The sequence below is a fragment of the Aedes albopictus genome, chromosome 3 (genome assembly GCF_035046485.1).
Source record: "Aedes albopictus strain Foshan chromosome 3, AalbF5, whole genome shotgun sequence".
Classification (NCBI taxonomy): domain Eukaryota; kingdom Metazoa; phylum Arthropoda; class Insecta; order Diptera; family Culicidae; genus Aedes; species Aedes albopictus.
Genome location: NC_085138.1, coordinates 351,395,506 through 351,658,843, shown reverse-complemented (window position 1 = coordinate 351,658,843; position 263,338 = coordinate 351,395,506). Strand labels below are relative to the sequence as shown.

The 263,338-nt window shown below is 38.9% G+C and overlaps 2 protein-coding genes, 2 long non-coding RNA genes and 2 other non-coding genes across 12 annotated transcripts; 2 read left to right on the top strand and 4 right to left on the bottom strand.

Moving 5' to 3' along the window:
- Window positions 1-26,186: 26,186 nt before the first annotated feature.
- Window positions 26,187-53,626, bottom strand: LOC109408766 (uncharacterized). Of its 7 annotated transcripts, none has more exons than XM_029874904.2 (6): window positions 53,485-53,626; window positions 53,217-53,357; window positions 52,774-53,019; window positions 38,232-39,066; window positions 27,333-27,638; window positions 26,187-27,270 (listed from the first exon to the last, which is right to left on the bottom strand). In XM_029874904.2, the coding sequence occupies exons 4-6, from the start codon at window positions 38,827-38,829 to the stop codon at window positions 26,399-26,401; spliced, it is 1,776 nt and encodes a 591-aa protein (XP_029730764.2). In that variant the 5' UTR covers window positions 38,830-39,066; window positions 52,774-53,019; window positions 53,217-53,357; window positions 53,485-53,626; the 3' UTR covers window positions 26,187-26,398. The 7 variants fall into 7 exon arrangements, with proteins under 7 accessions (XP_029730764.2, XP_029723896.2, XP_062711223.1 ...); XM_029868036.2 differs by having other exon boundaries at window positions 52,895-53,019; XM_062855239.1 differs by having other exon boundaries at window positions 52,895-53,019; window positions 53,481-53,604.
- Window positions 36,401-37,685, bottom strand: LOC115264391 (uncharacterized). The gene is made up of 2 exons (XR_009999238.1): window positions 36,771-37,685; window positions 36,401-36,714 (listed from the first exon to the last, which is right to left on the bottom strand). It is a non-coding gene; the product is annotated as an uncharacterized LOC115264391 (long non-coding RNA).
- A 16,307-nt stretch (window positions 53,627-69,933) lies between the features above and the next one.
- On the top strand, window positions 69,934-263,115 carry LOC109432670 (low-density lipoprotein receptor-related protein 6). Its single transcript, XM_029874899.2, has 6 exons — window positions 69,934-70,900; window positions 95,443-96,417; window positions 256,503-259,453; window positions 259,514-259,674; window positions 259,842-260,117; window positions 260,181-263,115. The coding sequence occupies exons 2-6, from the start codon at window positions 96,249-96,251 to the stop codon at window positions 261,697-261,699; spliced, it is 5,076 nt and encodes a 1,691-aa protein (XP_029730759.1). The 5' UTR covers window positions 69,934-70,900; window positions 95,443-96,248; the 3' UTR covers window positions 261,700-263,115.
- Window positions 113,420-114,698, bottom strand: LOC109419164 (uncharacterized). The gene is made up of 3 exons (XR_003897958.2): window positions 114,375-114,698; window positions 114,202-114,307; window positions 113,420-114,133 (listed from the first exon to the last, which is right to left on the bottom strand). It is a non-coding gene; the product is annotated as an uncharacterized LOC109419164 (long non-coding RNA).
- On the bottom strand, window positions 132,724-132,795 carry Trnap-ugg (transfer RNA proline (anticodon UGG)). The gene has a single exon. It is a non-coding gene; the product is annotated as a tRNA-Pro (tRNA).
- Window positions 133,238-133,309, top strand: Trnap-ugg (transfer RNA proline (anticodon UGG)). Its single transcript has one exon. It is a non-coding gene; the product is annotated as a tRNA-Pro (tRNA).
- Window positions 263,116-263,338: the final 223 nt, after the last annotated feature.

Below are 263,338 nucleotides of genomic sequence, written 5' to 3'. Positions count from 1 at the left end.
AATTCGAATAAAACCTCTTCTTCCTGGCGCTATGTACCAACTATAACAAAACCCGTACATGAACTATCTTTGCATGCTGATCACTTTGCCTTCATTGGGAAATGACTAGACTAGAAGTTTATAACAAAAATTTAACATAATTATAACACACCATGATTTTTATAACACATTGTGTTATAAGTCTGTTCGGAATTTTTGATGTCTGAAACATATCATAACAGAATTATATCACATTATGATATGATATGAGTTGTAATATGATTTAGTGGTAGTCAGATAACACTCTTACAAAGTTGTATCAAATTATGATAGAAACTAGTTACATTGAGACTAAAATTTATATCACGTTTTGTAATAATTTTGATCTGATTATAACACAATAAGTTATTTGGTTGTTTAGATTAGTATAATATTTGCTACGATTTTAGTTATTTTAACATCATCCTGCATCTAGTTTATAACGCAATAAGTTATGAAAAATTATAACATCATAACACAATATGATACAAACTTGATACAATTTTCTAGTCAGGTATCCTTCTTCATCCTATGGCCCTATGTTCATTCTACACAAAAGACGATTTATACGTTTGTTTTCGTTCTTTTTGTTATTATGCTTGCCCGACTAAAAGATTTTAACAAATATATAGCTTAATTATAACCAACCATGATATTTCTACAGTGACCGGCACAAAAAAAGATCCACCATGGAGTGGTTACAGTTTCTAATGAAAACTACATGCAAAAATGATAAAATATACCTTTCAATTAATGCACTACATCCAGTTTACATTGTTTTAGTAAGCTGTGTTGAAAAATATTTGGTTTTTGATGAATAAAGTGATTTCTGATAAGATTGGGAAAATTGCTTAAAAATTGGGTGTGACAGAAAAAAAGATCCACCTAGCAATTAATTCTGAAACTTCAAAATTTCGCCAAATTTTTAGATGTTTTAGACATATGAAATTATCAATTTTAGGGTGATATGGGGCGAATTTATTTTTCATGATCAGTATAATGGGTATACATTTCTCAAAACTACAGAAACTATGTGTATGCAAGAATGAATGCTATTAATCTACAATATAACCATAATTCTGCTTGCAGACATACAGGGATGTACTTTTTCGAACATTTTATATGAGTTTCAATGTATTACAAGTGGTAGACATGGTGCTCACTTATAACGTTAACTTATAACATCAAATTCCACAGTCATTCCAATACACACATTATCAAAATCAAAAGCTTACAAAACATTAAGCATCATATTATCTGGCCGTCTTCTGCAATATATTTCGTTGAGATGCAAGGAATATATGTGCCGAAGACACCAACATGATTTGACGTTAGTCTCTTATTCATTTCGTGTATGCGCATAATTCAACACCAATCTGAATTTATTTTGAAAGGTAACATTACTAGTGAGTACCATATGTACCACTTGTAATACATTTAAAATTTGCAATTATCGAAGTGTATATGATAGAATACACCTCCAGCAAGCTTTGGTACAAGCTAGCAGGTGGAAGTGATCATTGCGATACACAAACGTGAAACTGTTTTGAGTTATCAAATAATCCTTTATAATCTTCGCAACATGTGCATTTCTTTGCATTAGTCGACCAAAAATCATAAAAATTGTCCAAAAAAGTACATTCCTACATGTCTGCAAGGAGAATTATTGTTATATTGTAGATTAATAGCATTCATTCATGCTTACAAATAGATTCTGTAGTTTAGAGAATTTTTTACCCATTATACTGACCATGAAAAATAAATTTGCCCCATATCACCCTCAAATTGATAAAACTCATGTCAAAATAAATTTCATATGTCTAAAGCAACACTACATTTCAACTGATCAGCATGGATTTATGCCTGGAAGATCTGTCGCTACGAATTTGCTCATCTTCACCAACACCTACTTAACTGCTATGAAGGACCACGCTCAGGTTGATGTTATATACACTGATTTGAAGGCGGGCTTTGACAGAATTGATCACAACATTCTACTGGCCAAGCTCACTCGTTTGGGAGCATCCAACAAGCTTGTATCGTGGCTCGCCTCTTATCTGACCGGGAGACAACTTCGTGTTAAAATTGATTTCTGCGTGTCGTCGACATTCTGCAACGCTTCGGGTGTTCCACAAGGAAGTAATTTGGGCCCTTTGCTGCTTGTTTTGTTCTTCAACGATGTCGCTTCGAAATTAGGCGTAAACTGCAGGCTCATCTATGCTGATGATCTGAAAATTTATTTGGCAATCCGATCGTTAGAAGACTGTCATCGCCTGCAAAATTTTATCGACCAGTTTGTTGAGTGGGGCCACCTGAATAAATTAATTGTCAGCATTCCGAAGTGCTCCGTTATGACATTACATCGTTTGAAACATCCGTTTCGGTTTGATTACCATATCAATGGAACCATTCTTCAACGGGTGGAAGAAGTGGTGGATTTAGGAGTGACACTGGATCCAAAATTGACGCTCAACAAGCACTATTCATCGATAATAGCTAAGGCTAATCGTCAGTTGGGCTTCATTGCAAAAATCGCCAAGGACTTCACTGATCCTCACTGCTTGAAGTCATTGTACTGTGCGCTGGTACTACCGATTCTCGAAACCGCATCTGTTGTTTGGACGCCAAATGATGTTACTTGGACTTTGAGAATTGAACGAGTTCAGCGAAGATTCATCCGATTGGCTCTACGACATTTACCTTGGCGTGATCCACTTAACCTTCCAGCATATCCAGCTAGATGCAGACTGCTTAGCATGGACACCCTTGCGAAAAGGCGGAAAATACAACAAGCGATGTTTGTTGCTAAACTGCTGAGGAATGACATCGATTCACCTCGTTTGCTGTCAATGCTTGATATTCGTGCCCCACAACGATCTCTACGGAATTGGTCATTGCTACAGTGTAGATTTCACCAAACTACGTACGGCTATAATGAACCGATGACATCAATGGTTAGAACGTTCACGTTGGTAGAGCTTTTTTGACTTTGGAGAGACATTAGTGCGTTTTAAAAATAAGATAAGTCGTTTGTCTGTTTTATAATTTGTTCTTGTGTTAATATTAGGATATTTATTCATTAAGACTTTGTAGTCAGATGGATTATAACAAATAAATAAATAAATAAACACAATAGCAAACACCAAGAAGCAAAACATGTGAAAAGTTGGCGAAATTTTGAAGTTTCAGAATTAATTGCTAGGTGGATCTTTTTTTCTGTCATACCCAATTTTTAAGCAATTTTCCCAATCTCACTTTATTCCTCAAAAACCAAATATTTTTCAACGCATCGAGGAATTTTTGCTGATGTTACATTAGCACTCCTGGGCTCTTTGATTTCTAACGGGATTCCTTCAGTTATCATCTGTACGATTCGTGCAGCAATTCTTTTTAGAATTCCACCAGAAATTCCAGTTTAGGATTGGGATTTTTTCCGGAGTTCTTCTTGGGATTCCTGCAAAGATTCCTTCAGGAGGCATTCCTCCAGTTGTTTCAGAAGTTTATGCAGTGATGCCTCGATATTTTTCTAATTCTTCCAGGCATACTTCTTGAGATTCCTATATATTTCTCTAGGGATTGCTTCAGGAAATGCTGGAGATTTGCTCAGCAATTTATCCTGTGATCACTTCGGAGAATGTTCCAAGGATTCCTCCAGAATTTTCTCCAGAGATTTTACCCAGGTATTCTATATATGTAAGATTACTTTTGGAGTTCCTGCTGGGATTCCTCAAACAACTCTTACTGAAATTCCTCAAGGAAATCTCCAGAGATTTCTCCAGGCATTTCTCTAGGCAGTTTTCCAAGGTCTACTGAATAGATTCCTCCAGGAACTCCTCTAGAGGTTTCTCCAGAGATTTATCCAAGGTTTCGTCACGAATTCCTCAGGAGATACCTTTTTAGATTTATCCAGGGATCTCTCCAGCAACCCTCTCTGGGTTGCTCCAGGGTTTCACTAGGAATTCAGCTAAGAATTCTTCCAGAGATTTCTCCAGACAATAATCTAGACATTCCTGAAGGGATCTCGTTAGGGTTGGCTCCAGGGATTTCTCAAAAGATTTCTCCAGAGCAGTGTTGGTAAAAACTCAAATTCTCAAATCTCATGCTTGAGTTGTTTCACGTACGATTCTTGACTCGCCAAACTCACCGCCGAAAAAATCATGCATGAGTTGACTCGCGATTTCACTCATTGCTTTATTTCTTGGTATTCTTATTACTTACGTCGATTTTTTAGGATTATATGATAGAACAAAAGCAAACCTATCGTACAACAACATTGGATGGCGTTCAAATTGATTTGGGTTCGTTTTACAAGCGAACGAGATTTCGGCGCTTGACTCGTGAGAGCGAGATTTTGCATGAAAATCTCGCGCGTGAGAAAATGATTCAGAATCGCGCGCAAGTTTGCTCACGCAGGAGCGGTACATGAGTGCGCTTTGAGTGTGTTCGGTGGTGTTCGCGCCCAAACCGCTCCGGTTAGCACGTGGTCATAACGTTTTGATTCTGTCATTACCTCAATGTTTTAATCACAGCAATCTTCAGAAAATTTGAAATGTATACCTTTCCATCTATGTACTGTAAATAAGGCATCACCATAATAGGCTTCCAGAAGGTTGCAAACACCTTCACAGCCCTATAAAACCGGCACCCCTCGTGTGCATTTGCATATGATATTTCATTCAGAAATTTCATCAATATTTCTTCGATATCACCAAGGAACTGTATCCAGAAAAGTAAAGAAGGGTTTCCTTAGGAATACTTTCGTAAAATTTCTCCAGGAAAACCTTCAAGTAGTTGTTCAGCGATATCATGAAGAATTTCTCTAGGATTTTTTAGGAATCAGTTTATGGATTTCTCCAGGAACTATCTAAGGATACCTTAAGGTATTTTTTTCAACTACACGCGCACGCATATTTTTTGAGATTTTCATCAGGAATATTTCAGAAATTCTTGCAGATTTCTTCAATAATCAAAACTCATTCCTCCACGAGTTTTCAAGGATTTCACAGAAAACCTTCGGGGTTTTAACCCTCTACTTCCCATGGTTGCTCTTGAGCTCCATCGATTTTCGACGAACTCAGAACAAACGGAATTAGATGAATATGATGCAATAATTTTTAGAATACGGTTGTAACCCAACTACTAATTGTTTCAATAGTGGAATTATTACAATCAAAAACCTATTAATTGACAACAAAAAAGTGTTTCATTGATTTCGGAAACGCATTTTTGGCATACAAATAGTCATTCAAAGTCGTGGAAAGAAAAGGGTTAAATACCTCCAGTCATTTCTTCGGAGATGCTTTCATAGATTTATCAAGAATAACTGTAGCAATTTTCCACCAAATTCTTCTTGAAATACATTCAAGATTTCTTCAGGAAAGCCTTCAGAGCTTTTATCAAGAATACCTTCAGAATACTCTTAAAATTAGAAATTTCTTTATGAATTTACTTACGAATATTTTGCTTCTATTTTGACATTTCTACAGAAAAACTTCAGCATATTTTTTTGCAAAGATAAAAAATCTTCAGAAAATTTACTAAAAATTACAATGTTTCTTCACAATATACTTATAATTCGGCAATTTCTTTAGCGAATTATTCCAAAATCATTTGTACAGGGCTGAAAGTTTCACCATGAATATCTTAAATTTAAATCTAGAGGATTTTCAAAACTGCTGAAATTCTTTAGAAAATTTCACAATACTTTTTTTTTATTCTTCAATCACTTAACCTAATGTACAGCTCTATTGTCCCCTAGGGCACTGCGTGAGCGATTCCAATTGGAAGATGTACTTACACTTTGTACAGGGCCTAAATATATTCTATTCTAATTGGCTTCTTTAGCGGTGTTGAGATAATTCCATATTCTGAATCTGCATGCCAAACTGAGCCGAAATCCAAATTTTCATGAATTTTGGAGCCTGGGAACCCATTCAAAAATCAATCTGAAGTTTGTATGGGAGCAATTTGATGAATCACCCCTCGTCGGATTTTATACTGGGCAAAGCTGTCAAACAGTTGTCCAGCTGTCAAAAGATGATTTGAAAAAATCCCTTCAAAATTAATTTTAGGTATCAAAATGATGTTCTTAAAATCTGAAAAAAATCACAGTGGCTCAGAAAAATGTGCTCTTTCGTTTAAAAATATAAAATCATTGAATTTTTCTAAATTTAAAAACCCAATTGTACTATATCGAACTGGTTGCCGTTGCACTGCTTTCACTTTCTACCCGATTGGGGGTCCATTATGGGTTGCAATTCGCCGATGTCCAAGTATCCGGGTCCATTTGAGTCATGGGGGCTTAGAAGAGGGTTAGTGTCAGCTGCTCTCAGGGGGAAAGAGCAACTGACGAAAGTGCCGGGGCTGGAATCCAACCCATGACCATCTGCTTATGAAGCAAACGTGTGACCAATTGCGCCACGGGCCCCGGGCCCCGGCAACCACGGTACATTCTCTTCAAATTTTGAATTTCTCATCATCAAACAATATCTGACGATTTGCCGAAGGAATGTTTTTGCAATAGTTTCACATGATTTATTGTTGCTGAGGTCCAGGATATTCCTTAATATAATTTATTGCAGAATAGAACTAAGTATTGTTCCGAAGATATCTCGTAGGAATTCAAACACAATCTCGAAAAAGCTCCTGAAGAAATCTCTGGAGGACTTTCCGAAATAAGTTCTAGAGTTATTTCAGAGAAAATCCTTGTAGGAATTCCTAAAGGAATCCCTGAAAGATTTTGCTTTGAAGAGCTTCAGAAGAAATCTCGAGAGGAAATTCCGAAAAAAAATCCTGAAAATTTTTCCAAGGAATCCCTGAAGAATTGCAGAAGCTGTTTTGGAAGAATTTTAAAAAGTTTCTCTGTACGAATACAAGAAAGAGCCTCCGGAGGAATTTCAGAAGAAATCCAAGAAAGAACCCAGAAACCTTCAAAGCTGAATGTCTGTGGGAATTCTCGGAGGAATCACTGAAGCTCTGAATAATTTTCGTAGGAATCTACTCAGAATTTATACGAATATACGAATATAAAATATATATTCAAAAATACCCAGAGAATCCATAGTGTATTACGTGAAGAAATGTCAGAACATGCCCTTTAAGTTTACCGGAAACAGTATCTTCCTACTTGGCTTGGAACTTCTCAATTCGACTGGTTTGAAATTCCAGTTGATCTTCATTACACATGTTTAGCTTTTCTAGTGTTGTTTTTTTGTCCTGTCGGTACGTTTCGTTACCAAACTCTTGTTTGTACATGTTCGAGACTAAGAATACTCACCCAGGAAAACACCACTGGACACCAATAACATTAATGTGTGAAGAATTAGCTGTAGTTAAAATTCACGAAAAAAATAAATCAAACAAAAAGGAAATATTAATTCTCTTATGAGTTCGCATCTAAACAATCTTAACCAAAACTAATGAATTCTTATCCGAATATTACCATTACAAGAACCACAATATGTCCTTTTGGCCATTATTCCGAGAAAATAGTACATCGACCGGACCGGTCCGGTTCCCATTGTCCACCCACCCACTACTGTCTCCAAGACCCTCCTACCTCTACTAGGTAATCGTCCCTAACTGCTTGGGGTGCCACCGCACCCCGAATGCCCGCGAGGAGATATATACCGATCCGATTCGATTCGTGAATTCAAAACCTCGAAGAAGAAAATGAATGAAAATGCTGTGCGGCAAGTTTCTATTTTCGGACCCACACATATTGAGCGAGAGGAAGAGAGTGAGAGAATCGCGCAAAAATCCGATCGAACGAAGCAAGTTTCCTTTTTGATGGATGAGGTTGGAAGATATTTTTCTTTCTGTTCGCGGAAGGCGATGTTGATATGTTGCCGTCGTGATGCGTTGTTGTGACCATGGTCTTTGTGTGCGTTTTAGAGTCCGATTGAATCGAATCGGTAAGTGACAGTCGCACTATGATGATGTGACAAAAGTGTTGGTGTTTTCACTACTGTCCGTAGTCTCACATTGAACCTGTTTGTTGCCAAACGCAAAAAAGGGTGGCTGCAGAACGCAACGATGTGACGTCATAGAATAAGGATGTTCGATTTTATTCTACATTTTTTGAATTTGAATAGTAAGAGATTTCCGGAGAAATTCGCGAAAAGGTCGTAACTGACAAAATGTACACAATTTAAGTGATTATAAGATTGAAAAGATGCTAGATTTTCCTACTAAATACTCACAAACTTTCTTTGAAATCACTTTTCTAACTATTGAGAATCACGGGTTGAGTGAAAGGCGTAATCCCATTCTGTGTGGCACGAATCAAAACAAGAATGACACCTTCTACTCCTGGTGTTTTTGTTTACGAAAGTAGAAGGCGAAACTGAAATCACAACATAAACACGGCGAAAGCAAACGGCGAAATCCTGTCAAAATCAACAACAAGGCGAATAGTAAAAGGCGATTCTGAAATTGATATCGATTCAAGGCGCATAGTATTGGGCGTAATTAGCATTATCGGGCACAATTTTGGCGTAATAAAATAAATGCAATTTTTAGTGCAAAAATTAACAAATTTGAACTGTTTTATTAGAAAATCAGGAAAATGTGTCAGAATTGTGTCATTTAAGCTTGTTCATGTTGAATTACTCTGAATTACTCCTAAATAGGAATTGAAATTGTATCACCAAAATTCGGTTGTTGTTTTCGCAATGTTATTGCTTTGTCAGTTACGCCCTATTCGCGAATTACTCCGGATTTATGGATTCCACTCTTAGTCACTCTTTAAAATCCGTCAATATGAAAATTTTGATTTTAGCTCAGTTTTTGTGCAGATCCAGAATAAGCAATTATTCTTCTGGAAAGGTCAATTATATAGCATAATTCTGAAACAATTCTTTTAGGATCCAACTTTAGGAATGAAAACCAGTGCTGAAATAGTAGTTTACGCAACAAGGTGCAAAATGAAGATTTTTACAACACGAGTCGCACATTTATTCAACGAGGCTTGCCGAGTATCGCAACCTAGCCAATACTATCGTATCAATCATTTCATTATCCACTTAGATCTCTACTCCCTTATGCTCTGGGTAGAAAAAAGACCGATAAAGCCATAAAATGATTAAGTTGTAGGCCTTTTCCTGGCAGATTTGCGTAAGCTAAAACAGCCTATTACGATGAGAATTGCAAAAATGCCATTTCGACATATCTAGATTTAATCACCTACAGCTCATTTCAGAAGCTGAACCTGAAACTAAGTTAGAATGTACATATTTAAAAATGCTACATATTTAGTATGGGAAAACGTGCTTTTTTTGCATTTTTCTCATAAATTGAAATTTTTCGTCTAAAACGATCTAACTCATGATGTTGAACTTTAGCCTAGGATATAGACTGTTTCAGAAATTATAAATACACTAACGATTAACTGCCATTTCAATTTGAGCACAATATCCAAAAAACTTTCTTCTAGCTCTTATAGTAAGCATGCCAACGAAGCAAATAATACCAATTTTGTTTATGTTTCTGGTAAAAGTTAAAAAATGGGGCTCTGTAAAGTAGACGATTAAAATTTGAAGTTGCACAAAGTGGTCAAAAAATGTAGCACAGTAGAAAAGAAAAAAATCTCACAGATAAAATATTTAATTTCCAAACACAATAAAAATTGCTGTATCGATAATAAAAGATAAAGTCAATAACGGCGCTGGCCACGTCCTTACGGTCATCGGATCGATTATGTGTCAATACTCGCCTCATATAGGAGCGATGCATTTACAGCAAGGAACAATATTACCCGTTGCAAGAAAATAGAGAGCGAAAAAGGTGCAAAATCGCTAATAGACCTCCGCATGTATGTTTAATCGTTATGGTGTCTTCCACAATAAGTGCGCGAATTGGCCAAGGAATACTGCGCCGAAAACACCGAAATGATTTTTCTTACAGGCGGAGATGTATGGGCGCTTGCGCATACAAATTTTCGCGCAACTCATAATACAATACTAAACACTGAGCGCCCCTGTTCAAAATGCTTAGCAATATCGAAAAAAAGAACAATTTTGTTTATGACTATTGTAACTTAAAGCGTTATTCATTTTCAGAAAACAGAGAAATGATTCTAATTTTGAAGATCGTATATCGTATATACCACAACGCACTTAATCAACTCAGTAGAAAATTGTAGGAAAAAATGTTTCAACACTGTTTCACATTTATTGCCATAACTCCACAGAGAACGCTAATATCGCTATGAAAATTGGAGTGCAAATTGCAAACATGTTGTAGAATCGGGGAAAGTTTTAATGTATAACATTTGGAAGTAAAATTTGTTTATGAAACAATGATGAAACAATCTAGTTTTAAATGCATTCGTTAAAACTAGTGTATGGCTTAGCATAACATACTTAAGTCAGTTTAATTAGTTAACTGAGTTGGGTAAGTAATACATATGTATAATTGAAGTAACAATAATAAATATATACTGGTTCGAAACAACTTTGAACACTTTGGGTAATTTTTGTAGGTATTTAAGAAATATTGTCCAATCTGAACATGGATTTCTTTAAAATTTCTCAGTATAAAACATCAAATCGAGATTTCTCGAGATTCCTCCTAGGGATTATTTAAAAAATTTGCCCAGAGGTGCAGAATGGTACCAGGAATCGATCCCTGAACTTAGTTTTGATGGACATTTTTATTTTATAATAACGGTCTGTGGGGGCACCGTGTAAATGTATGTAGCAATACTTTTCCCCTTTTTGAAGTAGTGTAGGACACCTCCTTTTTTCGATAACTTTTTCATCAAGTGAAACTACCGGCTGTTTTTTTCAAATTGCTCAGGCATTTTGAATGTTTTTTTATAAAACTATGCCCAGAACGATTTTGGTCCATTGACGGCCAGGAGCGATTCTGATTCATTGAAAGGCTTGTCGTCGCACTAAAGCACTTCAGGTCCATTAATTGGGTCTTGAGAGTAGCTGATGCATCCAGATCTTGTCTAAAATATGACTTTCGGAGACTTGTACGCTTCAACAAGTTTCCTCCCATTTCACTTTTTTTCTCGGGACGCCATGGTTTCGTTTATTTCCCGTACATACTTGCAAAATCTTACGGTAACTGGCCTTTGGTATCATCTTTCAAGCCAACTTTCCGATTTGAATCAGGTTTTTACATTCCCTTTTTATTACTAGAATTGTTTATCCAAACATATAGTAAATTAAGAAATTATATAATTATTATAAGTGATTTTTGCGATGAACGATCCGTCATTTGTATATGGTCAGGTCATGTGCATTGTTCACACTTTAGGGAAATAAACCTATTATAACGTCTAATCTTGGGATATTTTTGAAAATCTTACTTGGGCACTGTATACGAAAGTATTATCACTGAAGAAATTTCAGAGGGAATTAAAAAAAAATCTGAAGAAAATTCTGGAGGACATTCTTAAGCCTAACTGAGCCCCTAGATGATTTTGTAAAATAATTTCTATTCTATGAAGAATTTCCAAAGTCCCTGAAATTATTTCATTATGAATCAATTAGAGATTTTTTCCAGGACCTCGTGAAAGATTTTTTAAATAATTGCAAGAATTATCGAAAAATCTGTGGAATTTTTTTCAAATAACCCTTGAAGGATTTTGTAAAGAAATCTCTGGAGGAAAATCTGGATATATTTCTAATGAAATTATTAGTTGAATTTATTTGAAAAGGCAAGGGAGATTTTCTGAAAGAATTCCTCGAAAACATTGTGAAGGAACCTCTAGAGAAGTTTCTATAGGAATCCCTGCAAAAAATCGCCAAATAGATCTCACATTAAAAAAAGAGTCCTTGGAGGAATTTTTAAAGAATGCCAGAAAGATTTCCTGACAGTAATTCAGATTTAAAAAAAACTGTGGAGTTTTTTTCTAAAGCAAACCCCGCAGAAATTTTTAAAATTATTTTTTGTAAGATCATTTGAGAGAATGCTTAAAAGATTTTTCGAAGGATTTTTGGAAAAAAAACTTTAAAAGTACCGAAAAAATGGGGTAAATCTCTGAAGGATTTCTAAAGATGTCCCTGTAGGAATTTCTCCAGAAACTCATACACAACTTTCTTACGCAACACTTTGTGAAATTTGTGGAGGAATTCCTAGTGGAATTTCTGGAGAAATCGTTGTAAGAATTCCCAAAGTCACCCCAGTACAATTTTTTGAAGGAACTTTCGAAACACTTTCTGTAAAACTCTGGAATAGTTTTTGAAGGCATTGCTGAAAATTTTATTCAAGTAATCTTTGGAGAAATTTCTGAATGGCTAAAGTAATTTCTAAAGGAATCTCTGAACGAATTTTTGATAGAATCTCTGGAGGAATTTCTGCTCAAATTTGGAAGAAATTAGGAATTTGAAAAGTGAATCATGCAAGATGCTTTGAGAAAAATCTTTGTGGAATTTGTAGAATAGGAGAAATTTCTAAACAAATCCCTAAAGAAAACTTCCGAATGACTTCATGAAAGATTTTTTGAAAGAACCCGCGACGGATTTTTTGGCCGAATACTCGGACAAATTTCCGAAAAAAAGGGTTTTTTTAAAAGATTTTTTATAATAATTTCTCAAGATTTTTTTGCCAGATTTTTTTTAAAAGAAATAGAATCTCCAATAGACTCTCCAAACAAATTCCTAGAGAAATTTCTGAATAAATATCCAGAAGAATTCCTGAAGTAAACCCTGGGCGAATTTCTCCAACAATCTCTGAAATTATTTGTGAAAAAACATGGAGGAATTGGTGGAACAATTTATGCCTGATTTCGTAAAAGAATTCTTTATTACACTTCTGGAGGAACACATGGAAGATTTGTTGAAATAATCTGTAACATGATATTTTGATTTGAAAAGTTTTCTTCGGAGACCGTTGTAAATTCTGGGTCCAGTTAATTTCATTTATCACAGCAGAATGGCAACAAAAGGCCACCGAGCAGATATCGTTACAAACCTACACTACTTACTCGTAGAGAAAGATCATTCGGCAAATGCAGCACAACCAGTAAGCACGCTTGTCACGAATCTCCAAGTTTCCGAATCCCTTGACGAATTGCAGAAGGGATCCCTAAAGGAATTTTTCCAATAGGAAATTTTTTAAGCAACTCGTAAAAGAATTCCAGGGTAAAGACTCAGAGACAGTTCCAAAGGAATACCTGAATGAATTTCTTAACTTTTTAAATTGAGTTTTTAAATTTTGAAAAATGTATTGATTTTATGATTTTATACGAAAGAGCACATTTTTCTGAGCCACTATGATTTTTTTCAGATTCTTAGAACTTTATTTTGGTACTCAAAATCAATTTCAAAGAGAGTTTTGGAAATCATCTTTTGACAGTTAAGCAACTGTTTGACAGCTCCGCCCGGTACAAAATGCGACGAGGGATGATTCGACAAATCGCTCCCATACAAACTTCAAACTGATTTTAAAATAGGTACCCGGGCACCAAAATTCATAAAAATTTGAAAATATTGGCTTTTAAATCAATCATAAACTAGTGGTTTATTCGTTATTTATCGAAAATTATTACCGAAAAACCGTCCTAAATGCATATTTTAGTCATATTTTTCTTAAAAAATCAAAATTCATTAGGTTTCCTAAAAACGACAATTTTACAAATCATGACGTAATTTATGAACGTCACCTACCGGGATCGTTTTATAACTTGTGAATAGTCCATATTTAAAATATAAGCCAAATTTTAAAAAAATGTATTGATTTTTTAATTTTATACGAAAGAGCACCTTTTTCTGAACCACTATGATTTTTTTCAGATTTTTAGTAATTTATTTTGGTACCTAAAATCAATTTCAAAAATATTTTTTGAAATCACCTATTGACAGCTGGGCAACTGCTGGACAGATCCGCCCAGTACAAAATACGACGAAGGGTGATTCGACAAATCCCTCCCATACAAACTTCAAACTGATTAGTAAATAGGTTCCCGGGCACAAAAATTCATGAATATTTGGATTTCGGCTCAGTTTGGCATTCAGATTCAGAATATAGAATTACCTCAACACCGCTAAAGAAGCCAATTGACACATAAAAGTTGAAAATAATTCATAATTTTTTTACCGATTTTGACACCATCCCAATTTGGCAGCATAAATTCACCTCGTGTTGCCAAAATCGGTAACGGATTGTACTTAAGAATAACATAGTAGTTACTGATATGGGCTGGGCATCCTTGACCTGATTTATAGTTTAATAACTGCCAGGCTTTCGTATAATTAATAAATTACAATTACAATTACAGTTTCCTTGACCCGATTCAAAGTGTATACACTAAACGGCTATCGTTAATAATAAAGCTAAATTACAAATTACAATTACAAAAATTACTGATATAGGGTGACAATGGGTATTATCGGCAGGTTTGTTCTCTTCGTCATGGGGGGTTTTTGTCAGTCAAATGGCCTGAAACTTGGCCATATAATTCAGCTTAGTTGGGAAGGATTTCAGACCAAATCTGAGTTCGATAGGTTTCAAAAAACTCCCAAAGACGAAGAGAACAAAACGGCCGAGAATAGGTAATTTCCCCTATTTAATAATTTTTACCAAATCTGATCCCCATCTGTTGCACTGTACTCCGAGGGGTGATTAATCGAATTGCGCGCAAATGTGTTAGTGAACACACCACCACTGACAAGCACGAAACGAAGAATGAGCGTACCGCCACCGACACCGACGACGACGACGAAGTTGCTGGAACAAACTCTCCATCCACTGACGACGGATTTGAACGTGAACCCGATCACTGATACCAGAAAAAATCCTTTATGCTGATGTCCTCCTTCCTGTTTTGCACGCAGAGCATCGCCACCGCATCAACACCACACACTAATCGGTTCTGTCTGCGATCACTGAGCACACACAACTGGGGAGCAACGCCTTTTTGTGAAATCAATCACCACTTTCAAGAGCGCAAGTTTCGACACTCATAGAACCTTCTATCCTCGCAAATTATCAACACTTTTTCAATGTCGCAAACAGCAATCACACCCGAAAGAATACCAGGAATTTCCGCTTTTCCCACTGTTGCACCCACAACCATTGAAAATACCTATGCGGGGAAGAAGATGATAATCGACGACCGTCAAACGCAAAAGACAAGAACACCATACACGAACGAACGAACACCGACTGATGTGAAAGCGAACCACCGTACCTAAACGCAACGCAACCAACAAACACGTCGTCTTCTGACTGCACACCGACACGAACTGAATCTGAACGGAATGAAACACTGTCCACTGTGTGTAGTCGAAAGAACCGCTTCGCTGTTTCTAGTTGGATTTGGATCTGCGTGGCTACAATACAACCAATACAGTTACGTTCAGGTGGAAAAGCACGATCTTCTGTACCAAAACGAGAAAACGGATACGGGGATGTATGAGTCATTGATAATGGCACCACTACTATCAGCTTCCAAAGAGGTGTTGTGCTTGTGTGAGAATCGCGTGCAGAGGCGACGTTGAATAGGGGGCATTCGGAAATCAGAGATTGAATCTCCTAAAATAATCTTAAAATCTTTAATATTTTTTTTATTGCACCTGTAGCTTTATTTAATATCTTGTACTGACTTTTCGAACCCTCTAAGCAGAATATCCTCTTCGAATGAGTGTAATCAGTTTTGTACCTTTTAATTCCGCCCTATTTGGCTTATCCTTTGACAGATACGCGTATTTCGACTACCACTTGCAATCTTCCTCAGTGTCAGTTATCCACTGGACAACTGACACTGAGGAAGATTACAAGTGGTAGTCAAAATACGCGTATCTGTCAAAGGATAAGCAAAATAGGGCGGAATTAAAAGGTACAAAACTGTTTATTTAATAGTCAATAATCTTGTCTAGGCTAAGGATTGCATCAGAAATTGACTGTTAATGTTCAAAATGCTCTATCTCGAAGCATTGTTGGTCTTTTCATTCTGGTTCTTCTATCAAATATTCACAATATAGTTAGATCAGCCTGAAGAAATTTGGAAAATGTTTGGTATTATTCAAAATACGGTGGTATGAGTACACCACAAAAAATAACAATCTGTACAAAATGTTTTTTTTTTTTTTTAAATTAACGTTACAATAATTTGTAACAAAAAAATGTAGGGGGAAAGATCTGAAAAATAGTTATTATTATTAGTAGTTTTGTACACATAACATATCACTCAATACCGACTCAATAAATTCTTATTTTCGATAGAAAAATCCCCAACATTTAGAAAATGGTCTATCCCAAAAAACACCAACTTTTTGGTCGAACTTGACGCTCTGTTTTAAATATTTCCAGAGGTTATAAAATTCCTCGTAAAATTCCGTTCTATGGTTAAACTTATTCTTCAATAAATTTAATTACATGCCCAATTAGAAAAAAATGCGAATTTTCCTTTTTGTGTATTTTCAATTTGCGTAATCGTTCTTTGGAGACGTATAAAAAAAGGGTTCCTCGAAAAATGGCCTTATTTTCATTTTTAAGAATTGCGCTAAAATGTGGAAAATTGTTTTCTTTAAAGAAAATCTTCAAAAAAAAAATAGTTTATTTTTTTACAGAGCGATTAAAGGGCCAGGACACGGAGTAAATACCTGTGCTCCAACCCAGGGAGGACCAAGGAGTGGCATTAATTTTCCTAGCATCATCACCTCCACCGATTTTCACCGTATTTTGCTTTTTCATAAACTGAGCGGTAGGTACGAGATATCCCCACTCACTGTCTTTATTGTTAAATTATAAACGCTGCCGTTTTAATGCTTGTAATGCATCTCTGATGTACTGCAATCATTATTAATGACAAGAAAAAACGATGGAAGTAGTCGATATTAACATTTTATAGTATTCCTTCAATGAATGGCTGTGTATGTGTAGACTACACTATAATCTATAAACTAGACAAGATTGAACTTTTAATTTTAGTTAATAGTCTATTTTGCGAAACGACAACAGTGTTGATATTGATATTAACACGCGACCTCCTGTCAAATTTTCATTCATGAAATGAGCGAAAATGGCTCATTGAAACTAGGGTATATTATCCCCTTCCCCTTCCACCGGAAGACGATGGTTCATTTTCCTGGACAGTAGTTCCAAAGTGGTGGAATTACACTGCAAAGCGTTAATTCGATTTTCTTCAACAAATTTGTAAATGTAAACAAATCGGGGAGGACCACTATTGAAAGCATATTCATTCCTACGAAGAATATTCTAGAAACTTATTTATTTTTCTTCTTCTTGATAAGCTCCAAAAGTTTTATCTTTCGACATTCCGTAAAAATATAATATTTCATTTCTCCGGAGCGTGTCCCAGAATGTGTTAGAATATGGTTCTTCTTCTGTTTCTTCGATTTTGAAACAGAAAAATCTCGAACACTCGTGGAAAGTTCTAAAACAGTTTTTGAAACTTAATCACCCTTCCTACTCTTCATTTACTTTCTTTTTCTCTTTATTTTTCTTTCTCTAGCTCTTATTAAAATCCGACTCTGATTTCATTTGGAAGGTGACACCAAAGTTTTGCACGGTGACTTGTAAACCTATCTCGATAATTTAAATTATGTTGTGAATTTTTCCGCTAAAATCTAATGAATGGCTCTCAAAGAGGATAGAAATAGGGTTCTAATGCAACTTTCACACCAAAAACCAATAAATTATTTATGATTTCAGCAAAATGGTTTACTGAACAACAATCAGCAAACATACGTTTTGCTGATAAATCAGCAGTTTGGATTTATTTGCTGAAAATCAGTAAACTCGTCCGGTTTTCTGAATTTTCAGCAATTTTTTCCGCCGTCAGCTCCGTCGGCCACTTGTCAAAATAAGAAAAAATAAAAAAGAAATGGAGTTATGCGTGCCGCTTTCTTATTTACCGGAATCGTAATCTATTTAAAAAGTTTTTTCCAACGCTTCAAAGTATGTAAACGAGCCAAATTATACTGCTGATATGGTAAGTATTAAAATTCCATACGAAATTTTAGCCTTAAACGATGTTTTCTTCGCACAATAGGTGTAACCAACTGCAGGAGTGAAAAGGCGCTATCGAAGATGTCCGAGGCGAACCGGCTGGCATTAGAAAGACTTCAGCCTGATATTTGTGATCCGTACTATTTTATTAGTTTTGTTTAAGATGATTGATAAGAATTAATAATTCCAAACAATTTGGTTTATCCAATAGTTTTTTCTTGCAAAAAAAAAAATAAACCCCAATGTTTTGATTTGATTTGCTGAAACATTTCAGCAAAGTGGTGGCGAATCCCGCGTCGGCCGGATTCACTGAAGTTTCAGCACAATTTACTGATCATTCAGTAAACCCCTGTCAATCACGTTGACAGCCGAGATTGCTGAAAATTTCAGCAGTTTTTTTTACTGAATTGATTGCTGAAATTACAGCTCGGCAAAATTCAGCAAAACTTTGCTGATTTTCAACGGAAAAAAATTGGTGTGATCGATTGGGTTTTTAGATTTCGAAAAAAATATTTATGTTTAATTCATATACAAAGATGCACCTTTTTCTGAGCCACTATGATTTTTTTTCAGATTTTTAGAACTTCATGTTGATATCTGAAATCAATTTCAAAGAGATATGTAAATATGTATCACCTTCTGACAACTGTACAGCTGTTTGACAGCTGCTTAAGGTTATTGAAAGCTGCTTAAGGCGCTACTCGGAACTTTCTTGGTACTTTCAAGTTTCTAAAAGTTCATTTCAGTAAACTTATGTTTCAAGGATTTTTTTGTCATTTTAACAAAAACAAATTTATGAGCAGAGACAACCAATTTGAATGTACCACATTAATCAATGAAGTGCAAATTAAAAGAAAACTATAACATCCAACGGAATTGAACCAGTACCCGCTGCGTGAGAAGCCTAAAGAGCGTTATCTGAACTTTTGGTTACTTGAGTACTATTTTGATTGTACAACTTCCATTACTGTCCCGATTCTTTACTAAATTTGACACTGTTGAACCTTTATTGAAAATGTTCTTGGCAAGATTTTATATTATTTGAAAACTTTCAAAGTTAAAATTTTTTGAATGTCACAAAACAAAAAAAAAATGCTTATTGTCACTTTGTGCCACATACTCGGATATCACTTTATAACGGTAGGATCAAATCGAGGCAAATTTCTACATGTATAATTTTGGTACAGAACAATTTGCATTGAAATCGGTTCAGTATTTCTGGCTCCAAAATGAAAAAGGAAAAAAGTGACATTAAAAAAAGTTTGTCGAAAGTTCTCAAATGGCAAGTTTTAAAACCTCTTCGATTCTGATGAAATTTCTAAGATATTAGCTACTATTCCTGGTAAAAAAATCAGCCATTTTTCAACTGTAATAAAAATGTACATTTTTTCTGTGTCCAAGTTCTTTCGAGTCTTTTGTTCCAGAAACGTACAGGGTCGCCTTCAAGGATTACTCTGGGAACTACAAATACCTCTCTGGATAAACCCTGATTCCTTATCAAATAGTCCCAGGATTCTTCAGGTACCAAATCTTTTCAGGAATGATTCCAAAATCTTACTGGGATGCTCCAGCAATTCCTGTTGGAAACACCGAGAATCCTCCCTGGAATGTTCTAAAATACTTGCGAAATATTTGAAATGCTTCTGGAATGATTTTGGAATCCTTTTAGACTTCCAGAATTCTTCAAAGATGTTCAAAACATAATTTTGAGTTTGATTAATAATCAATTCTGCAGGATAGTTTCCACAAACTGGTCCCAGAACCGTTATGCCTCGTTTACAGTGTTCAACTGAAACGAGTAATTCACATGAAAACTCCTCAAAAATAATCATTCCAAATGAATAATGTGTTTATACTGCGCAAACGACTTAAACGCCCACTTGAATGCTCTTGATGACATCTCAGCTGAAGCAAGTGTTTACATTGTTCAATCCTTGCGGTGTGACCATCGACCTCGACTCGTAGACTTTTGTCCATTCAAAAATTTGAAAATTTGTATGGAGCGTAGACTTTGAACTGACCGTCCCCCTCCACCCAATCAAGTCTACATAGTTTATAAACGAACCCTTATGAGATGCCTCAATCCTACTGTTATATTTTTGAAAATCTTTCTCTAAAATAATCCATCGGTTTAAATACTGTTCGGGTGGTTCCAGTCCAGGTTTTTCCTAGATGAATTCTGAATCCCTCTGCAATGATTCTAGAATCCTTCTAAATCATTCTGGTCTTCAAAGGCGTCATAGAAGTTTTGAAAGGTTTTTTAGAGCACTCCATAATTATTGGAGCCAAAGAAACAATTCCTTTGGGATTCTGGAGCCTAAATTTAGAATTATTGCAGGAGGATTATGAAATTACTCCACAAGGATTGAGGAATCATCTCAAAAGTAATCTGGAGTCATCTCAGAAAAAATCAGAAACCATCTCAGAACGATTCTTGAACTATTTTGAAACAATCCAAAACGGATTCGAGAAACTTTTCAGAGGGATTCTGGAACCGTCTCCGAAGAATCTTGGAACAATTCCGGAGGGAGGCAGGAAGCAGTTTAGGAATCTGGAACAACCCCAGAAGGATGTAGGAACAATTCCAGAAGGATTCTGATTCCTAGAACCATTCAGGAAAGATTCTGGGACAACTACTCCGAAAGATTCTAAAATTATTGTAGAGTGATACAATAAACAATAACCAGAAGGCATCTGGAAACATTTTAGAAGGATGCTGGAAATATCCCAGAACGTTTTTTGAAACATTCTCAGAAGGATGTTGGAACTATTTAAGAATTTTTGAGATTTCTCCAGGAAGTGCTTCCGAGATTTCACCAAGGATTCCTTTTAAGATTTCTTCATGAATTTCTTTGAGAATTTCTCTTATTTCCGTTTCAAGAAACCTCTAAGATTTTCTCCTGGAATTTCTCCCTTCTAGAATAGCTTCCGGGTTTCTTCAAGGAAGTCCATCCGAGATTTCTCCAGGAGTTATTTCTGGAATTCGACCAGGATTTTTTTTCTGGGAATCCGTTCAAAGGCATTCCAGAACATAAATCCTGGAAGAGTCTCACGAGCTCCTGGAAAAATTTCAGAAGGGACAATCCCAGAAAAAACATCTTGGAAGAATCCTAACTCTTGGAAGATTCCCAGAAGCTGAATTGATTTATGATGAAACCCGACAATGAACCCCTGGGCGAATCTCAGAAAAACTTTATGAAGGCATCTGAGATCCACCATTTGGAGGCATCCCAGGGAAGGAATTCCTAGAGGAGATACTCATGAGGAATATCTGAAGGAACTCCTAGAGGAATCCCGAATGGAACTCCTGGAAGAAACTCAGAAAAGCCATTTGAAGTCATTTCAGAAGGAACTCTTGGAAGAATCTTTGAAGGAACTTCAGAAAAAATCTTAGAGGGATCTTTTGGAGGCACCCTGGAGGACTATCGGAAGGATTTCCTGACGGAGGCCCAGCGAACCTCCTAGAGGAATGCCTGAAAGAGAACTCTTGGAAGTATCACAAAAGGAACTCCTGGATAAGTGCACGAAATTTAGGAAGGGATTTTTGGAGGAATCTTAGAAAAACTTCTGGAAAAATCTCAGAAAGAACTCCGGAAAAAATCCCAGGAATAACTTACTAGCGTAATTTGAAAGCATGTCTCGTGAGGGAATATCGGAACGGCCATTTGGAGGTATCCCAAATGGAACTCTCTGAGAGAGTTCCAGTAGGAACTCCTGAAAGAGTCTCAGAAGATATTTGTGGATAAATTCCTTCCAGGATTTCGCCGGAAGTTTCTCAACGATTTCCCCCCACGATCCTCCAGGAGTTCCCAGGGAACGGAGTTTCTTCGAAATTCATTCATAAGCTCCTCGTAAATTCCTTTGCGAGATCCCTAATTCCTTACATGAGTTCTCCAGAATAGTGTTTAACAGTTCCCTGAAAAGTCATACAAAATTACGTGGGATATTGTTCCGTGAGTTCGCCGGGAATTTGTTCAGGGATGCCCTAGAAATATCTCATGGAGGTCTGCAGCAATTCTTCTTGAAGGTTATCGGAAAGTCTTCCAGAATTCCCAGGAATTACAATTCTTACAGGAGTTCCCAGGAATTTTCTCCAGGAGCTTCCCGAAAATTCTTTCCAGAATTTCACTGGGAGTGAATACGATTCCTTAAAGAGTTCACCAGAATTATTTTCATATAATTCTTCGACAACCCTTACTGGGTTTCCTTGGAAGTTTCTACAGAATTTCCCAAGGAAATTCCTGTAGAAGTTTCCCGGCAATTCCTCTATGCGTTGCCTTGGAATTCCGCCAAGAGTTTTTCAGGAATTCCATCAACAGTATCACGAAAATTCTTCTAAATTTCCCGGGAATTGTACCAAGAATTATTCGACAATTTTTTCAGGAGATCCAGCGATATTTTCTGGGTATTTTATAGGAGTTCCTGAAGATATTCTTACTTTGCATAGCCTATAACTCAAGATCCCGATGTGATGGAAGAATAGTTTCTTCTGCATATTTATGCAGCAGGTTAAGAACTATCTGCCAACGTTAATCTAAGTTTGAGATTCGTCCGCTAGACGACACCAGTGTCAAAAATGATCAAACCTTCATATCTCAGCATCCTAATAAGATAGAATGATGTCAGCTTCGGTAAAGTTGTTCAGCATACTAAGAACTATCCGGCAACGGCCTGGGTTTGAAATTCGTTCGTTAGATGGCGCCAGTGTAAAAATTGTTCGAACCTCTATGCATCAGAATCTTGATGAGATAGAATGAAACCGTCTTCGGCAAAGTTGATCACCTAGCTAAGAACTATCTGACACTTGGGTCTTCGGTTCAGGATGTCGGCAAAGTTTTGAAGTATGCTAAGAACAATATGTTGAGTGAATCTTTCGTTCGGATGGTTGATTTTGTTAACAACCCAACAGAAAGTATAACAATACTATTTTTACCCTATTCCTCCTTTTTAAACAATATCGTATCAGAAGTTTTTATTATACTTTACCATTTTTGCAATAGGTCCTAATCAAATATTTGTTATTTAATTGTTTTTCATGGAATTGCAGTAGGACCAGAGGTTAAGCAATAAATTCCTATAGAGATTCCTCTAGGAATTTCTTCAGGGATTCCTCAAGAGATGCTCCCAGGGATTCGTCCAGGAATCCATTCAGGGCCTTATCAGAAATTTCTCAGGGATTGATCCAAGAATTTCTGCACGGATTGCTCTATATAATCCACGAGGGATTTATTTGGGAGTACATAGGGATTAGGGATTCATGGGATTCCTCGAGGGGTTTCTTATGGGTTCTTCCAGAAATATCCATCAAATATTTATTCAGGAATTCCTGAAAGGATTTGTCCAGGTATTCTTCCAAGAATTTCACCAGAAATTCCTCCATAAATTATCCAGGCATACTTGTAGGGTTTCCTAGAAGGATTTGTATGCCATTTTTTCTGGAATTCTATAAGGAATTCTTCCAGACGTTTTTTCAAGAATTCTAGGAATCTCGCCATAGATTTCGGTAGAGATTTTATCACAAAACTTCTCCAGACAGGTATCTCAGGTATCTTCTAGGGATTTCTCAAAGGATTCATTCAGAAATGTCTTTCAGAATTTCTCAAAGTCTATCGGGGAAGAATTTAACCAAAGATTCCTGCTGAAGTGGCCAGCTGCCAGGGGTCTAGAGGATTTCCTCAAGATTTTTTTCCTTGGTATTTCTCCACAGATTTCACTGGAGATTCCATCAAGTCCTGCTGTTCCTCCAGGGTTTAACCAGGATTTCTTCGGGAAATTCCTTCAGAATTTCCTCCAGAAGTTAACCTAGGGATCGCTTCAGGTAGTCCTCCAGGAATATCTCCAGAAATTGCGCCGGGAATTCCTCTAGGGATTTCTCAAGGAAACTCGAGAATTTTCTCCTAGGACTGTAGGGATTCTCCCTCGATTTATCCAGGAATTTCTCTAGAGATTTCTACAGAGATTTTTTTTTAAGTCTTCCAGGAATTTTCTTACTTTCCTATTACTGGCGTCGCTGATCTCTGTATCATGATTGCGCTACACGACATGGAATGTTTGCGCAGATCTTATGAAATTTCTTGGAATTCAGGTTAGGAATCGCTGAAGAAATTTGCAATTTTTTTACCGCAGTAAAAAGCTTAGAAGAAATTGGAAAAAAATATCGAAAAATCCGATCGTTTATTAGTAGGTGGTACTCACACTTTCACGCAGTAAATATTAGATTAGAATATGGCGTTCTTGGTGAAAATTGTAGGAAAAACACTAAACTACAAGTTTGCCGAACATCACATTCCAATACTAGACTTCTGAACTGAGTTATATACAAATGAGTAAAATGAACACCAGGTGATCGAAAACATCCTTGATCCAAGATTGCCAGATAGTTTTGGACCTGCTGAACAACCTTGCTGACACCGGCACACTTCTTTCCTCATTAGATATGCGTGTTTAAAAATTATAGATATTGAGTGCCACCTAGCGGAGGAATCACGAACCCTAGTCTCAATTGTCAGATACCGTGCCCTAATTTCACGCGGGTACAAATTTCTCTCACTGATAGTGTTTAGAGATCATAACCATGAAACTAATTGTGCAATTGTCCAAATTTCACTTAAGCCATACTTTTTTTTCTTTTTCTGTATTAACGAGATTTTTAACCCTAGGCCAGTTCATCTCGGGACCCACGCTTTACTTTCCTTCCGAAGGAAGAAACCCACATTTTGTGAGTATGTCGGGAGTGGGATTCGATCCCAGGTCCTCGGCGTGATAGTCAAGTGTTCTAACCACCACACCAGGTCCGCTCCACGATTAAGCTATACTATTTAAAGTGAAATTTGGACAATTCAACCAAAAGTTCTATGATTCTGATCTCTAAATATTATCAGTGAGCGAAATTTGGACCCGCACGAAATTAGGGCACCCCACGGTAGTTCTTAGCTTGCTGAACAACTTTGCTGAAAACGGCATCATTCTAACTCATCAGGATTCTGAGAAATAGAGTTTGGAACATGTTTCCCACTGGCGCCGTCTAGCGAACCAATTTCTAACCAAAGTCACCGTTTCCAGATAATTCTTCGTTTGCTGTATATCTTTGCTGAAAATGGAACACTTCTAGCTCAAACGAGTTTCGAGAAATACGTGTTTAAACTGTTTTGACACTAGAAGCCACCTAGCAGATCAATCACGAAACATACACTCAATTGTCCTTATGTATCAGGTGCAGTTAACAATCGTCACTTCCACATGTTCCATAGGACTAACTTTCCGAGAGGGACTTTCTTTCACAATTATTCACGGCAAACACAACTCTTCACCATCAGTTCTGTGTTATCACTCGAATCTATTGTTGGATTTTAGTGTTGCAATATATTTTTCCAAAATAAATTATTCGTAATACAGTGTATTAGTGTTACATTGTGTGTCTTCATCGTATGATTATTTGTTCATCCAAATTGGTTTGTTAAAAATCGAAAAATAAATCTGTAACAAGTGTGTTTCATTTGATATTCTTTTTGTAATTTTGGTTTCCTGTTTTTGTGTTTTTGTTTGCTGTTCACTCAGGTGATGGTTCTTTGATTTTTTTTTCTAGATTAAATTTTCTCGCTTTGAACGATTGTTTTCAACTAACGTTTCTCTCATTATGAGCGTCACTCTACTATACTCTACTAAGCTAGTTTTTTATCATATCATATATTTCTTTATGGCTATACTCTAGTAGTATTACATGTTTTTTTGGTGTTCATCACTACACAACTCACGTTACGCGCTAAATTCGTCTAAACAGGTGCATGTTAGTCTCATCATTTTGTTGTTTGTTGTTGTTGTTGTTTTTTCCGTAGGTTTCAAAGTTCAAAACTTTTCAAAGCGTCATCACTAGAAATTGGTTTTGTTTTATAGAAAACTTTGCCACGCATTATAGCTTCACTACTTCACGAGCACTAAAAATACACTTTTTTTTGTGTTTGTGCGTGTGATTTCCCGGACCGAGGCTAACTGGGCAATATTCGGGGTTTTATTACGGTTTTATTAAGCAAACAAGGGTTTAAATCTACTTTAAAACCCTAATAAAACCAGGAACATTACTAATTCAAGTAACCTTTTCAAGTGAATTTGTTTATGGAGGTCCTTACTGCCTATGATCGCATAATTGTCCCATATGAATAAGAAACCCAGCAAATATGTGACTGATATGCGATCATGGGTAGCTTAGAAACTTCATAAATTCAAAATAAATTAAATTAGGATTTATGATAGTTCTTATAACCTCCCCCAAGACTAATTAAATTTTGAACTGTTGCTTGAGTTAAGGAACCCTCACGCCCGGGAAAATCGTTTCTGTTTGCGGTGCATTAAAAATTCGTTCACTCTCACTAACAAGTGACTCGCTACAGTCCTAAAAAATTTGGCTATTAAATTTCACCCGCTCGCTCTAGCGTTCGTGTAGTTAAAAGTTTAAAACTTAATGCTCTTCAGATAAGGCCTTCGAAATTTCGTCGCTAATTCTGCTACCAATCTGCTCGCTACTAGCATCACTAGGTTTCAGCTTAAAAATTGATATGTAATCCGATTTGGTTTTGATTATCTTGGTCAGTGCTGCGCACTGCTTTGGTGGAAGCTCCAGTACGGCATCTATCAGCGGTGCCACGGTCTGGTGCTCGTCCTTGGAAGCAAAGATTATGTACGCGGCCTTGATTCCCAGCTTGAGCCCATTACCTATACAAACACCGTCCTCTATGCTGAGGCTCATCTTGAACTTGTCCTGATTTCGCATCGACTCGTAAACCTTCAACAACATTTCGGTCAACTCATTTCCCGGGAGATTTTCGCTCTCCGCTTCCTTGGAAATTAGCCGAACCAAGTCCACATCGCTCTCGCAAAGCATCCGTAACTCACCAAATAGGACCCGGTCCTGATCGTTCCCCACCGCTTGCAAAATGTCGAAAAACTTCTCCACCTCTTCCGGTTCCAGCTTCAGCAGTGTTTCGATGTCGAACTTCAACCCGTCGATCGTGATCGCTTTCACGTCCGCCTTGTCCGAAGCGATCGTCACGCTGTTCTGCAGCGAGTGCTTCACGATCCGCAGCCCGATATCGATCGCTCGCGAGTCGTTGTTGAAGTACTCGCAGAAGTGATCCTCGAAGCCGAACAGCTTGAGTGCCACGATCGCGTTGTTCTTCATCATCAGCTCGGCCTGCCGGATGCTGATCACCGTTTTGGTCCAGAAGCAGATGGAGGCGGCGTGCGCTAGGCGAGTTTCGATGCTGGCATTGTAGTAGTTGGAATGCATGGCCGACAGGGTGTCACAGATCACCAGATCGCTGATGATGTTTCCTGAAAATGATCATGGTTAAACATGTGCGTCCACTGTACCATCCCTTGGATCTCTGTCTCACCTGTTTCGTTGATAAAGTTGCACACCTTGAAGCCGGTGGCAATGCTATGGCTGGTGGAAGCGACCCCCGAGAGGGCCGAAATGTGCGGCATCGTTCCGAAGGTGAGCACGTGTGCCGTTAGGCTGAGCCAAGCCGTGCGGGATTCCGAGTCGCTTAGCGGGTTCAACGATTCCTGGTGGGCGCTTTTGTCCCGCAGAACATCGATCGAACGCCCCGTTGCGTAGATTGCGGAACCAACGCTGGCCGCGATGAATGGGGTGGCCAGTCCGCCGGACAGGAAAATGGCGCCGGTGGCACCGGCGATTCCTGGAAAAGAAAAAAAAGGGTTAAATTATTTAAAAAAGAAGGGGGTTTCAAGGAAGCTCCATTGAACAGCCACCATCTTGGATATTGGACCGCCATTTTAAATTTTAAACTGCCATCCAGGACCAGGACATCCAAGTCACCATTTTGGAAATCCAGTCATCTTCCCCATACCAAATATACCCATATTGAATGGTTTTAGAGCCTAAACCTCCATTAAACAGTCGCCATCTTGAATTTGGAGCCGCCATCTTGGATTTTAGGTCACTATCTTGGATATTCTGGTCGCCATTTTTGTCCCGCGAACAACTTCGTACCAAAAATACCCATATTGCATGGTTTTAGAGCGTAAAAATCAATTAACTAGCCGCCACATTGAATTTTGAGCCGCCATCTTGGATATTCTGGTCGCCATTTTGGACTCAAGACTTCTTTCCCATACCAAATATACCCATATTGCATGGTTTTAGGGTCTAGAACACCATTAAACAGCCGCCATCTTGAATTTGGTGCTGCCATTTTGGATTTTAAACCGCCATCTTGGATATTCAGGTCGCCATTTTCGGACTCTAGACTGCTTCCCCATACCAAATATACCCATATTGAATGGTTTTAGGGTCTATAAAACCATTAAACAGCCGCCATCTTGAATTTGGTGCTGCCATTCTGGAATTTAAACCGCCATATTGGATATTCAGGTCGCCATTTTTGGACTCTAGACTGCTTCCTCATACCAAATATACCCATATTGCATGGTTTTAGGGTCTAGAACACTATTAAACAGCCGCCATCTTGAATTTGGTGTTGCCATTTTGGATTTTAAACCGCAATCTTGGATATTCAGGTCGCCATTTTTGGACTTTAGACTGCTTCCCCATACCAAATATACCCATATTGCATGGTGTTAGGGTCTAGAACACCATTAAACAGCCGCCATCTTGAATTTGGAGCCGCCATCTTGGATTTTAGGTCACCATCTTGGATACTCTGGCCGCCATTTTTGTCCCGCGAACAGCTTCGTACCAAAAATACCCATATTGTATGGTTTTAGAGCGTAAAAGTCAATTAACTAGCCGCCACATTGAATTCTGAGCCGCCATCTTAGATATTCTGGTCGCCATTTTGGACTCAAGACTTCTTCCCCATACCAAATATACCCATATTGCATGGTTTCAGGATCTAGAACACCATTAAACAGCCGCCATCTTGAATTTGGTGCTGCCATTCTGGATTTTGAACCGCCATCTTGGATATTCAGGTCGCCATTTTTGGACTCTAGACTGCTTCCCCATACCAAATATACCCATATTGAATGGTTTTAGAGCCCATATCGCATGGTTTTAGAGCCTGAAATTCCACTGAACAACCACCATCTTGATTTTTCAGCCACCATCTTGGATTTTAAACCGCTATCTTGGATATCCTGGTCTTCAGTTTTGGACTCCGGACATCTTCCCCGTACCAAATATACCCATGCATGGTTTTAGAAGCTAAAACTCCATGCTATATATACCCATATTGCCTGATTTTAGAGCCTGAAATTCCATTAAACAACCACCAGCTTTAATTTTGAGCCGCCATTTTGGATTTCAGACCGCCATCTTGGATATTCTGGTCGTCATTTTTGGACTTCGGACATCTTTTACATAAAAAATATACCCATATTGCATGGTTTGTGAGCCTAAAACTCCATTAAATAACAGCCATCTTGAATTTGGAGCCGCCATCTTGGATTTATGACCGCTATCTTGTTGTTGAATGTTTCAGCTTTATTATGGTAAAATCTTCGTTGATCTCATGGCAGAATTTTGTTTTCGTGAAAAATGTAAACGTCAGAAAGATATTATCATAATGATGATTCACACAAGTTTCAAAGAAATATCTGGCATCAATTTCATATTTATTAATCAGAATAATAAATCAGGGAATTGAACTCATGACCATCTGCTAATTAAGCGAACGTGCGATCAACTGCGCCACGAGATTCGGCACTCTGGAGAGCAATTTCCGAATGAATCACTGCATAAATTGCTGAAGGAATCTTTTGAGGCAAACGAACTTCAGCAAGAATTTCCGTTGCAATCACTGCAAAATATATTGTGAAAGCAACCCTAAATAACTTTCCTAAATAATTAATGGAGGAGTTCCATAATGAATATCTGAAGGGATCACTAAAAAAACCGTAGATAAATTGCAGAAGGAAGCTCTGGAGTGAATTTGGAGGAATTCCTGAAGAAAACGAAAGGAAAATACATAGGGACATCTAGAGAAATTCCAGAACCAGGTATATCTGGATGAATTTTTGAAGGAATCCCTGGAAAGATTTACAAAAAAATAATCAAGGATCCCAAATAGAATCACCAGAGGAATTTCCGAAAGAAATCTTGGAAATAATCCAGAAAGGGCCACTAAAGGAATTAAAAAAAAAACACTCGAGGAATTTCCGATGGAATCTCTGGAAGAATTTGGTATAGAAATCGGAATGAAAGAATAATTTAAGGAATCTTTTCAGGAATTCCCGCAGAGATCATTTGATTATTTCCCAAAAAAAAATGCCTGTAGGAATAAGCGAAGGATATCCTGGAAGAAATCCAGAAGTAATGTCCTCCCTGGAAGAATTTCGGTTGAAACTTCTGGAGGGATCCTTGAAGGAGGAATTCCCATAAAAAGACTGAAGAAATTCAGTGGGAGAATTCCCAAAGAAATCTCTAGTGGAATTTCCAAAGGGATCCCTAAAGGAATTCTCGATGAATATTCACAGGAATCCTTGCAGATGGAATTACCTCAGCCATATTTTGAGGAATTCCTCAAGAAATCCCTTGAAACTTTTCCGGAGGAATTCCTAAGTACATAATATATACGTGAGTAAATTCCAGAAGGAAGGAATCTCTGGAACGAAACTCCCGAAATTCTCGAACAAATCCTTGAAAAAATAATCCCAGGACAAACCCTTAGGGAATTCCCTGTAGAATTTTCCGTGAGGAATTTCCATAGAAATAGCTAGAGAAATTATCGTGGTGGTGAAATTCGAAACCCAGTAATGAACGTAGTCTTGAACTTTCCTGAAGCTTTCCTATCAGGCTTGCAATTCAGCAATATCTCACCAAAATCGTTCTGGAAGTAGGTATGTACACTAGCACCACGTCGTGTTCTTCATGACCTGGAAGTACTCGTAGTCCTGATCAACTTTGCGCCGAAGATCGTACCCTCCTACCTGGCTTCAATCTCGTGCTATATCCCACCAAAGTAGTACAGGAAGTAGCGATGTACACTAGCGCCATGTCGTGGGGAAAATTGGAACCATGATCTTCATGACCTGGAAGCACTCGTAGTCCTGAACAACTTTGCCGAAGATCGCACTTTCCTATCTGGCTTCAATCTTATGATATATCTCATCAAAGTCATACCGGAAGTAGCTACGTACACTAGCGCCACGTGGTTCTGAAATTCGGAAGTATGTTCTTCATATCCTGAAAGTATTCGTAGTCCTGAACAACTTTTCCGAAGATCGTACCTTCCTATCTGGCTTCAATCTCGTGCTATATTCCACCAAAGCCGTACAGGAAGTAGCGATGTACAGCGCCATGTCGTGGGGAAAATTGGAACCATAATCTTCATGACCTGGAAGCACTCGTAATCCTGAACAACTTTGCTTAAGATCGTACTTTCCTATCTGGCTTCAATCTCGTGCTCTATCTTACCAAAGTCGTACCGGAAGTAACTATGTACACTAGCGCCATGTGGTGGTGAAATTCTGAATTGTGTTCTTGATCACCCGGAAGTACTCGTAGTCCTGAACAACTTTGCCGAAGATCGTACCTTCCTATCTGGCTTCAATCTCGTGCTTTATCCCACCAAAGTCGTACCGGAAGTCGCTGTGTACACTAGCGCCACGTGGTGGTGGAATTCGGAACTATGTTCTTCAGAGCCTAGCAGTAGTCTTGAACAAGTTTGCCGAAGGTCATACCTTCCTATCTGGTTTCAATCTTATGATATATCTCTCCAAAGTCGTACCGAAAGTATCTATGTACAGTAGCGCCACGTGGTGGTGCAATTCGGAACTATGTTCTTCGTGACCTGGAAGTACTCGTAGTCCTGAACAACTTTGCCGAAGACCGTTCCTTCCTATCGGGCTTCAATCTCGTGTTATATCCCACCAAAGTCATACCGGAAGTAGCGATGTACACTAACGCCACGTCGTGGGGGAATTCGGAACTATGTTCTTCAGAGCCTAGCAGTAGTCTTGAACAACTTTGCCGAAGGTCATACCTTCCTATCTGGTTTCAATCTTATGATATATCTCTCCAAAGTCGTACCGGAAGTAACTTTGTACACTAGCGCCACGTGGTGACGAAATTCGGAACTATGTTCTTCGTGACCTGGAAGTACTCGTAATCCTGAACAACTTTGCCGAAGATCGTTCCTTCCTATCGGGCTTCAATCTCGTGTTATATCCCACCAAAGTCATACCGGAAGTAGCGATGTACACTAACGCCACGTGGTGGTGGAATTCGGAACTATGTTCTTCGTGACCTGGAAGTAATCGTAGTCCTGAACAACTTTGCCGAAGATAGTACCTTCCTATCTAGCTTCAATCTCATGATATATCTCTCCAAAGTCATACCGGAAGTAACTATGTACACTAGCGCCATGTGATGGTGAAATTTGGTACTGTTTTTCATGACCTGGAAGAACTCGTGGTTCTGAACAACTTTGCCGAAGATCGTACCTTCCTATCTGGCTTCAATCTCGTGCTATATCCCACAAAAGTCGTACCGGAAGTCGCTGTGTACACTAGCGCCACGTGGTGGGGGAATTCGGAACTATGTTCTTCAGAGCCTAGCAGTAGTCTTGAACAACTTTGCCGAAGGTCATACCTTCCTATCTGGTTTCAATCTTATGATATATCTCTCAAAAGTCGTACCGAAAGTATCTATGTACTGTAGCGCCACGTGGTGGTGCAATTCGGAACTATGTTTTTCGTGACCTGGAAGTACTCGTAGTCCTGAACAACTTTGCCGAAGATCGTACTTTCCTATCTAGCTTCAATCTCGTGCTGTATCCCATCAAAGTCGTACCGGAAGTAACTATGTACACTAGCGCCACGTGGTGGTGGAATTCGGAACTATGCTCTATATGACCTGGAATAACTCGTAATCCTGAACAACTTTGCCGAAGATCGTACCTTCCTATCGGGCATCAATCTCGTGTTATATCCCACCAAAGTCGTACCGGAAGTAGCGATGTACACTAACGCCACGTTGTGGTGAAATTCGGAACTATGTTCTTCATGACTTGAAAGAACTCGAAGTCCTGAACAACTTTGCCGAAGATCGTACCTTCCTATCTGGCTTCAATCTCATGATATATCTCTCCAAAGTCATACCGGAAGTAACTATGTACACTAGCGCCATGTGGTGGTGAAATTTGATACTATGTTCTTCATGACCTGGAAGAACTCGTGGTTCTGAACAACTTTGCCGAAGATCGTACCTTCCTATCTGGCTTCAATCTCATGATATATCTCTCCAAAGTCATACCGGAAGTAACTAAGTGCACTAGCGCCATGTGATGGTGAAATTTGGTACTATGTTTTTCATGACCTGGAAGAACTCATGGTTCTAAACAACTTTGCCGAAGATCGTACCTTCCTATCTGGCTTCAATTTCGTGCTATATCCCACCAAAGTCGTACAGGAAGTCGTTATGTACAAATTGGGAGGCATGTGAGTTCACATGAACAGGCATGTTAGCCAGACGAACATCACAGATGTGATAATCGACAATGCGTTTCAAGCATTTCGGAAAGAACGAGGTAATCAGATAAATCTGGATCTTATTCCTTCTTTATACAACGCACGCACCCTTTCGGGATAAAACTACAGAGTAATTCCACGTCATGAAAATACCCAATAGAAAACATTGCATAATCTACTGGGATCCGTGAAGCTCTTGAAATCTACAAAGTCATTTATAGACACTATAGAGATATTCCAGGTCGGCCAAACTACCCTGGAGTTCATAACTTCAGGTCTACACTCGTAACAGTAGCCATATCTGCTATACTGAGTAACGTTGCACATTTAACCATGGGAATTGGACCAATCTGAAGTCTTCTTGATGTAATTATAAACCTTTGGAATATTCAGGGTCGTCCAAACTGTTCTATAATTAAGTCCTTCAAGTCTACAAAAATAACTTTATGTGTTTTTACCATAAATAATAGCCTTGCATAATCTGCTGGGTTCCGTTAAGCTCTTGAAATCTCAAATGTCATTTAGGGACACTATAGGTGTATTCCAGGTCAGCCAAACTACCTTGGAGTTCAGAACTTCAGGTCTACACTCGTAACAGTAACCATATCTGATATACTGAGTAACGTTGCACAATCAATCGCGTTTACTGGACCAACCTGAAGTCTACTATATATTTATTATGAACCTTTAGGAAATTACAGGACCTCCTGGAGTACTTACTGGGAGAATTCATGCAGTAATTTGTGAAGGAATTTTCATAGAATATCCTTGGGAATTCTTAAAGGAATTCCTGAAGGATATCCTTAAGGAATTCCTGAAGAATTTTGGAAGTTATTTTTTTAATCTTTATTTTCTGGAGTACTTCCTGAAATAATTCTTGGAGGAAATCCTGTAGGAATTGCTGGAGAAATTTCTGGAGCCATTCCTGGAGGACTTTTTGTAGTATTTCCTGGAGGCATTCCTTGAATATTTCTTGTGGGAGTTCCTGGAGTAACAATCCCTAGAAAAATTCCCGTAGTAATTCCAGGAGGAATTCGTAGATTAATTCCTGGAGGAATTCCTGGAGAAATTCCTGAAGTACTTGCTGGACGAATTCCTGGAATATATCCTGGAGCATATTCAGGAGGAATTCTTGGACGGATTCTCAGAGGAATTCTTAGCAGAAGTTTTGGAGGAATAACTGGAGAAATTCTTTTAAAAATTTCTGGAGGTTTTTTTGGGAAATTCTTGGAGAAATTCCCGATGAGATTCTTAGAGGAATTCCCAACAGGATTCTTTGAGTATTTCCTGGAGAAATTCTAGGAGGAATTTTGGGAAGAAGTCTCGGAGCAGTTCCTGGAGAATTACCTGAAGGAATTCTTGGAGGAATCCCTGAGGTTGTCCCAGCATTATTTTCTTGCGGAATTTCCAGAGGGTTCCTGAAGAATCTTGCAAGTATTTATGAAGGAATTTCTGAAAAATTTTTGGATGAATTCTTGAAGGAGGAACATTGGAGATATTCCTGGCGAAATTCCTGAAGAGAGTCTTGTCAGAAGTCTTAGAGAGACCCCTGAAGAAATTCTTGGGGGAGGTAGTGTAGGATTTTTTGGAGGAATCCCTGGATGGATTTTTTTGAAAAGTTCTAGGCATATGTCTTGGAGGAATTCCTGGATGAATTCTTGGAAAAATTCCTTGAGGAATTCGTCGAGGACTTCCTGGTGGAATTCCATGAAGAATTTATTAAGGAACTCTTGAAAGAGTTCCTGGGTGAATTCCTGAAGGAGTTCCTTGAGTAATTCCGTGAGGAATTTTTGGCGCAATTCTTTAACAATTTTCGGAGAAATTTCAGAGGAAATCCCTAAAGGAACTTTCGGACGAGTTCTTATAGTAATCTCGGGAGTATTTTCTTGAGGAATTACTAAAGACCCTGGGGGCATTCATGGAAGAATTACTGGAGGAATTCTTGAAAAAAATCCTGAAAAATCCCTGGAGGAATTCCTGGAAGAAATCTTCGATGATTTCCTGAACAAGTTCCTGGAAGATTTTCCGAAGTAATTTCTGTTGGAATTCCTTGAAAAAATTCTTCACGAATTCCTGGAGGAATTTCGCGAGAAATGCCAGAAAGTAATCTCGGATGAATTTCTGGAATATTTTTTGGAAAAATTTCTGGATGATTTCCTGCAGGTTTCTGGAGAAATTCTTTGAGGAATTTCTGGAGAAATTTCTGGAGAGCTTCTTGGAAAAATTCATAGAGGAAATCTTGGAGAATTTCTGGAGAAACGCTTGGAAGAATTCCTGGAGGAATTATTAGAGAATTTCTTGGCAAAAGTCTATGAAGAATTCCTGCAGAAATACCTAGAGGGAGTCTTTGAGGAATTCTTGGCAGAATTTTTGGAGTTATATCTGGAGCGATTCTTGAATTTCTGATGGAATTCTTGAAGAAATTCTTGGAAAAATTTCTGCAGGGATTCTTGTAGGAATTTCTGATAGAATTCTTGGAGGAACTCTTGGATAAATTTTCGAGGAATTTCTTGAAAAATTCCAGGATGAGTTCCTCCAGGAATTATTGGCAGAAACTCTTGGAGGAATACCTAGAAAGATTCTTCGAGGAATTCTTGGCGAAAGTTTTGGAGGAATTCCTGAAGGATTTTTTGGAGAAGCTACACCGATAAAGTAAAGAGATTCAAGAGTAGAACTTGTGGATCTTGAAGGTCTGAATTCCAGAATAGTTTGGATGACCTAGATCACCAAGTGGATGTAGCTAAACTATCAGAATTGCACTTTGAGGCTCTAAGAGTAGCGTAGATTAAGAACTTGTGGATCTTGAAAGTCTGAATTTCAGAATAGTTTGGATGACCTATATCACCAAGTGGATGTTGCTAAACTATCAGAATTGCGCTCTGAGGCTCTAAGAGTAGCGTAGATTATATTCCACGAGCTTTTGCTACAATAAAATATTCTTGGATTTACAGATATTGAGACCCATACTTCAAAGTACATTGGGTGTTCGGATCAAACTCGGCGCAAACAATTTTTGTGAATCGGCCTTTTATTGTGGCAGATCAAACTGTAATTCGAAATAAACATTCACAATTTTCGTTAGAAATAGATCAGTTTTCAATTGTTATAATTTTGTACAACTTACAATTTTAGTTTGATTTTCTCCTCTATTGGCTGCCCTCCTACCTTCCTTTACAGGCAACGTAGCCACCTAATAAATTATTACATTTGTATTTGAGTTCATATCAATTTGTTATATGAAATAATCTAACTTACGAATTTTGTCCTCGAAATACTCAAATTTGGACCACTGTGCAAAGTCTCGTCCTCGTCGTGCGTCGATATCTGTTATCAATATTCTGTTTATTGTCCACTTCGTTTATCTCTTACGCATCATTTACCTGATTCCTTAGTCTGCTGTCCAATGTCTTGTCCCGTCGGGCCTCAATTTCAAGCAAATCTCCAAATTTGTCCCCGTGGTCCGAAGAATACTATGGATTACAGTTTCTTACTATGCTATCTAATTACTCATAAGTTTTGCTACTTACTATGTTTGCTTGTGATCGTTTAACCAAACCTCTCGTCTACAAATCACTCGCGCACCTTTCTCTATCTCCACTTCCTTTTTAATCACCAAACAACTATCCTCAAATTCTACTTTTATTAATATACCGATTATCCACAATCGCAAAATGGTATCTTCAAACTGATTCAATTCTTCCTATTTTGTTTTTATTTACTTCATACCTTTGACAACTATCTGATTCTCTCTCCTTCTCATGTCATCTCTACTGTCACTCTGACACCTGTCAAACGACACTTACCAATACCTCATCGACCAAACGCATATCTCGTGGCAACCGGCACTTATGCAGTGCTGCCAGAACATTGTGTCTATTTGTATGCCAGTGGACACCCAAATAGCAACACATAGAGATACTCGTAATATTATGAGGTGCAACAGACACAAACGTGAAGGAATTATACCGATAGAGTGAACAGAAACAAGAGTACAGCCTGTAGACCTTGAAGGTCCTAATTCCAGAATAGTTTGGAAAGCCTGGAATATCCCATGAATGTACCAAAAGCATTATAGTTGTGCAATGAGGCTCCATCAGCAGTATATACTACATTTCACGAATATTTTTTTACAATTTAAGCATGATACAGGATGTAGATATCGTAACCCAAACTTCAAAGTGTTTTGGAGGCCATTCGTATTTCACGGAATGTCCAACTACCACAATATTGAATTGCTCGTAACATTGCGAGGTCTAATGGACATCCATGTGACTACATTTCTTGAACAGATTGAACACAAATGATGGTAAATGTTGTAGATCTTAAGAAAATTAATTCCAGAGTAGTTTGGATGTCCTAGATTACCCAATTCATGTACCATAAATTTTCTAGGAATGCTTTGAGGTTTTCTGGGTAGCATAGACTATGTTCTGTGATGATTCATCGTGTATCAAAATTGGTTTAGAATGTTGGATTTGTGACGCAAACTTCGAAGTACTTTGGAGGCCTTAGAATAGCTCTGGGATCAAAACTTCAACAGACTATGATGGGTAGCAATACATTGCATGTCAAGGATCAGTAAAAACTATTGATGATTAACAAAGAAGATATTGCATTTCTGCCAAAAGTAGATCGTCCCGGGTGTTTACGGGTTAAAAGAAGAAGGGACCTTCAATGAAGCTTCAGGGGAATTTCGATGGAGCTTCATGTAGTTCCTCTGAAATCCCCAGAGATCCTCTGAACCTCTGTGGAACTCGTATGAAACAACCCTGGAACCCCCATGAAGGATTACGTTTACTATATTCATCTACTTCACAACAGAACCAAGAAGCGTTACTTACCGATAATCCCCGTCGCAATGTCCAACGCCTTAAAATAGTAATTCTTCCACGCCGGTGTCTTGCAAATATCGTAGACCACGTTCTTCAAATTCGTTGGCTCCAGCCGACCCTCCTTGGGGTACATCATCTCCGCCGACGGATACTTGTTGTTCTTCAGGAAATCTCCAAAATCCTGATACACCCTCCCGATGGAATCGATAAATTTCGGTTCGGTGTCCGTGGACTGCTGAAATTGATACCGAAATAGCGGTACCTCGTACAACTTCCCCTCGCTGTACAACTCAATGGGCAGGATCGTCAACCGGCAGGTCACGTTCCGGTGGATTCCGTTGTACATCTGCTGGACCAGTTTGTCGATGGTTTTGCACGACTCCTCGTCGTAGAAACACAGCTGTTCCATGTACTCCAGCTGCAGTTCCTCGTCGGTCCACTCGTTGGGGTCCTTCATGGTAAGGCTCAGGGCGTAGCCGAGGGTATTCTCCAAACTAGTCCCTTGCAAAAGCTGGGGTTCATCTCCCCTGCAGCTGCCACCCCGGTTGAGAAACTTCTTCATGTTCTCCTGGGCCCGGTCGATCCAATCTTCGCGTGAGATGTCCATTTTTTTCGATGCGCTGGTGATTCAACGTTTCAACGTAGGTAAAGTGTGAAAATTTACAGCTCGTGCGCTCGGGATTCCTATCAACAATATGCGCTGATAATGTGCGGAATGATCTCATTCGACGAGAAGCCGTTCTGGATAGAGGTGATGGAATTTGTGGGTGGAAGAGGGTGTAGCGATGACCGTTGTGACGACGGACAAAGTGGAAGTCATTCTTTGCAAAAGAACCGGAAATTTCTGAAAGAGAAACAAAAAAATATGAAATTAAAGAACTGTGCATTTATGCTCAACAAAATTTGTTGATGGTTTGAAATTTCAAGGGAAGAACTATTTTTTTTTTTCATTTAGATTGTATTTTTTTTTCTAAGCTATAGGTGGATAATCGACTCAGCAGACACATGACTAGGAGGATCCAGGTAGTGTGGAGTTAGGAACCGTCTTCTACAATCAAAGTAGAAGCCAGGACCATTATTTCCTCGACCTACTAAACAACATTCCCATGGCCGCCAAACCCTTCGTCTCTCCGGAGCAGGTACCTTGGTATCCCCAAAGGCAGGAGTGCATCGGCAATAGCCGCCCAACTGCTGCTGTCGAACGTGTTCCTTACATCCAGATAGCGTCTACGGTCGACTTTGCCTTCCGGAAGCCGAAGTGGTTGCTGGAGAGACCATTTACACCCTTGGTATGCGTCAACATTCTGTTGAGGATGATCTTTTCGAGCACCTTCCCCGCGTTGTTGATCATATTGGTCTGTATGCCGACGAGTCTCCGGGGCGTTTCCTCGCCTCTGGCTCTGCCGCCTTCAAACCTCTGGGAAAACTCCCTCCTCTAGGCATTTCTGCATAGCAGACCTGAACATCTAGGGACCCTCTGCAATAGCTACTTTTAAGGCCAGGTTCGGAACACCGTCCGGACTTGGGACCTTACCTACGCTGAGGAACATTGCTATCCCCGCAAGTTCCGCATCGGTGGTCCTCTCCTCATCGCCAGCCTTAGTCCCCGGCTGTCCTACAAAAGAAGGCCAAGGACTAGGATCATGACTAGGATCCCCACCTACATCTCTGGAGATTGCTCTGTAGGAGCAATCACATCGGTTACTGGTGGCACCAGCCGGTGGCCTCTCATTTCTAGGGTGGACTCGCCTAGGCATGGTCGCTTCGCACGCACGCGAGAACACCGCTACCAGGCTGGTACCAGCTCGTCACCGTCTAAACCAAGTAGGTTTCGCTCACGGCGCAGCGCCTCCCTAAATACCTCTTCGTCGAAGTATGATGTCATCCACCTGCGAGGGCTTGGTCTTGGCCTAGCCGCCTCTTCCTCTACCCGCTGCCTGCTGTTGTTGTAGTTGATACTGCAGCGAACTGTCAGGTGGTCGCTGTGAGTGTAGCTATCGTCTACTCTCCAGATCGAACCACTTGTTAGGCCAGGACTACACAAAGTAACGTCAATAATCGACTCCACACCGTTCCGACTAAAGTTATTCTTGGTACCGACATTAGCCAGATCAACATCTAGTATGGCCAGCGTCTGTAGCAGGATCTGACCCCGCTGGTTCGTGAAAAGGCTTTCCCATTCCACTGCCCAGGCATTGAAGTTACCCACTATTACCACCGGCCTTCGCCCTGTTGCTGTTGGCATGGTCGTCATACAGTCCAGCATCCGCGTGAACTACTCGATCGGCCACCGCGGAGGTGCATGACTGCTACAGAAGAAGACCCCGTTTACTTTGGCGACCACGAAGCCCTCATAGGTAGTAGACACCAACCCCTGGATGGAGTATTTACCCGTCGTCAATATCACCGCCATTTTTTCTGGACTCATCCGCGACCCAATTGCCGTTGCCGGTGGGTACTCGGTATGGGTCCGCTATGATGGCGATATCCAACCTCCCCTCAGAAACTGCCTGACAAAGCAGTGGCTGAGCTGCGTAACAGTGGTGCAGGTTCAGCTGCGTTACCTGTACTGTGATTTGTTCTGATTTGCGGCTTTCTTGAAGGCAGGGCACCTTGGACCGGTGTCAGGCCATTCGGCCGAAGGTCATTAGGCCGAAGGCCATTCGGCCGAAGGTCATTAGGCCGAATAGTCATTAGGCCGAATGGTCATTAGGCCGAATTTCTAGTATCATTGCTAAAATAGTTTTTGGCGCTGAAACTGCTGATATTCAATTCATAAATTTTTCCTTCTTTAAAACATAGGCTATTTTTTCTAGTTTCATTGTTTAATTAGTTTTTGGCAAAAATTGTTGGAAAAAGTAAAACAACGACTAACTTTCAATTCGTCCTGATGACCATTCGGCCTAATGACCATTCGGCCTAATGACCATTCGGCCTAATGACCTTCGGCCTAATAGCCTTCGGCCTAATGACCCAGCATCGCCTTATGACTAGGCTGACCAGATTTGTCCCGTTTAAATACGGGACACATTTCGGAAACCCAACAAAAAGAAAATCAATGTCCAAACACAGAACTGCATGTTGTTAATAATGCTATTTCAGCTAGAAAGAACGAATAATTGAACCAAAAACGTTAACTATGCACCAATGACGATTGTTTCAAAATTTGGTTGTCCCGTTAAATACGGGACGGATGGTCAGCCTACTTATGACCTTCGGCTACACAGTTTGCTCCTGTCAGGGCATTTGTCCTGGTTCCAGACACCTGAAACAAACCTCCGGTGGCTCGTGGAACGTCAGATGACATGCGTACCAGCATACCCTAATCCTCCCTACATTAACGGACTTTTTCGTCCGCCACAGGTAGCTGTACCAAAGCTACCTGTGTCCCTGACGGCCCTTTCCGTTGCCGCAGTGCCCTGATGAGCTCTTCCACTACCTCGTTTAGGTTTTCCACCTTCAGAGTCACCTCTTGTGTGAGAGCCCTCACCTATATCCCTTCGCCAAGGACCTCTTCCGCCAAACTTTTGTAGGCGGCACCCTTGCGCTCCCTATCGCGCTTTAACTCCAGGAACATCTCGCCATTACGAGTACCTCTGATACTGCGCACGTCGGCTCTCAGATCCACGAGCATGGCGTCGATTCGAATCGCCTTCAAGACGTCCGGGCACCTCGACTGTTCGGTCTCGATGACAAGCGCGTCACCTTCCTTGCGCTTGGTACCTACTCTTTTACGCCTTGGTTTGGCGTCCCTAGCTTCTTCTATCAGCGGCTTTGTCTTCTTCTTCCGCCCTACCTTCACCCTACTCAGTGGTTGCTGAGGGCCTACCAACGGTCGCAACCTGTTGTTCACAGCCTTTTCTGGACGGATCAGCCTTTTCAGGCCATCCTTTCCAGCTTTCCGGGACACTTGGCTGGGGTCCGACTTGTCAGCATTACTGCCGACCTTAGGGGTAAGTATTCGCCTGGCTTTGTTGCCATCGCCAGACAGCACCTCACCTGACGGCTGCCTCGCCCGCTTCTGCGAGTGCTTATCACTATAGCAGTCGCATCCACCACACCTTTTGGAACACCTGCGAAAGCGAAGGCCCCCGTCTGGGTAAACTTCGTAGTCTCACGTGTTCCTGCTTGGCATCGTCCATCGACTCACGAAGTCGCAACAGGGCCGTTTTCAGGTCCTTACTAATGTTGGACTTCGTGGACGCTAAGTCGATGATCTTGCCAAGCTGCTGCTCAGCCATTTCGATTGCGGGCGGTCCTTCTCTTTTTTGGTTGATGGCCCTCAACAAGCACACTCCGTCCAGTATCTCCACTGGCTGGCTTGCCGCCGGGAAGTGGACTGGAGCTCCCACGCCTGAGCTGCGTGCGCAGCTTCCCGCACCTACATCCTCACTTCTCCTTAACATTCTACAACTATATTTCATTATGCAACTCATTTTAGTTGCATATTGAACATGTGCGGAAAAGATAGCCATGATGGTACTGGAATGAGTTACATAATCATATGCGCATACCGCTAAAACGACAGCAAACGTGAAACGCGATCGTGGTCTCTTTTTTACGTATTTTCCGTAGTAAAAACAAAAGTTTCGTATTCATTTCCCTGTGGTCGCATTCGGTAATGAAAGACATTTTTCATAATTGTGAAAGATAATTCTGTGATCTGTTGGCGCTTGAAAAAATCGAGTTTTAAATAGTAGTATTTTTACCATCACGCCGTGTTTACAATGGAGTGCCATGAATGCCATTCTTCGATAGATGCTACATGCGAATCGTTCGTGGTGTGTGAAGATTGCAGCAAAAGCTACCACGCTAATTGTGTTGGACTGTTGGAGTCGCATACAGTGAGCTTAGCAGCAAAGAATATGCTTTGGATGTGTAACGTTTGTTTAGATGCCTTCTACAAAAAAAGACGTACATCATCGTTGGAAATTCCGCCTAATGATACGACGATAATTGAATCCGAGCTTGCTAACATCAAATCTCGGATCGATTTCATCGCAGACAAGCTGTCGAATACTACATTACAATCATCGTCACAGGTACCCTTGCAATCGTCAAGTCCGCTTTCATCAACCAAACTACAAGTCGACTCCGGCGCCCCTGCGAGTAAATATGATAGTGATCTCCAAACGAACAGGCGCTCGTCTGAATCGAATTTGCAGCAGAAAGACACTTTTTCGCTTTTTTTGTCCAATATTCATAGCTACGCCAATACTAGGGAGATTGAATGTATGGTCCGTGAATCAGTTGGAGTGAAAGACGAGGAAGAAATTAATGTTTCAAAGTTAGTACCTAGCTGGAAGGACATCAGTCAGCTTGAATAAGGACTGTTCATTTTATAAAGAGGACACCTAATTTGTGTGATATCTTTTTTATTTTTCAATAAAATCATTATCGGTTTTTTGCATAAATTTCCATAGCTATTCTACAGTGTAGGAAAAATATAACATTATACAAATTGTCCTTAGTTATGGAACTGAAGCGGTTTTCGTTAAAACTCAATAAAACCACATTTCTCAAAATTCTACACAACTTTCCACATACATAACTTTAAAATTTTCATGAACTTTTCAGTGTGTTGGGATCTAATACTATTCTTCTAAAGATAGAGTGTAATACTTGGTCAGTTATAATGCAGCAATCATTATACAGCTTGATATAGTGAGTTGTCTTGTTATCAATGAAATTGATAAAAAAAACTTATTTAAGTCCAGTGATGCAATAACAGTACGGAATCAGTTCAAAATTTGTCCAGTATAGAAGAGAATCGCACTCTAAATGATACCGAAGAAAAATATACTTTAAAGTACATTTTTCATCATAAATTTAATACTTAATGATGGCCATAATGAAAAATTGCATACTTTTTGCTCCATAAATGCTAGTTTTTGATTCTAGAGAAGCTTATTATTATTTATTTTCAGCAAGGTCTGATCCTATGTGATTATATACCTTATTTGAAAATAACTACATGCTAATTTTTTTTTTTTTCGACATCATTGTTAAGTTGTATTTGCAATAGAGTACATCGTTATTTAGAAGAACCTTCAAAGAACGAAGCTGTTTGATCTCCGGTAACTGCCATGAAGCACAGTAACCAAGCCAACAATGCTATCAAGAAGCGGTTTTCTGCATTTGAAATGGCATTATTAGTACTTTCGACTAGATCCATTGAAAACATTCCAAATTTAATATTTTTATACATTTTTGTTTAACAAATTAATTTTATTCTGAAAATCGAGTCCAACTTGTAACTTTAATATCTCAACAACCATTATTCCGATTAGGTTTATATTTTGCCAGAATATGTATCACTCAAACTGCTGCAGCATGGCAAACACTTTTTTGCAATTAAAAACGATACACCGATGTTTTACAGAAATTTTGTGTTTATCTTTAGCTTTTGGGAATTGATAAATTGATCTCTCGAAACACTTTGCCACATTTCTATGAACTTCAATAATTTTAACCCAATTTATTTATGGTTATTATCTGCTAATATAATATACTGAACAACTAACCAAGGCTGCTCAAATTTGAACTACGCGTTTTCTTTTTATAGCCTTGCAAAGTTGTCCTCTTTATAAAATGAACAGTCCTTACGCATCTTTTAAAATCGTTTTAAATGTTAGATGGAAAAATATAGCTTTGAATCCCGCTACATGGCCAAATGGAATTAAATTTAGAGAATTTGTGCGTTTGCGTAGGACAATTTGGAGACCGAATGTCGGTCTTTCAAACGAATAAGGGTATTGAAATGTTTAACGAAATTGTGTAACTTGAAACGACTTTGTGAAAAATGCTTTGGTTTTGTTTTTATGATAAGTGTTAATTGGAATGTAGTCTGTTATTTTGGTATTTTGTTGTATTTTGTTTTTTTTTCTTGCTGATTATTGTATCTTTTGATGTAAGTTAGATTTCCTCAGAAATATGTTGTTAATTGACTGCTTTGGAGAAAATGTAATGATGATCTGTTATTTTGTGTTTTCTGTATCTATATATTAAGTACTTTAAGATATTTAATACAATAATACATATAAGTTAGTAGTCTGTACAACCTTGTGTTGAAGATGGTATATGAATAAATAAATAAATAAATAAATAAATAATATTAATATTATGATTTTGTTTTTCCTCCCCTGTTGGGGAAATTAAGCCACTGCGTCCAATAGGCTGAACTTTTGTGGCATTAATATTATGCAATTAATATTATGATACTGAACTGCATAAAGAAAATTATTTCAAATATGTATTGTATTTTATTAACAGAGAGTCCTAGTATGGGCAGGATTTCTTGGAATGTTATATGGAGAAAATTTAAATTACGTTTGGAGATATTGTCAGAATAATTTCTGTAAGAATTCCCTTAAGTGAACTTCAAAATAATTAATAATCTAGAGCTGGAAAATTGTGATTTATTTTATGAACTTCTTCTATAGTTTTAAAATTTTTGGATTATTATCTAGAGAAGCAGGTCGGGATCGATTACCTGGGCGAAAAAGGCTTAATGAACCGGAATAGTTTATTTATGGTGTTCGATTTATGAGATCCGACGACCGATCATGGCTCGCGCTTCAAACATTCCTCTGGTGAATCCTCTGAAATCCTGCAGCTGCGTTGACAAGTAATCAGGGATGGGAACACTCACTTGCAAAGAGTAACACTCACTTGCTATTTCTTCGGCTCAAAAGCATGCAATCAAGTAACAATGTATGGACGATTGTTGCCTTGTGGTTTGGTCTTAAACTTTGCCGAATAGAGTAGGGGTTGCACACGCTTCTCAAAGTCGTGACAGGGCTGTGAAAGCGACTCTCCACGAGGTGAGTGTAATTTACATTCACCTCGTGGAGAGTTGCCTTCACAGCTCCTTCAGGACTTTGGTATGTGTGTGCGACCCCTACTCTATTCGGCAAAGTTTTAGACCAAACCACAAGACAAAAGTCGTCCATGCATCGTTTCTTGATTGCACGCTTCTGAGCTGAGAAAACTGTAAGTGAGTGTAACTCTTTGCAAGTGAGTGTTCCCATCCTTGCCAGTAATATACACGTGCAATGCACGTCGTGCATGTCGTACCAAATTGGGTCCCATCGGTTTCAGTTCACCCGCATTGAATCCTAGTTCTCTTTTTTTTCTTCTTATATTAATGTACAGCTCTTGAATAATAAATATGTTAAGCTAAATTTTGTCGTCTTGTACAAAACATTTATAGAAGCGTCATTGGTAATTCAGCTATTTTGAAAACTCTAGAAATGTCTCCGTGATTTTTTCTAGTAATTAATCTAGAAATTCCTCCGGAGATTCTTTAAGAATTCATCTGGGAAGTTACCTGGAAATTCCTATGGAAAATTTTCTGTGAATTTCTCTAGGAATTCGTTTGAGAAATTCTGAAAACGTTTCCTTAGGAATTCCTCTGAGAATTTCTCAAGAAATTTCAGAGGAAATTTCTCAAGAAAAAATCAGTGGGAATTCCTCTAGAAATTCCTCTCTTCAGCCTCTGGTAATTGCTTTAGAAGTTTATCCTGGAATCCCTCTGAGGATTTCTCTGGGAATTTTGGTGGTAATTCCACTGTGACTTCTGCTGGAAATTCGTCTGGAAATTCTTTTATGATTTTCTCTGGGAATTCCTCTTGGAATGGATCAATGAAGCAAACTTTTCTGACACATGTCGCATCCAAACAAAGGAACCACCATATATGAACTTATGTCAAACACACAAGGCTACGCACCATGCTCTGGGGTGAGGGTTCGATTTCCGCTTCGGGCGATGAAACTTTTCGTGAGAATAGTTTCATCTCCGTATCCACTGGTGCATGATCCGTGTGTCCGTTGTCTAGTGTTAAGTTTCGTTCAGTCTGTGCAACCTATGGCTGAAGACGGTGTCCGTGTCATTTTTTTTATTAAAATTTCTGTGGAAATTTCCGAAAATTCCTCTGGGAATTCCTTCGTGAATTCTTCTTAGCATTTTTCCAGGGATTCCTACTGGAACTCTTCCCGGAATTCCTCTGAAAATAAATTCATGCATAACTCTTTATCCGAGAATTCCTCAAAGAACTCTGTTCACGCCTAACGTGAACGATGTTTGCGATAACTGTTTTGGGCACCGTGAAATACCGTCTGAACCCACAGTGCAACTTTGTCCCCTGCGTGCTATAGCAATCCATCGATCCTATCCAAGATGATGATAGCTATCTAAATAATTCTACTATTAATAGCATCACCGAGAGCACATACAATACTTTACTGTTCTCGCATATTTCCACGCTCTTTCGCAACAACAGCTTCTCTGTAGACGTTCATCCACAGCTACCTAACGATGATAGAAATACCTAGGCTTCAAACTGATCGTACAGAACAATATACGAGGCAGAGCACAGCCTCTGTATTCATCATCTAACACAAACCCCCCCCCCCCCCCCTTTCCATCTTTCTCTGTTCTGCTGACCGATAGGCAACAGCAGTTTCATAGCCAGTACTGAAGTTGACCGCCGACCGACACAGTACGGTCCCAGAGCAAGTCAACCTTGCTCCGCACGCGCTCGCTCGCCGTCGCACCCATCGCCCACAGACCGGGATTGGGTGTAGAAGATAATTAATAATCTTTCTTGTAAATATGTGTATAGTTTCGTTATAAGTAAATAAACTGTTCTTGTAAAGTATCGCACTATTGTGAACCTGAAGTGTTAATCATTGTCAAGCAAGGAAGAATTTACTTTAATACAACTGTGCACCAAACGTGAACCTTCTGCACCTCGAGCCATGAGTACGACCATCGATATCCGGCGGCAACAAACTCCATCGAGCATTCCACTGGGAATTCTTTCGAGAAGTTCTCTGGGAATTTCACTGGGAATTTCTTTGGGAATATATGTGGATTTCCTATGGGAGTTTCTTTGGAAATTTCTCTGGGATTTTTTCTAGTAATTCCTCTGGGACTTTCTCTATAAGTTTCTCAGGGAAATCCCCAAGGAATTATGCTGAGATTTCTGTAGGAATTTCTGTGGGAATTCCTCTAGAAATTTCTCTAGAAGACCTCGAGGAATTTTTGAGAGAATTCCTCAAGAAATTTCAGTGAAAATTCTTCTGGAAATTCTTCTTAGAGTTCCTTCGTAAATTATTCTAGGAATTCCTCTGGGAATTTCATCGGGAAATTTCAATGTTTTGCCTTGTAGTTCGCTCTAATATATGCGATATGTTCATAGTATATTGAAACCGAAATCTTTGAAGTATGATTTCGTTCTGAAACTATACTATATACATTCCAAATGTTACTGTTACCTTTTTTTGTAATGAAAATGTTTCAGTGTTTTTAAAATAACAAAACATAGAAGTCATTCCACCAAAAAGTAAGACAACCATAGATTGGCAAAATGTCCACAGCAATCAGAATAAATGTTGATAATGTGTATAGCACGGATTCTATTGATCATTGGAAGTCAGAAAATTCATATACTTAAGACGTCATTGCGAAGGTCCATGTGTACAATAGGGGAGGGAGTACAACGAGAAGTCCACGCTTGTCCACGAGGAGGTAGGAGAGAATCTAAAACCATGATTTTTCTGTGCACGTGGTATATGGGCGACAATTAAGAACATGAAGGACCAATGGGTCCTCTCACGCCTTCGAACTGGGCATACGAGGATTTCTTACAATATGACCGGTGGTTCAAATTTCCATAAGCACTGTGATTTCTGCGGACTAAGGAACTCTGTTGAACAAATAACATGAGTCCGTCCAAAATTTGAAGACCTTCGCAATCATTACGACATCGGATCCATCCACGATGCCCTGAGAAATGATTCGGATAGGGAAGCTTCACTGATTCGCTTCCTCAAGGACGCAGCATTGTACAGCGATATTTGACAACATCCCCCGACCAGGGCCTCACGAATCCTAATGGAAATCAGCATCGAGTATATAATTAGAATAACCAGCCACAGAAATCCAATGTCGCGACTGTTTGTGTGACTAACATCTAGTTTGCCTCGCCCTTACAGCGTCAGTAGCGGTACTATAAGTGTCAAATAAATTTTGTTTACCAAAACAAAAAGTCCTCTACAAGATGGGCATTTATAAATAATCAATTATTACAACTAAAGTTATTAAAAAAATTAAATAGGAAAACTGAGTACAGCGCCATTAGCGTTCTAGTGTATTTCTATTAGTATATACGACATTCTTCTTCAAATAAGATCAACTACCTACGTAAATTAGGTTTAAATTCATGTAGTATACATTGTAAGCCTTGATATCACAATGAGATGAACCAGCCAACGGCTGAAAATCTCATGAATAAAGTGAATTTAAAGTGAATTGAATTGTTATTTTGGCTTAATAATTGAATAATAAAATCAGCAATTTTTATGTTGTTAGCATAACATATTATGTTATAAACTTGTCTGTCATAATCTGAAAAATAATCTCGTTAATATAGAAAAAAAAATCTGAAAAATAACAAATATCATGTAATAAAAATGTTCGTGGAAGCTAATTCTATAACATGTTTTGTTACATCAATTTCAACTTAATAACAGGAAATTTGTGAACTTGTTATTGTTGTTATTATTCATCATATATTTGTAATATATGTTATGGAAATGTTATCTTGTAAATAAATCCCAATAACTTAAACTTGCCAAAATAAGATTGTCCAATAAAACAAGCAATTAAAAAGATATGTTTTGATAAGTTAACAATAACAAATTATGATATAAAAACAGGCTATGTGATTCTGTTGTTATCAATTTGCTATTCTCCTCTGCTCGGGTTTATAAGGAACCGAAGGAATCTCCGAATGCATAGCTGTAGGAATTGTCAAAGAAATTGCTGGTTCAATTCTCATTGAATTTGCCGTTAAAATTGTTAAAGGCATTTCCGCAAAGAATTGCCAAAAAGAAAAAAAAAAATCCCAAAGACATGGCGAGAGTAGGGCCCAAAGATTTTTTTGAAGGAATTAACGGAGAAATTCCTAAAGAAAATGTTCAAATAATTCATATTGAGATTGATTGAGAAGCTACCAAAACAGATGGTAAGCCAATTTCTAATGGAAAACAAAGAAAAAAGAATCACGAAGAAAATGCTACAGGAATTTCAAAAGTCATTGCCGAAAGAAATGTAAAAAAAAATCCGAAGGACATTTCGAAGTAATTTAAGGATCTGGGAATTAAGGAATCACAAAAAGAACTTCCAAAGATTTATCGACGGAATATCCCTAAAGAAAATTCCAATAAGTTTACTAAATAAATTAAATAATTTACCGAGTAAATTATCTATGGAACTTTCCAAGGAATTTCTGAAGCATTTAAAAAAAGTTAAGGATTTTGAAAATAATTTTTTGAAATAGTTCCCAAAGACATGTTACAATAATTATTTAAGTATGTTTTAAAGTTTGAAATTTGATAGTTTGTAATTAAAAACAAAGAAACCATATGCTGTAACATAGCTTTCAACGACATGTTCATTTTACTTCATCGAATGTCCACTTTACCCCACCGATTTTTTTCACGCTGCATCAACGTTTTGGTGAAGAAAACACCTAATCAAATAAAACAATGTTTTTCAAATTCAATCCCTTACTAGATTTCTAGAGTATATCACTGTTTTCCATGTTACTCGGTAATGCAGATGGATTTTGACGCATTTACACTGGAAACGACTAAAATCCTTAGGTTGTCTACTTTACCCCCACTGGGTTCAGCCATGGGGCTAGCCGTGAATAAAAATTTTCTAGGAGTTCATTTTGGATTTCCATAGGAAGCTCCACGAGAAATCGCTCTATGAGTTTCTCTTGAGATTCCTTCAGGAATCCGTTTAAGAATTCTTTTAGAACCTACTTTTGGAATACCTTTAGGAAATGTCATGGGGTTTTTGTACATAATATCTTGACATTTTTCTAATTTTGAGGTTTTCTCTAGGCGTTCCTTCTAAGTTTTTTTTGGGTTCTCCTAGAAGTGCTTCCAATGGTTACTTTAAAAACTTTTCCTGATGCCTTCTGAGATTCTTCAAAGGGTTGTTACTGGAGCTCTATCAAGAAATTTTACTGGAATTGCGCACCGTTGACTGCAATACCGAGAAAAACATAAAGCATTCCTATCTGAGATGAGCCAGTCACGGGCTGGAAATCTCGCGAATAATTAAATAGTAATAATAAAGCATTCCTAGAATTCGACCAGCATTTTCTCATGTTTTCTTCTAGGATTCTTTGAAGAATTGCTTCCGTGATTCTTGCAGGAGTTTCTTCTGGGATTTCAGCAGAAACTTATTTTAGATTCATGCAAGAGTTTCTTCTGATGCTCATCCAAAAATACTCTCTTGGATTTCTTCAGGAGTTTCTGTTGGATTCCCTCTAGAATCATCTATTGAGAATGATCGAGGATTTCCTGCAAGTTAATTTTTGGAAATTTTCCAGGAGTTTCCTTCTGGATTTTTTTTTCTGGAATTTCTTTTAGAAAATCCTTCATAACCTCATTCTGGGAATTCTCAAGATTTCCTGAAAAAATCCCTAGGTCGAATTCCTCGGAAGGAATCAACAGAGAAATCCCAGATAAAACTGTCGTAGAATCTATAACGGAATTCCTGGATTCAGGATCTGAAGGAATTCCTGAAAAAAATCCACAGAAGGAGTCTATAAGGAACACCAGTGAACACAAAAAATGTGATCATAAATTATAATAAAATCTTAAGCAAAATCTTCACATAGTATTTGAAACAAAAAACTTGATTGGTGCTATTTCTCTGCGTAGGAAACTACTATTTCACACTGTAGGCCAAGTTTCAGATTCTAAGTAGAGCATTTAAATAAAAACTTTCATTATTCACTAAGTTATTCTTACAAGTGATGGAGAATATTTTTCCGTGCGGAAAAGTACACACTTAGTTGAGCTCGGCTAATTATCATTCTTTTGCCGAGATCCGCACAGCCGAGTGCTCGGTAACCTAAATTTAACTGAAATATCGGCAAAAAATCAATTTTGTTCATAGCAGCACCCAAGAGTGCCGCTAGCATCAGACTTCAAACGTCAAATATTTAGCCGATATTCAGCAAATGAACTTTAACCGAGATTTGCACAGACGATCTCGGCATTCTGTTTTAAGTGTGTAATATGTAGCTCCTTTTCATTAACACTGCATGTTTTTTCCTTACTTTCCATCTGCAAACTGGTCAAGTAATTTTCATAGCAGCGTCATTACTTGTCCTATCCCTTTGCACAGCACTAACGGAGAGGAAACTAGCCATTCATTCAGATGAAGACTATAAAATATTGAAGTGTTTGAGCATAGTATGGTTTGCATAAAATAGAAAAGGAAGCAAAGATCGAAAGATTTCGATTTCGATCTGCATATAACTTATGAATGTTCATACACTCAAAATCCAGAAAAAATCTCTCCTTTGCATATATTCAGCAACTCCTTAAACAATTAAGGATATGCTTAGCAAAAAAGCAATAAGTTCTGTGGTTATCTCAGCCCGTAAACATGAGAATAGCTTAAGAACCCCGTTGTCATTTGACGGAAACGAACAAAAATCAATAAAATTCAATCAATACCTACTGAAGTCCTTTTTTACATTGTGACCTTGGGCAGTAAAACATCCCATAAAATCCATTTCCCGTAGCAATTGGCACACAATCTAAAACCAGCCATCTGTTATGTAAATGCATTTGGAACTCACGATTTGTCCAGTGACGTTCTGCCTGGACGATTAATTGCGCGCTTCTTTACACGGAACTGATTTCCATCACCTCGCCTCGATAAGCACCCGAATCAGTCAATCGCCGTGTGGGGTTGTGTTATCAGCTGAAATCGAAGCAATTGCATTATTGCACTTAATTTGAAATCGACTAATATAGATCACACACACTGAATATGCAGGTATATCGATATAATGCACACTGGACTGAAGAAACTGCCTGTACGGAGCCCTGAACTCGTACAGTAGCGATGGAAAACGCGACTCAAATGATGACGATGGGCGTTTTGCATTGTATACGAACCTCTAAGCTTTATCCACGACGCGTAAGGGTGTGGGGGAGGGCATGGGATGAGCGTCAACCTCCCTCACAACCACAAAGTATAGCTCCACTCGTCTTCTCACAATGCTCTACGAACGGAGGGTAACCTCTCTGTTTATTTTGCTGTAATGAAAAACCGCCGTTCAGTGCCAGTAGTGTGTTGACAGTGCGGTGGCGGTGATTATCATGACACCACTTTCGCTGTTGACTTTTCGGAGCTTGCCACCCCAACCGACCACCACATACCTACCTTTACTTTCTTTTTAATAATCACCTGACACGGCACATCACCCACTCGACCAAAACAAAAATTTGCTTCTGGGTGGTGGAGTACTATCAACACCACGACCGAGTAACTACTGATTATGAGAACAAAGAAAAACAGATGAAGCGAAGAAGCTCCACAACAAAACAAAGAACTGTCAAGTTTATTTTTAGAAACAGCTGTAAATTTACCGTTCAGACTTCAGAGCTGTGTGACGAGTGGCGTTACTGTGTTACCTTAACGGTACAAAGCTTCCGCAGATTCATGAATGAAAGCTTAAAGAAAGAGCTTTGCTTCGCACAGTGGTTGTGCTTCCTGCAAATCTTCTTGCGGTTCTACCATTCATGATCACATCATAGGATAATGTACATTTTGCGCTAAATGCGAATCGGCGTGACATACATTTAATATAAATCCTGGGAAGAATCCTTGAAACAGTTTCTGAATGAATCTGGAGCGAAATTTTGGAGATTTAGAGGAACCTGGGAATAATCAGTCAAGAAATCCCAGGAGGAGTCAATGAGGGAATCCTAGGAGGAAGCTTGAGAGAAATTCCTTAAGGAATCCAGGGAGAAAATCCAGGAAGAGTTCTGGAAAAATTACAGAAGGAAATCCCGGGAGAAGGAATCATAGGAGGAATCTCTGATAGATTTTCGGAAAATAACCCAGGAATAATCATTGAAGGCATCCTAGGAGAAATACCCAACTGAATTTCAGAAATTTATCCTCGTGAAATCTTTGTGAGAACTCTGGAGGAATGTCAGAATAAATTTCTAAAGAAACCCCGGGAACGGTTGATGGAAAAATTTCGTATGATATTGGAAGGAATCGCTTTGGGAATCCCAGGGAAAACAGTCAGAAGAAATCCAATAAAGAATCTCGGGAGAAATTAGCAATGAAATCCCGGGAAGAATCCCAAAATGAATCTCTGAAGGAATACTTGAAAGAATACCGTAAACCGGGGTCAAATTGATCTCTGGGTCGAAATTAATCAGACGTTTTTCAGTTAGATTAAACATACTATAAATAGTATCCTTCCAAATATCATTATATAGGAATCATATACTAATGGATATACAGGGGATGGCCATAATGTTTGAGATAGGCAACTTTTTTTCTCTCACAAAAAAGTTCAACATGCTATAACTTTTCATAGAGCGCATCAAAAAATCTCAAATTTTATCTGTTTGTTAACCTATTATATATGCATCATTGGTACAAATTTGGGCTCGATTGATTAATATTTCGCAAAGTTAGAACCGTTTAGGTAAAATACTATTTTTTAGACAACTCATTTTTGAGCTGTCATATCTCGGAAACCAGTGAACCGAATTGAATGAAATTTTGAACGTACACTAACAATATGTAAATGCTTCACAAGCTATTAAAACATAGATACTTTTTAAACGTTGAAAAAAGTTATCATGGATTGACACTTTTTGGATTTTTCTCGAAAAAATTTAATTTTTGTATATCAATGTCAATAAATTTTAGTGTTGATATCCAAAGATTTTCCACTACTGTTATCAAATTATCTCTAATCAGATATATTAGAGCCTATTTAGATTGAAGGAAGAACACATTTAATAATTTTTGTGTGGTATTGTAAATTTGATTTATTTTCCTCTATATTGGTAAAAATTTCAACCCGGTATAACTTAATTCGCCGTGAAAAAATATTACATTTTATAACGTCGTATTAAGTATCAATATATTGTTGATGAACGTTAAAAAATTCATTCAATTCGGTTCACTGGTTTCCGAGATGTGACAGTTCAAAAAATAGTCGTCTAAAAAATAGTGTTTTACCCGAACGGTTCTAACTTCGCTAAAAATTAATCAATCGAGCCCAAATTTGTACCAATGATGCACATATAATAGGTTGACAAACACACAATGGTCGGAAAAAAAATAAAGTACGGCCAAAACTCTTTTTATGTGTTTAATTGAAGTTGTAGGTGTCCTAGATATGTTATATAGTATTTTTAGTGTTTCAAAAGGAGTATTCAAAAATTACGTAACTTCAATAATTTCAAAAAACTGTATAAGTCAGTGAACCCCACATTTTTTGCGTTTTATGTTAGAAATTCAATTTAAATTCAATTAAATGATTTGTTTTCGATTAAATTGAATCATGTTTGTTCAAAACTTGTAAAAAATGTGGGAAGAATAATTTTAATTCATTCAAAAATGGGAAAATAATATAAAATATATGAAAAAACATGACTTTTTTAAATAGCTTTAATTTGAAAACCTGCAAATTTCTGCAAAATATTTAAACGTTCTTATGCAGTCCTAAGTATGATGTTTAAGATGTACTATTCGAAATTGCGGCGACACGTGACGACACGAGCCATTTTTTAACTTCAAAATTTCCAAAATTCCTTAGGTACATTATATGAAAATTTGTAAAGTTTTGTGACATATTAATTTTGTGCCATATGTGCATTCAAACTGTCCAACACCAAGCTTCCATTTGCTGGATAACATAAAACATAAATTCATTTCCTAAAATATTAATATTTAACTTTTTTCGAATGGTTCATTTTTCTATTTTATAACTTAGGTCACTTTGGCAGTGAAAATGTCATTGAAATTCAAAAGCTGGTATACTTTCAACCGCCCCTTTGTATGGAGCCCGACCAATGTGAAACAGTCAAAATTTGAGATTTTTTGATGCACTCTATGAAAAGTTACAGCATGTTGATTTTTTTTTTGTGAGAGAAAAAAAGTTGCCTATCCCAAACATTTTGGCCATCCCCTGTATGTGAGGAAACTATTTAAAATATGCTTTATCTAACGGAAAAATGTCTGATCAATTTCGACCCGGAGATCAATTTGACCCCGGTTTAGGTACCGGAAGAAGTTCCAGTATAATTCTCTAAAAGAATCCGGGGAGAAATCTCCACAAGAATTCCAGGAAGAATCTTGGGCATGAATCTGAATGAATCTTGGTGTTCTGGCACCTTTGCTAAGCTGAGCAAGAACGATGGCAACCCGAAGAATGACAGACATAGCGATACCTGTCATGAACGTCATGATATCGAGTTGAAATCCACGAGGAAGATTAACAATAAGATTATAACTTGAGCAGTGGGCATGGGCATGAAGAAATGCGAGTGCACATTGTGGAAATTATTGTAAAACTAATTGAATTCGAGCCGACAACCAAAATCTATTGAATTTATTTTTTCCTACAAGAACATTCGGGATGAAATCCTAAGGAAATTCGGAAACACCCAGTGCAGAAATCCCGGGAGGTACCAATAGATTCTTTCCTGGGAAGAATTCTAGAAGGAATCACTGAAAGAAGCCCAAAAGAAATACCCAAATCCCGGGGAAAATCCAGGCAGAGTCCTGGAGGAATCTCTAAAGGAATGTTGGGAATAATTCATGAAAGTGTCTGAAAGAAATCCAGAGATAAATGCTCAAAAGAATCCCGGAAGGAATCCGTGATGGAATGACGAAATATATCCTTGAAGAAATCCTGGGAAAAATCCCTAGAGAAAATCCGGGAAGGATCAATGTTGGAATTCTGGAAAGAATCCCGAAAGGAATTCCGGGAAAATGTATCAAAAAATCTCTTAAATAAAACCCGAGAGTAATAAATGAAGAAATTCCCTGAGAAATTGATCAAGGAATCCTGGGTAGAATCTCTGAAAAAAAAATCCAGAGGAGAGAAGAATCCAAGAAAGAATCTCGGAAGGAATGCCTTGGGAAATACCGGTACAACCCCCTGCCTAAAAGATACCCGGAAGGAATTCTAAGAAGAATCCTTAGAATACTGTTTGAATGAGTACCGGGAAGAATCTTACGTGGAATACCACGAAAGCCATGCAAGGATACTGATTATTGGCTTTTGTCACCCCTCTGCGTAGAATACAAGCACAGATAACAGACGTTCATGCAGACGTGCAAAATGTATTGAATAGATAGAGGCAGAGAGCAACGTATTTGGTTTTTGCTTTTTTTAAACAGGTGTTCTGGCACCACTGCTACACCCGACGAGGACCTCGATGACAGGCGTTCCCTGACAATCGAGAAACGTCAGACAATGCGTCAGCTAAATTTGACAACGAACGAATATGCGAAAACATGCTAGAATTTCTATCGTGGCAAATGCTGTTGAATTTAATTGAAATTTGTAAATCTATTTGAATTGTTGAAATTTCTTACTCCTTGAATATTGTGACCAACTGAGTTTGTAATCAAACCTATTTGTGCGTCGAAGAAAGTGCCAATTTGAGTTCAAACAAAAAGTAGTTGGTAAGAAATACTGAATTCCAAATGTTACTGGCTGAACATAACCATTTATGTGAAAACTTTTCCATAATTAGGATAGACCGGCACTCTCGAGGGGAACAGTAAGCTATAGATTACACCTTAAGTGCGTCTTGATGAATTAGGAGGTAAATTGAGTCGATTCCTTTTTGAATGACACCAGATCGCTACTAAAACAGGGTCGTTTATTCATCTACAGAACCACCTTAGGGTATTTGCTTAAACTGCAATTGAGATCGACAGAATTTTGCTTCGGATAAGTTCCGATAACGGGAAACTAGATGTAAGTTGAGCAATTTGTATTTTCTTCATATATTAACTGAATATATCATTTTAGCTTTAAGCTGCTCACTGAGAAAAGCTGCTCTAAGGAACCCTACCACCTATCCGAACAACAGGTTTTCTGCTAAATTTTGTTCTAGGATAAACATCTGTTATCTATGATACAAGTATTGTTTTGGGCAATTATTTCGATTTTGCAAATTCTTATAAATTTTATTTAAGAAATCCTTTTCATACCTTCGGACGAAGGCTTCGGTAATGCATTTGAAAATATTTTCAACAAGTTATTTATAAATTCCCACAAAAAAATCCTTATCGATTCGTTCAGGGATTCCTTCGGACTTTTTTTTTTATTCTTTTACCAATTCCTTTGTTAGTTTCTCCAGCAGTGCATTAAATATTTGTTCGTAATTTTTTTAAAAGAATTTTGAGATATTCCGAAGCGTCGTAACTTTTTTTTGGAACTCCGTTGGTTTTCCTTCAGATATTGCTTCGGCGATTTCTCTGAAAATTCCTCAGAAAAAATTAAAGCAAGGTGTGACGGTTCATCGGTATTTTTTGTCAAAACTTTGTGTTGCCAAAATGGGTAAAAATTGACCACTAAAATAACTAAAACGGCCGCTATAAAATGAATAATTAGCGCCTTGTGTCTGACGTAACTCGACTGCTGTCACTGTGTTACAGTCCATATATGGTGGCGCTTTTGTTTTGATGCAGTGAGTAGCGGAAAAGTTGTCTTCAATGATAGGTTGTTGCCCAAACCCGGAGTTTCCACAATCGGTGAGAAACTGTATTTGGGATTGGCAAATCTGGTGTCGCCTTCTCTGATACTTATATTTATTCCTCTGAAAACAGCTTCGACAATTCATTCAGGGATTCTTTTAGCAATTTCGTGGGAAAGTTATTTTAAAATTTCTTCAAAAATGAGTATGTGATTTGCTCTAATATTTCTTTTTTCTTCTTCGGCAATTTGTTCATAGATTCCTTTGTAAAGTTTTTAGAAAATCTTTCAGGAATTCTTTTTCATTTTTTTTTCGAAAATTTCATTGGAAATTTCTACAGAAATTTGACTTGAAATTCTATTTCCCACCTATTTAGAAATTACACAATCAATTACGTCAGTATTTTTTTTTCGCTGCGGAAAATCCTACGGCATTTTCATTGTGAATTCTGCCGACCACTGTTTTGTAAATTACTTATGCAATTCTTTTGGAATTTCATTAATTTCCATTTGAAAAAACTGAAGGAAATTTTTGTAGGGATTTATTTAAGTGCAATTTACAAAGGAATTGTTTTTTCCATATGAATAGCCGGAGCAATCTGAAAATCTGTCCATCTATCTATATATATAAAAATGCAGTGGCATACGTGGGACCGTGCATAACTTGCGAACGAATGGTCCGATTTGGGTCACCTAAGTTTTGTTCTGTTAGTTTTTACCCAAGGAAGGTTTATGAGGCCAACAACATGGGAAAATGGAGAGTTTTTGAAAATCGGGTTTTCATAAATACATTTTGAATGGGGACTTGGGCGCTTGGCTTGGGGCTTGAAACGTCAAAAAACGCAGTAGGCAAGACAAAGTTTGCCGGGGACAGCTTGTAAAATTGTAAAATCAATTTCAAAAAAAAAAAATCGTGTTATAATGTTTAATAAAGGATGATCGCTTTAATAGAAGTAAGAACACGTCTGCTTCATCAGTCTTCCAAAATATAAGAGACCGAACTCGATCTCGGTTTAATCATTTATCGTTTACTTATCATTTTCTCTCTTTATGCTCAAACAACTCTCTCGGAGGGGTTTGGCTAATTGCCCGATCATAACACGTATCAGAACTGTCACAGAAACAAAAATCCCGAAAAGCTGCCTGTGAAACTTCCAATGGAATTTCCAAGAAATTTCCGAAGGAATACTTATGAACAAATTTATATGAATAAAAAAAATCAGCAGGACTGAATGATTATGTTGAAAGAATTTCGGAAGGGATTTGCAGAAGAATCTCTCGAAGAATTTAAAATAAATAAAAGAACCCCCCCCCCCCCCCCAACTACGTTACAAGTTTGCGCTTATGATTGCAGGAATTTTAAAATGAATTGCAAATTCTGAGGAAAATGCCGATAAAATTTTTTAAAAGAATTGGTGGGAAACAAAAATTTTCGAATGAATGCTTAAGTAATTTTGAAAAAGATGTTCGAACATCTGAATTGAGTAATAAAAAGTTATTAATAAAAAGTTGTTAACTACACTAAATATTACGAATACTTCATTGTTCTTTCAATTATTTATGTAGTGCTGCATAAATAACTTCAGATATTTCTCCCGGAATTGCCTCAGGATTCCTCCAGGGATTTCTCCAAGAATTTCTCCAGGTGTCCCAGAGATTCCTCCAGGAAATCCTTCAAAGATTCTTCTAGGTAATCCTTCAGAAATTCCTCCAAGGATTCTTCCAGGAAAGCCTCAGGGATTTTTTCAGAAGTTTCTCCAGGAATTCCTGAAAATCTCTAACAATAGTTCAGGAATTCTTCCAAGGATTGCTCCAAGAATTCATTCAGGAATTCCTGCGGCGTCTCATTCATGAATTTCTCCAGGAATTCCTCCAGGGATTCTTCCAGGAATTTGTTCAGAAGTTCCTCTAGGCATTCTTTCAGGATTCTTTCTAGGAATTGCTTTAGGGATTTCTCCAAGAATTGCTCCAATGATTCCTTCAGAAATTCCTCTATGATTTCCCGTTGAATTTCGTCAAGAGATTTCTTCAGAAACTTTTATAGAAATTCCTTCCAGAATTCCTCCAGAAATTTTTCAAGGATTTCTTCTAGAAATTCCTCAAGAGACTTCTTCGCAAATTTCTCTAGGGATTCAATCTTAGTGATGTTGAACAGTAGGCAGGAAAGTCCATCACCTTGTCGAAATCCTTACGCTGTTCTGCACATCGTTGCTCTTATCAGTCTGGTAAGCTTCCCGGGAAAGATTTTCGCGCGGTCGATACTGTCGTATGCCGCTTTGAAGTCGATGAACAGGTGATGCGTTGGGACCTGGTATTCACGGCATTTCTGGAGGATTTTCCGTACGGTAAAGATCTGGTCGGTTGTCGACCGGCCGTCGATGAAGCCGGCTTGATAACTTCCCACGAACTCATTCGTTTTAGGTGACAGACGACGGAAAATGACCTGGGATAGCACTTTGTAGGCAGCATTCAAAATGGTGATCGCTCTAATGTTCTCACACATTAACTTGTCGCCTTTCTTGTGGATGGGATAGATTATCCCTTCCTTTCACTCCTCCGGTCCCAGATCCTGACTATCAGCCGATGCAGACAGTTGGCCAACTTTTCTGGGCCCATCTTGATGAGTTCAGCTGCGATACCATCCTTACCAGCTGCTTTGTTGATTTTGAGCTGGTGAATGGCATCCTTAACTTCCCTCAGCGTGGGAGTTGGTTCATTTCCGTCCTCCGCTGCACTGGCGTCGTCGTTTCTTCCGTTGCCGTGGGCTCCCGTGCCTACGTTCTCCACGCCGTTCAGGTGCTGATCGAAGTGCTGCTTCCACCTTTCGATCACCTCACGTCCGTCCGTCAAGAGGCCTCCGGCTTTATCCCTGCATATTTCGGCTCGCGGCACGAAGCCGTTGCGGGGTGCGTTGAGCTTCTGATAGAACTTCCGTGTTTCTTGGGAACGGCACAGCAGTTCCATTTCTTCACACTCCGCTTCTTCCAGGCGGCGCTTTTTCTCCCGAAAGAGACGGGTCTGCTGTTTCCGCTTCTGTTTATAACGTTCACGTTCTGTGGAGTCCCTTTCTGCAGAATTACCGCCCTCGCTGCGTTCTTCTCCTCCAAAACCGTTCTACACTCTTCGTCGAACCATTCGTTCCGTCGATTCCGTTCTACGTACCCGATGGTGCTCTCTGCTGCGGCGTTGATTGCTGCTTTTACTGTACTCCAGCCGTCCTCTAGAGGGGTCTCATCGAGCTCGCCCTCGTCTGGCAACACGACTTCGAGATTCTGCGCGTATGCTGAGGCGACATCTGATTGCTTCAGTCGCTCTAGGTTGTACCGTGGCGGTCGCCGGTACCGTACATTGTTGATGACGGAGAGTTTTGGGCGCAGTTTGACCATCACCAGATAGTGGTCGGAGTCGATGTTGGCGCCACGATAGGTCCTGACGTCGATAATGTCGGAGAAGTGCCGTCCGTCAATCAGAATGTGGTCGATTTGAGATTCCGTCTGCTGTGGTGATCTCCAGGTGTAACGATAAGGGAGACTGTGTTGGAAAAAGGTGCTACGTATGGCCATATTTTTGAAGGCGGCGAAATCAATGAGTCGTGGGCCGTTTTCATTCGTCTGCTGGTGGGCGCTGAACTTACCAGTCGTCGGTCTGAATTCCTCCTCCTGGCCTACCTGAGCGTTCAAATCTCCTATGATGATCTTGACGTCGTGGCTTGGGCAGCGATCGTACTTGCGTTCGAGCTGCGCGTAAAATGCGTCCTTGTCGTCATCATCAGTACTTCCGGAGTGTGGGCTGTGCACGTTTATTATGCTGAAGTTGAAGAATCGGCCCTTGATCCTTAACCTGCACATTCTTTCGTCGATCGGCCACCAACCGATCACGCGCCTCTGCATATCACCCATCACGATGACAGCTGTTCCCAGCTCGCGTGTGTTGCCGCAGCTCTGGTAGATGGTATGATTACCTCTAAATGGTCGCACCATGGATCCTGTCCAACACACCTCCTGCAGCGCTACGATTCCGAACACGCGGTCCTTCAGTAGATCGGCGAGTATGCGGGTGCTCCCAATGAAGTTGAGAGATCGGCAGTTCCACGTACCGAGTTTCCAATCACAAGTCCTTTTTGTTCGCTGGGGTCGTTGTCGTTGGTCTCGGTTCATATTATTCTGTTGCTGAGATAAATTGATATCAAAATGTGATATCAATTTGTTGCTGAATACAAATCATGTTTTCGATTTGCTGTAATTTTATTGTTGGACTTTGCTCGGGATACTACCACCGCTTTAGTCGACATGTTCTGTTCTCAATTCAGCAGCGTCTTCGTCAATGAGCAACTTGACACGCCAGGATGTAGTCAACGCAACACAGCCGACCAAAAAGTAAATATTTTCTTTAAGTTGGAAAAACTACTTTGGCAAATCTAGTTCAACTTCCAGACGCCCAAGTGATTCTATCTATCTCATTAATTTTTCTGAAACATTTTTTGGCGTATCTAGTGAAATTTGCTGGCACCAAAATAATTCTATATATTTTATTAATTTTCTGAAACATTTTTGGCGTATATAGTGAAATTTGCTGGCGCCAAAATGATTCTATTTATTTTGTTAATTTTTCTGAAACATGGTTTGGCGTATCTAGTGAAATTTGCTGGCACCAAATTGATTCTATTTATTTTGTTAGTTTTTCTGAAACATGTTTTGGCGTATCTAGTGAAATTTGCTGGCGCCAAAATAATTCTATATATTTTATTAATTTTCTGAAACATTTTTGGCGTATCTAGTGAAATTTGCTGGCGCCAAATTGATTCTATTTATTTTGTTAATTTTTCTGAAACATGTTTTGGCGTATCTAGTGAAATTTCCTGGCGCCAAAATGATTCTATTTATTTTGTTAATTTTTCTGAAACATGTTTTGGCGTATCTAGTGAAATTTGCTGGCGCCAAATTGATTCTATATTTTTTTTAATTTTTCTGAAACATTTTTTGGCGTATTTAAACGGAAATTTAGAGTTAGGGGGGTCAAGTGTCCCCCCTTGCCCCCCTTTGCCTCCGCCAATGCAGCCGACCAAAAAGCAAATATTTTCTTTAAGTTGGAAAAACTACTTTGGCAAATCTAGTTCAACTTCCAGACGCCCAAGTGATTCTATCTATCTTATTAATTTCTCTGAAACATTTTTGGCGTATCTAGTGAAATTTGCTGGCACCAAATTGATTCTATTTATTTTGTTAGTTTTTCTGAAACATTTTTTGGCGTATCTAGTGAAATTTGCTGGCGCCAAAATAATTCTATATATTTTATTAATTTTCTGAAACATTTTTGGCGTATCTAGTGAAATTTGCTGGTGCCAAATTGATTCTATTTATTTTGTTATTTTTTCTGAAACATGTTTTGGCGTATCTAGTGAAATTTGCTGGTGCCAAATTGATTCTATTTATTTTGTTAATTTTTCTGAAACATGTTTTGGTGTATCTAGTGAAATTTGCTGGCGCCAAAATGATTCTATTTATTTTGTTAATTTTTCTGAAACATGTTTTGGCGTATCTAGTGAAATTTGCTGGTGCCAAATTGATTCTATTTATTTTGTTAATTTTTCTGAAACATGTTTTGGCGTATCTAGTGAAATTTGCTGGCGCCAAAATGATTCTATTTATTTTGTTAATTTTATTGAAACATGTTTTGGCGTATCTAGTGAAATTTGCTGGCGCCAAATTGATTCTATATTTTTTTTAATATTTCTGAAACATTTTTCGGCGTATTTAAACGGAAATTTAGAGTTAGGGGGGTCAAGTGTCCCCCCTTGCCCCCCTTTGCCTCCGCCAATGCAGCCGACCAAAAAGCAAATATTTTCTTTAAGTTGGAAAAACTACTTTGGCAAATCTAGTTCAACTTCCAGACGCCCAAGTGATTCTATCTATCTTATTAATTTCTCTGAAACATTTTTGGCGTATCTAGTGAAATTTGCTGGCGCCAAATTGATTCTATTTATTTTGTTAATTTTTCTGAAACATGTTTTGGCGTATCTAGTGAAATTTCCTGGCGCCAAAATGATTCTGTTTATTTTGTTAATTTTTCTGAAACATGTTTTGGCGTATCTAGTGAAATTTGCTGGCGCCAAATTGATTCTATTTATTTTGTTAATTTTTCTGAAACATTTTTTAGCGTATCTAGTGAAATTTGATGGCGCCAAATTGATTCTATTTATTTTGTTAATTTTTCTGAAACATTTTTTGGCGTATCTAGTGAAATTTGCTGGCGCCAAATTGATTCTATTTATTTTGTTAATTTTTCTGAAACATTTTTTAGCGTATCTAGTGAAATTTGATGGCGCCAAATTGATTCTATTTATTTTGTTAATTTTTCTGAAACATTTTTTGGCGTATCTAGTGAAATTTGCTGGCGCCAAAATAATTCTATATATTTTATTAATTTTCTGAAACATTTTTGGCGTATCTAGTGAAATTTGCTGGCGCCAAATTGATTCTATATTTTTTATTATTTTTTCTGAAACATTTTTTGGCGTATCTAGTGAAATTTGCTGGCGCCAAAATGATTCTATTTATTTTGTTAATTTTTCTGAAACATGTTTTGGCGTATCTAGTGAAATTTGCTGGCGCCAAATTGATTCTATATTTTTTATTAATTTTTCTGAAACATTTTTTGGCGTATTTAATTGGAAATTTAGAGTTAGGGGGGTCAAGTGCCGCCCCTTGCCCCCCTTTGCCTCCGCCAATGCACAGAATGTTCCCAGTTTTCCAACATCCGGAGTGCAGTTTGCTATCACCAACGATGCCGTAATTGCCACCGAATGTGGTCCAGATGGCATCCCTTCACTCGTTATTAAACGTTGTTTGAGCTCCCTTGCCGTTCCGCTGACAACCGTTTTCAACCTTTCCCTGGAGACCGGTGTTTTCCCCAAATGCTGGAAGCAGTCACACGTTTTTCCCGTTTTTAAGAAAGGCTGTAAAAAACTGTGTCAAACTTCTTTATGCGCCACATCGAAGTTGCTGGAATTGATCGTTTTAAACAAGTTTGTCCAAGAGTTTACGTACATTATATATCTGAGGATCAGCACGTATTTTTTTTCAAAACGATCGACGTCCTCCAACCTGACGTGCTTTACGTCGTACCTGATACGCCAGTTTCAAAGCAGCCATCAAGTTGACGTCATCTATACTGACCTTTCTGCGCCTTTGATAAAATGAATCACCAAATCGCTTTGGCCAAATTTGACAAACTAGGCATAAACAACAACCTCCTCAACTGGCTTCGATCCTATCTGACCGGTCGCAGTACAGGGGATGGCCAAAATGTTTGGGATAGGCAACTTTTTTTCTCCCACTAAAAAATTCAACATGCTATAACTTTTCATAGAGTGCATCAAAAAATCTCAAATTTTGACTGTTTGTCAACCTGTTATATGTGCATCATTGGTACAAATTTGGGCTCGATTGATTAATTTTTGGCGAAGTTAGAACCGTTCGGGTAAAACACTATTTTTTAGACAACTAATTTTTGAACTGTCATATCTCGGAAACCAGTGAACCGAATTGAATGAATTTTTTAACGTTTATCAACAATATATTGATACTTAATACGACGTTATTAAATGTAATATTTTCTCACGGCGAATTAAGTTATACCGGGTTGAAATTTTTACTCATATAGAGGAAAATAAGTCAAATTTACAATACCACACAAAAAATATTAAATGTGTTCTTTCCTTCAATCTTAATAGCCTCTAATATATCTGATTAGAGATAATTTGAGAACAGAAGTGGAAAATCTTTGGATATCAACACTAAAATTTATTGACATTGATGTAAAAAAATACATTTTTTTGAGAAAAATCCATAAAGTATCAATCCATGATAACTTTTTTTCAACGTTTAAAAAGTACCTATGTTTTAATAGTTTGTGAAGCATTTACACATTGTTAGTGTACGTTCAAATTTTCATTCAATTCGGTTCACTGGATTCCGAGATATGACAGTTCAAAAATGAGCTGTCCAAAAAATAGTGTTTTACCCAAACGGTTCTAACTTTGCGAAACATTAATCAATCAAGCCCAAATTTGTACCAAAGATGCACATATAATAGGTTGACAAACAGTCAACATTTCAGAATTTTTGATGCACTCTATGAAAAGTTATTGCATGTTGAACTTTTTTGTGAGAGAAAAAAAAGTTGCCTATCCCAAACATTTTGGCCATCCCCTGTATGTTTGTGAAAATTGGTGACTACATCTCGTCACCGTTCACGGGTTTGTCCGGCGTTCCCCAGGGCAGTCATCTAGGACCGTTCTTATTCCTGTTGTATGTATATGAATGATGTCAGCTCCATCCTCAAATGCTTGAAACTTTTATATGCTCACGACCTGAAGCTGAATTTCGTGATCAAGCAACGTCAAGACGCAGTGTTTCTGCAACGACAGCTAGAAAACTTTGCCGTAAGGCGTTCTTTAAATCTGATGTCACTAAATATGTCGAAATGCTCTGTCATTTCTTTCGGTCGTAAGAAGTCCATTTTCTACTTTGACTACGCTTTTGGTAGGTGTCCAGTTGAAGCGCGAATCGACAGTCAAGGATCTATAGGAGTTCTGCTTGACTCGAAACTGACATTCAAAGACCACGTCGCCTACACTGAAAGGCGGCTTGTGGTTATGACAAGCACACACATGTTTTCAAATTTACTATGGCAAAACATAATTTTCAACCCGTAAACGCTTCGTGTATGCATTATGTTTCCTCTCATTTGAACCGGTTGGATAGCCGAGTGGTAGCGTGCGAGCCTGGTGATCTCAAGATTCTTGGTTCGAATTCGGTTGCCAACAGAACCTTTTTTTAATTGTAAATCGGGTCCATGGTAAAATTGAAAACATTAATCTGTTGAATTGAAACGAAACTCAGTCTGCACAAATCAAGTGGCGTTGTGCATTTATTTTGACCCTCAGAATAGTAATTTCAACCGCAAGCCACGCTATGTCTGAACCAGCAGATTATAAAAATTGAATGTACATCGGATTTCTTTCCGCAGAACATCAGTGTTCAACCTATATTTTCATTTGCAGAAGGTTTAAAAATATTCTATCGGTGAAAATTTTTCCATACATTTTTTATGGGAGAGAAATTGGCCGAAAACGAGAATTTCATGCAAATTTGTATGAAAAACAGCTAAAAAGATGAAACAATCAAAATTTCCCCGATGAAATATTTTAAAAGTTTCTGCATATGATAATATAGCATGAATTCTGATACTCTGTGGAAAGAAACCCGATGTACATTCAATTTTTATAATCTTCTAGTTCAGACATAGCGTGCAAGCCGTCTTTCAGTGTATGCTGACGACCTGAAGCTGAATTTCGTGATCAAGCAACGTCAAGACGCAGTGTTTCTACAACGACAGCTAGAAAACTTTGCCGTAAGGTGTTCTTTAAATCTGATGTCACTAAATAAGTCGAAATGCTCTGTCATTTATTTCGGTCGTAAGAAGTCCATTTTCTACTTTGACTACACTTTTGGTAGGTGTCCAGTTGAAGCGCGAATCGACAGTCAAGGATCTATAGGAGTTCTGCTTGACTCGAAACTGACATTCAAAGACCACGTCGCCTATGTCGTGGCGAAAGCATCGTCGCAAATTGGTTTCCTCTTTCGCTTTGCCAAAAAGTTCAAGGACATCTACTGCCTGAAGATGCTATATTGCTCAATTGAGCGACCCATCCTGGAGTACTCGGCAGTCGTCTGGGCCCCTTATTACGACAACGATTTTCAACGCATCGAAAGAGTTCAGCGAAAATTCATTCGTTTTGCGCTACGTCATCTCAGATGGAGGAATCCTCTAGTATTGCCAAGCTACGAGAGTCACTGTCAGCTTATCAATTTGGAAACTCTTAGTGCAAGGCCAAAGTCAGCTTTATTGGAGATCTCCAGCAAGGTAACATCGATTATCCCACTTTGATCCCACTCTGCTTGGAATGCTGCATATTAACACTCGTCGACGTAGTCTGAGATCTCAGCCGCTCCTCAACCTTCCGTCAGCAAGCACCAACTACAACGCTCACGAGCCTATTCGTGATATATCTCGTTTGCTTAATACTTGTTATTTTATATTTGATTTTAATGTATCGCGTGAGGTCAATAAGTGTAGTTTTAGGCATGTAAATAAATCTTCTATATATATAAAAATGTAGCGGCATACGTGGGACCGCGCATAACTTGCGAACGGATGGTCCGATTTGGGTCGTCTAAGTTTTGTTCTGTTAGTTTTCACCCAAGGAAGGTTTATGAGGCCAAAAACATGGGAAAATTGAGAGTTTTTGAAAATCGGGTTTTCATACACTTTGAACGGGGACTTGGGCGCTTGGCTAGGGACTTGAAACGTAAAAAAAAAACGCAGTAGGCATTGAGTAGGTAAGACAAAGTTTGCCGGGGACAGCTAGTAAATTATAAAACAACAATTTTGTATGTTACGCCTTACAATAAAATTCGCTTCACTTTTTATTAGTGGAAAATTAACAAAATGTGTTTTTTTCTACACCGGATGGTCAACACTTGTTATATTTACCATATATACTATCCACTTCAACGTTAGTTTCTTTTTTAATGTTTCTTGATTTTTGGTCCAATGTCACCCCGACTGACAGTATTTTTTAAACAGCGCGTTAAGCTTGGTATTCAGAACTCAAGAAGTGCTTTTCTTGAAATTTTTGGAGCTCGATTATAGAATCAGTACATACATACATATACGTAATTAAATGCAGGACAAATTTTGATCGTTGCTAAAACTTCATCATTACCATGTTATTTTCTAAACTATTTAGAGACTATTTTTACTCGGGTCTATAGAACGATTAACATGAATTGAATCGACGAACGATGAACTGAACGTGTCTCACACACTCAAACTTGAACTTCCCTCACGAGGAAAGCAATGAATAAAAACCCTTCTATAAAAGCCCGCACTCACGGCTCGGCTCGTTCACCGTGCCAAAAGTATAAACAAAACGCGCGTATTACTACCACTACCGTAACCGTTATTTCCCACTGGACGCGTTGTCGACTTTGCGTGTGTGAGTTTCCACTACTGCATGCCGGTGGAGGATGAATGAAAACACTGCGATCCGGGTGGGTGGTGTGCGTTCGTTCCAATCAGACAGTGTGCGGGCGAATGAACGGTTCGTCGTCTGTCTGCGCGGTCAAGTGCGAATGAGAGCCAGAGTTCGCATGAATGACTGGTTGTGTTCTGCTGTGCAAGTGAATGGTGTGGTAAGTCGTGTTTGAGCCGTGCTTCGAGTCGCACGTACGTCCTCACGTTGCTCCGCGTGTGTAGTGTACAATTGCTTACTCTGTTCTATTTTTAAGTGGCTTTAATTATTGTGATTTTGTGGGCGGCGGCAAAGAAAGACAATAGGGATTGGGGCGGTTTGTGATTGGTAGCTGTTTGATAAGGGCAATTTTAGTAGCAACAATCCGTTCCGTTAGTCCGCTAACGAGCAATAATGACCGATGGTAATTGAATTAAGCAGCTTGCGGTGCGCACTTAAGTCTGCGGCTGGGAAGAAGCAAAGAAGAGTGTAGTGTGGAAATGTGCTGTTCGTATGTGTGATGGAACGTCCCAGCAGTGAGAAGACGTGTATCCACCACAAGAAGTAAAATCTCGTCGATGGATGAGTCCGGCGGCCGTCGTCTTGGTCGTGGTCGCCATCGTGTCGGTTCTTCGTAGTTATCGGATCTTCTCGATCTCTCGCTCTTGGTGGCGTACGTGTGCAAAGGCGATACACAACAACAACGCCCCGGCGCGGCGCGGTTGTTGATAGAAACCGTACATGTGTGTCTGCTGGAGGAGCTCCAGCCAGCCCGATGGATGGTGGTGTGTTCAATCAGTCCTGCCAGCGCGTGTGTATAGTTATTTGGTTTGACGAGAAGTATTAATATGTGAGCTGCCAAGGATGGTTGAAGCAAAATATGAGCTGTGAACAAAACGACTAAAATAAGGATTACGAGATTTTTTGTTGAGATACTTCATGAACCAGGATAAAATGTTCTGAAGATATCGGCTATAAACCAGAAACAGTGTTGTGAACATAAGAGTTTTAAATAGTATGGAATTGTATCATATTTATCGGTAAGTGCATATTATAATGTTATTATTGTTTATTTATAAGAACAATTTCTGCGCACAGTGGTAGAGTTAACCCTTTCCTTCCCACGACTTTGAACGACTATATCTATGCCAAAAAAGCGTTTCCGAAAAAAGTCGTAGAACAAAAGTTATTGCAAATTGGCTAATTTTTTCGAAATCAATAAAAAAAATTTTGGTTGTATACCAATAGGTTTTTGATTGTTTATCAATAGTTCAACTATTGAAACAAGTAGTCAGTAGTTGGGTCAACCTTATGAGGTTATAACCATATTTAAAAAATTATTGCATCATATTTATCTAATTTCGTTTGTCCGGAGTTCGTCGAAAATCGATGGTGCTCTAGAGCAACCATGGGAAGTAGAGGGTTAAGAAATCAATTTTCTAAAAAGTTCATCTGTTCATTTGGGTATATAGAATTTCATCATTCCTACGGAAAATACTCCTGATTTTTTTCTTGGTTATTGATCCAGGACTGCCTATGGCGATTTCTCCAGATGTTCTTCCGGAAGTTCTTGTAGCAGTTCTATCGAGAATTCCTCCAGAAAGTCCATCAAAAATTCTTCCACGAATTCAACTGGTGTCCCTTACGGAATTCATTCCTAGAATGATTTTTTTTGGTATTGAACTCAAAAACTCAGTTAAGGAACTCATTTCAGATTTACACATGTTACCTGTCTATCCTAGCAACTTCGCTCAAAACTATAAACCTACAAGAGCATTGAAGATACATTCCAAATTATGAAACCCTTTTAGATCAGTGCCATCAGAACAATACCTACCATAAAATTGATCTAGATCAAATACTTCAGATCTATATCAAAACTGAAGACATAGAAGTATGGTACCAATCAATTTAGTGCTGAATTTGTGCAAGATTGCAACCCTTTGCATATAAAGAATTATAGAAAATCATCTAGAAAAATAATCTATTTTTTTTTCAACTATAACAGATCTAGATAAAAATCGAAAGCGTGAAATTTTTGTACCAACCAATCCAGGGAACTTTTCGTCATATCAGAAATAAAACTGATCTAGATCATTTACAGCAGATCTAGACTAAAACCGGAGACGTGAAAGTGTAGTACCAATCGGTTCCGAAAACTTTGCCGAAGACTGCATTCCTCTAGGATGCATAGCTAGAGCTCCAGAAAGTCATGTAGAATAATAAAACTTATCTAGATAAATTACAGCAGATCTAGGTCAAAGCTATGGATGAAAAAGTGAAGTAATAACCAATCCAGAGAACTTTGCCGAAGACTGCAACTCTATAGGATGCTTATCGTGGATTCTATAAAACCATATATAAAAACAAAACGCGAATAGCTAAGAACACAACTTTATTGCCTTACGTATGGTTGGCTACTAACTGCCGGTTGTTTTGCTGGATATCTATTGTACAGGTCGTCAGTCAGTGTTGTTTTAACCTGTGTTATCAGTGTGTTGTATGAGTGTTAAAACTGTGTATAGTGGTGTTCAAATAATTTTTGTGTATAACAGTTTTAGTTTTACGTGTTTGAACATAGGCCTGAGTTTTAATCCATTTCAAATAATAGTTCAAGTTAATAGAATAATCTAATTAGCCAACAGTACCAATCAATATAAAACACTTTGCTGAAGACGTGAACCTTCTAGGATGCTTATCAAGAGCACTAGAGTACATGCCGGTCGGGAATCGAGTTCATTTGTAGCTAGGGATGTTCAAGATAGTTACGCAAATTGTATACTACCTCCACTAGCGTGCACAGGGGGGGGGGAGCAAGGGGGGGCACTTGCCCCCCTTCTATAAAAAATTATATGCACCATTTTTGCAATTCTTGCACCTTGGATCTTATCACGCAATGTTGAGAATCACTGAGCCATGATGCACCATTGACACATACAATTTCTGAGTATCTCATGCACAACCATGATGTTCTCAGAATCAAAACTGCTAAACTCACGCACCTGCTTCTAACTAATCAGTGATGCCAGCACCATATTCGAATAACATGCACCATTTTGGCATTTCGTATCCCAAAACTGTATTCCATGTACGTGAACCATGGTGACTTCGGCACCACATTGAATTCTAAGCACCATTTTTGCAATTCGTGCACCTAGCCATACAAAATAACGAGTATCACTGAATAACAGTGACGACTAACACAGCACACTAACATCATGCACCCTCTTCAAAGCTTTCAATACACCATCATGATGTCCACAGAATGATCTAGGTATCCACGTATTATGATGATCGCATGAAATGGCTTTTTATCAATTAAGTATCTAATACCTCATACTGATATGCACCATCATGAAACTTCGTGCACCATCACAGGTCTTTAAGCACCATTTCAGCGTTTATCATATCATCTAGGCATCTAAAGCACCGTAATGCCGTGAGCATCACATAAAATACATTTTTTTGTATGCTATGTACCATTTTTGCAATTCGTGCATCTAACCATATTGATAAGCTTTGAAAAACGGTGACAACTAATGCATCATCTAGCATCATGCACCTTCTTCAAAGCTTTCCAACCACCATTTTGGCATTCACTATATCATCTAGGCATCTTATGCACCATTATGATGTGGTTCACAAGTGAATTTGATGTACCATTTTGACATTTCGCATACAAAATAGCATTCTTTGTTCCTGGTCTATGTTGATATCTGTGCCGTATTGAGTTTCCTGCACCATTTTTACAATTCGTGCACCTACATATGGTATTTATTGAGTAGTATAACTGAATCATGGTAAAACTAATGCACCATACAAACATCATGTAGCTCCTTTGCATTTCATGCACCACCATGATGATCACATAAATATCTAAGCACCATCTCACGCGTCATCTAAGCATATAATTCACATTTGAATTTCATAAACTCCATTTTGTCATATCGTACACCAAATTGAATTCCATGTACCTGATCCATGTTGAGTTCCGCACCACAATAAATTGTATGCATCATTTTTGCAATTCTTGCATTTTGGATCTAATCACCCAATGTTGAGAATCACTGAATCATGGTGGCAACAAATGCACCCCTGATACATACAATTTCTTAGTATCTCATGCACACCCATGATGTTCTCAGAATCATTTTTAGGCTAATCTCACGCACCATCTTTTAACTAATCAGTGATGTCAGCACCATATTCGAATAACATGCACCATTTTGGCATTTCGTATTCCAAAACTGTAATCCATGTACGTGAACCATGGTGACTTCGGCACCACATTGAATTCCACGCACCATTTTTGCAATTCGTACACCTAGCCATACACAATGTCGAGTGTCGCTGAATAACGGTAACGACTAATACAGCACACTAACATCATGTACCTTCTTCAAAGCGTCCACAGAATGAACTAGGTATCCACGCATTATGCTGATCTCATGCACTATCTTTTAATCAACTAGAAATCAAATGCATCATACTGATATGCACCATCGTTAAATTTCATGCACCATCCAAGCTTTCCAAGCACCATTTCAGCGTTTATTATATCATCTAGGCATCTGATGCACCATTATGTTGTGAGCATCACATAAAATACTTTTATTATGTATTCTATGCACCATTTTTGCAATTCGTGCACCTAACCATGCAACATGTTGATAATCTTTGAATAACGGCGACAACTAATGCAGCACACTAGCATCATACGCCTTCTTCAAAGCTTTTCATGCACCATTTTGGCATTCATTATACCATCTAGGTATCTTATGCACCATTATGATGTGGTTTACATTTGAATTTGATGCACTATTTTGGCATTTCGCATACAAAATAGTATTCCACGTACCTGGAACATATTGATTTCTGTGTCACATTGAGTTTCCTGCACCTTTGCACGAATTACATGTGCACCTCAATATGAAACATGACGAGTGTAACAGAATCATAGCTAATGCACCATACATACATCATTCATTCCATGCACCACCATGATGTTCACAGAATCATCCAGGCACCATCTCACGCACCATCTTTGAATCAAATATGTGTCTAATTGCGAAATAATGCACCATCGTAGTGGAGTAAACTCTGGAGGCATTCCTGGAAGAAACCCTGGAGAAATTCCTGGAAGAATTTCTGGAGGATTCTCTGAAGGCATTCCTGAAGGAATCCTTGGGAGAATGCCTGGAGGTTTCCTTGTAAGAATTCCTGGAGGAACTTCTGCAAGAATGTCCGGAGGAATTTCTGTGGGAATCCCTGAGGAAATTTCTGGAGGGACATTTCGAGGAGTTTCTAGAAGAATTCCTGGAGGAAGCTATGAGAAATTCCTGGAGAAATCCCTGACGTAATCCCTGGAGGAATTCCTGAAGGAATCCGTGAAGGAATAACAGGATGAAACACTGGAGAGGATTTTTTGGAAAAATTCCTGCATGAATTTGTGGAAGAATTACTCGAGGAATTCAATGACGAATCCTTGCAGAAATAACTGGAAAAATCTCTGGAGGAATTTGAGGAGCAATTTCTGGAGGAATCAGTGGAGTCATTCCTGAAGGAATTTTTGGAAGAATCCGCGAAAAAATTCTTGGAGGAATTTCTGGAGGCATGCTTTCAAGAATCATTGAGAGAATTGCTGGAGGATTTTCAGTAGGAATACTTGGAGGAATCCCTGGAGACATTCATAGAGAAATCCCTGCTGTAATCCTAGGAGGAATTCCTGAAGGAATCCGTAAAGCAATTCAAGGATGAATCCTCGGAGAATTATTAGAGAAACTTCTGGAAGAATCCCTAGAGGTTTTTCTGGAGAAATTTCTAACAAAAAATGTAGGAATTCCTGGAAGAATTTCGGGAGGATTTCCTGAAGGAATTCTTTGAAAAATTTCTGGAAAAATATTTGCGGCTTCCTGAAGGAATGATTAAAGGAACTCCTCGAGCAAAAGAATTCCTAGAGGGATTTTTGAGGAATATCTAAAAAAATCATTGATGAATCCCTGGAGGAATTCCTGGAGAAATTCCTGGCGAAATCTATGGGGGAATACCTGATGAATTTTTTCGGAGAATTCCTGGAACAGGTCCAGGAGAAGTTTTTTTTCTGGAGAAAACCGTGGATAAATTCTTGTAGGAATACCTAGAGGAATTCTTGGAGGAATCCATGAAGAAATTTCAAGATGGTTTTCTGGAGCAATTAATAGAGAAATTTTTATAGTTGTCCCAGGAAAAATTTCTGGAGAGATTCCTTGAAAAATTCCAGAAAAAAATCCTGAAAAAATGTCATTCCTACATCCCTGGAGAAATTTCTTCAGGATTTTCTGGAGAAATCCGAGCAGGAATTCATTTAGGAGTCCTTGCAGAAATTCCTGGAGGAATCTCTGTAGAAATTCCCGAAGGTATTCCTTCGGAAGGGAAGTAAAGCGTGGGTCCCGAGATGAACTAGCCTAGGGCTAAAAATCTCGTTAATACAGATAAAAAAAAAGATGGAATTAACGAAGGAATTTTTGCAGGAATAATGGAGGAGTTCCTGGAGGAATTTCCGAAAGAATTTTTTGAGATTTTTTTTTGCGAAACATTCCTGGAGAAATTCCTGGATGATTTTCTTGAGGAATCCCTGGGGAAATTCATGTTTGAATTCCGGGAAGTATTTCTGGATAAATTCCTGAAGAATTTTTTTGTGGAACTAGAGAAATTCCTGGATAAATTCTTTAAGAAATTTCTGGACAAATATTTAAAGCTTCCCGGAGGAATGTCTAGAGGAACTCATCGAGGAATTTGTGAAGGATTTTTTTTGAGTAATTTCTGAAGAAACTCATGGATGGACTCCTGGATGAATTCCCGACTAAATTCCTGGAGGAATCCATGGAGAAATCCCTTAAGGAATTCCTAGAGAAATTCCCAAAAAAAGATCCGGGAAAAATCCCTGCTGTAATCCTAGGAGGGATTCCTGAAGGAATCTGTGAAGGAATTCAAGGACGAATCCCTGGAGAATTCCTAGAAAAAAATCTGGAAGAATCCTTAAAGATTTTTCTGGAGAAATTCCTGAAAAAATGAAGTAATTTCTGGAAAAAAAATCTGGAGGATTTCCTGAAGGAATTCTTTGAAAAATTTTTGGAACAGTTTCGGGAGAAGCTTTTTTCTGGAGAAATCCGTGGATGGACTCTTGGAGGAATGAAGAAGAGGAATTCTAGGAATACCTAGAGGGTATCCATGAAGATTTTTTTAGAGAATTTTCTGGAACAAAAACTAGAGAAATTTTTATAGTTGTTCCAGGAGATTCCTGAAAAAAATCCAGAAAAAAAAATCCTGAAAAAAATTCTGTAGAAATCCCTGGAAAAATTTCACGAGGAATTCCAGAAAAGTTCCGGGACAAATTTCTTCAGGATTTTCTGGAGAAATCCGAGCAGGAATTCCTTAAGGTATCCTTGCAGAAATTCCTGGAGGAATCCCTGTAGAAATTCAAGATGGAATTACTGAAGAAATTTTTGAAGGAATGAATGGAGGAATTTCTGGAGGAATTCCCGAAAGAATTCTTTGAGGTATTTTTTGCGATACATTCCTGGAGGAATTCCTGGAGAAATTCCTGGATGATTTTCTTCAGGAATCCGCATTCTGGGAGGTATTTCTGGATAAATTCCTCCAGATTTTTTTGGAGGAACTCATTTATGAACTCTTAGAGGAATAACTAGAGAAATTCTTGGATGACTTCTTTAAGGAATTTCTGGACAAATATTTAAAGTTTCCTGGAGGAATGTTCTCGAATTAATAAAGGATTTTTTTGAGAAATTTCTGAAGAAACTCATGGATGAATTCCCGAAGAAATTTCGGAGGGATCCATGATGAAATCTCTGGAGGAATTCCTAGAGAAATTTTCGGAAGAGATCCGGAAAAAAATATTTTAGGATTTTCTGGAGGAATTAGTCGAGGAATTTCTGGAAGAATCCCTGGAGACAATATTGGAGGAATTCTGGCAGAAATTCTTAGAGAACTTTCTGTAGGAATTCGGGCAGCAATCCCTGGAGGTATTTCATGAGGATTCCATGGAAGCATCCCTGGAGGAATTCCTAGAAGAGTTCTAGGAGAAATTGATTTAGGATTATGTGGAGGATTCCGTGAAGGATTTCCTGGAAAAATTCCTGGATGAATGCCTTGAGGTATTTCTGATGGAATCCATGGAGGGAGGAATTTCTGAAGGAATTCCTGAAAAAAATCCTGAAGAAATTCCTGGGGGAATCCATGGAGGTATCCCTGCAGGAATTCTAGGAAGGGTTCCGGGAAACATTCCTTTAAGATTCTCTGGAGGAATTCTGACAGAAATTCCTAGAGGATTTTCTGGAGTAATTCCTGGAGGTATTTCTGGATGAATTTTTGAAGAAATTCATGAATAAATCGTTGAAGGAATGAATCCCTGAAGAAGTCCTTGAGAATTTCCTGTAGTATGTCCTGGAGGAATCCGTGGAAGAATTGCTCGAGAAATTCCAGGAGGAATTCCTGGAAGAGTTCCGGGAGAAATACCTTTAGGATTTTCTGGAGGAATTTGTAGAGCAATTCCTTGAAGAATTCCGGGAAGTAATATTGAAGAAATTCTGGCAGATATTCCTAAAGGATTTTTTCTAGAAGAAATTTCATGAGGAATCTCGGGAGGAATTCCTGGGGGTAATTCTGGAGGAATTGCTGGAGGTAATTCTGAAGAAATTTTTGGAGTATTTACTGGAGGAATTATTTGGGGAAATTCTGGAGAAATATATGAGGCTCCATGGAGAAATTTCTGAAGGAACTCCTCGAGAAATTTCTGAAGGAATTTCTGGAAGAATTTCTGCAGGATTTTTTTAAGAATTTTTGAAGATTTTTTTTAACGAACCCCTGAAGGAACTCATTGAGAAACTCCTAGAAAAAGTTCTTGAGGAATTCCTTGAGGAATGCAAGGAGAAATCCCTGTAGTTCTGGTGAAAATTCCCAGAGGATTTTTTTGAGGAATCCCTGGAGGAGTTCCTGGTAGAATTTCTGGCGCTCTTCCTTAAGAAATTTCTGAAAGAATTTTTGCGGAATTTCTGAAGAAATTCATGAATGAATCCTCGGAGGAATTCCTGAAGTTATGCCTTGAGAATTTCCTGGAGGAATCCATGGGGCAATTTTTCGAGGAATTCTAGGAGGAATTCCTGGAAGAGTTCCGTTTCATTTAGGATTATCTGGAGGAATGCGAGGATCAATTCTTGGAGGAATCCCTAGATGAAATATTGTAGGAATTCTGACAGTCATTCTTAAAAGAAAATTTCAGGAGGAATCTCTGGAGGAATTATTGGAGTATTTACCAGAGGAATTATTTGAGGAATTTCTGGTGAAATATATGAGGCTTCCTGGAAAATTAATGGAGGAATGCCTGAAGGAACTTCTCGAGGAATTTCTGAAGGAATAACTGGAGGAATTTCTGAAGATATGATTTATTGCATCCCTGGAGGAATTCCTGAAGAAATTTCAGGAAAAAAATCCTGGAGAGATTCCTAGGGGATTCCGTGAAGGATTCCCTGGTGGAATTTCTCGCGGAATCATTCGAGGAACTCCCGGAATTCCTGGAAGAGTTTTGGGTGAAATTACTTTAGGATTTTCTGGTGGAGTCCATGGATGAATTTCGGCGAGAAATCTCTGGAGGCATCTCGGAGGAATTTCTGGAGGAATGTCTGAAGGAACTACTCGGGCAAATTCTGAACGAATACCTGGTGAGATTTTTTGAGGAATTTCTGAAGAAATTTATGATGCAGGAATTCTTGGATAAATTGCTGGAAAAAATCCTGAAGAAATTCCTGAAGGAATCCGTGGAGGATTTCCTGGACAACTTCCTTGCGGAATTCCTCGAGGAATTCTTGGTAGGGTTCCGGGAGACATTCTTGGGGAACTCAGGCAGAAATTCGTAGAGGATTTTCTGGAGGAATGCCTGAAGGAACTGCTGGAGGAATTTCAGGAGTCCTTCCTCGACAAATTTCTGAAAGAATTCCTGGTGGAGTTTCTGGAGGATTTTTTGTGGAATTTCTGAAGAAATCCATGAAGGAATTTCTGATGAAATTAATTGAGAATTCCCTGAAAAAATCCATGGAAAAATCCTTGGAGAAATTTCTTGAGGAATACCTGGAAGAATTCTGTGAGAAATTCCTTTAGCATCCGTGGATGAAATATTGGGGGAATTCTGACAGACAGACATTCAGGAGTTTTCCTAGAAAAATGTCAGGAGGGATCTCTGGAGGAATTTTAGGAGTATTAACTGGAGGAATTTATTTATTTATTTATTTATTATTTAACTCGCAGCGTAAGATTTACATCTTTTAATTGCTACAAAGTATTGAATACTGGAACGCGTCATAGCAACAACAGACTAACAATTACTAACACAAATTACAAATACAAAACTCAAAAATAAACTAATTAAAATACACTTTGCATTGCTTCTTAAACACTAAAATAGAATTCATTTCCTTCAAGAAATTCGGTAGAGTATTCCACAAACTTACACCTCTTACGAAAAACGTACTCGCATATTGGGATGTACTATGAACAGGAATAGAAAAATTTCTACTTCTGTTACTCCGTAAAGGCCTCATTTTCGCGTGCAAATATTTAGGACATTTGGTAAGAATTAACTTATGCATGATAATACAAACACGTGCCTTGTAAAAACCAGTAAAAGAGTTGCTCAACAGAGAGCATTGCAGGTGCGAAACATGGTCAAAACGATTAAGGCTGTAGACAAAACGAATACATGAATTAAGTGCAACTCTGAGTCTTTGCTGGGTACAAGACGTAACGCCGGAAAACACAAAATCACAAGATAAAAAGTATGGTAATATGAAAGATTTGAACAATTTCAATTTTATTTCTACGTTCAACACATTGGCTTTGGAATAAAGAGTCCTTAAAACACCATAAATTTTACCTACTTGACCTAATACATATTTATCCCATTTGAACGATTTTTCAATTGTATAACCTAAACTGATAGCTTTGTCAACAAATACCACTGGATCATCACCAATTAAAATTCTAGGAACATCTGAATTATTACCGCGGGTAATCAAAAGAGCATTAGTTTTACGTGCATTTAATCTAAGAGAATGCTTTTCAGACCATTTCCTTATAGATTCAAGATCCTCGTTGATCATACGCTCAATTGTTTCGATGTTGAAATTTTGACAATTAAAATACAACTGTACATCATCGGCAAATAAGTGATATGAGCAGTGCCTGATAACAGATGGAAGATCATTGATGTATAAGCTGAAAAGGATTGGACCTAAAACCGAACCCTGCGGTACACCTGAAGTAACATCAAGGAAGCTAGATAATATCCCATTGCAAAAAACGGCTTGTCTGCGGTTGGTCAAGTAAGAACAAATTAACTGGACAGATTTTTCACAAAATAGAAACTGATGCGCTAGTTTTTTACAGACCATTGAATGAGAAATTGAATCGAATGCCTTTGAAAAATCCAGTAATATCATTATAACTTTGTTTCCTTTATCAAGAACAATACCAATGTCATCACAAATCTTGATCATTGCTGTTTTGGTACTGTGTCCTGGACGGTATCCAGATTGGTATTCGGAGAGTAGCTGATTATCTTGAACGAAGGTACAAATTTGTTTTTTCAAGATTCGCTCGAAAGCCTTCGATAAGGCACAAAGTATACTTATAGGACGCAGATTTTCAAGTAAATTACTATTATTTTTCTTTTTTATTGGAATGATTTTAGATAATTTCCATGCATTCGGATAAACTGAAGATTCAATAATACAGTTGAATAAATACGTTATAGGCTGAAGGAGCAATGGCAAAATAAATTTGATAAATTTAAGGACAAGGTATTTGGAGTACATTGCTCAAAATTTCTAGAGCACCGTTTTTTAGAACCGTTGAACGGATTTGGATTAAAATGCATCACGCTGTTGACAACCACTGAACAATTGGCGTGATGCATTTTCATCCAAATCCGTTCAACGGTTCTAAAAAACGGTGTTCTAGAAGTTTTGAGCTATGTATTCCAAATACCTTGTCCTTAATGGGCAGTTCATCAAGACCTACAGCGTTGGAATTTACTTCAAAAATAGCATTAATTGTGTCGTATTCACCGATGTTCTGGAAAGTAAAACCATCAGGTACGTCAACAATACTCGCAGCCACATTCTCAGTTCGTGGGGAAAAATGTTGATGAAAAGACTTATTGATTTCTTCTGCAGTAAAATCAACATCGACACTAGATGAGCGAGTGGAGAATCCAAGTTCGCGTAGTTTTAACCAAAGTTGCCGCGAAGGCATTTTTATATCCAACTGGTTATTGAAATAATTACTTTTAGTTTTAGTTACTAAAGAGTTAGTAGCATTTCTGTGCTTTTTAAAAGTTTTAAAATCATCTTCATTTCGAGTGAGTTTCCATTTTTTATATGCCCGATCTCTGTCAATCATGGCCCTCTGTATTTGTGCATTGTACCAGGGATTTCGCTGGGCAACAGTATTTCTGATTCGTTTTAATGGAACACATTTATCGTGAAGAGATTTGATATTTTTATTGAATACACCTATTAAAGTATCTGGATTCGTATATGAATAAAAAAGATCCCAGTCAAGGTCATGGAATTCGTTGATTACAATATTAGGATTCACGTTCTTGTAATCTCTATAGTAAAAAACACTTTCTTCAAACGTTGTGCTAACATCAACTGAAGCAAAAATAAGATCATGATGCGAGATATTTGGGACACTAACTTGTCCAAACCGTAGGATCTTGTCTGGGTTATTACTGATGATTAAATCGAGTTGTGATGCACCATACGAATGGAAAAAAGTTGGCTCTTTACCAATAGTTTTCATACCAAGCGCATCGAGGGTATCTAAAAAGCGATCAGTTTTACCACATTGCTTCAAAATGTTGGTATTAAAATCCCCCAGTAATAAAACCTCATCGTACAGATGTCCAAGATCTGTTAACTTGTGGAAAATCAAGTCTGAACATTCCAAATCAGAATGATTATAAAAACTACCAATCAACAGTTTCCTATTGTTGAGCAAAATTTCACAAAATATGAATTCAATAGTGTGCTCACCAATTATCACATGGGATGCTTCAACTGTTTTATATTTCAGCCGTTTCTTCAAAAAGACGATCAAACCACCTCCAATTTTACCAGAACGATCATTTCTAATCGTGTTGTAGCCATCGATATGTATAGTATTCGTATCAATCTTCTCATTTAACCACGTTTCGTTCACGCATGCAATATCTACGTTGGATACACTCATAATTTGACGCAGCTCATCAAACTTAAGCATATCCCTAGCACACAGACTTTGAACATTTAAAGACATAATCGATAACTTATCCGCGACGAACATAGATTTCATCACAATACCAGGTAAACAGATATTCGCAGAGGTGTTAGTGTTGTTATTACTACCCATTATCAATGAAAAGAGTGTAAAAGAAGCAATGCTGTGTATAATAACTATCTTCATAAAACATTATTCAAAACCAACCAAATTAAACAAATGACGCAAATAAAACTCTAAATTGCAAGTAGAAATTACGTGTAGCAACATTATTTTTCACAGTCTTCGAATATAAATTCAGGTATTGACAAAAAAAAAACTCTATTTGTGATTTAGTTCTCATGAGTGATTCCAGTAGCCCAGCAGACAGCAACAACTCAGCCAACAGCAACAACCACAGCAGCAGCATCCAACTTCCAGTAGGCGGTATCCTTTGACGAAAATTTACTTTTAGGAGAGGATACATGGATTGACTGCGGGATGGATAGGAAGGAAAGAGAGCTCGTGTTGGATAGGTTGCATATACAGGGTGTTAGGTTCCTGAGTGCAAACTTTTTAAAGGGTGATAGAGGACCATAAATGGAGAAAAAAATTGTTCTACGCATATGGTCAAATCTCAACCGTTACGTAGTTATTGAACTTCCCATGTTTATGACTCTTAATGCCTTAACTGAAAATAACTTGAAAATGGTCAAACTTATCGAAGTTTTTTTAACCGTGTTAGAAATATTATTGAATTTTCTAACAAATGGCATCTTTGAATCGATTGGTTAAGTCAAATAACTAAGTTTTCTAGAGCAAACTAGCTAAAAATAATGTATTTTTATTGGTTTTTGTCAATTATCTTTGAAACATGCGTAATAAATTAAAATTATTTCTTTGGCAAAATTGTGGCCCCTGTTACACTCTACAACTCGTTCTTTGACACCAAACTTCTAGCTCTTATCGTTTTCTTGCAATTTTGATTTGAAATGTGCGGCACAATGCGCAAAAAAGTGCTTTCCATGACAGTTGCAAATTTATGATCTGAAATACGATGTTAAAATCAAAATTGCAACAAAATTATAAGAGATAGAAGTTTGGTGTCAAAGAACGGATTGTAGAGTTGAACAGGGGCCACAACTTTGTCAAAGAAAGAATTTTAATTTATTACGCATGTTTCAAAGATAACTGACAAAAACCAATAAAAATTCACTATTTTTAGCTATTTTTCTCTAGAAAACTTAGTTATTTAACTAAACCAATCTATTCAAAGATGCGATTTGTTAGAAAATTCAATAATCTTTCGAATAAGGGTAAAAAAACTTCGAAAAGTTTGACCATTTTCAAGTTATTGCCAGTTAAGGCAATAAGAGTCATAAACATGGGAAGTTCAATAACTACGTAACGGTTGAGATTTGACCATATGCGTAGAACAATTTTTTTCTCCATTTATGGTCCTCTATCACCCTCTAAAAAGTTTGCACTCAGGAACCTAACACCCTGTATTTACTTTTAGGAGAGGAGGCAAGGGAAATACTTGGATCGGATTGAGAGGAATTAGAGAGCATTTATTAGGAAAGGTTAGAGCTGTTCTAGTATGTTGATGAGATGATCCACGGATGATATAGGCATCGCGTCAGCCTCTACGGTCTTTTTGATCCATATTTCCCCATTTCTGGAGAACACAGAATGCAGCTTGCCATCCTTCCTAGCCATAAGTGCTTTATTTCTGATTTCTCTTGCGAGTGGTGTGAGGTTCTCGTTGACAAAAATCCTATCGCAACTCTTGAACCCTATCTGGTCAAGGGTGAACGATTTCATGCGAAGGTATTTGTAATAGAAATCGCAACGTTGGTTTGTTATTGCGAACTGTAGGAGGATTTTGTAGTTTTTCCCAATGGTCATTGATTGCTTCGACAGTCGACGAATGTCCACGAGAGGTGTGTTGGTGTATCCAAGCTCGTTGCACCATACATTGAAGTACTCGACAAGGTTCTCATCTTTCGTATAGGGTACACCCTAAAACGAAAGTACACAGCGAATGAGTAACTTGCAAAAAGACAAAGGATTTTTCACTCATATTTGCGTACGACTGGATCAGCACAAAAAATGTGCTGATCCGGGTTTACACAAATTTGCTTGAATTTTCACACAATTTTGCATGAAATCTTTTGTCTTTTCGATCGCTGCGTGAAAGTTACTCCTTGCTCTGTGTACATCGATCTTTCCGTGTACACCACTCACAATGAGATCATTTGAACACTGCGAGCGGGAGAGGTTCGTTGCCGTAGAGCGTATCGCCTCCTTGTTGAGCTGAACCGATCGGTTAAGATCGCTGATGGATTTGTCCAGTTGAGCACGCATTAGATCCAGTTCTGATTTTATTTCCATCTTCACATTCTGCATCCCATCGTTGATTTGTTTTGCCAGCTCTTCTTTTGTATTATCCAACTTGTTGGAAATCCACTGAGCAAGCTGAGCGACAGACATTTCATCGGTGCTGTTGAATGTATCTTCTGGCTTAGGGCGTTTCGTGGACGCATCCCTTCTGGTGTTCATCTTGATGAATTACACCGCCAACCGGTACAGACGAGAAGATTAACAGTCCCCGGAGATAAACGGACCAACTATTTCGAGTTTCTGACACACTTCACAAAGAGTTTAGGCACTGGAAAACACTGCTATCGACAATAAAGTAGCTTATCGATCAGTCATGCACTACACGGTGGATTAAACGTTTGTAATTACTGCATAATTTGAGAATTATTGCGCCAGCACTATGCCACTACATCTGCTCCATTTACCAGTGTTGCCAGAAAAAAATTCCTGGGGGATTTATTTGAAGAATTTCTGGAAAAATATATGAGGCTTCCTGGAGAAATATCTGAAAGAACTCCTCGAGGAATTTCTGAAGGAATTCCTGGAGAAATTTCTGGAAGAATTTTCTGAGGAATTTCTGAAGAAATTCAGTAATGAATCCCTGGAGAAATTCCTTAAGAAATTTTTGTAAAAAATTCTTAAGAAATTCCTAGAGGATTGCTTGGAGGTATTCCTGGAAGAGTTTTGGAAGAAATTCCTTTAGGATTTTCTGCAGGAATCCGTGGAGGAATTCCTGAAAGAAATCACTGGTTGCATATTGGAGGAATTTCTTAAGAAATTTCTGAAGGAACCCCTCGAGGAATTTCTAAAAGAAAATATCTGGAGGAATTTCAGAAGAAATTCATTATTGAATCCCTGAAAGAATTTCTGAAAAAAAATCCTGGAAAAAATCCTGGAGAAACTACTGGAGGAATCTGTGGAAGATTTCATGTAGAGATTCCTCGCGAAATTTTTGGAAGAGTTCCGGGAGACATTCTTTTAGGATTCTCTGGAGAAATTCTGGCTGAAATTCCTAGAGGATTTTCTGGAGAAATCTCTTTAGGCATTTCATGAGGAATTCTTGGAGGATTTTTTTAGGAATTCCTGTAGGAATTTCTGGCGTTATTTTTCGAGAAATTTCTGGAGGAATTTGTTGAGGAATTTAAGAAGGATTTTCTGAAATGATTCATGGATGAATCCCTGAAGGAGTTCCTGTAGAAATTCGTTGAGAATTTCCTGGATAATTTTCTGAAGGAACTCCTGAAGGAATTTCTCAAGGAATTCCAGGAAGATATTCTTCAGAAATTCCTTTAGGATTTTCTGGGGGATTCCGTGGGGCAACTCCTAGAGGAATCCCTGGAGGAAATATTGGGGGCAGACATTTCTAGTGGATTTTTCCTAGAAGAAATTTCAGCCGGAATTCCTGGAGGTAATTTAGGAAGAATTCCTGGAGTATTTACTGGAGGAATTCCTGGAGGAATTATTTGGGGAATTTCTGAAGAAATATATGTAGATGGCAATAAGGATTCCGATCAAAATGTTCTATCTAGGAGTTCTGACATTCTCCTAGCATCATTGATTGTCTAGGATCAAAATTCTTTCACAATGACAATATTTTTTTCTATAATTGATAATTTTCTAGATATTCTCCATTGTATTTGATACGTTTATAAAATTTTATAAGAGTCGAGATAATGACTTCATATTTAAGTTTCGTATTGCCTTGAAATCATTACCATCCGAAGCCTTCTCTAGAATCCCAATATGAAGTACTTTGTGATGTTGGCACCACAACATGTTGAAACCCCTACTTGGGAATTCATATTGCGTGTAACACCATCATTCTATTTTGCACCATGATCATACATATATTGCACCATTATTATAGTGCCCCCCCTAAGCAAGAACCCTGCGCACGCTAGTGATACCTCTACAGTTTTATCAAATATACCGATTTCTAGTCATTTTTCGTGGCCACCACTAAATCTTGGCATGCAAATAAAAAAAATACGAGTTTTTTAAAAAACGTCCCTTACTCACGCTAGTCTGGGGGAAAAATGAGCATCCTCAAAAATATATTTTTTGCAAAACATAAAAGTAGAAGAGTTGGGTAGAAGATCCCTTAAAAAAATAAATCGGATCACAGACGGCTGAGAACGAGCTGTCCAAACTTTTAGTTCCCACTTTTTTCCTATCACGGTATTAGGAGTGTTAAGACTGCTAATTTTATAAAATAGTAGTATTTTTTTCAAAAATGGCTTAACAATTATAGAGTTTTACGACTGTAAACTTCATGGAAAGGGGGATGGCTTTCTCAGTCTTCGAACCAAGAACGATTTTTAGCTACATTTCCTACGTTTCGGCCTAGGGATTTGGCCTTTTTCAAGGTTCGCTAACAACACGTAGTAAGTTAGGTGAAAATCCCAAAAAACAATCAAATTGTATCCCACATTTTCTACTACACAGTGCATGGAAAGCAACCTAGAAGAGCATTCCTTATGCAAATACCCTAAAAACGGTAGACGGTAGACACTAGTATGTTTTTATCAATTTTTATATGTTAAATGTTTAATGTTGAAACAGCGACCCTTGAAAAAGGCCAAATCCTTAGGCCGAAACGTCTGAAATGTAGATAAAAATCGTTCTTGATTAGTTGGCTTAACAACATTCTTCACTGATGTCTCTGGAATCTCCTATAAAAGTTTCTTCGTGAAGAAGTTACTTGAGGAGTTCCATCGACGATTTCTCTATTCCATTTCGGAAATACCTCCAGAAGTTCATTTGTAAAGTTCTCAAAGAGTTCCATCAGAAAGTTTTCCAGTTTGAAATAACCTTTAAGAGTTAATTTGGTAGAACATTCAGAATTTCCTCCAAGAATTTATCCCGAAGGTCCTTTGGAAATTCCATTAGAAATTCTATTGCGTGTTTTAAAAAAAGTACTTTCGAACACTTTACTAAGAATTACCTCAGAAGTTAATTCGAAATTTAATTTTCTTCAGCATTGTTTAGGATTCTTTTAGAAATTCCTTTTGGATTTTCTTCATAAATTTCTTTTAGAAGCCAATTTGAATTTTTGTTGGAAAATTCTGAACAGTTCCTTTGGAAAATCCTTCAGGTGTTTCTTCGGTAGTTTCTCCAACTGTTTAAGCGATAATTTTTCCAGATGTTTTTCCGGCAGCCTCTCCAGAAGTTAATTCGGAAACTCCTCCAAGAGTTGATTCGAACATAATTCCAGCACTTCATTTTCCAGGATTCCTCCAAGAACTCCTTTAAAAGTTGCTTCCGGAGATCCTACGGAAATTGCTTAGGGAATTCTTTCGGTTGTTTATCTGAAAGTTCCTCCGCAGTTCCTTCCAAAGGAACTCTTAAAGAACTTTCCAAAAGTACTGCTGCAGCATTTTTTGAAGGAACTCTACTAAACTACTCAAGAATTTCCTGAAGAAACCGTAATTCGTTGAGAAATTTCAGAAAAGAAGCTGAAGGAATTTCAGAAGCACCTACTTGAGAAATTCCCGGAAGAGCTGCTGGGGAGTTCCCATTGTAACTTTTTTAGAAACAGCCGAAGTAGGGTATGGGAGCATATGGGTATGGGGATCTATTTTGGGCACTTGCTGCTATAACTCAGTCAATTTTTAATCAATTGACTTCAGTTCTTGTACCGTAATCCGGGGTCAAATTGATCTCTTCAAAATAACTTTTGCAGATAACATTTGTAGCAATTCAAATATTGGCAAAATAATTTCTGCAAAACCAGGCCCGGGTGGATCTCCTTGAAACTACGTAACAGAATTTTGTTCAACAAATTTAAACTTTAAGTTATATAAATAACTTCGAAAATCAAAAATTTGAATACGCCATTTGGGGGGAAATTGATCAGCATGCAATTGAACATCGGTAAGAATAGAAAATTACTTTCTCCACTAAATATTGAACACGAATAATGCGTTAAAACTCATTCAACTAATGGATTCGGCTGTTCAATTTTTAATTTAAATTTTTCAATTGACCATAAAACGCCTGTAGGTATGCAATTTCCTTTAAATCAGTTTTTCAACCAAAAACTACACTTTTGAAACTAATTCATGTCCAGAATACTTAGCTACATCCCATGACAGTTCTCAAACTGTTAGCAGTCGAAAACAGGTACGCTACAGCAACCGTGCTGTCAGTTTAGTTGGTAGCATTATAAAATATTGCAAATTTATAGTATAGTTTTATAGCAAATTCAAATCGAAACATTTCAAACAACGTAGGGTAAAACTAGAATGTATCACAATAAAATTAGTCAGTAAGAATCGAACCTTCGAGAAATAAAGTTCTTTCCCAAAACGCCTAATAAAGCGAATCCAGAAGTGTAGAAGAGTAGTTTTTGTGTGGTGAAATCTTGTGGTGTCCAGTTCCTCCGATAGTGACCGGCCCCGGTAGTGTTCTACCCGTTTGTGATCCCAATCCGAGCCGGAAGCCACGATCCTGCCCTATCATCCCATCATAATCAAGGTTCCACAAAAATGTGAACACAGAAGGTTTACAGGTACTCCTATTGGCAATCGATTGTTTAGTACCAAAGGTTTTGGCTATGTAAAAAACACATTGGAAAACCCTTAAAAAGTAATACACGACTAACTTTTTCTAAACACTGAAAAGTCCACACCCATCTCTAGATATCTATTAACTAGATGAGGAATAAATTATATGATCATAACGACGTGTTTAAGTTGCTAATATGGAACTACAATTTGGTCCGCGTATGATCAATTTCACCTCGCTGATCAATTAGACCCCGGTTTACTGTACATGGCTAGATACTGTAAATATCTCACCGTGTCCCAAACATCAAATCAATCAGTTAAAAATTGATACCTAATGACACCAATCACTGATGTGTAAATCCGAAATAGCTTTTGGAGAAATTATTTTAAGTACTCCTAAATGATTTTCTCAAGTAACTATCTCCCTATGTTCTTGGATTTTGGATTAAAGTGGCTACGCAATCATTAAATACCCATATAAACTCATCAGTCGATCCATTAAAAGATTCTTCTGAAAAAAATCTTGGAAGAGTTTTAGAAATAATTGCTGGAGAAATGTCCGAAGGAACTCCTTTGGGAACTTCCAAAGGAACACACGAATGAATTCCTAGAAAAATTCCTAGAGGAATTTCCGAGAATTTTTCGGCAAACTCCAGAAGTAATTTTTAAAACAGCTTGTGGAGAAGCTACCGAATGAACTACTAGTGGATTTTCCTTAATAATTTCAGGAAGAATTTGTATTTGGATTTGAACTTGCAGAAGGAATTTCAGTAGGAATTTAATTTCAGAGCTATTCGAGGAATTTCCATAGTCACTTATGGAAGAATTTCTAGATTAACACATGGAAGGATTCCCGAAGAAGTTTCTGGAGGAGTTTTATATGAAGCTTCTGGATAAATTCCCACGAGTACTTCTGAAGGAGTTCCCGAAACATATTTCCAAGAAATTTCCAAAAGAACTCTTGTAGGAATTCACAAGCGAACTATTGTAGGAAATGCTCGTGGATTTTATGAAATTTTCTCTGAAAGAATTTCTAAATGAACTGCTGGAAAAACTGCTTAAGAAATTCCAGAGAAATTTTCATATGAACTCCGTAAGAAACTCTTGAAAGAATTTCAACAATAACTTCTGAAGAATTTCGGCAATTCCAAAGGAATTTCCAGAAAGATACCAGAATCCAACTTTAGGGAGTTCTTACTGTAACTCGTGGAGGAACTATCGAAGTAGGCCCTGTAGAATTTTCAGATGAATTCTAGAAGAGATTCCAAGAGGAATTGTTGTAATTCGCTAATGAACTCTTGGACAAATTCTCAAAGGAATTTCTGAAGGAACTCCCAAAGGCACTTTTAAAGAGGAGGATGATCGATATAAATCTGGAAAAATTATCAGAAGCATATGTTATTTTTTTTTTTCAAAGGAGCAGAAACTACCAAAAGCGTTCTTGAAGAATTTTCCGGAGGAACTTCTGAAGATATTTCTAGAAGAACTCCTGGACAAATTTTTGAACACATCAAGAAATATCCGTAAGAACTAGTGGAAAAATTTCCGGAGGAACTCTTGCAGGAATTTCCGAAAACCTTTTAAAGTAATTGCAGATGGAACACTTATGTAGACACTTTTGAAGAAACTTCTGTAATTTTTTTCAATGAATTCCTAGATAAGTTATCGATAAAACTTGAAAAGAATTAAAAACAAACAAAGATCTTCTGCAAGAATTTCCTAAGGAACTCACTGTGATGAGCTTCCAAATGAACTCCCAGAAGAATGCTCGCAGAAATGAAATCCTGAAGGAACTCCAAATGCATTCATGGAGGAATTTTCAGAAAACCCTTGTAGAAATTCCTGAAGCAATTTTTGGAGGAATTCTCGAGGAAACTGCTGTAGGAATCGTTGAAGAAATACCTGTTGGAATTGTTGAAAGATTTCCTGAAGAAATTTCGAACTACGAGCTGCCCCAAGTGGCACTCTTAATATTTGAACGAGGTCTTCGACAGTGCTCAAGTATTTCTGCAGGAATTTCTTCCATGAATTATATAAAGAACACAAGGCAAGAGATTATTCAAAAGTTAATCCTGGAATTCCATCCAAATTTCCCACGAAAAAAACTTTAGGAGTTCATCCAAGATTGCTTAAACAATTCTTCCAAAAATTACTACAGACTTGGATTTCTTCTACTTCTCTACCAGAGATTCCTACAGGAATTTCTCCCAGAATTCGTTTTGAAATCTTTCCTGGAATTTCTCCTGGGATTTCTTCAGCAACTTCTCAAGAAATTCCTCCAAGAATTCGTCCAAGAATTCGTCCAAGAATTCGTCCAAGAATTCGCTCAGGAATTCCTCCAGGGATTCACTCGGAAATTCCTTCTTGGATACTTTCAAAAACAGCTCCAGTGGTTGAAAATTCCTCCAAAGATTCCACCAGGAGCTCTCCTTGTGATTTTTTCAGGATTTCCTCCTGGGGAATTCTATCAGGACCTCCTCCAGTTCATCCAGAGATTACTCCAGGAATTGCTCAGGGATTCCCCTTGGGATTGATTCCGGGATTCTCCCAGGGGTTTCTTCAGGAATTCCTCCAGAGATTTATCCAGCAGATGCTAAAGAAATCCCTCCAGGAACACCTTGGGATCCCTTCAGGATATTTCAATATTTACTTCTGCGGTTTCTTCAGAAAATCCTCCTGGGATTTCGTCATGAACGCCTCTTAGGATTCCATCAGGAGTTCTTCCTGGCATTTCTTCAGAAATTCTTCCAAGAATTCATCTAGAAATTCCTTCAGGAATACTTCCGGGGTTTTCTCCAGGAAATCTTCCAGGGATTTCTTCAGACATTTCATCAGGGATTCCTCTAGTAATTCCTCCAAAGATTCCTGCAGGGATTCCTCCAGGAATTTCAGAGACTCCGCTAGAGATTTTTCCAGGGATTCTTCAAAAAATTCCTTCAGGCATTTCTCCATGAATTTGTCCAGACATTCCTTCAGCCATTTCTTTCAGAATTCATCTAGAAATTCCTCCAGGAATTCTTCCAAAAAATCCTCCAAGCATTTCCTCCAGGAATTTCTCTAGGAAACCCTCCAGGGATTCCTCCAACGATTCCTGCAGGAATTGCTCCAGTGATTCCTCCAGAGAGTCCATCAGGCATCCCTCCAGGAATTTCTCCTCTAGGAATTCCTTCAAGAAATTCTCCAAGTATTCCTCCAGGAATTATCCCAGGAATTCCTCCAAGAAAACATCCAGGTACTCCTTCAAGTATTACTCCAGGAACTCCTCCAAGGATTCCTCTCGCATGTTTCCAGGCATTCCTCCAGGAATTCTTGTAGGCATTCATCAAGGAATTTCCCTAAACATTCCTCTTGCCATTCCTTGAAGATTTTATCCTGGAATTCCTCCAAGGACTCCTCCACGAATTCCTCCAAGGACTCCGCCAGGGATTTCTCCAGGTATTTCTCTAGGAAGTCCTCCAGTGATTCCTCCAAGGATTCCTGCAGAGATTCGTCCTCAAGGAATTTCTTCAGGTTCTCCTCCAGGAATTCTTCTAGGGATTCCTCCAGGAATTGCTCCAGGGATTCCTCCAGGAATTGCTCCAGGGATTCCTCCAGGAATTTCTCCAGATTCTTCATTCTTCCAGGCATTCCTTCAAGATTTCATTCAGGAATTCCTCCAGGGACTCCCCTAAGAATTCCTCTAATAATTCCTCCAAGTATTCCTCCAATTGTTATCCCAGAAATTCCTTCAACAAACCCTCCAGAGATTCCTTCAGAAACTTCTCAAGGAATTCCTTCAAGAATTACTCCAGGAATTTCTTCTCTAGGTATTCCTCCAAGGATTCCTCTAGGGTTTCCTCTAGGCATTTTTCTAGGGATTCCTCTAGGTATTTTACCTCGAGTTTTTCCAAGCATTCCTCCAGGAATTCCGGTAAGCATTTATCCATGATTTTTTTCCAAATATACCTTCAGGCATTCTTTGAAGATTTTATTCTGGAATTCCTCCAATGGCTGCTCCCGGAATTCCTCCATGAATTCCTCTAGGTATTTCTACAACGGATTCTTCCAGCAATTTATTCTCTATGGATTGCACCAGAAATTCCTCCAGGGATTCATTCAAGAACTCCTTCAGATTTTTTTCCAGACATTCCGCCTGGGATAGCTGTTGATCCTTTTGGAATCTCTTCAAAAATTTATTCATGGGTTCCGTCAGAAATTTCAGCAACCCTTTCATCATCTTGTCCAGGGATGCCACCAGAAATACCGGTAGATTTTTTTGATTACTTCTAAGGATTTCTCGAGGTATTCCTCCATCGATTTGTATTGGAATTCTTTATGATAATTTTACAGGGATGCATACAGGAGCCAGGATATGCTCCGAGAAGTTATCCAGGAATTCTTCCACAATTTTCTATAATTATACTCCCTGCAAAGGAATTTCTTCAAAAATTTGCCCTGCGATTCTTTCAGGAATATATCCTGAGATAGTTTGTTTTTTCAAGAATTCATCCATGGATTTCTTCAGCAACTCAACCAATGATTCCTCTAGAAGTTTTTTCAGGGGTGTTTTGAGGATCTTCCATTAGAAAGTCCTAGAGGAATAGTGTCAAAAATTTGTCTAGAGTACGCTCTGAAATTCCCCCGTGAACGCGACGAGGATTTCCCCTCGAGGATTTTTGTTTTAGGGCTTATCCTAGGATTCCTTCAGGAATTTCACCATTAATTTCCTTCCAAAATTTATGTAGGGATTTCTTCAGAAATTTCTCCAAGAAGTTGTCTAGGTTGTCTAACTTTGTAGGGCTTCCTTCGGAAATCCTTCCTACAGTTCTTCAGGGATTCCATCAGGAATTCTTACAGCAATTCCTCCAGGTATTCTTTTAGACATTTCTCCAAGGGATCCTTCAGAAATTTACCCAGGGATTCCTCCCGGAATTTCTCTAGGGAATGCATCAGAAATTCCTCTAGGGATTTCTTTTTGAATTCCTCTAGATATTTATTTTTGAATACATTCCAGAGAATGCAGGATTCTCTTCAGGGATTCCTAAATATATACCTTGAGGGTTTCCTTTTGTGATATTTTTAAGGCTTTCACAAGAATACCTAATTCTTCCAAGGATCCTTCTGGAAATGCGTCAGTTGACATTTCTATAGGATTGTACATTTTTCTTGAAGGGTATGTTCTACAATATATCTTTTTTACTCTGTACGACCAGCGTTATAAAAAGTGACGATTTTTCATTTCTTATGGAAATTTGACAGAAATTTGAGGAATTCTTTCCACTGTGCGCCGATATTACTCCAACATACGCCCAGCTCCTGCAGTCCATGCTCGTCCGAAGTGTTTATATTTATTTTTTTTCACCACACATTTAAGCTCACGCCAAACTGATTTCGTTCGTTGATGGTTTGTGTTTCTTTTGCAGATACTACACCTCTACCACGCATCCATCTTCCACACCAGAGGTTCAACCGGACCGGTCTTCCACCAAGTCTTCAAAATAGGTACACAACAACATTCGCTCACCAACGCTCAAAATCGTATAGTAACATGGAATGAACCCGGCTGAGTTGCGCTGAGTTGAACTTGAAGCGAACGCGAATCGATGAACAAAAGGGAGCAGAAATCATAACAAGAGATCCTCAACACAGTCAGTGCAGCACGGTCGGAGAAGGTTGTGTGTGTCGTTGGCGAGAAGAAATTGTTCCGAGTGCGAAGCACAAGTTGTTCTAAACAAGATCACCACACATCGCCCAGTCAGTCGTCACACATCTGGAGAAGAACCCCGCGGCGGGAGTGAAGAGACACGGTATCGTCGTCGTCGTCTTCGTCGTATCGTGTGTATCGAGTGTCTTGTGCGTTTCCTAAGAAATTGGTGCGTTTTTATAGGTTCTAGTTTAGAGTTTTTTTTTTTGGTTCTCCTTCTCGTTTTTGAGTTTTGACAAGTGCTCCGGCTTCGAAAACATACATCGAGAAGAATTTTACGATTCGGTTGAAACCCGGAAAATTGTAAGGCAAAAATATTTCGGAAGAAGAATAAGGCTGAAGGTTTCGGGGTGAGATTTTTGGACGAAGCCAATGAGGAAAGGTAGATAAGCTGTTTACTACATGTGAAGAAATAGTTCAAGGAAAATTGTGCCTATCATTTTGTGTCTGAAGGAAAGCTAGTTGGTTCTAGTGAACGTGTATCTCGCTGGCCGTCAGGTAGTCGGGCAAGCTGAGAATGACGAGATGGCCTACGGGCCGAAGATTTCGCGATTGTCGCGAGCAACTGAATGCCGTCGTCCTCGCCCTGGGTGCGTCACTTCGTTGAAGGGGCGATCTCCAGGAATGCAAGTGCTGGTGATGCTGGTGTTGTTGTTTGGTGGAGGTGGATCGTTGCTGTCGACATCAAGTGCAGGTATGTGGCTTAATCAGTGAAGTTTATTTTATTTTGGTTTTTATTTATGTGTATTTTGACTTAGGGCCGATTTCTTCACCCTGGCTTAAGCGTTAAACCAGGTTTAACCATATGGGTAAGCCTGGCTTACCGGTTAAGCCGAGGTGAAGAAATTGGCCCTTAAAGGTAATTCAACACTCAGTTCAGTTTATAATGATCATAATAAATTCTGGAGCAACATTTGAAAAGGGCATACAAGCATTGGTAAACAATGACTTCACACGTCGCTCCTGAGCCCCCCTCAGCTTATTCACAAAAACTTAGACCGTTATCAGATAGAGCAAACATTGATCTTTCGGATAACGGTGTTCATTTGCGTGGGCGGGCTGCTGTTATGCCCTACGGAGCGTTTTAGAAAAAAGACACAAGACCTCTTGGGCCCTTTTCAAATGTTGCTCCAGAATTATATCATTTTGAGTATGATTGATAAAACACAGATTACGTGAAAAGAATTAAGTATCGATGATCATCACTGATCTTACTCAAAAAAAAAAAATCTGAAAAATATGATCATGATAAAGCAAAAAATGTTCTGATAATCATATTGTATAAGTAACAGGAAAACCTTTTATTTCATATGTAGCTTGACAATTTACTTCATTGCGATGATGAGCTTTTAAGGAAAATTTCCCAATTCTGCGATATTTAATGAATAAAAAATTTAACGAAAAAGCTTAGAATTGACTGAAAGTCTTTGATATTACGCCAATAATTTTACAACTTCGCAGTATTTTTAAGCTTCGCTTAAAATATAACCAAAACTTGTATTTTTCACATTTCAATAAAATTTACCGAAGTCTGCAATATTTCATTCAAAATTGAAATTGTCATAAACTCAAATTCAAACTTTGTGGACAGAGCTGAAATTCTGGGGAAAATTCTGAAATCCGGCGTAACAAATATCTCAAAAACCAATTTTCAATTTCCAACATTCAGAACATAGTAGTAGACCTCTTAACTAGATACATACATGTTACCAAAGATGGGGCAAAATGCTTAAAAACTTATGCAGATTCAAAGCATGTTTCAGAGTTATTGAATAATCTTTTTTTTTTAATTTAATTTGACTGAAACAGAAAAATTATACCTAGAGCAAAATCAGAGAAGCATTTTAAACTACTTTTCTATAAAGCAATACACTCTATTACCATGAATTTGAGACATCTCGTATGGGTACGCAATTGCATTCCATCTATTAATGTAATCCCTCTAACAATGCCAGATATTGTTGAGTTCGAAATAAATATTATGAGAGTTTCATCGCATACCCTAGAAACTTTTCTGAAATTATTTTTAATAGTGCAAACCGCACTTATGTCAGAAAAACTTTATTCATGATTATTCAGGGACTCCTTTCTTGGAATGAAATTTGTATAAACAAGTCTAATGGATTTCCGATGAAAAATACTGAATGATTTCCAACATTAAGCTATATAAACGTTTGTTATATGAAAGACACTACACCGTCTTCAAGCAGAGATTGCACAGACTGAACATACAGTGGAGAATTTGCCATTCGACGAAAAAATTTCACGGGCTGGAGCGGGAATCGAACCCACACTACGTGGCTTACGAAATGGCCAGACGACTATCACTCCTAACCGCAAGGCCACGAAGCCCTCAATATTTAAGTATTTAATAGAGTTCGACTCGAAACAAAATTTAGAAAAAAAGGTTTCTTGAATAAAAATTTTCCACCAGGGAAAAATCAAGAGGTATCTACCTTGATCCTTCCTCTAACTGTGTATGCAAACCGATTTTGAAAATATTGCTTCGTTATGCTGATGACTTTTTGACTGAATAATAGCTTGATTTGGTTGATTCTAAACCGAAAAATCAACCAAATCAAGTTACTTCGTTATTTGATAATATTAAGTCTAAAACCAAAATAATGAGGAAATGCATTCAGTTTTTCCTTATGGTAACATCACCTAAATGGAATTTGATTGTGTTTAGAACAGTAGGAGTACTTACGAAGTGGAATGTAGGAAAGCTTAGGACGTGTTGAGGGGTGATAGAGGAGTAGAAAGGAGGATGGTTGGGATTATCTAAGGTTCGTTTAAAACTTTCTTGAACATAACTCATTGGAACTATATTCATAAATAGTGTGTTTGCATAAAATCAATAAAAGTCATGCTTGCACATCCTCATGAAACTATGTGGTCAGCTCAGTGTATGTTTGAGAATCGCCTCATGAGTGTGGATCACCTGATCCACAAGCATAATCAGTATATATTGATATAGTAGGCAATCGCCCCTACCCTGAGGGTTTAGTTACACCCTTGACAACCATGGAATGTTATTTTTTTTCCTAACAGTCAGCTCTTGACTAGACTCCGACCAATGTGATCATTAAAGTTACTCCCAAAACTTATCCGTGTTTCATTCCGAAGCACCCACTACAACAGTCTAAAGCGTATTCTGCCGTAATTCTGCAAAGTGACGTAAGCGCCATTCAAAATGTCGATATTTGTTGGTATATTATATGTAATATCTGGTGTAAAAATAACACTGTGGTATGCCTGTTGTATTAGAATGCAAGATCTAGTCGTAATCTATCATCTATGGAAAGAAACTTAGAGGATGAGCAAGAGTTGTATGCATAACAACCAAAAAATGGGCCAAAACTATCAATGTCGCTTACGTCACTTTGCAGAATTTGGGCAGTATTGAAGTCCATCTAAAACCGCCCGAAACGTCCAAAGAAGAGCGTTAAAACATCTCTGAAGTCTACCTTCTCACCAGAGGGTCTGTGAAGTCCCCTAAAACTTTCTGCATGTGAAGCTTCTCAAAATTCCGCTGAAATCTTCTGAAAAGTCCTGACAACAGCAAAAAATTTAGTTGGGTTTTCGTACGTAATTGAATCATGACGAGGCGCTAGTGTGTATTTTAAATACATGATTCTGTACGTGTATTAGAACCTGTTCCTTTGTTATGTAAGGCCGTGGAGAACTTTCAGAAATTGGTTCTGAAGTTTTTAAAATGTTTTTCTTGTAGTTCTTTCAAGTTTTTTTTTCAGGGATCGCTTTGACGGTTTTTTCACCGATTCCATCTGGAATTCTTACTGATGCAGTTTTTCCAGTATTTTTCCCATAAGAGATTTCCCAGGAGTTTATTGTGGAGTTTTTTTCTGATCCTCGAACAATTTCTTCTGCAAGCCCTCCAATTTGGACTTGTACTACACAGTGTCGAATAAGTTCTCATACAAAATCAAATTGAATTCATTTCACATCTGTTTTTAGGATTTTCAAAGTAGATTTATTTATTGAAAGGTCAACTAACACTGACCAAATACAGCATATGTTTTGGAACTGTCTTTATCCTTCTCTGCTGATCGCTTATGTGTCGTAAGTCCACTTCAGCTGGCACGCACGCCATTTCACTGATAGTTCGTTTCATTTTAACGAATAATGATTTTGAGTTGAAACAAATTAGATTCCTGCCTTCACCTTTGCTAGTAGCAATTATAACCAGAAGAGAAAAAGTATAAGATTCAGTTTTGGTGAAGTACGAAGCCGTTTTATTTTGTACCAAATAAAACGTAAATTAAACAAAACTGTGATTTTTCCTTTATAATGAGATTTGTTGTGTTAAAGAAGCATGAGTGCATCTTATGATGTTGATTCACACCATCCACAACTTTTACAACATGCTTGTATTCCTATTGTGAAAAGTTTTGTCTAAAATTTAAGTTTTATTATAATTATCATTATTATAACGATCATTTTCAAGGAAATCAGCCTAATTTCTCTGGAAATTCCTATAGGAATTCCCCTGGAAATTCCTGTAGTAATTCCTCTGGAAATTCCTCCGGAAATGTCTGTAGGAATTCCTCCGAAAATGCCTGAAGGAATTCCTCCGGAAATTCCTTTAGGAATTCCTGTAGGATTTTTTCCGGAAATTCCTCCAGGAATTCCTCCGGAAGTTCCTCACGGAAACCATCGGAGGAACATCCTGGAAGAATTCCTGGGGGAAAGTCCGGAGGGACTCCTACAGGTATTCCTTGAAAAACTTTTGGAAGAACTCTTGGGGCGATTCGCGGAGAAATTCCCGCATGAAATTCTAGGGAGATTCTTAGAGGAATTCTCGAGAGAATTCCTGAAGGAACTTCCGGAGGAATTTTCGAAGGAACTCCTGGAGGAAATTTTGGAGGAATTCCCAGAAGATTTTCTAAAGGAACTCCCAGAGAAATTTCCGGAGGAAGATTTGGAGGAATTTCCGGGGGAACTCCTGCAGGAACTTTCGAAAGAGTCCCAGAGGAACCTGGGAAAATTCCTTGAGCAACTTCTGGAGGAATTCCTAGGGAAACTCCTGGAAGGATTCCTGGAGGAAATCCTGGAGAAACTACCTGAGGAAATCTCGGTGGTACTCCCAGAAGATCTCCTGCTGGAACTTACTGGAAGAATTACTGAAGAAATTTCTTAAGGAACTCCTGGAGGAATTTTCGGAGGAACTCCTGGAGGAAATTTTTGAGGAACTTCCTGGAAGAATTCCTGGACAATTCCTCGAAGGAAGTTTCGAAGGAATTCTTGTAAAAACTCCTGCAGGAACTTTTGGAGCAACTCGCGGAGGAACTTCAATGGGAACTTCCTGGGAATATTCCTGGAGAAATTCTTGGAGGAACTCCCGGAGGAATTCTCGAATTTCGACAGAGGAATTCACGGAGCAATTCCTGGAGGAATTCTCGGAGGAATCCACGAAGAAGCTCCTGAAAGAAATTTGGCGGAATTTCTGGAGAAATTCTTTAGGTAATACCTGTCTGAATGTTCGTAAGAAACCTTTGGAGGAGCCTCCGGACTTTTCGGAGGTAACTTGTGCAAGAGCGTTCGGAAGCATTTTACGTGGAATCAGCCGAAACGAATTTCTGAGAAATTCTCTGTAATTAATTTCTGGGAGAACCCCCACAACATCCACGAAGCATATCTAAAAGCATTTCTTGGAGGAATCCCCGGAAGCAAATCCCAGTAAGAAACTCCTGGAGGAATCCCTAAAAGGAATTCCTGTGACACTTTTCGGATGAAACTCTTAGAGGAATCCTCGGAATGAGTTTTTGGTAAACTCACTGGATTGAATTACTGGAAGAACATCCTACAGGAGGAATCTCATGGAAGAATTGCAGAGGGAATTCTTTGGAGAGGTTGCGAAATTCCTTGAGGAATATTCGGAAGGCATTTCTGGATGCATTCTCAGAATGAATTCTCAACAGTGACAGTTGCTGCTTCAAAGCATAAATATACGGAGAGCAATCAATGGTTACGCTCGCGGCTAAGAATGTTGCGACCTTTCTAGATAATCGGCCGTTGCACAGTGGTTCCGCCATAGGCCATTAATCCAAAAAATTGACCTCAATGAAACTGTGATAGCATTGCGGTAACATCAAGTTGAATGCTTTAAAAACTAGGATCAATCATTACTTTTATTAATTGTTTGCCGGAATTTTTCCGCAGAGCTCATGAAAGTGGATATGCTTGAGTAGACATTTTATTTGATTTTTTCTAATTTCAGTCCTATGCATTCATCACTCTATTAAAAAGTTTCATCCATTCGACATGTATTTGGTTGATTGTGTTCGATTCTCACATAAATGAAATGGATGTTCATCATAAATTACGATGCCATTCTTTATCATTTTATTTGTATAAGTGTGACTGAATTAGATGCTATTTCCACAAAGTACAAAAAACTGAAAATTTTCAACTAGCTGGAAAAAATGTTTCGTCTTCCGACGCCGAGTTCTTCTATAGAATTTCCCTATAATCATAAGCAATGATTTACTGGGAAATTTAGCTGCGACCGTTTGCGACCAGATTGATGGTAGTCACTTATGTGTCGTGCCTTCAATATACTCAAAAACTAACAAATACCTCCCATATTGCTTTGCAGGGATCACTTTTTCCCAACTTTTACAATCTCTATCCATCACATTATGTGTGTTTCCCTATGCTTGAGCAGTTTTGACTACCGTGGACCACCTACAATAATTTATCCAAATGAGCTGGTAACCCAAAATGCAAAATAATTATTTTCGGCTCCGTAAGGCCAAAAAATCGATTGAGCCCATTTTCAATAAACAATACAAAAACGTACATATTTGGAATGCAAATATGCATCAAATGAAGCGGTTTCATCATAAAACTCCAGAAAATCATATTTATGACCGCCCTTATATGGAGCTGGAACCAGTGTGCGTTGATTTGAAATCCTCATAATATCAATTTCCTTGTCGTTTTTCTGGCGATATGATCCTATCGGAGTGTAATCGGTCCGTTCCGATGTGATTCCTTGCTTCAGTTTCTTAGATGACTGCAGAAGAAGAATCAGTTTTTGATCACCAAAACACGAGATAAACCGATAAACGTAAGAAGAAAGAATGTCTGGCGCTATAGCCAAAACGTCCTCGAAACAGGTTCATCCAGGGCACATTCCGGTGGCCACGGGTTCGCCAGGGTGGTCGTTGGTCCTTTTTACGTTTACTAATATGGTGGATATGAAAAATCATCAAGAAAGAGCCGGCGCATGCCTAGTTTTGGTGCCCTGACCAAGGCGGCCCTGATTGCATGCCCAGGTTCCCGCGTGGGCTATTCCGACACCAGCGACAGGACCAGTTCTGGTTGGTCGGTTCTTCATGTCCACTACCAAACAAGCTTGGTAGATTGTACTAATAATCAGCTGGACATTTTGCTCAATACATACACCAATATTCATAGGCGCCAACTTAGGGGGGCAATTAGTTTTGTCACCCCAATATTTGAGGATTTTTTAATTTTCCCATACATAAAATCAGAAAACAACAGGCTTTGCAACAACCCTCCCCCACCCCCCTCCCCCCAATAATTTGACCAAGTTGGCGCATCTGCCAATATTCTATCTAGTACATCAACCATATTTAAAAACGTATGCCGTGTGCTGAGTACCCGACGCGATCCCTTGTGTCTCTTTTAATGGCGCGACTGATGGAGGGTTAAAAACGGATCCCATACATGATTCCAATAAATATTCTATAGTAGTTTCATGTTGTTGGTAAAAATTCAGCATTTCACATCAGCTTGCTGTGCGATGGCAGATGACCGACCGTTTTTTATCGAGTCGTCATAATGTATCGAGCACTCGTTGTGCCGGACTATTTACTCGACATCTATCGACAAACTCGTTTTGTATGATTCGACTACTATGGAGTCACATGAAATTCCGCTCGACTCGAATTATAAAATAGCCCCATTAGCCTTAGTATATCCATTTGGTACAATACTTGCGATAACAACTCAAAATTTAACTTTATGGACTCAATTTAGCCACTGTATGATGAAAAACTTTTCGAACATTTTTCTTGCGTGCCGGAACAAACGGATAGCAGAAAATGAAAGTGTACTTCTAGGCTTATAAAAACAAATAGAAAATAACGTTGTTCTTAACCATATGCTTTATGTAATCAGTATTATGTGGCCCTCCAAAACATTTTGAAAATATGAATCACAGATGGATTTTTTTTTTTAATTTGTATTTTGTATGAGAACTTATTGGACATGGTGTAAGTACTCCTACTGGAAACGTTCCAAGGATTTCTTTGACAATTCCTTTAGGATTTATTGAGAAATTTTCCAATGATTCTTTCAGAAATATCTTCAAGAATTAAGTTTGGAACTTCTGCAAAAAAAATCTTCATGAAATCCTTCTCGTACTCCTCCGGGGAACTCTGCAAAGAATTTCTTAAGAATTACTTGAAGGGTTGTTTCACGCATTTCTTAATAAATTCCTTCAGAAATATCTCCGTAACTTTTTCTAGAGAATCTTCTAGAATTTCTTTGAAGAATTCCTCCAATGATTCCTTTGGGAATTCTCTTTGGGATTTTTTCTAGACTGCCAAGGAATTTGTTCTAAATAATTCTTGGGATTCATAATAAAAGCTTTATAAAAGCTTTGCAAGCAAACAGATGCTGTTCCAAGTTTTCAAGAAGCATTTCGGTGCAATTTTTCCCGATGCTGACTCGACTTGCTGGAGGAAACTGTTGCAGATTTTGAACCCTCTACTTCCCATGGTTGCTTTAGAGCACCATCGATTTTCGACGAACTCGAGACAAACGGAATTAGATGAATATAATGCAATAGATTTTAGATATTGATTGTTATCTCATTAGGTAAACCCAACTGCCAACTACTTGTTTCAATAGTGGAACTATTGGTAAACAATCAAAATGCTGATTTACAACTAATTTGTTTTCGTTGATTTCGAAAATTTTTGCCAATTTGCAATATTTTTTTTTCAAGCGCTTTTTTCGGAAATGCTTTCTTGGGATAGTAATAGTAGTTCTAGGTCGTGGAAAGGAAAGAGTTAAGAAAACCCTCGGTGTTTCGCTTGTTGGGATTTCCAACACTTCAAAAATTTTACATTTGAATCAACTCATTTGTGTCACAAACTTCTCTACTTACATAGAAATTTCTGCTCAGTGGCTGAGTTTGTTTTAATAACATCTTGAAATTTTAATTTTCATGAAAGTAAGAAGAGTTTTAACTCATTTGCAATAATTGGCTTCACCATACGTATTCCGTTGGACGATTGTCCTGGATTATGGGTAGTCGATGCAATTTGACCCTTTAAAAACTTTCTTACTAATTTCAATAAATTTACCATACAACCGCAGCACCGGCCTGAGATTGAAGCGAATAATGGCGATTTTATGGCACAAATGGCCCCAATGGAGGAACGCGTCTCTGAAGCCGGCCTTCTGATACCTGAAGCATGTACGCTCCCATTTTCATCTTACTCAAAACTAAGGTATTAAAAGAATTGATCATTTATTACTAGATTTATTAATTGCATCACATTTATATATTAAGTGAAGCTGGTACCACCGACTTTACTGCTGATACATCCACTTTACACCACTTCAACAATCTGCAGGAGAGACTTGTAACAACTCATCCGTCAAGTTGGTATCAATAAAACAAATCTTATACAATATTAAAGATTGCTATATTTGAGACACGGGGTCTCCAGTTAGCCTAGTGGTTGGCGGGTTCGATTCCCGTTCTTGTCGGGAAAATTTTCTCGACTCCCTGGGCATAGTGTATCATTGTACTTGCCTCACAATATACAAATTCATGCAATGGCAGGCAAAGAAAGCCCTTCAATTAATAACTGTGGAAGTGCAAAAGAACACTAAGTTGAAGTGAGGCAGGCCGAGTCCCAGTGGGGACAGAGAGCCATAAAGAAGAAGAAGAAGAAGATATTTGAGACATATTAAAAAAACATACATACTTAGAACACGTTTTACCCTCGATCATGGAATTTGTTACTAATTTTGGCAACCCTAAATCGTTCGATAGTTAGCCGTTCGACGAGCAAAAAGGCAACAATCCTGATAGCAAAACCCAAACACGTCGCCCTTATCAGCGTGTAGCCTCTGTACAGCAGCAGCCAGCAACGATGTTCACGATAACGAGAGATAGATAACAAAAGCTTTTCTCCGTTACAAAATTCTCATTAAATTCACGACTCAACCTCGGCGGCAGTGGTTGGGTCAACATTTGCATTCTCACCGCGTGATAAAATCTTCGATTTGTCTGTTTTGGTGTTTCGGATTGAAATTGTACTCTTGTTGCCGATAACTGGCGCCATGTTTGAACAACAAGCCCTTCGAACGTCGAGGACCTTAGCTCACAGTACTGCTTGGATTCAGTACATACAATAGTGTCCGAACCGAACCCGGGTTAGTTGACGATTCCACTCACAGACCATCGCTCCCATCAAATCAGTGGTGGGCTAGTGCCCATTTGGTTGAGCTCATCCAATTTTCGAATCACGTCCCCGACATAAACATGCCATTTACCGATATTGGATGGGACCTTTCGCTCGCTCGGCCAACAAGCAGGTACTCACACACCCAGATACCTACGGAGAGTTACACGCAGTCTGCTTTACAATGAAACACATTCAAACTAGCAGCGTCATGGCGCGCATGTTAATCATGGTCCATCACGCCGAGAGGTGCGCAGATCTCCCGTCGACACACCGATCGACCGGCCGACGGATGAAAGACAAATGGAACTAAATTGGGCCCGATCAGAATATGTCGGGATGATGGAATGTAAGACGGGAGGGTTCACTGGCCGCAGCCAGCTCCGGCTGTGACGAACCGAGAGAAAGTCAGAATAAGTAGTCGGTGTATGGAATTTAATTCTGCTGTTTTAGAGTGTGTACACTGAAATATAGACTGCATTTCAAATAAGGATTCTAAACACACTTCCACCACAGTTATTTCAACTGGCCTTTGGGGATTCCTTCAGGACTCTTTTCAGAACTTGCTGACTACTTTTCGACTGTTTAATTGATACTCTAGGAGGAGGATAACTTTCCAGTCTTGACAAAAAATAAAATACTGCTTTTTTATCTTATCCGACATTTTGGTCCGTTTGGGACCTCTTTCTGCAACTCTAAAAGATTATTTAGTAAATCAATAAATCAAAAAATACAAAATTACAAACTTTTCAATTTTTACCGATTTTTACAGAATTTTCGTCCAGTGCGGTTCTGTGGAACGTAAAAATTTCAATAGAGAGTCCCAGAAGAAGGTTCCAAACGGACCGAAACGTCCCACAATATGAAATAGCAGGTAGCCTAGTGATTAAAGGCTATGGATCGTCAATCCGGAGACGGCGTTTCAGTTCCCGTTTCAGTCGGGAATATTTTCTCGACTCCCTGGGCATAGTGCACTTGCCTCACAATGTACAAATTCATGCAATGGCAGGCAAAGAAAGCCCTTCAATTAATAACTGTGGAAGTGCTCAAGGAACACTAAGTTGAAGCGAGGCAGGTCAAGTCTCAGCGGGGACGTAGAGTCATAAAGAAGAAGAAGAAGAAGAAGAAATATCAGTATTTTAATTTTTGTTAAGACTGGAGAATCCTCCTCCTCCTAGAGTATCATTTGAGAACTTCCTCAAAAAGTAACTTCTGGGCAACGATGGCAAATCTCATGAAATTTCATCCGATGTACTTTCATGGACACTACCAATTACTATGTGCTGTTTAGTTATAAAAAGTGAATTATGTCGTTTTCCATTAGCGACAGAAAAATAAGCTAATAATATAATGACAATTTTGCGACATTTCTTATCTTTATATCTGAGAAGAACTACGGGCTCCGTCTTGAGATTTCTCCAGAAGTTTCTTTTAGAGATATCTTTAGGATTTTTTTTTTCTTTCTTTCAGAAGTTCCTTTGGGGATTCACCCCGGGAGTTCCTTCTGGGGGAGAAAATTCTGCCAGAAGCTCATTTCAGAGATCGCGCTTGGATTTCATTCTGGGGATTCCTCCAAAGGGAACTCCTTCAGAAATTCCTGGACGGAAGTCTAAGAATCTCAAGAGGGAGTTGCTATTAGAATTTCCTGATGGAATCTTGCAGGAAGATCCAGAAGAAACTTCAGGAGGAAGGAGAATTCTCAGAAGTAGAATGGGAGACCACCCGGAGGAATCCCCGGAAGGGACTCCTGGAGGAATTACAAGGGGAACTTCAGGTGGAATACCTTGAATGAACTTCTGAAGGAATCTTCAAAGGGAAGAAACTACTGAAAGATTTTCAAGAAGTTACTCCAGGAGGAATCCCCAGAAGGAAGTCCTGGAGAGATCCCAAACGAATTTCCTGGAAAGAACTTTCGAAACGAATTTCCGGGATAAGCCCCAGGGAAACTCCCAGAGGGAACTCCCGGAGGAATCTTCAGAAGGAACTCCAGGAGAATTCCAAATAGAAATTCGAGAAAGAATCTCTAAAAGAAACTTTTTGCGGAAGCCCCAAAGGGAATTCGTGGTGAAATCTTCAAAGGAAATGTCTGGTGTAATCCTCGGAAGGAATTCCTAAAGTAATCTTCAAAATCAAATAAACAAAACAATTTTAATTGACATGAATAGAACGATGGATGAATGGATGAATGGAGCCTCGTAGCCGTGCGGTTAGGGTCACCAAGCTTATAATCGCACCATGCTATGGGGTGAGGGTTCGATTCCCGCTTCGGGCGTTGAAACTTTTCGTGAGAATATTTTCTTCCCCGTTTCCACTGCACATTGGTCGGGCTCCATACAAAGGGGCGGCCAAAACTCTCAAAAAACGAAATTGATATTTTTAAACTTTATTTCACCTTATAACAAAGTTAATGTATTGTACTTTTATGATTCTTAATTAAAAGTATACTAGCTTTTGTATTTCAATGACATTTTCACTGCCAAAGTGGCCCAAGTCATAAAATTGAAAAATGAATTATTCGAAAAAAGTAAAATAATAATATTTTGAGAATGAAATATATGTTTTAAGTTATCCAGCATATGAAAGCTTGTTATTGGACTGTTTGAATGCACGTATGGTGCAAAATTAATATGTCACAAAACTTTTTAAATTTTCGTATATTGCACCTTAGAAATTTTGGTAATTTTTAAGTTAAAAAACGGTTCGTGTCGTCATGTGTCGCCGCAATTTCGAATAGTACATCTTAAACATCATGCTTAGAGCTGCCTAAAAACGTTTAAATATTTTGCAGAAATTTGCAGTTTTTCAAATTAGAGCTATTTAAAAAAGACATGTTTTTTCATATATTTTACGCTATTTTTCCATTTTTTACTGATATAAAATTTATCTTTCCACATTTTTCACACGTTTTGAACAAACTTGCTTGGATTTGATCGAAAAATGATCATTTATTTAAATTCGAATTGATTTTCTAACAAAAACGCAAAAAAATATGGGGTTTACTGATTTTCACCGTTTTTGAAATTATTGAAATTACGTAATTTTTGAATACCCCTTTTTAAACACTAAAAATACTATATAACATATCTAGGCAACCTATAACTTCGATTAAACACATAAAAAGAGTTTTGGCCGAACTTTATCTTTTTCCGACCATTGTGCACTGGTGCATGCTCCGTTGTCCGTTGTCTAATGTTAAGTTTAAAACAGTCTGTACAGCCGAAAGCTGAAGACGTTGTCCATGTCTTTTTTTTTAATGTCAGCCCCACAAACAATATAACAATCTGTAGAGATTGTCTTGAAATTTTCTACAATATATAATAGATTCATACAGTCTAAATACTGGCACTATGTTTCATAACTACATTTTGAAATTGTTGCTGCAATTCCTATTTTTGTCAATAAATAATTGCCTTATTTCAAAATGCAAACTCTTGCAACATTAGGAAACCACGTGGATAGAATCTCTGTCACACGAAAGCCCACGAACTGCTGATATCTTCGGTGATCGAAGCGCAAGCAGGCAACCACTGTCTGCGAATCGGTCCACAAAACACGGCGACTAACTGGGAGACTATGCATTAGCGTGGGTCATAGATGTCGTTTTTGCAGATCAAAGTTTTTTTTTCACTTCATTTCGGGTCCTGAGTGACTGTACAAAATTTAAGCGCGATCAGTCATGCCTACGCTTTTTTGCAAACTCACTTTTTTGAATTTTCCTGATAAAAGAATAAAATTATTCTGAAAGTATTAAACCGATTATGTAAAAGTATAGCCTCAGATGTCCTGAAAAACTTTTCCGAAGACCGCAAAGCGATCCGAGTCTTGTAACAAAAGTTATAACCTACTGATCGCCTGTGTGTGCTTATCTTTTAACATGTAAAGAAATAACATAAATAAAATTTTATTTTTTGGCCTGACTTTTGAAAAGTTTATCTTATTCCACATGCTTCGGATCGCTTTGCGTTCTTCGACAAAGTTTTTTGACACATCCTACGCTATACTTTTAACATTAGCGGTTATATGGTATATTACAATTTTGAGCAACTTTCAAGAAAAATACGAAAAAGTATGATTTCCCATGTAAAATCCCATACAAACTTAAACTTCAATAGCGATGCGCAAAATGTAGGCAAAACCAATCATGCCCAAATTTTGCACAGTTATTTGGGACCTCAAATAACCCACCCTACTATGCATTGCAGCAACACTGTTGAGTAATCGCATGCCCAACACAGCAGCTTGAAGCTCCAATCGTGGAATGGACATCATTTTGAGTGGAGCTACCCCTGCCTTTCCAGCAGCTAGCGCTACCGCCGGTCCATCTTTAGACTCTTCTCGAAAGTAGACTTGGCAGGCATATGCTGATTTGCTAGCATCCACAAAAACATGAATTTGAAGTGCGGAATACGACTGGTAATCAGCGGCCGTGAAATAGCAGCGGGGAATTCGGATAGAGTTGAGTCCCGGAAGAAGCGCCGTCCAACGCCACCATTGTTCGCACAGTTCGGCATTGATAGGCTCGTCCCAGTCTACTCCGGATGCCCAAATATCTTGCATGAGTGTCCTTCCGAGGATGATGAACCCAGTGGAATTACCAAACTCATAACAACATAACTCATAACACGTAGCATCCATCTCTCGTTTGGACGGCCTGTGGGATTGATCCAGTGCATGTCCAAGATTACCTCGTACTACAAAGTTGTAAGTGAGGTCATCTCCAGTTGGGATCCATTTCATACCAAGAACAGACTCCACGCTGTCTTCCTTCTCGAGCTCTATTGTTTTCTCTGTTTCGGCAGATGTTGCTCCCACTTTTGCTGCGACCGTTGCATCATTGGTAAGAAAATTCCGGATCTCGAATCCAACGGCAGCGTGTATCCTACGAACTTCGCTTCCGACCTTCATTGCCTCCACCGCCGTTGGAAAACTGTCAAGGTAGTCGTCGACATAGTGATACCGGATGATTGCTGCCACTGCTCTGGGAGATTCGTGCTTAAATTCATTCTCATTAACATTCCTAACGTGTTGAGCTGAGCTTGGAGAGCACGTCGCTCCAAATATGGCAACGTCCATGACCAAGACTTCGACTTTGGACGATACATGATCCTGCCACGAAAAACGTTGATATTGTCGATCTTCTTGTCTGATGAACAGGCGATGAAGTCTCCCGTTAGTACGACGGCATAAAGACGGAAGTGATAGCAGAACTCGACCAGCGAGGCAAGATAATCGGGACCTTTAAGGAGAACCGAATTGAGCGACACTCCGTTTACCTTTGCGGCGGCATCCCAAATAATGCGAACCTTGTTCGGTTTTTTTGGGCTCATCACTACTCCCAGTGGCAGGTACCAGATCTTCTCTGAACTTGTGTTAGCTAGCTTCTTCGTTAGCACGATGTGCGTAGCCTTTCTCCTGGTACTCCCGCATTTGTTGCCTGACGCTATCGTACAGCGGTTGTTCCTTCTTCAAACCTGGAGAAGCGACAAAATGTATCATCAGACAAGGAATCTGACAATTTAAACTTTTAATGATGACTTTACAGCATGTACCAACAACAACTTGACAAGGCGGTTACAGTTAGACGAAACATAAGACCAAAAACGAAAAATTAAAGTAAGTACATAATCCACACGAATTGTGTATCCGTAGATTGTATCAAATTAGTACATGTATTAAATTTTAGTACCCCTGAAGATGACAAAAACCCCAATGTCGAAACGTCGGGCAAATAATAAACCTCGTTTTCCCATATTAAAAGAATTCGTAGCCGTTTAACCCTTTGGAGCCGGAGGGGTCATATATGACCCCAACATAGAAACGACTGTATAAATTCACCCATTCGATAAAACAGAATACTGTCTTCGGCAAAGTTGTTGAAAATTGAGTCCTCTATTAGGGAAAAATAGGGATATTTGTATTTGGGACTTCATTGATTACCTAGATCATCCTGAACACCATGAAAATTGCAAAAACGAAATATCCGAAATAATTGGCATACCAGATGTTCTAAAAGCTGAATTTGGATGTGGGTTTGGTGTATATGTATCCATTTAGCCTTTATCAAGAATATCAAAAGGTATTTTATATTCTGGGATGTTCTAGGTGTTCCAAACTGTCCTATAGTGAAGTCCTTCAAATCTACAAGAATAATTTTATGTATATTCGCCACAATTAATAGCATTGCATAACCTACTGAGATCCGTGAAGCTCTTGACATCTACTATGTCATTTATAGACACTATAGGGATATTCCAGGTCAGCCAAACTACCTTGGAGCTCAGGACTTCAGGTCTACACTCGTAACAGTATCCATATCTGTTATACTGAAAAACGCTGCATAATCAACTGCAGTTACTGGAACAATCTGAAGTCTACTAGCTTATTTTAAACCTTTGGGATATCTAGGGTCGTCCAAATTGTTCTATAATAAAGTCCTTCAAATCTACAAGAACAACTTTATGTGTTTTCACCATATATAATAGTATTGTACAATCTGCTAGGGTCCGCGGAGCTCTTGAAATCTCAAATGTCATTCAGAGACACTACAAGGATATTCCAGGTCAGCCAAACTATATTGGAGTTCAGGACTTCAGGTCTACACTCGTATCAACAGCCATATCTGTTATACTGAGTAACGTTGCATATTTATCCGTGGTTACTGGACCAATCTGAAGTCTACTTTTTTATTATAACCCTTTGGGACATTCATGTTGGTCCAAACTGTTCTATAATGGAGTCCTGTAAATCTACAAGAATAACTTTATGTGTTTTGCCATAAATAATAATATTGGATAACCTGCTGGGATTCGCGAAGCTCTTGAAATCTCAAGTGTCATTTACAGACACTACAGGGATATTCCAGGTCAGCCAAACTACCTTGGAGTTCAGGGCTTCAGGTCTACACTCGTAACAGTATCCATATCTGTTATATTGTACTGACATTGTGAATGGTGGTTACGTCGACTATGCGATCATGGGAAGAACAGTTTGGTTGACCTAGGATACCCCGACTGATCTGATATTGTTCATTGAATTTTCAGAAGACTTACTGGACATGATAGATTACAAATCGTAGCTTTGTATAATGAAAGAAGTTACCGTTACACCCGTAGACTTTAGGATCTAAACTCAAGAATAGTTTGGATGGCTTAGGATATCCCGACTGTGCTGATACTGTCTATTGAACTTTTAGAATACTTGCTGGACATAATAGATTACCCGCATAAATCCGAACCACACGAAAACATCATCAATTATGGTTTACATTCCATTTTCAACCATATCCAAAACGGTACATCCAACCATAAGCGAACCACTGCTGGATAAAGTTTCAACCATACTGATTATGGTTTTTGAAAACCCGACCATACGAGCAACGGGTCGTTAAGAATGTTTACCATTCCAAAATTGGATTTTTCTCATACTAATTTTGTTGGACGACAGTAATAGTAACATAGTAAGTGAGGTTGAAAAAGTTTGTGTGGGACAATTGAATGAACAGTTTAGATGGTGTTCTACCATAAAGCAGAACAGTAGCCGATGTGGTCTATATAAGGCTTGTCATGCTTGTTTTTACAATTTAATAAAATGCAATGGAAATATGTTTCAAATTATTTAATCCTGAAGCAATTGTTTGCACATATCGTAATGAATTTGTATATGATCACTTCGGCCGTTTTCAGGAAAAGCTTTCTGATGTGGTGGAGACGCTTCGGGAATAATGGTTGAGGTCGGAAGCTAAGTAGGAACCGTGCTGGTGTCCTTTCGTTGAGTGGTCAATAGCGAGCGGATTATTCGCATTCCGTTGGGCAATATTCTCTGTTGTGTATGGCAGCATGCTGGTGGAATTGCTGGTGGGTAGAAATTTGTAGGTCAATCTCATTGTTTTGAAGTGTAGAATAATTCGGCTCATTACTGGGAAGACGTTATCTGCTTTGCTTTCTGCGAACAAATAAGAGATGGATTTATAGTTTCCCTCTCTGTAACATGCATTTAGCTGTAAACCTTACCATCAATAAATTCGCTGAACTTTTCCACCGGAACGAACAGCATACGTGGAGTGATTACTCTTTTCAATCTAGCCGCAAGGTGCCGTCGGAACCAAGGTCGGAACAACTGTATAAATAGAAAGTAAAAATGGTCAACCACAATGTTATTTGTTGTTCTATTTGTTCATACTCACCATCTTTTGCCAGGATACCAATTCAGTGTCGATCTCGGTCTTGGTTTTTCGTGCCAATGAAACTCGAAATAAATCTTCACAAAATATTTCCGAAGAAAAACATTGCTAAGTGACAGTTGAAAACATGAGGTGCAGACCGATGGTAGCCACTATGGTTAAATTGATTTATCTTATGGTTGGCTAAATTATGCACTGTAAAAAAATATATGTGAACAACATTCACAATAGTGAACATTTTGCGCAGAGTTGTAATATTGTTTTACCATAGTTTTTAAACCATTTAAACACCTTACCAGGATATGGTGACAGTACCTCAAATGCCCGTAGAACTGTTTGAACTGTTTCATCAATGGTAAACTTCTATGCGGGTACAAATCGCGGCTTTGTATAATAAAAGAAGTTACCGTTACATCCGCAGACTTTATGATCTAAACTCAAGAACAGTTTGGATCACCTAGGACACCCCGACTGATCTGATACTGTCAATTTATCTTTCAGAAGATTTGCTGGACATGATAGATTACAAATCGCAGCTTTGTGTAATGAAAGCAGTTACCGTTACACCCATAGACTTTAGGATCTAAAGTCAAGAGCAGTTTGGATGACCTAGGATATTTCGACTGATCTAATACTGTCTATTGAACTTTCAGAATACTTGCTGGACATGATAGATTACAAATCATAGCTTTGTATAATAAAAAAAAGTTACCGTTACAACCACAGACTTTAGGATCTAAACTCAAGAACAGTTTGGATGACCTAGGATATCTCGTCTGATCTGATACTGTCTATTGAACTTTCAGAATACTGACTGGGTATGATAGATTACAAATCGTAGCTTTGTATAATGAAAGAAGTTACCGTTACACCCGCAGACTTTAGGATCTAAACTCAATAACATTTTGGATGATCTAGGATATTCCGACTGATCTGATACTGTCTATTGAACTTACAGAAGACTTACTGGACATGATAGATTACAAATCGTAGCTTTTTGTAGTGAAAGAAGTTACCGTTACACCCATATACTTAAAAATCTAAACTCAAGGACAGTTTGGATGACCTAGGATATCCCAACTGATCTGATATTGTCTATTCACCTTTCAGAAGACTTGCTGGACATGATAGATTACAAATCGTAGCTATGTGTAAGGAAAGAAGTTACCGTTGCACCCGCAGACTTTAGGATCTAAACTCAAGAACAGTTTGGATGACCTAGGATATTCCGACTGATCTGATACTGTCTATTGAACTTACAGAAGACTTACTGGACATGATAGATTACAAATTGTAGCTTTGTGTAGTGAAAGAAGTTACTGTTACAACCATATACTTAAGGATCTAAACTCAAGGACAGTTTGGATGACCTAGGATACCCCGACTGATCTGATTCTGTCTATTGAACTCTCAGATGATTTACTGGACATGATAGATTACAAATCGTAGTTTTGTATAATGAAAGCAGTTACCGTTACACCCATAGACTTTAGGATCTAAACTCAAGAACAGTTTGGATAACCTAGGATACCCCGACTGATCTGATACTGTCTATTAAATTTTCAGAAGACTTTCTGGGCATGATAGATTACAAATCGTAGCTTTGTATAATGAAAGAAGTTACCGTTACACCCGTAGACTTAAGGATCTAAACTCAAGAACAGTTTGGATGACCTGGGATATTCCGGCTGATCTGATACTGTCTATTGAACTTACAGAAGACTTACTGGACATGATAGATTACAAATTGTAGCTTTGTGTAGTGAAAGAAGTTACCGTTGCACCCATAGACTTAAGGATCTAAACTCAAGAATAGTTTTGATGACCTAGGATGTCCAGAAAAAAAATTCCGCATAATATTCTACCGTTTTTGTACTATTGAATACCAAAAGTACAGAAAAACGAAGAAAAAACTCCAGAATAACGCTTGGAAAAATTCCGGCTTCAAAGGGTTAAATCGTAGATTATTTTTCTAAACATTATCAGCTAAGGGGCTGTTCATAAACCACGTTGACCAAATTTTGACCATCTCAGAAAATTCAGGCGAGAAATCGGTATAGAAATGAACAAGCGTTGCATTCTTCTTGACTCCAATACGAAGTTGGAAAGAAACGTCAAATCAAATGGAACTTACTAGACTAACCAATTTCTAGACCATTCCGGTCAAGAAAAATGAAAGCAATGAACGATACCATTTGAGGTCTATACCTAGCATAAGCTATGAAAATTACTAATTAGTCAAATTCACACTTTATTGAACCCCCTCCCCCTTCAAAACGTGACGTAATTTGTGGCTGTTCATAAAAAACTTATTTTCACCAACTTCTAATATTTTCCGGTACAAATTTGACACGTAACCAACAGAACCAAACCAATAAAACACGACCAACGAAAAACCAACGGTCCAGTGCCAAACCGCGAGCAAATTCCTTGTTTGTATAGGACAGCCAATGCATGTTGGCAATGACGACAACGACGAAGACAACCGGCGGCGGCCGTAATAATGCCAACGGTTAAAAAGTCAACAAGCCAAACCAAGCCCACATCAACGAGCACGACCCACGACGACTGTTGTTGGAACAGGCGAAGAAAGGTCTTCTTCTCCTATCACATTCCCCAGCCTGTGCCTGCGTCCTTCATCTACCTAGTTCAGCACACCACGGGTCCTCACTCATGTGTTGTTGTACCCTGTGGGAGAAATCGGAAGCTGGATGCGGATCATTGTACCATATAGCATCTTGTTGGACTGTGATCTTCACTGGTTCTGCTGGCTAGTTGGTTCAGCGCGTTGCGCAGAAGATCACCAGCCAACCACCAAGAACAAGAAGCAGAGGAACCCAAAAGGCAGGCGAAAGAAAATATTGTGTGTTGTTCTTCGATTGCCCTCTGTCCGAGACTCGTTTGGGTGTTTCTGATCTGCACTGTTTTGTTGTTATTTTTGTTGCTATTGGAAGGTTACCTGTGCGGGGTGTATTCTTCGACTTCGAGTTTACGGGATTTGCCATCGGATCGATGTTCGAACGCTCGCATGACTGACTGAAAGATGGAAAACAACGTTCGCAGCCTTTCTACACGCTATTGTGGAATAGGAAGAGGTGCAAGGTCATCAACGTCACGGCGTAAACCGGAGAAGGTAGAGAGAATCATGGAAGACGCCGAGGTCGACCCAGTCTGGAAACTCTGGAAACCTTGGCAGCAGCAACAAACGAGCCAGTCAGTCCAATGTGGAAGAGAGCTTGAAGAAACGAGAAAAAAAAAAACTTCAAAATGACTAATGATGGACCATTTATCTGAGAGTATCAATCAAATTTTCCTCACGACGAGCAGACATCCAACGATGATGGGGGGCAGACAGACGTGGGAGACCAAGGCAAGCAGGGTGATACTTTTCTGGGACTCCGGATTTCTGGTCGTCCACCGTCCGAGTTGTTGCTGTTTGCGCCCGGCGGGGCTTGTTATGGAGAAGATCTTCTTCGCCGCACTCACACAAGGACTGATCGTCGTGTTCGACTTCGACAGCGCGCGGCGGGCTCGGTGCTGCTGGTTTGCCCATCTCAGGGGTTTCCAACCCGAAATGTATGGGGTTCTGTATCTTCGCTCTATTTTATAGCTAGAATACCTATGTTAAGGTAGCTCGATGCAGATTTTGTCTTATAATATTTGAATCTTCTTTTGATAAGTTTAGATTAGTTTTAATTTTTGTGTTACAGTAATAAAGCTTTAAGTGTGGACCGGATTTGGTAGTCTAGTGGCCAGTGATGGGAACACTCACTTGCAGAGAGTTACACTCACTTGCTGTGTTCTCAGCTCAGAAGCGTGCAATCAAGAATCGATGTATGGACGACCTTTTCCTTGTGGTTCTGTCTAAAAGTTTGCCGAATTGAGTAGGGGTCGCACACGCATACCAAAATCGTGAAAGAGCTACAAAGGCAACTCTCCACGAGGTGATTGTAAATTACACTCACCTCGTGGAGAGTCGCTTTCACAGCTCTGTCACCACGTTGTTATGCGTGTGCGACCCCTACTCTATTCGGCAAACTTTTAGACAGAACCACAAGGAAAGGGTCATCCATACATCGATTCTTGATTGCACGCTTCTGAGCTGAGAACACAGCAAGTGAGTGTAACTCTCTGCAAGTGAGTGTTCCCATCCTTGCTAGTGGCTACAGCTTCTGATTCATATACAGGAGGTCCTGGGTTTGATCCCTGGCCCGTCCCTTTCCTCCTACTTTATATTTCTCTATCTACTTTTTCAATTTTATCTTCAAATACAACTCATGTATATATTCATATCCATCGCTAGTACCAGGAAGGTTGAAAAAGCCTCTCTTCCTTCCAACTTTTACAGCACAGTGTTAATCTTATCAGATAATGCCTACATGCTATGAATCACTCGAACTGTGCCGCTTAGCTTCATAGTATTAATCACACAAATCTATCATCTGGTATCCACGCACCAATGTGTGAACCCTCTGCCAACCATATCCCAACAAAAGTCCTACACCTGCTTGAATTTCTGCACACGCAGGGGTATTTTCGATCTGATGTGGACACAAACGAATGCAATCATCACTTCCATCCCCTTCTCCACATTGATCTGCAACCTGACGTGACAGGCGCCATTGTCGCCTGAAATAGAAAATCACCATGCCTGCTGGTCGTTAAGTTAGTCTATGGAATTGGTGGATCTAATGCAATAGTCACGTAAAGTTTGTGAGTTTTATCCTAGATAGCTATAACTACATGCTGGTAACATAAGTGGTCGTAGCCTTATACACACCTGTTAAATTTAATTAGTAATTACACAAGTTTACAAAATAAAACGAAAGTCGTGAACTTCTGTCAACGACCAAAATTTTTGAAGCACAATTTAGCGTTGATTTCGAAATCGTGCTCCAAAAAATTTTAAGTAGAACAGTTTTCAAGCTTTAGCTCAATATCGAGTTTTACAACTTTATAAAATATGGAATTTACTAAAATTCAAATATCTTATGTTTTGTTCAACCATAAATTAAAAGCTGAATATAATACCTTTCGATCATCTGAAGGCAGGCTTTGCGTCAGATTGATGACATTCAAGATAGTGGCTAGTTTGAGGGGCGATCTCCTTAAATTTTAGCAAAATTTCCAAAAAATTAAGAAGAAATATATTTTTTTCAATAAGAAAAAAACAATTTAAAAATTCTTTCTCGACGTTTATTTGACATACCATATGTAGGCGAGTTGCAGTACAAAAATCAGCTCAATCGAAACATTGAATACTGAGAATGAGATGTGTGAAGTGAGCGACTTTGCTTAAAAATAGAACAAAAATCGATTTCAAATCATCACCCTTGTATGGAAAGTCGAAAAAAATTCCGCTCTACTGTAATTTTTTTCCTTCGCGTTTTCAAACTCAGGGCATGATTCTACATCAAAAATGATCATCAGCTTACCGAGTTCAAAAATGCTGTAAACTAGTGTTACCGTTAACCGCTTAAATTTAGATCAAATCCAATTTATCTACCGCCACAAGATAGGTACTCCCAGCAATGATGAATAGGCAACAATGATTGAACAAGTAATCAAACTAACCTTAATTTAATCAAGCATATCGCTATCGACCGTATTCGTAACCGGGCTTTGGAACTCGAGGGTTCACTAAAAATTGTATGGATGCCTTTGACGGGAACATTTGGTGGAAGTAATTAAATTACATTTTTATTTCAGCTGAAAGCTTTCCGAATAAAAAATACAGTAGAAAAACCGAACGTTATATTGTAACAGTACTATTTAGAACCATATTTTTACAATTGACACCACTGTAAAAATAAAAATACAAAAACAATGAAATGTAAGATTTTTACAATATATTATACAGGTTGTTAAGTATCGTAACAATATAAAAAAATATTTTTTTCCATATATATATATATTTGCAAAACCATACATTTAATTGTTAATGAATTGTTCTAAATACTGATACGTGGGTTTAAATATACCATACATGGTATGGTACATGAATGGTTTCAAACAATAAAATGTACCGTAAATAAATTGTTTTTAATCGTAATTTCACTACTGGTTATACATTTAATCAAATGGTTTTGGAATGGATTTCTTTTGTAATGTTGTACTGTTTTACATTACATAAACCATATAATGTTATATTATCTTGTAATTTTCTTCCTGTTAATGGCCTCTTAGGCTTACTAGATTTATTATAATGCGCTTTGGGAATTCTCCAGAGCGTTTTGGACAACCCTTCATATATAGGATCGCCCACGTCTCAGTGTTTCAGTGGTCTCTGATTGCATTAACTGTTGAAGCTTAGGCTCCCATGCCCCACCAGCCTGATAACCGGGTTTTGTAAACTAAGTATTAAGGCCTTTTCTTGTGTCATCACAAAATGGCTTCTTCAGAATCATCATCCAAATTCAACTTTACACAGTATTGCACCAATACACTTACGTAAGTAAATCGACGCTTACCTTTTTCTCTAAAATTGTCCACTTCGCGCAAAATATTTCGAAAAGAAATATAGAACACACTATTCCAATTGAAATTCTCTTTCGAACTATCTATGCCACAAAGAAATATTTTCACTCATACTTGAAAATTATATAATTTTGTCTCAACCGCACCAAGAGTTCGATGGCAATGTTTACCACCCGCCACAGTACAACGCCGCGGCAGCATCACGACGCGACGGTGCCGTCTGGCGCACAATCATCGATCATTGAACGCAGTGATGTCGATCTTGCGGGAAAATTCATCAATAAATCAATCAAAATCGTTGAAATGGTCAACTAAAATTTATCGATTATACGTCGTAAAATCGAAAACTATTCTTCGAATGATTATAATTTTTATTTGTGAAATCTCCTCCGCACTGTCCGCCAACACTGCTGCTGCTTGCAAACATCAACAGCGGAAGAGCATACTAAGAGTATTCGATATTTGTTAGCTTATTGAACATAAAATTTGGTGTTATTCGTAATATTAAGACATGTTTCATTGTTATTTAGCAAAGCAGAGAAGTCTACTGCTTGAATTGCTTTTGAATGATTAATAATCTTGAAATGTTTACATTGGCGGAAGCGAGACAAAGAGTTGCTATTTTTGTTTGTTTATAGAACAAATGTAAAAAGGCAACACCACTACTGTTGCGCTCGATGATTGTTAGAAACAAGAATCGAAAAAGAAGAGCTGAAATAGGAGTGATACAGGGAGTCACCTTAATTGTGGCAACACTTTGATCGGCATGATGGAACTATGTCGAGCGCGCTAAGTGTTTTTAGACCACTAATGTAGTTGCATGAAGTGGGTGACGAGGTACATAAGTATCATTACAGCGTGCTTAACCGTTATTACTATATTGAGGCACTAGTTTGACTAAAGTTTGAAATACATAACAACTCATGAGAAAACTGTCAAGTTCGATTCAAATATCAAAGACAAGGTTAAAGATGGCTCTACGCTTGGCTCTACGTGAGAAATAAAGTTTGTCAATCGCATTTGATTCGATTGTGGTCGAAGGCAAGTTCACATAAGAGAAGAGGATAAAACTCCCCTAAATGCAAATACAGAAAGAATATTGTTGAACTCATCCACTGATTTACGGTAATCTGACCTGCGTCTTTCCGGGTTGGCCTACGTTCGTATTTCTCTCATCGAAATTGATGTTTCAACTTTTTCACTTTCTTCTCTTTCCTTTCCAAAACAAAGCACGGAAAAATCTAAAACTGAATAAATAATTAAAAATGCACGGAAAATAATGTTTCGGAAAAGTGAATGGTTCAAACGTAAGAAAAACAGTATAATATATTGTTACATAAAAATCGAATGTAAATGTATAGTAGCTACAATCTGCAAAGCTTTTAGCGAACCATTTCATTACAATACACTTTATTGTAGCTGGTGCACTGTATGGTGCAGGAATGGTTTTCACCAAACACCCTATGGTTAGTTTTTATCCGGGTTACCACAACAATACCCACGGGTTTGCTAAACAGATTTAACAGCATGGAGACAAATTTCGTTCGTTTGAAACAAAAATATTCATGTTTATTCGGTAAACTGATAAAATATTTAAAACTAAAATATTAATTTTTAAAACTAACTCAATTAACGGGTGGTCACTAAATAACGGGAATGCTTTGAATGTGCTCTTAAAAATATATGATCTTTAAAAATGGCAATCTGAATTTAACTATCATAAAGGTTTAACAATGTAAGTCCATGGAAAATATAAAATTTAAGAAAGTTGAACGTAGTAATTTGTACAGTATTTTTTTGCAGTGATGTTGGAGCAACTGCTTTGTACGACTTTTCAGAGTTTACTTTCACGCATTTTCTGCGTCTGTGAAATCGTTGGTCAAAATAAATGATGATGATTAACCTGGGCTTGTTAGGGGAATATCTGTAAATAAAAAGAAAATCGGGTTTTAAGTACGGTTCCTTTGAATTCCACTAAGAATTTGCATCCTTTGACAGATACGTATTTCGACCTCAACTGTAAGGTCGTCTTCAGTGTCTTGTACTTGACTCGACAGTCGAGTCAAGTACAAGACACTGAAGACGACCTTACAGTTGAGGTCGAAATACGTATCTGTCAAAGGATGCAAATTCTTAGTGGAATTCAAAAAAACCGTACTTAACCCGATTTTCAAAATAAATGGTTTCTCAGCTACCTTTAGCATCTACACACTCAAACAGTAATAAGAAAAAATGGGGATACTGACTTGTTTTTGTTTTTGCTTTGGTTGTAGCCTTTTCCCGTAAATGACATTTATAGAAATTTCCAAAAAATGTTATTTTTCTGTATCACCAAAACGTGTCGATGTAATTTGTGCACTGCGGTTCATTGTTGAACTTTTTTTGTGCTATTTTTTTTTTATAACGAACCATTTACATGTTGTTCAATGTGTAAATGTGATTTGATGTAAATATTTGTTATTTAACAAGGCATTCTATTGATTTATCCAGCCCATGTCACAAAAGAAGATTTTATTATGTGAAATGATATCATGCTTATTGGTTTTGCTAGTTTTCCTCTATTTCCTTCAGGATCTGTTTCTTGGGATGCCGAAATGTGGAATTCATTCAAAACCGGGCGGGTTCTAGTTTTATAATGGTTTACTATTAACTTTTTTACGGTTGTGTTGAGCAATCAGTAGAGCCGTCCAAGGCGTTTTGGTAGTGCTTCCTGTTTCAATGTCGTTTTCTGCAGAACAGAATAAGTTGACACAAAATAAAGAATACGCTGACTTTGTGGATAGATAGACGATGGTTTTGTCTAAAAAATGTTTACTCTATGGACGCTTCTATTGTTTTTAATCAGCTGCTAAAAGCATTCCCGTTATTTAGTGGCCACCCGTTACATCTTGATTTCTACAATACCCATTGAAGAGCCCCCCGTTCCGCCATCGAGAACATAAACAAAACTCTCAAGTTCCAGCTGCAGTACCAAACAAGATTTCCTCTTGCAAAAAAAGTCAAGTTTCACCTAAAGTTTCCACGAAATCCCATTGATTTCGGGAGCGTATGTTATCTACATGATGTTGGTATTGAAAGTGCCACGCGGGAAGTGGGTTTTCCTAGAGAAGGAAATGACTTTGTTAATTGCATTGGAAAACAAATATTTCCGTAGGGCCGACCTGCCACAGAAACAAACATTTTTACATTTGTTTCTAACATAACCCTGTCAGAAGATGCATGTTTGTTTCAAAAATGGATTGAATTTGCTTCAAATGTGACGTTCGATTTGCTCCAAACAGTTTTATTTCTGTTGCCAGAACAAATTGACAATTTATTTGAGTTTACCTGAAATATTTTTGATTTTACCATGTTTTTTTCTGCGTGAGATTTTGAGAATCTCAAACCAACGGGGGTAGACGGTACATCAAGGACAAATGTTTTGGTATTCTAGTTGCAACAGAACCTGGGATGCACAAATCTGAAGAAGTTATCGTTCAACGATATTATAATTTAGTTTAATTCTTGATCACTTCTAATAAGCTTAGTATATCAAGAGTACCTGGTGCGCTGGTTTAGTTTATTAGGAGATTTATCTGCTTAAAATCACGAGTAGGTGCAAAAGTGGGCTATCTTTGGATTCTCACGAGCTTGTCTCTAATCACATTTGTATTCCGATGTACCTTAAAAACATCAATTTTTAACATGTTTAGTTCTATCGTGATATACGTTTTGAATCGGCATTAAAGTTTTCCGAGATTTCTCTTACATTTCCACTCGAGATTGCTTTTAGAGATTCTTAAAGTTAGGTGTCGACCAGAGTAGACGCGTCACGCGAAGCGAAGCGAAATTTTACACGCAAAGGAATATCAATCAATAATAACAATAATCAAATTGTGACGCGTCCAAGAGCTTGTTTTAAAGTTTTTGAGCTCAATTCAAGTTATTTGAAAGTTGGTTAATATTTCCAAAAGTTCTGCCTAAAGAGTCGAGTCAAATACGAGACACTGAAGACGACCCTAAGGGTGCGGACAGTGGACGCGACGCGGATTTCCATACGATTTGACAGCTCCTTATTATTGATAGTTATTCCTTTGCGTGCAAATTTCCGCGTCGCGCCACGTGACGCGTCCACTCTGGCCGCACCCTTAAGGTCGGCACCTAAGGGTACGGCCAGAGTTGACGCGTCACGCGGCGCGACGCGAAAATTTGCATGCAAAGGAATAACAATCAATAATAAGGAGCTGTCAAATCGTATGAGATATTCGCGTCGCATCACGTGACAGGCCGGCACTTAAGGCTGGATCACAATGGTGCGCTGAGCGTCGCGCTAGCTGTCAACGCTTGCGTTTGTTACTAAAACGCGCGTCTGACGCGCGTTGCATTTTTGCGCTCACAATGCTGCGTCAGCGTTCGCGTTTATTTTCTTGTGGGAATCACACTTGTCCTAGTTTAGCAGGACGTGATTGCAACCGCATCGTTACCGGCCGGGAACGGGGGCCCTACGAGAATTCCTTCGCTACCAGAAGCACTCGATGGACTGATCCGCAAGTTGCTGTTCCAGCGCTTGGTGCATGAAATTGCGCAGGATTTCATGTCAAAGTGCTGCCGTTGCTACCCTGCAACTACTCCAACTCTAATAACTCATCCAGATTTTTTTTTCTAAGAATTTATCCAAAGATTTATCAGGAATTTCTTCAATACATTCTCTCAGAATTTTCGCAATGATTCCTCCAGAAAATTTCCCTAGAATTATTCCAATGATTTTTGCATGAATTCTTCTCACGTTTCCACCAAGCGCAAGCATAACTTCAATAATTTTAATCATGGTTTTCTCCAAGGGTTTGTCCAGGTTTTTTTTTCCATGAATCTCTCCAAGAATCCTAGAATTATCGAGAAATCTTTCAAGAACTTTTCAAAGTTTCCGTAAGGGTTCCCAAAAATAAATCTAAATATGTTTGGCGTCACCGTAACTGTTCTTAAACATTGTGACAGCAGTGTAGTTATGTCAAACACGCAAGGTTACAGTGGCGCGATTTGCTCATTTAATAGCAACCATTCTTTTGAAGTTTTCCCCAAGGGGTTTCTTAACGGACTTGTTCGATGAATTTCTCCCAACAGTTTCCGAAGACTTCCGCAGAAGTCCCTTAGGAATATCTTACGAGGATTCTTCCAAGAAATCATCCAACGGTTTCTCTAAGAATCTCTCCAAGTTTTATCCAAATCTGTCTTTCAGGGATTACTGGGGATTTTTTTTTATTACCGTACGGGTTTGTGCCGAAGGGTCTCAGCTTTTCATGAAACTTTTTCCACAGGCAGGGCTCATGGATATATAAACAAAAAAAAAATTGAGGAAAATTCAGGGTCGCCTATTTTCCCGGAAAACTCAGGTGGAATTTTTTTGTTTTCCCCTGACACTACTTACTTTGAAAAATCATAACTCAAGAACGAAGCATCGTATAAAAAAAGTTTTTTTTTTAGAAAATGAAAGCAAAAAAAATATGAACTAGAAAAAGTTTCCCACAAAATTTTCTACAGTTGAGAAAATTCGTAAAGAAAAGCCGGAAAAACTATGCCCGAACTCGTGGAAAATTTTCGAAAAAATATTTTTGAGAAGGTTATTTCATAAGTTTTAATCGCTGAAATTTTTGGAATGCATTTTTTTTTTCGTTTTTGAGTTATGGGCAATTTTGTTGAAAAATGTCCAAATGTGCCATAAAAGCCTTTTCTTTGAAAAATCTCAGGAATCCAAAAAAAATATGAAATGGAAAAAGTTTTCCACAAAATTTTTCACTGTTGAGAAAATTCAAAAGAAAAGCCGGAAAAACTATGCCCGAACTCGTGGAAAATTTAAAAAAAAATATTTTTGGGAAGGTAATTTCATAAGCTTTGATCGCTGAAATTTTTGGAATGCACTTATATTTCGTTCCTGAGTTATGGCAAATTTTGTGGAAAATGACGATATAATATAGGCTTACATGGTCATTTATACGTCAACGTCACAATAAATGTTAGTTGGGAATTGAGATAGATCTTTAGAAGCCTATTAATGATTTTCAAGTGTGGCTTCCAGCCGTTCGCTGGAGTTTGCCATCGTCGCTGACAAGCAGGTACACAAACAAACAAATTCAGATCGTGAAATTCCAATGAAGTTCTGGGACCTTACGAGACAAATGCTGATAGCGTATCGAGAGACATTCCGCTGGGATTCTGAGGAAACTTTTACTGCGGTGGCAGCGGGGATGCTATTTGTATATTCGGTCAAGATTGTCGTTGGGTCAAGATTGATGGTGGGAGGAATTCTTCAAGGACGCAGACGGTAACCTTATGAAATTCTACAGAAAAAAAAACTATCCCAAGGAACAAAGCTTTACGGAGAATTTATTGGAATTTTTGGGCTTTTTTTGACATTCCATAAGAAAATTCTTTGAGTTTCGCAGATGATCAGCTCGAAATCCTTATGAGCTCTCCCGGAAAATTCATAAGGAGTTTCATTGTGGATTCATCAAGAATTTATTTGAGCTTTTTATTAGAAGTTCTACCAGCAAACCCTCCTTGAATTTCCTCTGAATCTCTTGGATCTAACCTAGAATTATATTCACGTGTTCTCAAGGGCTTCTTTCTAGGAATCCTCCATGAAGAATCTGGATTTCCCTTTGGTAATTGCTTACTACCTGTTGGATTATGTTTTGAAATTCGAAAGTTTTCGTAATTTTTCTAGAATGTCCTTCTAGATTTTCCAAAATTTCTTTTTAAATCAAGATGTTTGTTTGGGTTTTATTTACAAGTTTCTGTCGGAATTCTTCAAGGATTATTTTTTTCAAAATTCTCCCGAAATTATTTTTGAGATTTCTTCTAGAGTTTCTTCTGGGGTTCCGTAAGAACTTCTTCCTGGAAATATAGGGTGTCATCAGGAGTTTTTTTACTGGAATTCTTCAAAGAGTTGCTTATTCCAGCATTATTTCAAGAAATTCTTCTGGAATCCATCCAGAAATTTCTCCAGGATTGTTTTCCATCAACGACTTCGTTCATTGACCTAGGATATCTACAGGAGTTTCTGCTGGATTTCATCCAGGAGGCTGTTTTTTTTTTAGAATTTACAGCTGTATTACCTCCAAAAAAATCCCTGTTGTACTCCTCCAGGAGTTCCTTTTAAAAATCTTTCAAGGGGGTCTTCTCTACAAGTTGCTTCTGGCAATAATCTCGGAGCTCATTCTTGTATTCTCCCAGGACTTTTTTTTCTTGGAATCCTCCAGATTTTTTTTTCTGAAAATCCTCCAGTAGTTTCTTGTGGGAATCCAACAGAAGTTCATTTTGGGAATCTACCAGAATTTTTTTCTTGAATTTCTCCAAGAGCTGCTTCTGGAGTACATTCTGAAGTTCCTACTCACCATGCTATTTGGTTCCCTAATGGAATTCCTTCCTGTTTCTTGTTATTTTCAATAATTTAATAACTTTTCTTAGGAGTCCTGGAAGAATCCAAGAATGAACTTCTTGATTGTTTCCAAAAATAAATTCTTGAAGATTTCCAAACTCCTAGAGGGCTCCCAGAACTTTTGGAAGAAATAATATTGTAAATTATGAAAAAAACAAAATCCAAACAGCGTTCTGAAGAAATCCAGCAGATACTCTGTTGATATCCTAGAACGAAGTAATTGATGAATTTCAGATAGAGCTCCTATAGGAGTTTTGAAATAAAAACCTGTTGGTATATCAGAAAACAACTTATGGAGAAATTCTGGACGGATTTCAAAACAATCTCTTGAAAGAATGCTGGATAAAGCAACTGGGGGAACCCCAGCAGGAACTTCAGAAGAAAACTCAAAAAGAGTTTGTAGAGGATTTTGGAAAAAAAATCTGGAAGAATTTCCGTAGAAACTTCTAAATAAAACTCCCAAGAATATTCACAGCATCTTCTAGCTATCACAATGAAAACTTTTTATCGAATTTCCAAAGATAGTCCAACAGGTAGAAACGAGATTACCAAGAGGAATCCCATATTCATCTTGGAGAAGCCCTTGGGGACACGTGAATATAGTACGAAATCCTCGCCTTCTCTTTCACTCTTATAGAAGTTTTGTAACCAACAAGGCCACGTCACGTCCAAATCCCATATATAATCAAGACAATGCAGTGTCCTATAAAGATGCAAAGTAGAAATCGAGAACCCTGGCTGCAAGTAGTAAGCCAGCCAACCAGATATCGTAAATCATATTTTGAGAAAAATCGTATATTTTCGTAATTTTAATCTGATTTGTATAATTATACAGCCTTTCCATAGAAAATCAATATAGTGTATCTCGGTATGGCGTGATAACTGGTGGGTTCATTGAAAATATTTAGACCCGTAGGGAGGTGGAACCATCTCGGCAGGCCCCTTTTTTATTCCGTCATTAGCTTGATCAATTTTTAAGAAGGTGGTCCAAAAATGTTTTTCAAAACCAATAAATATAAAAAAAATCATAACTTTTGAATGTGTTTGTGAAAAATATCATAGATGAACTCTTGGGAACTATAAGAAAGTTAGTAGTTAGCACCAGGGTGCGAGGCCGCCATTTTTAAGAATCCAACATCTTGTATGTAAACATTTGTGTATCCATAAAGCATTTCATTATTGTGGATACACGATACATGTTGGCTCCTGTCAGATTAGAGTTTCCACATACGTGGTAGTTAGAAATATTTAATGAAATTGCAGAAAAAAAAAACATTTACAGCACATTTGATGGCCTGATTTAGAAATTTTGTAAGATCAATTCCTATGAGATTCATATCGAACATGAAAAATTCTAGCGGCAGTTACTGCAAAATAAGATGCATATAGGTGATTTGAACATGCAATTTTACAGAAGTTACCTGAAATAACATGTAAATTTCATAACCATGAAAATTTTATTAATATGGTCAAGATAAACTGAGTCATAATAACATGGAATAGAATATACATTTACATGATATATTGTGTAAATTTACATGATGGGATGATTACACGACTGAAATAGAGTTCACAGGAAGGTAATCAAGATTATTATTACCCGCACAGATAAAAATAATGAGATTTACACGTCATGTAATCTTCAGCTTAGTCATGTAAACTTAGTGTTATGATGGTTTACATGATATCTCATGTAAATTTGTGTCATAAACTCACAGAGTCATGCTGAATTACATAACATATAATGGAAGTTTACATGATATTTTATGACTTTCACATGATAGTTATGTAAACTTCTGTGATATCCCACGCTCCAATCATGTGCAACATATGTCACAGAATTTTACACTCTTTTTTCGATCTGTGTATGTTGACTTTAACACGAAACGTTTAGTAACCCCTGTGCTCATTCTCTCGCCGGACGGAGTCGTATGCCCGAAAACTCCAGCTGGTCCCGTCTGCGTATTGTATACGAACGATCGAGACCTGCTGCTAGAGGAGAAAGGCGCGAGCAAGAGACGGCGAAGCCCCTGCCTGACGAGATGCGAACGGAACGAACCGGACCGAACGAGGGGCAAAAAATAAATAAAACGATCAGTGCCTTGTTATAAGATTTCAAGTTATTCCCAGTTCCTTCTTGCTGGCAACTTTTCCCTGCCTGGACCCTTGCGTTACCCCGCCACTCCGCCGAGAGCACCTCCGCTTCAGGGAAGAACGCAATTTCAATAATATATTCTTATTATTTCTTCTTCGGAGTTTCACTTTTGGTTTTGGCCTGCCTGTGTAGTGTAGGCCCTCCAATATACTCCTTGGTTTCCGATATTTCTCCTTTCTTTCTCGGGCCGGTCATCAATTGTTCTTCGACGAGCGAACGACGCTCAAGTGTGGAGAGTTGTTGCCTTGTTTTTCCACTTTGTTTCTTCGATTTGAGTTTCTTCGGCTTTTTCTTGTGTCTTGTTGAACTTTTTACCCGATCGATTGCGATCGATAGAGTTGAACCTTTTTGTATTTTGTCACTGGCTGGTCATAAACAAGGCAACAATGTTGCATTTGCGAGGAATAATCAATGTTATTAAATTTTCAGTGCATTGCTTACAACACCATACCAACTTGTTTGTGTTTTCGATTTTTTAAGTCTTCAAGACTTTTGAATTTTGAAACTGAATTTTTCATACCATATCAGAATGTGTACACGCATAAAAATCCGTTCCGAAAATCGTCCACAATCAGTCACGTTATTCGGAACAAGCACGATTTTCATTTACGAAAATACACCATGAATAAAAGTCGCGTTCTCGTGAACCCTTTTCCACCACATAAATGTAACGCCTGAGTAACGGACCAGCTCAAGATCAAAAATCATATTATCGTGAATTGTGTTCGGATATCCATGACTATTGTTCGCATTGACTGAAACCTAGTTCACGGTACATGGTGTTTAGTTCACACGCATGGGAACACAAATCACGGGAATTAGAACTAGTTCATGGTCTGCAATAATCGTTCTGGTTATTGTGATTCAAATCATGGCAAGTGGATCGTTGTTCACGATCCGATATTTGTAATTGAAAGCAAAGAAAAATGCACTTGAACCATTTAGGACGCGCGCCATCAAGAAGGTAAAACTGCACCGCGCTCGCGCTGTATATGACGAGCAAGATTTTTTGCCAGTGTTGCACTTTTTACAACGGCACGCGTCCGGAAGGATTAAAGTACTGCATCAGAAGGATTAAAGTACTGCATAAGACGAATTTTACACTTTATCGAATAATATTTCTTTCACACTGTACTTACATGGCATTTCCGAAACTGATTAAAAATTAATACCATCCTGAGGAGGGCGCAACAGCGAGAATCTTGTCCTCTACTTCTGTCGGCATTCCTGGGAATCCCAGATGCACTTGCACTATAAATCACCAGAAAACCACCACAATCACTTACTTACATAATTAACAATCCATATTCACTTGCTTTCGAGAATAAAAACAGTATTTGGAGCTGAAAACCGGACACCAGAACGCTAAAAAAAGCTACTATACTCCATTACGCGGCGGTACTTGTGCGATTACTCGTGTGGATGATTGTTTATGCGGCTGAAAGGGCGCATGAACCGAGTTCTAGATTTTGTGACCAAAATCACGAAAGTAGTTTTGAGCGTTCTCAGTTCCGTGATTTGAGTTCGCATTATTGCATGCGTTATCAAACTAGCATGAAGATTGTAGCAGACGTGAAATGTGTTCTCAAATTTAAGACTAGTCGTCGACGAGTGGTAAACCTGACTCTCGTTTGCGTGAACTAAATCACGATGTTGAAGGAGCCGCGTGTTCCACTATTCATGACTTTTTGTTCACGAATACTGGAACGGATTTTTTTACGTGTACTATTAATTATAATAATTGTATTTGTGCTAGAAAATCCTGTCAAGATTCTGAGGAATGTCTAACTGTTTCTAACGGTTAACGGTTAAAAAATTCTCTAGAAATATCACCAAGAGTATTTAATAATTCGAAGGTATCTTCAAGGATTCCTCCAGAGATTTCTCCAGAAATTCCATCTGGGATTACGCCAGGAATTTCTTCAAGAATTTCTTTGCCCCAACTTGTACACATACAGATTATGACCAGTGATAGGAAATTTCACGAGATTGCATTGAGAAAATGTCATGACATTTTCCAGTTCCACCATTTCCATTCGATAGCATCACCAATATGATTAATTATGGAAAATTTGTGATGTCGTCAATAAACAGTGTTTACTAGTGACAGTAAAATTAGCAAATTACCATTGTATTTTCCACCTCTGATTATGACATAATCCCGAAAAAAAAGATCAATAAAATGTGTTGAAATTGATGCGTACTTTTCAACTTATGAAATCACTTAGTTATAACTCCAACCATACTCGTATGATCTTTTCATATGAAACACATATTTCCAAACAGTATTAAAACATAAAATATTAGGGCTCAACCGGGATTTGAACCCGGGACCTCTCGCACCCAAAGCGAGAATCATACCCCTAGACCATTGAGCCGCTGACAAAAATAGACCTCTCTCAGGCGATCGCAGTTTTACGTGGAGTGCCGTTCGCAAAATTACCGTGCCAACAAATCGCCAACGGCAACATCATGAACCACGTCCCCAACCACAATGTATCAAATTCGAAATCAGAGCTGAGCAAGCAAAAATGGTATAAATCAAACTGGTTCGGTCAGTGCGTCTACTATACTCTAGGTCTCTAGGAGGAGGCATGTTTTTCAACTTTTGCCATAACATGCATCCATCGCTCACGGCAGCCAGCAACTATTTACGCTGGCTGCACACCTCGTCCAATCATCGATCGTACCGTTACCGTTGTTGGTTGCTGCGGTGCTGTGGTGATACAATCAATCAACGTTTGGTCATGTCGTCCATATACCTACGACATCACACAGCAAAATTGAATGGAAGAAATTTGGAGGTGGAAAACATCAAGTGGCTCAATGGTCTAGGGGTATGATTCTCGCTTTGGGTGCGAGAGGTCCCGGGTTCAAATCCCGGTTGAGCCCAAATATTTTGGAAGGTTGTGAGGAGGTTTCCTTTCAGCTGAGCGTTCTAATTGTTACTAAGGATTAACATATAACGACACGTACTTACAAATGTACAATCCTGTTATCCAGATGGGTAACATCTTCCGATCACAGGATCAATTCGTTTGGGTCCATCAGTCAATAGGCTAATCAGAAGACGTTTGAAATCAGCTATGGTCCACTGCACGAATTTATGCTGGCCTGCTTTCTCCCACAGGAAATTTGACATTTGAGCGGTGCCGACACCGCTCAAACGTCAAATTTCGTGTGGGAGTAAGCAGGCCAGCATTCAATTCGTGCAGTGGACCATTCTTTATTACACCAACGAACCTAATCTCAAAACGACTGACAATTCACAGGTCATTTTGACAGATATAACATGAGCATGAAAAGGACGGCAACAAGATCGATAAAGTAGAATATATGATCCGTCTTCTTCATGCATGTCAAAATGACCTGAGAAGTGTCAAACATTTTCATGGCTAGCTTTGTTGGTGTAATGAAGAATGAATCAGCTATCCTATGAAAATGATAGTTCAGCGTTTGCGCCTTTGTTCGGCAGTTGTAAACAGTGGCATACACAGACCTGTCAACTGAAACGGCCTATCCTGGAATTGTACACTGGAACCTCTGTTCATGCACATGACGGGGGATACATAAATTAAAAAAAGTCAAAAGAAAAGGGAAATTTGTGAATAAACTAAGTTTGGGCTTTAATGAGGGAATCTAGTTCGTGAGAACAGGTTTTGTTCCGGAGCAGTGGGGTTTCTAGAAAGTTACCAGAGACCCCCTTAAAACGGGGTTCCAAGGGGCTTCAGGGGCATTTCAGGGGGTTGTTTCAGGGGATTTGAGGAGCCTTTTAAGGGCGTTCTGTCAGGATTTGTTGGCGTTTTAATTGGGTTACGGGGAATTCAGGGGTTTTCAGGTACGTTTCAAGGGGCTTAAAGGGCAATTCAGGGGATCTCAGGAGCCTTTAAAGGTCGTTGCAGGTCGCCCAGGAGGTATCCCATGATCGAGCTGACAACTAATCAACAGGAAGTGGTTCAAGAAGCCCTTTTATTGAAAGTTGTTCAGCAACGCCGGGAACAGTTCAAGCCCAAGTTTGTTTGCTGTATGCTTAGGCCAGGGTATGTAGTGCTCACAAGCCAGGTTAATGAAACTGCTGATTGGGTTGAAGTCAAGTTCACGTCGTTGGTGCTTTGGGAAAGTGCTGATTTGGTCGTAGTGGATGAGGATAAAATCCCACGCTCTGGTACTGCTGATTGCATTCTTCCCATGGAGTGCCAAGTACGGCAATGACATGATTATGTCTCTTATAGAGAGTCAGAATGACGATTTATGTGTCGATACATGGCGCATTCTCCATCGTCGCGTAAAGGGAGAGCACGTTGAGCTCACCTTCACAGTTGACGATTGATCTCTGCGGAAGTTCAAGGATCGGAAATTTGTTCTAAATTTCAGATATGGGCAGATTCAAATAACAAAGAAACGCCCTTTTCAATCCACTAAAAAGGGGGAAGTTTCCACTATGCCGACTGCTGTCCCTGATGAAATGGCTATGGATAGTGAAGTAGTCCATGATGACCTAATCGTTCCAGGGACAAGTGCAGGTGGGAAACAACACAATACCTATGGTAATTATAAATCAGATGCTGATGATTAAGACAGCCAGGGGCAGCATAATACCCATGGTTTAAAAAAAATCAAAAGCAAGTAAGCCTTGTGGATCCAATCAAATATCTTCCATTCAAAATCGTATCCAGCGTAGCGAATGAAGTGCCCCGGGAAATGTATAAGTATGTTTAATAAATGAATTCCAAATAAAACAGTATCAATGCATTTAAAATTATTCAAATAAATCTCCATCACGCAAAGGGTGCTTCGTCTGTGCTCAGTAAAAGATTTACTAAACAAGATCTAGACGTGGGCCTAATTCAGGAGCCCTGGGTAAATACCGGTAGGGTAATGGGATGCTTTTCATCGAACTGTAAACTCTTGTATCATGAAAATCAGAGTAAACCCAGCACTGCAATCTTAGTAAATAGGAGAATGAAATTTGTCCTAATTACTGAGTTCATTTCAAGAGATATTGTAGCTATCAATTTGGAGGTCCCGGCAACCCGGGGAAAACTGAGGTATGCATTGCTTCAGCACATTTCCCAGGAGACGTTGATGATGTAACCTCCATCTAGTGTTATGAGATTCATTAGTTATTCTAAGAGAATAAACGCTTAATTTGTAATTGGATGCGATGCAAATGCCCATCATACCATTTGGAGCAGTACCGATATTAATAAAAGGGGTGAGCATCTTCCGAACTACATTTCGTCTAATAACATAAACACCCCAAGTAACATTTTAAGTTTTGTTCGGCTCTATAAGAGGTTTTCATGGCCAATTTAATTAAACTTGCAATAAAACTGATTCATACATCAAAACCTCTTGATAACCTCTTTAAGAGCATCATCCGGCTAAGTGGACCACTCTCGGAGAGGTTTTGCAAACCGTATTAAGAGTAGCAATAAATCTGCTTTAAAACCTAGCTGAAAAATTTTCCATACTCGAAAAGAGGTTATGATGATTGTTGTTTTTTTTCAACAAAAATTATGACAGCTCAAGATGCAGAGAAGCTTCATCAACGGCACGTAAAGTTCAGGAAGAGATAGTTTTCGCAAGTAGAAAGCGATAATTTCAAAGTAATAATTTAGTAGTTATATTGTTGCTAGGCTTATGCGGATTCAATTTTACCGTGAATATTGGGATTGCAGAAATATAAAATTATTGCGCTTCGAAAATTGTGAATATTATCATCTTGGAATGAAATAAATCAGTTTGTTAATTCAGTAAAACTATCTCGAATCACAAGAAAACTCATTTAAGAGAATTAATTTTTGTGAGCTTGCTACAGAAATGACGGCAAATTATCAATTCGCTGCTAATATGAGCAAAATTAACTATTTTCCAATCACGTATCCGATTCTTCAATATGGGCGTCGGCCCATAATTAGCGAAAATAAAACGAAAGCAAGTTTACTTTTATGATTACCGCAATAAACCTAGCAATTTCATAGTTTCTGCTTTTCCATCAACAGATGTCGCTACTAATCGAACGGATCGCCATCCGTTGAGAGTTTGATCAGTTTTATTGTGGTAATAATGAATGCCAAAAGGATTACATATAGGAGAGTTTTGTTTACTCTAAAATCTGGCTTTATGGATGTCTTCAAGTATACTATAAAACATTTGATCGATGGTTTTCATAAAAATAGTCATAAAACTGTGAGTTTAGTTATTGCTGTAATGAAACCCCAATAAAAAACAAACAAAACCAATCAGCAATGGAATTGTTACTTGGGATATGCAATAAGGGAGATTCTCCCACTTTTTATTAACGCTATTCGACAGGAGGTTCTAGATCTTACGATCTGCAGTGACCTTCTGTCGGAAAAAAATGTGAACTGGCATGTTTCTGATGAAGAATCATTGTCATGTTCGATTATAAAGCCGGATCAAATTTAACTGAAAGCTATAGAAACCCAAAGAAAACTAACTGGGACGCTTTTATTCAATGAATGGAAATCCATATAAGGGTGAGCAGATCTTGTCTGTTTCATAGTTGGAAAATGCCTCTGATGATATTATTGATGAAATGATCTCATCATATCATGCTAGCTGCCCAATCCGACAGAGGTCATCCAACAGGGATGTTCCTTGGTGGAATGATAAGCTGGCAGAACTGAGGAAAAAATCTAGACGGTTGTTCAGTAGAGCAAAAGTTACATCTGAGTGTGTTCAGTATAAAAAGGCATTTACAGTATATAACAGAGAATTGAGCCTAGCCAAACGGAAGGACTGGAGACGGGTATGAGAAGGCATCAATAACACTCCTACAACTGCAAGGCTTCATAAAGTCCTTTCGAAAGACAATTCAAATGGTCTTGGAAGTCTTAAAAAAGAAGATGGCAGTTTTACTGTTGATGCCTATCAAAAAGCTGATTTCACAAGCCGAGGGTCGAATGGGCATTGAGTACTTTTCAACCTTTTAAATCTGCCGAGAAAGATGGAATTTTCCCAGCTTTACTTCAACAGGGAAAAGAGGCGATTTGTTCGCTCTTAACCGAACTATTCAGAGCCAGTATTACTTTAACTCACATACCTCAGGCGTGGCGTAACGGGACAAAACAATTCCATAAGCCTTCAGACCCATAAGCCTTTAGTGTTTTGTTAAAAACCATGGAAAAAACATGGATGACTTTATCAAGTCTACAAGTTCAGTAGAAATGCCTCTTTGCAAATTTCAGTATGCTTATCAATCGGGTAAATCTAGAATAACGGCACTACAGTCGTTGGTGAGCAAAGTTGAGAAATCGCTTCAAGCCAAGGAAGTAGTCGTGGTTGCTTTTCTCGACATTGAGGGAGCATTCTACAATGCATCCTACAGCTCCATGTGTTCAGCGATGGAAGCATTATTGAATGGATAATATCTATGCTTGAAGCTCGGGAGATTTCAACTGATCTCGGAGGTGCGCAACTATCTGTTAGATCTATAAAGGGCTGTCCTCAAGGAGGACTACTATCGCCCTTACTGTGGTCTTTGGTAGTGGCCGAACTCCTTAAAAAGCTAATGAATCAAGGTTTTGAGGTGATAGGATACGCAGATGATGTGGCCATTTTGATACGTGGGAAATACGATACTACGATTTCAAATCGCCTCCAACATGCGCTAAATGTTACTCACAAATGGTGTAGGAGAGAGGGATTAAGCGTTAATCCTTCCAAAACTGTTATCGTTCCTTTTACCAGAAGGAAGAAAATACATCTTACTCAGGCTTTTATTGATGGAGTTCAAATTTAGTTTTCGGAAGAAGTTAAACATCTTGGTGTAACTTTCGACAAAAGACTGAACTGGAATACTCATCTAAAGAAGGTAATAACTAAGGGTACAAATGCCCTTTGGGTCTGCAATAAGGCCTTGGGGAAAACCTGGGGGCTGCGACCAAACATGACGAACTCGATCCACGCAGCAATAGTCCGGCCAAAAATTACATATGCTTCACTTGTATGGTGGCCTAAAACAACCGAGGTAACCGCTCAAAAGAAGCTTGGCAAGCTTCAAAGACTTGCATGTATATCAATAACAGGGGCAATGAAAAGCACACCATCTGTTGCACTAGATGCTCTTTTCAATATGTTACCATTTCAGCAGTTTGTTCAACTGCAAGCGGCAAAAAGTGCCCTGCAGTTTCTGCGTCACAATAAACTGCTAGAAGGTGATCTAGTAGGACATTTGAAGATCGTCAAATACTTCAATTTAAGCTCAGATATTAAAACAGTAGAGTATTGGATGGTTACGAAGACCAACTATGATGTTCCCTTTAAAGTGGTTAAACCAAGCTGCTATATTTGCGATTCTAGTGGGCCAAGTTTACGTCCAGGTTATATTGTGTTTTATACTGATGGGCCTAAGATGGGTGATAATACTGGTGCTGGAGTTTTTGGCCTGAACGAAGTAACATTATACTGGGTGCCCGGCCATTGTGGAATTCAGGGAAATGAAAACGCCGACAATTTAGCCAGACAGGGTGCAGCATTGAGCTTCATGGGCCCTGAACCATTCAGTGGTGTTCCTGAGTGTACTCTTAGAATGCAACTAAAAACATGGGAAATGTCTATGATAGAATCCAATTGGAATACCACGGATACATCCAGACAACTAAAACTATTCATAAGGCCTAGTGCAGCAAAAGCCAGGACTATGCTACATTTGAACAAGAGAGACCTGAGGGTAATAACGGGCCTGATGACCGATCACTGCCCCAGTAGGTACCATCTATACAAGATTGGAAAAATCCAATCATCTGAGTGTCGTTTTTGTCAAGGTGAAAAAGAAACCGCTGAACATTTACTCTGCGGTTGTGGAGTGCTTTCCAATCAAAGGTTGTCAATATTTGGAAAAGGGTTTTAGAGCCCTTTGAAATTTGGCAAAGTAATCACAACAGGGTAATAGACTTTATTGAACGAGTGCCTAGTTGGGATCGAAAGCTTTATCAACCAATGTCCCACGGTGTCAAAATTTTGATTATTATCGAACATTCATGTACCTCGGATTTTTCTTCGAAAATGATTAGTATTTGGGCTATATATTCATAATCGGAAAACTAGAAAATATTTCATCGGCGAAAATTTTTCCATACATTTTGTATGGGACGTTTTTTGGGCTAAAATAGTAATTATTGATTTTTAGTATGGAAAATAGCTAAAAACTCATCTAACTCAAATTTTCCCCGATAGAATATTTTCAAATTTTGCATTTTTAAATTATAGCCGAAATTCTAACATTCTATGAAGAAAAATCCGAGGTACATGAAAGTTCGATAATAATCAAAATTTTGACACCGTGTGTCCATCACAGCTCAATTGTGACAGGATATTCGATTAGCACCAAATTAAATATGGGTCATACCACAATATTCCTAAATAATGGACACAGTGGTTAAAAGGTACTACAGATGAGGGAAAAAAGGTCGTTACAAGAGGTTTGAGGGGCGTTTCAAGGCATTTCAGAGTCATTTGAGAGAGTTTCAGGAATAAAAATGTTCGGCGTTCCTAGAGGTTTAAGAAGCGTTTGATAGCATTTCTGGGGCTGTTCATAGGGGTTTCAGGTGCGTTTCAGGGGGTTTCTGAAACCTATTAAAGGCGTTCAATGGGATTTGAGAGGCATTTTAAATTGATTATGATGATTTTACGGGCGTTTCAATGGGATTACGGAGGATTCAGGGGAGTTTCGAGCCAGGCCAGGGTCGTATCAGGGGGGTTCAAGAACACCTTTAAATCAAAGGGCATTTCAGATCTCTGAAAATCCTGATACTTCCTGAAATACCTCCAAATTCCCAAGTTTCATATGAGATTCTTTCAATTTGAAGAAATTCTGGGAAATGCGCATGCCTTCTGATTGATTAATGTCATTGTTTGGGGATGAAACTATCCACTCTCCTTCACCCCTCCCTGCTGCATCCGAAGAAAACCTGCCTCAGAAGGAGGAGATTCATACCGCAAGATAGACATGCGCAATAACCAAACCATAGAGGCATAGAAAATTCATCTCATCGACAATATTCCTGTTACTGCCTTCGACAGTCAACCAGTCGTAAAACCCCGAATGCCTAACAATTTGCCATCCCGAAAGTCTCTAGGCCGAATCCACCAGAGATGAGCCCGTAATTGCGGCCTTTCCCGGCCAATCAACGATCCGGTCCGCAGCAACCAGAGCCGCCACATTAGCCGCCTTTTGATCAATCAAATGAACCGCCGGGCCGCGGCCCCGTCATCCGTCGCTTTCGGTTCGTTTCTCTCTCTCCCCCTGGTTCGCGGTTTTTGTGTTTACTTATTAATCCGAAAATGGGAGAAAGCAAACTGTACAATCCGTGTTGTAAACACACATGTAGGTATGTACGCACAAACAACCAGAGCTTCGTCATAGCGTTCATAGCAGAGCGCGCGAATTCGGATACAAATGGACATCGCCCCCCGGCGGTGGCCTATTCCATCTAGCTCTAGCCTGGCTTACGGCCGGCGCGGCGGCGGAGCTAATTCACCAAAGGAGGTCTCCATCAATTTGTAACCTTTTTACCGGGACCAGGGTCTTGGCCGGGTTACGCCGGAGTAGCATACTGGCGGCCACGTGCACCGACCACCATCCGCTCCGCACATCCGAGTCGGTCAGTCTCGCGTGGATAGGGTTATTTGCTTTGGAGCGGCCAGAGTTGTGAATTAGGTGTCAGTGGATAAATCGACCCCTTCTGGTCTGCTGGTTTGGGTGGCTGACTGGCTGACTAGCTAACTTACTGGGGTACTCGATGTTTTATGGCTGGGTGATGATGGACACCCGCCCGCCGGGGGCATTGGATTTATTTGGTGCTGGCTGAAATCAGCAACAGGCGTGGTTTTTGGCGATTGATGTGAACACTGAGAGGCTAAGCATCTAACTTGTTGCCACTTCGAAATTTGCAATAACAATCAAAATTACACAAAGATCCTTCAGGTGATGGCTTATATTGGATACCATCCCAAATGTACATTGTACACTTTCAAGAGTCCCAAGCATTATATAATTTAAAAAATGACGATCATGAAAAAAAAACAAAAGAAATGTTAAAATAAATATATCTTGTTGCCCCATCCCAGGATTCCAGAGGAATTGGAGTGACATTTACATTCTTAGCAAAGTCACTCCCAACGAAGCGATATATTATTCTCCCTTTTCACAGAACGGTTGGTACGAGATGTCCCCGTTTGTTGATTCAAAAAAAAAACAATAAAAACGCTGCACAGTAGGCCTGGCCGCTTTAATGCTTGTAATGCATCTCTGATGCACTGCAACCATTAATAATGACAAGAAAAATGATAGGAGTAGTCGATACTATCATTTTCAAGGATTCTTTCAATGAATGGCTGTGTATGTGTAGACTAGACTAGACTATAAATCTTGTTGCAGGAGACTTAGATCACATCTGAATTTACACAGTTGTCGCGGGAAGAAGTTTCCGTCAATTGAAGGATATGAAAAGTTACATGATCTAGATACATTTCTGCCTTTTTACGACGTGGTTTCTTCAGAGAAGTTTCTGTATAAGAGAAAGTGCATATTTCGGTATTAAAAGCTGGATGATCAATCCACTTAGAAAACAGATCCTAAGTGTTTTCACTACAGATAGACATTTGATGCCTTCGGCAAAGTTGGAGTGATGGAGCATTAGATGGGCTTGGTGGTCTAGTGGCTATCGCTTTTAATTCGTATGCAGAAGGTCCTGGGCTCAATCCCTGGCTCGCCTCGCTCCTCCTACTTTGTGTCTTTCTATATATTTTCTCCCCCTCTCTACCCATGCAACTCATGCATTATCACGTGTTCATAGCCATCGCTACAACCAGAAACAGTTGAAAAGCCGTTTCTCTTCCTCCAAGTTTCACAGCACAGTGTAAATCTAACAGATAACGCCTACTAGCTATGCAATCAAGCGAATTGTAGGAAAGACTGGGGAGACTTGATCCCTTTTTCTTAATTTACCTGAAACTTTAAGAAAAACACAAAACTAGATCCGATTTCCGTACAAAATGGCAGGTAAACATCTATTGGTATTTCGTCAGTGAGATCTGTGAGTTGGTTGTTTGTTATATCTGCTCCGTTGTTTTTCGCTGATATTTATGGTTCTTACTAGTTAAAATTAGTGAAGAACCTCCAACCGCTTGATTCTAGTCTTCATTTTTGTGTTGCACTGATTCCTCAAAGTTTCACGGTTATTATTGACTTTAAACAACAACGAAATTCGTGCACAAAGTTCTCTTAATCGCCATATCAAATCTCTGTGAGTGTTCGACAACAAAATCATGCAGTGCAATAAATGCTCATCTGCTATCGATCGTAAAAAGGATCGGTATACAGTCTGCGAGGGGAAATGTGCAAAGCGTTACCATGCGGCGTGTGTGGACCTATCTGATGACACAGTGAATGCTCTGTTTTCTAAAAACGTCCTATGGATGTGTGACGAGTGTTTGACCGATTTCTGCAATACCCGTGATGCCAATGCGGAAGAAGTGGAAGAGGCAACCAACGACTGCTGTACCCATCACTCGACTTGTGAAGCTGAGATCGAGGAATTGAAATCAAAGGTGAATGATATCATCGACGTACTAACTGCGATGGTACCTCACCGCACTCAACCGACGCAGCTGGAGACGTGTATCCAGCATCATTCTACTCCTGTACTGCCTCACAGTGTCAACAGTGTTCGTTTATTTGATGGAACAAGAGACACGAATGCCTGCGAATCTCTGAGTGTTAGACAAAACAGCACATCTGCAACGGCAACTCATACTGATTTTGGAGCCTCATTCTCTTTATTTTTAACAAATGTCGAATGTAATACTACTAATGCAGATATTGTCAAGCTTGTATGTGAGTGTTTGAGTATTGTTGATAATAGTAAAGTTAGGGTAAGGAGACTTGTGTCGATGCATAGAGAACGCGAAGCAGATTATATCTCTTTCAAAGTTGTTTTGGAAACAAAATGGAAATCGTTAGCGATGCAACCTGGCACTTGGCCTAAGAATTTGAAGTTTAGAGAGTTTGTAAATCGTTACGATGTTTGGAAACCGAATTATTGTTAAAGTAATCAATAGTTTCTGCGTAGATTATTTGTTTTGTACTGATGATTTCGATTGAATGTATGCCTAAATGTGTTACTCATGTTTTTGTATCTTGTTTGCCAAATTGAATATTATTGTTTAACTGGTCTTATACGTTGTCATTGTTAGCTAGTATTAAGATTACATTTTAATAAGACCTAAAAGGTCAGTTAAAATTATCAAATAATAAATAATAAATAAATATTGCAAGTTAATACACAATAGAAGGCCTTTAAATTATTGTTAAAGTTTTCAAAACTGTATTTTTATGAAGGCATGGTTATGATGTATTTTTCAAAAATAGGTGACACTTGATCCCCCTTTGAGCACATGGTTTATTTAAAGGGAAAATAATTCCAGAGTCTTCCTATTAATTTTCTTTTCGAGTTTTCTTGTATTTTCGATGAATATGGAGTGTTTGAAATTGTAAGATTTCCTTAAATTTTTAAGGATATGCCGTATTTTCAAAATGGGGAGACTTGATCCCCCTTTTCTTGGTTTGTACTAAAGTTATAACTATCTGACACATTTTATCGTTGAATAGACTAGAATTCCAAGTTAATAGAGGCTTCCGAATAGAATTTTATTTTTCACATGTATAATGTGTGTGTGTAATCCTCGATGGATCAAGTCTCCCCGTGTCACTGTTGTGTATACTAAACTGAATTAATTCAAATATGTTAATAACAGCCTTATTTGGATAAATAAGTTTGAAAGTATTTTATTCAAACTATGTGCTGTGAAATTTTGACACGATTTGATTCAATTTTCACAAAGTTATTGAGATTTTTCGGAATCGCCCAAAAGATTTCTGAAAGACTGAAAACAAACCATCAGCCGTTAAAAAATAATGCAATGTACAATCGAAATTACTTATAGCCAAAACATAGTCGTTTGTCCAGGAGTAGTTTTGGAAAAAAAATGTTAGAAGAAAAATGTTTTTGATACCGAGCAAATATGGGGGGAACTAGTCTCCCCAGGGATCAAGTCTCTCAGTCTCCCCTACAGTATATCTTCAACATAATAAAACACACAACCCTTTGCCAACCATATCACACCGACACTGGTCCCTCATTGAACAGCAACCTGACATGGCAAGCTCCATTGTCGCCTAAAATAGAAGATCACCAACGCCCACACACTGAAGATGCCCGCTAGTTCCCGGCAGATATCTCATTGGTTCCTCCAAAAATCGTTTCTCGGTATTCCTGCAGGATCTTTCCTATGCATTTCTACAAGGAATTTCTCTAGGGATGTATCTAGGATTTTTCTGAAGAGATTTCTCCAATAGTTTTTACTAAGATTACTTTGTGGATTTATCTAAGAATTTAACCAAAGATTTCTGGAATTCATTGTAGGATTTCTTCAGGTGGCCCTGCAGAGATATTTCCAGAAATTTTACCGGGGATTTCTTTAAAAAATGTCTTTAAAATCTTCATAGATACCCCCGGTTATTTCTCCAGAAATTACTCCTACAATTTATCCAGGAATTCCTCTGAGGATCCGGAATTTGTCTATAGATTTCGATATAGGGCTTTCATTATGAATTTCCCGTGGTTTCCTCTTGGCATTCGTACAGGAAATTCTCTTAGTATTGCTTCAAGATTTTCTCTAGTAATTTTTTTTTCTAGAATTCCTGCAGATAATGTTCTAGAAATTCTTACTAGGAATTCTCCTGGAATTCATGCTAAAAATTCTCAAGCCATTTTTTCAGGGATTCCCTCAGAACTATACTTAGGAATTCCACTAGAGTTGCTTCTAGTAATTTCTTCGAAGATTGCAATAGGGATTCCTTCAGAAATGCCTCGAGGGATTTCTGCGGGATCTCTTCTAAAGGTTTCTATGGAAATTATTTACGGGATTCCTTCAGAAATTCCTGTAGGGTTTCGACCTGTAATTCCTCGGGTAACTTTTGCAGATATTCTTCCAGAAATTTCATTTGGAATTTCGTCAAAGATTTCTCCAGTGATTCTTTTTTTTTATTTTTCAAAGGTTTCCGTGGTTTTTTCCATGATTTTCTCCAGGAATTCCTTTAGGAATTGTGATTACTATTGTGATGAGCTTGCTTTTCCGTTCCTGGCGATGTGTGTGTCATGGATACGTGACAAGGGATGTAGAAAATCCTCTAGGAATGTCCACTGGGATTCCAGAAGAACATCGTTCTGTCATTTCTACAGAGATTGTTCAAAAGATTCCGCCTCAAATTTCTTTTTGAAACATCCCAAGGAAAACTGCTGGCTTTCCTCCAGAGATGTGCCCAAGGATTCCTTCAGGAATTCCATTTGGAATATGTCCAAAAAATTCTCTGGGATTGCCTCTAGAAATTCGTGATGGAATTCATCCATTAGTCTCTTTTTTTATCAGTATTAACGAGATTTTGAGCCCTAGACTAATTCAATTCGGGAGCCACGTTTTACTTCCCTTCCGAAGAAAGAACTCTCATTTTGTGAGTTTGTCGGGAGTGGGATTTGATCCCAGGTTCTCGGCGTGATAGCCACGTTCTTTAACCATCACACCAGGTCCGCTTCGCGAGCATTACTCTCTGATGTAACTATGTATCTCTGATGTATCTATGGATTCCTCCAGAAATTCATCAAAAGATACTTTTTTTTTCAGGGATTCAGAATACCACAAGTGGTTCTTTGATGAATTCTTTTTCGTATTCTTATTGCTGGAAATCTTCTATAGATTTCTTTGAGAATTTCGGTAGGTTGGAGAAGAACCAGCCGCGGGCTGAAAATCTCTTTAATAAAGCTAATAATAATAATAATTTCGGTGGAATTTGCTCATGGACTGCTGATTGCTGGCATTTTTCCAGGAATTCATTATGAGAATCCTCTAAGAATCCTGCTGGAGTTCCTCCAGGAACTCCTGAAGCATCCCTAAGAACAAAAACTGTAGAAATACCATCTGGACATGCTTGAGAAATCTAAATAAGCAAGAGTACTTGCAGAAATCCTGAAGTTCTTGGAGAACTTCCTGCAAGCATTTCTGGAGGTATTACTGGAGCGATTACTTGAGAAATTGTTGAAGAAATCCCTAAAGGAATTATCGGAGCCATTTTTGGAGGAATCCGAATTTGCTAGCAGAATCGTATCAGGCATTCCTGGACGAATTCCAAGAAGATTTCTCATTGGGATATGTCTGTTGGGGTTTCTTCGAAATTTGCTCCAAATTCTCCCCCAGGATTTCTGTATGAGATTCCACAAGTCCTCTTGAAGTTCGTCCAGGAAATCTTGCTATAATTCCTTCACAGATTCTTCAACGATTCCTCTAGGAACGCCTCTTGGAAAACATGCAGTAATTACTGCTAGGATTCCTCCAGGACGCCCAATTGAATTGCTTCGGGAATTCTTGCTTAGGTTGCTAGCAGGAATATCCTGAATTCTTTAGAGAGTCCTCCAAAAGTTCCAGGAGGATTCCCTGGGGAGCAGGCCGTTAGGCCAAATGCCGTTAGGCCGAAGGCCATTAGGCCGAATGCCGTTAGGCCGAAAGAGTCGTTAGGCCGAAAGAGTCGTTAGGCCCAATGGGTCGTTAGGCCCAATGGGTCGTTAGGCCGAAAGGGTCGTTAGGCCGAATAGGTTATCATTATATGTGTCTACTGATTTTATCGTTTTATATTGCACAAAACGAAATAAAAAGGAGAAAAGTCATCATCATTGGGGAACTTTTGAGGAAATCAATTTGGGAGGCGAAGTAGAAAAGATTTATAATACAGCATCTCGAAAAAGCTTATTTTTAGTCAGAAACAAAGAGTTATGATGAACAGGCACAACCAAAGCTAACGACAGGATAAAGATATTCAATACAGTCACATTGTCAACATAATTATACTACAATAGGCGTTCGCTCAGTGCAAATGCTTTAAGGGGCGATTTCTTCACCCTGGCTTAAGCGTTAAGCCAGGTTTAACTGTATGGGTAAGCCTGGCTTACCGGTTAAGCCGAGGTGAAGAAATCGGCCCTAACTGCAATGCTTTTTAACTGCAAGTCCGGTAAGTGCAACAATTTTGCAGTTATCGCACCGCTATCCGTCAAAATGAAATGTCAACAACGATGCGATGTTTTTCGCATGCACTTTTGTTGCAATACGATGTTTTCGTATGCACATTGGTTGCATTCTGCAGCAACTGACAGTTATGTGACGTCTGTCAATTGTTGCAGTTATCGAATTTCATTCAGTGAGTGAAACATATACATGTTGCACTTATCGAACGTCTACTGTACTTGCAAATGAATGTAATACAAATCAAAAAGGCTATTATATCTAACCTAAAAGTGTCAACATCATCGTGCTTATCATTCTACCATGAGCAGGATACAAAAAAGAAAACAGCGTGAAGGCAACCAGTTCAATATAGTAAAATAGAATACATTTAGGCGCTGTACAAAGTGTAAGGTCAGCTGCCAATCGGAATCGCTTACATAGTGCCCTAGTGGACAAAAAAGCTGTAAGCATAAGTGGCGAAGAATGAATATAACATTTCAGCTATCAAATCTATCATCGGGAATTTTTCCTTCTTTTGAAAATATGCTGTTCTTTCTAGTTAAACTATTATCCGTTGCAAGAAAAATTATCGCGTAAAGCTATTCGAAAACGCTAATACAGAAACGCTAATACAGAAAAACGATATAGTACATCTCCGATTGTCGTGAAACTTGGTGGGCTTGTAGTTCTTCGGAAATAATTAGACCCGTATTTTTTTATTTCGTCATTAGGGTGACCAATTTTCATATAGGGTGGTCCAAAAAATCAAGGTTTTTCAAAACTAAAAAATTTCAAAAAATCGTAACTTTTGAACCATTTGACCGATTTTAAACTTCTTTTTTTTTGTTTGAAAGCTATTGAATTGTAGTTTTCAGGAAAAATACGTTAAAGGAACTAAAATGTAAAGAGTACTATAAAATATGCAAATATATTAGTTTTTTCACGTTTTTATGGTCTCGGGATCAAAGATGTACCCTGGTTTTATATTTTTATCAGAAAATTAAGGAAATTTGGCGTAACACATCAAAAAATCAGAGATGTATGTTTTTTTAGTTTTTGAGATATGATTTTTTGAAAATAAAAGGTCAAATTTTCCCATACAAGACACTTTTTTAAATTTGATTATATTTTGATTCCTTATAATATTATGGATACCAAAACCACCAGGAATCACTTTAAAAAGCAATACTATGCATAGTTTTATGAGAATTTGCAGTTTCAAGCAATTTTAGAGTAGCTAGTACTAAAATATATGACAATTCAATAGCTTTCAAACAAAAAAAAGAAATTTAAACTCGGTCAAATGGTTCAAAAGTTACGATTTTTTGGAAATTAATGACGAAATAAAAAAAATACGTGTCTAATTATTTCCGAAGAACTACAAGCCCACTAAGTTTCACGACAATCGGAGATGCACTATATCGTTTTTCTATGGAATGGCTGAATAGATATGCGCAGTTGCATTTAATGACTTCGGTATGTTCTGCGCGGTTAATCCTTGGGTAATTTCCGCACTAATTGTAGAAGACACGAATATGATTTGATGTACTGGCGACTATCTATTAGCGATTTTGCACATTTTTGCGCGAGAATATACGGCGAAACGCGCAATATTCTATTCATTATAAGTATTTCAGCCATAAACTTTTTCATAAGAGTATTTCCTTGTTCTGTACATAGGCTTTTCTTGTAATCTAATAGTTATACTCACTATAAGCATTACAGCTTTTAAATCTTTCATCGGAGATTTTTGCTTCTTCTAAACATAGGCTGTTCTTTTTAGTTTTAGTGTTCTACTCAATGTGAGCATTACATCAATTAATTTTATCATAAGAGATTTTTCCTTCTTTTGAAAATAGGCTGTTCTTTCTAGTTTAAATATTCTACTCATTATAAGTATTACATCCATTAATTTTTGCATAAGAGTTTTTCCTTCTCCTGTGCCTAGGCTTTTCTTCTAGCCTAACTGTTATACTCACTATGAACATAACAGCTATTAAATTTTTCATCGGAAATTTTTCCTTCTTTCGAAAAAAAAGGCTGTTCTTTTTTTATTATAAAGATCACAGCCATTAACTTTTTCATCAGAGTTTCATCTTCTTCGGAACATAGTCTTGTTCATCTGAAATTTTACTTCTTCTAAACTTTTTCCAGTTTAACTGTTCTGTTTCACGGTGGTAGTCTACTGCTGCTCTTTCTTGTTTAAATGTTTCACTCATTATGAGGATTACAGCCCTCAACAGAGTTTTTCCTTGTTTTGAACATAGGGTGTTTTTTCGTAATATTACTTTTATACTCACTATAAGCATAACGGCTAACACATTTTTCATCGAAGATTTTTCCTTCTTTTAAACAAAGTTTGTTCTTTCTAAGTTTTATAGAACTCGATTCAGTTGCACTTAATCTTGTTAATCATGTTTGTTCTGGAACTGTGAATTTGTTCCCGGTGTAACTATAATTAAGACTTCAAAACGCGAAAAACTATTAGTGTGTTTATTCAATTAACCATTCAAAGCCAATCAAACTTTCAAGGTCATTAAACAGTTTCTTACCATCCAGTTGCCTAAGCAAACCGTTTAACCTTACAACCCATTTGGCCTAGTGACCAGTTCGGCCTAATAGCATATTCGGCCTAACGACCCTTTCGGCCTAACGGGGTAGAACTTGAGATTATAATAAGATCTACTGCTGGGTTTGCTCCAGGACTGCTACTGAAAATCCTCTAGACAATTCTAGTATTTTTTCATGGTTTTCCATGCATTACCATCAAGAATTCCTAGTGGTATTATGAAAAAATAATAGAGCACTACAAATGTATATTAGGAATACAACATATTGTAGAGAAATTTCAGCAGGTATCCTGAAGGGGTTTCGAGAGCAATACCTTAATGTGTCCTTGGAGAAATCACTGGAGGAAATATTGCTGGAATATTTGGAAAAATCCATGAACAAAAATCCCTGTTAAAGAAATTCTTGAAGAAATCCTTGGACAAATCACAGGAGGAATTCATTGAGGAGCTTCTAGTGGACTCCCTAGAGGAATCCCAGGAAAAAATCTTGGAAGATTCCCCGAAAGTATTTCTTCACCCATCCCAGCAGCAATTCCTGAATAATCCCATTAGACATTTTTCTAGAAATGCCTCCAGAATTCTTAGAAAAATCATCTTGGAATTCCTCCACAAATGGTTGATGTTTTCATTCGATTTCTTCCTGTGATTTCTTCAAGGATTCTTCCAGAGCTTTCGCAGAAATGGTTAAAACACGTAACATTGAGGATGTGGCTGTAGAAAGTGACCAACGAACGTACCTAGATCGCAGATCAGATCAATACGATTATGGTCCGAACGTATGAAATGTCCATCCCGCTTATTTGACAATATGTGATGTCATCAGTAGTAAGGCCAGCGTGTCAATCACCATTCTATCTCGAAATGGTAAAGTAAATTGTTGATTTTTTTGGCAAACATTTGTTTGTCATTTATCGAGGCGTTCTGTGATGTTTAATAAACAACTACAGGTGACACTTACATGTCAAATTCCTCGTTTAAATTTCTGCCTAGTCTTGCAATTCCTCGGAGAAAAAGGATTTACCAAAAAGCTTACTGAACTTCACTCAAAAGCATAATACTTGTCAGTTTAATCAAATTGACTAAAAACTCATAACTATAGATTTCAGACAGATAGACCATAAATAGACCATTAACAAACCAGGGGTAAAGGCAATATATGTAGTCTTACATGTTGAGACGCCATTGAGATGAATCAGGCTCGGGCTGAAAATTTCCCTAATAAACCTAATAATAATAATTATAACTTCTTGTGAATGCTTTAAACTTTTTTTCTAGGTGCTGTACAAAAAAAATAGAGGACTTCTTCAAAATTAAAACCGATGACAAACAGAGTTTCAACGCAGAACCCCCAATGACCCATCAAAATCCGTAACACGTTTTGTATAATGAGAAATTTGGCACCATTTTGGCAACATCAAGATCAAAGACCACGCAAAAGCGAACGCCAACAGCGAACTCAAAAAAAAACTAAAACTCGCCCACGGTACCGCCCGTTATTTTTATTTGTTTTCACGGCTTAATATTTGTCTGTTTGCATTATTAATCGATCGCCGGACGACGATAATCCACTTAAATATGAATTTATTTTCGCCATTTGTCGAGTGTTTCCCGTCGCTCTCCTCACCGGTTCCTATACAAACACTTCTACTCCTGCGGGGTTCAGGATCGTATTCGGGTTGGGACGCGAAGAGTCCCAACTTTCATCACGATTTCGAACTTGGACTCGATTAGCTGTGTCTCCTCCATGCGCCACCATGCGCCGCTTCTTCGAGTTTTTTTGTATATTCAAAACTGGTCGTCGTCACGACTGCGAAGATTACTTGGTGCGCCGCCGATTATTCTTCTTGGTCGGCCAGCCGGCACACGATTATGCAAATGTGGGTGGAGACAAAGTGCCAATATTTGGACGCCGAGCTCTCTAAAAGTGTTTGAATTGACATTGGCATGAGTGGTGAAGAGTCACCTTTTGTTTTAAGAAGGCTTGTTTGATCTAGAACTTTTCTAACGTTGCACAGTGGGAAAAAACCGGCCCAAAAAGGCACCTAATTATTGCGGCTGATTGCGATCTTTGAAGCCCATCTTTTCCGAATGGAAAAATGCCAAGGAATCGATTGGTGATAGTTTCATTCACCGGAATTAAGTGTAAGTGTCCATTTTGCCCCATTTTCCCCTAAAAAACACTGTTTTTCTGAATTAAATAAAGGTTTCAACTGATTGCGGCTAACCACCCAATTTTTTATTGATGTAGAATTGACAGGTGCATTCTATGGAGCATACCTTGATCTGTGTCTTTGACTGGAAGTGCCTATTTTGCCTCATTTTCCCCTAAAAATACTGTTTTTCTGGATTAAAAAATAGTTTCAACTGATTGCGGCTAACCAACCATTTTTTCTTGATGTAGAATTGACAGGATCATTCTGTGAGACACACCTTGATTTGTGTCATTGACTGAAAGTGCCCATTTTTCCTCATTTTCCCCTAAAATACAGTTATTCTGATTTAAAAAATAGTTTCAACTGATTGCGACAAACCAACCATTTTCAATCTGATTTAGAATTAACCGGCGCATATTTTCGGACGCACCTCGATCTGTGTCTTTGACTGAAAGTACCCATTTTGCCCCATTTTCCCCTAAAATACTATTTTTCTGAATTAAAAACATGTTTCAACTGATTGCGGCTAACCAATCGATTTTTACTTGATGTAAAATTAACCGGCGCATATTTTGGGGCACACCTCGTTCTGTGTCTTTGGGTGGTGGTGCCTATTTTGCTACATTTTCCCCTAAACTACGGGTTTTCTGGATTTAAAAATAGTTGCAATTGATTGCAACTAATCAATATTTTTTCCTGAAATAGAATCGACCTATGCATATTATGGAATACACCTCGCGCTATGCGTTAGTCTGAAATTGCCCGTTTCACCCCATTTTCCCCTAAAATACTGTTTTCTGGGTTAAAAAGTTTGTTCCAACTAACTAAAACAGTGTTTTGGTGGAAAATAGGACAGCATGACCACCACCGACGAACCGACGTGACAGTGGCGATCCAAAACTGCCCCCCCCCCCTAATTTAACGGTCGACCAGCGAAGCGAGCGATCGCTCCTGTCAAATCAGCACAGACGCGAACCGTTTCCTATATGAACACACGGGGGTTTGGTGTCGAGCTATCAAATCATCGCGAGCCGTTATAGAGGTGGCGTTAGTGTTCGGCTATTTTTCACCATGGCGTCGCGGACAACAAATTTGAATTTATTTGTTCTAGCTGTCACGTCGGTTCGTCGGTGTGACCACCTCCAATCAATGGCACAAAGTTTGTCTGACAATATGCTCTGATCAATTCTACATGAGGAAAAACTTGTTTTGTTAGCTTAAATTGCTTAGCTTGTTAGCTTAAATTAGTTGAAATTGTTTCTCAAACGATAAAAACGGTGTTTTAGGGGGTAAAGGGGGAAATGGGCACTTCTAGTCATAATGCATCGATTAATTTCGCATTAGGGAAAAATGCTTGCTTAACCGCAATTAGTTGGAACTAATTAGGGGAAAATTGGTTAAACAGGCAATTTCAGACTAACGCATAGCGTGAGGTGTATCCCATAGTATGCATAGGTCGATTCTACATCAGGAAAAAAATATTGATTAGCTGCAATCAATTGAAACTATTTTTTAATCCAGAAAAAACAGTATTTTTAGGGGAAAATGAGGCAAAATGGGCACTTCCAGTCAAAGACACAGATCGAGGTATGCTCCATAGAATGCACCTGTCAATTCTACATCAATACAAAATTGGTTGGCTAGCCGCAATCAGTTGAAACTATTTTCTAATCCAGAAAAACAGTATTTTTAGGGGAAAATGGGGCAAAATGGGCACTTCCAGTCAAAGACACAGATCGAGGTATGCTCCATAGAATGCACCTGTCAATTCTACATCAATAAAAAATTGGTTGGTTAGCCGCAATCAGTTGAAACCATTATTTAATTCAGAAAAACAGTGTTTTTTAGGGGAAAATGGGGCAAAATGGACACTTACTCTCAATTCCGGTGAATGAAACTATCACCAATCGATTCCTTGGCATTTTTCCATTCGGAAAAGATGGGCTTCAAAGATCGCAATCAGCCGCAATAATTAGGTGCCTTTTTGGGTCGGTTTTTTCCCACTGTGCGTTGGTTTTGAAAAAGATTTTACTGAATCTGTCGAAACCATTCATATAATTACCTCATGTAGGTTAGATTGAACAAATATGATGAAACTTCTCGCATTTCTCTGAATGTCTCTGAATCTCTCCAAGGGATTCGTCTGAATCCCTCCACAGGGATTCGTCTGAATCCCTCCACAGGGATTCGTCTGAATCCCTCCACAGGGATTCGTCTGAATCCCTCCACAGGGATTCGTCTGAATCCCTCCACAGGGATTCGTCTGAATCCCTCCACAGGGATTCGTCTGAATCCCTCCACAGGGATCCATCGGAATCCTTCCAAGGAATTTTTCAGAATCCCTCCAAGGGGTTCGTCTGAATCCCTCCAAGGGATTCGTCTGAATCCCTCCAAGGAATTCGTCTGAATCCCTCCAAGGGATTCGTCTGAATCCCTTCAAGGGATTCGTCTGAATCCCTCCAAGGGATTCGTCTGAATCCCTCCAAGGGATTCGTCTGAATCCCTCCACAGTAATTCGTCTGAATCCCTCCACAGGGATTCGTCTGAATCCCTCCACAGGGATCCATCGGAATCCTTCCAAGGAATTTTTCAGAATCCCTCCAAGGGGTTCGTCTGAATCCCTCCAAGGGATTCGTCTGAATCCCTCCAAGGGATTCGTCTGAATCCCTCCAAGGAATTCGTCTGAATCCCTCCAAGGGATTCGTCTGAATCCCTCCAAGGGATTCGTCTGAATCCCTCCAAGGGATTCGTCTGAATCCCTCCAAGGGATTCGTCTGAATCCCTCCAAGGGATTCGTCTGAATCCCTCCACAGGAATTCGTCTGAATCCCTCCACAGGAATTCGTCTGAATCCCTCCACAGGGATTCGTCTGAATCCCTCCACAGGGATTCGTCTGAATCCCTCCACAGGGATTCGTCTGAATCCCTCCACAGGGATTCGTCTGAATCCCTCCACAGGGATTCGTCTGAATCCCTCCACAGGGATTCGTCTGAATCCCTCCACAAGGATTCGTCTGAATCCCTCCACAGGGATTCGTCTGAATCCCTCCACAGGGATTCGTCTGAATCCCTCCACAGGGATTCGTCTGAATCCCTCCACAGGGATTCGTCTGAATCCCTCCACAGGGATTCGTCTGAATCCCTCCACAGGGATTCGTCTGAATCCCTCCACAGGGATTCGTCTGAATCCCTCCACAGGGATTCGTCTGAATCCCTCCACAGGGATTCGTCTGAATCCCTCCACAGGGATTCGTCTGAATCCCTCCACAGGGATTCGTCTGAATCCCTCCACAGGGATTCGTCTGAATCCCTCCACAGGGATTCGTCTGAATCCCTCCACAAGGATTCGTCTGAATCCCTCCACAGGGATTCGTCTGAATCCCTCCACAGGGATTCGTCTGAATCCCTCCACAGGGATTCGTCTGAATCCCTCCACAGGGATTCGTCTGAATCCCTCCACAGGGATTCGTCTGAATCCCTCCACAGGGATTCGTCTGAATCCCTCCACAGGGATTCGTCTGAATCCCTCCACAGGGATTCGTCTGAATCCCTCCACAGGGATTCGTCTGAATCCCTCCACAGGGATTCGTCTGAGTCCCTCCACAGGGATTCGTCTGAATCCCTCCACAGGGATTCGTCTGAATCCCTCCACAGGGATTCGTCTGAATCCCTCCACAGGGATTCGTCTGAATCCCTCCACAGGGATTCGTCTGAATCCCTCCACAGGGATTCGTCTGAATCCCTCCACAGGGATTCGTCTGAATCCCTCCACAGGGATTCGTCTGAATCCCTCCACAGGGATTCGTCTGAATCCCTCCACAGGGATTCGTCTGAATCCCTCCACAGGGATTCGTCTGAATCCCTCCACAGGGATTCGTCTGAATCCCTCCACAGGGATTCGTCTGAATCCCTCCACAGGGATTCGTCTGAATCCCTCCACAGGGATTCGTCTGAATCCCTCCACAGGGATTCGTCTGAATCCCTCCACAGGGATTCGTCTGAATCCCTCCACAGGGATTCGTCTGAATCCCTCCTAGGAATTCATCTGAATCCCTCCTAGGGATCCATCGGTGTCCATCTGATTAACTCAAACAGGAATAATACAAATTAGTACTTATAATAAAGTCAAATAAAAAAATAAAAAAAGGAAAAAAAAATCGGAAGTTCACCGTGGAGGATAAAGTGCAAACATAAAACTTTCCCCAGAATAAGTCAGAAACAAAGAACGAGTAACAAAAAAAGTTATGTAATAATAATCATACTACCATTCCGCTCACACACTACGCTTAGTTGTATGTGTGGCCAGAAGGAACACACTCCCGTGGGTCAAAGCAAGGTCTTTCTCGATGGACCCTCAACTCCATTCCCGTCCCGCTTTGACCACGATTTTCAGGCTCTCGCCATAACCATCGTCGGCCCGAGGCTTTTTCTCATTATTATCGTTCTCGTTGTATCTCCAAAGTTTCGACCACGAGTCTTGTTTATAATATTTATGGAGTTATTTACAAGCTGTGATGGTGTCCGGCTCTCTGGAAGTATAATTTCCCTCATTCCTTGCCGTCCATCAGAGGATGGAAGATGTAGTAATTCGTTCGTTTTCAGCAAATTTTGGGAAGTTTTCCGAAAATTGAACAAATTATTACAAAATTGGCATCGTGCGGCCGTGGAGGACCTCCCGTCCGGTAGATTAGTGATCCGCTGATTGAGCTGTAACCATCTACATCCCCACGTGTTTCGTCTCATATAGCTAAGGACGTCAACGCTGAAATTTTATTTTTGTTTGGGATATGATTATCCGAAATTTCTAAAAAAATAAACAATTGTTTCGAAAAAAATACTCGCCAAGTTTTATTCAGTTTACTTACAGAATCAAAAAAATAAAAATAAAGAAAAATAACCTGCTCATTCAAATTTTTTAGTGCAACGAGGTCATTTTTGAACAATAGATGCTCTCAATTGATAACACAAGATAGCTCTGGACTTGTCATTATTATTATTATTTTTAAACAAAGATATTTGTGCTAAGATGCGTCTAGCAGTGGAGCTACAAAAAAGGAGGGTTTCATACCTACAAGAACTCCTGCATAATCCTCTGGAGGGACTTTAAGAATAATATCTTGAAAATTTTCGGAAAGGTATTCCTGAAGAAATGCAAAGGAGTAACTTCTGAAAGTACCCTTGGTGGAGGATTCTATTAAGGAATACCTGGAAGAACCTCTAGAAGCATTTCTGCATTTTTTTTTTATTTTTTTTTTTGTGTATTTTAACTTATTGTTATTCTACACTTTCTTGCAGAAATATTAGAAATAACTTCATTTAAGTTTTTGAAAAAAAAACGGAAGAACTTCGAAACATAATTTTGAAGGAATTACTGGAATTTCTTGTGAAATTTGTATAGGAACTTTTTCAGCAATTAATAGGAAAACATCCGGTACGAATTTCAGTAGAAATTTCTGAAGGAATCATTCGAAATCTCTTAAGGCATTTCTGAAACATTCAATGAAGAAATCTCTGAAGCAATTTTAGGAGGAATTTCTATACGAATCCCTGGAGAAGCTCCTGAAGAAACACCAGGAGAATCTCTTGAGAATTTTCGAATTGAACCCTTGAAGAATTGGTAAACAAAAACTCCTGGTGAACTTTCTGAAATTTTCTAGCGAAATTTATGGCGGAATACCGGGAATAATTTCTGGCGAAGATGTTTCCGATCACCTGGCAATCGTTTGAGTCATTTGTCTATAACTCAGTTCAGAAGGATAACATTGAAATATTGAGTTCGACAAACTTATAGATTAGTAGTGTTTTCCCTACAAGTATGAGTAGGTGGTACTAGCGCTCTCACACCGTATACATGAGAGATAGAATGTGGCGTCCTTGGTTTTTTTTATTCGTGATTTTTAACTTATGCTAATTCTTCACACTGGCGTCCTTGGTGATAATTGTAGTAATAACACTAATCTACAAGTTGGCCGAACACCACATTTCAATATACATATGACTGAGTAATAGACAAATGAGTCAAACGATTACCACGTGATTTCTCGAACAATCTCTGATGGAATTCCAGGAAGAGGTTCTTAGCAAAATTCTGCAAAAAAAATCTAAAGAGGATCTTCTGCAGAAATCTCTAGAGGAATTATTGCAAGAATCTGTGGAGGAGTTATATTTTTAGAGAATTCCTGGAAGTATCCTTGGAGATACACAGGTATTCCTAAAAGAATCTCTTTTCAAATTTCAGAGAAAATCCTGGAGAAATTGCGAAGCAAGATTGCTGAAATATTTTCAGATGAAATTCTTTACGAATCCCTGGAAAAACTCCTGACTTCAATTTAAAGGAATACTTGGAGAAAAAGAAATTTAAGGAGGAATTCCTAGCCTCTGGAGATTTTTTTGTGTGAAACTCTGGAGAAATTCCTAATAAAATATCTGAAATAATCCCTGAAGGTATCTGTGATGGAAATTCTGGAGGAATCTCTAGAAGAGAAGCTGCAAGAATCTTTGAAGAAGTTCCTAACTATAGTTACTGCAAAATCTTTGGAGAATGTCCTGTAAAAATCTCTGTACAGAAATTCTTGACCATACTAAAAATCAGCTCATTACTACAAATCTAGAACTTCGCTGATCTGTCCTATTGTATTTAATGACGGAGAAATCTCCAGAAAAATTCCTGCAAAATTCTGTAAAGAATGCATCTCCTGCAAGAATCTCTTGTGAAATTTCTAAAAGAACCCTTGGAAAAATACTTGATAGAATTACTGAAATCCCCTAGAGGTATTTAAGAACAAATATCGGAAAGATCTTCTGAATTTTTTTTTTGTAATAATCTATGGAGGCATTCTCCGATGTATTTTTGAAACAATTCCTGGAGGAATTCTCTGATGGAACTTCAAGAGGAATTTCTAAAAGAATTCCTGCAAAAATCTTCGAAGGATCTCCTGCAGAAATTGTTAGAAGAATTACTGCAAAAATCTGTGGAGGAAATATAATTTTGAGAAGAATCCCAAATTAATTTCTAGTGAAATATTAAGATTCCTGCAGAAAACCCAAAGCAAGATTTTCTGAAATAAACTCAGAAGGAATTTCGATTAATGGAAAACTTGTGAAGATACCTCTATTGCAAATTACTGCAAAGGATCCCTTAGCATTCCAAAGATAAATTCCTGGCGAATTGTCTGAAAGAATCCCCAGAGGAATTTGAGGAGGAATACCCCACTGAAGAATTTTCTACAAAAAATCTCTGAAGAAATTCCCAGAGAAATTTTTGAAATAATCCTCTGTGGAATCTGTGATGGAAGTTCTGCAGAAATCTCTGAAGAAATTCCTAATTACTGCAAAAATCTCTGGAGATATTCTTGTAAAGATCAGTGAAGTTGTAGGAATTGTATTTTATGCGGGAGAAATATCTAGAAATATTCCTGCAAGAATTTCTGGAGGAATGCTGGCAAAAATCTTTGAAGAAGCTCATGCAAAAACACACTGTACACACTCAATCCTGAATTGCCTGTTCAGTACTTTTTTGACGAAATTAGAACTGCAGAACTATTTCGGTAGTTTCGGTAATCAATTTTGATGAGGCTCAGTACGCCAACTGTCAAAAACGGATGCAAAAGGTAAATAATCCATTGTTACTGTATTTAGCTGTTCTGTTTTCGTCAAAAATTTGCCGAACACGGTATTCAGAATTAAGTGTGTATATTTTAAAGGAATCTATGGAGGAATACTTGAAGAAACTCCCGGAGCAACCCCAAGAGGTATTTCTACAATAATCTCTAGTGATATTTCTTGAGGAATTTTTCTCATAGTAAAATTTCTCAAGGAATGTCTGAAAGAATGATTCCCAGAAAAAGTTGAAATACATGAAAGAACGCTTGTATGAATTTCTGAAGCAACCTTCAGATGAATTTCTGAAAGAATTCCTGAACGATTTTCTGAAGCATTCCTCGGGTAAATTTCTGAAGGAATTCATGGATAAATACCTTAAGGATCTCGTGCAGGAGTTGTTAGAAGATTTTTTCGATAAAATCATAGACCTAGAGAAAAATAATACCTGATGAATATACGTCATGTTGATTCAACAATCAGGTCATCTATGCAATGTCCTAAGTGCCTTGACTAGTCTGACTAGGATTCCGAAGAAAAACTTCCAAACATTTTTCTTGTTGTGAAATTAGGGGCAATTCAGTGAATCGAAAAGACGCGAAATTTGAGTGTTTTTTTTTTCGTTAATAAACACTACCCATCTGTGACGATACCACTGAACGTCTCCGGCTATCGTGTCAGGGCAGCTCATCAAAATAGGTAAAACCTTTACAGATGCCTTGTGTGCGTTTCTGAAAAGCAGCACGCGATTCTTGAGGCCGTCATCATTGCATAAATTTATTCTCATTATCTTGTTGCGAGAAAACGATGCTCAAATTTTGAACTTCTTCATTGTGATCATTGAGAGCGCCACTAGAAAATATGCAATGCGTCTTGATTCTAAGTGGACAATGCTACGGAAGGTCCACTCCGACTAGAGAATTGCAACAAAAATAGAACATAATCCTAACAAACCATGATACATATAACTCATTGTGATATAATCATGTTCAACATTTTTGATGTTTTCAAAATAATGTAACTCAATTATATCACATTATGCTATATTTTTTTTGCTAACTGATTGTGTTATAATTTAGTTTTAAGTCTTCGACATTTGGAAAAAAATGTTATAAAATTGTACCAAATTATGATAGAAACTAACAATCTTGAGGCTGAAATTCATATCATATTTTGTTATAATTTTGATCTGATTATAACAAAACAGATTATTATCTTGATTTGACAAGTGCACTTTTTGTTACAATTTGAGTTATTTTAACATCATGCTGCATCTAGTTTATAACATAATAAGATATAGAAAAATATTATAACATCATAACACAATATGATATAAACTTGATTTAATTTTCTAGTCGGGACGCATCCATCTTTCCTCTCGATTTCATAGTATAGAATGTTTTTAAATAATGACTTGGTCCTTTCAAGTTCTTTCCGGAACCGGTTTCAGATGTCCTTGTAGCCAAAATGGTCAATCCATAAATATTCGACTAGTAATCGGTATCTTTCATTTAACACTAAAAGAACTGTAAATAATTCAAAAAGGGAGAACGTTTTAAAGGCATGGATCATTTTTGACTAATAATGGATGTAACATTTTCTTTAACAAAAAATGAAGGCCGTTCTAATTGGTAGTAATACAGACACCAACGTGAACCTGTGATACGCAGTCAATTTCTTAGCACTGCAACGTCCACATGAAGACGCGCAGTTATAATGGTTAACCTCTACGGTCTGCTGTGGACGAGCAATTGCATCATCATTCCCATGCATTGCGTCAACAGGCAATCATGTACCATACACGCTTGCCACTTATACACTTAAGATGTTTATGCAATGAATAAAGCTATGGGAACGCCAATCCGGAGACGAAGGTTTCGATTCCTGTTCCAGTTGGGAACATTTCTCGACTTCCCTGGGCATAGTGTATCATTGTACTTGCCTCACAATATAGAAATTCATGCAATGGCAGGCAAAGGAAGCCCTCCAATTAATAACTTTGAAGTGCTTAAAAAACACAAAATTGAAGAGAGGCAGGCCAAATTCCAGTGTGAACGTTAAGCCAAATAGAAGAAAAAAAGCAACTCATTTGAGTTGCATTATTAACATCATGCAACTAAAACGAGTTGTATAATGAAAAAATCATTGTATAATAGTTATTTATGTAACGAGTTGCTAAAAGTTGATTTTTTCAGCACGAGTCGTACGTTTACAACAAGGCTTACCGAGTTGGATAAATGCAAAGAGTGCTGAAAAAATCGAGTTTTGCAACGAGTTCCATACGAAATTTTATACAATGATTTTTTTCATTATACAACTCATTTGAGTTGCATAATGTTCATAAAGCAACTCAAATTAGTTGCATAATGAACATTACGTACCTATTTTTCATTATGCAACTCATTTCAGTTTCATGATAAACTGATACGGAAAAGTAGGTCATTATGATTCTAAAATTAGTAGTATAAAATAGATATTATGATACTGAATTGCATTAAATGTTGCATGGAGATCAGCAAGCATCGTTGGATAAATGTACGATTCGTGCTGATAAAATCAACTTTCTGCAACTCGTTACATAAATAACTAGTAGTAGTTTTTTTTTGTGGAAATGTATATCAATAACGACGTTTTCGTTCGAATATTTTGTAGCACGGTTTTCAAAACGATCCCAACTATCGTATATTCGGAACCTTGCTTCGAACAACCGGCTGCGATGCGGCCATGTTTTTGAAGTCATCATCTGTTTCAGGTCAAACATTTGATTTAGGCTAAACTACGCCTGATATTTTTTCTTTAACAAAAAAAGTTCTTTACATCCCCAATTGCGGCCTAATTTGAACACATTTTTATTTATTGTAACATATTTCAGCTAAGAGAATTAGATTTTTTCATAATTCTTCTAGTATTTTCGAAAATTTTCTTTTTTGTTGTGGAAAATATTACGCGCTTTTCAAGTGTTGGTCCAGAAAAGTTTACTGTTTACAAATTTTGCTGTCAAAATGGGGTTCAACGCACAATGGGGGTCAGAGATGTTGGCTCGCTTTTTTACTGTGGGGTAGTATTTGGATGACAAGTGGCTGGCTTCGAAGTCATATTTCTAGAGCGAATCAAGATGAGGACCGCGAGCTGCGGCTTGTTAGTGGAAATTAATCTCCAGGCAAATAATAACAAAAAAAAACAACATTTACGCAAACATACTCGACTTGACTTGACGTGGCAGCGAGACGACGCGACGCGACGCGGCGTTGCTCCAGCAGTCTGACTGGCGTGTCAAACCGGGACATAAACATCACAGTCAGAATAAGCGCGCGGTTTTGGCGGCGGACTTACTTTGTTTTCTTTTTGTTTTTTCCCTTGATCCATCATCATTGAGTGGAGTGGCGGTCGCGCCGCGCCGCCGAAGCGGCGCGCGGGCAAGCGTGAAAAGAATTCTCCGCTAATTATTTGAACAATTTTAATCTAAATTGTTTGTTGTCATTTTGTTGCTCCGCGGACTTCACTGCGGGGCCAAGACCGACGTTCAGCGTGTGCGCGAGGTTTGGACCGGTTTGAGAGGAAATACGACCACACCGCACCATGAGCGAGGTGCGACTCGCGCTACTTATATGTAAGAGAAGGAGTGGCAAAAGAGGGTTAAAGAAAAGGGGTTTCCCTTGTGATCTGCGCGACAACGCTGTCTTTCATGTTGAGCCGCTTGCTTGATATTGATATTAGGGTAATTGTGATAAGTGGAATGCAAAATGGTAATCTTGGTGTCATTCTTCGTTATCTGTTACAAATAGATGTATCTACATTGTTTCTTCAATTTGAACAATCTTCCTACCAACTTTCACAGCACAGTGTCAATCTATAAGATAACGCCTACAAGTTATGCAACCAAGCGAACTGTGCCGCTCATAGTAACAATCGCACTAATCTCTCACCTTACGCCTGGCATCCACACACCAATGTGTGAACCCTCTGCCAACCATATCCCACCAACACTCCGACAAGCGCATGAGTTTGTGCAGACGCAGAGGTATATTCGGTCTGATGCGGGATACAAACGATTGCAATCATCACTACCTTCCCCTTCCCCACATTGACCTGCTACCTGACGTGGCAGGCGCCATTGTCGCCTAAAAACAGAATATTACCAACGCTCACACACTGAAGATGCTTGCTAGTCCCCGGCAGATAATCTCATTGGTTCCTTGTGTGAGTGTAGCTGCTCTGGCGATAATGGAGTGGCATCTACGGGCGGTCAATCAAGCTCAAGCTCAGCTCAAGAAGGAATCTATGATAAAATCATGAAGGACAAGACAAAACTTGAAAAACCAAAAGATTGAAAGACTAAATAAAAGCCAAAAGTGATACTAAAAAGGATGAAGGATTGAATTTCTGTTGACTAAAAAGAATGAATTTCGAACAAGCAATTCATTTTCGACGTTTTGTCTACGTTTGTTCTTTCTACGTTTTGTGCTTGAAAGTTTTGTCCTTAAACCCTGTGAAAGTGATTGTAGAACACGGTTTGTTCCAGTTGTATCGACACTTTGGAAAGAAAAAGGGGAACTTTTCTGCCATAACTCTTTGACTATGAAGTTTTTATACTATTTTTTCAATCTAATTTATTTTATTATTTTCTTTACAGGTAAATCAACACAAAATGACTTAACAAAAACGGTTCGAAGCTAGATCTAAGGTAACAATTTAGACTTTCTAGATAAAAAATAAAAAAAAAACATGTTTTAAACAGAGGAATCGACCGCTTCGGCAGTCTTTTAATTCATTACCTTCTGGAGGTAATCGCGTCAAACGGGGTGACTTGCAAGGGTCGGGCGACTTCTCTCTCTCTCTTCTTGGCGTAACGTCCTCACTGGGACAAAGCCTGCTTCTCAGCTGTTCTATGAGCACTTCCACAGTTATTAACTGAGAGCTTCCTCTGCCAATGACCATTTTGCATGTGTGCATGTATATCGTGTGGCAGGCACGAAGATACTCTATGCCCAAGGAAGTCAAGGGAATTTCCTTTACGAAAAGATCCTGGACCGACCGGAAATCGAACCCGTCACCCTCAGCATGGTCATGCTGAATACCCGTGCGTTTACCGCCTCGGCTATATGGGCCCTTCGGGTCGGGTGACTTGCAACATTTGATATATGTATTCTCATTTTGATAACCAAGAAAACATAAAAGTTAGAGTTCTAAATACCGTAATCTAAGGGAGAGGTTGATCATTTGATAATTATTTTTATTAATAAAATTAGATACGATGTGCATGATTCCAAACAAATCTTTTAAAAACTTGTACCGAAGGGACCTCCATCAAGCTCCGTTAACAAAATTCTTACAAGAAATTACAATATTTTGAAAAAAAAAAATACACATATATGAAAAGTCAAATTTGAAAACTTTGAATCCGAGTTGAAGTTAATCAACCAAAGACATTGAATTCTCAGATTGAAAAATTATTAAAAACCTGGGATGATTTTCACGCCGAAAATTGGCAGTCGCAATTGCAATCAAACGATCAGATATTCTCCTTCATCCGACGTTCCGATGTGTATTACATCTTCTTCAGGGAATTAGAAGCGTTAATCGCTTTCGTTTTGAAAGGCTTTGAAAGGAAAGTGCGAACCGAATTCGGCAAAAATTAGTGTAGAAGTCGATTTCAACGTTTTTTTTCATAGTTTTTCGGACGGATTATGCTTCCACAAAGCCTTTCAAAACGAAAGCAATTAACACTTCTAATTCCCTGAAGAAAATGTAATATACATCGAAACGTCGGATGAAGGAGAATATTTGATCGTTTGATTGCAATTACGACTGCCACACCGAAAATCATATCAGGTGTCCAGATACCTCAGTCGAAAGTCTCTCCGAAAATTATTAAATAAACTAAATTTAATTATGCTAAATCTGAAAAGATTTCAAAAATCTTAATCTATTGTATTTTGTATGTACTCAATAAAATAAACTTCAGTTAACTACAAAATCAATCGCATTAAACGCCTTCCTTGAAAATCGTCTGATTTTGATAAAAAATATGATGTTTTAAACATAGGGGGACTTTTTTTTATTACCGTACGGGTTTGGGCCAAAGGGTCTCAGATTTTCATGAAAATTCAGGGTCGCCTATTTTCTCGGAAAACTCAGGTGGAATTTTTTTGTTTCCGCCTGACACTACTTACTTTGAAAAATCATAACTCAAGAACGAAGCATCGTAGAAACAAAGTTTGAAAGCAAATTTTCTCAGAAATCCAAGAAAATATGAACTGGAAAAAGTTTCCCACAAAATTGTTTACAATTGAGAAAATTCGTAATGAAAAGCCGGAAAAACTATGCCTGAACTCGTGGAAAATTTTCAAAAAAAAATATTTTCGAGAAGATTGTTTTATATGCTTTAATCGCTGATATTTTTGGAATGCACTTTTTTTTCGTTTTTGAGTTATGGCCAATTTTGCTTAAAAATGTCCAATTGTGCCATATAAGCCTTTTTTTTTTGAAAAATCATAACTAAAGAAAGAAAGCATCGTAGAAACAAAGTTTTTTTTAGAAAATGAAAGCAAATTTTCTCAGAAATTCAAAAAAATATGAACCGGGCAAAGTTTTCCACAAAATCTTTCACCGTTGAGAAAATTCACAAAGAAAAGCCGGAAAAATAAAAATAAAGCTTATGAAACAGCCTTCTCAAAAATATTTTTTTGATTTTTTTTTACGAGTTCGGGCATAGTTTTTCCGGCTTTTCAACTAGGGCATAGTTTTTTTTCCGAATTTTCTCAACTGTGAAACATTTTGTGGAAAATAGACAAAGTTTTTTTGGATTTCTGAAAAAAAAAATGCTTTCACTTTAATAGAAAACTTTGTTTCTACGATGCTTCGTTCTTGAGTTATGATTTTTGAAAGTAGGTAGTATCAGGAGAAAACAAGAAATTTCCACTTGAGTTTTCCGGGAAAATAGGCGACCCTGAATTGTATTTTTTTTTTGTTCATATATCTATGTGCCCTGCCTGTGGAAAAAGTTTCATGAAAATCTGAGACCCTTCGGCACAAGCCCGTACGGTAACAGTTCCCCTACTGGAACTGTAGTAATGTTAGAATGCCGATGAAAATTCTACGGAAATCTGCACATTAGCGCACAGTACCGATAGTAATTCGATGGATAGTAGTAAACTCTGGTGGAATTCTGTAATGTCAAGAACTCTTTCAGCGATCCAAATTTTCTTCAGAAATGTTTTTGGGGATTTTCTTTCAAATTTATTCAGAATTCTTCGAACTGGGTTTCTCAGTCTAGGGAAATTCAAAACGACTGGTTTTGTATTGCCCGACGTTTCGGCCTTGTGTATTTGGCATTTTTCAAGAGAAAACTAAAATAGAATGCACAAATTTGGTATTATAACATAGAAAGGAAAACATAACATAAATCCATAAAACTACACCTACACTGTCTGTCGTTATTCGTTACATTTAGTAATGGCGAGAGTTTCATTGCGTGCTTCTTGTATGCCTTTATTCAGAATTCCTTCCTAAATTCCTCTCAACACACAGTCCCTTTTGTAGTTTGTTAAGATCAAACGTCTTGCAATCCCGTTTGAACAGTGCATGAGAACTTCAGACGCACAAATCTTAAGAAAGCAAGCTTCAAACAACAGTGAATTTTATTATTTTGTTCTTGCTCACTTGTAATAAGCTTAAAATAAGAATATCAGGTGTGCTGGTTTTGTTCACGAAGACATTTGTGCGTTCGAAATCGTGAGTAGGTGTCAAAATCGGCCATTTTGGGATTCTAACAAGTCTGTCCTTAAGATGATTGTGTAGCTTAAACTGGTTTGAATCAACAAACTAATGTTAAACTGTTGTGACTTTCTCAGTCCAACATAATTGAAACGGCTAGTTTAACATACTTCGACATTTCGGTCCCGTGTATTGGACCTTTTACAAGGGATGTTTAAAAAAGATATTCCTTGAAAAAGGTCCAATACACGGGACCGAAACGTCGGACTATTCTAGACGTTTCAATTCTGTTAGAACATTCGCTCTCAGTCGTTAACATCCTCCAAATAAACAGACTAATGTAAATCTTTGACGTGTTAAGTTCTGTAAGTTGAAGAAGCCACCAAGTTATGATTGTGATAAAAAATAGGCTCCTCCTTTTGAACCCTTTTTTCTTGATTTCAGTCAACCGAAACATTGGTGGCTCCAGAGAGGAGCGGTGCACATGTCATAGTGCATTAAGGTAGATCAAAAAACCGATTTTGCTCCACTCCGCTTATTCTATTCGTAACCAAATTATATGCTTTCTCCCAAAGTTTGAGCTGATTTGGTTGAAAATTAAGACTTCCCAAGCCGTTCAATCTTTGCATGGAAATTACTGTCGTAAAACAATGTAATTAATTCAATCGATCGTAGCACCATAGAGGGCTAGTTAACCTTTGGTACATCTAGGCTTCTCTATTAGCTACAACTCCACCGAATATCACATTCAAAACGGACGCCCTATTTATTAGTTATCGATTTTTATGTAGTTGGAAAAACTTTAACTAGGATCCTTCAGCTTGCTTCAGAGCTATTACTCCCAGAGGCCCTCGCGAGATATTTTTTTCGGAGTTCTACCTGCGTTTTCAGGATTTTTTTGTAAGTTTTCTCCTGGGGTTTCTACAGGATGTTTCTCAGATGTATCTGCGAAAAGTTTCTAAGAGTTTCCCGCGGGATTTCCTTGAACGGGTTTCCGCAATTCTTTCCGGTGTTTAGGATTTCACCGGAAGTATTTCTCGGGATATTTCTCAGAGTTTCTACAGAAGTTACTCCCGATATTTCTATCAGAGTTCCTTCCACGAATTCTTCAGAAGTTTCTCACATGGTTTCACTCAGGGTTTCTTCAAGAAGTTTTCCCTGTATTGCTCCCACAGTCCCGTGTGGGATTGCTCCCGGGGTTCCTTCAGTAATTTCTTCAAATTTTATTGTGAGCTTTTGTCTACAGATTTTCCTGGGATTTCTGGGGAAGTTTTTATAGGATATAGGTTCTCCCGAGATTTCTCTTGAAGTTTCATCTGAGATACATGCAGAGAAATAAATAAAAAACGCAATAAAATTCTAGTTTAAATCTACAGAATTTTACTTTACTATTGCGACTAACTAATGTTTAGTTAGATTTCAACTGTTCTATTGTCTAATCATACAAAAAATAGTTTCTGTCTAAATTTTCGACTGATGGACTTGCTACACTTCCTCATTGTGGCGATCTTAAGGTGGCAATTTTTTGAAGGTGTGTGAGTGCCTTCGGATCATAGTTTTTAATTCCGTTCGTTCAAAACAAAAGAAGTTTCTAACGTCAAATGGGATGATGACAATTGATTGTTTCCAACAAATAGGGAATCGCATCACTTGGGCGGTGGCTTCTATATTCGTCTGTTTTCCACTATAACTCAGTCAACTTTGAACTAATTGACACAACTTTTGGAATGTGGTGAGATAGGTATAGTATCTACCCGTGTACAACATTTCAAGTCAATTGGTTCAAAATTGACTGAGTTATAGTGGAAAACAGACGAATATAGAAGCCACCGCCCAAGTGATGCGATTCCCTATTTGTTGGAAACAATCAATTGTCATCATCCCATTTGACGTTAGAAACTTCTTTTGTTTTGAACGAACGGAATTAAAAACTATGATCCGAAGGCACTCACACACCTTCAAAAAAAATGATGAATCTTCTTTTTGTTTTCTTTTTTTCTTTCTTTTTTGGTGTCGATGGTTTCTTGATTTGCTCCGGCTCTATTTGGGACATGGATGAATGAGCTTAGACGGGAGTTCTGTGAAGTTGTTCCAAAAGTGCGGACCGAGGGTGCTTTGGCGTTGTTCGCTCCTTAGATGAGCTTTCTGGGGTCTTCAGCCTAGTGGTTAAGGCTAAGGATCGCCAATCCGGAGTCGATGGGTGCGATTCTCGTTACGGTCGGGAAAATTTTCTCGACTTCCTGGGCATAGTGTATCATTGTACTTGCCTCACAATACACAAATTCATGCAATGGCAGACAAAGGAAGCCCTTCAAATAATAACTGTGAAAGCACTCAAATAACACTAAGTTGAAACGAGGCAGGTCAAGTTCCAGTGGGAAGGTAAAGCCGTACAGAAGAAGAATATGCTTCACCATAACTACGTTATAGATTTTAATAGATTACCTTTGCCTTTTTTGATCATTAAAAAATTGTGTGGACCTTGATATGTTTTGCTAATCTCTATAACAGCACAAGGTTGAGGCTCTCCGGTTCTTTGGAATGAAAGAGTGAAGCGTTAACGCTTGACCATTCATTTTGGATTGCGAAGAAGTCTCTCATGCCACTGCGAAAACTGCTACCCAACTGCGTTCTGTTTATGTTTATGCAAAGTAAGTTTTTGTACCCCCATTGAATTCGATTTTCTTCCACCCGAAGCCTCCATTTCCCTCTCTTCCAGAAAACGGGAATTAGCTTTGAAGAGAGCGCAAAACTTCTTCAAACTAACTCAACTTGAGACATCAATCACTGGTGGTTTTCTGTCGGCTCAAGTCGGATTGCCTCTGCCCTGCCTGCCAGGCAGCAGCCATCAGAGACGTGCGGAATCAGCAGGACAGCAGCGCAAAACGGTTTGCTATTTCCAGAAATCCGCAGCACACCACCGCGCACCGATCGGCTCCCGTGTGCGCGTTGCGTAAAACCAGGCAGCCAGCATGATGCGCGGAGGGAGAGGTACAAAAAATAACTCACTATATTGGCCGAAATGGTAATCTCTGGATGTCCGAAAACAGACAGAAGCAGTGGGTAACAAGCACACTTGGAACGAACGGTCCCATCCAACTGACCAGCAGCAGCAGCAGCAGCAGCGAGCGAACGCGATGTGCTCCATCAACCAACTTAATTATCTGGTTTCAAACTTGTTAAAGAGATAAAAAATGATATCTTCACAACCGACTTTTGCGCGCTTCCCCTGCTCACGTTCCAACCTTCCACCTCTTCTTTTGATGTTATCTGGTGGTAGCCCCTGGAGGGCCAAGTCGTTACGCGTCGCCCTGTTACCCCATTGGCCGAGGTGAGGTTGTTGTCGACGACGACATTGGATTGGACCAAAACCGGGGGATTGCAAATCAGGTGAAGAAAATTTCTCTCTGTCGAATAAAGGAAGGACCACACAGGGTTTTCGACGACGACGACCAACGACGCTTTTGATGTTGTTGACGATGATGGGCTAATTTCCGTATGAGGGAAAAAGGTTGTTCTCGATGGACTTGTTTTGCCTTTTTGGAAATCGATGCTGTGTTGTGTACAGTTACTTCACATGGGTGGTCGAACGGTGAAGATTGTGGAAAGTTTGCTGCTCTGTTAACTACCTTACAATTAACAATGTAATACGATTATTTCTCGGTAACAAGAGAGGGCAGCTATTATTTTATGAAATGAAGCAGATATTTATGAAACTGAATTCTTGCAAACCTCGAGATTTGAAATACGAACCTTATAAAAATAAATTGCAATTCGGTCAACTACTTTTTAAAATACCGTAATCGCTGTAACGGCACTTTTTAAAAATACCATTTTGAAATTATCGCGTTTAAAGTTTCGCGATGTGCCTTGTCCCTGTGGAGAGTTCGCGCTGCAATAGGCTAGAACTTTGGTTTCAGCGCTCCAATCTTTATGAAATTTAGAATTTGTATTGTCTAGCTAGTATGCTTTAAGATTATGCAATAAAAAATATCGTTTTTTTATCTCCGCAAGGTGTGTAACCCAAAACTAAATTATTCTGAGCCTCCCTAAACCAACATCTCAGAATTTCTCTGTTAGTGGAAACCGTGGGCAGCGGCCGTACTCGTGGTTCTCGAACTTCTAATCAACTTGATCAACTTCTGTCAATTGTTGAAAGAGCCCTCTTTCGGGATCTCTTTTCTCTCAACGCTCTATTCCAGTAACGGCATGCCTTAAAGTTCTGCTGCCTCAACCTCCACATCGGAAAGCTCATCTATGGTACGAAAAACGCCGAAGTCCTCGGTCCGCCCTCTTGGGATAACTCCCCGGGAACTCCCGCCCAAGATCATTCATATCCCAAATAAAGCTGGTGCAGGCCAAGAAACCATCGACACCAGTTCTAGTGCATGAGGGTTAGGTTGTCCCAAAATTGCACATGATCAAAAAGCTTGAGGACTCACCCTGCAAATGATAGCTAAGGGTGTTAGAAACAAACTTTTGTATGACGGCAACTTTCAGAAATGACGTTTAGAGGTCGCCCAGGTGAGATTTTTGAAAAATGGCCATTTTTCGTAATAAATTTCATACAAATATTTTTTACCGTACAAATATTGGCAATACCCACTATTTTAATATTTTTTACAGCTTGATATGGATCCAAATTTCTTGGAAAAAAGGATTAACGACTTGTTTTGCAGGTAACATTTTGATACTGAATTTTTGAATTTACTAAAATTTGTCATTTTTTGATATACTGTGCATTTTACCCATCATAAAAAGTATCTAAACCTAATGTTAATTTTAAACAACTTCCATAAAAAGATAGGAAATTTTATGGGGAAAAACTTTGCCGAAGACAGCATGGCGTTTTTTCTATCCGTTTTAGAGTTATTCACGATTTACTATTTGGTAAAATTTGAATTTTAAGGTATTTTTCTAAAAATGTCACATAAGAACTTCTTAAAAACACATACAAAGTAAAAAATCACGTATGCTCAACAAGTTTTTGACTTGATTGTGTTATGGAATTATGGTGACATCATTATTTGATTTTTATTTTTTGTTATTCAATCCCTTTATATAGAAATTAACTAGCAAAAATTTCTTAAAAAGCTAGCTCTTTTGACAAGCTTCGTATTGCCTATTGATTTTTTAAAGATATTCTCCACAAAATGTTGAGCCATATTTTCGCGTTTAACTTACTTTCCTGTCGATATTCTCAATTATGTTTCTACACGAAGACGTACAGGTCCTGGACCAGTGGCAAAGCAAAGCCCTGGAAAAAGTGGCAAAGTGAATAAAGGCGAATACGTTGATCCATACCAAATTCAAATCGCGATTACGAACATCTTACGTAAGAATACCAATTTTTAGATACTAAGTTCCAATTGAAGACATTCTAAAAAGCAGAGCATTTTTTTTACATTTACTGACTTGAACTATCTTATCAACACCGAAAATAAGATACACCGAGGCAACTTGAAACGGGTGGCGTGAGATGAACCAGCGAGTTAACGTAATGTTATCCAAGGTTAGAACAATTTGATTACCATAACACATACACGGCATACAATAAGACAAGGTAGGCTATTATTGGTAAACAACAGTTTTGTACGTAAGCAAGTGATGTCATTTTTATCATCCTATATGTTGATCAAAATGATAGGGACTACTAGAACGTTTTATTCATGTCTTTGAACGATTTGAACAACATCATTGAAAAACAAAATCGGCATGTTTTGCGGAATGTATTACCTTCTAAATGATGTAGAAAACGTGCCGTGCGTTTGATTGTGTATTATGCTCGTATAAACCATTGTCAGTACATCACCGTTTATAATGCCATGGCCTACTGAGGCATCTCAAAATGGTACCTAATGAAAAAGTTTCTCGCTAGTAGGTACCTTTCTGTATCAAAGAAAATGGATTTGTCAACGGAAACAAAAATTCAATAAATTATGCCACCATAATTCCTAAACACTATCAAGACAAAAACTTGTTGAGCATACGTGAGTTCTTACTTTGTATGTCTTTTTAAGTAGTTCTTATATGATATTTTTAGAAAAATACCTAAAAATTCAAATTTCACCAAATATTAAATCGTGAATAACTCTAAAACGGATAGAAAAAACGCAATGCTGTCTTTGGCGAAGTTTTTCCTCATTAAAAATTCCTATCTTTTTATGGAAATTGTTTAAAATTAGCATTAGGTTCAGATAGTTTTTATGATGGGTAAAATGCACAGTATAACAAAAAATGACAAATTTTAGTAAATTCAAAAATTCAATATCAAAAAGTTACCTGCAAAACATGTCGTTAATCACTTTTTCCAAGAAGTTTGGATCCATATCAAGCTGTTAAAAATATAAAAATAGTGGGTATTGCCAATATTTGTACGGTAAAAAATATTTGTATGAAATTTATTACGAAAAATGGCCATTTTTCAAAAATCTCATCTGGGCGACCTCTAAACGTCATTTCTGAAAGTTGCCGTCATACAAAAAATTGTTTCTAACACCCTTAGCTATCATTTGCAGGGTGAGTCCCCAAGCTTTTCGACTATGTGCAGTTTTGGGACAACCTAATGTACCTAATGTAATGTAATGTATGTTGAGTAGGGTGGCCCACACTTATATGAAAAACAAAAATTTCGAAAAATACCAAGTCTTACCTCCTAAATCAGTTGTTTCGGACTCCCAGAAGCTACGTTCAATTTTAGCAGTTTGGAGCATTAAAATTGAATGAAAATGTCACTTAGTTTAGCTTTTGTAGACGCCATGATTCTTCGGCTTAGTGGGTAGTCTATGCACATGATCATAAATGGCATGATTCTGGAACATTTCGAACTGACTTTTTAATAACTGAACATATGATGCGACGGTCAAAGACGCTATTTTGAACTTGTATATTTGTTTTTAACGAATAATAAATATTTTACAAATTGAATGTGGGCCGAATATTGAGGACATTTTTTTTCACTATGTACCCAAATCTTGGCCCATCAGTAAATTGACGTCAACAACACCGATAAAGTGACGCCAATAACATTGCTTGCGTAAGAATCAGAAAGAACGAACAGAAAGAACGATTTTTTGTACGGTGACTATATAAATATAACACAATAATAGGGTTGCGTTGTTTTCGTTAGTACATTAAGAAACAACTTTAGTTTAAGTAATTTATTTACAGTTTTTTGAAAATTTCGCTCCGATAATGTAATTTTCAAGTAAGATTGGTGAACAAACAGAGATAATACTTCAGCAGAAATATTGAAAAAATGAGATAATAAGTGGTTCTAGTGCATGGAAAGCAATAGGCCAACGTTGTATCCACTAATAGGCCAATTTTTGTACCATAGACCAACGTTGTATACTATCGCATCGAATCTTTTCAACTTAATTAAGCAAATTCTTGAACATTTACGTTAGTTTACTTCCAATTGGTGAAATATGCATTGCCTAGATTGTGTAATAGGGTCAACATATTATTTCTAGTGCTTTTAATTCATGAGTTATGATCAAAATTGTCAAGACGACTTGCAAATTAGGCCAAGGAATGGTACATATACCCTATATTAGTTTTATGTGGTAGTTTTTCACTTTGAACCTTTGGCATTCCATAAAACTGTCATATAACTTCTGCTATAAACATCGTCAGTCAAAGACTTGCAAGTTGTCATGAATTGGTTTTATCACTTATTATATGCCATTTCAATAAAACTTGCATTTGCGGTTGTTGCTGGAGAGATTTATTTTTGTAAACAAATACACAAAACTGTGAGGCAACGCTTAAAACCAACAAAAGATTTCGTGGCCGTATCATAGACCAAGAATTGCTGTGATAAAACCGTTCGTTCTATCATGAGCTCAGTTGTGACCACCTCAGGAGGGTTAGCCCTATTGAAGAAATCATCAGGAACACAGAGTTTTATCAGAAAAAAACATGTCGCCGAGCCGGGATAATTTATGTAAATACAAAAAAAATCATTACTCAATTTTATGATTTCACGAATATCTTAACATCAAACTTAACGATTCGTTTTCGTCATTTTATGTTCAGAAAAATTACATTTTGTCTTTGAAACCTTTTTTGTACCCGATTTCACCGAGTAAATTAATGCACAGTTTGTGTGGCGTACTTATTTTTTTGTCATTATCACAGTCACATTCACCACAAATTTCCCGTGGCATGTCTTCCCGGGTAGAGGTAAAATACTGACGATCAAAACATGATATTGGTTTGATTGATATAAGAGATAAAAGATCTGAAAATAATTTCTAAAAAATGTTCCTGGAACATCTGAACAATATCAAAATTTGATATTTCAAGATCATACGAATAGCTCGCTGCTATTGGTTAGATCTTACAAAATCTAAATATGATTTGATGATGATGTTCCAGGAGTAAATTTTTGATTTTATTTTTAGATCTTTTATCTCTTATGTCAATCAAACCCATATCACTTTTTGATCTCCATATCAAAATATGCTATTATTGAGCTCTTTTCCTCTACTCGGGTTCTGACACGTATTAAATAGGAAAGCAAACCTGAATTCCAGATCGGCATCTTTCCAATTGATGGCTGGATAAATAACCAAGCATAGTTTATTCTGACGATCGACCATTGATAGTGAAAAATAAACAAAACAAGTATTTGACAAGTCAGAAGATGGTTTTATTTAGAAGGTTGTATCTAGGATACGATAAAACTATGATACAAACCGAAATCCTAAGCCGGTATGCATACGAAGTCCTGTAGATCATAATAAGATTGGGCTAACTAGCCAGAACGTGGGCTTTTGGTGGCATATAAGAGCTCGAGATGACTTTCAAGTCAGCATCAATGGTTTTATTGTTAGGGTTTTTGAATCGCTAAAAAACTTCGATAAAATCAAAATTGTTACTTGGGATTTAAGGTTCCCTATAAACTTTATTGAGCATAAGTCATCAAATGTGCATGAATCACTTGCGTGCTTAAATGAGATTCATTCTTGAAAAGCCTCTTGAGACTATGTACTGTCAAGTGATTAGTTCAGTATTTGTTTGAGAATCTCCAAGAGCTCCCTTGAGTATGGAGATCCCTTCGAATCTACAAGCGTAACCAGTCTGGAACGTCTTGAATCCCTTCTGAAACCGTCTGAAACATTTATGAAACGCTTTAAAATACCTCTAGGGCCCATATAGCCGAGGCGGTAAACGCACGGGTATTCAGCATGACCATGCTGAGGGTGACGGGTTCGATTCCCGGTCGGTCCAGGATCTTTTCGTAAAGGAAATTTCCTTGACTTCCTTGGGCATAGAGTATCTTCGTGCCTGCCACACGATATACACATGCAAAATGGTCATTGGCAGAGGAAGCTCTCAGTTAATAACTGTGGAAGTGCTCATAGAACACTAAGCTGAGAAGCAGGCTTTGTCCCAATGAGGACGTTACGCCAAGAAGAGGAGAGGAAGAAGAGGAGGAGAATCCCTCTAATCTCACTTCCAGAGCCTCCGAAATCCCTCAATACGCATTTGAACTCCTCCTAAACTTTATAAAATGTCTGCGAAAATCCTCTGAAACTCCCTCAGACCCCATGTAACGCTCCTGAGACCCTACGAACCCCCTCGAATACGTCCCTGTAACGCCTCCGGAACCCCCTAAAAATCCTCTGAAACTTCCTGAAATGCCTCCGAAAACATCCTGAAATCCCTTCGGACCACCAACTTAAGACTCTCCTAAACCCCGAAAACGCCCTGGTAACGCCTCCTCTGAAACTTCATAGGCATCGGATCCCTTTGCGGTCTTCGACCAAGTTGTTCGGTATAAAGTTGTCTAAAAGAACACCAAAGGTTTTATTGATTGAATGCTTACTCAAAACGCCACCTAGCGCGAAAATCGAGAACTTAAGATTTCTGCATACATTTGACAAAGTTTTTCCATACAAACTTTGACCCATGTTGAGCGCCATCTTAGAGTTAATCGATTTCGCTCAAATTTTGATCGTAGTTTCTGGGAGTCCAAAACAGCTGATTCAAGATGTAAGACTTGACATTTTTCGAATTTTATGTTTTATATATAAGTGTGGGCCACCCTACTGTAGATTAGACCGTCCCTACTTTTGAAAAAGATGGAAATGTTAAAAGTTCAATATTGCAAAACAATAGTTTTAGCTTTAAAACCATCATTTCAAAATTTGAAGTCCGTATCTCAAGGCTAAGTGGTCCCCCACGGGACCTAAAGTTCTCAAAAATTGTATGGGGTCAGAAAAATCATGAAATTTTTTCTCCGAATAAATACACTATTTTACTAAAATCGGTCATTTTAGGACCCCAAAGGACCAAAAATGTGCTCAGAATTGCGATAGGGTAGCGAACCACTTGGGCAGCGGCCGGTATTTTGGGCACTCTTCGCTATAACTCGGTGAATTCCAAACCAATTGACTTGAAATTTTGTACACGGCTAGATACCATACGTATCTCATCGCGTTCCAAAAATTGTGTCAATTGGTTCAGAAATGGCTGAGTTATAGCAGAAAAGTGCCCAAAATAGGACCCCTGCCGAGATGGTTCCACTTCCCTATCTCTTTTCTTTTTCCGAGTTATTGACGAAAAAACTACCCAAAAATGAACAGTTTAACCATTTTTTGAGATCCCTGAGGAAACCTGCCATATTTTGTCGGATTACTCAAAAACGAAAACGCAATTCTAAGCACATTTTTGGTTTTTTAGGGTCCCAAAATCACCGACTTTAGTAGAATAGGCTAATTTTTTCGTCGAAAAAATTTCATGATTTTTGTGACCCTATACAATTGTTTGAGAACTTTAGGCCCCGTAGGGGACCACTTAGCCTTGAGATACGGACTTCAAATTTTGGAATGATGTTTTTTTTAGCTAAAACGATCGTTTTGCAATATTGAACTTTTAACATTTCAAACTATTGCAAAAATAGAGACGGCCTACTGTACATATACGGTTGTATTTAAAAATGTATTTGTCTGTATCTTCCAAAGTTATGGTTAGACACGTTTCACCAAACTGTTAAACGTCTGAGAGCTTCCCGTCTTTTGACTCTTCGTGGTGACGATAAATTACGGTGGCGCAATGATTAGAGACGTGTTGTGTTATTAACGTCCACTTTAAGCGCCTTAAAACTAAAAGCATTCATGCTGGCTACTGGTAGATATACATATGCGCCACGCCATTATAAGGTATAGTAGAGTGTTGTATATTGAATTGACGGGGAATCACGGATTAGGCTACTTCTCGAGTTGACAGAAGTCGTGTCGCGGTACGTAACGGAATATGGAAGACCGACAACGACGACGTCGTCGGTGGCGGTCAGTAGCAGCGCAAAGGATTAAGGTTTTATCAAGCTCAATTTACCACGGGCGCCACATCCGTGTGGTAGTTCGATCGATTGACTAGTTTCAATTTGAAACTCTGTTGTATTCTAATGTTTATTTTCTAAAGGGTACTCTATTTAACTGTAGTGCATATTAAACTTATCAGGTTTTATCACAGTCATATTGTCCAAAACTGGTTCTTAAAATATTTCAAAATCATTGTAAAACCATCAATATTGTTTGAAAAGTAACATATAAATACTGGTAAAAGCCACTACGCTCTGATCAATACAAAACGATCAGACGTTGGAGAATTTCCTCTCGCTCCCAGTTCCTCATCCGTTGACATCGACATCGCCAACATCGCATCCGCGCTAACTGCGGCAGCCAAGCAGCACCAACAGCAGCACTAGCAGCGTGTAAAGTCGATAACACAAACAAGGCATAAAAGTTGATACTCGTTTCGGTTATTCCTTACCGGGTCCACCCAGTCAGCCATCAGGCGTCCACATCGCTTAGTAGTACCATCGTCCGTCTTTTACGAGCAGGCCATAGCCATCGTCTTCGTCTTCGTGGCCAATCATCCACCCTACCCGACCGAGGAACCAATTGGGCTGCATTTTGTTGATCGCAAACCTCAGAATCACCACCGTCGGCCAGTCCGCAGTCAGTCAATAGTATGGCTTGAGTGAAAGAGACACGGATCGAAGAACGTACGAGGGTCTTCAGCAGACGAGGAAGCAGAGGAGAAAGGCCCCCACGAAAACCAGTCAACCAACTTGTTAACCGTTGAAGAGTGTGTGCCGTGGTGCATCCTCACTTCCCTTATACTCCTTACGCGTCCACCAATCTGGGGTCGTTCAGCTTGGGTCCCCCTCGTGCTTGGTTGGATGCGGGATGGGTCGATGGGTCTTGTGAATTGGACGGAGAATGATGACGACGATGATGAGTGACGACGACTGCACAGCACGCGAGTGCTCAGCACACGAAGAGGGACGGAAGGTGTCCAAGTGGAAAAACGACTGAGACTGACCCCCGAGACGGTAGGAAACCGAACGCCTCGATAGCTACAGCACAGATAAACGGACGTCCTCCTCTCCTCTTCTTGGCGTAACGTCCTCACTGGGACAAAGCCTGCTTCTCAGTTTAGTGTTCTATGAGCACTTCCACAGTTATTAACTGAGAGCTTCCTCTGCCAATGGCCATTTTGCATGCGTATATCGTGTGGCAGGCACGAAGATACTCTATGCCCAAGGAAGTCAAGGAAATTTCCTTCACGAAAAGATCCTGGACCGACCGGGAATCGAACCCGTCACCCTCAGCATGGTCATGCTGAATACCCGTGCGTTTACCGCCTCGGCTATATGGGCCCTATAAACGGACGTATCACCTGCAAAAAAATGCCCAAAAAACTATTCTCTCTTTCTGGTGAGGACGTTTTCATGAAACACATCATTGTTGACCACGAGAAGGTGCTAGTGTTCCCAAGTACCATTTTGATGGGTAATTAGTCTTGTAGAGGTTTTGAGAACCGTCATAAAACCTTTTTCATTTTGTTTTGGTTTAATGATGGTTCTGAAAACATCTTCTAGTCTATTTAAATTAAAATTGTTACATGGGTTGTTACCTACTACGTCAAACGTAAAGCGAAATGACGAGTACGTCACGCGCTGTAGGTTTAATTCAGGGATTTCCTGTCGTAGGCAGGTTCATCCCTGGATCCGTACGCTGTGAATGCTGTAACTAAAAAAATCAAATAAGCGTTGCAAGAGCTTGACTTATGGGAATTGTGTGAGGCCTGTATGTCTGTGGTTAAACTTAAGCTAGGAAGCGCAGCACAATGCGCCGAAGAAGAGGCTTCACAATGGGTGTTGAGCACGACGAAGATGTGCGGATGAGGTCGTAGAAGAAGACCGAGTTTAATACAAACGAGCATCATCGTTTGGTGAAGAAGATTTGCATACTTATGTCCGGATTGAAAGTTCAGTAAGGGACCGTTCGTAAATCACGGAAAACTGGTCGAGGGTAACATTTTTAGTTTTTTAAAGCTTTTATATCTATGTAGGGTGACGATGGGTATTATCGGCAGGTTTGTTCTCTTCGTCATGGGGGTTTTTGTCCGCCAAATTTCCTGAAACTTGGTCATATAAGTTCAGCTTGGTTGGGAAGGATTTGAGGCCAACTCTGAGTTCAACAGCTTTCAAGAAACCCCCCATGACGAAGAAAACAAAACTGCCGAAAATACACAATTTCCCCTACATCCGATTCTCAATTTTGAATCAATGGATCACTAAAATAACTAAAACGGCCGCTATAAAATGTGTTAGACATACACGGAGAAACTCAAGTATCTAAATTTGAGTATTTTTAAACTCACTTTTGAGTTCTTTTTTGTCTTCTCTCTCATCCACTCTCTTTGTTGTTGTCAGAGAGCGAAGACCAAAACAACTCAACTTTGACAGTTCGGCGCGGGAAGCCAAAATTGCGTAAACAGCATTGAACTCAAATTTGAGTATTTTGAACTAGCAGTTGGGTGAAAAAAACTTAGCCGGTAGGTACTTTGCCGCACGGGATCAAATGTAAAAAAACGCTTCCACGAACTCAAATATGGGTTCCCGCACGCAACCCCGAAGTTGGGTGAAATAAACTTATATTTGGGTACTTTGTTTTCTCCGTGTAACTCGACTGCTGTCACAATGCTAATGTCCATATACAGTGGCGCCTTTGTTTACATGCGGTGAATGCTAGAAAAGTTTGATCAATTCGAAAATTTGTATTTGTATGAAAATTTGTTCACAGGAAGACACAAAAAATACTATTTATGTACATAAAATCAAGTCAATAGCTGTTGCCGGAGGAGTGTGATACATTGCAATTCTTTGAGCAGACTAGAACACTGGTGGTTGCTTTTATCAGCTAAAACTAGAATATAGATACTTTTCGTGTCCTAGTAGAGAGCTACTGGAAAAATCAGCGTACTATTCATAGCGAATATTGTTTACATTTGTGCATTGCGGAACCTAAGTTGGTTACGTAATCCGTGAAGGACCTATTCGCAGCTGCAATACACCATTTAACTTCACGAGAAACGTCATTGTCACATGTCACAAATTATCCAAGATAAACACAGACAGCAGCTTCAAACACATCCCTATCAATTACTACTTCAGCACAAACCCCAAAAGACTTGCTTCTGTCTTCACCTACAACCATGTGCTTCGAGTTAATCGCCGTCCACTTCTGCAGAGTGACATAAGCTTCCTGCACTGTCATACGATCGATGCTGATGAGATCGATATCGGCCACAAAGCCGAGGAGCCATGTGCGACATTCTGATTACTCCTTCTAGTGCAATGTTTAACTGCAAATTTTAAAGAGCATCATGCTGGTTCCATCCATCTAGTGTAACAAACAAAGTAGACACTACGTCTGCGATTCGAACACTTGATTTTGAACTATTCAGCGTTGCGTGAAACAGCCTAATCAGTTTTGCCGGAAAATTCACTCCTTTTCACTCAATTGTACGCTGCTTTAAAATCAATGAACAGATGACGAGTCTCCAAGTTAGTTATTTATGCCTAACCACTTTACCCAATTTACAGCTCTTTTGTCCACTAGGATAATGCATGAGCGATTCCAATTGGCAACTGCATTTACACTTTGTACAGCGCCTAAATGTATTCTATGCTAATTCTACTATATCGTTGCCTTTGCACTGCTGTCACTTTTCTACCCTGTCCATGGTAGAATGATGAGCACGAGGATGTTGATGTGTGGCTCTTGTTTCTTTTCCAGTTCGATTGGGGGTCCATTATCAGTACCCGTTAGCCAATATCCAAGTTTCCGATTCCGTTTGAGCATATGCTCTGAATAGGGCAGGTGTTAGCCGCTCACGGGGGAAAGAATTGCAAGTGCCGGGGCTAGGATCGAACCCATGACCTTCCACTTAGTGAACGTGTGACCACTACGCCACGGGCCCCGGCTAATCTGCAAGTTACACTCCCGAAATTTATCTAGGATCATCCGCAGATTGAACATTTGATCTGTCATTAAACGGCCCTCACAACAATCAGCTTGGTTTTCGCCGACGAAATACTCCTCATGAGGTCTCAGTATGTTGAACAATACACGGAGCAGTATCTTGTACGTCAAATTAAAAAAAATGATCCTTCTGTATTTAGCACACTCTAGTATGTACACTTTTTTGTAGATTGGACGAGGTCATTCAGGCTTTTTTTTGTATTGAAACTAAACCTTAAAAATATCAGAAAAAAACAGTTTTTGTAAAATTTTGAACCATGATAGAAGAAATTTATCGGAGAGTAGCTTTGGAAAACATTGCTTTGGATGAATCCCAGGAATCAATCCTGCTGAAATGCTGAGAGGAATTCCGGAAGAAATCTCGGGAGAAAAATACCGGGACGAAATATTGGAGAAAGCCCAGGCAGATCTGCTGGAGATATCACCGGAAGAACTTCGTGGGCAATCTCACAATGAACAACAAGAGATTTTACGGGAAAATCTGTGGAAGAAATCCCGGAAAAAAATATGTACAAATCTTGGGAGGAACACACTCAAAACAGATTCGCGGGCTCGGCAAAATCGCCCACAGGCAGCCGTATCAGCCAAGCCGGCTCCAGAGGCACGTTATCCTCCATTTGGGACATTTGTGTCATGCTAATATCCCGCCGATCTGAATTAAGTGTGAACACCAGTACAATTCTTGAAAAAACGGGCAAGTCGCTGAGGAAATCCGCCAAACATCCCAAAATTCGAGGATGAACTGCTGAAGTAATAACAGGAAAACTCTTGAGAAATTTCAAAAGAAACCCTGAAGAAATACGTTTAAGAAAAATCACAAAAAGGAAATCAGGATGAAATCCAGCGAGGACCTCTGAGAGCAACCTCTGGAAAAATTTCTGGCAGGGACTTCTGGGAGCAATTCCAGGAGGAACCCTGTCAAGAATCCGGGAGGAATACTGTACGCAACCGTGTAAGAATTTCATGGGGAATTTCCCAGAAGAATTTCGGAAGGAAATCCTAATTCCTGGTACTTTGAGTTCTTGGTATTGCAGGCTCCCTTCAAAACTCATCTGAAGTATTTTGATTTTTGTTTTAAACGGGAAACCTTTAGGAGATGTACTGGTAATGATTGCGGAAAGTATTCCTTTTGTAACTCCGGCAAAACTTTTGAAAGGAATTCTGAGCGTTCCTGGATAAATCTCAGGAGAAAATCCTGAAAGGAATTCCGGAAGAAATCCCGAGAAAACCACTGGAAGAAATCCCGAAAGTCACTCAAAAACTCCTGTATACAAATTTCGTGAGGAACTCCAAGGGAATTTTTATTCGACTTAGGCACTATTATTCGCCTTGCGTGCTAATATACAACTAACGTGTTCTATATTGGTCGACTAATGGCTGCATAAGCACATAAAAGCAAAATAATGGACGCTTCGAAAACTAAGAGAAATCAGACGAAAATCTTGGGATAAACGAAAATCTCTAGATGAGGGACCCAGCGAGGAACTCTGCGAACCTCTGGAGAAACCTCTGGAAAACATCCTGAAAAAATATTGAAACGGAGTTCTGGGAGAAATTCCAGAGGGAAAAAATCAAAAAAGAATATCGCAAGAAATCCCCAAGAAGAATACTGTAAAAAAGTATGGGGGAACTTCCTAACAGAATTGCATGAGGATGTCGACTGGGTGTTAAAGTGATATTTTAGATTGCTTTTTCACTCAAAGTTGAGAACGAATATTATCTATTCCCCAGACGTTTCGGCCGATAGGTTTTGGCCTTTCTTAAGGTTGATTTGGAAAGCTTTTATATAAAATCTAGCAAATCTCTCAAGACAATTCTAATCCCTAGAAGAGTTCTTGAGATCACAGCTATTCTTCTGTATTCGCCTGCATTCATAATCTTCCATCTGTATGTGTAGACTTCAAGGAATTATCAGGAATTCGATCGGAATCTTTATTACGTCTTTAGTACGCCCAACAGCAACATCTGAATAAAAATTCTCAAAATATTTAATAAATATTGCATTTATTCACACAGAACACGATGTTTTTAGTATGTTCGAAAGTTAAAGTTATATTTTTAGTTCGAATGAACTTAACTCACAAATTTCCAAAACCGAAGTTGTCCATTTAAATTTTATTACTTTTTATTTACACGACCCTGTAGCTATAAAAATGTTTGATTGATTCTGATTGCAAAAAAAACCTCATTCGTCATCCTTCATTTCTAATCTTTTCCAAACTGGGTGAGACACACCTACCTACCTAAATCCTTGTTCCACCAATCTGTATAGCAAGCTTTATTTTCGCAAACACATCGCGTTTATCGCAATTCAGCTGGAAAAGAATGGAACGTAACAGGCAAAACATGACAAGAAAAGCGATTTTTAATCCCCTTTATCTGAATGATTGACTGACTGACTGGCTGACTGGACATTTCGTCTGTCAATTGTGGTCGTTGCTGTACATAGGTATGGTCAGCAGCAGATAGCTACCGAACCGAGGTGACGGCATATGTGGTAGAAGACATCCACAAAAGTGGATTATCCTATGTTTGTGCCTCTTTAGGTTTGACATCGTACAACATCAACGACAAACAGATTTGAGAGCTTTGCTCTTTTGACCGATTTCCTATTTTGTTTGAGGAATGAGAGCAACTCCAATAATGGCGTTTTGTCAGTTAGAAAATGTGTCTGTCGTTTAGGTCAGTGGTTCTCAACTGAGTGTGAAGAGAAGAAATAAACAGTTTATCAAAATTATCGCCCAAATTTTCAATCAGGAGATCAAAATCTCAGGTAGATAACCAAAATACGTGAATTTTGATGAAAGTGCCTAAATCTAACCCAAAAAAAAATATAATAATAATAATGTTAAAATAACCCCAAGGATAAAGAACTTACACATTGATAGGCTCTGTAAGACTGTTCTACTGTTTTTGCGTTAGAGGGTAATCACATCCAGAGTGTAGGACACCACTGTTTACGATCTGCCGTCGTTTAATCACCGGAGAGCATTCTGGACGCGACAGATGTGTCACTTGAAACGCGCGGTATCAGTTACGCGCGGCTCGACCATCGCCGATGGTGGTTTGTCCACGTTGCGTTGTTGGATTGAACCTCTTGAAACGACGAGATTAGGAAGGGAAACGAAACACGGTGGAAAAAAAGAGACATAATCCCATTCCCCCTTGGATGGTGCGATGTGCATGGAATCGTCCGACGTCGTCATTGTCGTTCCCCTTCTGGTTTCTGATCTTTTTTCCTGGTAGATAGATGGGTTGAAGCGCTATTCGCCAACACTGGGCGGCGCATGTCAGCCCTCGCTCCTAATGGAGTTGCGGCATTAAGTAGTAATAGCCTTTTAGTTATGTAAATATTGTTGTAGATGGTGTACTAATTATCGTGTTTTTTTTGTCTTCTTTTTCAGGTGAGCGTTTGGAGTCCGTCGTTGTCTGGAGTGAATTAAATTTTGAGTGTTTTGAGTGGTTGGTATGTATAAAAATATGCAGGGACTGTGTACGCAGAAAAACAAGTTGCAAACACAATCAAATTCAGTTGCTTTTCTGCTCGAGTCTGCATCGGACGCAGCAGCAGGTCGGTCTCGGTGTTGCTACCTACTCGGTGTCGCACGGTTGTTTTATTTTGCTTGCCTAGCCATTAGTGCCGATTTTTATAACAATATACTGCGGTAGTTTTTGTCTGCTGACTGCACGATGGAAGTAATTTGCAACAGCCTTCAGTTTCGATTCCCGATCGGAACCCCACCACCTTCTTGGGAAGAAGTTGCGGAATTTGTTAAGCTGTTGAAGTGCGACCCCATGCATATGGAGGCAATTTACAAATTGCCTCAAACTAGACTGCTTTGCATAAAGTTTAAGTCTATGGATGAGATGGAAAAGGCGATGAAGTTGAATGCGGAAGAATTAAAATTCCATTATTCCAATGGAAAGGTAGTGGATGTGCATATGTCCGTAGCAGGCAGAAATGTGGCATATGTGCGCGTTTTTGATCTCCCACCGGAGGTGCCCGACAATGATGTTTTGCTTGTTCTAGCAAACTTTGGACACGTTTCAAGTATGGTTCGGGAAAAATTTCCAGCTGGTTTGGGCCTTGACCATTTATTCACTGGCGTTCGAGGTGCATATGTTGACATGGAAAAAGATATTCCGGCGGCACTTGAGATTGCGAACTTGAAAGTGAGGATTTTCCATGATGGTCTAAAAGGTAGATGCTTTTTATGCAACGAGGAAGGACACCGTAAGGATTCGTGCCCACAGAGAAAAAAAGGAAAACCCCAAAGGAAAAGAAATAAAGGACCTGTCACGTACGCCGGCATTGTCGAACCAGCAGTGTTGACCAATGCGAAGGACTTCATCGAAATGGATCAAGATCATGAAGTTATAGAGGTACTGGATGAAGAAATCTTGGAAGCGGAGAGAATACAGCGTCTGAACTCGGAACAATATGTAGACCAACGGGGAGAAGCGGAACAGAGAACAAGACAGGAGCAGGCTACGATCGAGTTGACCAAATTCGTTAACAGGATCAAAGATGCGGTAAACAAACAAGCGGCGGATGAAAGAAGGGCCCAGTTTGCTGCGTCATCATCAGGATCAGTGGAGATGTTGCGTCCGAAGAAAACTGCTCGCAAGAGCTAAGTGTATTTACTGCGGTTTTACCTAATTTATTGTAATAAATATCAGCAATATCGGCTCCGTTAAGTGCAATGCACGAATGAGCCTGTAAAATAAATGAATTGAAAAAAAAAAACAATCAAATTCTAGTTCAAATCAACCGATTTTCCAGTTAACTATAACGATAAACTGATTTCTAGTCTAAACTGAACTGTTCTATTGTTTGATAATACAAATATTTTCATTTGTCGATTTTTTGACAGTTTGTTAGAACAAACAGAGATTTGGTAGTTTTAATATAAAATAACGGATTGTTTTAAACGGCTGCACTTTTGCCACTAACAAAGCCGGAATGTGATTGTGTTGATGACGGTAGCTGCAGCTCGGAAATCTATTTTAGACACTCGGCAAGCGGATGGAAAGGAGACCGAATAAAAAAAGGAAAAAAGGCGAAACCGACCAACTTTTGATGTATGTTGTCTTGAGTACCTGCGCGTTATCCATCACGGCCAAAACTGCACTTGTAAGTTGCGGTGATGGATTTGCTACACTTTCCTCGTTGTGGCGATGTTGGAGTAAGAATTTTAAAGATGTGTGAATGCTTCCGGGCCATGTTTGTGGTCCGCATTTTGTTAAAACAAATGAAGTTTTTAACATAATATGAAATGAAGAGATTTGTTTGTGTTGATCGATAAACTCTGAGTAAGAACAAATAAATATAGCTTTGGGATAAGTAAATGCACAGTTTGAAAAACAGCCATGCGTTTTATTGTTTGAAACGAGCCTCATTTTTCTGCGTGTGAATAATTTATCATGATCCATTATTATTTTTTTGAGGATTAGTACTAATAATTCTCTGATGCTTTGTAATCCTTCGTATTTAGAATTATTTGATTTATTTGGTATTTTGAGTAGGATGCATAATAGAAAAAACATCTGAAATTCATTTTTTTTTCAGGAATTTCTACAGTAGACCTGGATTTCTCTTTCAACGCCAATTTTTGTAGCGAATTTTAGCAAGAATACTACAATGAATTTAATACAATAACGATTTTTCGAAATTAAGTTTTTTTTTATCTGTATTAACGAGATTGTTAGCCCTAGGCTAGTTCATCTCGGGACCCACGCTTTGCTTCCCTTCCGAAGGAAGAACCCATATTTTGTGAGTTTGTCGGGAGTGGGATTCGATCCCAGGTCCTCGGCGTGATAGTCAAGTGTTGAAATTTAGTATGTTTTTATCGAAAAAATCCTTAATATTGCACACTTTCGATGATATATTTTCCCACTTGGGCAGAAACTAGCATAATATTCTGATTAAGCTCAGTGTACCAGTTATGGCTATAGTACCTCAAATTCGCCATAGTCGATTTTCATCTTTAATTGATGCAAATCAATAAGAAAAAAAAATGTGTACAGCAGATCACGTTCACAAAAGATGGTTTCAATCATTCAAACTTCACAATTTGCTCAAATTATGATATAAATAAATCATTTTCCTTAACTTTTCGGCTTCTCTGCACCCTATTCCGCCATAGCGTACCAGTCATGGCTAATTACATAAGGAATGCATGTAAATAGTGCGAAGTGGAATCTAAATTAACAAATGTGTCCATAAATGGTACAGGGTTCCTATCATTGGCACATGCTGTAATAAATACTAAAAGTAGTTTTGGCTCCATTTCTATTGTTTATGAACAGGTCTAGGTAACTAGAAATGAGGCTGGTGCTATCGGTCAGTTATTCGGATAAGTTAATACTACTATACCTAAGATACTCTCCCAGCGAGCGATACAGAGTGATCTGAAGAGCCAGTCAGTCAGAAATAAATCCTACATCAGGACAGTCGCATTTTTCCTCCACGCCGGTCGTTATTTGTTCAATACAGTTCGAAGTAATATCGGTACCACAAAAGCTAAGTGTTTTATAGTGCATCCCCGAAATTGCCAGTTTTTAAAGAAAAGGATTATCAGTCCGCCGCGTTGCGAACCATCTATATTTTTCCTGTAAAGTATGAAAACTAAACAATCATTTGACATATCGACGGAATTCGTCGGTCTTCTTCTTATTTTTGTAGAAATAGTTTTCCTTAGGTAGTGCGATAACAGGTACAGGCACCCTACTCTTAGTTCTTGAGATTTGTGTTCGGAGTAAGCAGGCTCGGATTAAGGATTATGGGGGCCCGGGGCCCGAGCGGTTTTGAAGGCCCCTCAGAGATACAAATGCGATGATACAGTTTTTCTTTGTTTTTGAGTAGTACTTGAACCAAAAACAGTTTTTGTGGGGGCCCCTAAAATGTGGGGGCCCGGGGCCCTGGCCCCCGGCCCCCCTTAGATCCGGCCCTGGGAGTAAGGCTTCGTCATATTCTTGATATTAGGAGATTAAATATAATTGCTAATTTCTAACTTTTAATTGTTAGATAATATAGTTTGTACCGTAAATCGGGGACAAATTGATCTCCGGGTCGCAATTGATCAGACGTTTTTCGATGGGATTGAGCATATTTAAAAAAGTTTCCTTCCATGTATCATGCTGTTGGAATCAGAAATCGATATTTGTAAGGAAACTGTTCCCGGCGATCAATTTGACCTCAGTTTATGGTACGCTAAAATCTAAATGTGTTGAAGATGTTTTGGAAAATAATTTAAAATTTTCTTACAAATTTCAAAAAAAAAATATTTTTCATTAGTTCTCGATGTTTTCTAACAGGGAAAACCAATACTCATAGAAATTTTGCACCTATAAAACATAAAACAACATTGAGTTGTATGAATAAAACGTAGTGAACTTTTTTTCTTGTCAATCTACTCAGAAGGAACGTCCATTGAGTTTACTACATTACTGATATAAATAAAAAAGTTTTCAAATAGGTACTGTTTACTTCTTTTGAATATGAGTTTTTACTACATGTATGTAATAATAACAATCAAAACAAATATTTTCCCGTTCTATCGAGCCTTCTAGTTAGAAGCAGATGATTATTCGAAAAGCAAGTTAAATCAATAAAGTATCTAGAAAACCGTACTAGGGTAGGTAATCAAAATTTGAACCGAATTGCGGCTTTCTGAAGCAGTGCAAATTTTAAGAGATTTTTTCTCCCACATGGAAATAATTTACTACGACAAAATCGTATGTACATGAAAGCCACGCGTATAAGCTTTCTGTTAAATGGTAAAAAGTTTGTATTTGCACCGAATTTCATTGAAATATTTGATATTTCATCAACAATGATTTTAATCTTAATTTGAACCACCGTAATCATAATTTGAACCAATTTTAATCTTAATTTGAACTACTGGCGGCAGCAGCTCGAGCAACTCAGAAAACAGCCAATTCCATGCTAAACAGTGAAAAATCACATGAATCTACTAATTCTCATACCTATTTTTTATTAGGCAGTGGAATCTCAACTCAGAATGTTCGAAATTCTTTAGGAATTTGGAAACTAAATTTGGATTTTTTCATCCCCCAAGAGTAAACAAAACAACCACTAGCGTAATCTACAGGCCAACACTAGAAGCTCACCCCCGTTTACTACTTCAAATTTAGATTACAAATGGTTCAACTTAAGATAACATTCTCCAAGTAAGGATTACTTAAATTTGATAATTTTATGATAAATAATGCGGAATATTATTCGGTTGGTCGATTCTACGATAAATAAGCTTTCATTTGACGTGTTCACATATTGCGTGTGATACAATGCATGAGCTGTACGAGTGCACCGAAAATGTACTTTCTCTGGCGGGAAATGGGTGAAATCACAGTGATTTTTTAATTGCCTGTTTTCCATGACAAAAACGCTTTTGTTAATGCTTTTAAAGTCTATCTTATCAGGTTATATTACGGAAAGCTGTTTAACATCTTTTTCGGGACAATACTTGCCTGAAAAGTACCTCGTTTTAATGAATTTTGAAATGGTTCAAATTAAGATTACAATTTGACTAGTTCAAATTTTGATTTCTTACCCTACATATAAGATCCGAAAAGCTGTAGTAAATCTCATTTCAACACTAATGAATCTGGAAGTGAAAACCCATGTAGAAATTGCTCTGTAAGGATTTTTCCAAATCCAGAGTTCCTTTCTAAAACTTTTTTTCAGGAATACCTCTTGAAATGCTTCCTAGGAATTCTCACAAGATTCCTTCCATATTTTACCGCAGTTTCTCCTGCGTTTTCCTCAAAGACATTTTCCTAGAATTTTTTTTCCAGAATTTATCCCGAGATCTCCTGAGAGTTACTCTCAGAATCGATCAGATGCTGTTGCTCTTGAAAACGTTCGACGATTCCTTCCGGTGTTCCACTTGGGGCTTTCCCAGAAGATCTCCCCGGGATTTCTCCCAGAGCTTCTACTGGAGTTATTACTAGAATTTATACTAGAGTCCCTGCAAGAATTTCCTGTGGAATCTCTTACGAAATTTTTGCAGGAGTTCCTTCCGGTATTTTTTTTTCCGAAGTTTCCACTTTAATTTCTTCAAGCAACTTCCATGAACTTTCTTCTAGATTTTCTCTCGAAATTTCTACTGGAACTCCTGTATTCAGCCGGGATATTTCCCGGATATTCCCGCGGGATTTCTTTCGAAGTTTCTCTCGTGTTTTTAAGAAGATTGCTTTACAGGACCAAAATTTCTCTCAGAGTTTTTCTGGACTTTCTCCTAAGATTTTCTCCGGTTTACCTTTTGGGGTTTCTGCAAGAGCTTATTACTGATATTTCTCCAGCTTTTTCCAGGCTTTTCCTCGTAGTTTACAAGATTTCTTGCAATGTTCTTGCTAAGATTGTTTTTACAGATTCTGATCACTTTTTCATGTCTTCCAATTTGTCTATAGTCTATTTAACCTTTTCGCCCTTTTCGACATTTTATCCTTTCGACCTTTTGTCCCTTCGACCTTTTGTCCCTTCGACCTTTGGTCCCTTCGACCTTTTGTCCCTTCGACCTTTCGTCCCTTCGACCTTTTGTCCTTCGACCTTTTGTCATTCGACATTATGTCTTTCGACCTTTTGTCATAGATTCTTTTGTGTATTCTATCCTGTCTGTTCTGTCTGTCCTGTCTTCTCTGTCTATCCTGTCTGTCCTGTCTGTTCTTTTTTTTTTGTGTGTGTTTTATCCGGTCTGTTCAGTTTGCTTTGTTTTTATCTGTCTGTTTTGTCTGTTCTGTCTGTCCTGTCTATTATATTTTTTTTTCTGTATGTTGTGTCTGTTCTGTCTGTTTTGTCTCTTCTGTCTGCTCTGTTTTTTTTTCTGTCTGTTCTTCTGTTCTGTTTGCTCTGTCTGTCCTGTCTGTCTGTTTTTTTTTCTGTGTGTTCTGCTCTGTCTTTTCTGTTCTGTTTGTTTTGTTTTAATGCCTGTTTTTTTCTGTCTGTTCTTTCTGACGTATAAACATTATGTTTTCAGATATCGATGAAGGATGAAAATGGGAGCGTATATGTTTAATAAGGGAGCCTATACCCTACAACCCTCACGTTTTTCGATAGAAGTGTTCTTTTTAAATCATTAAATCGAATAATTGAGCTGGGCGTCAATCTCTACTGGAAAAACCATTTTTCAATGTTTCTTGCAGTATAACTTAAAAATGGAAATACTTCCATCAATTGAACTTAATGTTAATTGTACGTTCGCCATCAGTTTTCGTACAAAAAGTATCGTATTCAGCTACACAATAACATAACAATGGTGACAAATCCTTTCATTTGTCATTTTAGAGATTCAGATAACCGTGTAATTGATACTGTTACTGTGTTCAGCTGTTCAAACGGGGAACCCTTACCAGGATAATTATAAACACCGTGAAGCTGTCAACGGCCAAAGGGGTGTGATTTAAATTTATACAGTTCGCTGAGGGGTTGATATAAGTACGTGCGCGTTCCCTCGCGATACGAAGAAAGACCACATCGGTATGAACTAGTCCACTCTTCATGCTGGTTCTTCTGTTCTGTCGACACGGATCGTAATTACAACGTGCATTTCAACCGATCGACAACGGATATTGGAGCATGTCACAGTGCTTGTTCCAATGAACATTAATGGAAGCGCCGCCGCGCCGATTACATTTGCAGCACGGGAGAGATCAGATATTGCGCGTTGTCTAGATCTCTGGATGCTGACGCAAAATTATCATGTTTCTGTCTGGGCGCCTCCTAAGTGCAAAAGCTCTAGACCCGTCCTGTCCGAGTATTACAGCGTGTGCATTTCCAAGAGTAAACGCACTGCACTCGGATGCTGAAGGATAAGTACCCTGCTGCTGCCATCACCACCGCTGCCGTCTGTCATTCAACGCGTCTTCAGCTGACTAGCCTGGTACTTACGACGACGCAACGGCACAGAGTGAAGCAAGCAGACAGCTGACATGGGATAAAAACGAGAAATGTCCGCCGCCAACAAGGAGGTGGAGATGGATCATTAACTCTCCGCAGATAACGCAGAGCTGGCTGGGGCGCAGGAAGCTGGTGTAAAAAGCTTGTAAAAGTGGTAATTGGTTGGTTTTTCAATCGATACCGATTAGCGTGTAGATCGTGCTGGAGATAAGAAACTTCAACTCGATTTGAGCAGATAAGCAGGGAACGATGCTAGGTTTTGTTTGGTGTTACATTACATAGAACTATAAAAATGTGAGATTAAAAATGGGTTTTAGTTAATTTTCTATTAAAACTTTTAAAATCAAACACCATCACACAAAATTATGAATTATTTCAAAAAGTTTAGAGACTCCTTCTTTACATAATGGTAGATTATAATTGTTGAGTGAAAGTTCAAACCTGTCTAATACTTTGGTCATTTAGCCGAAAGTTTACCAATATCTCAGGCTCTTGTTTAAGATTCCGCTTGATGATAATGATTGCGGGTCCACCATCAGCACAAGGATTCCCTATAGCTGCAGAGTCACACCGGAACGAAGTGATCTACCTCATGGTTTGTTGTAGCAGGGTAAGCTAAACTTACTGGAGGCCTTCGGAAAAAACACCATGGTGGTTGTTTTCTCGTGTCAAAATCCTGGCCACCCTACGAATATTTGCCTGCAAACCAGTTCATGTAGCTTCCTTAAGCTACGTTCAATTGCTGGAAGTATTTCCATTCTTAAGTGACACTGCAAGAGACATTGAAAAATGGCTTTTCCAGTAGTGATTGACGTCCAGTTCAAAAGTTCGATTGAATGATTTATAGAACACGTCTATCGAAAAACGTGAGTGATGTAGGGTATAGATTCCCTTACTAAGCATTTACGCTCCCATTTTCATCCTTCATCGATATCTGAAAACACAATGTTCATACGTCAGACAGAACAGACAGAACAAAACAGACAGAAAAAAAGAACAGACAGAGCAGACAAAACAGAAAAAAAAACAAAACAAAGAGAACACAACAGACAGGACAAAACACACGGGAAAACAGAACAGACAGGACAAACCGAGCAGACAGAACAGAAGAATAGACAGAAAAAACAGAGCATACAGAACAGACAGAACAGAGAGAACAGACTGAACAAACAGAACAAACACAACAGATAAAACCGACAGAACAGACTGAACCGACTGAACAGATTGAACCGACTGAACAGACTGAACAGGCTGAACAGACAAACAGATAGAAGAGACAGAACAAACAGAACAGACAGAACAGACAGAATAGGCAGAACAGACAGAACAGACAGAACAGAAAGAACAGACAGAACAGGCAGAATAGACAGAACAGACAGAACAGACAGAACAGACAGAATAGACAGAACAGACAGAACAGACAGAACAGAAAAAAAGAGAGAACAGACAGAACAGACAGAACAGACAGAAAACACAAAACAGACAGAAAAGACAGAATAGGCAGAACAGACAGAACCGACAGAACAGACAGAACAGACAGAACAGACAGAACAGACAGGACAGACAGAACAGACAGAACAGATAAAACCAACAGAACAGACAGAACAGTCAGAGCAGACAGAACAGACAGAACAGACAGAACAGAAAGAACAGACAGAACAGACACAACAGACAGAACAGACAGAACAGACAGAACAGACAGAACATACAGAACAGACAGAGCATACAGAACAGACAGAACAGACAGAATATACAGACAGACAGAACAGAAAAAAAAAGAGAGAACAGACAGAATAGACAGAATAGACAGAACAGACATGAGCATGAGCATGAGCATGGATGACCGCACAATTCGTAGTTGCTACTCCGTGATTGACCAGAGCAATCGAAATTGCACAGGGAACCAATGAATAGGGCTTGGGACTAGCTTACTATTCTCAATGTACACAGTTTGAGAGCTCTCAGCTTTAATAGGGTCAATAACGGCGCCGGCCACGTCCTTACGGTCATCGAGGATAGGAGGGAATGTTAGTAAGACAAACGTTGTTATAAAGACCGCGAATCGCTGCATCTCCACGTTTGTCTCAGGAAGGACTTTTTGTTAGTAGGGTAAGGTACATTGTCAGTCCGGGAGTCACCTATGGTTGGTGATATGATTTGACAATGGATCAATATACACAAACCGCCGTTAGCAACCGACCACTTTTCGACGCAAAAACTAGCCAAAAAGAAAATGCTATCGCGCGTCTCCATTCCACTAGGGAGCAGAAACCTTTAGTCTATTCCACACAGAAATACACTGAACGCGATTCACTTGTAGGCGCCCGGATTCTTTTTCTCGACCGGCGAGCCCGAACTATCACTTTTCACTCTTTTGTGTAAGTGCAAAAAATGAAAGAAAATATTTATTATCAACTAAAAGTGTATTGGGAACTAGCGCCGACGGGAAGCGAAAAATTCGGAACCGACTCGATCCACCGAACACTAAATTCAACCGCGTCGATTTTATTTTTTCTCGTTCACACTGCAGCGCGATGGGAAGCGAAAAATTCGGAACCGACTCCGCCGTCAAAATGCTCACTTCGGAATAGAAAAAGAAAAAAAATCGAACCACCGAAGCAAACGCGCGCGACACTGGCACCCCGACGAAATGCTAATACACACTGATGCACGTTGGGTCCACCGCCGTCGAAATGCTCGCTCACTTCCAAATAGAGAAAAAGAAAAATAATCGAAACACCGAAGCAAAAGCGCGCGACACCGGCACCCCGACGAAATGCTAATACACACTGATGCACGTTGGGTCCACCGCCGTCGAAATGCTCGCTCACTTTCAAATAGAGAAAAAGAAAAATAATCGGAACACAGAAGCAAAAGCGCGCGACATCGGCACCCCGAACGAAATGCTAATACACACTCGACAGAATAGACAGAACAGACAGAACAGAAAAAAAGAGAGAACAGACAGAACAGACAGAAAACACAGAACAGACAGAACAGACAGAATAGGCAGAACAGACAGAACAGACAGAATAGGCAGAACAGAAAAAAAAGAGAGAACAGACAGAACAAACAGAAAACACAGAACAGACAGAACAGACAGAATAGGCAGAACAGACAGAGCAGACAGAACAGACAGAACAGAAAGAAAAGACAGAACAGACGGAACAGACAGAACAGACGGAGCAGACAGAACAGCCGAACAGAAGAACAGACAGAACAGAGAAAACAGACAGAACAGACAGAACAGACACAACAGACAGAACAGACACAATAGACAGAACAGACAGAACATACAGAACAGACACAACAGACAGAACAGACAGAACAGACAGAGCATACAGAACAGACAGAACAGACAGAACAGACAGAATAGACAGAACAGACAGAACAGATAGAAGCTACAGAACAAACAGAACAGGCAGAACAAACGGAGCAGACAGAACAGCCGAACAGAAGAACAGACAGAAAAAAAACAGAACAGATAGGACAGACACAGCAGACAGAAGACATAAAACATACAGAAAAAAAAAACAAACAGAACAGACAGAACAGATAGAACAGACAGAACAGACAGAACAGAAAGAATAGACAGAATAGACAGAACAACCTAGGAACAGACAAACAGTCAGAACAGAGAGAACCAACAGAACAGACTGAAACAACTAAGACAGAATAGGTATACGAACAAAACAGACAGAACCGCAGAACAAACAGAACAAACTGTCAAATCCAACCCAAATCTAACCCAAATCCAGTCCAAGTTCAATAGAAATCCTAATCGAATCTAAATTCAGTCCAAATCTCATTCAAATCCAATCCAAATCCAATCCAAATTCAATCCAAATCCAATCCAAATCCAATCCAAATCCAATCCAAATCCAATCCAAATCCAATCCAAATCCAATCCAAATCCAATCCAAATCCAATCCAAATCCAATCCAAATCCAATCCAAATCCAATCCAAATCCAATCCAAATCCAATCCAAATCCAATCCAAATCCAATCCAAATCCAATCCAAATCCAATCCAAATCCAATCCAAATCCAATCCAAATCCAATCCAAATCCAATCCAAATCCAATCCAAATCCAATCCAAATCCAATCCAAATCCAATCCAAATCCAATCCAAATCCAATCCAAATCCAATCCAAATCCAATCCAAACCCAATCCAAATCCATTTCAATTCAAATCCAAATCCAATCCAAATCCAATCCAAATTCAGTCTAAATCCAATCCAAATGCAATCCAAATCCAATTCAAATCCAATTCAAATCCAACCCAAATCCAATCCAAATCCAATCCAAATCCGATCCAATCCAAATCCAATCCAAATCCAATCCAAATCCAACCCAAATCTAACCCAAATCCAGTCCAAGTTCAATAGAAATCCTAATCGAATCTAAATTCAGTCCAAATCTCATTCAAATCCAATCCAAATCCAATCCAAATCCAATCCAAATCCAATCCAAATCCAATCCAAATCCAATCCAAATCCAATCCAAATCCAATCCAAATCCAATCCAAATCCAATCCAAATCCAATCCAAATCCAATCCAAATCCAATCCAAATCCAATCCAAATCCAATCCAAATCCAATCCAAATCCAATCCAAATCCAATCCAAATCCAATCCAAATCCAATCCAAATCCAATCCAAATCCAATCCAAATCCAATCCAAATCCAATCCAAATCCAATCCAAATTCAGTCTAAATCCAATCCAAATGCAATCCAAATCCAATTCAAATCCAATTCAAATCCAACCCAAATCCAATCCAAATCCAATCCAAATCCGATCCAATCCAAATCCAATCCAAATCCAATCCAAATCCGATCCAATCCAAATCCAATCCAAATCCAATCCAAATCCAATCCAAATCCAATCCAAATCCAATCCAAATCCAATCCAAATCCAATCCAAATCCAATCCAAATCCAATCCAAATCCAATCCAAATCCAATCCAAATCCAATCCAAATGCAATCCAAATCCAATTCAAATCCAATTCAAATCCAACCCAAATCCAATCCAAATCCAATCCAAATCCGATCCAATCCAAATCCAATCCAAATCCAATCCAAATCCAATCCAAATCCAATCCAAATCCAATCCAAACCCAATCCAAATCCATTTCAATTCAAATCCAAATCCAATCCAAATCCAATCCAAATTCAGTCTAAATCCAATCCAAATGCAATCCAAATCCAATTCAAATCCAATTCAAATCCAACCCAAATCCAATCCAAATCCAATCCAAATCCGATCCAATCCAAATCCAATCCAAATCCAATCCAAATCCAATCCAAATCCAATCCAAATCCAATCCAAATCCAATCCAAATCCAATCCAAATCCAATCCAAATCCAATCCAAATCCAATCCAAATCCAATCCAAATCCAATCCAAATCCAATCCAAATCCATTCCAAATCCAATCCAAATCCAATCCAAATCCAATCCAAATCCAATCCAAATCCAATCCAAATCCAATCCAAATCCAATCCAAATCCAATCCAAATCCAATCCAAATCCAATCCAAATCCAATCCAAATCCAATCCAAATCCAATCCAAATCCAATCCAAATCCAATCCAAATCAAATCCAAATCCAAATCCAATCCAAATTCAATCCAAATCCAATCCAAATCCAATCCAAATCCAATCCAAATCCAATCCAAATCCAATTCAATTCAAATCCAAATCCAATCCAAATCCAATCGGTATTCAATCCAAATCCAATTCAAATTTAATCCAAATCCATTCCAAATTCAATCCAAATCCAATCCATATGCAATCCAAATCCAATCCAAATCTCCGAATCAATAGTTGCCTATTCCCAGGGTTCTACTTCAAACACCTGCTGGTAACCATCTTTATAATTTTAAAGAACTCCTACGATCCTCGACTTCATCCTTAGACAGCTCTCGACAAAACAAAGGAAACCCCATCCAATCCACTTTCCAATCATCAGCTTATTATAAAAGTCTCCAGGATTTCTTCTGCCATCTTTGACCCTTCCCCTGACCCTTGGAAGACAATCGACGAGATTTCCATGAATTGAATTGGGGTCTCTCTCGGTCCTCTTCACCATTCTGCGCAGGTCGTCTTGCTCTTGCACAACCCGCTCAAAAAGCGACGGACTACGATGATTATGATTATTATTTATCGACGGGAAGGCGTGTCACATTTCACACCTGAGCGAGCGCAGAGTTCAGCCAAGAGGCAGGCAGGTAGGTGGGTAATGGTCCGGAAAGCAACGACGCCGTCGACGACGAACGACCAGACAGTGCGACTGCAGATTGTGCAGCAACCGGCAGTCAGTCGGCAAGAAAAACGAGTGCACTTGAAAACTGGGAAGAGCATTTTTCTCGCCAATTCTTGGCGAGCGAAGCTACAAGAAAAAAAAAGGTGCGAAAGCTACGGATGAACGTTATCAGGTCTTATAATAGCACTTATTTTTTATTCATTTGCGCACTGTTCTCGAGAGAAGAGAAAGAAGGGTTGAAGGTGCAGTATGATCGGATTTAGGTACACCATGTATGGGAACAACTTTTCAAACCGGCTTGTTAAGCCTTCTGTATGCTGTGATGCTGATCCAGAGGGGTCATGACGGGATAATAGTGTCTGCTGAACCTGAGACTCAGTGCTGAACTGAAGATGAAGTGCAGGAGAGGAACGTGCATCCTTTCATCACGACTGCATGGACATGGTTTTCTCAAGTGCACCGACGAGCCATACCGGTTGATGATGGAAGGATTCGGTTTTCTGGATAGCTTCATTTTTTTTCAACAAAATAATTATTAAACATTTTTTTCCGTCACAAGGGGACACTGATTTTTCATTTGGGCCTAACTGATATTTTCGAATTTTCTTCATCGATCCTCTCTTTGTGTTATCACAGAATGTGTATTGAGTTTTCCAAAGATTTTTTGGTTGAAATGCGAAGAAGACGACTACATGTTGCTATAGAAACAAAACTAATAATGATTTTGTTTGTTTTGATCAAGTCATTAGCGAAAGAGAGAGTCGACGAAGAGAAATCGATCAAGTCAGTTAGGCCCTTATGAAAAATCATTGCCGAAGTGTTTTCAAACTACCTACAAATATTGATCACTATTACTAGTACACATTATTATTCACGATTCACGATACGTTTTAGGGACAAAAGGTCAAAGGACCCAAATTATTTGCTTCACAGAAATTCACGCTTCTTTGAAAATAATTTTCGAGCTTTTGTCTCTCCAATTTTTTTTGCACTTCGACCTTTTAATCTTCCGACCTTAAGACCTTTTGTCTTTCAACCTTTTATCAGTTGATTGCTATTTCGCTATAAATCTTATGTTTAAGCATTTTCTCAAGAATTGTATGGAGGTATTCCCAGAAGAGTACATGGAGAAATTAATTAAGGATATTTGCGAAAAATTACTTGTAGGTATTTTTAAAAGAATCCAATTCTTGAAGGAATCTTTGGGGAACTTCTGAGAGAATGCTTGGAGGAGTTTCTGAAGGAAAACTCGATACAAATACTACTACAATCCTCCAGAGAGTTTTTAAAGGAACACTTGCGAGAATTATTTAACGGAATATTGAAAGTGTTCCTGAATGCATTATCAGTGAATCTCTGAGGAAACCGTTGAAAATCCTTGCATGAAACCCTTAAAAAAATCTTCGGGTAAACAACTGAAGGAATTCAAGGAGTAACATCCTGATGAAGTCCGTAAATAAATGCTTGCAGGATTCTATGTAAGAATTTCTACAAGAATTGTTGAATAAGTCTTTTAAAAATGGCTAAAGCAATCATTGGAGGCATTTATAAAAAAAAAAAAAAACTTTGGAGGAATTCATTGGAGAATACGTGAGCTATTGTTTGAGTAATCCTTGTAGAAATTCCTGACAGAACAATTGAAGAGAACAGAGAAATTCTTAAATGATTTTTTGAAGGAATTTCCGTTAGATTAATTGGAGGTATACATCAACGAATCCTGGGATCAATTCTTGATGTAATCTATACTAGAATTTCTGTTAGAATTCATGAAGGAATTTCGAACGAAATCATTGAAGGATTCGCAAAAAATTCCTGGTGGAATTTCCAGGAAATCGTAAAAGAAAAAAATCTCAAACGAAACCATGGAGAAATTTCTGCAGAAATTATATGTCATTGAATAAATTCCTGGAGAAATTTTTGATGATGTACTTGTAAAAATAATTGCAATTCTTCTGAAGGAATCCCTAGAGGAGTTCTTCGGGGTCTTTAAATAAATTCCTGGTGTATTTGTTGGAGGAATTTTTGGAAAATGCTTTGGAGAAATCCCTGATGGAATGTTTGGCAGAATCTCTGGAAGAATTCTGAAGCAATCTTAAGAGAAAATTACTGTTGAATTGCTTGAGGAAATCCTGTGACGAATTTCTGCAGAAATCCTTGTATGAATTACAAAGGAATCATTGTTCTTCTTATTTATGGCTCTACGTCCCCACTAAGAGATGATCTGCCTCGCTTCAACTTAGTGTTCTTTGAATATTTCCACAATTATTAATTGAAGGACTTTCTTTGCCAACTATTGCATGAATTTGTATATTGTGAGACAAGTACATTATGATACACTATGCCCAGTAAGTCGAGAAAATTTTCCCGAGCGGAACAGAAATCGAGCCCGCCGTTCAGGACTGACGATCCATGGCCTCAACCACTAGGCTAACTGGAGACCCCAGGAATCATTGTGGAAATTCCCAAAAACAATCAATAGAGAAATACCTACAAAATCTTTATAAGAATTTATAAGGGAATTCTTTGAGGAATTATTGTAGAAATCTAGTTTTGTCTCTGTGTTACATGTTCTACTTCAACTTGTATTTTTTTTCCTAATTTTGAAAGCATTTATAGGCCTCTTCTAGCGCTCAGGTGGAAGATTACTCCAAAAAACTGCAATGGTTGTACATTTTAAAATCATTTCTGGTGACGAATAACTGTAAGACAGGCGAACAGTTTCTTAGCATGGACATTGAAATGTAGCCGTCTTGTATTAAACCCGATTTGGGGTAGATAAATCTCGAGCCATTCTGACTAGAAATTAATATCAAGTTTGTAACATAATGTGTTAAGATGTTATATTTTTTTTAAATAACTTATTATGTTATAAACTAGAAACAAGATGATGTTTAAATTGAGAGGTTCAGATGCAAAGTGATGTAAGTAAACATTTTATCGATTTTGAGCAGAGCATATCAAAAAAATCTTCATGTATCAAGCTTTCGGGAGCTTTTTAAAGATTATTTTTACGATGATTAGAAAAATTACAATAAATCAGAGAAATTTGGGTTGATTTTAAAACTTCATACATTTTGTATGTGTTAAAAAAATTGTTGAAAATCTTTAAACTTCATTTACTCGAAAGCGGGTTTTTGTCACTTACACCCCTTGTAACAAAAAGTATATTGGTGTAATCAAGAAAATAACTTATTGTGTTATTATCAAATCAAAATAATAACAAAATGTGATATAAATCAGGCCTAAAAAAAACAAATTTCTATCATAATTTTAAATAACTTTGTGTACAAGTATTTTTCCTATCTGAATGCCAAAATAATCAAAACTCAAGTATATTTCAGTGAGATTAGTTAGAATTATGTTACATTTTTGTTATAAACTTCTAGTCCGGATGTTATAAATAGCGACCTGCCAAAGAAAACTCAAACAATAGATATACACTAAAACTCCAGTGGCGCTGCACAGATCGAAAAAAGAGTGTAAAATTCTGTGACATATGATGCACTTGATTCGAGCGTGAGATATCACAGAAGTTTACATGCCATATCATGTAAAAGTCATAAAATATCATGTAAACTTCCATTATATGTCATGTAATTCAGTATGCCTCTGTGTGTTTACATGACATATAACACAAATTTACATGATATACCATGTAAACCATCATAACACTAAGTTTACATGACTGAACTGAAGTTTACATGACGTGTAAATGTCATTATTTTTATCTGTGTGTAGTCACTTTTTCTATTTGATTATTTTAATAACTTGTAATTGTTATTGTAAAGATTAACAATTTATAAGGGTCCATGTTGTAGAGGATCTTTTGTTTTGGTAAACACAATTTTGTGACGCGCTTCTAGTACCGCTACTGACGTTGTAAGGCAGGGGTTCCCAACCTTTTTGAGGTGGCGACCCCCTTTAAGCATTCTCAAAACATCTGCGGCCCAATGAAATTTTTTAGAAAAAAAATATGAATTAAATGAACGAAACCGAGTTTTTTGGGTACAGTGATGCAGCCAAGAATTTATTGGGGAGGGGTTTTCGACGATCAATGATACATTTTTTTTATTCGGCACTCTAATTTCGTAAACAATGATGTCATGTACATTCAATTTGAGTCGTAGCTGAAAAATAGCGGTGCAGCCAAAAAATTTTTCTTCTGAAGGCGTTTTATACTGACAATTTTTTTTTATTTGTTCCTCAAATTGTGATTGATTGATTGATTTGTCTTTATTAGAGAGACTTTCAGCCCTTGGCTGGTTCGTCTCTCCCTCAAATTGTGGCTTTTGGTGGTGGCGGTATACAAAATTGAAAATTGGTATAATTTGCATAAAATAGAATAAAAATTTAACATTTTTTTTGGTAACATCGCGGCCCCCTGGACTGGCTTCACGGCCCCCCCAGGGGGCCGCGGACCACCGGTTGGGAACCCGTGTTGTAAGGGCATGGCAAACTATATGTTAGGTTAGTCACACGAACAGTCACGACATTGGACTTCTATGGCTAGTTATTCTAATACTCAAACCAAGCAATGGTACCTCGTCATACTATAATCGTAAATTGTTATCCCTTTGGAATAATCGGGCAAATTTATGTTTTGTAAGAGTGAATTCACGATGTTATATTATAAAGTTATAAAATTTTTATCGTGCATTTGTAACGCACTATTTACTGTTCGTAATGAAGGTGGTCGAATTCAGTGTGCGGTGGATGCGTCGCGGGTTGAGTCGGTTTCGAATTTTTGCTTCCCATCGGCGCTAGTTCCCAATACACAGTTCGGGCTCGCCGTTCGAGAAAACATCCGGGCGCCGACAAGTGAGTCGCGTTCAGTGTATTTCTGTGTGGAATAGACTAAAGGTTTCTGCTCCCTAGTGGAGTGGAGACGCGCGATAGAATTTTCTTTTTGGCTAGTTTTTGCATCGAAAAGTGGTCGGTTGTTAACGGCGGTTTGTGTATATTGATCCATTGTCAAATCATATCACCAACCATAGGTGACTCCCGGACTGACAATGTACCTTACCCTACTAACAAAAAAATCCTTCCTGAGACAAACGTGGAGATGCAGCGATTCGCGGTCTTTTTAACAACGTTTGTCTTACTAACATTCCCTCCCTTCCTCGATGACCGTAAGGACGTGGCCGGCGCCGTTATTGACCTTAATAAAGTTGAGAGCTCTCGAACTGTGTACATTGTGAAATTTCGATTGCTCTGATCAATCACGGAGTAGCAACTACGAATTGTGCGGTCATCTATGCTCATGCTCATGCTGCTCATGCTCACTATTTACTGTTCGTAATGAAACATAGAATTGGACATTTGTAGAGTTTTGTTTTAAGGGACACCGAGGCAAGTTGAAACGGGTGGGGCAAAATGAAACAGCGGGTAATCATGATGTATTTGAATGATGATAAACGTTTTGATTGCCATAACACATAGTTTTTGATTCAAACAATATTTTAGCGAAGGATAAATTAATTTTTATTGAAATCTATTTCTAAATTTTGCATTTCAACGTTCCCCGGTGTACCTTATTCGGATTGTGCGATATTTGCCAGAAAACCGTTCGCCAGAAAACCATTCGCCAGAATGACAAACGCCAGAAAACCATTTGCCAGAAAGTACCATTTGCCAGAATACTATTTGCCCGAAAGTACCATTTGCCAGAATGTACCAATCCCCAGAATTTAATATTAAATATTAAGTTCTGGGGATTGGTACATTCTGGCAAAGGGTACTTTCGGGCAAATAGAAATTTTCTCCGTTTTCTAAGAATTAATTGGAACTAAAGATGTGATTGTGAGAATTTGGTGGATATAATTCAGTCCATTTACATAAGGTACACCGGGGCAAGTTGAAACGGGTGGGGCAAGATGAAACAGCGGGTTAACATGATGTATTCTAATGATAAAAAACAGTTTGATCGTCATAACACATAGTTTTTGATTGAAACCATCTTTTAGCGGAGGATAATTTTCCAAATTGTATTGAAGTCTATTTCAAAACTTCGTGTTTCATCTTGCCCCACCCGTTTCAACTTGCCCCGGTGTACCTTAAATAAATGTCATAAGTTTTATATCCTTCAAAAGAAGAATATTAAAGATGTTGACAAGTCCAAGGCTTGTGCAGTCTCTGCTGTGGGGTCCAATGACCACACGTATATATACTACCTTAGGTAGACATAATGAATCATACCTAGACATTTAGGTACTGTAATGAATAGTATTTCATGTAGGTAGATATCCTATGCACACAAGCATTAGCTACAATAAGTTTCAATCGTTTACAATAATTCAATATTTTCACTGCAAGGATGATCTCTTGGTTTGTTCCGAGAAAGGACGACTAGGGCTAGAACAACGAAAACAACAGGAAATGATTCACCGGTAGTTCTTGAGCAAAGAGAAAATCGATGAAGAGAAATCGATCATAGCAGATACGCCTGTATGATACTAAGCGCGAGACTTCGATGTAACTAGGCTATAAGTGCATATGCCCACAAATATCTGGTATGGTCAAAATACTGCTGAACGAAGTCCATTAGGCCGAATGTTCAATAGGTAGAATGGTGATCACGAATCGCAATTCAGTGATTATGGAACAGGAATTGGAACGGTTTCTTAAATTTGTTCGGTTTTCCAATAATTAGCTGATACTTATACAATATTAATATTGCCTTATTGTTTTACTGGAATCAACAATTTATGCCAAAAACTAGTCTTACGATGAAACTAGAAAGAACAGCCTATGTTCAAAAGAAGGCAAAATTCACTAGTTGAACATCAACGGTTTCGGTGCAAAAAACTATTTTTCTACAATGAAACTATTCTCTCTAGTTCAAATAGTGAATTTTTCCTTCTTCTGAACACAGGCTGTTCTTTCTAGTTTCATCTAGTCTAGTTTTTGGCATAAATTGTTGATTATATTAGAATCGTAAAGCAATATTGATATTGCGGAACAAATAGTTAAATTATTGAAAAAAATAACAGATCTTAACCCTCTAATACCCAAATTTTTGATTTTGATCTAAATATCATTTTTCGTCATCTAAAATCGATTTAAACATGTTTCGGAAGATGATTCTTTTTAATTCTCGATTTCGTGAATTTCAGTTTTTGATTTTTCTAATTTTTGTTTTTGGACATCCTGGAAGCCAATTTTATTTTTTTCCTGGAAGCCAATTTGGGTAACGGATTTTTCGAGATGAAAACATTTTGAGATTTTATGATTATTGTTGAAATATTATTATTTTAAATTTTTTTCACAGAAAATTTTATTTTCCGTATAATTTTAGGGAAAATAATTTTAGAGTGTATTTGATTCCCTTAAACTATTAAACAAGGATAGAATGATCTGGGAAAAATTTAAAATATGTGAATTGTAGCGATTCAATACAAAATAAACTATGACTTCTAAAAGGTGACTAAAACATCAATTTTTCAATGATTTTTAAAAAATGTAAATACGCTTTAAAACACACCAAAAACCATTTTGAGATATACAGAACAGTCCTAAACGTCAGTTAAAAATATAAAAAAAATGATTTTCCACAAAACAAAAATTACAAAAATGCTCAAACTATACCCCGTCTAAAGGCGGGATTGGGTATTATAGGGTTAAACCCGTATATTGTTCCTATATTTAAAAGAAGGAAAGATTCATGGGTAAAATTCAGTAGCTCTAACTTCAACAATTGTTTTGACAGCATAAAAGAAGAAAACGAAAAAAAAATGGCCATTCGGCAAAATAACTTTTTGACTCAATGACATTCGACCCAATGGCCTTCAGCCGAATGCCCTTACACCATTGATAGTAAGATTCTATAACAGTAGCCGGAGTGCCATTAGATAAGCCCAAATATGTTTAGCTCACATGTTACAATCACCGTGATAAGGGAATATATTGGTTAGAAATGGCGTACATAAACTAAGAAGTTCATCTAGAAAGAACAGCAGATGATTAAAAGAAGGAATAAACTGCTGGAAATATTAGAATCAATTTCCTCAAGAACAAGCTTTTTAGGCCACATATTCGGCCTAATGGTACATTCAAGCTTGTGATATTGGGGGTACTGGCTTTCGGGCAGTGACAGTCAGGCTAATGGTATAGGTAAAACCGTCACTTAAGTTATTATTTCTGTGTATTTTACTTGTTGCTTCTATAAGGTTTTTGTGTGTGGTATTCGATTGACTTCAGTGTGTGATCAACAATTCCGGGTAATTTTGCTGTTTGGCACCAAAATTATTATTTAAAGTGATCATTTTATTTTTATTGTCAAAAATAAGCTTTAAAATTACTTTCAATTTAAAGAAGGGAATCTTTGAAAAATGTTAGTTAAGCCAAAAATTCCATATCAGTAAAAGCTGGAAAAAACAAATTCTTCTATTGATCAAATTCCATCAAAATAATATTTGATCAATTGGATCCACATCCTGATCAACTTGTCCACAAAACAAATTTGTGGAAATGTTCTAGCTGTTGTTCGCAATAAAATATTAAATAACGTAAGAGATTTAATGTATTGTAAAGTTTGAAAGGTTTGAGTTCACATCAATTTATTGTTTCAGAGTGATTTGCCCTTCTTCAAACTATAGGCTTTTCTTTAAAAGTTACTCTAAAATTATTTAATGTTTGCTCTTACATCAGTTCCAATAATTTATTTAACTTTCGCATATAAATCTGAACAAAATTAAAATTTAACATTTTTACAATCGTTATTGTGGGCTAATCGGTCCAAAACAAATAAAAAACACGATTTATTTTTTCAATAAGAATGCTTTAAATTATCATTAGATTGCGACCACTTCTGGATTGAGAACTTCGGAAAATTTCTGGGAAATGGTACTTTCTGGAGAATGGTACATTCTGGCAAATGGTTTTCTGGGAAATGGTTCTTTCTGGCAAACGGTTTTCTGGGAAATGGTATTTTCTGGCAAATGTCATTCTGGTTAGTAGCATTCTGGCGAATGGTTTTCTGGCAAATATCGCACAATCCCTTATTCGTAATATCCCAGTCAACCAGTCATCGTATAAGATGTTGTATAAGATGTTAAAGTGGAGGCGATATGCGTACATTTTACATGCGCCTAAATGGAGGCATGCACGCATATGACCTCCACTTTATTATGTTATGTAACATCTTATACGATGACTGGTTGTCTGGGATGGCTTCCAACGCCCATATTTTTGTTCGTGTGGCCATAAAGTGCCAATCTTTTTGTTCTTAACAAATCATTAGAGAAATTAATGAAGGAAACTTTAGAGAACCCTGGAGGATTACTTGAAGGATGTCCTAAGGACGCTTTGGAGGATTTCACAAATCTTCCTTGAAATAATTTTCTTACCAATCCTTGAGGGCGTTCTGCAGCAATCATTGCGGGAATTGCTCGAAGAAATTCCGGAAGAAAATTTCGCGGAGGAATTTCTATAGAAATTCTGGGAGCGACTCGTAAAGCAACCCTTGGAGAAATGCCTGAGGAAAACCTGGAGGATAACGAGGAGAAATTTATGAAAGAATTGCTGTAGGAATTCCTGACACAATCCTAGTAGAAGTTCCCAGAGAAATATTTGAAAACGGAATTGCTGAAGAAAGCCTTTTTACCCTTCCTGAAAAAGTATTTGATTTTAAAGGGCTTCCTAAAGAAATCCTTTTTTTTTAATCCATGAAGGAATCCATCAACGAATCTTCAGAGAAACTTCAAGCGCGATTTTTGGAGGAACTTCAGTGGAAATATTTCTTGGGACTCTTGCAGAAATACCTGAATGTTAGCCCAGGTGGACTAAGGTATGCGCACAGCAAAATCTGGCCAAAGAAAATCAAGCAGTAATAATTCATTCCAACTTGTTCCCAAACCAAAAGCAATTCATCGTAAAAAAGCATTAATTTACTTTAAATCAACATCAAGACATTGCTGATTTGACTTGTTATATCCGTCATCTCGAGTTTTGAGCTTGAGTCCTTCCGTAAAGTTTTGCACAGTACCTTCGACCGCATGCCAAGAAATTTGTATCACCTTTGTGTCAAAATCAATCTTATTTTTCGATGAAAGCTGTCGTTCTTGACATTTTTTGAAGGTTCCAATTCACGGTTACTCAATATTTTTCAATTGGGTTGAGTTTTGAAGTGTACGAGATTTTACGTTTTTTGGAAAAATGCAGTACAATTTCTACATAGTTTTCTGCATACAAACGTAAGCATTCTCCGCCAAAAACAGGGGACAAAAATCATTTCAAATCAATACACAATATCTAAGCTTTTGAATAAGGGGTGCCAGCCATTTTTCCCGACATTTCCCGTAGTGAAAAAGATGATTTGCTGTACATGTATTTCTAAAAGTTCGGTTTTTCAAACCACAAATTCATATTGTTGACCAAACTATGTATTTCTTGCCAAACTTCGATTTTTCTTGCTCTTAAGTTGATCTGCAACCTTTCCAGGTTGTAATGATGTATAGAACCGAATACTTGAAAGCTAACTTAGGTCTGCGGGGACGGTCGCTTTAATGTACATTGTCAGATTTTCAGCACGTTTGTGCAAAAACTTTTCGAGGACTTCTTGTTCCCTTGACTCTATTTTAAACACAATGTCAAAATATATCCCGAAGTAAATATTTTTCGATTCCTTACACAATAAGCTTTCATTTGCGCCAGAGATTGCCACGATTCGTTGAAAATAGAGAAATATTTATCCAAAATGCGGTGGCTAGATTTTGCTGTGTGCATACCTTATCAGTAAGAATTACACAAGTTTACAAAATAAAACGAAAGTCGTGAACTTCTGTCAACGACCAAAATTTTTGAAGCACAATTTAGTGCTGATTTCGAAACCGACCTTCAAAAAAATTAAAGTAGAACAGTTTTTGAGTTTTACCTCAATATCGAGTTTTGTAACTTTTCAAAATCTGTAATTTACTAAAATTCAAATATATTGCGTTTGGTTCAACCAATTTTAAATCTTTTTCCATAAATTAAAAGCTGAATACAATACCATTCGATCATCTGAATACATGTTTTGCGTCAGATTGATAAAATTCGAGATATTGGCGAGTTTTGGGGAAGATCTTCTTAAATTTTAGCGAAATTCCCAAAATTTTTTGAAGAAATGTATTTTTTTCAATAAGAAAAAACCAACTTAAAAATTCTTTCTCGACGTTTATTTGACATATCATATGTAGGCGAGTTACAGTAAAAATTTCAGCTCAATCGGAGCATTGATTACGAAGAATAAGATGTTTGAAGTGAGCGACTATGCTTAAAAATAGAACAAAAATCGATTTTAAATCATCAACGTTGTATGGGAAGTCGAAAAATTTTCCGCTCTACTGTAATTTTTTTCCTTCGCGTTTTCGAATTCAGGACATGATTCTACACCAAAAATGATCATCAGCTTACCGAGTTCAAAAATGCTGTAAACTAGTGTTATAGAAGGAATGGTAGAAGAAACTCTCGAAGAGGTCCCTGAAGGAACACCAAATGAAAGCCATATAATAATCTTAAGATAAATACTTTGAAAATAAAACAAAAACTCCAGAACCAATCCCTGAAGGTACTTCATGGCCTTAAATAATAAATAGACAGCTCCTAAGACATGTACAAAATATTGCATTTTGCAAATGCACATTGGCGCCACGTTACGGTCAAATTATATTGATTAAACTCAATCTTGAGGAAGAGTGTATAGATTGTTGAGGAAGGAAGTAGACGGAAAGATACAAAACAAGAGGAAAGGGTCGGACCAGAGATTGAACTCAGCATGTTTTACTATATTATTCAAATAGAACAAAACTGAGTTCTAGACTACTCACATAACACTGCTTCAATATGGCGCATTTAGTTCACCACTGGACTATCGCACGAGCTTTCGAGAATACGAAAACGCAAAAATTTGCGCGATTGCAACACATCAACTAGGTGTGTTCAGAGCACTTATTCAGCATAAATCAAAGAAATAGTACTCCGATGCAATTGGGTTTTAAAATTTAGAAAAATTCAATAATTTTATTTTTCTAAATGAAAGAGCGCCTTTTTCTGAGCCACTATTATTTTTTCCAGATTTTTGGAACTTTATTTTGATACCAAAAATCAATTACAAAGAGATTTCTTCAAATAACCTTTTGACAGCTGGGCAACTGTTTGACAGCTCCGCCCAGTACAAAATCCGACGAGGGGTGATTCATCAAATCGCTCCCATACAAATTTCAAATTGATTTTTTAATAGGCTCCCGGGCACCAATTCATGAAAATTTGGATTTCGGCTCAGTTTGGCAGGCAGATTCAGAATATGGCATTATCTCTATACCGCCAAAGAAGCCAATTGCGCACTTTTATTAACGTTTTCGCACCTATGAATACTGAGTGCGCAATCCAGTGGTGAACTAAATGCGCAATATTACGGTGCATCGTATCCACAGAGTGCCTTATACACTCATTGCACAATTATGGGTCACACACAATTATTAGTCACTTCCCACTTTAGTAGATAAATATTATTTAATTGGGTTCTTTAGGGGTATCCGGATTGTTTCATAATCGGATTCTCCACCCAAAAATTAGTCGAAATCCAAAATTTCATAATTTTTGGAGTGCGGGAACTGTTTTTAAAATGCATATAAAGTTTGTATGGGAAATTTTTTTTGTTCGGGTCGAACTGTCATTTTATCGATTGAACTGTCATTCTAGCCACGAAAATTAAAACTGTTTTGTTATTTTAACCATCAAAACAAAGCTATTGGAATCAAAAAAAATCACGTTATACTCAGAAAAATAAGCTCTATCGATTGGGCTATAGAAAATAGCTATTTTATTCACTAAACAACCCAATTGACTTTTTTAACAGTGTTAAGATAATCCCATATTCTGAAGCTGCATGCCAAACTGAGCAAAAATCCAAATTTTCATGAATTTAGGTGCCCGGGAACCTATTCAAAAATCAATATGTATGGGTGCGATTTGTCGAATCACCCCTCGCCGCATTTTTGACAGCTCCAAGCAGTTGCCCAGCTGTCAAAGGGTGATTTCATAAAATCTCTTTGAAATTGATTTTAGGTACCAAAATAAAGTTCTAAAAATCTAAAAAAGAATCATAGTGGCTCAGAAAAGGTGCACTTTCATAAAGAACAAAAAAATCAATACATTTTTCAAAATTCAAAAACCTAATTACAAGCTTTTGTTAGCTATTATCATTTTTCGAACATAAGTTGATTTGTTTTGTGTCACTATACGTATCGCACACAGGCTTATACGTCAAAATATACATATTTTTAAACAAATTTCGCTCGGACAGTACCATCTGTAAAAGTAACGCTTCGATTGTGAATATGTATCGAGAAGTGCGCCACCAGAACAAAGGTATGATTTACGTTCTCAATATGGAAATTCATGTGATTGCAGCTAATTAAAGCTTATTTCAGGCAAAATTTAAATGACTCATTATTGTGCCAAGGAACACCGAAAATCACACAATTATGGGTCACTTTTTGTGCAGCATAAAATTGAGAGTTGTGCGTACATATGAATGGCATACTTTAAGGCGTTTATCGGTGATGTGTGAAGATTTAGTCTCAATTTTGAAAAATTGATTCCAAATCGTGAAAACACGCTTCGTTAAGAGGTTTGAGACCAGGTTTAGATTCTACTAATTTATTATCATTTAATGATAATTCATTGAATAAATAAACAAAACATTATTGTTGAGCCGGTTCCTCTTGAGTGACCCATAATAGGCAACAAATTGACCCATAATTGTTACACAGCCAATTTTGACCCATTATTGTGGTTTTCATTATTTACCCACTTTTTGGTCATTTTCACCAACAAATGTGAATTTTACCAACAGATTTTTATACAAAACATTAAAAAAGGATTTTCAATATGAAATAAAAAAATGAAAGTATTATTCTTCTATGAAAATCGATTCATATTATGAAATGATTGCTTCTTGAGTGACCCATAATTGTGCTATGAGTGTACATCCCGATTGGCAAAATGTTGTGTATGTTTATCAACACCTCCTCGTTTGCACGATTTGTTCGCCAACAACACCACCACAATCTACAGGGATGGGGGCGGGCTGGGTGATTGGTGGACCGAGAGCGAGGAGAAATGTAGCGCGAATTTTCTCGCACCTCCACGGCACTCATGCGCATTAGCCATGCTGAGGAGGATGGCGCGATGGTCACAGTTTCTTCCCACATCTCAACCAACCCAGACCGGCCCCGGCCGTGCCCATGCGTGTTGAATTCGACGATTGACTCCAACGAGTCTCGTGGTGTCGTCTTTTGCGAACACGGAGCAAGACGTGTGGTATAGGACATTGCGCGCGGGTCGACAGCCGTCACGCGTAAATACATAAATAATTCCCGATATAAAACACGGTATTTAATTTTTATATTTATGGCCCCGTCTATTTATATATGAAACCGCTGCTCTAAGAAGTAGGTACAAATCTGGTGGTGAGCGTGAAATTTCCTTCCCAATCCGGAACGGATCTCAACCGGGGAGGATGGAGAACAAACGAGGGAATCACAGCGCACCGTGTATAGGAAACGTGGAACGTTTCATACGGGGGCGAGGAAAAGGGTTCACAACGTTGAGCCAAGATAACGACGACAAAGATCGATTGATGGCGAAGGCGACGACGACGATCGGTTTGCTTGTGGCCCATGGGCATGCAAGGAAAATGGGAAAGCGCAAGTGGGGGGGAGATAACATGCGTTGCGTAGGTTCCGCCAGGTTGTTCGACAAATTGGTCGCGGCGTTCGGTTCCGGAGGTTGTGCGAAGGCGGGATTTATTGCGCCGTGCTTTCTAGCGACAGCCTTCAAAGCGAACCATTGCAAATCCAGTTTTGCCGTGGATCAAGCATACTTTGTATACTTGCAATCAAAGTGAGGCTGGAAATGTTTGTTGTTGCAGCCAAGGACTGAAATTCTAAGTAAAGAGCATATTTTTTTTTTTTTTTTTTTTTTTTTTTTGTTTAGAGAGACTTTACCGTACTCGGCATTCGTCTCTTTAGCTTTATTTAGTAAGTGTTCGTTTACATCTGTTTGCATAATTCAATCTTTTTCATTATATCTTATTGTACATTCCTATTTTCTTTAAAAACTTCAACACTATTTCCTCACTTTTCTGATCGTTTTTGAGAATGTCTTTCAAAGTAAAGAGCATATTTGAATTGCATTGCCTTCCAAAACAATTCTGTTGTTCTTAAGAAGATAATTAACTAATCGCAAGTCCTAGCCACACACATCTTTGATAAAGAAGATGAATCATGGTCTCCATTTTATAGTAATAACTAAGATAGGTACCGCGTATCATCACTTGGCTCAGTAGCTCAGCGTGTAAAGCACTCGTCTAGCGTACAAAAGTCGTCAGTTCGAAACACATCTGAGCCGTGGATTTGTTTTTCTTACAATATCTCACAAAATTTGTCCATTTGTACATGTAACGTTGAGTACTTAATTCATCTATGGTTCTAAATAGTCATAAACTTTAGATTCATAGATCTAAAGTATGTATATGATCCCGAAAGAATTTTGATATATTTTTTAAGTAAAAGTTATTGCATGTAGGACAAAAACGAAGTTTTAAATGTCTGGGGAACGCTTACCATGTATTTTTTCTTGCTAGCTCAGTTCCTACTTGTTTTCTTTGAGGCTCTCGTAATAATAACTCATGGTCAATTTATTCCAGTGCCAGACTGCTTCAATGAGAAATGACACAATCGATCCAGACCCAGACTGCTTCAATGAGAAATGACCGTTGGCCGATGAAAAATTGGTCCTTATTTTTTGTTTGTTTTCCTTCAGGCTGGAATATGTTGCATATGCAAACTCTCCTCCACCTTGTTGTAACGTGAACCGTGCGACTGTATGCAAATACAGCATCCATCACCACCGCCGCACCGGTGGCCCTCTGGCCACTTCGATACTTTTTTCACTTTACATACAGAACGAACCCGAAAGATTTTTTTCCAGCAGCTACCTACTTGCTACTCTCGACCAATATTTGAATAAAAATAATGAGCTTTATTACAATTGCAAAAATATTTACATTACCATTCTGGTCCAGCACTGCGACGAGTCCTGTTGCAGTGATTGCAGCTGCATCGTTCATACCAGTATAGTAGTGCAACGCAACAACCAACGGTGGTCACTTCAGACTCAAGTGTCCTGCTCGTCGTCACATTTGTGTTTAGGGTGGGGGGATTCTAGTTTGGCTCTTTCACGATAACTTTTCGTAGAGTTCAACAGCAACCGTCCAAGCAAATCATATCAACTCAGACTAGAAAACTATATTTATAAACATATTGTTTTACGTTGTTTTATTTGCCATAACTTATCATGTTATAATTTTGATGCATAATGATAGCAAAACTATAAGAATCCCAACAAAAAGAACTCCGATCAAAGCAAGATGAAGACTAAGTAGACAGATCAAATTTACAATCAAATGTGTTATACCTTTTTGTATCAAAATAACAAATACAATTTGATACAATTTTGTAACAATATTTTCTGAATGACAAAGAATCACAAGTTAGTTACATATGTGTTATATTTTGATTGAATCTTCTTAATGGGATGGTTCTCTCCTCTGCCTCTCGTTTTCCATCATCGTCAATAATAACTGTGCCGAATTTGAGTTCACATTTCGGTATTAACCCTCTACTTCCCATGGTTGCTCTAGAGCACCATCGATTTTCGGCGAACTCGGGACAAATGGAATTAGATTTTTTTTCATCTATATTAACGAGATTTTTAGCCCTGGGCTACTTCAGCTCGGGACCCACGCTTTACTTCCCTTTGTGAGTTTGTCTGGAGTGGGATTCGATCCCAGATCCTCGGCGTGATAGTCACGTGCTTTAACCATCACACCAAGTCCGCTCCACGGAATGAGATGAATATGATGCAATAATTTTAAAAATATAATTGTAACCTCATAAGGTTGATCCAACTACTAACTACTTTTTTCAATAATAAAACAATTGATAAACAATCAAAAATCTATTGATTTACAACCAATTTTTTTTTCATTGATTTCGAAAAATTTATCCAATTTGCAATAACCTTTGTCCAAGCACTTTTTTCGGAAACGCTTTTTAGCATAGATATAGTCGTTCAAAGTCGTGGGAAGGAAAAGGGTTAATTCAATTGGCCGATCGCAGGGATATAAGGCATCCTTTCGTGACGAACCAACACAATTGTGTTGTTGAGCAATAGCAGTTTTGTATATTTTTTTCATCTGTTTAGTCGTTGTTGTATGTTGAGGTTGAAGGATTTGTCATTGACATCACCGTCATCATTGAAATTTCGAAAGCAGTTTTCTCTTTCAAGGCATCAATGTTTACAATGAAAATGTATTCAATGTATTCCATTTACCAACAGGAATGCAGTGAATACATTGTCAAGACGAACAATTTGCGATTTAAATTGTTTTGATAATTGACCCATTATGTATACTTGTATGTGTGCAAACAAACTTTTACGTTTCATGTGAGATTTACCACAGCAAGTAAAACAAAAAGTTGAGAAAATCCGTAGAACATGAAATAGTTTTATCCGTCGCCTATTTTTAATTTCCGATTTATCTAGCTAGAAATCGAAAGATAATGAGTAGTTCTTCCAAATGTGAAAAAACAATTCTGGATTGAATTTAAATTAGGGCGAAAGCAACATGATCGATTTCACAAGATGCAAGTTTGATTGAACTTTTTTACGTTTGAACGAAAGTTCGCATCCCAAGCGTTATATGGCCAAAAATTTCAACCTTACTTGCATCTTGTCACTTTAATTTGAAGAAAAGAATGTCGATCATGTTACTTTCACCCTTATTTAAACTCTAGAATTGTTATTTTGTTGGGAAATCTAAAACTTCTGGAGAGACAAAGTTGAGCCATTTGTATTGCTTTTTTCACTGAAAATTTTCCTTGCTTCGCTGACCAACATGACGTTTTCTTCCAGCGAAAGTTTACGCGATGAAGAAAAGCGCTAAATTTTACACTAATACAGCAAAAAATACGTCAACAATAACTCAATACACATGTAGTTTCAGCGAAATGCTCTATTTGCATGACAAAAATGCACTCCCATAACTATACACCCGATTATTTGTTTGCACGGGTCTGGTTTTTGCTATAACTCAGTCATTTTTTAACGATTCTCACGAAATTTTATACACTGATAGTACTAACCGTGCCCATGGACGTGCCCCCCCCCCCCTGGCCGTCAGATTTTTTTTTAAATTCGAACCAACTCAAAGATTTTCAATAATTCAGAGTTCCAGAAAAATTATCTTATCAAACCTTTTTTACTCTAGAATCACCAGAAATTTCACCAAGTATTTCTCCGAGAGAACCATTTCAATCTTATCATAGAATTTTGCCAAATAACAAGCTTGGTTAAATGTTTAATTTTTGTGAGTCCATCCAAAAATTCCAGCAATAATTCGTCCAGAATTTATTTCAGACACGGATTCCTGCATATTTTTTTTTTTCTAGATATTTCTACAGAAATTCTTCTAGGAATTTGTTAAAAAAGCTTTCCTGGGATTTTCTCAGGAACTCCTCATGGGAAGGCTTCCGGGATTCCTTATGCGATTTCTTCAGGAATTCCTTCATGTTTCCTTCGAAAAATACCTCCACGGATACCCCGTGAATTTCTTCTGTGCTCTTTTCAGGGAAAACTCCAGGGATTATTTTCAAAATTCCTCCAAAGATTCTTCCTGGGACTTTTTTTAGAATTCCTTCAGGAATGCCTTTGAGGATTTTTCTAGAAATTCCTCCAGAAATTCCTCCTGGAATTCTCAAGGGGTTACTTCAGAAATTTGTCCCAGAGGTACTCTAGAGAATACTCCAGAAATTCATCCAGTAATTGTTTCAAGAATTCCTCTAGAGATTCTTCCAGCAATTCCCACAGGAATACCTGCAGGCATTCCTCCCGGATTTCATCCAGGAATTTCTCCAGGAGCTCCTCCATGAATTTCTCCGGGAATTGATCCAGGAATTGCTCCTGGACAACCCTCTGAAATTTTGTCATCAACTTCTCCAGGAATTTCTCTAGGAAATCTCTAGGAATTTCTTCAGAAATTCTTCCACGATTTCCATGAATTCCTTCAAGAATTGCTTCAGGGGTTCCTCCAGGGATTTCTCCACGAATTTCTCCAGTGATTTAACCATAGATTTCTCCAGGAAATCCGTCTAAGATTCTTCCAGAAAATCCTCCTGGAACTACTCAAGGATTTGTTTCAGAAATTTCTCCAGGAATTCCTCCCAGATTTCCTCTGGAGATTTCTCCAGGAATTTTTCCAGGGATTGCTCCAAGGATTTATCCAAGAATTTCTCCAGGAAATTCTCCAGGAATTCCTGCTGAGTCTTATCCAAGAACTGCTCCAGGAAATCCTCCAGGAATTACACCAGAAATTTGTTCAGAAGTTCCTCCAGGCATTCCTTCAGGTTTCTCTCTAGAGATTTTTCCAGGAATTGTTTCAGGGATTCCACCAGGAATTTCTCCAAGAATTCCTAGAATTTCTCTGAGATTTATTCTAGGAATTTCTCGAGAGATTTCTTCTAATATTTTTATAGGGATTCCTTCTGATTTTTTTCCGAAATTCTTCCAGGGAACTCCTGCTGGGTCTCATCCTTCCTTCCTTCCTTCCCTCCTCCTAAAAAAAACATTCAATATTTTTTTTTTCAGGGAAGTTCCCAAGAATGTTTCCAGGATTACCTGATGATTTCTTTTTAATTACTTCAATAATTTCTGGATGAATTCCTCGAGCGACTAGTATTGTAAGATAATTAAAAAAAGATGCAAACAGGGACCTGGAAATTATCCCAGGATTCTTTCAGAAATCCCTCCAGTAGTTTCTTCAGAAGTTTACTCAGGGACTCCATTAGTAATTCTTACAAAAAGCGAGACAATAAGTCCTCCAGTGATTCTTCTAAGCAACACACATGCCACAAAATAGTCAGCCACGGCACCGCAGGTTCTAATTACGAAGAAGTCACTGTGACTTACTTTAAACATATAAGAACTTACATACTAAAAGTGCTTTCAGACATTTCTGCAGGCAATCCTGCAGAAATTCACCAAGATTGAAGATTGAAAAATTAATAAGCAAGCTAAATTTGATGGTGCTGAATGTGAATAAGGTTTAACTTCTTACAACAAAAATACGTTTTGCCTTTCTCATACACCAAAATTAACTGAAAGGCTATATGTTCACTTAAAAAGCGAATTTTTGATAGAAGGCTCGGAAGATCAAGTCACATATACCAACCTACTCAGTTCGACAAATTGAGGTGATGTCTGTGTGTATGTGTGTGTATGTATATCTGTGTACAATAAAGTTCACTGACTTTTAACCCTTTATAAGGCCGAGAAAACTAGAAGAGTTGTCAACGCATACTATTATGGAAATGATTATATACATGATAACATGTACAAAACAATTTTTGTTTGTACATTCAAAAATCTAGGTGGCAATATAGTTGCCACTGCCCGTTAACCCCAAAAACGAGCTTTTGAGGTGGCAATATAGTTGCCACTGCCCGTTTAGGCCACCAGCGCTGGTGGCAATATTCTTGCCACTGCCCGTTTAGAGTACTTTTCTTCTTTTGACTTCGACGAAAAGCCGGAAAAGAGATTTTAGAGTGGATTAGGGCTTAACCCATATTATAAACTGAGTAGTTCAGCTCATGCCAACCAATATTTTGTTTATTTCTTAAAATATTTACCAAATCTATAATTTTACAATAAGTTCGAGCTAATTTTTGTCGCGCGGTCAAATTTAGCCATTTTTGAGAGCACAAATGGCTCCCAAATTGTTGTTAAAGCTTTGTTTAGTACCAAAAAAATACCAGGCGTTGTTAGTAATCCCAAGTTTACGTAAACCAAAAAAAAAGTTTAAAATAAATTGTTATAAAATAGAAAAAAATTCAAACAGTAGGTGGCAATATAGTTGCCACTGCCTTATAAAGGGTTAAGGCACTTCCCATCGGTCCATTTTTCGGATTTTAGCACAATCGAACCGGAATTTTACCGCATTAATTTCTATTAAAAATGGTCCGGATCGGTTAAGGCCATTCCGGAGATATGGCCATTTTAGTGATCCGAACCAGCACCGGTAGAACTGGCTATATAAAACTGAACCAAGCCCCATCATGCGTCACATCAAACTGCGTCGATTTGTATAACCTTTAGCATGGTTGACGAGTTTTATGCGAAAATCAACACTGGAGACAATGAATTCCCAAGATTCAAGATGGCACCCTAATATATGTATAAGATGGCGGCTGTTTAACAGAGTTTAAGGCTCTACAATCAGGCAGTAGGGTATATTTTGAATGGGGAAGATGTCTCTGGTTCTCGATGGTGACCAGAATATTCAAGATGGCAGTTAAAAATGCAAGATGGCGGCTTCAAATTCAAGATGGCAGCTGTTTAACGAAGTTTTAGGCTCTAAATCCAAATATGAGTATATTTTGTATGGAGAAGATGTCTGGAGTTCGAAAATGACGACCAGAATATCCAATAAGGGCATATTTGGTATGAGAAAGAAATCTGGAGTCCAAAAATAGCGACCAGAATATCCAAGATGATGATCAGGAATCCAAGATGGCGGCTGTTAAATGGAGTTTCAATCTCTAAAACCTTGTATACCAATAGGTATATTTGGTTTGGAGAAGAAGTCTGGAGAAGAAGTCTTATAATTTCCAAGATGATGGAATTAATCGGAAGAAATCGGTGGCGGTATAAAATAAATATTACTCACGAAAGGAACTGCTGCAGGATTTCCTGGATACAATTGCTGGGGGTTTCTCACAAGCCCCCGTCCCCCCTCCCAGAGAGTTCCTAAGAAGGAAATCGTGAACTCCTGGGAAAATTCTGTCAGCAATTCATCTGGGAAATCTGTCTGGAGATTAATGCTGAAATTCCTTCTTCCAGAAGTTCCTTATGTGGATTGCTCCAGGCGTTCCGTTTGGGGGTTTTCATAGAGTTCTTATAGGAATTCTTCCTGGAACTTTCTGCTGAACTTCCTTGAGGCGATTTCTCTAGAAGTTACGCTTGGAGTCTTCTCAGAAGAAGTCAGGAGTTTTTTTTTCTAGGGATTTAACAAGAGCTCCTTCTGGAGATTTCTCTTCGAATATTCTCTGAAGAGTGCTCCAGAGGCTCTATCTTGGGATTCCTCAAAAGGTGCCCTGTGGGGATTCCTCCAGAGGTTCCCTTTGAGGAGGTTCCTACATGGCTTTTCTCCTGGGGTCCCTCTGGGGTTTCCTACAAGGATTACCAGATTTTTTTTTCTCGAAATCCTCCATGAACTGTTTCAGAGATTATTTTATAAATTCCTACTCGGATTTCTCCAGAAAATTATCCGAGAATTCCTTCGGGGATACCACCAGGAATACCTCTGGGGATTTCTCCAGGAATCCCTTCAGGAATGCCTTGGCGATTCCTACTGGAATTCTTCCGGGAAGTATTACAGGAATTCCTATAGATATTACTCCGGGAATCCCTTCATGGGATTCTCCAGGAATTCTTCCGTGGTTTTCCAGGAATTCCTCCGAGATTCTCCAGGAATTCCTCCGGCGATTCTTCTAGAAATTCCTTCGGGGATTCCTCTAGGAATTCCTCCGGGGATTATCCCAGAAGTTCGTCCAATTATTCATCCAGTAATTCTTCCAGGGAATCTTCCAGAAATTCCTCCAGGATTGCGCCAGTAATCCCTCCGGGAATTTCTCCAGGAATTCCTCCGGAAATTCTGCCAGGAATTCCTCCGGGGATTTCTTCAGAGATTCCTCGTTTGTGATTTTTGATGGATTGAAGTAGGGTGATGCTCTTCGAATTTGTCTATTCAAAATTGCACTCATAGGAAGAATAAGGTATCGTTCATAATCTACGTAGATTCTAAGGGGGCTCTGGCCAATTTAACGGTTCATACAAATTTTCAAAAATATGCATGGATGAAAGTCTATAGACTTATACGAGATTACGAAAAATGAGTCTACGTAGTAGGAAGGTGTGGCATGCATAGGAATGACACTATCCATTAGGATAACGAATTTATTCAACGATAAACTCGACCAAGATTGAATACATAGTTGCGGGTAGAGACAGAGGCAGGCGTAGTAATGTTAGTGCTGCTGAGGTAGTGATTGATGTCAATGCATTTGGAGTTGCTGAAGAATTCATGTATCTTGGAATACTTGAGACATGTGACAATGCCGTTTCTCGACAAGCAAAAAGGCGTATTGCAGCTGCGAATAGGACTTTTTACGGATTGCGTAACCAGCTTAGGTCCCGTAGCTTGTAAAATAAAAAAATGTTCTGTATTTCGATGGCTTTCCAGGATCGTGAGGCCTGAATCTCCAAATATAAATAGGTCAAAAGACTGATTTGTATGTATGAACACGTAAAGGTTGATTTTTTTTTTAACTTTGATTCAGATCAAACGAAAACGGGTTAATGTAAACCCACAAATTCAAGATCAGTGGCAATTTTTAAAACGTCCCCAACGTGAAAGCTTTAAAATTTTATCGATTTTTCCTCGGAATTCCGGACTGTCTCAAGAGCTCCACCGGCCGCCCGTCCTCCTCTAACCCTTTCCATCCAAAGCCAAGCAGAGACGAACAAATAACTCAAAACATTTTCCTTTGATGTTACTGAACGGATTTTCCCTTTTTTCCTGCTTTTCATGTCATCATGGTCGTTGGCTGTCGTCAGCATCATCATCATCGTCATCCTCCCAGGAAAACATCGATTTTCATCTTGCTTGCATTTAAACCAGTCGACTGCACTGCTGCCGCTACTGACTGCTGTTCTGTTGTATTTTAAACTTTGGGACAGTTTTACGACTTCGGCTTGGACCGACAAAGCCGCGGTTGACGGGCGTCATGGGATGAAAAATGGCATCATTTCAACTGACTGCAGCAATTGCCACGTCTCGTTGCATTCTGCTGAAGGATGAAATAGCAAAGGATGTTAAATTGTCCGGATTGATTGGTTTTGTTCGCGGAATCGTTTGCTGTGGAAGTTTGCTTTGATCTCTAGCAGACACAGACAGATGGCCATTGTCGGAGCTAGAAACAATGGTTGCGGTGTGAATGACAAGAAATGTAGCGTTTTAAAGCTATTATTCTCTGTTGATTCTTATTTCTGGTATTATGTCCCAACTGGGACAAAACCTGCCTTCAACGCTTAGTGCTCTATCAACAGTGCTTTCTTTATCAATGTCCATTTTCCTCAACCAGACCCCAACATGGTCTAGCTGAATAATTGCACGTTTATCGCTTTGGATTTTATTATTCGACTAGACTAAAAAATATATTTCCATACTTAATGACTTGAAGTCAAAAAAGCACAAAATCGCATATTTTGCCCTATAAATGGAGGTATAGCTCAAAATTGTGACGTGCTGGAGCAAATCTGAGCCCGGATTCGAACTCAGCGGCCCAAAACCTGTCAGAGACACACAAGTTTGCTCTTGAGACAGACCAAAAGTTAATTTTTGTTACGCTGTTTTATCGAATAATAAATTGGTGAGCTCGTTCCATACTATTATTTGTACAAAATTATTTAATCCACATTTCGATTCCATTATTAAATGTTTTGTTTATTACTTTTTATTTCATTCAGGCATTTCTCTAGGGACTCCTGCAAGAGTTCTACTAAGAATTTCTCCATGAATTACCCCAGGTATTTCCTCAGGAATTCCTCTGGGAATTTATTCAAGAGTGGATCCAGGAATTCTTCCAGGAATTCCTTCCAAAATTCTTCCAGGGTTTGCTCCAAGAATTAATCCAGGAATTTCTTCTCTAGGGTTTCCTCTACACATTCCTCCAGGATTTATTTCATAGATCTGGGATTCTTCCTGGAATTCCTCTGGAAATTCCTCCTAGAACTCCACCAGAAATTCCTTTCTGAATTCCTCTAAAAATTTCTCCAGGAATTCCTTCAGAAATTTCTCCATGGATTCCTTCAAGAACTTCTCTAGAGATTCTTCCAGGAATTCATTCAGGGATTCCTCAAGGTATTCATTTACAGATTCCTCCTGAAGTTCTTCCATGAATAGTTCCAGATGAATAGTTGAGATTTTTCCAGGAATTCCTCCTGAGGTTCCTCCAGAAATTGTTTCAGGGATTCCTCCAGGTTTCTTTCCAAAAATTCCCCCAGGGATTCTTCCAAGTAATTCTCTAGAAATTCCTCTAAGTATGCCTCCAGGAATTCCTCAAGAGGTTTCTTAAGAATTACCCCAAGAATCCCTTCAGAAAGTCCTCCAGGAATTGATCCAGGAACTCCCATAGGAATTGCTTCAGAAATTACTACCGCAACTCCTCAAGGAATTCCTCCAAAAATTCCTCTGGGAATTCCTCTAGAAATTTCTCTTGGAATTTCTTCGAAAATTCCTCCAGTTATTGCTTCCAGAATTTCTCTCGAGATTCCCCCAGAAATTCATTCAAGAATTCCCCCAGGAATTCTTCCAGGGATAGTTCCACGGAATTTCCCCAAAAATTCCTTCACATATTTATCCAGGAATTCTTCCTGGGATTCCGCAAGGAATTTGTCCAGAATTTCCTGCAAGAATTTGTCCAGAACTTTCCAGGCCTTCCTCCTGAGGTTCCTCTAGAAATTGCTTCAGGGATTCCTCCAGGGATTTTTCCAAGAATTTTCACAGGGATTCTTCCAAGAATGTCTCTAGAAATTTCTCTAAGGATTCCTCTACGTATTTTTCAAGAGGTTTCTTCAGAAATTTCTCCTGGGAGTTTCTCCATGGATTCATCCCGGGATTTCTTTAGGAATTCATCTATAGATTGCTGTGGAAGTTCTTCTAGAGGTCCCTCCCAGAATTCTTCTAAACCCTCCACCAGGAATTCATCTAGCAATTTATTCAGAGATTGCGCCAGGCATTAGTCCAGGATTTTTTTCAAGGATTCTTCAATGAAATTCTCCAGGGTTTCCTCCAGGGATTTCTTCCGGGCATTGATACAAGCATGTCTGCAGGAAATTATCCAGGAGTTTCTCCAGGCATTCCTCCAGAAGTACCTCCAGAGATTTCTATAGGGATACCTCCAGGCATTCCTCCAGGATTCCTTCAGAAATTACTACCGCAATTTCTCCAAGAATTTATCTAGAAAATCCTCGAGGGATTTATTAAAAAAAATCCCCCAAGAATTCCTCCCGTAGTTAATCCAAGAATTATTCCCATAATTCTTCCTGGGATTCCTGCATGAATTCCTCCTGAGGTTTCTCTAGGAATTCCTTTAAATATTTTTTCAGGAATCCTCCAGGAAATCCTCAAGGGATTCTTTTAAAAATTTCCCCAGAAATTCTTTCCGGAATTTATTCAAGAATTATTCCAGGTACATATTCCTCCTGGCATTCTTCCAGGATTTCATCCAGGCATTTTTCCAGGACTCCTCCAGGAGTTCTACCGCGAATTACCCCAGGTGTTCTTCACGAATATTTATTCAGGGATGGATCCAGGAATTCATCCAGGAAATTCGTACAGCAATTCCTTCAGGAATTCTTCCAGGAATTCCTCCAGGAATCCTTCCAGGGTTTCCTCCAAGAATAAATCCAGCATTTTGTTCTCCACGAATTATTTCTCCAGATTCCTCCAGAAATTCCACAAATGATTCCTCCAGTAATTCTTTCAGAAATTCTTTCTGAAATTGCTCCTGGAATTCCTCCAAAAATTCATCCGGATTTTTTCCTGGAACTCCACCAGAAATTCCTCTCAGAATTCCTCTAGGAATTTCTCTGGGAATTTCTTCAAAAGTTTCTCCACGGATTCCTTCCAGAATTCCTCTAGAGATTCTTCCAGGAATTCATTGAAAGATTCCTCAAAGAATCAATTAAGGGATTCCTCCTGGAATTCTTCCATGAATAGTTTCATGGAATTTCCCCAAGATTTCTTATAGATATTTGTCCAGGAATTCCTACTAGGATTCCGCCTGGAACTTGTCTGGAAGTTCCTCCAGGAATTCCTCCTGAGGTTCCTCCAGGGATTCCTCCGGGGTTCTTTCCAAGAATTTCTCTTAGATGTTTTCCAGGAATTCCTTAAGTGGTTTCTTCAGAAATACCCCAAAATTCCTTCAGAAATTACTACCGCAATTTCTCCAGGGGCTCCTTAAGAAATTCCCCTAGAAATTCCTCCAGGAGTTTTTACATTTTCATTTTCATTTTGCAGCAGTTGGTGGGGCAAAAGGGCGCAGGGATGCCTCTTTCAGAAATTTCTCCATTAGCTTCTTCAGGAATTCCACCAGGAATTTGTCCAGAAAATTCTCCTGGATTTCCTCCAGAAATACATCTAGGAATTGCTGAAAAAATTTGCTTATGATTTCACAAAAAAATGTGTCTACGATGCTTCGTTCTTGAGTAATGATTTTTCAAAGTAGGTTTTGTCTGTGGAAAATGTTTGTTTTCCACTGGAGTTTTCCGGAAAATTAGGCGACCCTGATTTTTTTCAATTTAGTTTTTGTTCCTATATATATATGATCCCTATCTATGAAAAAAAATTAATCAACCTTCAGAACCTTTGTACGATAGTAAAAAAAATCCCCCAATGCTCCAGGCATTAGTCCACGAACTTTTTCAGGGATTCCGTATGGAATTTGTCCAGAAGGTTCTCCAGGATTTCCTCCAGAAATACATCTAGGAATTCCTCCAGTGATTTCTTGAAGAATTCCTTCAGGGATTCCTCCAGGAATGCGTCCAGAAAATCCTCCAAGGATTCATCTAAATTTTTTTCTAGTAATTTCTACAGGGATTTCTAATGCGGATTCTTCAGGTTTTTTTCCTGAAATTCCTCGCATAATTGCACTTTGGAGTCTTCCAGGTATACTTTCAGAAATTTCTCCAGGGATTCCTACAGGTATTGCTCCGAGAATTCCCGTAATGATTTCTTCCGAAATTTCTCTCGGGATTTTTTTAAAAAAATATTCAGCAGTTTAAAAATTTCAGTAATCCGTTCATAATCTTTTTCAGGGATTTATCCAGGGTTGTTTTTAGAATTACTTGTAGATTTTTTGAATGATTGAAGGATTTCTAGAGGAATTCCTCCTGCGATTTGTATTGGAATTCTTTTAGATAATTTTAGAGAAGCACAGAAGCCAAGAAATTCTCCAAGAAGTCATCCAGGAATTCTTTCACAATTATCTCCGAGAAATCTTTAAGAAGCCCAATCATGAATACCTTTTAGATAACCCAATGCAGCACCAGCTTTTAAATATATTAACACTTCCTCAATGACCATTTAAGTTTGTTAATTGTTTGATAGACGCACGAATACCCCTGGCCCACGAAATAAAAGAAATTAATAGTGACCGACTAGAAATCACCTCCAGCATGGTTTTAATGAATACACTCACGTTTACGCTTCAGCTACATGAATCATTTTTAATTATGTGACATCTATTCTCACTAGGCATTCAAAAACTTTTGCTGGAATTAAATTCCATTGCAAATTTACCCATATATTTTTCCCACATGATACTTGAATTCCACTAAGAAGCACTTAACCATATTTTGCAGTAGTGCTGCTAGATAATTTAAAGATTCTTAAAGATACCCATTAAAGGATTCCTGGAAATTATCATTCAGATTTAATTTCTCAGCGATTTAAAAAAGAAGATGTACAAAGCATTGCTATTTATATAATTCTGGTTATATCATATTTCCAAACAAAAGTAACTAATTACATAGACCATTTTAAACAATGATCTTGTAAAGAGCGACAAGTTGAGAAAAAGTCTCCAATAACTGTCAATTTAAACATATATTATGCCAAATAAATGTCTATTATAGATCTATGTTTGTCACCACGACTCTGGTTTTCAGATTTTTTCCTAATTTCCATATATAAAGTCATGAAAAATTTCTGGGCTGCCCCCCCCCACCCCCCCCCCCCCCCCCACTCTAGCTACGCCAATGCTTCTCACGAAAAAAAGACTATGTTTACACTTAGGGGAACCTAATCGGTGTATCCTGTGCGGAAGGAAACAAACTACTCAGCATGGAATCAGGCAAACCATAATTCCACGCGCATTTGATTCTTATTTTATTGTTGCTTTGCAAGATAGGAAAAACATAGGTACAAGAAGGGAGGGACGTCGAGCGGAACAAACAACACAACAAAATATCATAATTCATATTTCACACCCCTCTCCAGCATATAAATGGGTGTGAAAATTGAGTCCTTCTAAAGGATGCGACTATTAGCGTTCCCTGCGTCAGAGGGCTAGCCTAATAGAGGAGAGGGCTCATTAATTGATGTGGTTAGTTATGGATATGAAGTCAAGTATGGGAGATGAACACGAGGCATAACACCTCTATACTGAAGATATTTGTAGAGGGACCCATATAGTCTAATCTAGAAGGGTGTGTACACTCGGTGTATGATCGAACCAAGATCTTTTCGTATTTGAAATTTCCTTGACTTTCTTCTGCATGGGGTATCTTCAGCCCAATTATCACCCAATTGTGCTCACGTTTACGAATGTCATACGTTTTCTAGCCTAAAGTAGATGACACTCCACTACATGATCACTGAGCTGAAGAAAGAAAAAAAAAAGCTACAAACGCCCGTTCACTATTCTTTACAGCACGCAAAATTAATAAATCCTCCTTTCTAAATGACCACTCGTAGCTCCCACACGTTCCGGTGTAATCCATAAATCTCCTTGTATTTCAAAATAGAGCAGCAAGCAGCCCTCCTCAGAGGCGGCAGCCGAGGCAATAATTCGCATATGATATATCGCGAGCTGTGTGAGTTTTACGCGCCAATGGGGCTCTCCATTGCTGCACCACCGCACTCTGCACGGATGCCTTGCTCAGGCTGCATAACACGTCGTTGCAATTGGCCGCTAAACGGATTGGTCACGACGTGGCTTCCAGTGGTCTGGGTCTGGGCACCACTATGTCCCCACGTACCCTGTAACACCTTTCCATACGTATGGTTTATGTGGTCGGATATTTTTCTTGTCATGCTGAGTGGTACGGCAATAAAGAGAGCCCTTCGGGGGGCGAAGCACTGCAGCAGTGCAGATCATACGGGGTGATAGGTGTTATTGATCACCTCTCATATCTCGGGGAGGTATCAACTAGATTAGTCTTCGTGGGGTCGTTGGAAAAAGTGGCTCAACACAACGCAACGATTGCTTTGAGAAAAGATTCTACTTGAAAGTAGTAACAGATGCTTTGTTGAAAACAAAATCAGGCATTTTTTGAGCCATCCAGCGTAGCGAGTATAACCCTAATTAGTTTGTACGGAAAACCATGTTCTGGCATTATCTAATTTTTTCACGGTGCTTTAGTGAATCTGCAAGGTAAATTTCTGAGAGGGTCATCCGCATGATAAACTTCTGATCCGCTAAAATCGGCCCACTCGAAAACTATACAGTGCCAACTAGGGACTCCTCGGGTGTTCTCAGTCTATTGAACATGACACGTGCCATAATTGCAAACACCGAATTAAGAAGTGCTATTTTTTGTAGATTGTAGGCATATCAACCAGCCAGCGATTGAGCAATTCTTCATCGTCCCCTATTTTAATATAAAACAATTGATGGATTGATTGATGCAGCTGCTCGCTTTAACGCTAAGGTATTTGAACCGGAATCTAATTCTTCCCAGCAACCTTGTTCAATTCGTTTATGACCGTTTTAACCTCATTCAGTATTAGTGGCTCCACTGATTGACCGTAATCATTTATGTTAATCCTGCTCCCCCCGGTACATTTTATTGATAAGCTGCTCATCTTTGCTTGGCTATTTATATTGGTAGTATTATTCTGCAAAACATCGAAGTACTTCGTTCCAATCCACACTTTCCTGTGCTTCAGCAATCCTATTCTTTTCGTGCTGCATTGCGTCATAACTGCGATGGATTCATTTCTTTTTTGCTCTTGCCACCCTGCACACCCTGTTGAACCGCTTAGCGTCAACTAGCATTTGAATCCTGGCGCCATTCTTCTCGTCAGTCACTTGTTTACAGTTTGGCCAACATACAAAGACCGCCAGCTGGCTCGTGAACAACAGTACATATTACGACATGAAATTGGCTGCTATTCAGGATACGGTACAGCCACAGCTGTAAAGGCGTTCGTGTTCAGCATGACCATGCCAAGGATGACGGGTTCGAATCCCGGTCGACCAGGAACTTTTATTAAAGGAAAATTTCTTGTGCAAGAGTATGTTCATGCCTGAGTCTCGCGGACTGACTCAATATGCTCTCTTAGCGGGAACCAAACATTGGGAGCCAAACATTGAAGATTAAGGTTATGTTATACCTTGTTTAACCTGTGTGATTGGATGAAGAGTATTGTTATCTAGGTGATGCGGATATAATCAAAATTGTTGTCACAATATCTCCATTTGCCGCTGTCAAGCCGTTGGAAAGCGAGGAGAAGCATAAACATTGTTTTGAGCCTATTTTAGCTAATTTTGTAACAACTACCCATCAAAATTTCCATCACGAATGGAAAATAATAAACTTTGAACCCGAGAACAAAATTGGAATAAAGGTGGATTGATCATGTTTAGCATTTCCGAATAGCGTCGCGACGGCGTGTTTGACAACCGAGCTGAGAGAGGTGGTTGCAAGAAAATTGAACGCTCGTGCGTGTTTACAAGCTGTGTGCCGGGAGTGTGTAGGTGTGTGTAAGCTAGCTTGAAAAATAAAACCGTTTCTATTCGCAGCACTCAGGTTCATGCCTGCCGCACATGCAAAACGGTAATTGGCAGAGGAAGCTCTCAGTTAATAACTGTGGAAGTGCTTATAGAACAAAGAAGTAGGCTTTATCCCAGTGGAGTCGTTACACCAAGAATAAGAAGAAAAAGGATACGATAGCCCCACCTTATTCAAGTACCACATCTACTACAGCGTTGAGTATGTGGAGCGGAGCCGATGGAACGATTAGTACGACGATTAGTGTAGAGAAATTTTGGATAGAAGAACGCAGTGAGGGCGGTAATGCTGCAGCAAGGGACTCGGCAGAATATTTGACTCGGTGTCTACAACCAAACGTGGCTAGTTTTGAATTTGCAAGTAGATGATCTTCCAGAAGTGGGTGTTTCGCTGTCTTGTTCCCCCGTTTGACCTTTTTTTTTTTTTTTTTTTTTTTTTTTTTTTTTATGATTCCCTTCATCTGACCTGATGTCTCAATGAAGTTGGACAGGGAAAAGCCACATTGAAAACAAAGGGGCATAAAAACCCTGTATCTTAAAAAATAAAAACAATGAAAACAAACAATGCAAAACGGGAACATACACAATCTAGTCACACAATAAAAGCTATACTAACTAAAACTTAACTAACAGTGATGTCGTTATACTAAAATATGAGGGCTTTTCCGATGAATTCAAATCCTTGCATTGCTAAAATGAGCTGAAAATTGTCGCTGAAGAGTAGACACTGGCACATCGAAGTCGTGTAAATGAGACACTTCATTGAAGGTAGCCGACATAAATCGAACAGGATCGTGCTGCCCATAGAGACTATTCCGGGAATCCAAGTAAAGCATGTTTCGTCTTCGTAAATGGCGTTCAGGAGCATATAAACCGAACATTTCAAGCAGCGATGGAGAGTCGACGATTCCGTTGAGGATTTTGGTTACAAACATTGCTTGCAAAGTTCGGCGTCTAACTTCCAAGGTATCCAATCCTAATAGTTGACAGCGGGCTACATAAGGGGTTGCCTGCTGGCCTTCGCGCCAGGGGAGATTCCGCAAAGCGTATCGCACGAACTTCCTTTGAATGGACTCGAGCCGGTTGATCCATGTTGATTGGTACGGGCACCAAACAACGACAGCGAACTCCAAAATCGATCGCACTAACGCACAATAAAGTGATCGCAGGCAGTGCGGATCCTGAAATCCTTTGGCAATTTTCATTATGAAACCAAGCTGTCGGTTAGCTTTGGATATGATCTCATCACGATGAAACCGGAACGTAAGTCGGTCGTCAAGCGTAACTCCCAAGTCCTTGATGCGATGAACTCTTTCGAGGCTTCTTCCGGAGAGTTTGTAATCGAAAATGATAGGTTTGAGTTTTCGGCTAAACGTTATGACTTGGCACTTCTCGATGCTAAGTGTAAGGCAGTTTCCCGCACACCACTGCTCAAAACGTTTAAGCAATTCCTGGAGAGCAAAACAATCATCAAGGCACTCTACGATCATATAAATTTTCGCGTCGTCAGCATAAAGAAGTTTTACACCAGATGGTAGGATCAGCGTCACGTCATTAATAAAGAGTGAGAACAATAACGGGCCTAGATTGCTGCCCTGTGGTACGCCAGACAGGCTGACGAAGGGGGCAGAATAAGCGGATCCAATTTTCACACGAAGCGATCTTCCCATCAAGTACGATCTAAACCAGTCAACACCTGCAGCAGATACGCCCAACTTTTCAAGTTTTTGAAGTAGAATATGGTGGTCGACTTTATCGAACGCGGCCTTGAGGTCCAAATAAACAGCGTCGACTTGCTTTCCATTGTCAACTGCTTGTATGCAAGTTGAGGTGAATTGAGATAGGTTCGACATGACTGACCTTTTTGGAAAGAATCCGTGCTGGTCAGTAGATATGTACTGCTTGCAATTAGCAAATAACACGTTGTTGACAATGAGTTCGAAAACTTTTGAGCAGGTTGATAAGGTGGTTATTCCACGATAGTTATCGACATTACATTGATCCCCTTTCTTATGTACTGGAAACAGATATGAAAACTTCCAGCTCTGCGGAAATAGTCTGTTTTGAAACGATAGGCTGAATATTGTTGTCAAAGGCTTCAGTAACGCAGAAGTACATCGTTTCAACAACGCCGAAGGAATCCCATCTGGACCAGCGGAGAAGGAGAGTTTGAGTTTCCGAATGGCGTTAGACACATCTTCTTCACCAATGTCAAAAAGATCAAAATCCAAAACGTCGGAAGGAGTTTCTCGAAGGGCTACGATGGTCTGCGACGGTTGCGCTGCAGAATCGTTGAAGGCGGATCTGAACTTGGCAGCAAAAAGTTCACACTTCTCTGTGGCGGTGTCAGCTGATAATTCTCCGTGGTACATCGTAGTTGGCAGTCCATTTACGTTACGTTTGGTTTTCACAAACGACCAAAACTGCTTGGGATTTGATCGCAAGTTACGCTGTGTATTGCTGATGAAGTGGGCATATAGATGTTGGTTATATCTCCTGTACCTGCTGCTCGCGAGGTTGAACTGCAGCTTAAGAACTACAGAGCGGTGGTTGCAATACCGGCGTAACGCAGACGAGCGACGTCGTTTAAGACGTTTCAGCTTGCTGTTGGACCACGGTGGCTTTCTCGGGGGTCTTTTAATCGGTACATGATCAGCAATAGCATTGGCAATAATATCGGAGAAATAATCCACAGCATCATCAACATTTTGGAACGAGTAGATTTGATTCCAGTCGGCGGCAAGCAGAGTATCATTAAGCGCAACGTAGTCGGCTTTGCGGAAATCATAGCTGTTCAACTCATGAGTATCTTCAAAAGCTATAGGTGCCGAGCAAGATAAATCCATTTCAATCGGGGGATGACTAACATCGATGGGAATCAATGGTTCAACAGCAACTCGGACAGTGCAGTTCAACAAGGCTAAATCGTTTGCAAGCACAAGATCTAGCATACGACCGGACGAATTTTCCACAGAGTTGATCTGCGTCAAACCATGAAGGTTGAATCCGTCCAGCAGTTCACAGGCGGCAACAGAAAAACGGGATCGGTCAAAGTCAATCGTCGGACTTCCGGTATTAGACGAAATCCACCGCACAGCTGATTGATTGTAATCGCCAAGCACAAGAGCCATGTCATTGGTTTTGAGATTGGAAACAACGGAGCCAAGAGAGTTCACGTGTTGATGAATAGCATTGATATCGTTCTTGAGATTGGGCGGTAAGTAAATGACACCAATACTGATGATGTAACCTCTTATATCGACTCGAACCCACAGTTGTTCAAGAGCGTCGCTAATGGAGGCAGGTTCACGCATGCTTGCAAGGTGTGAGGCAACTGCCACTAGAACGCCACCGCCTCTAGTTTTGTGGCTATTTCCCGGGTTACGGTCAGTTCGGTAGACGGTGTAATGATCCCCAAACAACTGTGCTGAGTGTATAGCCTTGTCGAGCCAGGTTTCAGTCAGCACTACAACATCATAATCTTGGTCGCTAACAGCAAGAAAGAAGTCGTCAATTTTAGTGCGGAGTCCTCGTACATTCTGGTAATAAATGCGTAGAGGTCGAGAGTCATTTAAAACCTTGATTCCCACGGTGTCCTGTAGGGGGAGAGTGAAGTTATCACGCGACCTTTCCTTCTAGATGGATTCAACCTCCTCGGGTTGACACAAATCAACTCCATACTAAACGAAAACAGACGTTTGCTAGATCTTGCTCTGGTAAATGAAACCACACTGGAAGGCTACACAATGTCTGAGATTGTTAGTCATTTTTCCATACTGGACAAGTATTACCGAATTGGGTATTCAAAAATCAAGTTTTTGTCTCGCATTTTCTCGATCACAACTCAAACTTGTCACTTTCGCATTTTTTTTTCGTGGCGTTTCTCGGCATCTATCTAAAAGTTCTTCCATGAAATTGGGATGTTCTGTTTCTGTGTAACTTACTTACGGTCTACTTTCTCTTTCTCTTTCCCTCTACGGTCGGTGGGCCCCCTCTCCGTTCCGCAACCACTCCTTTCACATTCGGTAACGCTACCACGGCTTGAATTGCTCTTCCTCGCTGGTTTTGTTCGTTGGCTTGAACTGCCGAGCATTTGCGGTCGCGGATTGACGTTGCCGCGATGCTCCGGGCAAAATGGCGGATCACCGCCATACTCCGGTCGTTAAGTCGCATTTTTTTGCTAAATAACGTACAAAAGTTTGGATGCGTCAATAGCCTATGTGTCTTCTTCGCTTGTACTTTGTGGCGTATCTGCATGTTCGGACGTTATGTCACGGAAAAATGCGCCATAAAGTCCTGGGACATTATGGCCTCAAATGTTATGCTACTGCGCCGGTAACGGCACGGTGATGGGCGGAGCTATCCAACAGTATTTCCAGCCTACTTCTGCAGTCTCCGATATAGGAATCGAGAACTATGGTTGGAGCGGTAGGAACACGCAAGGATCTCGCTCTACTGTGCGTACTCTATGGACTTCACCCAGATAAACCAAGAGTGCTGCGGGCGATATGGGTACGAATACGTGGCACATTAGTTCTGAAGACGCATGACCTATCTAGGCTGACCCATGGCCGAGAGTTTCCCACTTTGTTGAAATTTGCCCCATCATGGCTCCTTAGTCCTTATACGCCATCCCTCATGGCCGCCTTATCCTTGAGCTTACGATACCTGGTGGTAAGTAGCGGAACTATATGGTGTGGCTGCTAGCTACCCGATGGGTGGTGGGCGGTAATTGGTGATGCTCAGTGAACATTAAAATATCTTCTTGGCTTATGCCCGTATTATACGCACCTTTATGTGGTAAAGTTACATAGCATAAAATGCAGCAAAAGTATCTTATACGTACAAATGTGTAGGCGCTGTACGTGAATTGGCGGGACAATAATAACACTTGACTTGACTTGAAGCGCTATATTATGCGATGTACGGTGTGCAGTACTGCGACGTAATATAGCATCTTATGCGACTTAATAATATGCGTGTTATGCCGACTATCTTGAGTTAAAAAAGACAAAGTGTGATTTTCCACACAGTTTTCTGTATGCCTCCCTGGCTAGCGCCACCCAGTGCTGATTATCAGGCCAACAAAGCAATGATGACTTTATAACTTGCTTTGTAACCATAATAATACCATAATAATACCATTAATACCTGTTCACAAATGTAGCTTTTTGGCACTGCATCCGCAGTCCAACAGCACCTCTTCCATTGTTATCACATATATCACAATCGCATTAAGTCTACATAAACGATTCTTGCTTATGCGAGTTATTTATGCGAGTTCATTCGTACACCAATGTGAGTTAACCTGACAAAATGAAGTCGTATTAAGCATCGCAGTACGCAATTATGTGAATTCCTTTGACATAAAGCATCAGAATATGCTATGAATTTTTCAGATATATCCAGTCCAGATACATAAGTTCAGAAAATATCGTCATATGCGATGAAAATTGACCCTCCGCCGTACATATATGCGATAGTTACTTAAGAGAATATATTATACGATGTACTGCGTTCATCCTTATGCGACTTCTAGTTGTCTGGGTTATTCTATGTGTTCTATAAGAAAGGCCAAACCACAGGGAATCAAAATCGAACATGGTATCCTTCCCCTAAAAAGACACCATCCAAAGTGTCGGGTTAGATAACAACTCGGTATAATTTATCTAGAATACGGAACCGTAAAATCCAAGTTTCATTTCTGTAATGTTTTCTCCTCATGGCAAGATATTTCTGCCTCGTGGAGACACATATAACAAGTTGACAAACAGTCAAAACTTGAGATCTTTTCATGCATTCTATGAAAAGATACAGCATGTTGAATTTTTTGTGAGAGAAAAAAAAAGTTGCCTATCCTAAACTTTTTGGCCACCCCCTGTATATCCAATTCTGGAGAACAAAGGTAATCAGTTTTTAGTTTTTGACGTTTTAACCTTTTTTGAGATCCCAACCTACCCTATTTTGTCAATAATTCAAAAACTTCAAGAGATATCGCATTGCTGAGCACAGTTTTGGTCCTTTGTTAACCCGGGAGCGGTCGCGTAGTGTACTGAGTACACGCACTATGAAAAATGCACACTTGTGGTACACAGCGTGAGCGTGGTGTAGCTGAAGGAGGTCAAATATGAGACTGCTCGAGGGTTAATACACCATGGACTAAAGTAGAATTGGTTGGGTCTCATTTTTTTGTGTAGCATAGCCAACCTTATACATCCTGGAATGGCTGTCGATAGAAACGTTAAATGCGCCAGAAAAGTTGTCTGGGACTTGGCAAACCTTTCATTGAACGACCTCTTTGTTCGACACCTGGCCATTTCTATTTACCTGATTTGGATCTCATTTTTTTGTGTCTCTATATATTTTTTGACAATTCTGGACTAACGTTTGAAAATAGCCTGTTCTTATCGAAGCTGCTCATTTCTTCATCTCATTTGCCATAACCAATGCTCAGATTGAATTGAAATTCTTACTGTATACTGAACACATATATTTCAAATGTATGTTGATAAATAATTCAAAACAATTATTGTTTTTTTTTGTTAATTTTGCAAAAAAAATGAAGGGAATTGTCATATAAAGTAAAAAAATAATAAAAAATAAATAAATAATAAATAAAATATAAAAAAAACAAAAAATGAAAAAAAGAAACAAGCAAAGAACATTAAATTGATTGATTATTATCAGTTTTTTTTTTTTAATTGTAACTAAAAGATTTGATATTGGCTCACTACAACACAATATATTTGAATTGTAATGAATTCTATAATTTTCAAGCCATATCAATTTCGATTTACAGCCTTACAGCCAATATGTCATATAACGCCTACAAGTTATACATACAACCAAGCCAACTGTGTCGCTTCTCCTTCAGAGTAATCAACACACAATCTATCACTAAAAGAGATCCCCTATCCATGGATCGCATCACCGATCAAAGGTGACTCCCAGATCTCACATCCTACCCTGCCAACAAATACCCCATCCGTGCTGGTTGTGGAGACGCAGAGTGCAGAGTGCTCTTTCCCTTACCAACTGACTGTATGGACTTGGCCGGCGCCAGTATTGATCCAAAAATGCACGAGCAGTTTAAATTGCACTTTAAGAATAAGTGGAGTGCCCCAGCCCCTTACTGAGTTGGATCTCAATGCAATTCGTACCAGTTCAGATCAATCACGGATGTTACTTGCGTGACACGGTAACAAAGAAAAGACGTTGGATGCTTCCAAATTCGTAGCGGCCTTTATTCGTCCGAAGTTCAGGTCCGTTTTAAATTCCTGTGCACATATAGTTTTATGGTTTAGGGCATGTTTTAGGTTAAGTTTTAGAAATACAAATATCTTACGTTTAGTGCATATATAGTGTCTTCTCTACGTCCTTCGGCACTAGCTGCTGTGGCCTGCTGCATTCAATCGTTCCTTAAGGGTTTATAGTTAATTGCATGAATAAAGCACTTTTGATAAGTTCAACAATTTCTCACCTGTTACTGGCAAAATTCCAATAACTAACCGTCTCCTCTGTACCGTACTATTAGGATATTCTGTATATAGTATCTAAGCATAATAGAAGCATTATTTTAGGCAAAATATATTAATCACTAGTTTGAATACCTTCGAATTCACTTTGTTTGTACGTAAATATTAATAATGAGAAATGATTTGCAAATTTTAGACCTCAAAGATATTACTTGTTGATTGCACATGCATTTCTCCTTCTAGATTCATCTATGCCAAGCTCTGACAGTTTCCCATTCCCTTTATTCTATTGTCCACCACTGTCACGCAGACAGCTCAGTCGGTCTGCAAGGTTATTGTAGAAGAGGTACTATCTTCACCAGGGGGCTTCGGTGACAACGGAGGAGCAACCATTGCAATGGTTGTGCATTGACATGTACAATCAGTCTGAGCTAAGCTAAGCTAAGCTAATATGCATGTAGGCACCACAGTAACCAGTCTATTGATAATAAGTTTCCGGTTCGTTGACACTTAAAGCAGGGCAAACGAGTTTAGGAACAATCTCCGGTACAATAAAAATAGTTACCCTCTCATGGATGGATGAATGGACGAATTTCATGCAAAATTCGCATGACAATGAATATGACATACGCGTGTCGTCATCCTTTGCTCATTTCAATTATCTCGCTTGAATGAGAAATGAGAAATGGATCACCACCTCCGTGACCGTGGGGATATATTACCCTAGTTTACCATGATGAAACACTGAACACTCCTCTCTCAAGACTGAAGTGGTGCACAGTAGGCACATACCAAAGCTAGCTGTTCTAACTAGGGACGAACACTGCTGGCTGGTCTATGCATGTGCAGGACTGAAGGAAGGTGCAATCAACCTTGACGATGCTGATGCTACTTTAAGTAGGTACTACAACGTGCCTAATGGCGCGAGGATTGCAGACTGCATCAGGATGAGTTTTTCCACTTGGAAGCGAGCAGGAATACTGAAACAACGAGATACCTAAATCATTCTCAACAGCACACAGTCCTGTTTCTAGACACCGCCAGTGCAGTGGGGAAGAGAGGTCCAGTGGAACATAATGATATGGTTCATGCTCAACTCATGATATGATTAATAATCCTGTGGGCGCTTCAGGCTGTATTTAAAGAAACGAGCTTAAAGCTGATGTTTGCTGGTGCGTTCGTTAGAAAGTCATTCACCTTTCTACCGGTGCAGTTCAAGCCTGAATTGGTGTTTTTTTTTCTGGTTGATCGCATTTTCTGTTATTATTTTTCTAGCACTCCTCGTCATGAATTGGCAAGACAATCGTGTAATCGAAATGTCAAGCTACTTTTTCGTACTCATGCTCCAGAAGAGACACGAACATTGATGTTCAAAGTACCCGACCTTCAGTAAAAGAAAAAGTTACACAGCATCCATGTTTCCTGTTAGCATGCAGCGGCCAGTGGTACAGAAAAACACGAATTGCGACAAACGCGTGAAAATAAACACATTTCATCGCGGTGGTATCATTTTCCCTGACATCCGGGCGACAATGATGACTGAAGAAGGACGGAACGGTTTTGTTCCGACGGCGCAGCGTTGCACAGTGATCCCGCAAAGAATGTGAAGGTATGCGTCGCGTCTGTCCCGTAAAACGTGCGATGCCCTAGATGAGCAGCACGCGTCCTCCACGCCACGACGACGATCTGTACTACGCTGTTGCTGTTGCCCTTCTCAAGGAAACTTGGGCTGTTTGGTTGCTGTGCTGGTTGGTACTGTTTTCGAAACCCTCTTTGATCTTTTGCCGACGATCGGTCTGCTACTACTACTAGACAGGCATGTTCGTAATTCGTATACCGTTGCGTGTTGTGTGTCGTCTCATGCCGCATCTCGAGCGAACAGTCGGCATCGTGAGGCATCTCGGGGAAAGGAACATCGCCTCTGGGATGCTGAATGTGAAATACTATTGCTGAGGCAGCATCCATTTACCACCGACAGCAGAGCAATAACAGTACAAGTCATTCGATACTTGGTCGTCCGGTTGCTCATTCGTCGTTTTTGTTTTGGGAAATGCGTAAAATTGGAGCAATCACAATCATCATCATCGCATCGATGCTGGGAAAATGTTGTAATCTGTTGTAATGCGTCGTAATGTTGCGTCTGTTAATGTGCGCGATTATATGGATCTCCTTTTGAACGTGTTGAGCAATGTTGACCTTCCTAACTTCAGCTAGATTTAGGAGGTACGTCCCGAGCGCCTGTTCATTAAGGAGGTTCGGCTCAAACAGCGTCTGTTCTGGCATCCAGCGGCCGAGTAAGAAATGCTCCTCCACCGAAAGCTATACCTCAGGTAGCAGCCTCACAACGGTTGATAGGAGACCTTAGGCCAACAAACAACCTACTGTTCTCGAAACCCAAAGGCCGTTACAGAAACAGATTACCTATGAACTGATTCAACGGCACAACTAGCCAATGAGGCATATCGTATGAAGCTTGAGATCCTAGGACTGAGCGAAGTCCGTTGGCCGAACTTTGGAGAACACAGATTGACGTAGGAGTTGGTTTCCTGCCAGATTCGGAACACGGGTTCGAAACCTTACCATGATCCAATTTTTTTTTCTTTTTTTTCCTCATTTGTAGAGCCTTTGAGCCACTGCGTCCATTATTTAGGAATATTGTGGAATGACCCATATTTATTTTGATGCTAGTCAAATATCCTGTCACAATTGAGCTGTGATGGACAATGGTTGATGTAACACCTGATCCCAACTAGGCACAATTCGTTTTATAAAGTTTATTACCCTGTTGGGGTTACTCCTCCAAATTTCCAAGGGCTATAGAAACCCTTTACCAAATATTGTGAGTATGTATGTAGGATGTATGCAAAATTTGAACTAAATCCATCAATAAACAAAAAAGTTGTTCATACACCAATCGGATACATTTCATATAGAACCGGATGGGAGCTACTGTGGACATTGTTATCTATAACAATACTGCATTTCAAATTACAGGGTCATTTAGAATACTACTTTGTACCAATACTGTAGTATACAGGGGATAGACAAAATGATCGGGACAGGCAAAATTTTCACTTTTCAAAGCATGTTCAAATTGCTGTAACTATTTGAAAAGTTCTTCGGAAAATCTGAAATTTTTACTGTGATCAACTTATGTTATGTCAAACGTTTTTCAAAGCTCATTATGTAAGTCATAAATGGTCAAAATTTCATTGCATTCGGTTTATTGCATCCGGAGATATAACAGCTCAAAGTTGGCTATCGGATAATTATACCTTTTCCTAGCATCCTTATAGCTTCGTACAGAATAGCCCGATCTTTTCCAAAATTGGACCATCGATACACAACTAATTGATCAACTTACAAATATTTTGATGCACTTTTCAAAAAGTTACAGCTATTTGAACATTTTTTGAAAAGTGAAAATTTTAGCTGTCCCGATCATTTTGTCTATCCCCTGTACAATATCGGATATGATTTCAATAAATATATGCGTTTTAAGAGGGTTCTGTGCTACCTTTGGTATTATGAGTAGTGTGATATTGATATATAGATAGCCTGAAAAAAGGGACCATCAATCCTTTATTTAGGTGAATCGGTCATTTATAATGTATAACGATACAAATATTCGATTGTATATGCTACGTTGATACATTTTGAATGAATTGATCAACCCTTTGAAATTTATGAACTGTAGAAACAATGCTTACAGACCAAATATTCTGATACGTTGTGTATATTTTGATCAAAAACGATCAATTCTGACTATACATGTCAATGGTTGCTCCTCCGTGATTGATCTGAACTGGTACCAATTGCACTGAGATCCAACTGAATAAGGGGCTGGGACATTCCACTTATTCTCAAAGTGCAATTTTAGCAGCTCATGCATATTTTGATCAATAACGGCGCCGGCCAAGTCCTTATAGTCAGCTGGGAAGGGAAAGGAATGTTAGAGTGTACTGGTTGCTGCTACTAGAGACCGAGAGCACTCTGCGTCCCACAACCCGCACGGACTGGGGTATTTGTTAGACGGAAAGGATGGGAGATCTGGGAGTCACCGTTGGGTCGGTGATGCTATCCATGGATAGGGTTATTTATAGTGTTCGTGATAGATTGTGTGGTGAATAAGGTGAATAAGATCAAGCGGCACAGAACGCTTTGGTTGCATAACTTATAGGCGTTATATATACACTGTGCTGTGAGTGGAAGTTGGAAGGGAGGGAAACGACTTTTTTCAATTCGTTTCTGGTTCTAGCGATGGCTATGAACATATGAATATACATGAGTTGTATATGTAGAGAAGAGAGAGCGAGAGAAAGTGGATAGAAAGATACAAAGTAGTATGAAAAGGACGGGCCAGGGATTGAACCCATGATGTTCTGCATACGAATCAGAAGCGATAGCCACTAGACCACCAAGCCCGTCACTGATACGTTGTGTATATTTTATTGGTTTATTCGATGTTTTTTCGCGTCCTGACAAGCAATGAACGGTCTGTTTGAAAAATAATTTCAATCAAATGAAGCGAAAACTATTGCTTCATAATAGTCCCAAAGACATCAAACAGATTTAAACCATATTTTGAATTCAAAAAATCCATATTCAAAAGTGTCCGAAGTAGCCCCGCATTTCAAAAGTAGCCCCGCGCGATGGTACACTATTTGAGTTCCTTTTTGGTCCCAAATCAACTGTGCAAAATTTCAGCTCAATCGGAGAAACTATATTTTAGCGCCAGCCGTTTTAAGTTTTCAAACGATTTACTAAGGGCCAGGGTGGCCACTAAATATCAGTTTTGAAATTCCCGTCTTTTTCCCGGTTTTCCCGGTACGATTTCTGAAATTTTCCCGTCTTTTAAAATGCACATTTTTTAGTAGGTAACGCCCAATTTTCGTATCATATGGATGATAAGTACCATGTAAAAATGCACTTGCAATCTTGTGAATACTATGTACTAGATATTTATAGTTTAATATTATTCTTGACGTAATGCATTTATGGAAAAAATGGAAGTAACTACCAATGATGACATAAAAGGCGTATGCTACAAAATTACTTACAACATATTTTCATTCAGCTTATTTTACTTATTTTCTTGTACTTCAAAAAAAAAATGGGTGGAAGTGGTAGCTAACTATGACAGGTCTATAGTAGGTAAGATGTGCATATAAAATCAGCAAAGGTCGCACTCGATTATTCGGGACATGGAAGATAAACGATTTTTTTTTAAATTTTATTCATTAGCGTAGGTGCCCCAACGCAACTTCATTGGTGTTGTTTCCGCGGATTCCTCCAGGAAGTCCAACTGAGTATTTCCCCAAAAACTTACATCTGGAGATTCTTACAAAGTTTTGTTCAAGATTTTATCTTTCGATTACACCAAAAATACTATCACAGAAATCAGTAACTTCTGTTAGCGATTCCACCTCATATATCTTTTGTGGATTCCTCTAGATTCCTTAACCGTCCATAACTAGCGCGGTTGGCCACTACCTCCAGCACCACGCTAATACTGAACACAAAAAGCGAGATTTTTTCAACGTGTTGTACAAAACACAACAGCACGATCGCTCGAGGGTTAATGGATTTATTCTGATAGAGGTTCCTTTAGGGACTTTAGGATTTTAGTCTGTTGGCAATTAGGGAATAGAACTTTTGGTCTGGGATCATGAATTCGATCTAGGGATTTCTCCTGAAACTCCTGAATGATTCCCAAAAGAATCTTGTGGCATGTGCATCCCACATGTTAGCAAATCCCATTTCCAAATTTTAAGGGACCACTCTAGTGGCACCCCACAAAGAAAATATCAAACGTTTTACAATGCCATCGAACTGATTTATGCAGCGTATGAATATGAGCCCATAAAGCAGTTCGATTACTTAAAGCCTGACCCGGCAAGAAATAGGCTGGGATCATATTACATTCTGAACACGCAAACACCCAAGTAGCACCTGCAACTAAAATGGAAATGATCATCGTTGCAAACATGTTGCAACTGAGTTTTCATGAAACAAACAAAATTAAAACCTATTAAAATCCCGTTGTTAATGCCAAACTGAGGTGTAACAGTTTTATAACAACTAGAAAAATGTAAACAAACGTCATCATTAGTCGAAACTTGCGAAACCAATTTGTAACTGAATTATAATCTGATTGTTTCAACGAATCTTAGTTACAACCGTTTACAAACCAAATCAACCAAAACATTGATTCGGATTGTTATAAACATGTTGCACCTGGAACTTGTTTAGAACATAACGAACAATTTTGACAGGAGAAATAGAAGTTCCAAAATGTGCGGCAAAATGTTTTTGTGATCACGAAAAATATAAAATGCACTATAGAAAACCAAAATGTTTCAAAAATAACGAAATCATGTACAAATAAAATGTAACCTTTTCTTCATAAATTTATCGACATATTCCAAATGTTATAAAAATAAAGTGGTAAAATAGAAAAAAAAAAATCTGATTGGAAGTATAATATTGACCCAATCAAAAAAAATCTGCCTCATTTTCGCATTACTGAATGACCGGTACCTACCACTGGGAAGATTTGAATATATGGGGTTTTGAGAAATCTAACGTAACGTATAACAAAATTAGGAGTTTCCCACGAAAAATTTTACAATGGGTTTACATTTTTTATAAAAAACGTGAAATTTTCGGTACGTAATAAATGGACGGCCGCTTGTCGACGTAAATGTGAAGTACACGTCCAAGTGTCTGGTTTTTTGGTTATTTATGTCCTACACGGAAAATTCAAACTACTTTATTTTGGGTCGATTTTACCCTTAAATGAGTATTGATTAGTTACCCAAAATTAGGTTGTTTTTCCTCTCTGCCCCACAGATGTAGTCGTAAATAAACAGAGATGCGTCTATCCAACGGGGGTCCTTGAGGCCAATAAGCCAATTTTGGGTAAATAAAGATTTACCCAAATTTGGGTTGAATGAAGAGGGTCTTGGGTTGAATTTACCTACTCTTGAGTATATTTTTAGTTGGAGGTAAAGGCAATTCACCTTGCGTAAGTTCAATCAATTTACTCAAATGTTGACCTATTGGGCCGAACTATAGAATGCGTCAAAACAATCCAATACTTGGTAGTTTGGCGGCTCCGTGTACCACGTGCAGCATTGTTGTACATTGTCATTACGGATTCCCATAGACATGATTCAGCGAATAGTATCTTTCTAAATTCTAAAATTAATTTGCAGCATTTTATGGGTGCATTAAATAAGCTGCTGAAATGCACTCCGCCAAAGCAATATGGCGAGTTAATTGTTACCACAGATGCCTAAATTTTCACTCGCAAAATAATAGGTAGACTGAGGCGCGTTGAGAATACGGAGCTAAAATGCGTAACTTACCGATAAATCTGGAACGGCACACAAATTAACGTTCTCGGTCAGCCTTATTTGCGGTATATTTATGCACACAATTTATAAGTCACATGAACGAAACTGTTGATGCATAATATCTGGCAATGACGAATGTGGTGACTAGCTGACTAGTTGTCGAATCGGTCACCACTTTTTAAGTCGACTATAAGTTGTATCTTGGTTATAATTCGATTGCGTATTAAAACCGTTTATATCACGAATGGATGTTTTATATTGGCTCCACCTCTTGCGCTTTTTTGGTTGCAATTTAGTCGTTAATAAGACGATTGGTTCAAATGGCATAACTTTCAATATAGTTGCATACAAATTACAGGAACTTATTAATGTCCAAGTGTGTTGCTTGGGCAGCGTGTGGTCGTCAAGCGCAATTTGGTTTGGCGCAATTAGCCTTCTCCGTATCTCTCTCTCTGAACATTCTCTTTTTCGGTATCGACCACTGATTGGTGATCAAATACATAACAATACATAAGTGCTTTCAAGTGTCTCCGAACTAAATAAGTGTCAGAATAATTTTGGAGAACTGAATAAATCAATTCTGTCTTGACCCTCAAACCGAGAGGTTCGTTTGCCATTTAATTATCGAAGATGATGACAACCAAAAAGTTTACAATCTTCCACATGTCTAGAAGGTTTCGCAAGGAACTCTTGGAAGAGTTCTCGTTTAAAAAACTTCCGCAGTAGTTTGATTTTCAGGATTCTGAAGTACCGTAATCCGGGGTAACATTGATCAGATTTTCCTATCTTTCTTAAATAATTCTCTTGTTAAAGCAAACGTTACATGTTTTATATTTTTAAAACAAGTACTGACCCTCTGAGTATGTGTTAAGCTACTCGAAAAAGTATTGTAAAACTTTAAAACATGTTTAAATAGGTTTTTTAATCTAATTTTTGATTGTGTTGATTTGGGGTAACATTGATCATGTCAGTGATCAATGTTCATTTGTAATGAAAATACCCTTACTTACTAAATTCGGGGTCGCTGATCTCGAATATGTTGTCCAAATTCTTACAAATTATGTACTTTTTAAGTTATTTTAGGATTAAAATCCTCTAAACTACGAATAACGCCTAAAGGTAGGCAATGGCTTAAGGAATTGATAGCCGACTTTTAATAAATCGTATATTTTACTGAAAAATAGCATTTTCATAAAAGTTTGGTTTATTAAATCCAACTCTAGGATATCATATTAAAGTAATACAGTGAATACGAACCTCATATTGTATCTAGTATTCAGGCATAGCATGAATGTTTGACAATGTATCTCATTGCGTTACGAAACACAGTTATGGAAAAATCGATTTAATTCAATGTTTATGAAATTCAATTTTCATAAATTACATGTCATTTAATAGCTAAATGATAGCAGATTCCGATATACCATTCCATAGCAGAAACTGATTCAATGTAAAATGCTTGTTTGAACATTTCATGAGGTGGGTCAAGCCGATCAATGTTACCCCGCTGATCAATGATACCCCGGATTACGGTATTTCCAGAAATAGCTATCGTAAAGTTTTTGTAAGAAATTTTGGGAGATCATCCAGAAAGAACTCCTGGGTGATTTGCAGAGGGTGCTTCTGAAGGATGCCCAAAAGCAACTCCTGGAGCAACTCCAAAAGCAACTTTCATAAGCAACTCCTGGAGGTTTCGTTGAACAAACTCCTGGAGGGTGCCCAAGAAAAACTCTTGAAGGAAACGCAGTAAGAAACACTGGAGAAATTCCAAAAGCAAATATAAAATAAAGATAAAATTTAGCAAAACCACATGGAAGTTTTCAAAATCAAAGTTTCAGAAAGCACTCCTGCAGAAATCTTGCAAAGAACTCTTGGAGATGGATAAGTAACAGAATGATATCCTGGAGAAATACCAGAAGAAACTCTGTAAAGAATCCCAGAAAGAACTCCCGATTGATTTCTTAAAAAAGTTTTCGGAGGAATTCCAGAGGAAAATTCTAGGGAAACCCCAGAGGAAGTTCCAGGAAGAAAAGGAAAAATTTTCTGGAGGGATTTAAAAAAAATAATCTGGGAAGAATTCCCGTAGAAAATTTTGAAGATTGGAGCAACTCCTTTTACAATTGCGGAAGGAAAATCTTGATGAATCTTAAAAGGAACTCTTGAATAAATTGCAATAGGCTGTCTTTATTAAAACCCAGTTTAGTGGTTATGATTTTTTATCTATTAAGATTCCTAATGAAATTTCGGAAAGGTTCCCTGAAAAAAAAAACTAGAATAAATTTAAGAAAGGACACGGGTTAATCCAAAAAGAAACTTTTGAAAAAAATCTCAGATGTAAGAAACTCTTTCCTCGAAAAAATCTCATCGAATTCCAAGACACAATCAAGCGGTACAAAAACGTAGAGGATTTCAAGAAGAAACTTCTTGAAGAATCCCAAGTTCTTTTTTAAGGAAATTCCAAGTGATTGCACAGGCGAATTCTTTGGGATTTCGTAGAAGTATCCCAGGAGTATTTTGGTTTGGCTTTGATTTTTCAGATTTTCGATGAAGTCATTCAAATTTGCACATCAAGTTACTCTTAACAACAATTTTCCCGGTAATCATTCCAAATTCCCGGCTTTTCCCCGCTTTTTTCCCGGTCGTTCCGAATTCCCGTCTTTTTCCCGGTTTTCCCGGTTCGGTGGCCACCCTTAAAGGGGGAAAATCACTTTTTCAAAGAAAACCGAATGGCCTGCCAACGCTGTTTAACATGTAAGGAATAACAATAAATAATAAAATCTCGTCGTTTTATCGATCGGGTAAGGCTTAATAACTTTTTCCACTAATATCGCATCGCTTTGCGGTCTTCGAAGGTCTGATTCCTCGTGAAGTTATCTACAGAAATCATTCAACGATTTATTTTTAGGGATCAATGGGTGACCTCAAGCGATTTTTCTTTGAAGAAGTAAATTTTCCGCATAGGAAATCGTATGAAAAACTAAGAATGCGCTAAAATATAGTTTCTTCGATCGATCTGAAATTTTGCATAGTTGATATGGGACCAAAATGAAACTCAAAAAGTATACAGGAGTTGGAGTTTTTAATTTTTTTAAATTTTCCCATATAAACCGTGTACCAGGCTAGTAATCACCCTGAGATCTCTTTTGTTTAGACTCAGTATGGACCTGGCTTTTTCTGCACTCGGTTATATGAACCGTTTTGCTTGCTTGGATGTATCCGTGGCATTCCAATTAGATTTTACCGTGGACATTTCCCAATTTTTTAGTTTCATCCGAAGGGCACACTCAGGAACTCCAGAAAGGTTCAGGGCCTACAAAGCTTAACGCCGCACCCTGTCTGGCTAAATTGTCGGCGTTTTCATTTCCCAGAATTTAGCAATGACCGGGCACCCAGTATAAAGTTACCTCGTTCCTACTGGCCAATTGCTTCGGAGAAATAATGCATTCCCACACTAGCTTTGATTGACAAGTGAAAGCTTTTAGCGCATTTAGAGCCGCCTGACTGTCCGAAAAAATACAAATCTTGGCAAACCGATAATTTCTTTTCAGACAAATGTTGACACACTCTAGAATGGCTTGAACTTCCGCTTGAAATACAGTGGGACTGCATCCCATTGGTATAGCCTTACTGATACCGGGGCCAAAAATACCAGTTCCAGTATTTTCTCCCATCTTGGATCCATCAGTATAAAATACAATAGAACCTGGACGTAAACTTGGCCCACCAGAATCCCAAACCACCACTTTGAAGGGAACATCATAGTTGGTCTTCGTTATCTTATCATCCAATCTTCTACTGTTTTCATATCCATGTTTAATTGGAAGTCTTTAATGACCCTGAAATGTCCAACAAGATCCCCGTCTAGAACTTTATTGCAACAAAATCATCAAGTTATTAATAGAATACGGTCGATAAATCAGCATATGATATTTATTGCAACGTATAATCTGCAGGGTACTTTTTGCCGCTTGTAGTTAAACAAATTGATGCAATGGCAGTATGGGCATCCAAAGCAACTGATGGATTGCTTTTCACTGCTCCTGTCATAGATATACAAACAAGTCTTTGTAGCTTACTTAGCTTCTTTTGAGAGGTTACCTCATTTGTTTTGGGCCACCAAACAAGTGAAGCATAAGTAATCTAAGTAAACTATTGCAGCATAAATCCAGTGAATCATGTTAGGTCTAAGACCCCAGGTTTTTCCTAAGGCTTTGTTGCAGACCCAAAGGGCATTGGTACCCTTGGTTAAGACATTGTTTAAATGAGAAATCCTATTCAGTCTTTTGTCAAAAGTTACCCCAAGATGTTTAATTTCTTCTGAGAACTGAATTTGAACTCCATCTAAAGAAGATGGTCTTTAACAGAACATAAGAAGATGGTCTTTAACAGAACATAAGAAAGGCTTATGGGTCTGAAGGCTTTTGGAGTTTTGTCCCGTTTGCCACCTTTAGGATAAAAACAACACGAACCCTACGCCACGCCTTAGGTTTGTAAGCTAAAGTAATACTGGCTCTGAATATTTCGGTTAAGAGCGGACAAATCGCCTCTTTTCGATGTTGAAGTAAAGCTGGGAAAGTTTCATCTTTCCCGGCAGATTTGAAAGATTGAAAAGAATTCAAAGCCCATTTGACCCTCGACGGTGTGAAAATTTCACAAGCTTTTTGATAGGTATTGGTCGACCAAGCATGTCTTGCCTTATCTGAGTTCTGTTCTTCATCCGAACAAGGAATCGACCCTGGGAAGTGAGTTCTCATCATTACTTCCAATAATTCAGAAGAATCAACAGTAAAACTGCCATATTTTTTTTAAGACTCCCAAGACCATTTGAATGGTCTTTCGAAAGGACTTTATGAAGCCTTGCAGCCGTAGGAGCGTTATTGATGTCTTCACACAAGATTAACAAAGGTCAAGATTCCGAAAGGTGATATCAACCCAAGCAGCACCTGCAACATTATCCAAAATGTGGCTTTCTATGCTTTGGTCTAAAAGAGTTGCAATAAAAGCACACGCAACTACCAACTTGCCAGTTGAGTTGCATTTGAGGCTCAAATAGGAATCGCATTTTATCCAGGATTGAAAAAAGCGCTTTTCTAAAGAATGACGAAAAAGCGAACAAAACCAGCGTGCCCGATTGGCATATTTGACAAAATAAACAATCGGACATTCTTATTTTTTTCGATTTTTGAATCGTTTTGGGAAAAAGTGCATTTTTAGTTCTGAAACATTTGCCATTCTTAATTGAGCCTTAAACTCCGAATATCGTTAAGTTGCGGCTTCGTTTCATAGGAATCACAAATAACATCGTGTTTGACATCGATTTATGGAGGCGGAGCTTACATATTCCTCACAAGTGACAATGCAGTCAGCTTGTATTAAATGTGCTATGTTACAAACATGAAAAATCTAACTCTAGTTTGTTTGTTCAGATTAGGTTCCAAGTGGCTACCTGTTAAGGGTATTGATGTTCGTGGTTGGATTAAGATGAACTCTACAGTGACCGAAACATATTTGTTTACAAAAAGCACTTAGGCCCTTTTCGCATGTTACGCTTGAGTGTGTTGCGGAAAACTCGTGCGTCTCTTCATTTGACAGCTTTCCAATTTGTGACAAAGAAGGTGCAATGAGCCATTTTACGAAATGACAACAATGTTGATGATGATATTGATTTTCACGGGTTAGGGCACCACCTCCTGTCAAAATTTCATTCATAAAAATGGCTCGTAAAATAGACTATGAAGTAACGCGTAACTTCAGCAGCTTTTATGGTGTGTTGAGCAGAAAATCTCTCACAGAGCTTCTGGTGTAGTATATGTTGTAGTAGATGTTTTCTCTTTAGTTCATTCCTTGTCAAATATTTGACCCAATTTTAAAATTCTCGCGTTACATTTGAAAAGGGCCTATCCCCAGAACGTAAACATTGAGAAAAATCGATGCAAACAGTTTCCATCACATTTCCTATTCGTATTTCACAGTTTCCGGATTTTTCAACATGCTTTTCATTTTAATGACACAAGAATAGATGTATCTATGCTTCAATAATCAAGTTTGCATTAAAAATTATCAAAAAAACATTAAAAACTCTAGTTAAACATGTTAAACTAATTTGAAATATTTCACCCGGTGTACGCCTTATTGTGAGTCTTTCTAAAATTTTCTTAGCGTGGGTTGGCCTCCCGGTTGAGTCTGTTGTTGACATCGTATCAAGGCTTGGCCGTTTTTGAGAGAGAGAATTCTCTCTCTCGGCGCTCGGGCCGAGAGCCGTTCGTAAAAAATTTCGGTTGTCGGCCTTTTAAACGAGAGGACCAACAAATGAAAACAATATTTTACCGTTATTGGCCCACTTGGAGCACGGGTTTATGAATGATTGGGGAAAAAAGCAATGATCGGCCGTTTTGAAGGTGGGGTTTATTCTGATAAGATTAATGATTATGCGGGTGGTGTTTGCACAGTATGTTACTGTTGGGGGATGCTATGGAAAGGTATCAAAATCGATTTGTTTACATTTTAGGGATAGGCCCTTTTCAAATGTAACGCGAGAATTCACCATGTACGAAGTTGGATCTTGTGAATAACTTATCCAAAGAAAGTATGCTGAAGCAATGATGCAAATTATCACCTCACTAGTGCTCATCACAACTCATCAACTGTATATTTATCCCGTGCGATTGAACTATGCACTGATCAGCGATGACCAGCAGCAAAGAGGTGGCAGAACGAACATGATGTAAATCACAAACGATTTTGCACACATCTGACTGGGCCGTCACACGCTCGCCCGAACAGCCGAACCATACCGAATAGGTTGGTTTGCGAAGCTACGGCACGAACGCTCGACACGCACACAGAAGCAACATTCGCATGTACCGATACCATACTAATAAAGCTTCCAGTCAACGATGCTTCGCGATAAGCTGTCGAAAAGCATCGAAAGCGATGAAAAGAGATGCTTGGCTAGAACGCAACGGCTCAACGGTGAAAAGGAAGAGTCAACTATGCTGATCAGTGTTGAGTCCGTTCGTGTGCTACTCGTATGGGAGGTTGATTGAATAAAGCGAGGATGGGTGAAAACGTATTCGTTGTCGAAAGCAAATCGCATCATTTTGCGAATGTTTTCATCAAATAGCAAGCTTGTGCTGAAGTATGTACTGTTATTATTGATACTTTCTTTCCAATCCAGGAACAATATCAGTGAAAAACTAAATTCTTAGAATTCAAGATAGGTAATTCGTAGTTTTTGCTCCTACAATATTCTGCAACATATTTAAAAAAAAACTATGTTTGTATATAAGAGCCCTAAAATTTGTTTTGGCAACTTTTGGCAGAATTTTTCTATATCCTCTTAGGTTTGACCACAGATAACAGACGTTTATGCTAACATATGATATGTCTGTAAAGTTTACACTGTAAACCCTTTCAACCATCATTCTAATGAAGAAATCAATCTGGCAAGATCATTGGAGATAGCACAATGATCGCATTCATTTTATTTTTATCTGTATTAACCCACGAGCAATCGCGCTGTTGTATTTTGTACAACACGTTGAAAAAATCTCGCATTTTGTACTCAGCATTAGTGTGGTGCTGACGCAGGTAGTCAACCGCGCGAGTTACGGAAGGTTAATGAGATTTTTAGCCCTAGGCTAGTTCATCTCGGGACCCACGTTTTACTTCCCTCCCGAAGGAAGAACTCACATATTGTGAGTTTGTCGGAAGTGGGATTCGATCCCAGGTCCCCGGCTTGATAGTCACGTGCTTTAACAACCACACCAGGCCCGCTCCACACACATAATTTGTTTCAGAATAACTATTAACAGTTATAGCATGTTGAACTTTATTATGAGAGAAATAAAAGTTGCCCATTCCAAACATTTTGGCCACCCCCTGTATATGGTGTTTCCAGTTTTTACACACGTTTTGAGTTAAATTTTGTTCTAGGATAAACATCTGTTATCTGTAGTTTGACCATAAATACTTAATAATGCAACCTAAATTTAGGATACCGAGAAACCCTTGAGTCAAAAGTTCATAGTCGGATAGTCTCAGCTCAATTGAGGCTATTCGCTCAATGAGGCCGGTGAAGCACTCCCCGTATTACCTGAGCGAAATTCGATCAATTCTGAGTGCTTCATCGTATCACCTTGGTTTGGGTCCTTTCGCATTGCTCGATTCCGGGCAATGAGAAAGCGGATTCGCTCGCCAAGGTGGGCGCTATGGAAGGCGGTATTTATGACCGTCATATCGCCTTCAATGATTTTTTTCGATTGCTCGTCAGCATGCCTTGGGCAGTTGGCCACAAAAATGGGATGCAGGAGAATTGGGCAGGTGGTTACATTCAATTCTCTCACAGGTATCGAAGACGGCGTGGTTCAAGGGGTTGGACATAGGTCGAGATTTTATCAAGATAATGTGTCGACTTATGTCCAATCACTACTCTCTGGGCTCGATTTCTATCGAATAGGGCTCACAGATAGCAATCGTTGTAGCTGCGGTGCAGGCTATCAAGATATCAACCATGTTGTGTGGGAATGCCCCGAATACGGTATTGCCAGATGCGATTTATGTGCATCCCTCAGGGCCCGAAGGAAACCAGAAAAGGAAGACATTAGAGATGTGTTGGGCAAACTTGATCTTGTGTACATGAAGCTTGTGTACGACTTCTTGAAACAAGCCGAAGTCTTCGTTTGATATCCCCGTTTTGTTTTTCCACTTATCCACCTCGTGCCTTTGATTGATACCCCAGTCTAGTTGTTCCGCTTGTCCACCTCGTGTCCCTTCGAAAATCGTCTGTTTGTATCGTTACAGGTTGTTTGTCCACTCTACGTTTGACCAGCAGCAATAAGCCACATCACGCCCTCATGTGTCAACGAAAAGCCCTTATCACCCTATCCTTTCCTTAAAATTATTGTTACCCCTAACCTCGACCAAACCGTGAGTTTTACGGTTCCCCAAAACTAACATAGTTTATAAGTAAAAAACATAAAATTGTAAAAAATTTAGATGAATTCGGCTCCGTTATGCCTGTTGGCGCATGAGCCTTATATAAATGATTAAGTAAAAAAAAGTTCATAAACATTACGCCAAGAATCAGCCAAGGATCTCGCATGATTTTTCCATAATCCAACAGTTAAAAATTAAATGTCCTTGAGAATCCACCAACAAGTTTAGTTGGAGATTCTTTGAAAAATAAAAATACACTACTCTTTTGAGGAAAATATACATGCTTGAAAAGCTTTTGATCTTTTGATATTTGTTTCGTTAAAATTGATTAAATTTACTTTGACACCTCTTGTAAGGGATTCTGTCTGAGTAACTCTAGCGAAATAATAAGTTCGAATAAAAGACACTATCTCGCTTATGCAGTTGGAAAAACATGTATTTCCAAAACAGTTACACACAAACCACACCAGTTTTTACTTAGTTAGAACGACGAAACAGCTAAAAATCTCAATCCCTATTTGATCAACGATTTACCCTCTGTCTACATATGCCTGCGCTTCTGCCAGTCCATAGTTTCGCTCCGTTGGCTATGAAAAGAGCTTTAAACTTTTCAATTACTTGTCGCACGTCGACCGGCGCCGCCGTCACCGGTCTTCACGGTTGACAAATTTATGCCTTCATCATTAAATTCCCGAATGGGAGCCAAACCGTCAAACCTTCTTCCCCTTGATGACGAATGCCATTTCGATTATCCCGGCCGCCAGACGTTTGCAGCGAAAGGACACACATTTTCTGAAGTGCACTCATCATCATATCATTACTCATGTAATCTTTCCCCTCTGCAAAAGGCTAGATGTTATCTCTACCGCGCCCGTCAGCTATTTGTTAACATTGCTGCTTATTTATTTAAATCTCGAGCGCGACTGCCCTGCCCTAATTACCGTGCCACATCTGATTTCCGGTTTTCTCCCTCTCTCTCTCTCTTCCAGGTCTGGCCAGTGCCTTCACGAACCAGCTGCTCTACACCACCTACATCGACATTCGGCTGGCGAATGTAACCATCCAGCAGAATACCACCTGCTCGGTGGAGATCCTAGTCAAGGATCTGAACGAGGCGTCCGCCATGGACTTCTACTACGATCGGGGCCTGGTCTGTTTCACCGAGCACAACTCCGAGACGATCCAGTGTGCCCAGATGCAGGGCGACTCGGGGGCACCGCAGGCCTCCGTCAACAAAACAGCTGTGATAACCCACGGGCTGGACAAGCCCGAGGGTCTAGCGATAGATTGGTATACCGATAAGCTCTACTGGACGGACGGCGAGACGAACCGCATCGAGGTCGCCACGCTGAACGGTAAGTTCCAGAAGGTGCTGATCTGGAGCGATCTCGATCAACCACGTGCCATAGCTCTAGTACCTGCCAGGCGGTTCATGATCTGGACCGATTGGGGCGAAAGTCCAAAGATAGAACGTGCCAGCATGGATGGCGATCCGCAGTCGAGGGTAGTGCTGGTGCACGACCGGATATTCTGGCCAAACGGGTTGGCCGTTGATCTGGATAATGAACTGATCTACTGGGTTGACGGGAACTTGCACTTCCTGGACGTGATGAATTTGGACGGTAGCAATCGAAGGACCCTCGTCAACAACCTAGACTACCCATATAGCCTTACCTTCGCACCGAACTATCTCTTTTGGACGGATTGGCAGGACGGAACCTTGCACTACTACAACATAGCCACCGAAAAGCACGAAGAAATTTTGGACAGTCCGGTCGTTCCGATCACTGTCCACGCGTGGGACTCCCGTCTTCAACCGGCATCCGACAATCCTTGTCGGAGAAACAACGGCGACTGCTCCCATCTGTGTCTGCTGTCGACCAACATGGCAGGGTATAGCTGCGCCTGCCCCACCGGAGTCAAGCTGCTCAGTCGGACGCAGTGCGCCGACGGTCCTCAGGATATGCTGTTCGTCGTACAGCGAACACAGATCAGTCGGATATCGCTGGACTCGCCGGATTACACAAGCATCCAGCTTCAGCTGGGGAAGGTGCGGTACGCGATCGCTATAGACTACGATCCGGTGGATAACTACATCTACTGGTCGGACGAGGGATCGAACGCGATCAAGAAGGTGCGTCCCGATGGGACGGGTATGATCGAGGTCGTCAACACGGAAATTCAAAGTCCGGATGGGTTGGCTGTGGATTGGTTGGCGCGGAATTTGTACTGGACGGATACGGGGACCGATCGGATACAGGTCTGTCGACTGGATGGGTCGTTTAGGCGGGTGTTGATCTACGAGCACTTGGAGGAACCGAGGGCGATCGCATTGGCACCTACGCTGGGTTGGATGTTCTGGAGCGATTGGAGCGAGAAGGATCCGAAGATTGAGCGGGCGTCGCTGGACGGGACGGAACGGGTGTTGATCGTCCAGCAGAACTTGGGATGGCCAAACGGGATCGCATTGGATGTGGAGGCGAGGAAGATCTACTGGTGCGACGCGAAGTTGGACAGGATCGAGGTCGCTAACATGGATGGATCCGGTAGGAATATCATACTGTCGGACAATCTACCACATGCGTTTGGATTGAGCCTCTTGGGAGACTATCTCTACTGGACAGATTGGCAGCGAAGATCCATTGATCGGGCGAACAAGTTGAACGGGAATGATCGAACTGTGATCGTGGAAGCGTTTCCTGATCTGATGGGTCTGAAAGTCTCAAAACTAGGTGATGCGAAGGGCAACAATCCATGTGCGATACGGAACGGAGGGTGTTCCCAGTTATGCTTGAACCGACCGAGGGACTACGTTTGCAGATGCCAGATCGATTACGAGCTTGATCGCGACAACAGGACTTGCTTCATCCCGTCTGCGTTTCTGTTGTTTTCAAGACACGACACGGGAAGCATTGGAAGGATCTCTATCGATAGTCACAACCACACGGATTACGCTCCGTTTCGGAGCGTTATCGATGCCCACTATCTGGACGTAGACATAGCTGACCGAAGGATCTACTGGGCAAGCCAAAAGCAGAAGCACATTTCTCGAGCGTACATCAACGGTTCGAACGTGGAGAAGATCGTTGAATCGGGGTTGATCCAACCGGAAGGGATCGCTGTGGACTGGTTGGCTCACAACATCTACTGGACGGATGCGGAAGCTCGGCGGATCGAGGTGGCCAGGCTTGACGGAAGCAGCCGGAGGATCTTGATCTGGAAGGGTATTGAAGAACCTAGGAATCTGATACTAGAACCACGTAGAGGACTCATGTACTGGGCAGAATGGCCGTCAGATTCCATCCGCCGCGCTGTGATGGATGGAAGCGAACTGAAGACCATTATTTCTGGTGCGAACCTCGCGACTGGCCTAACATTGGATCCGGACACTCGTCGACTGTATTGGGCCTGTCAGAGTTCACCAATTGCTATCGAATCTGCCGAATGGGACGGCACCAAACGCAAGGTACTCGTGACGGCGGATTCTGACAATCCGTTTGTACCTCATGCGGTCACCTTGTACAAAGACTACGTCTACTGGAGCGATTGGAGTACGGGAGAGATAGAACGGGCCAACAAGACCACCGGTTTCAACAGGACCATCGTCCACACGAACCTGAAATACACCAATTCGTTACTGGCGTTTCACCCGTTTCGCCAATCCGGATCCAACCAGTGTCGAACTAACAATGGAGGTTGTTCACATTTGTGCCTGGCGCTAGGTCAACGGAAGATGACCTGCGCTTGTCCAACGCACTACACCCTGACGGCAAACCGCATATCGTGTAGTCCACCGAAGAACTACATCATCTTCAGTCAGCGCAACTCATTTGGACGATTCATGCCGAATACTACGGATTCTCCGGATGTGCCTCTGCCGGTGACTGGGAAGAACATCCGAGCCGTGGAGTACGACGTCGTGACGCGTTACGTTTACTGGGTAAGTTGAGTCGTTCGAGTTCGAGAATTTCTTAGATGTTCATATTCTATTTGATTCCAGATTGACGGTCGGGGTCCCATCATTCGGCGGGCATTCGACAACGGTACCAGCGCCAAGGTGTTCATCGATCCGGCTTCATCTCCGTTCGATATGGTGATCGATCCGATAGGGCGGCTGTTGTTCTGGAGCTGTTCGCATACCAACACCATCAACATTACTACGTAAGTATTAGATCAAAGTCTACGCCAAGGTCTACACTACCTAGAGTTTTATAAACGCTTATTATATGGCTAGAAGACTTCCTTGAACATCCTCCAAGAATACATTTTGGGGTATTTTAATCCATCGGGAGAAAACCAAGGATTCATGTGTTCATTCCTACTTTCAGTCTGGATGGTGAAATCGATCGCATCGGCAACGTGGACATTGGGAACTCGGAGAAGCCGCGTAGCTTGGCGCTGCATCCGACCAAGCGGTTGCTGTTCTGGACCGACGTCGGTACCGCACAGGCCATCATCCGGGCCAAACTGGACGGAACGCAACGGAAGGAGCTGGTGTCCCGGCTCGAGGGTATCACAGCCCTGGCGTTGGACCCGCTGACGAATCGGCTGTTCTACGCCCACGGCAAGCGGATCGACATGATGGATATCGACGGGAAGGAGATGTAAGTACTTGTGGTAGCTCCCTGGCTCTAAGGGCTGTAATGATCTTACGTATTTCTTTCTAGCAAACCCCTGGTGACCGAGCACATCAGTTTAGTGTCGTCAATCGCCGTCCTAAACGGATACATCTACTGGCTGGATGAGCGACCCGGTATGGAGCGGATTTCCGTGCTCGGCGAAAACCGCCGTACGGAGATTCAGAAGATTCCGCACATCACGGACATTGTGGCCGTGTGGACACCGGAACCGAGGATGCTGCGGAATCATACATGTAACTCGGTTCGGGCCAAGTGCAGTCACATCTGTATCGGGGCGCCGGATGATACCAAGGGTGAGGACGTCTGCGGATGTCCTCAGGGGTTGATGTTGATGAAGGATCGTCGAAGTTGCGGAGCGTTGCCGGTGTGTGGTCCGGATCATTTCACCTGTGCGGTGACTTTTTCAAGTAATGGGTTGGACGGGGACAACAACAAGGACTGTATTCCGGTGTCGTGGCGATGTGATGGTCAGAAGGATTGCCCGGATAGGTCGGATGAACTGGATTGTCCGGCTTGCGGGGCGGATCAGTTCAAATGTCAGTCTGGAGAATGTATCGATAAACATCTGGTTTGTGATGGAACTACGCAGTGCTTGGACGGGTATGACGAGGCGGTTTGCTGTAAACATCCGGAAGACTTCCAATGTCCGACGAGCAAGGTCTGTATTTCGTACCACAACATCTGCGACGGAGATGAACACTGTGCCAATGGAGAGGATGAAGCCCCGGAGCTTTGTGCCGAGTACAACAACAGGAGGATGGCTCCAAGTGGCAGTAAAATCACTATGCTGATAGTGGTAGTCATAGCGGTAGCTGTAGTCTTCATAGTAGTCTACCTTCTACAGACCTGCAGGTCCCGGTTCGGCGCCGGATCTTCTGAACCGAAGGAAGATCAAGCAGCTGCTCCGCTATCACCTGGAGGTCTGAACAAGAACATCCGGGTGTCGAAGCTGACTTCCGTGGCGGACGCTGTCCGGATGTCCACGCTGAACAGCCGCAACAGTACCAATAGCTACGACCGGAACCATATAACCGGAGCTTCCAGTTCTACAACCAACGGAAGCAGCCTTATTGGCTACCCGCTGAACCCACCTCCGTCACCAGCCACTACAGCGGGCTCTGCACGGTACTCCTCCAACTACCATCCGTACAAACACTACAAAATCATCAACCAGCCGCCACCGCCGACGCCTTGTTCCACAGACGTCTGCGACGAGAGTGACTCGAACTACACGAGCAAAAGTGCCCGCAGCCGGGATCGTATCGGCGGAATGGGCGGCGGAGGAAGCCTCGGTGGAGGCGGGACCAGTAGTAGTAGTGGCCGCGGCGGCACCAGCGGCAAGTACAAAAACAATAGCAATAGCGATCGGTACGATTCGGAGCCGTATCCGCCGCCGCCGACGCCTCGGTCGCACTACCACAGCGACGTCGGCGGAATGCTCCCGGAAAGCTGCCCTCCGTCGCCGAGTTCGAGAAGCTCGACGTACTTTTCGCCACTACCTCCACCGCCTTCGCCGGTTCCGTCACCGTCGAGGGGTTACTCGTAGCGGTAAGTTCTACTTTGAGGTTAGGTTTTTCGACTATTTTTGTTATAGCAGATATTTTAGGAGTTAGTCCTTCGGGATACAATAGTTTTATGTAAATATTTATTTACTCGTGCCGCCATATTGGATTTTTCAATGAACTTACATAACCTCCCACGATGAATGGATTAAACACCATATGGTTTGCTGACTTGAAAAAAGTTCATTGGTTCACTAGTAAAGCCATGAACATGTTACTTGTTACATAGATGAAGTCATGAGTTCACTGAAATTTACTCGCTTTCGAGGTCACGTACAAATTGCAAATGCCAAATTAGTGAATCAATCCTTTGTCATATGAACACTCGAGTTCATCCATATGGTCATCTGACAAAACCAAATGGTTGCAAAGTTATACATTGACAGCAATATATTAGGGTTATAGTGACCCACACCCCTCCGTAAAGCAGCACGGATTGCCTACGTTTTTCTAGGCAGCTCAACTGCATAGTTTCCTAAACATAAAAAAAATCCATTTCTGTTTCGGAATGAAGTAGTCTTCCAACGAAATTCATTGACCTTGACCAAAACCTGGTTCGAATGACAACAACAAGTGCCTATTAGATTTAAAATTAGAAAATTTGACCCTCCCAAATTCATCAGATTCATAATCACTTTGGTGGGTTATTATTTTTGTACATAATTTTAACTAAGTCAACCTAACTTAAATATGATTTCATGGCAACTACCTATCTGTATAATTTTCTAATCATGTCCGATGCAATAAAGAGCACATTTTCCCCCGCAGAAGCTGCATCCAACGATAAATTCTCTTACTTTAGAAAACTCATTTTATCATTATGTACAAAAGTAGTTTAATCTAAGTTAAATAAAAAAATCAACCCTCGCAATGAGTATTGTATCCCATGAGAAACGTATGATTTCTTTATCCCGAATCCCCACAGTCCATTTCATACATTCATACAAATATGGAAAGTCAAACTTTGAATAAATAAAAAAGCTCTCAGCCGGATGGGAAAATGTGTTCAAAAGACTGACTCTAGGAAGTGCACGTTTTCGTGTCGTTATGGTAATAACGCAAACCAACAACGAAAGGCAGCAAACATTTATACACAACATATAGCCTTTTACACAGTAACACAAAACAAAAAAAACTAGTTGTTGAAACATTTAGATACGCGTACGTGTGTAAATTATGTAGCTTTAGCTATAATAACTAGTTAATAGCCATGTTTGCCTTCCGGGCAAACAGAATAGAATGCCTCTATATTAGCGAGCTTACAGTTTTTGGAATCCTTTGGTATCTGTTGACATAAGTAGGAAACTTGTGTTACGAACAGGAACGGAAAAAAGTATGAAACGAGAGAATTATAGTTTTTTAATTGTTGTACAAAAATATACAGAAAATGATGTATTTAAGCGGTAGTTGCGTTTAGTTGATCCGAACACATCCCTTATGCTTTGTTGTACCGCGAAAACGAAACTTACTCAGATTGGTTGCCGGTATTCTCATGCAAAACATGCCCTGTCCCAAGTAGGTCATTCTCAATGGCTTTCTCCGTCGAACTTGAATTAACTAAAACTGGCTTACCTATCTTGATGGCTGCAGCGTGACTTTTCTCCAGAGCCCATCCAGCGCCAT

Excerpts from the sequence above, each read along its gene's own strand:
- LOC109408766 (XM_029874904.2), bottom strand. The coding sequence starts at position 38,829 with ATGGACATCTCACGCGAAGATTGGATCGACCGGGCCCAGGAGAACATG. Across the intron at positions 27,639-38,231 it reads CATTGCGACGGGGATTATCG|GAATCGCCGGTGCCACCGGC; the intron begins GTAAGTAACGCT and ends TTTCTTTTCCAG. Across the intron at positions 27,271-27,332 it reads CAACTTTATCAACGAAACAG|GAAACATCATCAGCGATCTG; the intron begins GTGAGACAGAGA and ends GATCATTTTCAG.
- LOC109432670 (XM_029874899.2), top strand. The coding sequence starts at position 96,249 with ATGGCCTACGGGCCGAAGATTTCGCGATTGTCGCGAGCAACTGAATGC. Across the intron at positions 259,454-259,513 it reads TGACGCGTTACGTTTACTGG|ATTGACGGTCGGGGTCCCAT; the intron begins GTAAGTTGAGTC and ends ATTTGATTCCAG. Across the intron at positions 260,118-260,180 it reads GATATCGACGGGAAGGAGAT|CAAACCCCTGGTGACCGAGC; the intron begins GTAAGTACTTGT and ends ATTTCTTTCTAG.